The 269,819-nt window shown below is 36.4% G+C and overlaps 18 protein-coding genes across 31 annotated transcripts; 10 read left to right on the forward strand and 8 right to left on the reverse strand.

Annotated features, from left to right (window-relative positions):
• Positions 1-1,369: 1,369 nt before the first annotated feature.
• On the reverse strand, positions 1,370-19,344 carry LOC135694343 (major facilitator superfamily domain-containing protein 8-like). Its single transcript, XM_089109768.1, has 12 exons — positions 18,605-19,344; positions 15,608-15,684; positions 14,474-14,589; positions 13,704-13,747; positions 13,161-13,404; positions 12,778-12,891; positions 9,064-9,234; positions 8,438-8,525; positions 6,916-7,050; positions 5,939-6,042; positions 5,451-5,647; positions 1,370-2,980 (listed from the first exon to the last, which is right to left on the reverse strand). The coding sequence occupies exons 2-12, from the start codon at positions 15,643-15,645 to the stop codon at positions 2,768-2,770; spliced, it is 1,464 nt and encodes a 487-aa protein (XP_088965894.1). The 5' UTR covers positions 15,646-15,684; positions 18,605-19,344; the 3' UTR covers positions 1,370-2,767.
• Positions 19,345-19,493: 149 nt separating this feature from the next.
• Positions 19,494-34,545, reverse strand: LOC135694339 (major facilitator superfamily domain-containing protein 8-like). 3 transcript variants are annotated; one of them, XM_089109764.1, is made up of 12 exons: positions 33,085-34,545; positions 29,489-29,570; positions 28,981-29,096; positions 28,448-28,491; positions 27,578-27,821; positions 26,823-26,936; positions 26,046-26,216; positions 25,590-25,677; positions 24,336-24,470; positions 23,417-23,520; positions 23,025-23,221; positions 19,494-20,298 (listed from the first exon to the last, which is right to left on the reverse strand). In XM_089109764.1, the coding sequence occupies exons 2-12, from the start codon at positions 29,539-29,541 to the stop codon at positions 20,059-20,061; spliced, it is 1,506 nt and encodes a 501-aa protein (XP_088965890.1). In that variant the 5' UTR covers positions 29,542-29,570; positions 33,085-34,545; the 3' UTR covers positions 19,494-20,058. The 3 variants fall into 3 exon arrangements, with proteins under 3 accessions (XP_088965890.1, XP_088965891.1, XP_088965892.1); XM_089109765.1 differs by lacking the exon at positions 19,494-20,298 and adding an exon at positions 20,443-20,709 and having other exon boundaries at positions 33,085-34,536; XM_089109766.1 differs by lacking the exons at positions 19,494-20,298; positions 23,025-23,221 and adding an exon at positions 20,443-20,709 and having other exon boundaries at positions 33,085-34,541.
• An 877-nt stretch (positions 34,546-35,422) lies between these two features.
• On the reverse strand, positions 35,423-71,816 carry LOC135694340 (major facilitator superfamily domain-containing protein 8). Of its 4 annotated transcripts, XR_016143960.1 has the most exons (13): positions 71,744-71,816; positions 68,098-68,174; positions 67,270-67,385; positions 66,587-66,630; positions 65,184-65,427; positions 64,400-64,513; positions 62,082-62,252; positions 61,419-61,506; positions 58,967-59,101; positions 58,163-58,266; positions 57,167-57,363; positions 47,465-55,438; positions 47,206-47,365 (listed from the first exon to the last, which is right to left on the reverse strand). XR_016143960.1 is itself a non-coding variant. In XM_089109767.1 (12 exons), exons 2-12 carry the CDS (start codon positions 68,133-68,135, stop codon positions 35,458-35,460), a joined length of 1,464 nt encoding a protein of 487 aa, XP_088965893.1. In that variant the 5' UTR covers positions 68,136-68,174; positions 71,744-71,794; the 3' UTR covers positions 35,423-35,457. The 4 variants fall into 4 exon arrangements, 3 of the variants coding, with proteins under 3 accessions (XP_088965893.1, XP_065069099.2, XP_065069100.2); XM_089109767.1 differs by lacking the exons at positions 47,206-47,365; positions 47,465-55,438; positions 57,167-57,363; ... (3 more) ...; positions 62,082-62,252; positions 64,400-64,513 and adding exons at positions 35,423-35,670; positions 36,196-36,392; positions 37,157-37,260; ... (2 more) ...; positions 40,530-40,700; positions 42,972-43,085 and having other exon boundaries at positions 71,744-71,794; XM_065213027.2 differs by lacking the exons at positions 47,206-47,365; positions 57,167-57,363; positions 58,163-58,266; ... (7 more) ...; positions 68,098-68,174; positions 71,744-71,816 and adding exons at positions 35,423-35,670; positions 36,196-36,392; positions 37,157-37,260; ... (6 more) ...; positions 45,048-45,163; positions 45,813-45,889 and having other exon boundaries at positions 47,465-47,681.
• A 3,352-nt stretch (positions 71,817-75,168) lies between these two features.
• On the forward strand, positions 75,169-79,155 carry LOC135694348 (major facilitator superfamily domain-containing protein 8-like). Its single transcript, XM_089109737.1, has 4 exons — positions 75,169-75,914; positions 76,636-76,751; positions 78,033-78,191; positions 78,797-79,155. The coding sequence occupies exons 2-4, from the start codon at positions 76,748-76,750 to the stop codon at positions 78,916-78,918; spliced, it is 285 nt and encodes a 94-aa protein (XP_088965863.1). The 5' UTR covers positions 75,169-75,914; positions 76,636-76,747; the 3' UTR covers positions 78,919-79,155.
• A 3,774-nt stretch (positions 79,156-82,929) lies between these two features.
• LOC135694341 (major facilitator superfamily domain-containing protein 8) lies at positions 82,930-94,778 on the forward strand. 3 transcript variants are annotated; one of them, XM_065213029.2, is made up of 12 exons: positions 82,930-83,283; positions 85,379-85,452; positions 86,079-86,194; positions 86,686-86,729; positions 87,636-87,879; positions 88,140-88,253; positions 88,490-88,660; positions 89,261-89,348; positions 90,210-90,344; positions 90,980-91,083; positions 91,949-92,145; positions 92,905-94,777. In XM_065213029.2, exons 2-12 carry the CDS (start codon positions 85,421-85,423, stop codon positions 93,115-93,117), a joined length of 1,458 nt encoding a protein of 485 aa, XP_065069101.2. In that variant the 5' UTR covers positions 82,930-83,283; positions 85,379-85,420; the 3' UTR covers positions 93,118-94,777. The 3 variants fall into 3 exon arrangements, with proteins under 3 accessions (XP_065069101.2, XP_065069103.2, XP_065069102.2); XM_065213030.2 differs by lacking the exon at positions 82,930-83,283 and adding an exon at positions 83,304-84,977; XM_065213031.2 differs by lacking the exon at positions 88,490-88,660 and having other exon boundaries at positions 92,905-94,778.
• A 6,288-nt stretch (positions 94,779-101,066) lies between these two features.
• Positions 101,067-110,994, forward strand: LOC135694551 (cyclic GMP-AMP phosphodiesterase SMPDL3A). The gene is made up of 7 exons (XM_065213348.2): positions 101,067-101,202; positions 101,663-102,153; positions 102,682-102,993; positions 103,701-103,881; positions 104,571-104,668; positions 105,744-105,962; positions 110,571-110,994. Exons 2-7 carry the CDS (start codon positions 101,694-101,696, stop codon positions 110,855-110,857), a joined length of 1,557 nt encoding a protein of 518 aa, XP_065069420.2. The 5' UTR covers positions 101,067-101,202; positions 101,663-101,693; the 3' UTR covers positions 110,858-110,994.
• On the reverse strand, positions 102,670-109,671 carry LOC135694552 (uncharacterized). The gene has a single exon (XM_065213349.2). The coding sequence runs from the start codon at positions 108,978-108,980 to the stop codon at positions 107,535-107,537; it is 1,446 nt and encodes a 481-aa protein (XP_065069421.2). The 5' UTR covers positions 108,981-109,671; the 3' UTR covers positions 102,670-107,534.
• A 1,158-nt stretch (positions 110,995-112,152) lies between the features above and the next one.
• On the forward strand, positions 112,153-113,434 carry LOC148959850 (gamma-aminobutyric acid receptor subunit gamma-4-like). The gene is made up of 2 exons (XM_089109797.1): positions 112,153-113,206; positions 113,400-113,434. The coding sequence occupies exons 1-2, from the start codon at positions 112,153-112,155 to the stop codon at positions 113,432-113,434; spliced, it is 1,089 nt and encodes a 362-aa protein (XP_088965923.1).
• Positions 113,435-116,453: 3,019 nt separating this feature from the next.
• On the reverse strand, positions 116,454-123,304 carry LOC135694553 (uncharacterized). Its single transcript, XM_065213350.2, has 6 exons — positions 122,982-123,304; positions 122,085-122,180; positions 121,510-121,585; positions 120,135-120,260; positions 118,551-118,991; positions 116,454-117,388 (listed from the first exon to the last, which is right to left on the reverse strand). Exons 1-6 carry the CDS (start codon positions 123,198-123,200, stop codon positions 117,000-117,002), a joined length of 1,347 nt encoding a protein of 448 aa, XP_065069422.2. The 5' UTR covers positions 123,201-123,304; the 3' UTR covers positions 116,454-116,999.
• A 3,866-nt stretch (positions 123,305-127,170) lies between these two features.
• On the forward strand, positions 127,171-138,849 carry LOC135694616 (neuropilin-2). Of its 4 annotated transcripts, none has more exons than XM_089109609.1 (6): positions 127,171-127,327; positions 129,271-130,502; positions 132,392-132,568; positions 135,703-135,893; positions 136,606-136,740; positions 137,324-138,849. In XM_089109609.1, the coding sequence occupies exons 2-6, from the start codon at positions 130,210-130,212 to the stop codon at positions 137,476-137,478; spliced, it is 951 nt and encodes a 316-aa protein (XP_088965735.1). In that variant the 5' UTR covers positions 127,171-127,327; positions 129,271-130,209; the 3' UTR covers positions 137,479-138,849. The 4 variants fall into 4 exon arrangements, with proteins under 4 accessions (XP_088965735.1, XP_088965733.1, XP_088965734.1 ...); XM_089109607.1 differs by having other exon boundaries at positions 127,172-127,327; positions 136,606-136,785; XM_089109608.1 differs by having other exon boundaries at positions 127,237-127,341; positions 136,606-136,785.
• On the reverse strand, positions 138,798-149,145 carry LOC135694615 (uroporphyrinogen decarboxylase). The gene is made up of 10 exons (XM_065213434.2): positions 148,954-149,145; positions 147,216-147,295; positions 146,333-146,395; positions 145,982-146,017; positions 145,553-145,597; positions 144,802-144,918; positions 144,027-144,188; positions 141,676-141,804; positions 140,919-141,083; positions 138,798-140,128 (listed from the first exon to the last, which is right to left on the reverse strand). Exons 1-10 carry the CDS (start codon positions 149,105-149,107, stop codon positions 139,952-139,954), a joined length of 1,128 nt encoding a protein of 375 aa, XP_065069506.1. The 5' UTR covers positions 149,108-149,145; the 3' UTR covers positions 138,798-139,951.
• An 8,561-nt stretch (positions 149,146-157,706) lies between these two features.
• Positions 157,707-166,413, forward strand: LOC148959851 (uncharacterized). Of its 2 annotated transcripts, none has more exons than XR_016143915.1 (3): positions 157,707-159,022; positions 160,427-160,494; positions 161,087-166,404. XR_016143915.1 is itself a non-coding variant. In XM_089109610.1 (3 exons), exons 2-3 carry the CDS (start codon positions 161,183-161,185, stop codon positions 162,438-162,440), a joined length of 453 nt encoding a protein of 150 aa, XP_088965736.1. In that variant the 5' UTR covers positions 157,929-159,022; positions 161,087-161,182; the 3' UTR covers positions 162,441-166,413. The 2 variants fall into 2 exon arrangements, 1 of the variants encoding a protein (XP_088965736.1); XM_089109610.1 differs by lacking the exon at positions 160,427-160,494 and having other exon boundaries at positions 157,929-159,022; positions 161,087-161,195; positions 162,001-166,413.
• A 3,208-nt stretch (positions 166,414-169,621) lies between these two features.
• Positions 169,622-186,827, forward strand: LOC135695145 (sorting nexin-7). Its single transcript, XM_065214131.2, has 11 exons — positions 169,622-169,904; positions 174,657-174,878; positions 176,229-176,339; positions 179,305-179,469; positions 180,667-180,862; positions 182,051-182,181; positions 183,002-183,070; positions 183,298-183,384; positions 184,085-184,189; positions 184,829-184,981; positions 185,722-186,827. The coding sequence occupies exons 1-11, from the start codon at positions 169,761-169,763 to the stop codon at positions 185,794-185,796; spliced, it is 1,458 nt and encodes a 485-aa protein (XP_065070203.2). The 5' UTR covers positions 169,622-169,760; the 3' UTR covers positions 185,797-186,827.
• A 143-nt stretch (positions 186,828-186,970) lies between these two features.
• Positions 186,971-214,471, forward strand: LOC135695142 (DNA polymerase delta catalytic subunit). Its single transcript, XM_065214126.2, has 22 exons — positions 186,971-188,284; positions 189,195-189,427; positions 190,819-191,016; positions 192,370-192,547; positions 193,213-193,445; positions 195,415-195,771; positions 196,282-196,473; positions 197,059-197,147; positions 197,798-197,908; positions 198,820-198,933; positions 199,862-199,907; positions 200,400-200,501; positions 203,348-203,443; positions 204,166-204,303; positions 204,807-204,908; positions 206,154-206,224; positions 206,834-206,986; positions 207,440-207,542; positions 208,344-208,476; positions 209,509-209,622; positions 210,540-210,699; positions 212,114-214,471. The coding sequence occupies exons 1-22, from the start codon at positions 187,984-187,986 to the stop codon at positions 212,208-212,210; spliced, it is 3,321 nt and encodes a 1,106-aa protein (XP_065070198.2). The 5' UTR covers positions 186,971-187,983; the 3' UTR covers positions 212,211-214,471.
• Positions 214,472-216,498: 2,027 nt separating this feature from the next.
• Positions 216,499-235,316, forward strand: LOC135695144 (PP2C-like domain-containing protein CG9801). 3 transcript variants are annotated; one of them, XM_065214129.2, is made up of 6 exons: positions 216,499-216,976; positions 220,297-220,359; positions 221,219-222,254; positions 223,663-223,975; positions 224,830-224,918; positions 233,446-235,316. In XM_065214129.2, the coding sequence occupies exons 1-6, from the start codon at positions 216,729-216,731 to the stop codon at positions 233,479-233,481; spliced, it is 1,785 nt and encodes a 594-aa protein (XP_065070201.2). In that variant the 5' UTR covers positions 216,499-216,728; the 3' UTR covers positions 233,482-235,316. The 3 variants fall into 3 exon arrangements, with proteins under 3 accessions (XP_065070201.2, XP_065070200.2, XP_065070202.2); XM_065214128.2 differs by lacking the exon at positions 233,446-235,316 and having other exon boundaries at positions 224,830-226,526; XM_065214130.2 differs by lacking the exons at positions 216,499-216,976; positions 233,446-235,316 and adding an exon at positions 217,018-217,378 and having other exon boundaries at positions 224,830-227,699.
• An 8,790-nt stretch (positions 235,317-244,106) lies between these two features.
• Positions 244,107-256,497, reverse strand: LOC135695143 (mesoderm induction early response protein 1). The gene is made up of 11 exons (XM_065214127.2): positions 256,431-256,497; positions 256,129-256,159; positions 252,803-252,936; positions 251,944-252,226; positions 251,262-251,344; positions 250,840-250,912; positions 250,218-250,274; positions 249,970-250,043; positions 248,803-248,926; positions 248,106-248,277; positions 244,107-247,509 (listed from the first exon to the last, which is right to left on the reverse strand). Exons 1-11 carry the CDS (start codon positions 256,446-256,448, stop codon positions 246,771-246,773), a joined length of 1,788 nt encoding a protein of 595 aa, XP_065070199.2. The 5' UTR covers positions 256,449-256,497; the 3' UTR covers positions 244,107-246,770.
• On the forward strand, positions 256,461-261,903 carry LOC135695148 (uncharacterized). The gene is made up of 4 exons (XM_065214133.2): positions 256,461-256,546; positions 257,974-258,129; positions 258,466-258,525; positions 261,720-261,903. Exons 1-4 carry the CDS (start codon positions 256,544-256,546, stop codon positions 261,747-261,749), a joined length of 249 nt encoding a protein of 82 aa, XP_065070205.1. The 5' UTR covers positions 256,461-256,543; the 3' UTR covers positions 261,750-261,903.
• Positions 261,904-262,868: 965 nt separating this feature from the next.
• LOC135695146 (pancreatic lipase-related protein 2) lies at positions 262,869-268,533 on the reverse strand. Its single transcript, XM_065214132.2, has 8 exons — positions 268,353-268,533; positions 267,481-267,711; positions 266,818-267,108; positions 265,779-265,982; positions 265,041-265,280; positions 264,285-264,405; positions 263,341-263,493; positions 262,869-263,057 (listed from the first exon to the last, which is right to left on the reverse strand). Exons 1-8 carry the CDS (start codon positions 268,399-268,401, stop codon positions 262,973-262,975), a joined length of 1,374 nt encoding a protein of 457 aa, XP_065070204.2. The 5' UTR covers positions 268,402-268,533; the 3' UTR covers positions 262,869-262,972.
• Positions 268,534-269,819: the final 1,286 nt, after the last annotated feature.

Genomic DNA, 269,819 nt, shown 5'->3' on the forward strand with positions numbered 1-269,819 from the left:
TTTATACAAGAGCATTAATAACTAAAACGAATTAACATCATAGAGTTGATGGTAACTCTGCCCCCCGCCCCAGCCGAGAGCCCCCGCCCCGCAAAAGCCACCCTCAGAGACCAGCCAGCCCCTCGAAAACCACCCAGCGCGCCGAAAGCAGCAAAGACGCCGCTGTCCCGCAGAGTCCCAGCAATAGAAGAAACATAACGTATACCTCTACAGCCAAGACCACGCAAAACAATACCGTCACAGCCGCCTCCTGACAGGTCGAGCGGCACCTCAAGCAAGGCCACCCCTGCAAGAAGGAAGCCCGCAACCCATCATAGCGGACAGCAGAGCCACCCTAAATATAACCTAAATTTACAATAAAACTCTTACATAATCTACAGTTGCATGAAAAATTTAAAAATTTAATATCCTTTTTACAATGTCTTACAGATAGGGATTCCTTTATATGCAATGGTAAGTTTCTCCAAAGATTTTGTCTTAGGAGGCTTACATTTCCTAATCCATAGGCTGTAGTTCTAGCTTTACTTCCATATATGTTGTCCGTAACTTTTAAGTTATAATGCATTTTTCTCTCCACAAAAATTTCTTTCATAAAAGGGGGAATTAGATTTATAATTGTTCGGTAAATTTCGGTGACAAGCAACTGCAGATGTTGTCGATGAATGGAGACTGAATTATTTGTAATTAACAGTTCTTGAAAACTGGAGGTCCGATCTTGTTATGCTATTCGTAGTGCTCTTTCGTGAATGTAGTTGATTATTGCGTTAACACGTCTATCGAGAAACATCCAAATCAACGGACAGTAGCCAAACTGGGACATTATAAAAGCTCTCATGACCATTCTAGTTTTTTCTTTGGGCATATACAGTGAGGCCTTTCCAAGAGCATGTAGTTTCTGGCTTGCCCTCATAGTTGCTTAGAATTGAGTTTTTGTTCAAATTAAAACGCCTAGCAATTTCTCTTCTTTGCTCTCTTTAATCACGGAGGGGCCAACATATATTAAGATTTCTGTGTCTTTTTCACCAAATACTAGATGGCGACATTTTTCTTCATTCAAGTTCATGAAATTTTCTGCAAATCAATTGCTTAGTTTAAAGTCTTAAAGTAACCTCCTTTAACTCTTGACGAGAATAGCAAATTTTCGTATCATCTGCATAATTACAGATTTCAGTCTCTTTCAACAAAAGGAAAATATCATTGATAAATTTTTTAAACAAGAGAGGCCCTAGAACTAATCCTTGAGGGACGCCTAATTTCATTTCTTTCCAAGAGCTGAATGAGCCATTTACTTTGAATCCTTGCCTTCTACCTTCTACGTTAGATAGCTATGCACCATTTGTAGGCATTTGTACTTAATCGGTATGCATTCAATTTAGCAAGCAAAAGTTCGTGGTTGAGATAATCAAAAGCCGTGGATAAGTTCATCAAGACTGCTCCGACAAAGCCTTTGTTGTCTAAGGTCTTCTTACAAGTCTCCACCAATTTTTGCAAAGCATGCTGGGTATTATAACCCTGTCGATAGCCACCAATTTTAGGTGAGAGAAACTTGTTCGCAAAAGGTAACATTTGATTAGTCAAAAGTCTTTCAAAAACTTTTGAGACAGACGGTAATACTGATATTGGTCAATGATTTTTTTGTGAAACGAGTAACTATTTTAAAATGCGCGCTAACATCAACGTCTTTCATTTCATCAGGGAAAAAGTTTCCATCCACATTTTTATTGAAGAGGTCTAGCAGATGGGAGGCAACTATGTCAACATTATTTTTAAAAATCTTAGCGGGAAGGCGAGGCATCAAATTTCAAAGATAAGGGTGAGTTTTCTAGATGACCCACCGGGAAATGTCTGTGATGCAATTTTTTCAAAGGCACTGACAAATCATGCTAGCTAGGAAAAACCAATGATACACGAAGTACTAACTGTTTTGGCAGGCATTTTATTGGCCAAAACTTTGCTCAAATTCATGTTTATTTGCTATTAAATTCTATTCTTCTATTTTACATCAGCAGTCTAGAGAAGGCGAGAGGTTTCACTGATTTAAGTTGTGAACCATGTAAACAGGGGAGCTGTTGCTCCTATTTTATTAGCCTGTACATTGATGAAAAGACAAGTTAGAACAAGGAAAGAAGCTGCTGCACAAAGCCCTGGCAGAAAGGGCAAACTGCATAAGATTTCTTAGGTCAATTTTCCACTGGCACACCCGCAAACGTAGGTAGTGCCTCGTGCTTTTTGTCGGTGTCTTTGAAAAAATTGCATCACATTCCCTTTCGCATTTTGAGACATTCCCTTTCGCATTTTTCGTACATCAATTCAAAAAAAAACAGCACACCTATTGGAAGAAACCAATAAGCGCTGTACCCATAAGCTACTAAGTTCTTTGCTTTTTTTACAAAGACATAAACAGGACGTCAAAATCAATACAGTTTTAACTTGGTTTGCAGATTTTTCCATACGTTCAAACCAAAGAATATTTTAGACCTACAACAAAAAGACAAATATAATAACTATGTTCAAGATGAAACTACAGATCGTGTAAGACGGCCATCCGCATTTTATATAGAGTTCAGAAAACGTTCCAAAAAAGGTAAATGGAAGACAATATTTGCCTTTTAGATCTGGTTTTCCCAAGAAATAGCCCAAAAATAATCAGCCCTCAGAGTGATTTTTTCGAGACCCAAGTTAGTTAGATTTTTTATATAACCAATGCATAATTTAATTTATAAAGCAATAGAGACACAAGAGTATAATTATTTTTATTCTAGAATCATCATTCATCAGCGATAGGTACTTTAATATATTCTTCGAATGGAACTAATATTGTTTGAAAACCTGCAATCATCGTAGCAGTTATCAAGTTTACAATCGCTGCACAAAGAAACAATCCTCTGGGTCCAAAATGTGCATACAATGCAGTCGTTAACAGTGGTCCGGCAAAATCTCCAAGTGAGCCAGCACAGCTGAAGAAGGCCATGTACAAACCCTAATTAAAGATAAAACAATTGAGATGAGATGAGAAACTTTCTAATTTTGTAAGGAAAAGGGTCTCTAAAGTGATACCTGAAATTTTTCTTCTATCAATGCAAGGGCCCGTTTACACGATACTGCACGCTATCATACAATATTGGTCTGCATTTCTTCTGAACGGCTGAAGAATAGGGTATGAAATGAAGACTTGCGCAGTAACGTATTGAGGTGAATACTGTATGATATCATAACGTATTGGTTGGTCTTGGTTGTTTACACAATACATTTCATAGACACAGTGAGACGTGCATGACAATGTATTTGAACGAATACTGAACGATAAAATAATGTATTAGCTTTCTCTTTACACGTTATTGCTGATAAATATGGTGCGAAATCAAGACGTTCATGAAAACGTAATGTAGTGAGGAGGGAACGATATCATGACGTGTTGGTCTTTTGGTCTACTAATGGGTACGGTAGGAAAATGAGGTGTACACGATTTGGTATTGAGGTGAAAGCAGTGTGATATCATAACGTATTGGCCTTCAGTGTACATGATGCCGCTGAAAACTACGGTATAGAATAAAGACGTAGGCGATAACGTATTGAGAAAAGGAATCAGCCAGCTGGCGCTCACAGCGGATGCAAAATCGAGACCACAAGAAATGTCAAATGGAAATCGGCCTTAAACTGAGTAAATAACCGCTTTAATTTGGTTTTTCTGACATGCTGCCTGAGGGGTTGAGCCAAATACCGAGCGGGTGCTCCAGCCCTTGAGTCTCCACGAAATCGGTACCTATGGGATTGAGTGTTAAGCAACCTGTATGGTTTTTCCACTGAAGATTTTGGTAATATGTTGCTAACTTTATGTTAAAATTTTACGAGGAGATTTTGTCACGACGATATTCTGAAAAATGTGAACAATTTTTTTGCGGTACAGAATTTGAAAATGGCTTTGAAAAAAGCAAACATTTTACAACATACTTAAAGCTTTTTCGTCTGACACTCCTCAGAGCATAAAACGTCAGAATAGGTTCCGAAAAAACACGTATGAAAAATATATACCCAGTTGTGGATCGAAATAGGCCAATCAGAAAAACGCAAGCACAAGACCGGTATAGTTGACCAATCAGTGCCGCGAGCCTAAAGAAAAATTACCAATGGAGTCCAAGAGAGAAAACGAACTCCTTTTGTCTACACAATGGCGGCTTTTTCGTTTTTATGTAGATTGACTCCAAAACTGCTAGATGGAAGGACGACCGGGCTCTGCCAATTATCCGAAACATGTCGTCATTATAGAGTTTTGCACAATCTGGGTTGTCTAAAAGATGTTGACCAATGGCAGAATCACTTGTTTTAACAGTGTTTCTAGACCTACAAGATCGAGGAGGCTGTTCTCTTTGAGGGGCAGTTTTGTTTCGTATGTTGGAAGGAACATGCTGTTTTATCCTATCCCCCAATCTTTGGGTTGTGCGCCCTACGTAGCCAGAATCACACTGGCACGTAAATTCATAAATGACGGAACTTTTTTGTTTGGTAGGGACGCAATCCTTTTGAATGGATGGAAGGGCTCTCCTAGTGCTGTAAACAATCCGAGGATTGACAGCAAAGAAACAATTGGTTATGGCTTGCCTAATTTGACTCTCGAATCGCAAGGAAGTGTTACCAATCCATGGTAGTTTCAAATAAACTGGGCACTTTTGCGGACCAAACTTTTGAACAGCCGAAAAACTTGCGATCTTCTCCTTAGTATAAGATAAAATGACGTCTTCAGGATAGCCGTTGTCCAAGAAGATCGTTTTGAGTTTTTCCAGTTCAGCGTGCAGTTTAGATTTCGAGCAGATCATAAGTGCCCTATGTACTAATGTTTTGACAAGGTTGACTTTGCGTTGTTTTGGGCAAAATGAATTCCAGCGTATGTACTGACCGGTAAAAGTAGGCTTGCGATATACACTGGTAAGAAATCCAGTGTTAGACTTTTCGACCAAAACATCTAAAAATGGTAAGGAATCATTTTCTTCCTTTTCAAACGTAAACTGGAGGGCTGGGTGTAGGCTATTTAGGTGTTTTAGAAAAATATCACACTCAGCCTCTGTTTTGAAAATGGTATATGTGTCATCCACATACCGAAAATAGACACCTGGCTTTTGGTCGTAGTCAAACAAACGCTCTTCATGAAAGCCAACAAAGATATTGGCCAAGGCAGGTCCCAGAGGGCTACCCATAGCGACACCATCCTTTTGTTGGTACATTTCATTGTTAAAACTGAAATGTTTCATTGAACGTGTTTTTTCGGAACCTATTCTGACGTTTTATGCTCTGAGGAGTGTCAGACGAAAAAGCTTTAAGTATGTTGTAAAATGTTTGCTTTTTTCAAAGCCATTTTCATATTCTGAAAAGTTTTCCGAAATTTTTTTCGACGACGTTTATCCGCCAAAAAGTTTATTAGGAACATTTTTGTTGTTAATGTAGTTCCGTCTCACCTGTTTCCTTGGTCCAATTATTTTCGAATAAAGTAGATTACTGACAATCCGGGACATAGCATAGCCAACAAACGCAAAGAAAACCCCGATAGCAAATTGAATCGAGCGTATCTTGGGTGTGGTTTTGCACCAGTTGTACTTGATTGGGCATCCGGGATACAACACTATCTTCGAAATATTTCCAACAACAATTGAATCTAAAAGAAGAAGTGATTGGTTTAGATATCCAGGAGCAATCGCAAGTAAGTATTGCATAAATGTACACCATAAAATGAGATTTAAGTTTGCAATTAATAATGAAATAGTAACTAATTTGCAAAAAAGGAACAATTCAAAAATAACAAAAAAAACTTAATATCTTAAAATGTAGCTGATAATGGATAAAAAGTAAATTCTAAAGAAACATGTTTTTAACATGCGAACTATTTCACAGACAGATAAACGGCGATCTTTGTTTAAACAAGGTCTTCCGACCACCATAAACGCACCTTTCGACTGAAGTGTAGGGCGCTCACTTCCCCAAGGCAGAAGGACAACAAATGCCACAAGCGTTATGAAACTCCCGGTCAAAAGAATTGTCCTTTCGCGAAATCTGAAAAAGAAAATTGTTTCAATTCTGTATATAAAGGCCAGTTTCAGCACAAACTCAGTCGATTTTCTGTTGACAGCACCAAAAGTTTGCAAAATTTTTTATAATTTTGGGCAAGTTCGCTGAAAAAATATAACTTAAAATCTTGACAAAAAAGAATGCGAACTGTGGAATTAAGAAAAAAATTTTCTATAGCTTGAATAATTATGCAATTATTGATGATAAAAATAAATCAGGGAAACTGGTTTGTCTAAGCAATTTACTAGATAGGCATTTTCTGTGTCTTGTTGTCAACAAACAGCTTAAGAAATATAATATATGATATATAATAACTATGAATTTGCTTAAACTGCCGCTTTGTTTGAATTTTAGATTTGTTTAGGTTCTAGGTTTGAAGGCTCTTTACAATTTGGTTGTAGAAAATAAGAGGTGTGTCTTTAAAGTTAACAAAATAAATATCCATTCAATAAAGGGGAAAGTATATTTGGCATGTTTCGAATTCTAAGCCAAAATTGGACGTCAGAACTTCGGCAAAGTGTCCCCAGCTTCTTTTAAAAAATAAATTTTGAAGAAAACTTGGAAAAGGATCCTTTTTTCTGCCACATATTGAAACTCCCTCTCTTATAGGCCCTTCCTAGTTTGACATGCATTTGACATCCCTATGATAGCCCATATATAACTACCCTGGGTGCCAGAGCCTCAGAGAGTCAAAGGATGAAGAACGGGGGAAGGATGAAAAGCGGGGGAAGGATGAAGAACGGGGGAAGGATGAAGAACGGGGGAAGGAATTTCGAAGGCTCTCGCACCCAGGGTAATATATAAATGGCTTTTCCTAGAATGAGGTTAAGGAATAAATAATAACTAAAGAATATGAACCTGTTTTGTATACGTCTGATGATGATATAAGCTGCCAATATGATAATACTTAACGAAGACAGGGTTATCCCTGCGTACAGAACTGCTTCGTCTTTTCGCAGGGCAAACTCGTCTGCAAGTAATGGACTTGTCATACTGGGGATGAACGAAAAAGAAGCAACTAACACTAAATATTCAAATGATGGAATAAAATAATTAAACACACTATCTTTCATAAGAGGGCAAGAAACAATTATAAGAAAGGTGTAATGCAGTCGCCTTGAAATGTTATGAGAAAATAATGAAATATATATATGATTTTTTTGCTACTAAGTAAGGATTGTGTAATACAGTCGAATTCAGTTAAGTCGGACATATAGAAACAGTGTTATGTAGCAGAGGGTCTCATTGTTTCCCTAAAAACTACCTTAAGATGCTTGGTAAAAACAAATACAAATCAACACACACAAACAGTGGCGAACAGAAGCTTATTGTTCTGATAATATGACGTCACATTTTCCTATGGTTTTAGAACAAAAGACCATTGTATTTTGACCAAAATATTGTGGAAGAGGAGGGGGGCGACCACCTTAACTTTGTATAATTTATAAATGACGAAGAATATCTTCTTGAACTGAGGATAACTGCTTACTGATATCTCATGTTGTGTTAGATGCTAATAACTACTAAGGTCATGCCCGTATCTATAAGAAATATTGGATTCCTATCAATCCAATTTTTTTCAGGTAATCGTGAATTTTTTGTCTCTTTTGCAAGACGCGCTGCTGTAGTGCTATTGGAAAGGATAAAGCTACCTTTTCCTTTGCCATGTGAGCACTGATGTGAGTGACTGAAACAGGAAAATGGCGAGAGCAGGGAAGAAAGTTGATGAAGAAATTTTTTCTGGCCTGGTCAAGAAATTGAGCTCTTGCTAGAAACCGTCAGATCGCATGCAGCGAGTTCTCAATTCAAGGGAAAGACTGGGAGAGTTAGAGTGTAAAGTCTTCTTAAAGATAAGTAATATCTCGAATAAATATCCACGAGGTGCCTACTTATCTGAAAAATGTTTGCAAAACCAATCATTGTGGTAAAGGATAATTTAACTTTATCAGCATCCATCTTGTTTTTAAATAATGAAACAACAGTTTAATGAAAAAACGAGCCAAACGTGGGGCTGAGGCCACAGGGATTTTAACTGAGGCTGCGTAGCATAATGATACAGGATTCTAACGTTTACCCGAGCACTCAACCCAATCCGATACATATCGGATTGGTTTCATGCCACTTTTGTAGCGGAGCGTAAGCATTTCGGATTGGGTTCTCATTGTGTAAACAGAAGGCCTATCTGGTATGAAAGGAATCCGATATGAAATGAATCCGGTAGCGTGTAAACGGAACCGACATCAAAAGAATACTATCCGATCTGCGTAAAGTTTGTCTAGATAAAGTTTGTCTCTCTCTTGCAAATGTTCTTTTCTATCCTTATGCTACCAGAATGGTAAAATTATTATTGAAATTTAGTTGAATATAAACTTCAGCCTACGTTTCAATCATTGAAATATCACAATAAAGGACGAACAAGGCTATTATTGAAACCAAAGCAGCACACAGGTTTGGCTTTGGAAGATCACCTAGAATTGAAACAGTATATAAAAAATACATAAAGATAGTTTTCATGTATGATTCGAACCAAGAAGATAACAACCCCGTGGCAAGTGCATCTAGGCAGATTTAGCCGATGGTCTAGACTTCTGTCTTTTTCACCCTTATCATCAGGAGACCCACACAGACATAGGCAATGAATAAACACAAATAAAGAAGCTGTCTACTCTACCTGTTTAATTTTTAAGTTCAATATTTCTACGAGGAGCAGAAATACACACTCTTTGTAGCGTTTCCACTTGCTTAAATCAATTTTATTAAAAGAAAGTGCACGGAAATCAGATTTACCTTCACTCAACTCAGAAGTCTTCTTCAAACAAAAGATATACTGAAAACTTTGTAGTTTATTTCTCCATTTTTTTCACGATTTACAAAAATTTATTGTTTGATGAAAATCGGCCCTCTTTTCTATGCAAACATTCTTACCTGCTTATTTGTGAGTAGCTAAATAAAATATATTCCTATTTTACTGCATGATATTACAAGGAAAAGGATATGAGATATTGCCTGTGCTATCTTTTACATCAATGTTGTGTTCTTTGAACCAAATAAGGAGGATGAAAATTTTGAAAACTGCTGTCACTATTCCGATCCATCCAGCAATGTTGAAAATGTCTATATTCACAAATGAATAATGTAGTCCTTTGCCAAGCAGGGGTACGGCTACAGCTTGCAAAGCTGAAAAAGGAAAAAGTTCGAAATTAGCTTTCTCGCCTCGATGTGGCTGAGGCTGTTTAAATCGAAAGCTCCTAATTCAATATATATATTTATCCCGTATCTCGAATGAAAACTAAGACCCCTGTCAAATTGCAGTAATAACAACTTCGTTGCCTAAGTGAAGTTTCTGTTATATTAATAGCATGTACCATTCCCTAATAGACGCTGTTTAAAAGTATTTAGCAGTTTGGTCTGCATTGATTCATTTTAAGCGTAGATTCCCATACTTTCGTTTTGATCAATTAAAATTGTGTGGAGCACAAGATACAGAGCAGATGTGCGGAGGGCTTTCTTTAGAATAGCCGTCACTAGCTGTTATGTTTAAGGGGAGTGTCCATTTGTCGACAATTTTGAAAATTTTCCTTTCAAGCACCTAGATGGAAAAAACTACTTTTTCTTGAAACGCAAATTTTAAGGTAGTGTCACGAACAATGCATTTATACTTTCATGAATCATAATACCATGAGTGCTTGGCAAAAATAGCGTTTATGTCTTGGCATAATTGATCTGTCTTGAACTATCTTCATTATATCGGGCTTATATCGAAGGAATTTCCAACTAAGCAAAGAGTATTGTTTTGTGGTCAAGCTTTAAGCATTAACATAAACATACGAGATTAAATCGATTTTTCATCACACTCAATAGAAAAATTGGTTGATCAGTCAATTGATCCGTAAACGACTTATTTTGAATCCGACCAATATAGACCGGGCTACAGTGGCGGTAGGTACCACCTCAGGGCGGATAAATTCAAATGGATATTTTCAGGTAGCTATGAGTCTGGTTACTTGGAAAAGTGATGGTGAACGGGAAATTGTTGGGGTTTAAGGGGTAAATACGGGGGTTAAAGTTCGTCATATTAGCATATTACTTCTGCGGAGGAGCCACTGTTTTGTTTACGACTTCAGAGCATGGCAAGTGCTTGTTATCATATTAAAATGATCTAGAGGGAATCTTTTAGAGCCTCTTCTTTAAATTCCGACATATTGCTACAATAAGAGTAGTCACGTGACCAATTTTCACCCCTTACCATATTTGGAAGGTGAGCTTTTTTAACAGAATACATTTGTTCTTTTTTTTGTACCACGTATTCTTTTGGTTAATACTCTTAAATGTTAAAAGATGCAAGTTAAGGCAAAGATACCTGCATTTGTCATTGTTTATCCATTTTAGGTTTCATTTTCACTTTCTTTATCATCTCCGAAGGTCACGTTTTCTTCAAGATCCATAATCAAGTCAGTCAGTTCGTCTGGAAATGCTTGTCGTTGCCAGTCTATAGTCAGATTCCCTTTCCAGCCAATTTTTTCCTCACATCATTGACATTTTTTTGCCGCTATCCATTTAAATGGCAAACATATTCTTCAAGGTTAACAAATATTTGCTCATCAAGTTCCCATACCTGCCAAAGTAGCGAAAATGTGTTAACAAATCTGTTGTTCTTCTGGACCACCTCCCAACATTCTGATTTCCCTTTGCGGAAAAAAGATGACACATAGTCATTCCCCGTGAATGCATGAAAGCCTATCAGGCACTTCTTCAAACCATCTTTCATCCCAATATCAGACAAAAATAGTCCTTTTCTATTCAAACCAACTCCAAAATCGAGATATACTTGACTTTGCTCTTTAATAATACTTAATAAAATTACCAAGATGTCGATGTCTGAGGATGGAGAGCGTACAACAACTTTTTTCGATGGATGCCGAGTTAAAGCGTTTCTTTTTCCTTGTAAACTCTTTGTAGCAGAATTCATGGTATTAAAATTCTTTAGCTATGAGATCAACATCTTTAATTTTATAATAAATGTTCGGATCGATATTGGCCTCAGCAGCTTCTTTTACGTTAGTTCGGCCTGCTTCGTCGTGATCGTTATTGGTACATGATGTTTCTGTTGCCTCTTTACCCGGTACTTTTGGCAAAAGTTACACAGCTGGGGATAAACATCTGGTCTCTGAGTAGCTGCAGTCTTTAGTCTTTGTGGACGCTGAATAGCTTCAGTGCTAGTTTTTGCGAGGATTTTCTCATGGGACAGGATCTTTGTAAATTTTTTATAACAAGGTTCTAAGTGAACTCCGTGCTTATTTGGATCAACTTCGTCAGGAATGGAGCTGCATTGTTCTTCGTGGAGATTTTTGCCACCAAGTCGTAAACGAGTAGCCTTTGCAGCATAAATTCTATCTTTATTGATGTCAGACAAATCTTTAATAATACTGTACAGACAATATTTGCTCGGGTAATGAACAATACAGCTTAGGCCTTGCATGTTTAAAAATATAAATAAAACAGGACCTCCTCAATAATTTAAAAGTACACAGAGTATCCAATTTTCAGAGCGAAAATAACAACTTACATACTGAAAATGACGCTTAGAGCAAAACAATTCTTTCTTGGTAATGATGCACACAGGTCTTTTTGTTCTGCTACGTATTTCCGTGATTTCTCGAGTTCATTGCGTTACATATTTGTGTTACTATTTGTACAAATATTTTCAAAACGATGAATTGCGAAAAAAGTTGCTATGCAATTGAAGGAGATGTGGAGTCATCACGTAATAACCAAATGCGCATGAAATCAAACGGACCTAATAAATTATCATGTCTTCGCAACCATTATTCTATACATAGTTCAAAACAGTCATAAATTCAAAGTTATTCAGGGTATCTATCAACAACAGCTCGGTTGTAGAATAATCTTGCTGATTTATACATTATTTTAACATTTAAGAGTATTAAACAAAAAAAATTTCAGGTATTCTGTTAGAAAAGGCTCACCTTCCAAATATGGTAAGGGGTAAAAATTGGTCACGTGACGACTCTTATTGTAGCAATATGTCGGAATTTAAAGAAGAGGCTCTAAAAGACTCCCTCTAGATTACTTTTTTATGATAACAAGCACTTGCCATGCTCTGAAGTCGTAAACAAAACAGTGGCTCCTCCGCAGAGGTAATATGCTAATATGACGAACTTTAACCCCCGTATTTACCCCTTAAACCCCAACAATTTCCCGTTCACCATCACTTTTCCAAGTAACCAGACTCATAGCTACCTGAAAATATCCATTTGAATTTCTCCGCCCTGAGGTGGTACCTACCGCCACTGTAGCCTGGTCTAATATCTTAACTCGAGAAAGAGTTTTGTGTGATGAAAAGGCATGTAATTTCTAATAAGTAACTTTAAACACTCCCTTCCCCTGAAATCAACGCTTTATTCAAACATTTTTTAGGGGGGGGGGAGAGTAGGGTTGCAAAAGAGGGGATTCAGGAGTCTGAGCTCCCTTTCTACTTTTCGAAGGGGGGCTGCGTCCCTTCCTATTTTTCTGGGTAATTCTAAAATATCAATGCTAATCTCTACCATGATCAAATCTGATAAAAAATTAATTTTAAACCTGACAGGATTGAAATGATATGGATCACTTTTTATCCAACATAGAGGATCTCCTTCGAGACGAGTTTTCAAATTCGGTAGTCCAACAAATAACAGTCACAGGGAAATATGGTGTACCCACCTGGACCAATTGCAGCGCCAAATTCTTCCAATGCAACTATGAATTTCAATGCATTGTTCTTCTCGTCTTTTGCAGTTGACTGGGATGCCACAGTGTGACAAACAGCTACCTCTCCTGGCAAAATCAGTGTGATGTTTATTCAAACATTAGATGGGCAAGGTGGGGTTGGAGGGGAGGGGGCTGTTGAGAGCTGAATTTGTGGCTCTCCATTGAACGCTACGCAGTGCTGTAAAAGCAATAATTGTTGGCTCGCTTTGGGATGAAAATAATGATAGCACAAATACCTATTTACCATCACACTTTAGAGTGAAATCTCAGATCAGAGACTTTTAATACAAATCATTGAACTATCAAATACAAACATAAGCGAAGTAGCATTTTACCTGCTGAAAAACCGACAGTAAGCCTTGCCAACAGAATCAACATTTTCCCATCAAAACCAGGATAGTTTTCAGCACACAGGTACAAGAAATGCCCAATAAAGCGAAGAGAAGTGCTTGCCAACAGTGGCTCGATAGCTGGACGGTACTGGCACCAAGCACCAAACAAAATGGCACCAATAATCTGAAAAATGCTGTAACCACTAACTACCAAACCCAGAAACTGAGCATTGACTTCTTGGTCAACCTACAAAATTGAAGCAGAATTTTGTTTAAATGCATTCATATTTTATGATACGTTGTACAATCTAAGTCCAGTATGCCACGTCCTTCAATCCACTGTACGTTACATTTCTACGTACTAGGTCCTAGCTTGAACATACATTCGTTGGCGTATACAACGAACTAAATTTTTGATTTAATTAAGTCAAGCTAAGCTTGAAGACAAAGTATAAGTTAAAGCAGGCTGCACACATTGAATCAGGCCCCTTTGCAGTTGTCTCTTTGATAAAATACAATAGATTGTGGAAAAATGAGGAATATTACCTTTTGCAGATAAGGCCAGATTGACGGTAAAATAATTGCAAATTCTAAAAAAGAAGAAATGTAGTTGAAATATTTGTGCACAGATAATATGGTAGATTTGAAAAATAATGTTGCGTTGAGGATTATATTATTTGTGAAGATGTGTCTAATTACAAGCATGCAAGAAACCTAAAAAGCAGGGACGTTTGAACCGTGGCTTTCAGCGATCTTTTTCCTGAGACATAGTACGTCTTCCCAGTTGAGTCAATCCATCTTTAAAATGATTCCAATTTCCCTGAATACAAGCAAAATGCCACAAAAAATGATCGAAAAATTGGCAAGTACCACCCACCAACAGAGCAAAAAGACAAATTTGGAAACATATAGTTTTTTTAATTATTTCAGTTAGATGTTTTCTAGCAGTATTCTATAAGTATTAAATGTATGTATAGTGCAGGGATGGGGCAGGAGCCCCGCCGTCGGCTCTTCAATTTTTGAAAAAGTTTAAGCAATGTTGGCACGTTCATAACTTCTACTTCGTAATTTTTTATTCTTTTTTCATTGTTTGATTTTTTTTACAATTTTTTGAACTAGAATTACCACAGCAGAAATGGTGTTATATTACACCTTTGTGGGTGGTTCACTCACTGTCGGCACTCTGACAACACAGTCCCCCCCCCCCAGCATTTCTTTTCTGGCGCCATCCCTGATATAGTGGAAGCAATACTGACATGGTGTACAACAACAATACTTCCACTTGTACTAAGATAATTCAATTCAATTTTATTTACCCATTGCACTGAGTGCCATAGTTAAGTAAGTGATTCTAATTGTCCTCCATCTTGATTTGTACTCTTCAGGCGTCTCGTGTTGATCTTCATCTGTGGTTTCGTTTGCCACACTGTCCCTGCAATACAATAACGCGTATCATACCGGGTAGGGATGCACTTTATTCAATACGTAACTTTCACTTCAGACTATGCTGCGCTGGAGAGATTATCCTGTAATTCGTCAGAGGGCTCCGTTTCACGTAGCACGTGACAGTGGAAATCAAAATAAGCCAATAGCAAACAAGGTGAGCTTTGATATTTGAGCCAATGGCGATGCCATAGGGCAGGCAGGTCAGGCTGAGCTATCTAATTTATCATTGTTCTTCCTAATCAACAATTAACAGAAAGGGAGAAAACTCATTGTTTTGCATCCCTTCCCTCCATCTTCACCTTTTGACTTTCCAGGGGTGGAGCTATTTCCCTCTTGGAACTCTGATTATGATTATGATCAATGTCTAGCTCTTAGAAATGCACCTTTCCAGAAAAGACTTTCTTCTTAGGTGAGCTATATTGAGCACCGCAGGCCTTTTAACAAGCAGACGATTTTCTCTAACATGTTTCTGAGATGAGAACCAAGTCAAATACAGTAAAAACCCGCATATAAGAAACTGATTTTTCAGATCAGGCTGACGAGTTTCTTATAAAAGGAATCAATTTTGAAAAACAGGCTGATGAGTTTCTTATAAAAATGTGTTTTTTATAAGATGATGAAAATAGCTGGACCAACTGGAAAAAGTAAAAACTCCATGACAGACAATAAATACTGTATCCTACTGTATTCTAATTTTTTACTGAGGCTTTGCATTATGCATGTTATGAACCAAACACTCCATATTAATGAAAAAGGGCACACTGGCAACAATTTCTAGAAAACTGCTTCCTACATTTATTTTTCACACATATAAGAAACTGGAAAAAATTCAAGCTGACCAGTTTCTTATAGTTTGGTACGTTTCTTTGAAAAAGTCGACCTGCAGTTTCTTATTACTCTAGCATGTAGCTGAAAATGAAAATACTTTTACTGTTTGTAGATTAGAAGAGCTGAGAAACCACAATGCTTTATTTCGTAAACCATAATCCATAAATCTGCATTACCTTGCCCCGCTAAGGAGTTTTTCCTTCTCATCCGCCATGAAATCTCTTTCTTTTTCAAATTTTTCTTTTCAGTTAAACTACAAGTGGAAGAAACAGACGCTTTAGCCAAGAAAACACAATAATGATGACTATAAGGACTACAAACACCCTGAACAAAGCTTTTGGGGGTGAGTAGCTGTGTTCAGGGGGGCTATAGTCCCCATAATGTCTTAAAGTATCCAGAAAATCTCATAGTACCAATGACAATAATAATGGGGGCCTATTTTTATGCGACATATCTTTAAAGAAATACAATTCTACATCTCACTTTCATTAGGCAGAGTACAATTGGCAGATTATCTTTCCAATAGCAACTTGAAACAAATTATACAGTTGGAATAAGCATAAGAATGAAAACACAAGTCCATTAAATTGGGATCGGGCCAACGTTTATTTCTTTTGCAAAATATGTACAGTGTTTTGCTATGTTCATAACTTTTGATAGAGGCTATGTTCTTCTTTATCTTTAATTGAAGACGTTTTTTCACTTTCTGACATAACGTCATTCAGAAACATTTAGAACGGCTGCATCATTTTTCACAATTTTTTTAGGTGTCATCTGCATATGACAAGTTGTTAATATTGGCACCACCATCTTTCACACCTAAAACTTTCACAATTTACACATATTCTCTATCTCCATCAGAATTACTTCACTGTATAGATTAGAAACAAACTGGGATAGCACATATCCTCATAAGCGTACGGCGGAAATTTTACAGGGGGGAGGGGGGGGGGGGGGGGTGGTAGGATTTTCGCCGAGTACAGAGGCATGCATATATTTAAGAGCCTGTTGGTGATAAGGTACTTGACATAGGAATATTTACATTACGAGTTCTTTTTCACCGAAATATCTTAAGTAAAAATAGTCAATTGAGAGTAGAGCAAACCAATCAGAGACACGTTTGGGGGGACATGCTATCCTTAACGATTCTTCTATAATGTCTACTGTTAAGATCTAAAAGTTTGATCTAAGTTTCTCATAGATAAGGGCAGCAATGTATTATATTTTCCAATATTTCACTTAATATCACTTAAAATACTTTTATTAACTCTTGAATTCGACTACAGTCAAAAGAAATGTGAGTCCCGACCCTTTCTATGTCCAAATTTATCAATTATCGCATTCATGTTACTTTTCAAAACTTCGTTTGAAAACTTCTTCTCGATGCTAAGTAGTGCCAAATTGCTCAGCCGTTCTTGGCCCATGGTTGATCTGAGATATGTTTTCAGCTGTCGAAGGCCACTGAATGATCGTTCAGTTTAGCAATGTTGCTTCATACAGGAATGGCAGTACTTGATGCAAACCTTCTGGACAAGCATTGATGTATTATTACCATAAGATTCAGAAGCGCTTTACTTCTTGTTATTTTCAAAAACTTATCATTTTTAAGGCACTCTTGGTAAATTTTATAATGCAACTATATTGACACGTAGCCTTCAGTCTTTGGGTTATTTGAAGATACCACGAAAGTTCAACCAAATTGCGTAAAGTAAGTCCCATCACTTTCCAGTGTCATTTCTGCCCAACTATTTGCGGCCGCCCCCCAGCCCCCCCCCCCGGTCCGTACGCTTATGCATATCCTTGTCTTACACCTCTCATAAAAATGTCAACTTGCTGGTCTCTCCGTCAATTCTAATCGCTGCACTCTGTCCCTTATATAAGTTCCTTGTTAGTTGTAAATCCTTTCCATTTATATCTAATACTTCCAGAACTCTAAAAATTTCTTAATTTTTTACTTTATCAAATGACCAGTACCGTAGCCAGGGTGCTAAGATTCGGGGGGGGGGGGGGGGTGGCGAGTTGAGCAATGGAAAATTGGGAGTCCATACCCTTTTGAACGCCAGAGTGATAAGAACGAAGAATAATATCTTTTAGCTTGTATTTTTTCTTTCTTTAGGGGAAAACAGCACTTTGGAAAGTTGCGTTTGGAAAGTCTAGTAACTTCATTTAAAACACATTCTAGTCGCATCTTCCCTAAAAAATGTTTGATGAATGCAAATTTTGCAGGTTTCTCTCCCCACAAGATGAAATGTGGAAAGTTCATAGGCCCCAAAAAAAGAACAGGTTTTATAATGACAAAAATAATATGCTTTAACTGACATTTAAATCACCACAAGCAATCAGTGCTTGACAGACCAATGACCCCCTTTTTCCGGTCGGACCCCATGTTTATCGGAAACGCTCCCTCAAACACGTGATCAACATACAAATTCATAATCTACACCCACTACTACATTAGAAAAAGTTGGTGTCGTAAATTCTCGAGCGGGAGCCTCTGGATTACAGCGTAATCCCGATATAACGAACCCTGAATATATCGAGCTTCCCTGTATAAGAAACAAAATGTCTGGCCTCTTGGATTCTGCCTAACAAACTAGTTGAAAATTATCTCGGTATAACAAAAACTGGAATAGAAACATCACCCGACAGCACAAGTTTGAAATTAATTTTGTAAATCTGTGTTGCTTTCCTACAATTTTGAACATCGTTTCACTTCTTCCAAAAACAATTTAAGAAAGGTTCACCTCCACAACATTCGTAAAGGGATACTGTGGATATTTTTGACACAAATTTTTACGAGGATTTGGGCGTTGATTTGGATTTTTAAATCTTTATCTTTGTTCGACTACTACCTTCAATGAAGGTCTGATAGATTACCTTATTATAACATGAAACATTTCAAACGACAATTTGCTCTTAATATGCTTGTATAATTTTATCTAACGTAGAACGATAGCTTTCTGGCTGTACGTTGCTATTAGGAGGTGTGTATTTTTCTTTTCGTGGCAGGTATTTAGGAATATTTAATGACTGTGTTATATTGACAAAGTAGTCATTCACTAGTTCTGCAATTTGTTTGCTGTCTGAATTAATTCTTCTTCCTCACTAAAAATTATTTTGTTCTTGTAGAATCGTTTTAAAGAGTTAACAATTTTGTCAATAAATAGACTTACCAATCTGACAGGAGCCATTGTAGCCAGTAGCATTGCGATTGTAGAGAAAGTAAGTATAAACAGAAATGGAAAACTTTTCTAGCTAAATAATTTAATTAACCTTTATGAGTGCAAGCAACCAAAAAACCCCATTGTGTACAAAACCAAGACCTTTTATGATTTTATGATTCAGCAATGAGGCGTCAAGTATAAAGCCACAAAACCTATTTGGAACCCTGACATAGCAAATCTACAGCAAGTAAGTCAACAATTTGTTTGATGAAGTAATACGCTGCTCTACAAAGAAGTCGTGTTTGGGACTTGTTTGAAAGCAGGGACATATTCCCAAAAAAAAACAAAGGGAGCGATAAGATATCTCGTGGTCTGTCTCGTGGGTTTTGTAAGAAATGTTATTCACATTTTTGAGACCTATACTGCCTTTACCGCTAACCTGCTTTTGGGAGATTATAGCTCTCAATGATTATTATCAGTTTTGTACTCTGCAATTTTGGGCATAGCTTAGATTTGCAGGATAGTTGCAATTGAAATTCATATTTTTATACTTCCCCTGTCGAAGGGGAACAAAGACCCATATATACCATTCTTAGACACACATTCTTATGTCTTAATTTGTGGCTTTCAAAGTTGAAGAGTGTTGGCTCTGGGAAGATTTGTCAGCCAACGTTGCACTATCAGTCTTTATAAAAATGTCATTCCAGAAGGATATATTTCAGCTTTATCAAAGTGCTCAAACCCCTTTGTGGTTGTAGTTTTAGGACGTCTGTATAGAGGAAGGGTTTTACCGGGTACTTGCCGTGAAATATTCAAGCTGAGATTTTTATCAGAATGCTATTTTTTGTCCATCAAATCAAGGAATCATCACAAAGTTTCAACGAAAACAAAAACCAGGTGCCCATAAACAATAAGAAACCAAATTCTATCCTTTTTCACAAAAATTAAAAACAGGAAAATACAAAAAAGTCAAATTTAAGAAAATACTGATGCACACAAGGAAGAAGGGGTAAAGTCCATAAATAAATTTTCTTTCCTATTGTTATTCCTGGATTATTTTCATAGATATCGCTTTTTTTCCATCAAAACTTAGTTTACAATTTTTGCCATACGTTCTAACTTAAGAATGTTTTAAGACTTTCAACTTTAAGACTTACAAGATATATGTTATACATATGTTTAAGATGAAACTTCAGCTCGCGTGGGATGGCCATCTGCATTTTATGTACAGTTTAGAAATCGTTTCATAAAACGTTATATTGCATTTGAAACCCAGTAAGGTAAATGAAAGACAATTGTTTCATTTTCGGATCTGCTTTTTTCAAGAAATAGCCCAAAAATACTTGTTGTTATTTTTTATTCAAGAAATAAGCTCTCAAAGGCTGACATTTTTGAGACTCAGGTAAGTCAAATCTTTTATATAGACAGTGTATAATTTAGACTCTAAAAAATTATAAACACAATCAAATTGTAATTTTTATGCAAAAAATATCATTCATCGGCAATAGATTTTGAACATATTCTTCAAATGGAACTAATATTGTTTGAAAACCTGCAAGCATCGTAGCAGTTATCAAGTTTACAATCGCTGCAAAAAGAAACAATCCTCTGGGTCCAAAATGTGCATACAATGAAGTCGTTAACAGTGGTCCGGCAAAATCTCCAAGTGAGCCAGCACAGCTGAAGAAGGCCATGTACAAACCCTGATGTTCCAGAAAAGGGTAATGGAAGACAATATTTGCCTTTTAGTTCTGGTTTTCCCAAGAAATAGCCCAAAAATAATTAGCTCTCAAAGTTTGACATTTCTAAAACTCAGGTAAGTCAAATCTTTACATAGACAGTGCATGATTTAGACTCTAAAAAATTATAACCCAATGATATTGTTTTATATACTAAAATTATCATTCATTAGCGCTAGGTACTTTAACATATTCTTCGAATGGAACTAATATTGTTTGAAAACCTGCAAGCATCGTAGCAGTAATTAAGTTTACAATCGCTGCACAAAGAAACAATCCTCTGGGTCCAAAATGTGCATACAATGAAGTCGTTAGCAGTGGTCCGGCAAAATCTCCAAGTGAGCCAGCACAGCTGAAGAAGGCCATGTACAAACCCTAATCAAAGATCAGACAATTGAGATGAGTTAAAAAATTTAAATCATTCAGATACTTTGTAATTTTGTAAGGAAAAGGAGCTCTAAAGTGATTCTTGACATTTTCTTCTATCAATGCAAGGGCCATTTTGCACGATACTGCACGCTATCATTCAATATTGGTCTGAATTTTTAAGGAACGGCTGAAGGAGGTTGAGAAATGAAGACTTTTGCGGTAACGTATGGAAGTGAATACAGTATGATATCGTAAGTTATGGGTTGGTCTTTTGTTTACACAATACATTTGATAGATACAGTGAGACGTGCATGATAACATATTTGAACGAATACTGAGCGAAATAATAACATATTAGCTGTCTTCTCTTTACGCGTTACCGCTGGTAAATAGGTGTGAAATCAAGACGTTCATGAAAACGTATTCAAGTGAGTAGGTAACGGTATCATAACGTATTGGATTTTGGTCTGCTAATGGATACGGTTAAAAAATGAGGTGTTCACGATAATGTATTGAGGTGAAAGCAGTGTGATATCATATCGTATTGGCCTTCAGTGTACACAATGCCGCTGATAAATACGGTATAGAATAGAGATGTACACGATAGCGGATTGAGATGAGAACGGTACGATGTAAAAGCGTTTTGGCTTTCAGTGATGTTGCTGGTGAATATGGTATATAGAAACATGCTCACCAATATGGTATAAGAAAAAAGCAGCATCTTGTTTTCGATGGAATCTGATAGAATTTAGATACAGATGGTCAATTGGGCTATTTTTTGTCTTTTGACGTAAGGGTCAATTTACAAGATACTGCACGCTATCATACAATATTGGTCTGCCTTTCTTCTGAACGGCTGAAGAATAGGGTATGTAATGAAGACTTGCGCAGTAACGTATTGAGGTGAATACAGTATGATATCATAACGTATTGGCCTTCAGTGTTCACGACGCCGCTGATAAATACGAATGGAATAAAGACGTTCTCGTTAACTTATTGAGATGAAAGCTGTGTGATGCCATAACGTATTGGCCTTCAGTATACACAACGCCGCCTATAAATACGAATGGAATAAAGACGAACTCGTTAACTTATTGAGATGAAAGCGGTGTGATATCATAACGTATTGGCCTTCAGTGTTCTCGACGCCGCTGATAAATACGAATGGAATAAAGACGTACACATTAACTTATTGAGATGAAAGCGGTGTGATATCATAACGTATTGGCCTTCAGTGTTCTCGACGTGGCTGATAAATACGAATGGAATAAAGACGTACACATTAACTTATTGAGATGAAAGCGGTGTGATATCAAAACGTGATGGCCTTCAGTGTACACGACGCCGCTGATAAATATGAATGGAATAAAGACGAACTCGTTAACTTATTGAGATGAAAGCGGTGTGATGCCATAACGTGTTGGCCTTCAGTGTACACGACGCCGCTGATAAATACGAATGGAATAAAGACGTACTCGTTAACTTATTGAGATGAAAGCGGTGTGATGCCATAACGTGTTGGCCTTCAGTGTACACGACGCGGCTGATAAATACGAATGGAATAAAGACGTATTAACTTATTGAGATGAAAGCGGTGTGATATCAAAACGTGATGGCCTTCAGTGTACACGACGCCGCTGATAAATATGAATGGAATAAAGACGAACTCGTTAACTTATTGAGATGAAAGCGGTGTGATGCCATGACGTATTGGCCTTCAGTGTACACGACGCCGCTGATAAATACGAATGGAATAAAGACGTACTCGTTAACTTATTGAGATGAAAGCGGTGTGATGCCATAACGTGTTGGCCTTCAGTGTACACGACGCCGCCGATAAATACGAATGGAATAAAGACGAACTCGTTAACTTATTGAAATGAAAGCGGTGTGATGTCATAACGTAATGGCCTTCAGGATCCTTCAGGATTCATGGAGCCGTTGATAAATACGGTAAGGAATAAAGAAGTACAGGATTGTGACAAAAACGGTACGATTTCAAAGCGTATTGGCCATTCAGTGAGCATGATGCCGTTGATGAATATGATATAATATAAAATAAATACGCTCATCAATTTGGACGATAGAATCTGATAGAATTTAGATACAGATAGTAAATGGGCTTTTTTGAATTTCGATATTAGTACCATTATGCCTTTCTATTACTAGATCCCCCTGTGTCATTTTTTCTGGAAGTGGCCCGTCCCTGCTAATGCTGATTGCATGGTTCCTTGACCAATACATTTTGATGATACCAGACACATTTTAGAGTGTTATAAAAAATAACCTTCTTGAATAAGACAAATATAGTGCTGTCTCACCTGTTTCCTTGGCCCAATTATTTTTGAATAAAGTAGATTACTGACAATCCGGGACATAGCATAGCCAACAAACGCAAAGAAAACCCCAATAGCAATTTGAATTGGGCGTATCTTGGGCGTGGTTTTGCACCAATGGTACTTGATTGGGCAACCGGGTGACAATATTATCTTTGAGAAATTTCCAACCACAATTGAATCTAAGATATCCAGGAGCAATTGCAAGTAAGCATTGCACAAATGTACACCATAAAATGAGATTTGAGTTTTGTAAGTTTGCAATCAATAACGAAATAGTAACTAATTTGCAAACAAAGAATTAATTCAAAAATAACAAAACAAACTGAACATCTTAAAATGTTGGTGATATTGTCTTACCACTGTCGTAAACGTACCTTTCGATTGAAGTATAGGGCGCTCACTTCCCCAAGGCAGAAGGACAACAAATGCCACAAGCGTTATGAAACTCCCGGTCAAAAGAATTGTCCTTTCGCTGAATCTGAAAAAGGCAAATTATTTCAAATCTGTGTATAAATGTCAGTTTAAGGACATAAGCAGCCGATTTTCTGTTGCCAGCACCAAAAGTTTAGAAAATTTGTTGTAAGTTTGGGCAAACTTGCTCAAAAACATAACTTTAGTATTTTAACAAAAAAACAAAAAAAGAGCTTTTGTGAAGAAAATTTTTCAGAGAAACAAGTTTATGTAACCAATTTACCAAACGCACAATTTCTTGTCTTGTTGCCAACAAAAAACGAAAGACATCAGTAAAATTTGTTTCAACTGGTTTAGTATGTCACTTTGTTAGAATTAAAAAATTGTTTAGATTCTAGATTTAAGGAATCTTTACAATTTGTTTGTAGAAAATATGAAATGTGTGATCTAAGTTTAGGAAATAAATATCCATTAAATATAAGGGAACGTATAACTGGCATGTTTCAAATTCCTAGCCAAAATAGGACATCAGTACTTAGGGAAGGTTTCCCCATCCTTTCTTAAAAGGTCCTTTGAAGAACGTTTGGAACGGACCCTTTTTTTGCCAAATATTGTAACTCTCTCTCCCATAGGCCCATCCTAGTTTGACATGCTTTTGACATCCCTATGATAGTCCGTATATAACTACCCTGGGTGCCAGAGCCTCAGAGAGTCAAAGGATGAAGAACGGGAGAAGGATGAAAAGCGGGGGAAGGATGAAGAACGGGGGAAGGATGAAGAACGGGGGAAGGAATTTCGAAGGCTCTGGCACCCAGGGTAATATATAAATAGCTTTTCCTATGATGAGGTTAAGGAATAAGACAATAACTAAAGGATATGAACCTGTTTTGTGTACGTCTTATGATGATATAAACTGCCAAGATGATAATACTTAATGAAGACAGGGTTATCCCTGCGTACAGAACTGCTTCGTCTTTTCGCAGGGCAAACTCGTCTCCGAGCAATGGGCTTGTCATACTGGGGATGATCGAAAAAGAAGCAATGACCACTAAATATTCAAATGATTGAATAAAATAAATACACGCATTATCTTCCATAAGCGAGAATAAAACAATTATAAGCTAAGTGTAATGCAATGGCCGTGAAATTTTTGGAGATAAATGAAACTTAATAATGATTTCTTTACTTCTAAGTAAGAATTATACAATACAGTGAAATTCAGTAAAATAAGACCTATATAAACAGTGTTATGTAGCAAAGGGTCTCAGTATTCCCTGACAGCAGGGTCTCAGTATTCCTTGATAAAACTAAAAACAAATACAAATTAACACAATATCACACACACAATCAGGAGCGGATGGAAGATGGATGACTTCACATTGCCCCCATGGGTTTAGAACAAAAGGTCATTGTCTTTTGACCAAAATATTGTGGGGGGGGGGCAACCACCTTAACTCTGTATAATTATAAATGACACGAAATACCAAAAAATATCACAGGTATCTTATGTTGTGTTAGCTTATATCTACTAAGATTATGCCCCCAATTTTAAGAAATATCAAAATCTTATCAATCAAATTTTGTACCTCTTTTGTAAGACGCACTGCTGGGGTGCTATTGAACAGGATGAAACGGTTACATCAAAATCGACCATCGATCAAAACACGGTTACAGAAATAGAACTTGCAGTGTTTTAAACAAGAGAAAAAGGCAACAAATTGAGATTTGGCCAAAGATCAGCATATCTTGAATGCATCTTACAAAAGTGACGAAAATTTGAACAACATTGGGCGAATAAGGTAGTTTTGGAAGCCGTTTACATTGATGGAATACTTTCCAATCTATGTGAATAGATGGAGTTTGCTTCTCACATGCAAATGGTTTTCTCTACTCTTGTCCTTTTTTGCATCTTTTACTGACCTCTACATTAATTTTGGCACCCGAACCTCTTATTCATTTTCTAGCCCCCTTTTCCCTGCACCGTCAATTCGCATCTATTTTTCTTATATGACCCACCCTCTCTCACGATCTTTTTGTCTTTCTTTGACTTTGTCACAACGCTTGTACACCCATTTCTTATGATACCAGAATGGTAAAATTGAAATTTTAATTAGTTGGATATTAACTTCAGCTTACGTTTCAATAATCGAAACATCACAATAAAGGACAAAAAAGACGATTGTTGTAACCAAAGCAGCACGCAGGTTCGGCTTTGGAAGATCACCTAGAATTGAAACACAGAATTTTTTACCCTGTTAAATACAACTACGCGATACAGAGATACACACTCTTTTTAGCGATCCCACTTCCTTAAATCAGTTTTGTTTTAAGAAAGTGTACAGAAATAAGATTTACCTTCAATAAGATTTATCTTTACTAAACTCAGAAGTCCCTTTTTCAATAAATGATTGAAACAAAGCAAAACATTTATGGTCTATTTCTTCATTTGTTTTCACGATTTACAAAAATTCATTGCGTGATAAAAATGGGCCCTTTATGCCATGCGAGCATTCTTACCTACTTTATATATTTGTGAGTAGCTAGATATATTATACTGCGTGATATGAAAAGGAAAAGGATATGAGATATTGCCTGTGTTATCTTTTACATCAATGTTGTGTTCTTTGAACCAGATAACAGTGATGATTATTCTGAAAACTGCCATCACTATTCCGATCCATCCAGCAATGTTGAAAATGTCAATATTCACAAACGAATAATGTAGGCCTTTACCCAGCAGGGGTACGGCTACAGCTTGTAGAGCTGAAAAATGAGAAGCTCGGTAATTAGCTTTCTTGCCTTGATTAAATCGAAAGCGCAAAAAGGATTTTGTTCCTAGTTTTATCCAATCTAGATCCCTGTCAAATCGCAGAAACAACAACTTCGTCGCCTAATTGGAATGCTTTCGTATATTAATAGCATATACCATTCCCTAGTAGATGTTGTTTAAAAGCATTTAGCCGTTCGGTCTCCGTAGTATTTATAGGGCGGTGAAGTCATCACTAACGCTTGATATCTTACTTGGCTGAGCGAGCAAAACTACCATTGGTACCAGCGTCTCACATATTCAGAAATAGAATATCTCAGAAATAAAAACAAGTCACAGAAAAATTGTTTGAGCAAGGATTGGAATTCCTTTCCCTTCTCCGCATCCACTCCTTTGCCAGTGCAGCTGTCTACAATACTTTATCCTTATTATTAGGCTCTGGTACCCAGCGTATAGAAAGCCAATCATTAAAAAGTCCCCTTAAAAAGCTTAATATTCTGATGAGTGGAATAAAGCGATGTTTGATTCAGCTTAGAGGATTTCATTTGAAATTAGCTTCAAAATTCGGTAGATCTAAAAATAACATTCACAGAGAAACCCACCTGGACCCATTGCAGCTCCAAATTCTTTCACTGCAACCATGACTTTCAATGCATTGTTCTTCTCGTTTTTTGCAGTTGACTGGGATGTCACAGCGCGACAAACAGCTATATCTCCTGGGAAAATACATACTCGTAAATCCTCGAATTGCCTCCCCCCCTCGAAAAAGCCCCCCTCGATTAAACCCCCACCCTAGAATTACAAATTGTCAATAAGCCCCCCCCCCCCTCGAATAAGCCCCCACTGCTACCGTAAATTCTCGAATTGGACCCCTCAATTTGATGTTTTTTGCCAACTGAGGTTGGCGTTTTATTGAATTACCACAGCAAATTCACACTTTTGGTAGCATTCAATTGAATTCTCATAAAGAAATTCCTACTAAAATAAACGAGGTCTTTTGGTAATGTCTTCTAAATGTTAACAAGGATTTTATAAGCCCTCCCCCCTTGTATAAGCCCCCCTCGAATAAGCCCCCATCCAAAAATATAAAAAATATATAAGCCCCCAAGGCTAATTTGAGGATTTACGGTAGTGGTGTTTATCGAAGGAACATCAGATGGGCAAGATTGAAGCTGAATTTTTGTTGGGTGTGATCTTCAATGGCATTCTATTAAATGCTGCGCAGTAGTATACCTGCAATAAGTGTAGGTTAGCATTTGAATCAAAATATTGACAAAGTAACTACCAATTTGCTGTTCTACTACAGATAAATTCTCAGATCAGAAATAACAAAGATATGATCGAGGTTGAATTTTACCTGCTGAAAAACCAACAATGAGCCTTGCAAATAGTATCAGCATTTTCCCATCAAAACCAGGAAAGTTTTCTGCACATACGTATAAGACATTCCCAATAAAGCGAAGAGAAGCGCTTGCCAACAGTGGCTTGATAGCTGGACGGTACTGGCACCAAGCACCAAACATAATGGCACCAATAACCTGAAAAATGCTGTAACCACTAACTACCAAACCCAGAAACTGAGCATTGACTTCTTGGTCAACCTACAAAATTGAAGCAGATATTTGTTTAAATGCATTCATAATTTATGATACGTTGTACAATCTAAGTCCAGTATGCCACGTCCTACAATCCACTGTATGTTACATTCTACGTACTACGTCCTAGATTGAACATGCATTCGTTGGCGTATCCTTGGTGGCGGAGGCTATGGAATCATCGTTACTTTCCCATCCTCCTTCGCAAATTCCTTTCCCCTCTTCTTCATCATTTGACAGTTTGAGGCTCTGACGCCCAGGGTATCGTTGGCGTATCACAGGAAATTTACCTTTTGCGAATGGGGGGGGGGGAGGGGAGTTGTGGTGAGAGCGATGCGAAAGACGTTGGCCTCTATTGTTGAATAACTTTGTAAATTCGAAAATCTGGGACATTACTATCAATCGTTGATGGCCAGAGGAATTGTGAAAATATGACATATTATGAGTACCATCGAAGGGAGAGACTGGATGGCTTAGCCCCTAAATAATCATTTAATGCGCCTTACCAAAGCCCTAAGAAATACACTAACTTGATAAAAATTTCACATATTTTTAAAACTAAATTATTGGGACTCGGGCACCCACTATGTAGAAACTAATGCAATAGATTATGGAAAAATGAGGAAATTTACCTTTTGCAGATAAGGCCAAACTGATGGTAAAATGATTGAAAATTCTAAATAAGGAGAAATATAGTTGAAATATTTGTGCAAGGATAAGATGGAAGATTCAAAATTAATGTGCTGTTGAGGATTATATTATTGTGAACATGTGTCTAATTACATGCATGCAAGAAACCTAAATGCAGGGACGTTTCAACCGGGACATGTGCCTACGAATTTCAGCGATCTTTTTTCTGAGACATAGCACCCTTTCCCGCCCGTGTCAATCAATCTTTGTAGTGATTACAATATCTCTGAATAGAAACGTCATATATCATTTTTAAGCAAAATGCAACAGTTGATCGAAAATAGGCAAATATTACCAACTAACAGATCAAAAATACAGATTTGAAAACATATAGCTTTTTTCAAAAATTTCAAGCAGAGGTTTTCGAACAATATTTTACAAGGACTTAATGTATGTATAGTGGAATCAGTACTGTATTGGGGTACACCATAAATACTTCAACTTGAAAAATAAAATTCAATTCAATTTAATTTACCCATTGCAGAGAGTGCCATAGTTAAGTAAACGATTCTGATTGTCCTCCATCTTGATTCGTAATCAGCAGGCGTCTCGTGTTGATCATCATGTTTTGTTTCGTTTCCCACACTGTCCCTGCAATACATTTCACCCAGTTTCACGTAGCACGTGACAATGAAAATCAAAACAAGCCAATAGCAAAAAGGTGAAATGCGCCTGTGCAGCGTAAGACTTTCCACTCAGGTGGCCTATATAGATGCCGCGGGCTTTTTAACTAGCAGACAATTTTCTCTAACTTGTTTCTGAGGTGTAAGTCAGGTCAACATTTTTTTGTTTAAAAAGCAGTGGTATTTGCGTGATTTTCATGTTCAAAGTTATGTGAAAAATAAAATCATTTGTTTTTCTGAAAAGGGGATGGGCAAAAGAAAAACTATTTTACAGTTTGTAGAAAAGAAGAGGTTAGAAATCACAATGCCAATTTTTGTGAACCATAATCCATAAATTTCCATTTAAATTTGTCAAATTACCTTGTCTTGTTAAGGAGCATTTTCTTCTCCATATTTGAGCCATCAAATCCCATTCTTTTCCAAATTTTTCTTTTCAGTTTATCTACAAATTGAGGAAACAGACCCTTTAGCATAGACAATGTAGTTCAGGGAGGTTATAGTTCCCATAAAGCACCTAATTCAAAATCTATCGGACAATATTTTGAAAAGTAAATAGCTGCAACATCTACGGAAAGCTAACGTAGTCTTCGCATAAACATGATACAAAATTGACGCATGCAAATTCCATCAATTTGAAATTCACTGCCAATGTCAACGTTTCATTTTCGGAGGAAAACTTCTGATTGGTTAGTGCAAAGTTGCTCGTTGAAAAACCTTGTCCTTCTCGAAAAACACGTCCAAGTAAACATTTACCAAATTCACTCAAAACATGAACATACTAAATTGCACAAATATAACAAATTATCTCATCATTTCATGCCAATGACATTGATAATGGGGGGCTCTTTTTATTCAATATGTCATTAAAGAAATACAATTCTACACCTAACTTTTATGAAGGCTGATTCCCACTCAGTGATTTTTGTCTTTTTGCGATCGCTTACATGAATGTGCATGCGTGCAACGATGTTTTTATGCGCTCAGTTGAAGCGCGAGTTCGCACAAAAAAATAGAAGTCCATTTTACTTTTTGTGATCGATCACCTGACAGGATTATCTCTAGCCAATCAAAATCCTTGAAAACCGCGCCAAGATGAGTCTGTCCAACACAAAAACAATAAAAAGTTTTCAGATGACAGTCAACATGGCGTCGTAAATAAGAATGGCGCAGCTTCTTCTCGCAGCCAATCCTGCTGGTCTAAGCGCAGAGAATTTTGCGAATGAAACATTATTCACTCAAGAAGATACCAGTTTAAGTAATGATCCAACTGCTTACGTCGATATCGACTAGGCTGTAGGGGGAAGCATCGAGTTGGACACCGAGTGTTTCATAGATCTTGTCAGAAACGAACCCTGTTTGTGGAACACTGGCGCTGGCCTAAGGTCATATAAAGAGCAAGGCAAAAAATTATATGTTGCCACATATCCTATCAAGTTGATTTGATTGCATAGGCTCACAGCTATCTATACCTTCCCCTCGCATGTTGGTTTGTTTTTATGCATATAGGTATGCTCAATATTTAAGTGCAAAGGTTTTAACTTGTTTACAGCTATTTCACAATGAAAATATCTTTCACAATCATTTGATTCCATCTCGAACATAGACATAACGGAAGCAAGAGCTTGAGTCTCCGTGAAATCATGAGTCTGCTGTTGATCGCCGCCACCTTTTTGGTAATAAATCGAGCGCGCGAATTGAGTTAAAATAAATTGAGTTATGGAAAATGGAAATTTGGGAGGGGAGGAGTAATGTTAAAACTCTTTTGACAGACGTTGGGGAAGAAGAAAAGGGTCAAATTTGGTTCAGAGTGCACATCGATGTGAATAACAAGAAGCTGCTGCATTGGTTGAGAGAATTTTGATTCTTGAACAGAATAATTTTTTTGTTTCAAGTATTTTCAGTAGGCCATGTTTACACATCCAAAATGCGGACAATGCAGTGATAGAAAAAGTTATCTATTGAATTGATGCAAATAATAGAGAAATAGTAAAAATATACCTAAATAAGTTAGTAATTAGATTAAAATAATGAAGCAGTATATAAACTGTTTGTTCTCTTTTTTTTTATACTCTGTTTTTAAAATAATAAAAGAGATGGTCAAAATTTTCATCTCTTAAAAAGCAAGGGAGCTTCAGCCACACCAAATGCCCCCACGTGGCGCCGTCCCTGAACAAAAACAGTTCTTGGAGAGTTCTTCGGTCAACTTTTGCTAAGCTGGAGATCTTTGAAAGGGAATTTCTATAATATGACAGCAGCTCGCTGATTTTTTTTGAAGCTTCGAGGCTAAAAATGCAGCCAGATCACGCTATATCTCTAAGCTTTTTGGAAATCTTCTACAGAAGATTTTTTAGTCGATTTTTTGGCGTCGTTGTTAAATATTTAAGCTTATGCAATATAATTTTCTTCAGATTGGGACATAATCTCTCAGCCTTTTCTTCCTAACATTTCTTAAAATTTTAGTGAATCGAAACTCCTTGCAGGCTCCCAAAAATTTTATGAAGTGGTACCAAATCTGAACTTTTATTGCCAAACCCAAAATTATCGGCGGGCTCCTCAAAAGCACCCCGCAATTCCCCCCCCCCTCAGTAGGCTCCTGGTATCTAATTTGTACAAAAATAATTTAGATTTAGCATGGGATCTTGAGATGGTGTTTGACGATCGTTGTTAAGCGCATTAAAGTTAGTAAGAAAGAAGAGGTGGTGTGTTGCAAGGTGATTCTTGTAATCTTCGAAGGCCTTATCGTGGATTGTTATACAATGGCCGCCTTAAGTATTGTTGGGTTCTTTTATGTAAATTGTCGTTGCTTGCTAGCTATTTGGCTTGGACGGCCTTTCTACGTGAAATTTCATTTCGGCGCACTGATATTTGATCAGCCGGGGGGGGGGGGGAATTTCCCTCTTGCCCCCTGCCAACACGCCACTGTTAGCTGGTAATAATAAGAAAAACAAATTCAATTCAATTTTAATTAAAAATCTCACTGCACGTATTTTTTTATAAGAAAGTAAAGTCTGGTGCTGGTAGGCAGTTTCTTAAATTTTCTGGCCATTTTGTTATCAACAGTTTCTTACATATTTCTTAAATTTCTTAGGTAATGAATTTTCAAACGTGCTTCCAAGGTAAAGTAAATAGTTCACTCACATTCAGAGATAAACTAACAAAGTGATCGAGAAATTTTGTTTTTCTAGAATGCCAACTCTGTTGAGATCTATAAACAGTTAAGCTCAATGTTAAGTTGAAGTCAAAAACAGTTTTTAAATGGAACCTTCTTGAGTGTGCAATTTACTGAGAATGAATGCAAACTGCATGTCAAGTATAGTGTCGCAATATACAGTGACATTCAATGTCAAGACTGTTTAAAGTGTCAACTCGGAAAATTGAAACTGAAAATTATAAAAGTTTCTTAGCTTTTCAAAATTTGGGTAGGGTTGTTCCTTAACTTCGAAATTTGAGCCTACCGTTTCTTATAACCTGTTTCTTATAAAAATGCGTGTAGTACAAGGTAAATGGCTTTGAAAAAGCAAACATTTCACAACCTACTACTTAAAGCTTTTTCGTCTGACACACAAAAATAATTGGAACTGAAACGTTCCCTGACAATGCAAGTTTGAAATTAACTGGTTAATCTGCGTTGCTTTCCCAAAGTTTTGAACATTGTGTAACTTCTTCCAAAAACGGTTACAGAAGGGTTCACCTCCGCAACATTCTTGATGAGTAACTGCTTATATTCTTTGCAGTAATTCCATTTAACGAGGTTTTGGGCGTTGATTTGTATTTTGAAACCCTTATCTTTGTTCGACTACTGCCTTCGCGCAAAGAATTTGCTGTGAGTGGCCTTGATTAATGCTTCTATGAAGGTCTAATAGATTACCGTGCTGCAAAATGAACATTTAAGTCGAGAGTTTGCAAATACAAAATCGTTTGATAGAGTTAACAATATTTTCAATAAACAGACTTACCGATACCATCCTCAAGACAGGAACCGTCTCTTTTGACAGTAGCAATGCGATGGTAGAACAAAAAAGCACTAACAGGGAGAATTGTTTCTAGCCATATAATTTACGTAACAATGTATTCAGCGACCGTCAGTGAAAGCATGCAATAAATCCCATTATGAATTACCATGGCTTGGCAATGGTGTGCAAATATATAGCCACAAACCCTAAAACGTACATGGTTCTGTCAAAAGTTATCAATGTGGGTATTTGTTCATTTTTTTATCAGTACTTATGCAATTTCGGGCTTGGCGGTAAATGTCCAGATTAGGCATCACTTCATAAAATTATTGGGAGCCTGCAAGGAGTTTTGATTTACTGAAATTTTAAGAAATGTTAGGAAGAAAAAGCTGAGAGATTATGTCCCAATCTGAAGAAAATTTTTTTGCATACAGGTGCGAAACTACTGGGGGTATGGGGGGTGCTGCATCCCCCCCCAATCTTCAAAGAAGCAGATTTTGCCGGGAAAATTTATGGCTGCCAGTATGTCTATCGGGCAAATCGGGAAATTTTCTTTAGGTCGCACTTTTATTGCTACTTTTTACCCTAGCTTGGTTTTTGAATTTATGGTCTCCCCCCCCCAACCTTCTTTAAAATCTCCGCCCAGTTGGGAAAACAAAACAGAAACGAGGCAAGCAACAGCAACATGTATACATTTCTGTCTTTCGTCCACTGATCAGCGCTTTCGTCTCGAGCTCGACGTGCACATTTTTATCTTCGCCTCGAAATGCGGACGTAGAGTCTGAAGTATTGATCGACAGCGAAAGTATAGACGGAGAGAAAATTGGTTTGATGCAAGGAGAAAATGAACACAGGGCATGCCCTCCCCCCACTTTTTGCAAAACACGAGATCTTTTTCAAAATCTTTTGTTATGATTGCTAAATTTTCCCTTGTCCCTCCTCCCCCACTTTTCATCATGCGTTGGAGCCCATGGAACACTGACAATTTTAGAAGCATCATAAATCAAAGCATGAAGGATATGCCATCTCGAAATAAGTTGTTGAGAAAAATCAAGCAACATTTTCTTTTCCAAATGTATCAAACTTTCATCATATATTCATAAGGAGATATGCTCCAAAATTCACTTATATTATTGCACCCCTCACCAAATAATGGCCGTACAGCCGCCAAAGTTTTGTAACTAAAAAATTTCAAATAGCTGTAACAAGTAACAGAAAGTTTAAGCCGACAGTTCAAGCGGGAAATTATAGAAAATTTATCGAGGAATTGTAAGTAAGAAATGAATCGCAAAAAACTTTCGAATGCCTTCTATTTCTGAACAGTATCCATGATTATGAAAACACGAAAATTGAGCTTTGATGATAGGTCTACCTGTAAAATATTTCCAAAAAAAGCTTTTATTTGCTTGAGGGATTTTGTTATGGTGAATTTAGAGATACGTACTTTGTGCTTGGGTGTCTAAAAATGTTGAAATTGCTTCCGGAGCAACCGAAAATTGAAAATGAAACTCAGAAAATGCAGCTGAAGCTCTTTTTTGTTGAAACATTGTTGTCTGCGTACTCTAAGGTCCTTAAAAAAGGGAGGGTCTTGATAGATGGGAGGGGGGGGGGGGGGGTGTTGCACAGAAATTTTTCAAATAATAAATGAGCGGGGGGTCCTAGTAAGTGGGGGGAGGGTCGGAAAATGTAAAAAATCTGAAAAGTAACGTGATGATTCTTTCTTGGGGTCAAAGGAGATTTTCTTCTGAAAACAGTCGATAGCAAAATGACAATTATCACCATGTAATAATGTATTGTTGTATTACTAAAATGACAACTGCAAGAAAAAAGGCCAAATGAAATAAGGGGTATTATACTTAGTGACATACTTAGTGACCCTGTTTCGGGGTCACCGATGTTTTCAACCCTTGAGGCGATGTGCCCTAACAAGGATGTTCAATCATGACACGCCCTTTCATCTAGCATGACACGCCCTTTCGTCGGGCATCTAAGCTTCATAGTGGAGATTCGCCCCTGGTTGTATAAGCTTAAATATTTAGCAATGTTTGCAGATTTTTTCCATACGTTCTAACCTAAGAATATTTTAGACTTACAACAAAAAGACAAATGTAATACATATGTTCAAGATGAAACTTCAGACCGTGTAGGATGGTCATCCGCATTTTATACAGAGTTCAGAAAACGTTCCAAAAAAAGTAGATGGAAAACAATATTTGCCTTTTAGATCTGGTTTTCCTGAAAAATAGCCCAAAAATAATTAGCTTTCAAAGTTTGACATTTTTGAGACTCAGGTAAGTCAAATCTTTACATAGACAGTGCATGATTTGGACTCTAAAAAAAAATAACCCAATGATATTGTTTTATATACTAAAATTATCATTCATCAGCGATAGGTACTTTGATATATTCTTCGAATGGAACTAATATTGTTTGAAAACCTGCAATCATCGTAGCAGTAATTAAGTTTACAATCGCTGCACAAAGAAACAATCCTCTGGGTCCAAAATGTGCATACAATGAAGTCGTTACCAGTGGTCCGGCAAAATCTCCAAGTGAGCCAGCACAGCTGAAGAAGGCCATGTACAAACCCTAATTAAAAATAAAACAATTGATATGAGATGAGAAACTTTGTAATTTTGTAAGGAAAAGGGTCTCTGAAGTGATACCTGAAATTTTTCTTCTATCAATGCAAGGGCCCGTTTACACGATACTGCACGCTATCATTCAATATTGGTCTAAATTTTTAAGGAACGGCTGAATAATAGGGTATGAAATGAAGACTTGCGCAGTAATGTATTGAAGTAAATACGTTATGATACCATATGATATCATGATGTCATCGGTATTTAGTTTAAACAATGCAGCCGATAAATACAGTGCCCTCCTAATAATTGCCAAACTGTAGTATATATCCTTTATGAAAGTAAGCTAAATGAATATGAAGCACTGTAACGTCTTCAAAAATGAATATGAAACCATTTTTCAGGAAGTCGCCCTTTTCTGCTATTGCTAATTGCATGGTTCTTTGACCAATACATTTTGATGCTGCCAGACACGTTTGTTAGTGTTTTAAAGAATATTTTCTTGAATAAGCTAAATATAGTTCCGTCTCACCTGTTTCCTTGGTCCAATTATTTTCGAGTATAGTAGATTGATGATAATCTGGGGCATAACAAAGCCAACGAATCCAAGGAATATCCCAACAGCAAATTGAATTGGGTGTATCTTGGGCGTGGTTTTGCACCAATTGTACTTGATTGGGCAACCGAGAGACAGTATTATCTTTGGAACATTTCCAACAATAACTACCTCTGAAAAGAAAAACCAAAATTTGTCTAGATCTACAGAAAAAGAATAGAACAAACGCTCCAAAAATTCATATCGTAAAATGTAGCGCATATGTTTGTTTAAAGTGGTAAGTAATTTCATAAGTTAGAAATACTAATATTATAGTAACTTCTTTGTAAAAAAACGAACAATGCAATGAAAGGTGAACACCAAGCATAACATTTGATAAAAATTTAGCAAATAATTAATAAACAGAAATCTCTCTAGAAATATTTTTATAACCAGACACAACAGACGTACAAAAATGTGATTGTTTAACCTTTTTGCGCCAACCTAACCCTGTTTACAGGAGAGTGAATACGTGGCCTTCCTATTATAAAGAAACTGTTCGTTCCTAGTAGTAATTCGTGGGGGAGGGGGGCTGAGTGCAGTGGGCAGAACCCCCTTGTTAAGATTTTTCCTGATTTTGGGCTGAGACAGTCGTTTCAGGTCCAGATGTGCTTTATTAGCAAAGATCTTTACGCAGAGTGGAAATTCTTTTTTTCCAAACATTTTGGCGAATTGTGCTTTCCGTTGAGAGTATATTGCTTCTGATAAATCGTTTTTCACGTTCTCTCTAAATGCAGCGTTGCTAAAAAAGTTTAAAATGCGAATACATGTCACTAATGGATCTCAACTTTGTCCGATCCTGGTTTTGTAATAGGTTTTGGATTGGATCCTTTGATAGTATTCAAATGTATTCTGGTCCTGTTTTTGTGTAGACAAGGTTAATACTCTGTGAACGCACCTTTCGTTTGAAGTTTATGGCGTTCACTTCCCCAAGGCAAGAAGACAACAAATGCCAGGAGCAACACGACGAACCCGACAAAAAGAATGGTCCTTTCGCGAAATCTAAGAAAAATAACAGATTATTTTAATGTTTTGTATTAAGGTCTGATTAATGAATACAAATCAGTTGAGCTTTTGTTGCCTATACTAAAATTATATGAAATTTCTTTTAAGTAAAATATGTGCTGTGATCAAGCTGCGAAATGTCAGTAATAATGGTTGGGCAATCCCGCTCACACAACACAGACCTAAGCCTTCGAAACAAATACAAGAAAGCCAACTGTGACATAAAGAACTTTACTTCCATAGCTTGAAACAATTGAGATGTGAGTTTGAAGTTAAGGAAATACCCTGGGTACCAGAGCCATATGAATTCGAGGATAAAGTATTGTAGAATGAGTGATCAGGAGGAGGGAAAAGAAAGAGGCTCTGGGCTGATCTGAATTGGGGCACATACAACTAGCATGATTGGTATTCCGGTATTTGGCCCTTGATAATTTCAAAATCTCTATCCAAAATAGGACGCCATCACTTGAGGAACGTGCCCCCAGCTTTTCCTAAGAGGTTAGTTTGAAGAAGTCTTGGAAAAGGACCCTTTTTTTCTGCGACCTATTGCCACATCTCCCCTAGGCCCCTTCAAGTTTGAAATACTTTTGACATCCCTGACGATCACCCATATATAACTAGCTTTCTTTTTAGAATGAGGCTAAGGCATAAGCAAATAACTTAAAAGTGAGGAACCTGTTTTGTATACGTCTGATGATGATGTAAGCTGCCAAGATGATTATACTTAATGAAGACAGGGCTATCCCTGCGTACAGAACTGCTTCGTCTTTTCGCAGGGCAAACTCGTCTGCAAGCAATGGACTTGTCATACTAGGATGAACGAAAAAGAAGCAATAAACACTAAACATTCAAATGATTGAATAAAATGAATAAATACATTATCTTCCATAAAAGAGAATAAAACAATTATAAGAAAGTGTTATGCAATTGCCTTGAAATTTTATTAGAAAATAAAGAAATTCAAATATGATTTGTTTGCTGCTGAGTAAGAATTTTGCAATACAGTTGAATTCAGTTATGTCGGACCATGAACAGTGTTAGATAGGGAAGGGTCTCAGTGTTCCTTCTGATCAGTGATCTTCAAATGCTTGGTAAAAACAAATACAAATTAACACACATACAACAAACACAATCATCTTGCGTAGTTTGTTATTATTTAACTTTGTATAACTATAAATGACACGAAATAGCGAAAAATATCACTTTGAAGAGACGGTGACTGCTTACTGGTATCACAAGTGGTGCTCGATGCTAGTAACTACTAAGATCATGCACCTGTCTAAATGAAAAATCAAAAATTGTATTAATCATATTTTTTCAGGTGTTCGTGGAATTTTTTTTTGGTTATGTAGGATTCACTGTCAATAGACGGAATAAACCAATTGGCTAATTTTCGAGAGTTGGCCTATTTTCGAGGAATTACGGCAGATAAAACATAAAAAACTAATCAAAAGACATACTATTCAATTACACTGATGTTTCATACAGGCTGGCGGCCCCTTTAACTCGTTTATTATATCCAGAATACCAGCTTCAGTGTAAAATAACGTAAAGCAAATTTTTGTTTTGAGCTCCTTAGCTTTTGATTATTAATTAAAGGTAACCTTAGTCCATTACGCGCACTGCTTATGGGCGATTTTATCAGCCTAATGTCATCATATTTTTTAAGTATGATATACAAACATGGCTCAAGTTTGTTATTCTTTAGTAGTAATTAAATAGTAGTTCTTTCAACAAATTGAAAGTTTCAAGCATTTAATCCCACCATTGAATCGGACAGAGACGGCGCCACGAAATTGAATCTAAGGGGGGGGGGGGGGGAAGTGGCTAAAAATCAAGTTTGGTGACATAGGAGGACCGGGTATGGTTGGGCCCAACGCGCAAGAAAATTTTTGAATCAAGCCTTCTAGAATGGCTAAAAAAGGAACCTCCTAGACTAAAACTTAACAAATTACCATACCGCTCAGAATAGACAATTCATCGCGACGATGCCTAGAAAAAACATTGATTATTGATTTTTAGAAAAAAAATTGGGAGAGGAGGATGCGTTGGGGAAAGAAAGAAAGGGTGACTTTGGTTCAGAGTGCACATCGATTTAAAGAACAAGAAGCTGCTGCATTGATTGCCAGGGTGCATTTCATGTACTTGGCCCGAAGATCTTCGGCGTACACTCAGGTTTATTTGGCGTTCCGACTGCAAACTTATAGAAAACATTTTTGGCATACGCGAATCTTCGTTAGTTGGCTTGCTAAACATGAACCCACGTACATAGTTAACACGAAAACATTTGACACAAATGTTGATTGGGTCATGGCAACGCAACAACGTGCTTCGATTGTAGAATCGCACCTTTAATTAGATTGTTCACAGCAAGTTACAGCGAAGTGCTCTACCTACCGATCAGTTTTGATGTTCCTAGCCAAATATTACAAGCAAACAATTTCGGCGCCCCCTTGTCTCTATTTTCGCCCATATTCAGGGGAGCCATGGCCCCCTGCCCCCCTGCCACCATGCCACTGACCAACACGTTCCCCTTTGCAACTAGTCCTTTCATTAGAAAAACACCAATTGTACACGCATTGCTTATGCTACCAGAATGGTAAAATTATTATTGAAATTTAGTTGAATATAAACTTCAGCTTACGTTTCAATCATTGAAACATCACAATAAAGGATGAAAAAGGCTATTATCGTAACCAAAGCAGCACGCATGTTAGGCTTTGGAAGATCACCTAGAATTGAAACACAGTATATATGAAAATACAAACGAATAGTTTTGATGTATGATTCGAACCAAGAAGATAAGAAACCTGTGGCAAGTGCATCCAGGCTGATTAAGCCGTTGGTCTAGACTTCTGTCTTTTTCACCCTTATTATCAGGTGACCAACGTTGGAACTGAATAAACACAAGTAGAGACCTATTATTTTTCAAGTTAAATATAACTACGAGAAGCAGAAATACACTCTCTTTGTAGTGTTTCCACTTGCTTAAACCAGTTTTGTTTAAAAACAGCATACGGGATACAGATTCACCATCATTCAGAAGCCTCTTTCCAACAAAAGATTGAAACAAACCGAAAGATATAGAAATCATTTTTCTCTATTTGTCTTTCATCATTTGCAAAAATTAAAATTCACTGCGTACTTAAAATGCACGTTATACTCTTTAAAAAAATTCATTCGGAAAAGGAATGAGGAATATGAAATATCTTAAGATTTTGTAATATACTGCATGATATTACAAGGAAAAGGATATGAGATATTGCCTGTGCTGTCTTTCACATCAATGTTGTGTTCTTTGAACCAGATAAGAGTGATGAATATTCTGAAAACTGTCGTCACTATTCCGATCCATCCAGCAATGTTGAAAATGTCAATATTCACAAATGAATAATGTAGTCCTTTGCCAAGCAGGGGTACGGCTACAGCTTGCAAAGCTGAAAAAGGAAAAAGTTCGAAATTAGCTTTCTCGCCTCGATTGGGCTGAGGCTGTTTAAATCGAAAGCTCCTAATTCAATATATATATTTATCCCGTATCTTGAATGAAAACTAAAACACCTGTCAAATTGCAGCAATAACAACTTCGTTGCCTAAGTGAAATTTCTATTATATTAATAGCATATACCATTCCCTAATAGACGCTGTTTAAAAGTATTTAGAAGTTTGGTCTGCGTTGCTTAACGTAGTTTCTGAAAATATGAGCTGTTACTAAACCTGTAAATATTGTACGCCATCAAGGAAAACTGATCAAAAGAGAAAAAATTGTGATGTATGAGTCTGTATTTTATTCCTTTTCATGTTAACTATGTACATGGCTTCGTCTATTTTCTCCAATCTCAGCGGACTTCTTCTTTCTGTCTGCCATCCAGAGCCGCTGAAAGCTTTAGGAGGCCCAAAAGAGAATTTGGAAAAGAGGAGACCTCCTGCAAGCGAAGCGAGCAAAAATATTTCTGACCACACCCTTACATTCATCAATTTAAAATGTTTTACTTTTTAAGTGTAATTTTGTTACTTTTGATAAATTCCATTTTAAAACAGAATCCATGACTTTATGAGGCCCCCTAGACCTCGAGGCCCAGGGCAATTCACCCCTCTTGCCCCCTCTCGTCGGCCCTGCTGCCATCTTCTTTTCCCAGTGCCAGCTCACTTTTGAAAAGCAGCCCATCATTTTCCATATCCGAAGACATTTTGCTCTTTAACATGTTATTATTGAATTCTTTGCTTCGCACTACAGATGGGAGGAGGTGTAACAGTTCCACGAGCATTGACTTCAGCTGGTTCTGTCCCCAAGTCTTGATTTCAGTTGATTTGTAATACCGACAAGGAATGGAACAGCTGAACATCAACTCATTGTGCCATCTTTACTGCTTGCTAATACCAGTCCGCGAATATTTCTCTACATTCGCTCGTTTCATGCAAAGGTTCTCTATGACCCTGTCAACTATATGACAGGCTTGAAAAATGTCTTGGTTTCTTTCTTGTAACTTTTTTACCAGTGGTCGTAGAGGCCCTATTCCGTTCAATGTATTGTGCCTTTATTTTGGTTTTTGAGTCCCAGAACCATCCTTCTTCAAAGCCAGTGCGCAGCGTATCATAAAACACGCTGTAGAGTTGGGGCTTGAAGATAGACTATTACTGCAACATGATGACTTATGACCAAACAAGTGCATGAAAGTCAGACCAAATCATTTTTCTGTATTTCTGCGAGGTCAATTACATGTGTCATTTATGACCTTCCTTTTTAGCGTGATAACCAAATATTCAAGCAATTTTTCAAGAAAGAGGGTACTTATCCGCTTTAGAGAAAAATTGTAGGGGGCTAGACCCCCATGACTCCTCGCAGTTGCGCGCCGGCATAAAGAACAGATACGTAGACTGCTTTCTTTAAAGCAATACAAATTTTGAATACCCACCTAAAATAATTGAGGAGAGGGCTGTCACTAGCTGTTTTGCTCATAAGGTAGGTGTCTAAGGCCTATTTGCCGACAAGTTTGAAAAGAACCTCATGAAAAGTTCCTATGCTGTTCCTCAGAAAATACTTTTGATGGCGTTTCAACTTGGCGATGGCCAAAAACTTAGATGGCAAAAAACTAACTTTTCTGAAAACGCAAAAATTGTTTTTTGTAGGTAGTGTTACATATTTCACATATAATGCATTTATGCTTTCATGATTCACGATGTCATGAGTGCTTGGCAAAAAAAGCATTCAGCTTTCGGCATAAATGATCTTTCGTGAACTATCTTCATTATTTGGGCAAATATCGAAGAAATCTCCAACGAAGCAAAAAGTAATAATTGTGGTCAAGCTTAAAGCATTAACAACAACAAAAATATGACATTAAAAATACTTTTGCATCACACTCAATAGACAGCTCCTTGGTTGGTCCATTAGTTTCTTAACGATTAATGTTTTAACTTGCTGTGTGCTGAAAAGGTTTGTCATTGATAAAAACTAATTTTAAACTCCCCCTTCCCAAGAAATCCAGCCATTATTCAGAATAGAGGGGGGGGGGGCAATAGCCGCTGAGTCTCTAGGCAAATTTACGCAACACATGTGATCCTTAGATACTGCATCGTTACGTGCAGTGGACCTGACAGGATTAACAAATACGATCAGTCTGATCTAACTTAGAGAAACTTCTTTCAAATGACTTTTCAAATTCGGTAACGCAACCTAAAACAGTCAAAGAGAAGTATGATCTACCCACCTGGACCCATTGCAGCTCCAAATTGTTCCAATGCAACCAGGACTTTCAATGCATTGTTCTTCTCGTTTTTCGCAGTTGACTGGGAAGCCACAGTACGACAAACAGCTACATCTCCTGGCAAAATAAATTGTGATGTCTATCCAAACATCAGATGGGGAAGAAAGGGCGGGGTGGGAGGATGGTGGTTTAAAGCTGATTTTTTGTGACGCTTGGCCTTCCATTGAATGCTGCGCAATGATACACCAACACTAATAGAGTTCTGACTTCACTAAAACCTATTTTTAGAATTTTTGAATTTTGGCCACATTACATAAAAGATCACCACGAAATACTTTCAAATATTGGCCAACTATGTCTAAAATCGGTTGGGATATTACCGATGAAAGATTTGAAGTTTGCTAACGAATCACCAAAATACAGAGGTTTGATGGGGAAAGAGCCAATACACATGTGGCCATATCTCAGCCAATTCATAACTCATTTGACTGATTTTGCACATTTAGAGGTTTTTAATAATGCTCTTTCAGGCCATAGGATCAAATTAAAAATTCTAAAAAAAGATTACTATGACGTCATCAGTAAAGAACTCTAATGTTGGTTCGCGTAGGGATGAAATTAATGATAGTGCAAATACCAAATCGCTAACCTACTTTAAGATCAAATCTCAGATTAAAAACCTATAATAAAAATAATTTAACGATCAAATGCAAATATAAGTGAAGTAGCTTTTACCTGCTGAAAAACCAACAATGAGCCTTGCCAACAAAATCAACATTTTTCCATCAAAACCAGGATAGTTTTCAGCACACAGGTACAAGAAATGCCCAATAAAGCGAAGCGAAGCGCTTGCCAACAATGGCTCGATAGCTGGACGGTACCTGCACCAAGCACCAAACAAAATGGCACCAATAATCTGAAAAATGCTGTAACCACTAACTACCAAACCCAGAAACTGAGCATTGACGTCTTGGTCAACCTACAAAATTGAAGCAGAATTTTGTTTAAATGCATTCATATTTTAGGATACGTCGGACCATCTAAGTCCTCTATGCCACGTCCTTCAATCCACTGTACGTTACATTTCTACGTACTACGTCCTAGATTGAACATGCATTCGTTGGCGTATTCTGGGTGTTAAAGCCAGAGAGAATCAAAGAATGAAGAATGGGGATAGGAATTGCGAAGGAGAACGGGAGAGGAAAGGAGAGACGAAACTTCTATGGAATCTTCGTTCTCCTCCCATTCTCCTTCGCTCCGTTCTTCATCATTTGATTCTCTGTGGCTCTGACACCCAGGGTATCGTTGGCGTATCAAAGTACCTTTATGCTGTGAGAAAGAGGGGGGGGGGGGTGCGACGAGATTCTTGCAAAGGACATTCGCATTTATTGCAAAAGACTCTGGCACCCAATATAGAGAAAATATTACAACGACCAAATATTTTAATTTAATTAAGTCAAGCTAAGCTTGATAACAAATTATAAGTTAAAACAGGCTGCACACATTGAATCAGGCCCCTTTGCAGTTATCTCTTTGATAAAATACAATAGATTGGGGAAAAATGAGGAAGATTACCTTTTGCAGATAAGGCCAAATTGATGGTAAAATGATTTCAAATTCTAAAAAAGTAGAAATGTAGTTGAAATAATTGTGAAAAGATAAGACGGAAGATCTAAAAATAATGTGCCGTTAAGGATTATATAATTGAGAATATGTGTCTAATTACATGCATGCAAGAAACCTAAATGCAGGGACGTTATAACTGGGGCATGTGCCTCCGAAGTTTAACGATCTTTTTCCTGAGACATACCACCCCCTCCCGCCCGTGCCAATCCATCTTTGAAGTGATACCATTATCTCTGAATAAAAGCACCATCTATCATTTATAAAGCAAAATGCAAAGGTTGATTGAAAAATAGTTTCACTTCAAAATAGATTTTTTTTCAATTATTTCAAGGAAAGGTTTTCTTACAATATTATACAAGGATTAAATGTATGTATAATGGTAGCAATACTGACATGGTGTACAACAACAACACTTCAACTTGTAATAAAATAATTCGATTCAATTTAATTTACCCATTGCACTGAGTGCCTGAGTTAAGTAAGTGATTCTAATTGTCCTCCATCTTGATTTGTACTCTTCAGGCGTCTCATGTTGATCATCATCTGTGGTTTCCTCTACCACACTATCCCTGCAATACAATAACGCGTATCATACCGTGTATCGCTTTATTCACAACGTAACTTTCCTTTTAGACTACGCTGTGCTGGAAAGATTCGCCTGTACAGGGCCCGTGCCACGAATTTGAAAGTTGGGGGCAAGGCTATAAAAAGAAGGGGTTCAATGCTTCTTCTTCCTTTTAATGCAGCTCTAAAATTACTTTCTTTACAAAAAAGTGGGGGCCATGGCCACCCCGGCCCCCCTGTGGCGCGGGCCCTGCTGTAATTAGTCAGCGTGTGCAGTTTTACGTAGCACGTGACAATGGAAATCAAAATATGCCAACAGCAAAAAAAGGTGAAATACGCCTGTGCAGCGTAAGATTTTCCACTCAGGTGGCCTATGTAGATGCCTCAGGACTTTTAACTAGCTGGCATTTTGCTTTAACTTGTTTCTGAAGTGAGAATCAAGTCAAAATAGTTTGCATGATTTCCATGTTTAAAGTTATGTGAAAAATCAAATCATTCGTTTTTCTTTAAATTGCATGAATGAGAAAGAGGAAATCTACAGAAAAAAAAAGGAAAACTATTTTACAGTTCTTAGAATAGAAGAGATAAGAAACCACAATCCTGACTTTTGTAAACCATAATCCATCAATCTTTATTAAAAAAGCATGAAATTACCTTGCCCCGCTAAGGAGCTTTTCCTTCTCCATAGTTATGAAAACTTTTTAAAACTCCAATTTTTCTTCTCAGTTAATCTACAAGTGGAAAACAGACACTTAACCCTAAGAAGATGTGAATGTTGTTCCTTTAACATGATTAGAATTAATTATTTAATTATTCCAAAATCTTACTGATACATGCAGCCATTAGGGGTGAGTAGCTGTGTTTAGGGGCTCTCACCCCTATAAGGCAGCTAATTCAAAATCTATTGGAAATTATTTTGAAAAGTAACTAGCTGCAACACAGGGAAGCCTGTACACGAAGAGAGCAGCAGGGGCACAGTGCCAAGAAAAAGTTGAAAATAGGAAAACGAAGAAAATGCTCAATTTTACGAGGGGCAAGGGGTGTCATCGTCCTGGCTGCCCCCCCCTCCCTCTGGCGCAGGCGCCCTTGCTTCAACATCTACGGAAAGCAAACGTTTTTTGCAGAAACTGAAATTGATGCTTACATACAAATTTTTTAAATTTTTAAATTTACTTCCACTGCCGAAATTTCATTTGTGGGGAAAAACTCTTGATTGCTAATTGCAAAGTTGCTCCTTGAAAACCTTTGTCCTTTTTTAAAATAAAGACAATCAAAGGACACATTTAGCATACTTATTCAAAACATGAACATATATGCACTAAATTGCACAAGTACGTCAATAAATCTCATAGTACCATGCCAATGACAATAATAATCGGGACCTCTTAATCCAACATTTCAACAATTTTACATCTCACTTTTATTAGGCAGAGTACAATTGGCATCTAATCTTTGGAATTGCAAATTGAAAATTAAATTGACAGTTGGAATAGACATTATAATAAAACGATTATAATAAAGAAGTCCATCAAATCTGGATCAGGCCAAGGTTTATTTCTTTTACCAGATACGTAATAAGTACAGTGTTTTGCTATTTTCATAACTTTTGATAGAAGCTGGCGCTGAAGAGTTTCATTGAAATCTACTGGTTTTTGAGCTGATCTGAAGGCAAGACTAGCTGCACTTTGTATTATTATCGGGCCTACTTGTCATGATCCAAAATATGTCAATGAGAAAAATGCAAGAACGTGACCGGTATAGTTTAGTTGTCCAATCAGCACCGTGTGCCTAATGACCACTGGAGGAGAGAAAACCAACTCCTTCTGTGAAAACTTTTAAATTTATTACAAATCGCTACTTTCATTGATTATTTCATCGCAAACTATGTATATTCATGAAAAGAAAAACTGGTGAATATAAAAGGAAACAACAATTGGATTTGAGACGATCTCTGACGATGGAAGTTTGAAATTTATTTTGTAAATCTGCGTTGCTTTCCTACAATTTTGAACACTGTTTAACATCTTCCAAAAACAGAAAGGTTTACCTCAACAACATTCGCAAAGAGAAACTTTGAATATCCTTTGCAGTAATTTTGCAAGGTTTTGGGCGTCGATTCGGATTTTGAAACCCTTATCTTTGTTCCACTACTGCCTCCGCGCTAAGAATTTGCTTCATGTGGTCTTGATTCTTGTTTGTATGAAGGTCTAATAGATTACCATATTGAAACATAAAAAGTTTAAAACGACAGCTTGCTATTGAAATTCGTTTAAAGAGTTAAGAATATTGTCAATAATTAAACTTACCGGCCTTAGGACAGGAACCATTGTAGCCAGCAGCAATGCGATTATAGAACAAGTAAGTACAAACAGATAGGGAAAAATGTTCCTATTAAGATAATTTACGTAACAATGTATTTAACTGCCACCAGTTCAAGCAACCAAAAGATCCCATTGTATACAGAACATAAAATCTTTACGACTCAGCAATGAGGCGTCATGCATATAGCCACAAACCTTGTTTAGCCTCCAGCCTTTGTAGATATGGTTCTCTGAAAGATGATCGATTTAGGGTATTGTTGTAAAAAAGTGGCAGCGGATAAAAAAGCCAAATGAATTTCTAGCGATCTAAGAGAAACCAAGGTCTCTTTCTTTGAAATAAAAAGATATTAAAGAAATACTTTTATTGCCATCCCAAGCTGCCCCTGAGACATGTTGCTCTGAAAGATTATCAATGTAGAGTATTTAATTCACTTTTTATCAATACTTATGCAGAACAATCTCAGTAAGTAATAAGCTGCTCTAAGAAGAAGTCGAGTTTGGGACTTGTTTAAAGCAGAGAAATATTCCCAAAAAATAAACAAAGAGAGCTTTAAAATATTTTGGCCAAATCTGCATCATTCTGAATATATTAACTTTCAAATTCTAACAGGGGTAAGAGGTCAGCAGTGGCACTAGTTGCCTAGAAGATGGTAAGGGTACACTTTGGGACATCCGCTTTTTTGCAGAAAAATCTTTGTTTTAGTATACACCTTTCTATTCATTGTGAATCCATTTTGGGGTATGTTTTATACCTCTTTCGCAAATTAGTTGATTTTTTTATTTTCAACTAATTCTTTATATTGACAATTTAAATCTATCGCTAATGAGCTGTGTAAGCCAAAAAATTGAATTTCAGTTATTATATCAACACTTTATTAACACCAACAATAAATAGATTAAAATTAGCATGCAGTTTGCAATTTTTTCATCTTTAAATGTGCGAAAAATCATATAAAAACTCCCAAACCTTTAACAAGAGCATTGCACAATCTGCGGTTGCAATTATTTCCATTAAAAAACATCTGTTATTCTGTGAAAACGTTCTCCGGACCAAGAGTTGATAACAGAGCGAGAACATTTGGCTCTGCTATTATTGCTTAACAGGCCAATCGATTACTGCTTGTCAAGGTGGACTGCAATCCGAACAGGCTACAAGTTCCAACTTCAACTCTTTTTGAAGGTCTGAAAGTTTGGATGGAGGCAGTGGCGGATTTAAGGGGGGGCAACTAGGGGCAGTTGCCCCTCTTTCGACGAGTTGAAGCAAGTTTGGCGCCCCTTTTTGGAAATTATGCGCCCCTTTTGAAGATTGAGAATCAGCTAAAAAAGTTTCTGAGACTGATAGGTTAATTTGCTTCAAGGATTACCTGAAAGTTATGTTGTTTATTCCGAAAGTGGATCTGAAATTGTTGTATACAGCATACTCTCGTCATCAATTTTCGAAAAATTTTCAGCGCCCCTACTACCAACTGCTTCTCCTTCAAATTTGCTCTAGATCCGCCCCTGGATGGAGGGGTCTGTGTCGTGCATTTTGTAAAAGATGTTAATTCAAGTTTTCAGACAGTGCTAATCTGACATTGGGAGTTTGTAGATCTCAATGATTATTATCAGTTTTGTACTCTGCAATTTTGGGCATAGCTTAGATTTGCAGGATAGTTGCAATTAAAGTTCTTATTTTTATGCTTCCTCTGTCAAAGGAGAACAAAGACTTACTAGCGACTCATATACATATTCAGCCATTCTTATGCTTGGTAGCCTCTATCGGCTTTTTTATCTTCTTTGCGGCTTTCAAAAGGGATTGTACCCCTTCTACCTTGTATGCATCAAATCTTTTGTAATTTTTTGTAAAGAAAGGAAAGAATGACATTATATTTTGGGGGTGATAATATTCTAACCCCAAAGAAAGGGGTTTGGGCACTTTGATAAAGCTGTATATCCTTCTGGTTTGACAATTTCATCAAGTCTGGCTCTCTTTGAAGTCAATCTTCGATAGTGCAACGTAGGCTGACTTAATCTTCCCTGAAGCAAATACTCCAACTTTGAGAGTCGCGAAAAAGGTACGAAAGCTGATAGAAGCTACCAACAGGGGCGGCACCAGCCACTAGATTGTCGGAAAAGGCCCGTTTACCAACATGGAGCGCCAATTTTTCCAATAAGGAAGGGCCATGTCCAAATTTTTGTTACGTAAAGACAGTTTTACAATCATAGGTTTACATCACAAAAAATACATTGCCAAAATATTACCCCTCTTCTAACCTTGTCTCGTCGAATTTAGACGAAATACAACATCGAACCTGTTGGAACGGGAGGGGCGTGTCGGTTGTTGCACTCATTGCAGTTAAATACATTGTTACGTAAATAATCTAGCTAGAAACGTGTTTCCCTTTCTGTTTGTACTTACTTGTTCTAAAATCGCATTTCTACTGGCTACAATGGTTTCTGTCCTAAGGCCGGTAAGTTTGTTTATTGACAATATTCTTAACTCTTTAAACGAATTTCAATAGCAAGCTGTCGTTTTAAACTTTTCATGTTGCAATATGGTTATCTACTAGACCTCAACTTCATACAAAAAATAATCAAGACCACAAGAATTCTTAGCGCGGAGGCAGTAGCCGAACAAAGATAAGGGTTTCAAAATCCAAATTAACGACAAAAACCTCGTTAAATGAAATTACTACAAATAATACAAAAAGTTTCTCTTCAAAAATGTTGCAGAAAGGAGCCTTTCTGTAACCGTTTTTGGAAGAAGTTAAACAGTATTCAAAAATGTTTTTGGGGGCAGGAAACCGAATAACCAACTGAAATTTTCGCAAAACCGTCAACCTGTGCAATATTTTTCTTAAAATCGCATAACCGCGTGGAAAATAATCTAAAACTGAAAATAATGTTTTTTATAACTAAATTTTAATAATGTTAAGCGAAAGAAATAACTGGAATAGAGAAAAAACCGAAAACAATGGGGAAGACATGTTGCTAGCTTCTTCGCTAGTTCAATTCAATTCAATTTAATTCGTTAAATGTAACCAAAATAGAGTTACGGTTGCCTAAAAAAGCAACTTGTTGTGTTAATCTGAATATTCATCAATAACTACCCTGGGTACCAGACATAGGCGTACGAGGTGAGTTCAGGTAGGGGGGGGGGCTGAAATTTCTTTGCCCAAAAATAATAATGCCCAAATTTTTACGGAGTGTACTCTAACACATGCGAGCTTCTTACATTAGTAAAAAAATTAAAATGTAACGTAATTAAAGCAATTTTAACTAATAAGCATTTTGAAATCTCACACATTTTCATCAAGAAAGCGAATCTTTTCCACAACAGAGACAAAATATATCAATTATATTATCGATAAATTTTTTTGAAAAATGAACGATAATCAATTCGTGCCCTCCTACAAAATTCGTTGACAAATCCTCCTATAAAACTTTGCCATGAGAAGAACCATTGCTAGCACCTACAAACCTACCAAAAGCAGGAATAGGCAAATGATTTTGGAATAAATTTTTGCAACAATGCCGCTATCTTTTCAAGATAGGGTATGCATTTCTGCTGTACGCAACACCTTAAAACGCACTCTATGAAAGAAAGCTGACGGACTGTCCTAGGGTTAAGAACATGCAGGAAAAAGGCAAAATGAAGGGAGAAACCCGAGTTTGATAATTACCTCACCGTTTAACTTTAAAAGCTACTATGTAAATACTTTGTAGGTGAAAAATGACCTGTTTTTCAATAAATGACATGATGCCGTTTTGGAGTACAACCAACAATAACCAACGTGAGCAGATTCAATCAGGGCAAAAATGGGCTAAACGTTTCATCGCTTATCTCTGGCTAACCACCACATTTTTAAAATGGAGACGACAAATTTTTAGATATACTCCTTTGCTAGGCACAATTGTATCAAGAACCTCAATAATGACAATTTTCGCGTTCAGCGTTAACTTTTTGTGGCGCCGGTTTTTCCCCACAGCTTTGGATAGGAGATGCGAGCATCGCTGTTGCGTCTAATTCGATTCAATTTTCTCTTCAGATTTCTATTGTTTTTTATGCTATACCATTGGCTGGCTGAAAATGTAAACAAACAGTCTGATCGGCTCAAAACATTTTTCATCCTTGTTAGAGAAATATCATAAAAGAAGCGCTAAAGAAAGTGCTTCCTACAATCCTAACCCGTTTGATAGTAAACCAACATTGTTCTGTAGGGGATAGTAATCTGTAGATGATTGATTTTGACCTTGGAAATGGGCATCAGTGTTCCAAGACTTTTGGCAGGCATTGTCTGAAAAATGTTCTAAAAAAAAGCAATCTGCGACATCAAAACATTGTCCTACCCTAAGGTTTTCGATGGTGCTGATCTCACTGCTGCTGATGAAAATTCAAAATTTTTACTTTTTACCCAGTTAAAAGGGGGGGGAGGGGATTGGGACTCTGAACGATTTGTAAAACCTCTTAAAATGGGGGTTTTACAAACGTGAGTTCTTTGTAGGCAGAAATTCTCAAAAATACGGCAACGGCAGATAAGATCAAAATTCTTCTTTTTATGGCAATGATACGACTAACGGCTAACAACAAGTTCGACAAATAACGACACGGCTTCAACAGGCACGACAAAACTAGCGGCAGAGCTCCAAGCAGTACGGCAAAACTTTCGACAAGACTACTCCTAACTTATGAAACAACCCTTTATATAACCTAAGCAAACCTTAAAATAATAATTACGTAATACAAAAAACATATTTACAGACGCTGATGCAATCACAGCGCAATGGTGCAATTGTCACGTGATACTGTCCGTAAGGGAACCCTGTGTCGTTACAGATTGATATAGTAGATATCCGAGTATTGTTATTTGTTACAAAAAACATTCTACTGATTTTTTCCGTCAATATCATTTAAATAACTATTGAATGCAAGTATTTTGTGCAGAATTCGATCATCGGTTTAAGAAAACTATCATTTTCAAAGGAAAAACTGTTCAGTTTAGTGCTTTTTAAAAAGTGTTTTTTTTGCTGAAAAGTCCCCTTGTTTATAGTTTAATTTTTGATGAAAAAAACAAAAAATTTCATGAGAATGTCTACAAACCATGCATGATATAAATAATTGCGAAAAACATGCTGGTGAGAAAACTTTCAAATGGCTCAATTTTATCCACCATAACCCTCCCAAAACCATCTACGAATTTAATAAATTTGCTTAGGCTATGCTCCTTCGCATTTACATGTGGCAACATGGTAGCGCTCATAGACACCCCATTCCCTATTATTTTCTACCTTCCCTTGTCCCAGTAATTGGAAAATGGTTTGTGCCAATTATAATTGTTCGTTTTCCATTGTTAAAGTATGCTAGGAATTGAAAGAACGCTCTTTTCCTATTGGGCACGTGATGTAGTATGAAAATGCCTATTGCCAATGGTTATCAACGGTCTACAGCCACGGTCTACACATTTAAAATGTTCATAAAAATCGTATTTTCCAAAGAAAGTAGACAAAACCTCGTCAGTAGGTGTGCATGGCTGGTATTAAAGATATTGTAGGTTTTCAGATCGATACAAGTTGTAAAACTGAGGAAATTCAGGAAAGTGTCAACGGTCTACACTTTCTGATAATTGAATTTGAAGTACTCTAGATCTAATTCTCCTTTTGAGTGCAGACCGTGGGATTTTCGTCATATTTTGCCGTTTTCTTCATGGAACTCATACAAAGGTTAATTCTATCTTTGAGGGGTATTATTATACACCTTTTGGGTGATTTTGGGGGCAAACCTCCCCCTGACAAGTCAGAAAATTGCGAAGAAACAGCCACGGTCTACACAACGGTCTACAAGCATTCATTTCCGAGGGTGAGAGTTGCCTTGCGGGGCCTTGTCCTTCACATCGACGCGCGCTACATTCGATGAAATAAGATATTTTGTTGTGGCAAATGTCACGCAAACAAATACAGCAATCAATTAACGATGAAATAATCTGCCTTGCGCTTAATGAAGACAAAAGTAGCAGGTAGAGTCTAGCTTACAAGGCCATTTTGGCAAAGCAGAAACAGTAGGGAAGAGAAGAAGGCTTTCTTTGTATAGTAACCCGAGGTAAAGACGTTAGTTTTCATTTCGTTTGTGTGGTTAGTTTTAATTTCGCTGACGTAAAGACGCACAAACACACCGCAGATTTGTTTTTATTGTGTCGATGGCCTAAGGCAGTTTGAACCAAAATCAAGAAGATAAAGATTGGTGAGATCGTTGATTTACAACTCTTTTATTAATAGTTTATTTATTCATGCACAGCTACAAAAAGAGCTATTTAATTGGTAACCACGACGTTGTTTTTGCTGTTATTTCAATTCTATCGCCGTTTATTCTTGGGTTCTTGCTTGTTCATATTTGGTGTTATTTTGCCCACCCATTCCAAGCCATTTTCATTGCCATTTCAACACCACCATGAACAACGATTCGCCATCCACTGCCTCTGCATCACCATCAACATCGACCGCTTCTGCTACATCGCCTACTGTCCAAGATTTTGCCTTGAAACTTCCTCCATACGGGCCTAACGATCCAATTGTTTGGTTTGTTCAAGTTGAAGCACAGTTTCTGACTCGCAACATCACGTCACAGTCAACGAAATTTGCTGACGTGATATTTTTGCTCCAGCCAGACATTGCGCAAGAAATAAGGGGTATTCTCATCTCACCTCCTACTATCAACCCTTCGATGTTTTGAAATCTGGACTCATCAAGCGAGCCTCGGCCTCAGAACAAAAACGTTTTGACCAACTGCTGATTTGGGAAGAACTGGAAGACCGAAAACCTTCTCAACTGCAAAGTGCGTCAGTTGCTTGGTGATAACCTGAAAAACTTCATTTTAAAGCGACTTTTCCTGCAATGATTTCCACGAAATATCCAGATAATTTTGGCATCAACCCCAAACAAAGTTGAACTCGACAGCAACGTTGTATTATCGAAGTTTGACTTCAAAGAGAACTTATAGACTTGAAATACTTCTAGACTTGAAGTTGTCATTCCAGTAATTTTATGACGTCTAAATGGAGGGAAGGTTTTACCGAGTTATGTGGTAAAATATTCAGGCTGAGATTGTACTCTATTCTAAAAGTCAAACTTTAACAGGGGTAACATGTCAGCAGTTGTCTTGAAGGTGGTAAGGGTACTTTTTGAGACATCCCCTATCGCATTTTTGGTACATCAATTCAAAAAAAAAACAGCACACCTATTAGAGGAAACCAATAAACGCTGTCTCCCATAAGCTACCAAATTCTTTGCTTTTTTTACAAAGACAAAAAAGGACGTCAAAATCAATACAATTTTTATGCATACAAGGAAGAAGGGGTACAGTCCAATTAGGAATTTTCTTTCCTATTGTTTTCTCTAGATTATTTTCCGAGATATTGTTCTTTTGCCGTCAAAACTTGGCTTGCAGATTTTTCCATACGTTCTAACCTAAGAATATTTTAGACTTACATCAAATAGATAAATACAATACATATGCTCAAGATGAAACTTCAGATCGTGTAAGACGGCCATCCGCATTTTATATAGAGTTTAGAAAACGTTCCAGAAAAAGTATATGGAAGACAATATTTGCCTTTTAGAACTGGTTTTCACAAGAAATAGCCCAAAAATAATAAGCTCTCAAAGTTTGACATTTTTGAGACTCAGGTAAGTCAAATCTTTACATAGACAGAGCATGATTTAGTCTCTAAAAAATTATAACCCAATCATATATTGTTTTGTATACTTAAATTATCACTTATTGGCGCCAGGTACTTTAATATATTCTTCGAATGGAACTAATATTGTTTGAAAACCTGCAATCATGGTAGCAGTTATCAAGTTCACAATCGCTGCACAAAGAAACAATCCTCTGGGTCCAAAATGTGCATACAATGAAGTCATTACCAGTGGTCCGACCAAATCTCCAAATGAGCCAGCACAGCTGAAAGAGGCCATGTACAAACCCTAATTAAAAAATAAAGAATTGAAATCAGTCAAACCTTCAAAATCAATGAGATACTTTGTAACCATGTAAGGATAAAGGGGCTCTAAAGTGATTTTGACATTTTCTTATTTTAATGTAAGGACCCGTTTACAAGATACTGCACGCTATCATACAAAATTGGTCTGCATTTCTTTTGAACGGCTGAAGAATAGGGTATGAAATGAAGACTTGCGCAATAACGTATTGAGGTGAATACTCTATGATATCATAACGTATTGGCCTTCAGTGTTCTCGACGCCGCTGATAAATACGAATGGAATAAAAACATACTCGTTAACTTATTGAGATGAAAGCGGTGTGATATCATAACGTATTGGCCTTCAGTGTACACAACACCGCTGAAAAATACGAATGGAATAAAGACGTACTCGTTAACTTATTGAGATGAAAGCGGTGTGATGTCATAACGTATTGGCCTTTAGTGTACACCACGCCGCCTATAAATACGAATGGAATAAAGACGTACTCGTTAACCTATTGAGATGAAAGCGGTGTGACGTCATAACGTATTGGCCTTCAGTGTACACGACACCGCTGATAAATACGAATGGAATAAAGACGTACTCGTTAACTTATTGAGATGAAAGCGGTGTGATGTCATAACATATTGGCTTTAGTGTACACCACGCCGCCTATAAATACGAATGGAATAAAGACGTAGTCGTTAACTTATTGAGATGAAAGCGGTGTGATATCATAACGTATTGGCCTTCAGTGTACACGACGCAGCTGATAAATACGAATGGAATAAAGACGTACTAGTTAACTTATTGAGATGAAAGCGGTGTTATATCATAACGTATTGGCTTTAGTGTACACCACGCCGCCTATAAATACGAATGGAATAAAGACGTACTCGTTAACTTATTGAGATGAAAGCGGTGTTATATGATAACGTATTGGCCTTCAGTGTACACGACGCGGCTGATAAATACGAATGGAATAAAGACGTACACATTAACTTATGAGATAAAAGCGGTCTGATATCATAACGTATTGGCCTTCAGTGTACACGACGCGGCTGATAAATACGAATGGAATAAAGACGTACACATTAACTTATGAGATAAAAGCGGTCTGATATCATAACGTATTGGCCTTCAGTGTACACGACGCGGCTGATAAATACGAATGGAATAAAGACGTACTCGTTAACTTATTGAGATGAAAGCGGTGTTATATCATAACGTATTGGCCTGCAGTGTACACGACGCAGCTAATAAATACGAATGGAATAAAGACGTACACGCTAACTTATTGAGATGAAAGCGGTGAGATATCATAACGTGATGGCCTCAAGATCCTTCAGGATTCATGATGCCTCTGATAAATACGGCAATGAATAAAGACGTACACAATTGAGACGACAATGGTACGATTTCAAAGCTTATTGGCCATTCAGTGAGCATGATGCCGCTGATAAATATGGTATGAACTAAATACGCTCATCAATTTGAAGGATAAAATCTGATAGAATTTAGATACAGATAGTAAATGGGCTTTTTTTGACTTTCGATATTAGCACCATTATGCCTTTCTATTGCTAGATTTCTTTTTTCATTTTTTTAAGTGGCCCGTCCCTGCTATTGCTGATAGCATGGTTCCTTGACCAATACATTTTGATGATACATTTGTTAGTGTTATAAAGAATAATCTTCTTGAATAAGACAAATATAGTGCTGTCTCACCTGTTTCCTTGGCCCAATTACTTTCGAGTATAGTAGATTGATGATAAACTGGGGCATAACAAATCCAACGAATGCAAAAAAAATCCCAATAGCAAATTGTATTGGGCGTATCTTGGGCGTGGTTTTGCACCAATTGTACTTGATTGGGCAACCGGGAGACAATACTACCTTTGAAACATTTCCAACAATAACTACTTCTGAAAAGACAAACCAAAATTTGTTTAGATCTACAGAAAAAGAATAGAACAAACGCTCCAAAAATTTATATCGTAAAATGTAGCGCATATGTTTGTTTAAAGTGGTAAGTAATTTCATAAGTTAACAAATAATTATATTATAGTAACTTCTTTGTGAAGAAATGGACACTGCACTGAAAGGTAAACACCAGGGAAAACCTTTCATAAAAATGTAGCTGATAATTAATAAACAGAAATCTCTCTAGAAATATTTTTATAACCGTGACGTTTATAACGGTTATAACGTTTATAACCAACAGACGTACGAAAATGTGATTGTTTAACCTTTTGCGCCAACCTAACCCTGTTTACAGGAGAGTGAATACGTGGCATCCCTATATAGAAACTGTTCGATCCTAGCAGTAATTGCTAGGGAGAGGGGGGCTGAGTGCAGTGGGCAGAACCCCCTTGTTAAGATTTTCCTGATTTTGGGCTGAGACAGCCGTTCCAGGTCCAAATGTGCTTTATTAGCAAGATCCTTACGCAGGGTGGAAGTTCTTTTTTTCCAAACATTTTGGCGAATTGTGCTTTCCGTTGAGGGTATATTGCTTCTGATAAATCGTTTTTCACGTTCTCTCTAAATGCAGCGTTGCTAAAAAAGTTTAAAATGCGCATACATGTCGCTAATGGATCTCAACTTGGTCCAATCCTGGTTTTGTAATAGGTTTTGGATTTGATCCTATTTAAGCACCTTTGATCGTATTCAAAAGAATTCTGGTCCTGCTTTTGTGTAGACAAGGTTAAAGCTCTGTGAACGCACCTTTCGTTTGAAGTTTATGGTGCTCACTTCCCCAAGGCAAGAAGATAACAAATGCCAAGAGCAAGACGACGAACCCGACAAAAAGAATGGACCTTTCGCGAAATCTAAGAAAAATAACATATTATTTTATGTTTTGTATTAAAGTCTGATTAATGCATACAAATCAGTTGACCTTTTGTTGCCTATACTAGAATTAAAAGAATTTTTTTTAAGTAAAATATGTGCTGTGATTAAGATGGAAAATGTCAGTAATAATGGTTGGGCAATCCCGCTCACACAACACAGGCCTAAGCTATTGAAACAAATACATGAAAGCCAACTGTGACATATAGAACTTTGCTTCCATAGCTTGAAACAATTGAGATGTGTCTTTAAAGTTAAGGAAATACCTTGGGTACCAGAGCCTCATGAATTCGAGGATAAAGTATTGTAGACAAATAGAAAAGACTGCGGTGGCAAAGAATGAGTGATGAGGAGGATGGAAAAGAAAAAGGCTCTGGGCTGATCTGAATAAGGGCACATAAAACTAGCATGATTGGTATTCCGGTATTTTGCCCTTGAGGATTTCAAAATCTCTATCCAAAATAGGGCGTCATCACTTGAGGAACGTGCCCCTAGCTTTTCCTAAGAGGTTAGTTTGAAGAAGTCTTGGAAAAGGACCCTTTTTTCTGCGACCTATTGTCACATCTCCCCTAGGCCCCTTCAAGTTTGAAATACTTTTGACATCCCTGATGATCACCCATATATAATTAGTTTTTTCGGAATTGGGCTAAGGAATAAGAATATAATTTAAAAGTAAGGAACCTGTTTTGTGTACGTCTGATGATGATATAAGCTGCTAAGTTGATAACACTTAACGAAGACAGGGTTATCCCAGCGTACAGAACTGCTTCGTCTTTTCGCAGGGCAAACTCTTCTGCAAGCAATGGACTTGTCATACTAGAAATGATTGAGAAAGAAGCACTGAACACTAAATATTTACATGATTGAATAAAATGAATAAACACATTATCTTCCATAAGAGGGCATGAAACAATCATAAGAAAGGTGTAACGCAATTGCCTTGAAATTTTATGAAAAAATAAAGAAATTAAAAAATGAAATTTTTGCTTCTGAGTAAGAATTTTGCAATACAGTTGACCTATACAAACAGTTTTATGTAGCCAAGGCCCTCAGTGTTACCCTAAAAGCTACCTAAATATGCTTGGTAAAAACAAATACAAATTAACACACAAACAACACACATCATCATCTTTCGTAGTTTGCTATTATTTAACTTTGTATAACTATAAATGACACGAAATAGCGAAAAATATCACTTTGAAGAGACGGTGACTGCTTACTGGTATCACAAGTGGTGCTCGATGCTAATAACTACTAAGGTCACGCAACTATCTAGAAGGAAAATCAGAATTGTATTGTATTGTATTATATTGTAGATTAATTAATGTTAGTTTTTTACAATAGTGAATATACAGTAATTAAGACTTACATGAAATAATTTCAAGGATTGCATAAGACAGTTTATTTACTGCAAAATGAGCATGCGCACTTGTTTTCAAAGAACCAAGCTCTGATCAGCTTCTTAAATTGTCTATCATTTTGTGCTGTATTAATTGATTCCCGGAGTGAATTCCAGATTTTAGGCCCTTGAAAACTTAATGATCTGATACCATAATTGGTAGTTCTGGCTTTTGAAATGTCCAGGGGGTTTTTGAGTCAAAGGTTATGACCTGTTGTTTTCGATACAAAAAAGTCTTTCATGAGAACAGGATTAATAAGGTTTTTAAATGTTTTATAAACTTCGAGCGCTGAAATTCTAACTGATTGTACATATATGGTAGTTTCTTTTGAGTTAGCAATTAAATCTTTGTACGAAGATGAATAGTCCGAATAGGCTAGTCTTAATGCCCTCTCGTTAATTTTCTTTAGCTTATCCTGACTCCTTTACCACATAGCATCCATATCAATGAACAATAATTGAAATGACATAGTATAAATGATTCATAATTGTCTTTTTCTCTGTCGCCCACAAATCTTGCCACTCTTTTTGAAGAATTTAACTGTTTAGCTGCTTTTTTACAGATCTTATCGATATGAGCATCAAACTTTAAATTTTCATCGATCTGAACACCAAGCAAAGTAACGTTTTTCTCTATTTTTATTGCAAATTCTTGGTCAATTTAAAACTCATTTATGCATTTTTACTTTGCTGCTGATTGTGATAGCTTGAAATTTAGAGGGATTTGCAACCATTTCATTAGATTCAAACCAACCAAGACATTTTTTTATGTTAATTTTTACAAGTTGCAATAGTTCATCAGAATTTTTTGCAGTGACAGATATCGTGTTGTCATCAGCAAAATTACATAATTCCAGTTCTGTTTTCCAGTCTTCAATAAGTCTAAAAAGAGCGCGCTGGAAGGAAAACTATTTTCTATAAGCGCATAAGAATTTCGAAAATTTTTCTTCAAGAAATGGAGAAATTGAAGCTCTATTGCTTTTTCAAATACCTTTGAAAGTGTTATTGGTCTATAATTTTCCTTATTGAAAGAATCTTTTTTCTTTTAGACAGATGAGACTATAGCCCTTTTTAAGAAGTTTGAAAAAGTTCCTTGAATAATGCATCTATCAATCATATTTTTTCAGGTGTTCGTTAAATTTTGTGTCGGTTTTGTAGGATGCATTGTCGAGAGGCTAGAGAACAGAATAAACCAATCTTTCTCTTACGAGCATCAGAAGAAAAACGGTTACAGAAATAAAACTTGCTGTTATTTTAGATTGTGAAACCAAACCAATTGAAATTTAGCCATAGATTAACATATCTTGAACGACATTTTGAACATCATTGGGTGAAAATAGTAGTTTGTAAATTCCTCTATATTAAAGGAATATTTTCCGATCGGTGTAAATAGATAGAGTTTGTATCTCACTTTGAAATATTTTTCTCATCATTTTTCTTTTCTGCATCTTTTACCAGCTTCTACTTTAATTTTGACACAAGACTCTCCTATTCATTTTCTAGCCCCTTTTCTCCTACACCGTCAGTTTGCATTTATTTTTTTTATATGACCAAATCTCTTCTCCCTCAAACCTCCTTTACCAATACCCCTTCTCCCTCAAACCTCCTCTACCAACACGTTCCCCTTTGCAAATAGTCCTATCACAGAATAACACCGCTTGTACACCCATTACTTATGCTACAAGAATGATCAAATTATTTTTGAAAACTAGTACGATATAAACTTCAGCTTACGTTTCAATAATCGCAACATCACAACAAAGGACGAAAAATGCAAATATCGTAACGAAAGCAGCACGCAGGTTCGGCTTTGGAAGATCACCTAGAATTGAAACACAGTATATATGAAAATACATAAAGATCTTTTTGATATATGATTCGAACCTAGAAGATAACAGCTCTGTGGCAGGTGCATTTTAGGCATATGGTTTTGGGTTCCTATTCAGTTCTAGCCGATGGCCCAGACTCCTGTTTTTTGCCTCCTTATCATCAGGTGATCCACATGGGCAATGAATAAACACAATTAGAGAAGCTGGATATTCTACCTATTTAATTTTCTAGTTGAATATAACATTTAATTTTTCGAGAAGCAGAAATACACACTCTCTGTAGCGTTCCCACTTGCTTAAATCGGTCTTGTTTAAAAATAGTATACGGGGTACAGGTTCAACATCATTCAGAAGCCTCTTCCCAACAAAAGATTGAAACAAACCGAGAGATATAGAAAACATTTTTCTCCATTTGTCTTTCATCATTTGCAAAAATTAATTGCGTAATTAAAATGCACGTTATACTCTTTAGAAAAAATTCATTCGAAAATGGAATGGGGAATATAAAATATCTTAAGATTTTGTAATATACTGCATGATATTAAAGGAAAAGGATATGAGATATTGCCTGTGCTGTCTTTCACATCAATGTTGTGTTCTTTGAACCAAATAAGGATGATGAATATTCTGAAAAATGTCGTCACTATTCCGATCCATCCAGCAATGTTGAAAATGTCAATTTTCACAAACGAATAATGTAGTCCTTTGCCAAGCAGGGGTACGGCTACAGCTTGCAAAGCTGAAAAAGGAAAAAGTTCGAAATTAGCTTTCTCGCCTCGATTGGGCTGAGGCTGTTTAAATCGAAAGCTCCTAATTCAATCTTCAATATAAATATATAATAATAATTCAATATATATATCCCGTATCTCGAATGAAAACTAAGATCCCTGTCAAATTGCAGTAATAGCATCTTTGTTGTTGAAGTGAAATTTATATTATGTTAGTAGCATAAACCATGCCCTAATAGATGTTGTTCAAAAGTATTCAGGAGTTTGGTCTCCGTTGATTCGATAAAGGCATATATGAGTCTTTATTTGATTCCTTTACATATTAATTATGTATATGGCTTCGTTATTTTCTCAAAGCTCAGCGCACTTCTCCTTTCTGTCTGCCATCAAGGGCTGCCGAAAGCATTAGGAGGCCCGAGGGGGATATGGAAAAGAGGAGGCCTCTTGAGAGCGAGGCGAGCAAAAAATTTTCCGACAACACCCTTACGAATAGCTTAAATTCTTTCATTCATTTAAAAGGTTTTACTTCTTAATTGTTAGTTTGTTTCTTTTTATAAATTTCGTTTTAAAACGGAATCCGTGATTATGAGGTCCCCCTAGAACTCGAGGCCCAGGGCAATTTTCCCCTCTTGGCCCCCTTTTCGGCGGCCTTGCTGTCATCTCTTTTTCCCAGTGTCAGCTCACTTTTGAAAAGCAGCCCATCATCTTCCATATTCGAAGACAATTTGCTCTGCAAATGGTCAACATTGAATTCTTTGCTTCGCATTAAGAATGGGAGGAGGTGGTACAGTTCCACGAGCCTTGACTTCACCTGGTTTCTGTCCCCAAGCCTTGACTTCAGCTGATTTGTAATACTCTCAAGGAATGGAATAGCTGAACATCAACTTATTGTACCATCTTTACTGCTTTCTAATACCAGTCAGCGAATATTTCTCTACATTCGCTTGTTTCATACAAAGGTCCTCTACGAATCGTTCAATTATATGGGCCATTGAAACAGACTGAAAGATGTCTTGGTTTCTTTCTTCTGACTTTTTTACCAGAGGTCGTAGAGGCCCTTTTCCGTTCAAAGTCTTGTGCCTTTATTTTGGTTTTTGAGTCCCAGAACCATTCTTCTTCAAAGCCAGTGCGTAGTGCATCATAAAACACGCTGTAGAGTTGGGGCTTGAAGATAGACGCTATTACTGCAACATGATGACGTATGACCAAACAAGTGCGTGAAATGTCAGACTAAATCATTTATATTATTTCTGCGAGGTCCATTACATCTGCTAGGTCCATTACATGTGTCATTTGTGACCATTCTTTTTAGCGTCATAACCAAAATATTAAAGCCTTTTTCTAATGAAAATACCCCTTTTTCCTTTTTGAGAAAAATGATAGGGGTCTAGACCCCCAAGACCGTCTGTAGCTGTTTTGCTCGAGAGGAGTGTCAAGGGCCTATTTGCTGACACGTTTGAAAAATTTCCCATGAAGTTCCTCAGTAACTACTTTTGACGGCGTTTCAACTAGTTGATGGCGAAAAACTTAGATGGCGAAAAACTAATTTTTCTGAAAATGCAAAACTTTTTTTCATACAGTAATGTCACACATTTCACAAAAAATGCGTTTATGCTTGGCAAAAAAAGCATTCAGCTTTTGGCATAAATTATCTTTCGTGAACTATCTTCATTATTTGGGCTAATATCGAAGAAATCTCCAACAAAGCAAAAAGTAATAATTGTGGTCAAGCTTAAAGCATTGAAAAGAAAAAAATTCGACATAAAAAGGTCTTTTGCATCACACTCAATAGACAGCTTCTTGGTTGGTCCATTATTTTCTTAACGACTTATTATGAATTCCATAAATATTTTAACTTGAGAAAGAGATTTTTGTGTGCTAAAAAGGCATGTAATTTGTAATAAGTGATTTTAAGAACCCCTTACCATAGAAATCTATAAATTTTTCCACGTTGGGGGGGGGGGGCAATAGCCACCGAGTCTCTAAGAAAATTTACGCGACACGTGATCCTTAGACACTTCATCGTTGCGTGCAATGGACTTGACAGGATTAACAGATACGATTCAGTCTAATCTAACTTAGAGAATCTTCTTTGAAATAAATTTTCAAATTGGTAAGTTCAGCAAGAAACAGTCACAGAGAAATATGGTCTACCCACCTGGACCTAATGTAGACCCAAATTCTTCCAATACAACCAGGACTGTCAATGCATTGTTCTTCTCGTCTTTTGCAGTTGACTGAGATGCCACAGTGCGACAAACAGCTATATCTCCTGGCAAGATAAACTATGCTGTCTATCCAAACATCAGAAGGGGAAGAAGAGTGGGTAGGGGGGATGGTGGTTTAGAGCTGAATTTTTGTGACGCGTGGCTTTTCATTGAATACTGCTCAGTGATACACCAATACTAGTAGAGTTCTGACTTCACTAAAACCTATTTTTAGAATTTTTAGATTTTAACCACACAGCATGAAATATCACCATGAAATACTCATAAGTTCAACACCAGATATGAAAATTTAGTCAAATTTGTCTAACATCGGTTGAGATATTACCAATGAAAGATTTGAAACTTGCTAATGAATCACTGTTATTTTGGCTCTATTCATAAAATAATGAACAGAGACCAAAATACAGAGGTTTGATGAGGAAAGGGCCAATACACCTATGGCCATATCTCAGCCAATTCATAACTCATTTGACTGATTTTACACAGTTAGAAATATTTTATAATGCTCTTTTAGGCTATGGAATCAACGTTAAAAAATTCTCAAAGTAGATTGTTGTGACGTCATCAGTAAAGAACTGTATTTTTGGTTCGCATATGGATCAAAATAACGATAGTGCAAATTGCTACCCCACTTTAAGATGAAATCTCAGATTAGAGACTTGCAATACAAATCATTTAACTACCAAATACAAGTAAAGTGAAGTAGCATTTTACCTGCTGAAAAACCAACAATGAGCCTTGCCAACAGAATCAACATTTTCCCAGCAAAACCAGGATAGTTTTCAGCACAAAGGTACAAGAAATTCCCAATAAAGCGAAGAGAAGCGCTTGCCAACAATGGCTCGATAGCTGGACGGTACCTGCACCAAGCACCAAACAAAATGGAACCAATAACCTGAAAAATGCTGTAACCGCTAACTACCAAACCCAGAAACTGAGCATTGACTTCTTGGTCAACCTACAAAATTGAAGCAGAATTTTATTTACATGCATTCAAATTTTTATGATACGTCGTACAATTTAAGTCCAAGTGGCGTGGTAGCAAGGGGGGGCAGGGGGCCATGGCCCCTCAATATGGGTGCAAATGGAGATAAGGGGTGCTAAAATTGTTTGCTTGTAATATTTGGCTAGAAACATTAAAATTGATCGTATACGGGTAGAAAACTTTGCTCTAACTGGCTATGAACAATCGAAGCACGTTTCGTTGCCATGGCCCAATCAACATTTGTGTCATATGTTTTCTTGTTTTCAAGATTTTACGTATGCCAAAAATGTTTTTTCTATAAGTTTGCACTTAGAACGCCAAAAAAACCTGAGTGTACGCCGAAGATCTTCGCGCCAAGGGGAACGTTTTGTTCAGTGGGTGGAAATTAAGACAAGAGGACGCCAAAATTGTTTGCTTGTAACATTTGGCTAGGACCATCAAAACTGATCGGTAGGTAGAACACTTCGCTGTTACTTGCTGTAAACAATCTAATAAAAGGTGTGAATGGAGTGTACGCCGAAGATCGTACATGGAATGCACCCTGGCAATCAATGCAGCACCTTCTTTTTATTCAAATCGATCGACTTGGCCACCCCATCCAGGGAAAAGATAGCCATTCCCCCAGAGCTAAGTCCTGTATGCCACGTACTTCAATCCCCTGTACGTTACATCTTATGAAGTACGTCCTAGATTGAACATACATTCGTTGGCATATTCTGGGTGCCAGAGCTACAGAGAATGAAAGGATGATGAAGAACGGGGAAAGGAATTGCGAAGACGAGAGTATGGAAAGACGAGACTATGGAAACTACGTTCCCCTCCCATTCTCCTTTGCCCCGCTCTTCATCATTTGACTCTCTATGGCTGTGACACCCATGGTACCGTTGGCGTATCAAAGTACCTTCACCTTGTGAGAAGGGGGCGGCTGTGACGAGAGTGTTGCGAAAGAGATTAGCCCTTATTGCGAAAGACTCTGGCACCCAATATAGAGAAAACATTACAACGACCAAATATTTTGATTTAATAAAGTCAAGTATAAGTTAAAGCAGGCTGTTCACATTTAATTAGGCCATTTTACAGTTATCTCTTTGATCAAATACAATAGATTGTGGAAAAGATTTAGTAAGATTACCTTTTGCAGATAAGGCCAAATTGAAGGTAAAATGATTCCAAATTCTAAAAAAGCAGAAATGTAGTTAAAATATTCGTGCAAGGATAAGATGGACTATCTAATAGTATTGAGCCGTTTAGGATTATATTCTTTTGTGAAGATGTGTCTGATTACACGCCCGCAAGGAACCTAAAAGACAGGGACGTTTGAATCGGGGCACGAGCCCCCAAAATTTAGCGATCTTTTTAAAACATTTAGAAACTTTTCCCTTATTTGAGACGTAGTACCTCGTAGTACAACTTCAAATGATTCCAATGTCACTGAATAGAAAGCAAATTGAAACGATTGATCGAAAATTAGGCAAATATTTTTTTTACTTATAGTTTTCAGGAAAATTTAGGAGAATGGAAGGGAGTGAGGAAAGAAAACTTTGAAAACTGTTGAGACATTGCTTCAAATGAATTGGGTACATGATTTGGTTGTTTTAAAAAGCTTCAAGAAGAACATTGATGTTGCCGATGACAGTATTGCAAGTAAATAAGTATCACATTAAACACCACCAACTAATAAGAGCAAAAAGATGAAATAATTTCAAGCCGAAATTTTCAAACAATTTTTTACAAGGTCTTGGTGTACAACATGACCTTGTGTACAACAACAATACTTCAACTTGTCATAAATTTATTCAATTTAATTTTATTTACCCATTGCAATGAGTGCCTGAGTTAAGTAAATGATTCTTATTGTCCTCCATCTTGATTTGTACTCTTCAGGCGTCTCATGTTCGTCATCATCTGTGGTTTCCCCTGCTACACTGTCCCTGCAATACACTAACGCGTATCATACCGGGTATCTCTTTATCTGCTACGTATCATACCGGGTATCTACTTTGTTTGCTACGTATCATACCGGGTATCTACTTTATTTACTTTCCTTCTAGACTACATTGTTTTAGAAAGATTCGCCTGTACAAGGTCTGCGCCACAAATTTGAAAGTGGGGGGGGCAAGGCTATAAAAACTAGGGGGCCAGTGCTTCCTACCCCTGTTACTGCAGCTCTAAAACTACCTTCTCCGCAAAAAGGTGAGGGGCCATGGTCACCCCGGCCCTCCTGTGGCACAGGCCCTGCTGTAATTAGTCAGCGTGCGCAGTTTTGCGTAGCACAAAAAGGTAAAATGCGCCTGTGCAACGTTAGATTTTCCCATAGATTTAGATTTTATTATCTTTATGGTTTTCCTCTCAGGTGAGCTATATAGAGTGCCGCAAGCTTTTTAACTAGCAGAAAATTTTCTCTAACTTGTTTCTGAAGTGAGTTTCAAGTCAAAACAGTTTTATTTAAAAAGCTGTAGCATTTGCGTGTCTTTTATGTCCAAAATTGTATAAAAAGTCAAATCATTTGTTTTTCTTTACATGGAATGAATGAGAAAAAGGAAATCTATTTTACAATTCTTAGAATAGAAGAAATAAGAAACCAGAATCCTGATTTTTTGTGAACCATAATTTAAAATTATTCATTTCAAAATATAAAATTACCTTGTCTCGTTAAGGAGCTTTTCCTTCTCCATACCCATGAAGTCTTTTTCGAATTTACATTTTTCTTCTCAGTTAATCTACAGGTGGAAGAAACAAACACTTAACCCTGGAAAATATACGAATTTTGTTTTTTTAACATAATGAAAATGTCTTTTACTTATTCCAAAATCTTACTGATACATGCAGCCATTAGGGGTGAGTAACTGTAGGGGCTCTAGCCCCTCCAAGGCAGCTAGTTAAAAATCTATTGGAAAATATTTTGAAAAGTAAATAGCTGCAACACAGAGAAGCCTGCACACGAAGAGAGCAGCAGGGGCACAGTGCCAAGAAAAAGTTAAAAAACAGGAAAACAAATAAAAATGCTAAATTTTACGAGGGCAAGGGGAGCCACCTGCCCCCCCCCCTCCTGGCGCAGGCGCCCTTGCTTCAACATCTACGGAAAGCAAACGTAGTCTTCGCAGAAAGATGATATGAAATTGATCCTTACATACAATTTTTTTAATTTTTTAAATTCACTTCCACTGCCGAAATTTCATTTGTGGGGAAAAACTCTTGATTGCTAATTGCAAAGTTGCTCCTTGAAAGCCCTTGTCCTTTTTTAAAATAAAGACAATCAAAGGACACATTTAGCAATGACAAAATGAAACCCCCCACCAAGAAGTTTAAAAATTATCTTAAAACACCAAACCCAAGAAGCTTTTTTATTCAACCCGTTACACCTCAAGAAATTAATGACTTAGTTGCCAACTTAGACGAAACTAAAGCCAATGACTCATATGATCTACCCGTAAAACTCATTAGACTAGTAAGGTACACAATTTCATTGCCTTTCTCTTTAATAACTCAACATTTGAAAAAGGAATTTTTCCAGAGAAATTGAAATTTGCAAAAGTGACACCAATACACAAGGGCAAATAAAAACTTGAACTTACTAACTATAGACCTATCTCAACCCTACCAATCTTTAGTAAACTTCTAGAGAAGGCAATGCACTCTCGTTTGGTTAACTTTTTAGACAAGTACAGAATAATTTTCAGGCATCAATCTGGATTTCAAAAAAATAAATCAACAACATTGGCAATCTTAGATCTCTGCACAAAGCTAGTTGAAAACATTGAAGGAAAACGTTTTTCATGTTGTATCTTTCTAGACTTCTCTAAAGCCTTTGATACAGTCAATCATGGTATTCTGCTAGATAAGCTCGAACACTATGGAATAAGAGGAATTGCCCATTCTTGGTTCAAATCCTACCTTACAGAAAGAAAACAAACTGTCTCAGTTAATGGCGAATTGGCAATCGACCTATCTATTAACTGTGGAGTTCCACAAGGAAGTGTCTTAGGCCCACTTCTCTTTCTGCTATACATTAATGACATATATGTTTCTTCACAAAAGCTGGATTTTCATCTCTTTTCAGATGAAACAAGCCTTCTTTTTTCACACAAAAAACCTACAAACCTTAGAGAAAACAGTAAACTCAGAATTAGCAAATATCTCCGATCGGCTACTGGCCAATAAACTTTTCCTAAATGTATCAAAATAAAATTTTCTGATTATAAATCCACATCAAAAAAGCCTGATAAACCTATTGTCCTTCAAATTGATGACGAAAAGCTAGTACAAAAAGACTACACTAAATATCTTGGCATAATCATTGACAAACACTTAAATTGGAAACAACATATTAAGCAACTAAATATTAAAATCTCAAAGAGCATTGGCTTACTATGCAAAACAAGACACTTGGTACCTCAAAGCACACTTTGTACAATCTATAAATCGTTTATCCAATCTCACATAGTTTATGGCATACTAAACTGGGGAAGTGCTTATAAAGCTAATCTGGAGCCATTAAAATCTAGCCTTCGCAGAGCAGTTAGGGTGATCAATTTTGCCAAATACCAAGCTCATAGTGAACCACTATTCAAAAAACATAATCTTCTCAACTTTGATAACATGTATAAACTTGAAGTTGCTAAATTCATGTTTGATATTTATCATGAAAACGGTAATGACCTACTCAACAACCTGTTCATTAAAGCAAATATATGTCATCAGCATGAAACAAGACAGTCTTCAAATGACAACTTCTCTTTCCCTTTGGTCTTGACAAATTACAAACAAAAGTCAATTGTATATGAAGGAGTCAAAATTTGGAATTCCCTGCCATTGCAAATTAAAAAGTTACCGAATAAGTCATCTTTCATCAAAAACCTGAAAAGTTATTTCTTAAAGTCGAATTGATATACTTATTTGAACCAAATTTTGTACATTATCATTAAAAATTTATTACCACCATGCATCTCACTATTGTGTTTTTAGTATAACCAATTAACATATCTTATTATACTAACCCTATATTATCTTGATGTTCCTCCTTTTTATTTTTCATTCACATTCTTCTTTTGAAATCGAACACCTACACCTATAAACGTCCAATCGGGCATATGACCTAGATAGCTCCTTGTGAGTTCTTTTCATATGTACGACAGCAAACATACCAAACTTTGAACTATCTACTGTTTGCAGTTTTTCTTTTTGTAAAAAATAATTGTTATTTGTGGTTCAAGTGTTAAATAGAAATGTAGTAGTTAATTATTGCTGTGAATGAAATGTTTTGAGTTTGAGTTTTGAGTTTAGCATACTTATTAAAAACATTAAATGTCAAAGTATGTCAAATATTAAAAGTATGTCAAAAAATCTCATAGTACCATGCCAATGACAATAATTATCACGACCTCTTTTGATTCAACATATTTTGTAAGAAAAACGATACTACATCTCCTTTTCATTAGGCAGAGTACAATTGGCATCTCATCTTTGGAAGAGCAAATTTAAAATTAAATTGACAGCTGGAATAGAAGTCCATTAAATTTGGGCCAAGGTTTATTTCTTTTTCAAAATACGTAATGAATACAGAGTTTTGCTATTTTCATAACTTTCGATAGAAGCTGGCGCTAGAAAGTTTCATTGAAATCTACTGTCTTTTGAGGATATCTGAAGACAAAACTAGCTGCACTCTGTATTATTATCGGTCCTACTTGTCATGATTCAAAATAGGTCAATGAGAAAAACGCAAGAATCTGACCCAAGACTTAGTTCTCCAGTCAGTACCGCGTGCCAATAGAAAAATTTCCGCTGGAGCAGAAAAAACAAACTTCTTCTGTGAAAACTTTTCAATTTATTTCAAATCGCTACTTTCATTGATTATTTTATCGCAAACTATGCATATGCATAAAAAGAAAAACTGGTGAATAAAAAAGAAACAAAAATTGAAACTAAGACAATCGCTGCAGCGCAAGTTTGGAATTAACTTTGTAAATCTGCGTCCCTTTGCTACAATTTCCTACAATTACTTTCCTACTTCTTCCAAAAACAGTTACAGAAAGGCTCGACATTCGCAAAAAGAAGCTGTTGATATTCTTTGCAGTAATTTTGCAAGATTTTGGGCGTTGACTCGGATTTTAAAACACTTATCTTTGTTCCACTACTGCCTCCGCGCTAAGAATTTGCTGCATGTGGCCTTGATTCTTGTTTGTATGAAGGTCTAATAGATTACCATATTGCAACATTAAATATTTGAAACGACAGCTTGCTATTGAAATTCGTTTAAAGAGTTAAGAATATTGTCAATAAACAAACTTACCACACTGACAGGAAACATTGTAGCCAGTAGCAATGCGATTATAGAACAGGCTAGTACATACAGATAAGGAAAAAATGTTCCTATTAAGATAATTTACGTAACAATGTATTTAACTGCCATGAGTGCAAGCAACCAAAAAACCCCAATGGACACATAACAAAAAACCTCTATCACTCTGTAATGAGGCGTCAAGCATATAGCCACAAACCCTATTTAGAATCCAGCCTCTGTAGATATGGTTCTGTGAAAAATTATCGATTTAGGGTATTCTTGTAAAAAGTGGCTAATAATACAGCTATATCAAAGTGCCCAAGCCCCTTTCTTTGGGGTTATAATATTATCAACCCCAAAATATAATGTCATTCTTTGCTTTCTTTACGAAAATAAAACAGGAAAAAGCCATGAAATAAAACTTACAAAAGATTTGATTCATACAAGGTAGATGGGGTACAATCCCCTTTGAGACCTGCAAAGAAGATAAGAAAGCTGATAGAGGCTACCAAACATAAGAATGGCTGGATATGTATATGAGTCGCTAGTAAGTCTTTGTTCTCCTTCGACAGGGGAAGCATAAAAAAAGAACTTTAATTGCAACTATCATGCAAACCTAAGCTATGCCCCAAATCACAGAGTATAAAACTGATAATAATCATTGAGATCTACAATCTCCCTATGTCAGGTTAGCACTGTCTCAAAACTTGAATTAACCTCTTTTACAAAATGCACGACAAAGACCCCTCCGTCCAAGGGTGGATCCAGAGCAAACTTGGAGGAGGGGCAGTTGGTAGTGGAGGGCGCTGAAAAATTTTCTAAAATTGATGACGAGAATTTGCTGTATACAACAATTTCAGATCCATTTTCGGAATAAACAACATAACTTTGAGGTAATCCTTGAAGCAAATTAACCTATCGGTCTCAGAAACTTTTTCACCTGATTCTCATTCTTCAAAAGGGGCGCATAATTACAAAAAAAGGGGCGCCAGACTTGCTTCAACTCGTCGAGAGAGGGGCAACTGTTAGGTTAGCACGGTTTCAAAAACTTGCATCACATCTCTTACAAAACGTACGAGACAGTCCATTCCATCCAAACATTCAGATATTCAAAAAGAGGTGAAGTTGGAACTTGGCCTGTTAAGCAATAACAGCAGAGCCAAATTTTATCGCTCTGTTATCAACCCTTGGTCCGGATATCGTTTTCACAGGAAAGCAATTGTTTTTTTAATGGAAATACTTGTAACTGCAGATTGTGCAATGCTCTTGTTAAAGGTTTGGTGGTTTCTGTAGGATTTTTAGCACATTTGAAGAATAAAAAAAATGCAAACTGCATGCTAATTTTTAATCTATTAATTGCTGGTGTTAATAAATTGTTGATGCAATAACTGAAATTCAATTTTTTGGCTTACCCAGGTCATTAGCTATAGATTTAAATTGTCAATATAAAGAATTAATTGAAAATAGAAAAATAAAAAAAATTGCGAAAGATGTATAAAACATAACCCAAAAAGGATTCACAATGAATAAAAAGGGTGTATACTAAAATAAAGATTTTTCTGCAAAAAAGCAGATGTCCTAAAGTGTATCCTTACCATCTTCTAGGCAACTTGTGCCACTGCTGACCTTTTACCCCTGTTAGAATTTGACAGTTAATATATTCAGAATGATGCAGATTTGGCCAAAATATTTTAAAGCTCTCTTTGTTTATTTTTTGGGAATATTTCCCCTGCTTTAAACAAGTCCCAAACTCGACTTCTTCGTAGAGCAGCAATTACTGAGATTGTTCTGCATAAGTATTGATAAAAAGTGAATTAAATACTCTACATTGATAATCTTTCAGAGCATCATGTCTAAGGGGCAGCTTGGGATGGCAATAAAAGTATTTGTTTAATACCATTTTATTTCAAAGAAAGAGGACCTTGGTTTCTCTTTGATCGCAAGATATTTCTTTGGCTTATTTATCCGCTGCCACTTTTTTACAACAATACCCTGCATCGATAATTTTTCACAGAACCATACGTATTTTTTCTCGAATATTCCTGCTTCCCTTTTTCTTTCTGCCTCTCTAGTAATCCCACTTGTATTTTATAGATTGTAAGAAAAATCCCGCCTCCCCAGTAATCCTGCGTGCGGGGTTGAAACTTTTGCTTGGCATTTGCTATTCTTTACACACTTTGTATGGACTTCAAAATCAAAGATCGAAACTTATGCTCGGAGTGAATGGGTTAAATCTCGTGATGATGTCGTAGAATGGAGAGGACAGAGAGCTGTCTCATTTTGCAAGTTGATCAAAGATCCAAGTATTTTTGAAAAAATTATCATTACTGTTGTTGAAACTGCATATTTGCGAATCGCTCAGTGAGTTCAGTTTTATCAATTGATTTGGCTTCTGAAATTTCGATGGACAGTATTGCCAAGTTATCGAGTCTTTCTTGAGATATATTTGACCTTAAGTACGTTTTAATCAAAATAAGTTTCGAATATGATCTCTCAGCTGTGCAACCGTACCCTGGGTACCAGACTCACTATATATGAAATAAAATAGAGAGTCTAGTCTAGTGCGCCCCATACTCGTTCTGGTGTGCTGATATTAACCAATCAGGAGAGAGTGTACAGATTTCTGTACGTTCAAAGGTCACAGCGAAACAATAAACCTAGCTCTGGTATAAAACAAAGAACAGAACAGAGCATAAATAAATGCTAGCGACCGTAACGATTGAGTTTGAAGATGCTGTTAAAACTGTACTCAAAGAATATTTTACGTATGTTGTGGAACTGAACACAGAACAGCATTGAAAGCCTTGTTTGTAGAGAGAAGAGACACCTTCGCCATATTGCCAACTGGCTTTGGAAAGTCTCTGATATTCCAGGCTGTGCCTCTCGTTGCAAAGAAATTAGGCCTTGCAGTGAAATGCAGTAGATAAGAAACACCGCAAGGCGCCGAGAACAAACAACGACAAACACAGTAAATCAGTTATAGCTAATATTTCGCCTGGCATACGGGGCCTCGCTTGTCATATTGCCCATATTTGCTGTGGTGACCTTCCAACCCGGTCTGCATAGTATGGCACTTTTCGACGAGATCTCCGGTGTGCACGAGCAAAAAGCCTGGTGTGCCGGTGTGCACCACCAAACCTTTCTGGTGTGCTGGTGTGCACCAGCTATTTTCCCCTGTTGTGGTTAAAGTTTGTAAATTTGAATTTTACCGTAAAAATGCGAAGGAGCCTCACATGCCTTCTTCTTTTGCCCGCCCTTTCTTCTTTTTATCTGGGTAATTCCAATAGAAGCCACAGAATTTTCTATGGGACCACAACCAGCCACGCTCATCTTCATCTTAGTTGCCACACCCAAAAATACCCGGTGTGCAACAGGTTTTGCACAAAAATATCTCCGGTGTGCACATGCCATACTCTACAGACTGGCTTCCAACGTGATGATTCTAACCGCCGCGGTGTCCAAGCGCGCTGCCTTCACAGTTAGGAAGTAGACGTTGAAAGTACACACAATTTATGGGGAAAATTACAAAAGACTATGATTAACAATTTGATAATGATTAACATTTAATAACTGCATTGTGCTAACTTTAATTTCATGCTTCGCACATGTTTTTTGCTGCCAAATGGCGTTTTAAACCTGATTGTTATCTTGAGGCAGAAAAGTCTATTACCACTGTATTAAAAAGGTCGACTTTAAAGAACTAAATAAAACACATTTGCTTTAAGATTTCCCAAAACTCCTCTGACTACTGAGTTTCTTTATTATTTTTCTGACAGTCTTGTTTCACAGGCCTAGTCTGTTAAATAGACTTCAGTTCTTTCAAGTAAGTTCACCAGAACGAGAATGGGGCGCACTAGACCAGACTCTCTATTACTTTATATAGTGAGTCTGGTACCCAGGGTATGGCAACCGTAACTGGAATTGTTACAAACAGAGTTTGAAATTTGTACACGTCTGAAAAGGATGAACTCACTCTGCTTTCCAGCATCAAATTTACAATTTCAAGAACTGACTCTTTGTCTGCAGTATCTTTCTTGGACTCCTTTGCAAATAACCGCAATTCGGTTTCCAAATTTCCTGTAATATCACCTGGATATGCTGCAGTTACAGCTTTTGTGATGAAAATCTGATCAAACAACTCATACTTTGCCAGTGATTTGGGGTAAAGAAACCTGAGAAGGTTTGTTATCAAACTTTGATCATTAAGACCCCGTTTACACCGGCCCGTGCAAGTTTGAAACCGTGACAAAACTGTCGCGGTTCGCTCTTCCGTTTACACCAGCACTGTGGAACGATCGGGTGGTGGAACCGTGACGATTTTGCTCTGCTATCCGGAACAGTTTGGACCCTGCTTTGAAAGCGAACGAATTTTGTACCGTCACGGTTCCGTTTTTGAACGGGACAGTGTAAACACCTATCCGAGACGATTTTGTCACGGATTCACAAAGAGGTCTTTTGTATGGCTGTTTGAGGTAATCGAGGCTTTGATTGTGGCGTAACTACGTTGTCAATTCTGAAGAAAAGGAAATTCTGAAGAAAAGACGACCACAGAAAAGGCTTGTTTTGTTTCCCAGTCCAAGCCTTGATTGGACTTTGCAGTTTTGTAGTCTAAAATTTTGACTTGAAAAATAAAACTATTTTGACTTGATTCTCACTTCTGTAACAAGTTAGAGAAAATTTTCTGCTAGTTAAAAGAGCTGCGGCGCTCAATTTAGCTCATCTGAATGGAAAGTCTTACGCTAAACAGGCGCATTTCTAAGAGCTAAACATTAATCATAATCATAATCATAATCAGAGTTTCAAAAGGTCTGAAGTCTGAGGCACAATGTAGTCTGAAATGAAAGTTACGTATTGGATCAAGAGTATCCCTACCCGGTATGATACGCGTTATTGTATTGCAGGTACAATGTGGCAAACGAAACAAAATATTACGATCCACATGAGACGCCTGAAGAGTACAAATCAAGATGGAGGACAATAAGAGTCCTTTACTTAACACAGGCACTCAGTGCAATGGGTAAATGAAATTGAATTGAATAATTTTATCACAAGTTGAAGTATTATCATTGTTCTTCAGGTCAGTACTGATTTCACAATACATACATTAAGTCCTTGTCAAATCTTGTTTGAAAACCTCGACTCGAAATTATTGAAAAACCTAAATGTTTCTAAATCTGTATGGGGTCTTTTTTCTCTTATTAGTTGGTGGTGCTTAATGTGAAACACAATTACTTGCAATACTGTCATCAGCAACATCAATGTTCTTCTTGAAGCTTCTTAAAACAACCAAAGCATGTACCCAATTCATTTCAAGCAATGTTTCAACAGTTTTCAAAGTTTTCTTTCCTCACCCCCTTCCCTTCTCCCAAGTTTTCCTGAAAACTATAAGTAAAAAAAATATTTGCCTATTTTTGATCAATCGTATCAATTTGCTTTCTATTCAGTGACATTGGAAACATTAAAATTTGCGGGACTATGTCTCAAAAAATTTTCTACTGGGCAATTTTCTAAAAGTTTTTAAAAAGGTCGCTAAGGTTCAGGGGCTCGTGCCCCGTTTCAAACGTCCCTATAGGTTTCTTTCATGCTTGTAATTAGACACATTTCCAAAAAAATATAATCCTCAAAAACACATTTTTTTTTAGATCTTCCATCTTATCTTTTCACAATTATTTCAACTACATTCTACTTTTTTAGAATTTCAATCATTTTACCGTCAATTTGGCCTTATCTGCAAAAGGGAATTTTCCTCATTTTTCTACAATCTATTGTATTTGATCAAATCTATTGTATTTGATCAAAGAGATAACTGTAAAATGGCCTAATTGAATGTGAACAGCCTGCATTAACTTATACTTTATCTTCAAGCTTAGCTTGACTTAATTAAATCAAAATATTTGGTCGTTTGCAAGAATCTCGTCACAACCCCCCTCCCCCCCCCCCTCCTCCTCCTCCTCTTTCTCACAACATAAAGGTACTTTGATACGCCAACGATACCCTGGGTGTCAGAGCCACAGAGAATCAAATGATGAAGAACGGAGCGAAGGAAAATGGAAGGGGAACGAACATTCCATAGCCTCGTCTCTCCTTTCCTCTCCCATTCTCCTTCGCAATTCTTCTCCCCGTTCTTCATCCATTGATTCTTTGTCAGAATAGGCCAACGAATGCATGTTCAATCTAGGACGTAGTACGTAGAATGTAACGTACAGTGGATTGTAGGACGTGGCATACAGGACTTAGATTGTACAACGTATGCTAAAATATGAATGCATTTAAACAAAATTCTGCTTCAATTTTGTAGGTTGCCAAGACGTTAATGCTCAGTTTCTGGGTTTGATATTTAGTGGTTACAGCATTTTTCAGATTATTGGTGCCATTATATTTGGTGCTTGGTGCCAGTACCGTCCAGCTGGGAAAATGTTGATTCTGTTGGCAAGGCTCATTGTTGGTTTTTCAGCAGGTAAAATGCTACTTCACTTTACTTGTATTTGGTAGTTAAATGATTTGTATTAAAAATCTCTAGTCTGAGATTTCATCTTAAAATGGAATGGCGCTATCATTATTTCGATTCCTAAGCAAACCATCAAAAGAGTTCTTTAATGATGACGTCTTACCAAAATTTATTTTTGAATTTTTAATTTTGATCCCATAACCTGAAAGAGCATAATGAAATATTTCTAACTTTGCAAAATCAGTCAAATGAGTTATGAATTGGCTGAGATATGGCCACATGTGTATTGGCTTTTTCCCCATCAAACCTCTGTATTTTGGTCTCTGTTCATTCAATGCAAATCTTTCATTGGTAATATCCCAACCAATTTTAGACATAGTTGGCCAATATTTGAGAGTATTTTGTGGTGATCTTTTATGTAATGTGGCCAAAATTCAAAAATTCTAAAAATAGGTTTTCGTGAAGTCAGAACTCTATTAGTGTTGGTGTATCATTGCGCAGCATTCAATGGAAGGCCACGCGTCACAAAAATTCAGCTTTAAACCACGAACCCCCCACCCCGCCCTTTCTACCCCATCTGATGTTTGGATAGACATCACAATTTATTTTGCCAGGAGATGTAGCTGTTTTTCGTACTGTGGCTTCCCAGTCAACTTCGAAAAACGAGAAGAACAATACGTTGAAAGTCCTGGTTGCATTTGAAGAATTTTGGTCTACATTAGGTCCAGGTGGGTAGATCATATTTCTCTGTGACTGTTTTTTGCTGAAGTACCGAATTTGAAAATTCATTCGAAAGAATTCTCTTTCTTTCGACAGATAAGAAATTTGAAAATTCTCTAAGACAGATAAGTTAAATTAGACTCTTTATAGGGTTACGATATTAATCGAATTCATAATAAGTCTTTAAGGAACAAATGGACCAACCAAGAAGCTATCTATTGAGTGTGATGCAAAAGAACTTTTTATGTCATATTTTTTTGTTTTTAATGCTTGACCACAATTTTTACTTTTTGCTTCGTTAAGAGTTTCTTCGATATTAGCCCAAATAATGAAGACAGTTCACGAAAGATCATTTATACCAAAAACTGAACGGTTTTTTGCCAACTTTGCGCAACTGCGTCCTGGGAGTGCAGACCACTACCCTTTTTCTCAAAAGCGGATAAGTACCCTATTTCTTGGAAAATTGCTTGAATATTTGGTTATCACGCTAAAAAGGAAGGTCATAAATGACACACGTAATGGACCTCGCAGATGTAATTGACCCCGCAGAAATACAGAAAAATGATTTAGTCTGACTTTCACGCACTTGTTTGGTCAAACGTCATCATGTTGCAGTAATAGCGTCTATCTTCAAGCCTCAACTCTACAGCGTGTTTTATGATGCACTACGCACTGGCTTTGAAGAAGAATGGTTCTGGGACTCAAAAATCAAAATAAAGGCACAAGACTTTGAACGGAAAAGGGCCTCTACGACCTCTGGTAAAAAAGTCAGAAGAAAGAAACCAAGACATCTTTCAGTCTGTTTCAATGGCCCATATAATTGAAAGATTCGTAGAGGACCTTTGCATGAAACGAGCGAATGTAGAGAAATATTCGCGGACTGGTATTAGCAAGCAGTAAAGATGGTACAATAAGTTGATGTTCAGCTGTTCCATTCCTTGACAGTATTACAAATCAGCTGAAGACAAGACTTGGAGACAGAAACCAGCTGAAGTCAAGGCTCGTGGAACTGTTCAACCTCCTCCCATCTGTAGTGCGAAGCAAAGAATTCAATGTTAACCATTTGAAGAGCAAATTGTCTTAGGATATGGAAAATGATGGGCTGCTTTTCAAAAGTGAGCTGGCACTGGGAAAAGAAGATGGCAGCAGGGCCGACGAGAGGGGGCAAGAGGGGTGAATTGCCCTGGGCCTCGAGGTTTAGGGGGCCTCATAAAGTCATGGATTCCGTTTCAAAATGGAATTTATCAAACGTAACGTTACAGTTAAAAAGTAAAACTTTTTAATTTGATGAATGAGTTTAAGCTATTCGTAAGGGTGTGGTCGGAAATATTTTTGCTCACTTCGTTTGCATGAGGCCTCCTTTTTTCCATATTCTCTTTTGGGCCTCCTAAAGCTTTCAGCGGCTCTGGATGGCAGACAGAAAGAAGAAGTCCGCTGAGATAGGAGAAAATAGACGAAGCCATGTACATAGTTAACATGAAAAGGAATGAAATATGGACTCATAGATCACAGTTTTTCTCTTTTGATCTGTTTTCCTTGTCTGACGCACAATATTTACAGGTTTATTAACTGCTCATATTATTGGAAACTACGCTTAAATCGAATCAACGCAGACCAAACTTCTAAATACTTTTAAACAGCGTCTATTAGAGAATGGTATATGCTATTAATATAATAGAAATTTCACTTAGGCAACGAAGTTGTTATTCCTGCAATTTGACAGGGATCTAAGTTTTCATTCGAGAAACGGGATATATATATATATTGAATTAGGAGCTTTCGATTTAAACAGCCTCAGCCCCATCGACGCGAGAAAGCTAATTCCGGAGTTTTTTATTTTTCAGCTCTGCAAGCTGTAGCCGTGCCCCTGCTGGGTAAAGGCCTACATTATTCTTTTGTGAATATTGACATTTTCAACATTGCTGGATGGATCGGAATAGTGACGACAGTTTTCAGAACATTCATCACTCTTATCTGGTTCAAAGAACACAACATTGATGTGAAAGACAGCACAGGCAATACCTCATATCCTTTTCCTTGTAATATCATGCAGCATATTACAAAATCTTGAGATATTTCATATTTCCCATTCAGTTTCCGTATTAATTTTTTTCTAAAGACTATAACGTGCTAATTTTCATTACGCACGGAATTTTTGCAAATGGTGAAAGACAAATGGAAAATTTTTTTTCTATATTCTCGGTTTGTTTCAATCTTTTGAATCAAGAGGCTTCTGTATGATGGTGAGTCTGTATCCCGTATGCTGTTTTTAAACAAAACTGGTTTAAGCAAGTGGGAACACTATGTTGTGACTTGGGCGGGACATAGGTGTGTACCACAGAGAGACACATGCTTTAGTGTCTACACCAACGTTCTGAAGACATGTAAAAAATGCATCTAGCAATCCTTCGGCTCCTCCCTTGTCGCCGCTTGAAATTCAAAGAAAGAGAGTTTGGACTGTTTTTACATTGCTTGGTACAAATCTTGCTGTTGCAAGCTTTGAATCAATTCGTTGTCTATCAGCACTGCCATCAATTTGAGCTGAATAGCACAGGCATTTCTTTAAAACAGTCGCTGCATTCTCAATTTGCAATTTTGCAACAATGCTTCTCATTTCAGCATATGTCACTGGGTCTCTATAATGATAAAAGCTTGATTTCTCAAATGCTTCAAAATCTGCATCCCATACTTTCGATTCAAAAATGTTAACCAAGTTGTTGCTGTGCTCATGGGAAAGCAAGCGCGATTGCCAGCTTCTTGCACTCAGTGTCTCTGCTCTACAGTCGTTGTATGCATCCACTGCAACCTGAGAAGAAACTCGAGAGTGTTTTTCTGGCACTTTTCAAAGATCCTTATCCATGGATGCTCACAGGATACCATGGATGCTTATTTTTCCACAACTCATAGTGTGCTTTTAATCTTTTAGCTTCTTCGTGTGCCCTTGACATCAAGTGATCTACGACGCATTTCAATCGTTCTTTTCCATCAACTGGAATCCCAGAGGCCATAGGGAGACGTTCATTGGCAGAGAACTATGTCACTTGGTTCACATATTCTTTACATAAAGAGCATGTCATCAAGTGCCGACATTTTTTGTCTTTCATTTTAGTTTTTACTTCAAGACAACTTGCCGATAAAAGTAGCCAGCTAACGCTCAGCTTTTTACTTCTGTACCAAACAATGTCATCTTTAGTACTGAATTTCTTAAGTTGATCATCATCCATTTCGCTTTGCTTGTCGACCGGGAATTGCACTAATTCGTCAGTCGGTTGAGCTGAAACAGTTTCTTGGGTAAGATTCGTTTTTGCAGCTGAATTCCCAGTATTCTGATTGCCAAACTTACCAAGCAGTGATCTCTGCCCTGGTGCTGAGGCGGCTGCGCTCAACGCTTTTTTCCTTTTTTCAATTCTTTTGTCACTGCCGCATCTCTGCTTTCTCTTCATTGCTGCTCAAGTTTACTCAAAATCGGCAAATCGTTGAAACTTTATAACTTATTTCAAAACATTCGATTGCACATTTGAAGCTTTTTTATGTTTGCCTGTTGAAATGGTTGGAATGATGTGGACTTTGCAAAAATTGGGAACAGGTCACTGCTTTAAACAAGTTCCAAACACGACTTCTTTGAAGACCAAACATGACTCCTACTCTAAACATGACTTCAAAAAATTGTTGATTCACCGTAAATCCTTGAATTGCCAATTCCCCCCCCCTCTCGAAAAAGCCCCCTCCCCCGTTCGAATAAGCCCATACCTTAGAACTAAAAATTGCCAATAAGCCCCCACTGCTATGGCAAATTCTCGAATTGGACCCCTCCAATTGGACACCTATATGGCGTTTTATTGAATTACCACAATAAATTCATACTTTTGGTAGTAATAAATTTAATGCTCATAAAGAAATTCCTACTAAAATAAACAAGGTCTTTTGATAATGTCTTTTGATGTCTACGATAATTTTTTAAGTCCCACCCCCCTCGTATAAGTCCCCCTCCCTCGAATAGGCCTTCATTCAAAAATAACAAAAATAAATAAGCCTCCAGGGGGTTAATTCGGGGATATACGGTACTTGCTGGAAGGATTCTGCATTAGTATTTATAAAAAAGTGAATAAATATCATGCATTGATAGTCTTTCGCAGAATCATGTATGTCTACAAAGGCAGAATTCCAAAAAGGCTTTGATGATATACACTGGACGCCTCGTTGCTATGCAAAAGTTTTTTGGCCATTTAAACAATCGTTTTTTTGGTTGCTTTTTGGTTTTTTGGCTGGTTAAATACATTGTTACGTGAAATGTCTAGCTAGAAACAATTTTCCTTTTCTGTTTGTGCTTGATTGTTCTTCAATCGCATTGCTACTGGCTATATTGGTTCCTCTAAGGGTGGTAAGTTTATTTATTGACAATATTCTTAACTCTTTTAATCGATTTTACAAGAGCAAGCTGTCGTTTCAAATTGTTTATGTTGCAATATGGTAATCTATTAGACCTTCATAAAAGCATTTACCCAGGCCACATGCAGCAAATTCTTAGCAGGGAGCCAGTGGTCGAACAAAGATAAGGGTTTCAAAATCCGAATCGACGCCCAATCCTTGCAAAATTATTGCAAATAATATCCACAGTTTTTCTTTGCGAGTGTTGTGAAGGTGAACCTTTCTGTAACTGTTGAAAGAAGTTGAACAATGTTCATAATTGTAGGAAAGCGACGCAGATTTACAAAGTTAATTTCAAACTTGCGATTTCGGGGAAAGTTTCCGTTCCAGTTGTTGTTCGTTATATCCGGGGTTCGTTATACCTAGAGAATTTTTAACTAGTTTGTTAGGCAGAATCCAAGAGGCCAGACATTTTGTTCCTTATACCGGGAAGTTCGACACATCCGGGGTTCGTTTGGGGGGCCTATGAACTTTTACCATTATCTGGGAAGAATAAGCTACAAAATTGTCACTTTTTAAACATTTTCAGGAAAAATGTACCCTGGGTACCAGACTCACTATATAAAATATATAGTGAGTCTGGTACCCAGGGTAGGAAAAATGCAATTAGAATTTATTTTTGAATGAATTTGCCAGACTTTTAAGGTCTCCAAACGCTTTATGCTGTTTTCCTTAACGAAAGAAAAAATATGAGCTAAAAGATATTATTCTTCATCGTTTTCTTCATCAATGAAAATCAGCTCTTATGCCGGTGTCATATGCGTTTCGGTAACCTTATGCATTTTGGTCCGGGTACACAAACGCATAACAATTTTTGTTATGCAACAACGTACCCAAGCATTTATACAATAGGGTACCAAAACGAATAGTGGAATTTAGCATGCGAACCGATCGAATGTTCTGGTTCATATTGTTCAGAATGTAAAGAACAATTGAACTATTTTTATAAAAGGGATCCAAATAAGAAGCGGTGCTGTAATTTCCTTTGTTAAGTTTATGCAAAAAAAGTACAACATTTATGGCGACTCCAAACTTTGCGTGATTGACAAGCGTAAATATTAAACTCTTAAAAACGTGTCAAAACATCGCACAATGATGAAGTCACATGATCTGAAACACATTGCGTTTAACAATGTTACACTTTTGCATATGGTACCAAAACGCATATTACACCGGCATTTTTCTTTTCACTTTGTTGGGTCTACACTTTGTTATGCATTGGCATTTGATAAAGTAAAACATCAAGAATTTGTTCAGAATTGTGAAAGCATTAGATATTGACGGATAGGATTCACAACTGATAAGGGACTTATCATGGGAACAGGATGCAGCCATCAGAATTGACGGAGGGAGACCAGCAAGTCGACATCAGTTGTGAAAGGTGTAAGACAAGGATATGTGCTATTCCCACATCTTTTTAATCTATACTGTGAAGTTATTCTGAGGGAGAAAGAGAGTATATGAAAGTTGTGAAAGTTGGTGGTGCCAAAAAAAACAACTTGTGACATGCGGATGACACCTCATAAACTGTGAAAAATGATGCAACCCTTCAAAATCTTCTGAAGGGGGAAGTGAAAAGAAAGGTCTTCAAATAAAGATGAAAAAGAACGAGGCTTCTATCAAACGTTATGAACATAGCAAAACACTGTACGTATTTTGCAAAAAAAATAAACGTTGGCCTGATCCCAATTTAATGGACTTCTAAAGTGTTTTCATTCTTATGTTTATTCCAACTGTAAAATTTGTTTCAATATGCTATTCGAAAGATAAGCCGCCAATTGTACTCTGCCTAAAGAAAGTGAGATGTAAAATTGTATTTCTTTTGAAGTCATGTTGCATAAAAAGAGGCCCTTATTATAATTGGCATGGTACTATAAGATTTTTTGATACTATGAGGTCTTTTGGGGACTATAGCCCCCTTCGAACACAGCTAATCACCCTTAGAGGCTGTACTAAGATTTTGGAATAATTAAAAAGAATTTCATCATATTAAAGGAAGTAAATTCAAATTTTTTCTAGGCTAAAGCGTCTGTTTCTTCCTCTTGTAGAATAACTAAAAAGAAAATTTGAAAAAGAAAGAGATTTCAGATATGGAGAAGAAAAAGCTCCTTAACGCGGCAAGGTAATTTCATACTTTTTAATGCAGATTTATGGATCATGGTTTACAGATCAGCAAATCAGGATTGTTGTTTCTCAGCTCTTCTATTCTAAAAACTGTAAAAGTGTTTTCATTTTCAACTATTTGACTTGGTTCTCTTCTCAGAAACATGTTAGAGAAAACTTTTTGCTAGTTAAAAGGCCTGCAACGCTTAATATAGCTCATCTGAGTGGAAAGTCTTACGCTGCACAGGCGCAAGAGCTAGACATTGATCATAATCATTATCATAATCAGAGTTTCAAAAGAGAGATACATAGCTCTACCCCTGCAAAGTCAAGAGGCGAAGATGGAGGGGAGGGATGCAGAGCAATGAGTCTCCATTTCTCTTAATTTTTGATTGGGAAGAACAATGATAAATTAGGTAGCTCAGCCTGACCTGCCTGCCCTATGGCATCGCCATTGGCTCAAATATCAAAACTCACCTTGTTTGCTATTGGCTTATTTTGATTTCCACTGTCACGTGCTACGTGAAACTGAGCCCTCTGACGAATTACAGGATAATCTCTCCAGCGCAACATAGTCTGAATTGAAAGTTACCTATTCAGTAAAATGTATTTCTACCCGGTATGATACACGTTATTGTATTGCAGGTACAATGTGGCAAACGAAACAAAACAAGATGATCAACACGAGACGCCTGAAGAGTACAAATCCAGATGGAGGACAATAAGAATCACTTATTTAACTATGACACTCAGTGCAATGGGTAAATTAAATTAATGGGTAAAATTATTTTATCAAAAGTTGAAGTACTGTTGTACACCATGTCAGTATTGCTACCATTATACATACATTTAATCCTTGCAAAATATTGTTAGAAAACCTCTGCTTGAAATTTTTAAAAAAAGCTATATGTTTTCAAATCTGTCTTTTTGATCTGTTAGTTGGTGATATTTGCTTACTTTTGATCAAATGTTGCATTTTGCTTACAAATGATATATGACGTTTCTATTCAGAGATATTGGAATCTCTACAAAGATGGATTGACACGGGCGGGAAAGGGTGCTATGTCTAAGAAAAAAGATCGTTAAACTTCGGAGGCACATGTCCCGGTTGAAACGTCGCTGCTATTTAGGTTTCTTGCATGCATGTAATTAGACACATGTTCACAATAATATAATCTTCAACAGCACATTAATTTTGAATCTTCCATCTTATCCTTGCACAAATATTTCAACTATATTTCTCCTTTTTTAGAATTTTCAATCATTTTACCGTCAATTTGGCCTTATCTGCAAAAGGTAATTTTTCTCATTCTCCACAATCTATTGTATTTGATGGAAGAGATTGCTGCAAAGGGCCTGACTGAATGTGAACAGCCTCCTTAGCTCATAATTTGTTTTCCAGCCTACATTGACTTAATCAACAAATAATTTTGGAATTGTAATAGTTTTTACATAGTGGGTGTCAGAGTCTCAATAAGTTAATTTTATGATATGCAAAATGTAAATCTAGTGTAAGAATATTCTATTTTTATCAGTTTACATTGTCATGTCCTGCATTTTCTGGGGCTTTGGTACCCAAGGATAGTTCATACTGGTTTCAAAATGCAAAACATCACTGTAAGACTAAAAGCTGCCGAACATTCATGCAGGATTCTGCTCTGCTACTCAAACAGGGACCGTTGGGGTTTTAAACACATGGGACAAAAAGGTTTCTAGTTATTAGGTAGCAAGTAGGCGCATTAAATGGTTGTTTAGGGGCGAAGCCATCCAGTCTCTCCTTTTGATGGTACTCCTAGAATGTCATATTTTCACAATTTTTCTTGCCATCAACGACTGATAGTGATGCCCCCCCCCCTCCCCCTCCCCATTCTCACAATGTAAACGCCTTTTGATATCCCGGGTGCCAGAGCCTCAGAGAGTCAAAGGATGAAGAACTGGGGAAAGAAAATGTGAAGGAGATTGGGAGAGGAACAATGAATATAGGGCCTAGCCTCATCTCTCCTTTCCTCTCCCGTTCTTCTTCGCAATTCTTTTTTTCTGTTCTTCATCCTTTGACTCTCTGTGGCTCTTGCATACCGGGTACAGCAACGAATGCATGTTGAATCTAGGACGTACTACATAGAATATAACGTACTGTGGAATGAAGGACGTGGCATACAGGAGGGAGATAGCATGTAAGCACATTTCTGCTTCAATTTGTAGGTTGACCAAGAAGTCAATGCTCAGTTTCTGGGTTTGGTAGTTACTGGCTACGGCATTTTTCAGGTTATTGGTTCCATTTTGTTTGGTGCTTGGTGCCAGTACCGTCCAGCTATCGAGCCATTGTTGGCAAGCGCTTCGCTTCGCTTTATTGGGCATTTCTTGTACCTGTGTGCTGAAAACTATCCGGGTTTCGATGGGAAAATGCTGATACTATTTGCAAGGCTTACTATCGGTTTTTCAGCAGGTAAATGTTACTGGACTCATATTTATATTTGATAGTTAAATGATTTGTATTAAAAATCTCTAGTCTGAGATTTCATCTTAAAGTGGGATAGCGAATTGGTATTTGTGCTATCATTATCTTGATCCCAAAGCGAACCAACAATTAGTGTTTTTGATGGAAGGCCACACGTCACAAAAATTCATCTTTCAACCGCCCTCCTCCTCACCATTCCCTATCTTGCCCATCTGATGTTCGGATAAACATCACACTGATTTTTCCAGGAGATATAGCTGTTTGTCGCACTGTGGTATCTCAGTCAGCTGCAAAATACGAGAAAAACAATGCATTGAAAGTCATAGTTGCATTGGAAGAATTTGGATCTGCAATGGGTCCAGGTGGGTAAACCATACTTTCCTGCGAATGTTTTTTGTTTGGGTAAACTACCGAATTTGAATATAATAAAAATTTCACTTAGGCAACGATGTTGTTTCTACTGCAATTTGACAGGGATCTTTGTTTTCACTCGCGATACGGGATGAATATATATATAAATTGAATTAGGAGCTTTCGATTTAAACAGCCTCAGCCCATCGAGGCAAGAAAGCTTATTACGGAGCTTCTCATTTTTCAGCTCTACAAGCTGTAGCCGTACCCTTGTTGGGTAAAGGCCTACATTATTCTTTTGTGAATATTGACATTTTCAACATTGCTGGATGGATCGGAATAGTGATGGCAGTTTTCAGAATACTCATTACTCTTATCTGGTTCAAAGAAAACAACATTGATGTGAAAGACAGCACAGGCAATATCTAATATCATCTTCCTCTAAACTTAACGCAGTTTATCACAAATATATAAACCTACTCATATTTCTAACTTTCCATATTCTTATTTACTTGTGTTAACCTTGACAAAAACAGGTCAAAATGCTGGAACTGTATAGAAAGGTCCACTTTCATCACACAATAATTTTTTTCAAATAGTGAAAGATTAAAAGGGAAATAAATTATAAATTTTTCCGTATATCTCTTTTTTAAGGAGACTTCTGAGTTGAGTGAAGGTAAATCGAATTTCTGTACTCTTTCTTCAAATAAAACTGATTTATGCAAGAGGGAACTCTACAAAGAGAGTGTATTTCTGCTTCTCGAAGTTATGAATAGTTATTAACTGGAAAATTAAATAGATAGGGTAGCCAGCTTCTTTAGTTGTGTTTATTCAGAGCCCACGTGGGTCACTTAATGATAAAGGGGCAAAATACAGAAGTCTAGAAGATGGGCTAAAACTGAACGAGAACCCAAAACCATCTGCCTGGACTCACTTACCACAGGGTTGTTATCTTCTTGGTTTGAATTAGACATCAAAATATTTCTATTTATTTGTATATGCTTTGTTTCGATTTTAGGCGATCTTCCAAAGCCGAACCTGCGTGCTGCTTTGGTTACAATATTAGCCTTTTTCGTCCTTTATTATGATGTTTCGATTATTGAAACGTAAGCTGAAGTATATTTTCAAATAAATTTTAATGAAAATTTTACCATAAGCAATGACATAAGAACTGGGTGTGCGAGCGATGTTACTACTTCTAAAGGGGGATGTGTTGGTAGAGGAGGTTTGAGGGAGAATGGGTGTGACAAGAAAAAAGAAAGGCAAAAAGATCGTGAAAGAAAATGAAAGGATATGAAAGTATAGAGAAGAGGGTGGGTCATATAGAAAAAATATAGATATAAATTGGCGGTGAAGGAGAAAAGGGGATAGAAGATGAATAAGAGGGTCGGTTGTCAAAATTAATTAAAGCAGAGGCTGGTAAAAGATGAAGAAAAGAAAAAGGATGAGAAGAATATTTCCAAGTGAGAAACAAACTCTGTCTATTTACACAGATCGGAAAGTATTCCTTTGACGTAAATAACTTCCAAAACAACCTTATTCGTCAAATGTTGTTTAAAATGTCGTCTCTTTTTGTTAGATGCATTCAAGATATGTTGATCTATGGCTCAAAAGATTTGGGCTTTCTCATGTTTTAAAGCACGACCAGCTTTATTTCTGTATCCGGGCATCCTATCGACAGTGGATCCTACAAACAATTGATGATTACACATGGGGCTTGTGGGGTCACCGGCGCAGAATCTAACCGGCCTTTAATTCTGAGACGAAAACAGTCTAGGCTATTTCAGTCAAAGGACAAGTACTTGAAACATACGCTCCAACCTTAATATCGATCATTCATATCGATACTGCTCTATAATGCATGGGTCAATGTTTATCAAATTAGATCGTGGATGAAAAAGTTTTGGTTTTTCAATGTATTGGTTTGATATTCTTAAGTAATTTGTTTTCTTTTCAATCACCCCTAGTGTGACAAGTCCATTGCTTGGAGATGAATTTGCCCTGCGAAAAGACGAAGCAGTTCTGTACGCAGGGACAGCCCTGTCTTCATTAAGTATAATCATCTTGGCAGCTTACATCATCATCAGACGTATACAAAACAGGTTCCTTATTTTTAAGTTATTTTCTTACTCCTTAGCCCAATTCCAAAAAACTATTTATATATGGGTGATTGTCAGGGATGTCAAAAGTATTTCAAAATTGGAGGGACCTAAGGGGGATGTGGCAATATGTCGCAGAAAAAGGGGTCCTTTTCCTTCGAAGAAACCTTTTAAGTCAAACTAGGGACCCGTTCCCCAAGTTATGACGTCCTACTTTGGCTAGGAATTCAAAAAATGTCAATTACCAAACTTTAAAGAATCCTCAAAGATAGAGACATACTAAAACAGTTGAAAACAATTTTACTTAAGTCTTTTATTTTTAGTTGGCAAGAAGACAAGAAGCAGTCTACTTGGGAAATTACTTCCCCCCAACGAACAATTTAAATATGATTGGATTGAAGCTACGGAAGCAAAATTCTTTATGTTACAGTTGGCTTTCTGGTATTTGTTTAAATGGCTTAGACCTGTATTGCTTGAGGGGGATTGGATTACCCAACTAATGGTATTGTTATTTTACACAGTACAAATTTAAGAAGAAATTTCTTAAATTTGTGTATTGGCAACAAAAAGTCAACTGGTTATGTGCATTAATCTGAACTCAAAAAAAACAATATTAACATATTCTTCTCTTTTCCCAGATTTCGCGAAAGGACCATTCTTTTTTTCGGGTTCCTCGTCTTGCTCCTGGCATTTGTTATCCTTTTGCCTTGGGGAAATGAGCGCCATAAACTTCAAACGAAAGGTGCGTTCACAGAGGTTTATCCTTGTTTACACGAGGACTGGACCAGAATACTTTTGAATACGATCAAAGGTGCTTAGATAGGATCCAATCCAAAACCTAATACAAAACCATGATCGGACCAAGATAAGCTCAACAAGCTAAATGTATGGGTATTTTAAACGGAATATCCAGGTTGGGATAGCTGATCCAAAAATATCTATCTCCGAAAGGGGTATTTTCTAAAAAATAGCCAAGGGAGACCCAAGGTGGACTTTTAGTTGAAAAAGTATGGCTACTTTTGACCACGTTAATGTTTTCATCGATGCAACATTAGCAGAGAACGGAAAGAATGATATACCAGAAGCATTATACCCTCAACGGAAAGCACGATTTGCAAAAATGTTTGGAATAAAAGGATTGACAGTTGGTTCTATTCTGCGTGAGGATCTTTCCTAATAAAGTATATCTCGACATGAAGGGGGCTCTGTCCACTGCAACCCCCCCCCCCCCCCCCTATGAATTACTGCTAAGATCCAACAGTTTCTACATAATAAGAAAGCAACAGGGTTAGGCAATAAATTGGCGCAAAAAGATAAAACAATCACGTTGTCGTACGTCTGTTGTGTCCGGTTATAAAGATATTTCTAGAGAATTTTCTGTTTACTAATTATTAGCTACAGTCTTATCAAATGTTCTGCCTGGTGTTTACCTTTCATTACATTGTTCGTTTCTTTACAAAGAAGTTACTATAATATTATTATTTGTTAACTTATGAAATTACTTACCACTTTAAACAAACACATGCGCTACATTTTACGATATGAATTTTTGTAACGTTTGTTCTTTTTTTTTGTAGATCTTAATAAATTTTGGTTTGTCTTTTCAGAACTAGTTATTGTTGGAAATGTTTCAAAGATAGTATTGTCTCCTGGTTGCCCAATCAAGTACAATTGGTGCAAAACCACGCCCAAGATACGCCCAATTCAATTTGCTATTGGGATTTTCTTTGTATTCGTCGGTTTTGCTATGCCCCAGATTATCATCAATCTACTATACTCGAAAATAATTGGGCCAAGGAAACAGGTGAGACAGCACTATATTTGTCTTATTCAAGAAGATTATTCTTTATAACACTAACAAATGTATCATCAAAATGTATTGGTCAAGGAACCATGCTATCAGCATTAGCAGGGACGGGCCACTTCTAAAAAAAATGACACAGGGGGATCTAGTAATAGAAAGGCATGATGGTGCTAATATCGAAAGGCAAAAAATAGCCACATTGACTATCTGTATCTAAATTATATCAGATTCTATAGTCCAAATTGATGAGCGTATTTAATTCATACCATATTTATCAGCGGCATCATGCTTACTGAATGGCCAATACGCTTTGAAATCGTACTATTTTCGTCTCAATCGTGCACGTCTTTATTCATTACCGTATTTATCAGAGGCATCATGAATCCTGAAGGATCCTGAAGGCCAATACGTTATGACATCACACCGCTTTCATCTCAATGAGTTAATGTGTACGTCTTTATTCCATTCGTATTTATCAGCAGCGTCGTGAACACTAAAGGCCAATACGTTATGATATCATACAGTATTCACCTCAATACGTTACTGCACAAGTCTTCATTTCATACCCTATTCTTCAGCCGTTCCTTAAAAATGCAGACCAATATTGTATGATAGCGTGCAGTATCTTGTAAATGGGCACTTACATTAGGATAAGAAAATGTCAAAATCACTTTAGAGCCCCTTTATCCTTACATGGTTACAAAGTATCTCATTGATTTTGAAATTTTGACTGATTTCAACTGTTTATTTTTTAATTAGGGTTTGTACATGGCCTCTTTCAGCTGTGCTGGCTCATTTGGAGATTTGGTCGGACCACTGGTAACGACTTCATTGTATGCACATTTTGGACCGAGAGGATTGTTTCTTTGTGCAGCGATTGTAAACTTGATAACTGCTACGATGCTTGCAGGGTTTTATACAAAGTTAGTTCCATTCGAAGAATATGTTAAAGTACCTATCGCTGATGAATGATAGTATTAAAATAAAAATAAAAATACTTTTGGGTCTCTATTTTTTAGAAATTAAATTGTGCATTGGTTATATAAAAGATTTGACTTACTTGGGTCTCAAAAATATCAAACTTTAGAGAGCTATGTCAAACACCAGATATGAAAAAGAAAAAATTGTCTTCCATTTGCCTTACTGGGTTCCAAAATGCAATACTTATTTTCTGGAAGTTGTCATGATATCTTTAAAAACTGAAGACGGTTATACTACCTCCTAAACGATGTAAGGTTTCATCTCGGCACCAGCAAAACGTAACTTAAAGTGGCGGGTCCAAAATATTACCAATTTTAGAAATCTGGTCTTCCAGGGATAGCAAGAGACTGAATCTAAAATTGGTTTTTACCCGAATGAAAATCCAAGGCAATATTTTGAAGCATTCTCTAATCATTTTATCCCAAAATTTTATCTATTATAATGTTGATATGAAATAAGAAAGTTCTTGCCAAGTTTTAAAATAACCATATCATTGGAATAAAGTGCTTCTATTAAAAACTACTCTAAACTTGAAAATAGTATCAAACTAGTCTGGTCAAAACGATTTTGGTAGAATTTATAATTATGGCTAGAATTTCAAAGTATAGTGTGCTTTGCCTTTATTAGAATATACCTTTGACATGAAATATCGATCACAGCTTTATGCTTAGCGTTTCTTGACATGACAGGATCATCAATAAAATGTGACTTAGAAGTATTTCAGAAAAAAATCTGCCGATCGTTCCTCTCTCAAAAATTTCTTCCTGGCAGTGCCAATGTACTTAGGAGCAGATTTTTTGTGTTTCCTTAACGCGTTTCTTGTGAGCCAGGCTCAGGCCATAAGAAAACGAAGCCTGGTTGGCCTTGGCACCAAGTTGTTCCAGGGGCGGATCCAGAGGAAATTTGAAGGAGGGGCAGTTGGTAGTGGGGGGGCTGAAATATTTCTTGGATTATAGATTCACGAAATTGCAATATCATGATTTGAAATAACTGTGAAAACTTAAGCAGTTTGCTAATCTGGCATAAACTATCATTTCGCAAAAATTTCAGGGTCTAAGCATAGATAGAAGATAGTCAAGTCACCAGTCACTGAAGAGTGGGAAGGTAATGGGCCAGACCTATAACATCAAACCATTTTCTCCTCATTTAATTGCTTTATAAGCAAATCCTAAAGAAAAATGACCTTCACCTACCCAGTGTATTTTCATCAATTTCTATAAAAAAGATGTGGACCATGTTTTGACAAAAGTGAGGGGGGGAATCACTCCCTCGTACCATCTTTTTGTCCTGTAAAGGTAATATCACCCCCACCCCCAGGCTCATTCATGTCTAAATATTTCCTTGCTTAAACTCCATTTTACAGTATTTAAAGCAAGTATATGAAAATATTACAAAAAAATGGGAATGCACTTGAAAGGATATAAAAATGAAACAGACAAGGGCCTTATAATGAAGCATAACAATTTTAGCAGGATGGCATACTATAAACAAATACAAATCCTGCCTTAAGCCAATATGTATGTAAATGTAAGGCAAAGATTAATTTTCATTTCTTTTATTTTTTTCTGCTTTGCTTCTTTTATTCTAATTTGTTTAAATCTTCATCTTGGGCTTTGTGTCTTCTTCATGCTTTGTAAATTAGGTTGTCACTAACTTTGGAAATCCTGTTATTGTTGTGTACTTCAAATCATAAATATCATGGCAAATAACAAAGCAATTTGTTCAGAAATGAAAATTAAATCAGACATTTGTGATTACATTTCAAGTTGTAAATTTTAAAAACAGGAGCTATGTAACACAACTCTGCCAACATCCAAATTTTCACTAACAGGTGGGTTTTTGAACTTGATCCAAATTTTTTCAGTATCAATATGTCAGGTGGATTTCTGTCATCAGCTTATACAATAAAGATATTGGAAAACCTTCCAATCTAGAGAAATATTTCTAATCAACTCCTATTTTTTATCCCAACATCTAAATTTTGGCAAAAAACATCAATGTAATTGAAAATGAAATCTACATAGAATACATTTTTAATCATTAAGCTCCCACAAATATTAATTTTAGTGAAGGTCACTGAAAATGTCATCAATATCATCATAATTTGAGCTGTTATGATTTGATGTGTCTACCTTTAAACCTTTGTTATCATCTTGAATGCCAACCTTTGGAGAGTTCTCCTTTATGTAGCTCAAACATGAAGTTTCTACCAAACCTAGTTCATGAATAGCTGGCACTTTTCTGTCCTTGAAAGATTGCTTTTGCTTTGTGTCTCTTCTTACTTGGTTTCTTTTCAGCAGCTTCTTCTGTTTTTGCTGTTTAAAATAGCTTTCTCTAAGCTGTTTAAAATGTATCCTCTCATTTTTACATTTCCAGCAGTAGCATTGAAACCTGTGTTTCTTTTTACTTTTCTTTGATAGTTTCTTAATCTTTGCCACATTTCTGCTAGGTTTATTTTTTGATGCATGCATTTCATTATTGTCTAATAAACTATCTACCTTTGGATCTAATAAAAGTTCTTTTCTAGAAACAGCAACTCCTGTATCAAATGAAGTGATATCCTCAACTATGTTTCCTTTATTTCCACCAGAATTAATTGTTTCCAGTTGTAGAGCTCCTGAAGAACCATTAGAGAATGTCAACTCATTTTTAAAGTACAGATCATCCTCATATCTTGATAAAGCCTCCATATAATTGGTAACTTCATAGTCAATATAACTTGACAGCGGAATGAGTAGCTCATTAAGTGAGTGAAAGACTTTTATCATCACGGTCCTGGTACGTGATAGATGTGCAAAAATAAATGTGTTGAACGCGCTAAAAGTTTTCGAACTAAGATCTATAATAGACCATTCCAGGCCTTTCTTCAAAGCCCTTAGCAATTCAGTGAGTATTTTTGACTTAATGATCAATCCTTCAACTAGATCTATCTTCATTTTCTCGCAGAAGGTTGGATCACCTTTCTTCCAAATGCAATGACAAGACTTACCCACATGGCAAACCAAGTCGATTATAATTTTATTGAGATTTGGACAATGAAGCCGGCCAAACATGTTTTTGACCTTCTTAGCATATTGAAATGATTTCTGCCGCCGAAGTTGATTCTGATGCTTATACAAAATCAAGTTGAGAACTTTATTCAGAATGAGTTCATCCAAAGTTCTAGTTATCTCGGCAAATGCTTCTAGTTTTGATATAACTTCTTTTAAGTTCAATCGCTCATTGACACTCGAAGAATTCAGTGAAGATAGCAAGTTTCCATCAGTCTCCATTGATTTATTTCAAATTACACATCAAGAACAAGTTCTCGGCCTTCTAACACTTTCACGTTATCATCTCTTCATATACATCCCTGTTAGTACTCGTATGTGTAGTGACCACAATTTTTGAGTGGCCTCGTCTTCCTGTTCCTCAAAAATCCGCTCACGTGCATTGCACAAAATGGCTCCAGGGACAACAAAAGACGCTTGAAAACTTACATATATACATATTTATATGCATTCAAAAGCTCTAGACTAAAATTTTTTTTGAAAACTTTAAATAGACGATTAGTAAAAAAACAGCTTGATTAGCATTTCGCAATATGCTTCAGAATAACCTTCACTTACATTTGGAGCGTAAAATAAGGAAAACAAATATTAAACGCAAAATGCATAGAAAGAAAAGGATAGTAAAAAAATTAGGAAATATCATTTTGTGGAAATAATATACAGCTGTGAAAAGGAGAAAATAACCCAAGATATTGGAAATAAACAAACTATGTTTCAACTAACCTAATATTAAGGCCCGGGCGGCTTATAATACTACTATAAATTTGATTTTGATATGGTCATTGATGTAGCGACCGGAGGATACAGGGAGCACTTTTTCCCGCTTTTCAGTTTGAAGTGCCTATTCGCAGCTCACGGACACGGAGGTGTTGGTGCCACTTTTTGCCTCTATAATGGCAATAAATGTTGCCTCCCCCCCCCCCCTCCCAGATTTTCAATTGCCTCCTACATCTAATGATAGATTGACTTCTTGATCTCAAACCGTCAAAGGTTTTGGAATTGAAAAACCTAGAGGTCCTTGAATTTTTCTAAATACTTGGATTTTTAGAAAAAATAGTTCTCTTAAAGCACATTTAGATCTTGATGTTCCAGGGAAAACCAATGCTATAAACATTACTAACCTAAACATTAAAATCAATGCTAAAAGTTAGCAATGCTATAAACATTAAATCCATGTTGTCTGACATATTATTGCTTACATTGATTAACTAATTTTTTGAAATCGAAATTTGCAAGCATTGTTGATTGCAGGGTGCTAGAAATTGTTACCCTAAAATTTTACCCAAAGGGTATTGCACTCCTGACATAAATCAAAACAAACGCATTTGAAAACAAACCCCCGGCCCCCTTCATTGGAGGCCCTGGAACTGAAATATTAACAAAATAAGAAAGGCTGTTGCTGTTGGACAACATGGCGGTCATGAAATTCACAGCTCTAAAACTTATTGTAATTTTAGCATGATTTCTGAATCAATTAACAGAAAAATAGTTTTCAAACAATGCCAGGAGGCCCAAAGAATACAGTCAGTTGATTGATCAAGCAAAAGTACAAGCTTTATATTCATTTTACAAAAGCAGAAATGTAGAAGTCATAAATAGGCCTAAGTCAACACGCTCAAGCCTAAAGCTCATCACAACCATATTGATGCTTTTTGGAGACATCAACATTAACCCTGGCCCAAAAAAATCTGCCGTGGTTCCCAAACCTCTCATCTTGTCTTTTTACAGAAACTTTTGCTGAATCCTTCAACAGTTCTGGCATAATACCACCGAACACATCAGAATTCTATAAAGATGATGAAAATGATGTGGCACCCAAGTTTGCACCCACACTCAAGACCTATCAACTTAAGAAAGACAAAAAAAGGGACCTTGTATATCAGAAAGTCCTAAGTCCAGCAGATTCAAAGGTGATACCTTGTCACCAACTTTCAAGGCATTCTGAGTAAAAATGAAAATATTGTAAATCTTATTGACTCAACTGAACCTGATACAGTCATTGCTTCCAAAACAGGGTTAAAATCATCCATAAAGAATAGTGAGATCTTTCAGCCTGATTTTTATGAGGAAGGACATGGAGGTCATCCATAAAAAAGTAGCAGGAGATCAGGCATGGGTCACGATATCTAGAAAAGGAAAAATCCTTTCTTGATTTGATCTCTATTTAGGCCTCCAAAATCAGACTTGGAGCATATTCAACAAATGAGGGAAGAAGCTAAAAGTAAGACTAAAAGGAATAAAAATGCAATTTTATGGATTTGGGGTTATTTGAATTTACCTGATATAGACTGGAATAGCTGCTTAACAAAAAGCCACCAGTTTACGAAAGAGATTAATGAAGAGTTTCTCATTTTTTTTAGAACAAATCACTTCAACAAATGGTAGCCACACCGACTCGAAAAATGAACATCCTAGACAGCTTCCTTACAAAACGCCCTTCACTACTGAACAGATGTGAAGTAATCCCTTGAATAAGTGATCATGTAGTAGTATTCATCAACAGAAATATAAAGCCTTGCAGAAGTTTACCAAGAGGAAAATTCTATTGTGGAAAAGAGCTGATTTGAATGTTATCAATGGTTTATTGGAAGAATACAGTGAAAAAAATCATGGATGAGTTCAAGAGTCAACACCAGTTGAAGAAATGTGGCAGTCACTTATAAATTGTTGTAAACACATAGCTGAAAAACATCCTCCATCGAAAATGTCATCATCTCGTTTCACCAACCCTGGATAAACAAAAGATAAAACGTCTTTCTAAAAGAAAGCAAAGACTATATATTTAACAGGGCAAAAAAAATCTGCAAATAGAAAGCCTGGTCATGCTACCATAATCTTAGAAAGCTACAGAAATTAGAGTGCAGGACAGCCCATAATAGCTATGTTTCAAACATTATCTGTCCTGAAATAAATACAAAACCTAAAAAATTTTGGTCCTACATCAAAAGCAAAAAATGTGATGCAGTTGGTGTGTCATCCTTGAGAGCTAACGATGGCATAACAAATACTGACAGCAAATCCAAAGCAAAAATCCTGAATAAGCAGTTTGAGTCAGTTTTTGCGTTGTTCATCAACTAAATAGAGCATAATTCCGCATTTAGGAATTAGTATCATCAACGAGATGTCATGCATTAACAAAGACAAAGAGGGTGTACAAGTTATTGAAAGGCCTCGACCCAAACAAAGCACCATGTCCAGATGAAGTAGCTCATTTGCTGAAAGTGTGTGCTGATGCTATAGCTCCAGTCCTTACTAGAATATACCAAGCTTCTAGAAACCAAAGATAAGTTCCAAGTGACTGGACAAAAGCGAATTTCACACATTTGTATAAATATGATGATAGGTCAAACCCTGGAAATTACCGACAAATTTCGTTAACTTGTGTAGCTTGCAAGGTTTTGGAGCACATTGTTAGTTCGAAAGAAATGGAACATCTAGAAAACTTATTATCAGACGCACAAAATGATTTTAGAAGACACAGATCTTGTGAATCCTCACTTATTTTGTGCATAAATGACAAAGCAAAATCTTTAGACTCAGGCGATCAAACCGATTATATTTTGCTGCATTTTCAAAAAACATTTGTATCTCATAACAAGCTGTTATACAAGATGAACCAGTATGGCATCAGAGGCAAGCTAAACCAATTGGTCTCCAGCTTTTTGTTAAATAAATTACAGTTAGTGGTAGCGGAGGGTGCAAGATCCAAAGAGGTTGCTGTAGCATCTGGAGTACCACAATGTTCTGTATTGGGACCATTACTCTTTACTCTATTCATAAATGACCTACTCTTTACTATATTCATTAATGACCAATGAAAATGCCTTTACTCTCCAAGAATACCTTAATCGGTTGCAATCGTGGGCAAAAAAATGGTCAATGTCGCTCCGCGATCTGCTGAGAGTTGCTAAAAAGGACAGGCATAAAAACGTCATACGTAGTGAGCGAGCATACCCTCAAGAAAGCTGATGATAAAAAGGACCTTGGCATAAAATTTAATGGTAAATTGGAATGGAACAAACAAGTTTAAGCCGTATACACAAAGTCAAACACCACTTTGAGTCTTTTGCGCAGAAACATGGAGACTTCCTCACGTGCTGTAAAATAGAGTTGTTAAACGTCACTAGTAAGACCAATTTTAGGATATTCCCCCACCGTATGGGATCCTTATAGCAAGCAAAACGTCGATAAATAGAGATGCTACCAGGCCCGTAGCCAAGGGGTGGCATGGGGTGGCAATGCCACCCTGGATCAGGCGAATACTAGCTGTTCGCCATCCCGATAATTTCTCCAATTTTTTTAATGGAGTTTTTCGTCGTTATCATTGGATTGCCATGACAATTTGAGTCAAGCTAATACTGACGGAAGGAAAATTGTTTATGTGGGTCTTTTATTATCCATATAGGACTTGAGATGGTGCCTGGCCGTCAAAAAAATTTCGCTGCTAAGCAAAAACATGAAAAGAAATATTGCTGAAACGTCCTCCTTACGTCAGGCAAAGTCAGTCATTAAATAACTTCAAGACAGCTATAGATGACATCAATGTTTCCAGTTATTACTGAAAAGTACAAAAACTGTTTTTAGCTAATTATTTTACTCAGAACTAAAAGGAAACTTAAAATTTGATATACCCCTTTACCATTCTTTTTGGGAAACTAATACTGCTCAACACAAACCAGTCATCTCAACTCACAAATACTGCCTCCATTGCACTATAAGTCTCATTTCGTTCGAAAAACTCTAGCAGTAGAGTTTCCTAAAAAGTGCAAAACATCAAATTTTACTATTTAACAGTTAACAGCTGAACACTAAAAAATTGTCCGTAATACCCATTATTGGGTCTTTGTACGTTTTCCGATAGATAGATACAATCAAGATAAAGTTCAGTGGTCAAAGGCCAGCCTCTTTCTTCTTCGTGTCTCGTTTCAGAAAATTTCCAGAAATCGAAAGCGGAAGCTATTTAGGTAAACTCTTACCTTGACCCTACACTACACACACACGAGCCAAGCAAACATCTTGTCAGCAGGTAAATATTGTAATAAATTGATGTAAAATAAGAATTAACAGTTTTAATTTCAAGCACAGTGTCGCTGGACTCAGTTGCATTTTTTTACAAGGCCAGACCATACAAGGCCATGTTCGCACGAGATCAGTTCAGTTTAGCTTCGTAGGCTGAATTCTGAAAAAAGATTTTGATTTAACTATTTTTAGGGACTATTTTTAGTATTTTAACATTCCACAACATCGCTGTTATTACACTAGGTTAAACATAGATATTGACAAGCAAATTGAATCCCATTTTTCACCCAGATCAGCATTTTTATTGCAGAATCTTGTATTATTGTCTTTTAATTGCTGTTATCTCCTACATTCCAACTTGCATCAGATTCCCTGTAATGCCTTTCCCTTTGTCATATGGTGCTAGGTAAAATATACTTCATGCTGTAGAAAATTATTTTTACGGTATTTTGTCTTTTGTTATCCAGGTTAAACAAAGAGAAAGGTAAAAAGAATGAAATGGATGGTGATCATCCTTATCACAATATGGGTGTAGAATCCCCGCCAATTAACAACTCTTACAAAATCACAACAGAGAAAAAGCTTCAGCAAAACAAGCAATTAGCAAGAATCTTCTTTTCACTTTTTCTTGTCTGCCTGGTTCTACTGATTTGTGCTGTAGTTTTCAAATTTGGATGCCCCTCAAAAGTTGCTACAAGCAGAGAAAAAAGCCAAAGTCCTGTCATCAAATTCCTTCATGTATCAGACATTCATTTGGATCTTCAGTACAACAACAGCTTGAGCAAAAAATCTCTTTGTCGTAACTTGGTAAACATAACATCAGAAACAGCTCCATTTCAAGCACCATATGGCAGAGTTCGTTGTGATTCACCAGAAATATTGGTAGAATCTGCCCTTGGGTTCATGAGAAACCTTTCTCTCACAAAATTTGGAAAGATTGATTTCTTTATGTTCACAGGTAAATATGGCAATGATGTGTTGTTTTATACTAAAATTGATGTATTGTCTAAAGTGTAAAATCTTTATTTTATTGCATTGCATTGCAAAATATTCTCCCCAAACACAATAGGACTATCAGGCTTCTGATGCATTTTAAAGAATGAAATAACCCAAATTGTTGAGAATTTTGAGGAGCTTTATACTTCGATTGGACAATTTTAGTGTTTGGGGGGATGGGCTCATTTGTGAATTTTCCACATTGTATTGGCCAGAGAAGGCAGCAAAAAAGGCAGCTATGTGAATTCAGCTTGGCATTGATCATATAGCTTGTATATATTATTTTCTTCATTTAAAAAAATCATTAATATTTTGCTTGTGCAAATGTCAGTGGATGCTCTTAAGAAACTTTCTCATTTCTAAGAATCGTGTAATGTTTTGTGTGTTGAAATATAATACAGGGCTGTTGAAAGTTGAAATTGTAGAATTTTGTGATGAACCTTTTTAACAAAGATTTGTAGTGATATTGAAGCATGCCTTATTACCACAGGTGACCAAGTTGCACATGCAATTGGCCGTGACTATGGAAATAGTACCATAATGGAAAGGGTCCTGAATAACATGAGAGCAGCCAGCAATAAAATTGCCTTGGCATTTTCTGGAATACCAATTTTCCCATCATTTGGAAACAATGATCTCCCAGGAGATTATGTCCTTCCGCAAGACAGCAAGTTCTATGAAGATGTTCTGGCATTTTGGCAGCCATTGGTCTTGTGCAAAAATTGTTCATTCAAGGTTACAACTGAGGAGGAGTTGAAGAAGACATTCTTAGCTGGAGGCTACTACAAAGCAGCAATCCCACGTAAATATGTCCCCTGTCTTCTCTTTTTCAGTTTTATACAGCTCACCAATAGCCGAGCCAGCCATTAGGCTCTGAGGGGGGGGGGAACAAAAATTTTCAGGCCATGCTCTTTAAGCACCAGAAAAACACTCTTTCGCCAACAAAGAATGCCAATTTTAATTAAAGGGAACTCCTATGACTAACTTTTGGTTAGGTCAGGGCAGTTTGAAAATCATAGGATTACATCACAAAAAGTTTTGTACCAAAACATTACCCCTCCTCCAATCTTTTTCTCATCAAATTCAGAAAAAAATACAAAATTGGTCCTGCCAAAACTGGGGGATGTTTCCCCCTCCCCAAGTCCTCCCATGGTGCCACCACTGCAGCTCACTTTCTCTCAAAGCAAGCAAAGGAGGTGGTACCCATTGAATTTTATGTTCATTTTCCACAGAAGTTGGCTAAGACATGCCCCATAGTTGTAATGTGGTGGAGCAGTTGAACAATTAAAAGTTGGGTGCCATCTTATTGTTGGTTCTGATGCAAGCATGTTCCTCCATACAGTCTGACTATTTCAATTATTCCAGCAATGTAGCACCTATAGGGAACAATTTATTGTTGTACCACTGCTGTTGTTGTTCTTAAGCACAAATTACAATGTTTTAATCATGTGAGTTTCTTGTACGTCTGTCTGGATTATTCAAAAATTGAAAATTTTATTGTTGTTTCAGCATTAAAACTTGTGCTCCTGCAACTAAATTCAAATTATTGGAATGTTGAGTGTATTAAAAGAAATCCAAAGGGTCAGACTTTGGTGATTGCAGATGCCCAGATGAAATGGTTGGAAAACCAGCTACAAATTGCGAAATCTGCTGATAATAAAGTTATCATTTCAGGCCATATTCCACCAGGGTAAGATTTATGTTGTCAGTAAACCATTTTACATTGACAGTATCTCTCAAACCAAATATAAACCAGCTGGGAGTTTACAGAGTGGGGTCTATCACCTCTGTGAAGAAGGGGAAAGGTTTAGATTAATGTTTGGCTTTATCATCAGAGACAATATCCATTGTTTCAAGGAGGAGACCTGCACATCCAATGGCCCCCTTATCTTTGACATGTGTCAATAAGAACATGAGACAGGGGCCATGCCAAATGGGGGGCCAGAGAGTCAAAGCCATCACTCAAGGCATGTTCCCCTATGATCGTGAGCAGCGTGGGCATCAATACAAAGAAATAGTATGAGCAATGGGACCTAAATTGTCTATCTGATCCATAGCTGCACACAGGGTAGTTAGCACAAAGACACCCTTGAAGAACAAAATATCACCAATTTGCATGCCTTAGGTGCTTTAGAGAGCGAGTTAGAACAGTTGAGGATACGACAGTGTTTTCGTCGAAAGCGTTTGTTTGTTCGGGAGTCCTACCAGCTAAAAGAATTGCATATTCAAAATATCCATGTACGGATATACCTGGCTTGCAGTGGAATATTGAGGGTCAAAATTCTTTAATGCGAGTTGGATATGCCGAAAATGATGTAACACTTTTGGCGAATGAAATCAATTCTTTTTATTACCGCGCAAATCTGTTTTGAATTCTAGAATCAACGCCTATGGTGCATTTGATGGATTTTGGGCACAAAACTACACGCAAAAGTATGTTGACCTTGTGACAAAGACGTTCAGTGACACTGTTATTGGTATGTTTTCAAACTTAACTTCAGAATAGCTAAACCGATTTCGCGCAACAAGTGTGGCGAATTTTAAATAAAACAAAGAGTTTTGAAAAGGATATGCTACACACTTTATTGTTTATAAGAATACCTAATTTTTCCCGAGCCTCAATATTTTTAAAAAATTTTGATTTCGAGCCTAAAATTATTCTTAAATTAATCTTGTGTGGCCAAGGGCGTAAATTCTCCTTAAGATCTAAGAAAAACTTCAAATCTTTTTTTATGTGTTGCTTCATCATAGAATAACACAATAACCAAAACAGGCAATTTTATGTGTAATTGGAATACAGAATCTAGTCACTGAGTCACACTATAGAGTTAGTTAATCTCAAAGCAGATGAATTTATTTCAAACATAAGTATATGTATATATGTATATGCAGTGTAAAAGTGACAGTTATTTTACTTTGTGAGACAACTTAGATAAATGAAAAATGCAAGTCTTGATGAAGCTTGAGCCTCCTCTTGAAGCTTGATTATTAAATTGTTCTTAAATTTTAGCGGTTTTGAACCTCAATATTTTTATAGACTAAGTTATAATGAAAAACGTGTGTAGAAACGATTGGCGCCAACTGCATTCCAAGCGATGAAAGAGTCGATTCAATAAAAGATTTTTCAAATTACTCTTTCTTATCTAACAGAAAACATGTGAATGGAACAATGTTTGAGATAAAATTACGCAGTTATTGTAACAGAGACAAGCACCCTTGCCAGTGGAAGGCATTCTAGTAATTTTTGTTTAACGACCTGTGCATCTATATCGAGCCAATGATCCCATATTAAATTTGCCGTATCATTTCAAGAGGTGTTCCTTTCGCTGTAGCGATGGCCTGACTAAATGAACATTTCTGAGAAAAATACTTCAAGGGTCCATATGATAACAAAGAACCTTAGATTAAAATGAAGATTATGGCAAAACTTTTATTCTTTGTAATTTAATTTAAAGCCACAACATATGTTTTGATAAGAGCTTAGAGCTTATGCATGTGGTCTACGTAGGAGATTCATGGTTATGTAATCTTTTTTCTCTCTGCTTTTCTCAGGACAGCTTTTTGGCCATATTCACAAGGACGATTTGAGACTTCAAATGTTGAATGACAAGGCTGGCAGTGTCGATACACACTCATCTTTCGTATTTACGGCACCTGGTATCACGCCTATATACAACAACAACCCTGGATTTCGTGTTGTCACGTTCAACACTGTCAAACGGTTGCTTACTGACTACCATCAGTATTACATGGACCTCGTTTTGACAACACGTAAGTTTTTCACACCCATGTCTCCTTTTGACTACAGTACATGCCAGAAGTCTAACTGATATCAGTTTCCAAGGTCAAAATCAATCACCCCTTCCCCCTACCCTCTTCTCCCCCATGGACCAATGTTGGTTTACTATGAAACGGGTTAGGATAATAGGATGCACTTTCTTTTGCGCTTCTTTTATGATATTCCTCTAAATTATCAACATTGTTCTAGGGGGAAGGGGGCGGAAGAGGTAATTTTTATCGAAAAAGGAATGAAAGGATATAAAATGCAAAGCAAATTGCTAGGTGTTCCAAGTACTTTTGGCAGGCATTGTATCTTGCTTTCCTTGTTATAACACTGGTCTCGTTTCAGGTATCATAACTGTTTCACATCGATACAGCATATTGTGTCATAGCAAGACAAAATCAGTTTTTATCAAAGAGAGGGAAGATTATCATGAGAGCTATAAAATAGTCTGTCAGAAATGGTTTCAAATTGTAAGGATGCTATAAAAATGCTTAAAGCAGATTAGGCAGTCTATAATTAAGCGAGCTTTCAGTTAATTGTCAATTGCAGCTTCGGAAACTAACATGCTTAATTAGACAAGCAATGTTCTGACGAAACATTTGTTCTATCCATGACCGTTAAAGCTATAGGGCTCACGATAATTGTTTCAGTAGCTACAACATGTAGGGATATTGAAAAATTTAAGGATAGGATTCTTGTTTAAAGGCTCTTGCACAACTGTCAGTTGGTGTTTAGTGTCAGTTGTCTTGAGAAATTGATTGCGTTTTGCATTTTCATGCAGTGCGAAATTAGGCCAGTTTTGAAAATATAGTCACAAGGCATTCCGGTTGCGCAAGAGCCTTTAAATCACAATAACATCGATGACATATTCCAAAAGGTTCCTGACCTTCTGAGATTTAACCTGGTAAGGATTTTCTCAGCCGTACAAGGAAGGGTTTTCTCAATTGTGACAACAATAATTTTCACACTGCTGAACCTCCTCAGAACAGCAATGAGGTAGCGAAACAGTGGAAACCATTAACTGACAAGTCCACGTTAATGATAATAAAAGCATTTATCATAAATTGACGTCAACGCCAATGATATTAGTGACGAACCAAATTAAGTCACATTAATAAAGAGACTATTTCAGTTTTCTTGTGGACAATTCAAGGGAGCACCTGCCTACTCAGTCCAAAATACTGTTATTCTGCTGCCCCTCGTCAGTCTCTCTGATTGACTGGGTACGGTTATTTCAGTTCAGTTTCAGTTTATAATGTTAGTTTCGGTTGCTTCCCACATAAGTGGTAATCAGTCCTATATGGTGTTATCTGATGTATGAAACCCGTGCTTACTTCAAAGTAAATCAAATTATGGTATAAAAAGACTAATATGTTTTCATTAGACCTGATTTATGATTAAAAATTGCCTTCCTTCCTCGTTAGCATATTTATATGGATTTGGTGCCTCCACTAAAATCAGGGCTAGAGTTACATCCGTCCTATCTATCTTACTATCCTTTAATGAGATGTAGAAGCAAAACTTGCGCGTGAATGCGGGTAAACCGCGTAAATGCTGCGTCATTCTGGATTGCATAGTGAATTTATAATCGAGTTTGAAATAGCATTCTCTACCACTCCACCGAAATCGTTCCCTGGAAGTCTTTTAGCGTAGTGGGTTTGGTCATGTGTTGCAGAAATTCTTCCGTCAGAAATCTGAAATGCATCGACAATCTGGATACCATTAGCTTTCATATATCGATCGGCTAAGTCGTTGAATTGTCTTACTCTTGAAGGTGACGTGTTTTCTTTCCAGTCAATCACCGCCTGATCTGACCTCCAAGGCAGACTTACAGTGTTCACCCATATCACTTGCTTGCCGCTTCGCATCAGATACACCATGCTTTCTGTGTATGCAGCTAGTTTCTTCGTCATGAATTCGTAGTCCGTACTTTCGCGCAGTGCCCAATGACCGAAATTCATAATAAACAAATCACTTTCCATGGCATCTCCGGGAAATTGAGTGGAAAACTTGGAACGACGAACCTTTGGATGCATGTACTTTTCATATGGAAGGCTAATGTTGCCATACGTAAGCGGCAAGCGAGTACCTCTGGCGTCAAATATCCATTCTATTCGCGGGATTTTGTTGAAGACCATTTTAATGTGCGTCTTCGCGCAAGAATGGCAAGCGCCATACAGCCGGGTCACCCAATGATACGCCCTGTATCTCATGTGAGAATCTCCGGCAAATACCAGGCTCCGCCATCGACTTTTTGCTAGACACCGCTTCATGTCGTCATTTGAATAATGGTGCAGCTGGCATCTGTATGGAAGCCAACGGAACCCATGGATATGATCAAAGTTGAAATTTGGGTCACTCTGCCATGGGCCGCATCTTTCTAGCGGTGGAAAGACATCGCCCAACACATTACCACATTTCACCCATCTTCCGCGTGCTTGACCACTTTCACGCTTTGTACAGTACCGCGTAATTCCGCGCGGTATCGTATTAGGAAGGACTGTTACTTCATAAGGGCTGCCTTGGATTTGTTTGAGAATTGGTTTCACGTGGTGCTTATCCTCTAAGTTATCCCCATTTACGTATATCAGCATAACAATAACAACAAATTTGCCTGGTATAGACAAAAGTAGGTTTGCCGTATATGTATTATTTTCGCTATATACCGCAGCAGCAGTGACAAGTTCATTATTGCTGTACGCCTGAACTCTTAGTATACTCCCATCTTTTATTCTTATCAAGTCTTGTATTTCCGTTGTACAATTTTCACTTGGCTCCCAATTGATTGTAACTGTGTGGTACATCCAAGCTATTGAAAAGTTACTGTGACTCACCTTATAGACACAGCTTGTTGCGTGGTAATCAACTTCACTCTCCTTTTGAATATTCTTGGTAATTTTTACTTTTCTCCATACTCTATTATACCTCGAAAAAATCGCAGCGCCTATTAAAATTGCTATCAGGCTGTAAACATACGCAAGCTTTATTCCGCTAGAATGTACCATAGTTTCTGTGACAATACCTTGTACTCTAATGCAATTCAATTGGTTGGGTTTCAAGGGCAATTCCCATCGTCGTGGCTACATTTTCTGCCCCTGTACGAGTATAGTTAACCAGTGCTCTTTTTGTTCAGCAACCAAAACACTTGAACAGTCTAAGTCTTGAAATCGTTCTTCTACGCTGTTATTAGGCCGAGAATGCTTGTCCAATGCTCCTAAAGGCGAAAATATCAATAGAGATTTGTTGTCCTCTCCTCATCTGTTGATAGGCCAGTAATTTTCTTGCAGTAACATCGATGTACGTACAATTTCTCAAACTTTAAGCGTGCTTGTATCGCACAAATACTTGTCACTTTGAACAATTATTTCTCATCAACATCCAACAAGCGGCTTGCAACTTATTGTGATCCACTATGAAACGTTTAATCACTTAGTATCAGCAAAAAACGTTTGAATCACTTTACCAACCATAAACTTGAAAGGTATTTCATGTTTTGATCATTTCGCATTGATTCCATAGCATCAATAGCGGGAGATAATGAAGCAATAGATACAGATTGGCTGTTATTCGTTGATGATCTGTTTTTCTTCGAAGTACCAGCATAAAGACCATAGATCAATGCTGCTTTTCTCTCAGTCCTAAAAGGCCTCGCTCGCACGTTTTAATCTATACCTGCGACAATTTTGGCAGGTATTGCAAAATGAGTGATTTTCTTTTATAATCAAGGTTGGCAAGTCTCACGGTTTGGCCGTCTCACTTACGCATATTCACATCTTCTCTCAGTCTCACAACGCGAGTTATTTTTCTCACGGATTTCTTTCTGGGCCTCATTCTTCTTTCAATTCAGATCAAACGCCTCAGTGGTTGCTGAACACATTCCATTCCACTACATTGTTTATGACAATCACTTGCCCAGACCTGTTGCGCGAATGATTGTCAAACGCGTTAATGTATCAGTATTATACATTATTATTGTTCATTGCTTCGAATCTTTATTCTTATGTTTAAAAGCCTGTTCTCTGTGTTTTTCTGGCATGTTTTAAATGTGAAATGAACAAATGTAAATGGAGTTTTTTAGTTTTTGGCGCCACAATAATGAATATCAGTTTTCCTCAACAATAGCGAAAAACAATTCGATTCCTTTTCTGATCGTTAAATTATGCGGTTTGCTCGGATTCGTACTTCATTTCACGGAATTTTTATTTTGTATACGATCTATCAAAAGTATGCGATCAACAGGTTTGTACGGAATTCTTCGGAACGTTTAGTTTAGCGCCAACTTCTCCTACCCACGCGCGATAACATTCTAAAATTCTTCATTGTTCACGTATTCTCGTGGACAGTTATGTTTCACCAATTCCTTATACACTATTACCCCACACAGTTAACCATATTGAGGAATTAAACGAACCTACCTGCAGGCAAAATTTGGTTGCAATTCTATCAGTCGTGTATTCTGCTTGGCGGGCCGAATTTGGCCGTCGACCGTAAAAATATTTTGGCCCCTAACCATTCCAAACAACTGACAACCTTAGCCATTTGTATGCTGATATCTTTTGTATTGTTTTAATCTTTGCCATCATTTTATACTATAGAAACGAAAATTCCAACATGGCTGTTTGATTACTCGTTCAGCGATAAATACATGAGTCATCTACCGGAAGACGAGAGATTTATAAATGGCAAGCTGATTTCTGACATAGTGGAGAGCTTTGTAAATCGAACTAACGAAAACAGGCATTGGCAGAATTACATTCAACATCGCCAAGTCAATTACCAACCTGATCCATACTCGAGATACAGGCTGTACTGCGCTGCCAAACACGTGACCAAGACAGCATTCGATGAATGTGTGAAACGATACCCTGTTACTGGCGGATAAAGTCATCTACATAAATTTACACTTTGTATTAAATTGTGAATGAGTTCTAGTTTGGTAAAGAAATCCGAAACCTTTGCTTGTATAACTAATTACTTCGCTGTAAATTGATGGTTGGTATTTTTTTATTTTAAATGTCACCACGGGTCATTTCTCATTTTATCTCTCAGTGCTGTTTTCAAATGGTTCGGCAGGATGGAGACAAAAACTACAACTTCTTGACGTATTTGTGTCTTTTCAGATCAACAAACATACGTTATACACTACTGAGGCCTTTCTCAAGCACCTACAGTATGAACTCTAAACTAAGTCTAAATCTGAGTCCCTAAACCAAGTTTCTACTGGGGTATATATGTGTTTTGAGGAATAATGGGCGAGGTCTGTATAATCATTACACTGCAAAATATAACAATAGATGTGGGCTGTATAGACATTACTCTGCGGAAATATTGCCGAGATCGGGGCTATAACAGAAGGCCAAGGAATTCTCTAATCTATGCGTGATAATTCTTGCATAAACTCTAAACAATAGAACTGTATGCTGCGTAATGCTTATCGTTGTTGTGTCATGAGAACAGAGCATACGAGACAGTAGGGGGTTTCCTATAATGAATTAGACGAAATAGCTACGTTTGCATAACAGTGGGCCTAAGCGGTTTTTTATAAGGGAGAATATTTTAAGGGAAACCGTTACTGACTTACAAAATACAAGCTTAAAAGCAGAATGAAGCATGGCGTTGAATGCGACCCGATGTGCTATTGCTCAAATAGCAGGCAATATCATGCTCCTAAAGTTAGCTCTATTAGAGTACAATTTACCGATGGGATAATGGTTTTCTAGTATTTCTTGCACTTGATTCTTCCATTCAATTACAAAGTTAAAGTTATTTTACTTTCTCCAAAGCTTTGCAGAATCGAATTAGTTAATCGGCAATATAAATGTATATTAATTTCATATTTTCCACTTCTTTGTTTGTTTATAGTTTTTAATAATTTAATATTTATTTTTAGAACTGAATTGGCAAATGTTTGCTTTTTTTCTCAGCTTTTCTCTTTTAGAGTATTGATATCCTTTATGAGGTCATTTAGTTCTTTAAAAATCCCTGTTTTTTGTTCATGACCAAATATAATGGAAGTGTGATACAACGAGGCCAATGTTTACAACCATTGCTATGTTTACAACGTACCAAACACACGTGACCGCAGACGTGCCTGGAGATATTAATGGACGTGGTTGATGTTTCTAAAGGTCAGGAACAGCAGATTACCAAGTAAAGTCAAAGGTGACAGGTGTTAAAATGAACCACAGAAACGTTGTTAGAGTTGCATCACATGAACACAACGAAGCCTGGGGAAATATGGACATGGCAAAAGAAAACGATTCCAGAGACGTGCTCAATCAAATTTTAGGCCAACTTCAGAAGATGGGTAGTTCAAACGACGGCGTGAAGTACATGGTCTGGAAGAAAGGCAGGGATGAGCACGTTGATGTTTATGTTCGTGTCAGTGTAGTCAGTGTTGGGGACATAGATGCTGTGAAACAAGAATTTCAGTGTGAGTTCTACATGAACCTGCGTTGGAAAGAGTGTACTCTTGCAGAAAGGGAGATTGTTGAGGAAGAAGAATTAGATTTGGATTCTATTTGGGATCCAGGAGTTTACATCATAGATGCAGTCAACTTTGATGTTTATGAGCGTTACCAAAAGGTCCAGCCACCTAAAAATCCTGGTGACTGGCCTGAGGTTGTACAATACTATCACATTAAAGGCACTTTCAAAGAAGTCTTAGAAGTAAACAACTTTCCATTCGATTATCAGGATCTTGCTTTGACTCTGACATCCAACTGGCATGCTGATAAATTAACATTAGTGAAGGATGATGAAAAAGATGACAACATTCACACTTGGAACTTTTATGCCAAGCAAGAATGGGATTTGCAAAGGCATGTCATAACAGAAACTCTGACACTAAAACCAACAGAAGGCTCCTCTGGCAATAGCTATCCCCAGTACAGGATAAGAATGAATGTCATGCGACAATACAAGTTCTATATCTACAACGTGTCACTGATAATGTGTCTCATAACTGCTTTAACTTTTACATCATTTGCAGTCAAAACAGATGCAGTTGGTGACCGTATTCAAATAACATTGACCTTAATGCTAACATCAGTTGCATTCAAGTACTATGTGCAGCAATTTGTCCCAACCGTTTCTTACTTAACACTGTTGGACAAGTATGTATTAGCATGCATGGTGTTCCAGTTCTTCATGGCAGTTTATAATGCAGTCTCAGGAATGATCACCAATGCAAAAGTGTTGTCATATAGTGAATGGAGCTCTTTCTCTGCAGGTTTGGTCATTTTTGTTATAATGCATATCATTTTTGGAGTTATAAGCTGGAAAAAAGTCAAGTCTGCAGAGCATAAAATCTCTACTGATAGAATGAGTTATAAAAGCACAAACCCTGGGCAAATTAAAGCTGAAGATGTAAAGCACTGTGATTTTAAAAAAGTATCATTTCTTTAAGCTTTTTATCATTTTAGAAACTACCATTTTTGATACATTAATTGGCAGCTAATGTTTACTTTGCCATAGATAGTACAATGTAGGTTTTCTAGGCTGTTATAAACAAGCCACCCTGGCAAATTCTGGGAGCTCATTATAAACAGTAAACCAGGGGTTGGAAAAAAGCTTGAATACAAAAAGCAGTTCACAATAGACAGTTAGAAAGGGAAAATTTGGATGAATGTGGTTATTTTTCATCTTTGCCAATGTTTCTACTTTTCGGCAATAGGTACATAACTTTAAGTAGGAATATTTTAGTTTAGTAGAAAGATTGGATAGGTTTATGACACTATTATATTTTCTAGAACCACACACAAATATTGTTGAATACATAAAATTTGATTATTGAACAGTGAAAGATTATTTATTTTGGTGCCCAACAAAACTTATGTTTTGTCTTGGCAAAAAGTGATGTAAGCCTTGGCACCCGCCTTCCCAACTTATAATGTAAAAGTATTTTATTGTAATGTATTTAAGATTTATTATTTGGATTTACTTTACACTCAAATAAGTATTATTTGAATTATATACAAGTTATTTAATAGTTTTATAATCAATCTTTTGGTGGTACAAAACTTGAAAATGGCTTTGAAAAAAGCAAACATTTAGTAAACTAAAGCTTTTCATCTGACACTCTTCAGAGTTTAAAACATCAGAACATAGATTGAAAACTCTACACTAAGAAATATATATCTTGAACTCTATTGGTAACATTTTAAATCGGCAAGCGGCACTGATTGGTCAACCTCAATAGTCATGGCCTATTTCAACCCACAACTAGGTATATATATATTTCCAAGTGTACAGTTTTGATCATTGTTATGATGTTTTAAACTCTGAAGAGTATCTGACAAAAAGCTTTAGTATGACGAAAAATGCTTGCTTTTTTGAAAGCCATTTGCAAGTTTTATCACCTTTAATCATGTTTTTACATTACCTTATATGACACAATGTAATGAAAACTTCATCGTAAAAACAGAGTTTTCAAATGTAAAGGTGAATTTCCACTTCACTGTATGGACGGAAACAGTAAACGGTTCTAAAAGCTTCCACCTAAAAGTTATCAATTTCCACTTGGCTTCCTTTCCATTCCCATTTCGTGCAATGAAACCTTCCCCGAGGAAGGGGAAAGAAGGCATGTTTATGCTAAACAACTTTATGATGTTTTTTCTTTTGAAAGAAGATTGAAAAGTTAAACTAGAAAGAAATACGAGAAGAGCATAAAAGAGTGAAACACCTTTCAAGAAAAAAGCAGGGGGCCCTCTTGTAAAATTTCTCAGAAAGATAGCAAAAAGTAGAAAAAGAATTCATCATTGGCATTTACAAGGGGGCTCTACAATTCTGCCTGCTTCCCCTGATGATAGGTAGTACCATTTCAAGTATTTCAGTATTATTGTGGCTCAGTTCAAAGCACATTATGTTGCTGAAGTTATGATACAATGCCTCAAACATGATTGGTTGAGAGGTCAAACGGTACAAATTCCGTGGAAAAAAGTTGCCTTGAATTCAACTTCTAAAAACGAAAAGCGCTACGGTAAGCATACCGTTCTTGAACGAGTAACTATCTTCTGTGCATGCTTGTGCCGTATACCGTTTTCCGTCCATACAGTGAAGAGAAAATCCACCTTGATGATCTGATGAGTTTTATTCAAAACATTACAATTTATTTAACTCTAAAATGTGGATATTCGTTATTTAATTAAATATTAATTCTTGGTATTTTCAAAACACAATGTTGAATCTCTAATTCTATCTTTCTGTTTTGTCTCTGATTAGCACCAGAATATTCGATTCTTTCAAAAATTAGAAACTACAATTTTAAAGGTTAAGGTGTGATCTTTGGCTATTGTCTGGCCCTCCAATTTACTGTTAAATTTTTCCTGCCCTCCAATTTCCTGGTCTTCAGAGCACTGTGTATTTCTTTACAAGTTCCAAAAGGCCTCATAAAAATGACACAATTGTTGCAACTGCCCAAAATACCCATGCTGACTTTAAGAACCAGAGCCCATATAACTGACCTTGCATTATACATTGCTGAAACTGAAACATGCTTCAAGGTGTGCACAGATCTTTATTTGTTATTAAGCAGGGACTTTTCTCTAAACCCTTTGAATATGTTGTTTCTTTTCTCACCCCGCCAACTTAGCCCTATTTGTTGAGTGACTTAGTGACAGGGGTGTCACATGCATCCCACATCTCCTTTCATTAGTGACGGCGTCAGGACATGTCAGATGCTATTAACATACCCCTAGCTACATTTAAAAATGCACAAAGTAACCCACCCTTCTAAATAAAGCGTCTTTATAAAAACCCAATCAATTTTCTTCCACCTTCTGGAAGTGCCATAGCAACTGTCGACCTACAATTTCTAACAATTTCTAAAGATTTTAGACTCCATACAACCTGAACTATAATTGAGCCTCTTCCCTCACCAATCGGGTGCATTTTCCAGTATCTTGCTGAGCTCATGCTTGCCCACCATTAATAATACAAATAATATAGGAACATAAATAATGTAATAAAGCTCTGCGTCGTTAAATTAATACTGACTACCAAATTTTTTTACTGAATCAAAGCTAAATTAACCGAAAAACACAAAAACTAGGGGCAGGGGTGTCGCATCTTCCGCTCCCTGGTAGGTCTTTCCTTGATAATACGTCACAGTATGGTTTTAAGGGATTTATTTTGTGCTTACCATCATAGAGTCTTTTGTTGCCAAACGAGTTCAATTGACAATCTTTATATCGGGTTAAAGCGCAACTGTCTTGTCCTGTATCGATCTTCACAAAAGGGCTAGGCTTCAAGAGTGTTCTTAAAATTATCTGTTTAATTCTGCGTCTATTTTGAAAATTTCATCCGCACTGCGAAAAAACGTCAAAACATCGATTTAAGACTCAATGCTATGGAATACATATATACCCAGGATCGATATAGGCTAGTCATACAAGCGAGCACGACTGTTAAGGTTGCCCAATGAGTGCTGCTTACCTACGGGAAAGAAGAAAGTGAGAGTAGAAAAAAGAAAACAATGATCTATGACTACCATTTTCACTGCTTCCTTATTTTTCAAGACTGTCAAATCAGAGCAGATATTCACATGTCCAAGACATCTTCAATTTCTCTTTGGAGACATAACAGCAGTTTAGTATCAAGAAAAATGGAAAAACTAATATATACAAAAATTCAAGAACTACTGGGCAGGATACAACTTAAAAATGACGACAGGGGGTCAAGGTGTTCCATTTCAAAAGGAGGCAGCGGGACCAATTTTACAACGAACTTTCGCACAAGTATGACACAGAAGATTGTTGTTATTGGCGTAATATGCAGGACATTTCATCACACCAAGTTTTAACATATCCGGCTAAACGTAGAACCGAGGGGTTGCCAGGTAGTTGTTTCTTCTGGTCCCCTGGCGAAGATGCCATTGATATATGAATGTCCAATAACAACATTCTTACTTATTTGTTGGCATATTTTCAATGTCATTTTAACATAGTTCTGGGAAATATCATTATTAGCAAATACCTTGAAACGGTGAAACGGGTGTGGTTCTTAACAAACTCATAATTGATAAACTAAGCTTGAGCAAAATTGTAGGGAAAAGTTAACTGTCGTAGGGGATTCGCAGGGTTTTGGGGTGGGCATGTATGCTTGTTCTTATCTTTTAATTTGAGTTCCTGACCACATTTAATGCAGACTTGACTTCTGTCTCGTTCATGTATCTTTTTGTGGCGCTTCAAATGCGATGATTGGGTGAAACTCTTATTGCATTCATTACATTGATAAGGCTTTTCGCCACTATGGACGCGCATGTGCGACTGCAGATGTATCATTCTTGTGAACCGGCTATGGCAGACTTCGCAGTGGAAGGGCTTCTCGCCACTATGTACAAGGAGATGCCTCCGCAGGGTTGAGGACACCGTGAAAGACTTCCCACATTCTTGACATGAAAAGGGCTTCTCGCCTAGCAAATATAGAAGAGAAAAATATAAGTTACTTTAAGTAGAAACGCAGCAACTTAGAAAACCTAAGACAACTATATGTATTCAAGGCTCCTTGCTTGACCTGAAGTATCGCCACGTCATAGTCTTGTCATGGGTGTGCAGTACAACCACGGATCTCAAAAAAAGACTGGATCGAAGAGCCTATTTTTCTCCTTTATCAGCACGAGGAAGCGATCGAGTCTCTCCATGTTGGGACCTCTCGCGCTTAGGGCCGCCATGGGTAGAAACAGTACAGATACAGTGCTGCGCTTTTAATTATGCATTAATCGTTAAATTCTTAAATAAATTAAAAGACAACAGGCCTAGGAAAATAAGTAAACAGTGGATTCTCCCTTACATAAACTGAATACCACGGCAAAAATGTTTAACATCACTTATGAATGCTGCAAGTTCTTGTTTCAACGGTTATTTTGCATTTTGCTATGAAAAACAAATTGAACTAAAACCAACATGGTCGCTCTCTAGTCTCAAGCAACACAGCGAGGTCCTAACATGGACGCTGCAATGTGGAATAAACGCTGGGCTAGAGAAGCTAAATCCAGTCTTTTTTGAGATCAGTGAGTACAACATACCAAACATAGAAGTAATGGCATAATTCCTGTGTATCACTACAGGTAGTTGCATTCGCATCAAGATGGACATCAGCCTTGTAATCTTAGGTCCATTGCTAAGCCTTGCGTTAACAGAGACTTTGACAGACAGTTTCCGCTTGAAGTTAAAAAGAAAATCGAAAAGGGACTTTGCAATTTTCTTTTTGTGCCCTTGCTTAGTCTGTCTTTAACATACTTCAATTCCCTTCTCGGCTTTATCCTCAAAGGCAATTTTGTTGGGGAGATGAGCAAGAGCAAGGTTTTTAATGAGTGAGGCAGCCTTCCGCTCTGGAGTCAGAGAGCATGCACATGGAACGAAGTTATTGCGCATGCTCTCTGACGGAGGATTGTTTCACTCATTTAAACATTTTCACTCGCTCGTCTCTCCAACAAAATCATCATGAAAATTTCATCATGGGCTACCCGTTCTTCCACCAATTCTGTTACTCCTTCTCTGTTAAATTAATTGCTCATAGTTGCCTGATTACCTATAGCATGAAAGAAATAAGGTTTACATAAAATCAAAACACACCACTATGGATCCTCTCGTGATCTTTCAAATTACTCAAGAGAGCGAATTCTTTTCCACACACACTGCACTGGTAATCCTTCTCCCCAGTATGTTTTGTCAGATGGTACTTCAGACTTGACTTTCTTGGAAACCCTTTCCCGCAGGTCTGGCATTTAAACGGTTTTTCATCGTTGTGTCCCCTGAGATGCATTTTCAGCGAACTGCGGCTTGTGAAACGCGTTCCACATATAGTGCACTGATGCTTCCTCTGTCCAGTTCTGTTGCAAAGATGCGATTGTAAGAATGCAGCTGCTTGGAAAATCTTGCCACATTTCTCGCATCGATGTCCGCTGTTTTCTTTTGGTAAATGCATCAAGAGTTGGTGGTTGCGAAGTTGACTCTGCCTGCTAAACGATTTGTCGCATTTATCACACGACACGGGTACGTCAAGGTCCGAATCAGCTGAAAAAGTTCAATCTTTTCTCTTATTTATATAAATCTTTAATCATTATGTCCAACTACTTATAGGGTGCTCGCTTTTGTCAATTTTTTTGCATAAAAACCGAGTCAGATTACAAATCTCCGTTAAAATCACATTTTTATTTTTATTGCTCTTTTGTTGATTGACAAGTAAGTTCTAACAAATCAAAATCATTTCACAATTTATGCTTGCAAACACGTATTGGATACCAAAAATTTATGGTGACAAACCCTTCGTGCAAACATTAATGAAGGTTTTGACAGACTGAGCAATTACGATGGGGAATATGGATGCGTGTTCAAAAGCTTGACTGGAAGAACAATTCTTCTGAATAAAATGTGTGTTCTTCATTTCGTAACTAATGTTTTGCCATTCAAAGGCCTGTAACTGCTCGACAATCAGGACGTTTTAAACTTCATACAAGGTCAAAAAAGGGACTGGGCTTTAGAATGCTGAAGATTAAGTGCGAAGAAAAGTGACACTCGCCAACTTCTAGTTAGACTGTGTTACGTTATCTTGGTAAAACGAGAGCAGTTGGCAGCAAGAAAGCAGTAAATATCCCCCCCCCTCTCCTTATAACTTCACTGCAACGATTACAACCAGAAATGCGATTCTTTGGGCTTAATCAACAATACAATGTTCAGAAAGGGAAATTGCCGGATATTCAAGAAATAGGCAACTCCTAGGACAGAGACTTAAAAAAATTTTTAGACCACAGGTATTAGTAAAATCGAAGTTAGTTCATTCTTTCGAAGTATTTTCGACTAAGTGCGACTAAGTTGAGACTCGGATATGTATATGCCTTTTCATATCATTACGGGTATGGAGACGGCAGTCGAACAGTGGTCGAGCATCGCCATCAAGACAAAACCCTCGACAACAGGTACCTTTAACCTGTACCAATGCAAACAAACATTCTTACGCCAAGCTTTTAAGTAGATAAAAAACCGAACTGATTTTTTGAGTTTGTCTCGATGGTAGGGGATGAGAAAATTTCGGCTACATTACCATGTGAAATTTTTCGCTTGTGAAATCAATTTGAACATGTCTGGTGAAAAATTTTCGACTTGAAAAAAATGGTTGAAATCTAACTAGACAAAAAAACTGCGGACAGAGACACTTACCCTCGGGTTCCTTTGAAACAACGGCCATTTTATTATCGTTTTTTGATGAAGAAGTTTGTAGGAGTGCTTTGAGAAAGAATTCTTTAAATAATGGGTTTCGCTTCAGCTCATCCATGTGATCTGGGGCTGAAACCGGTAAAGAAAGTCTAAGCTGCAGGATCTACTGAGGATATACTTTATCAACTACAATCCCGTTTAAACTTAGTCCCAGCGACTGTTGTAAATGTGGCTTGTAAAAGCAACAGTTTCTGGCTGCAAAATCTGAAAATTTAAGACACCCTCTAAAACAATATCAGAGAGAACCACATTGGCTGAATTTAAGCTCTGAAACTTTTGCTAGTCACCAAGGACCGAAGGGGCATACCTAGAGAAATACAGAAACATTTTCGATGGCGTTTCAAGACTATTATTACATTCGAATTACACCCTTTATATATTTAGCAAGCATTTTATTATATTCGAATTACACCCTTGAACAACGGGCATGGCTATTGACGTCTAGTACTTAGCAAGAACACTGAATGTTTAGCCACTAATTTAAAGTTCAAACTTACACATGAAAGCATTGGTGCAGTGATCACCTGTGGTTAGTCATACTACACAGCAGGGACACTGGAGAGCGGGGATGTGGGAGGGCCAATGGGGGCAAAAGTGCCCTTTTAATTAAAATGATACCTTGTTCTCGGCCTTTTGTAATTATTAAAGAGATTCATATAAAATCCTGACTGTAGTGGCCTTTACATGACAAAATTTCTCAAAACTTCTACAAAATTTTCTTATGACAGCAGGAAGCCCATTTACAAGATGCCTACAAAACATTGAAATAAAATGACAGGAACTAGTAGAAGCTGGGAATTTTATTTTCAAATCCCCTTTTACTGAAGCCTGGCCCCCTTGTCCTTTGGTTGTTCTGGCATCCCTGCTACACAGGGAGGGAGGTGGTGTTTTCAGAAATTCTCATGTTCGGTATAAAATGAGCCAAAAATATGCTTGTTTGGGAAAATCAAAACTTTATTGGAAAAGAACAATTTACCAATCAAAACATTGGTCTCAGTTCATCCATTCAGGAACATTATAACAATAAATAAAACAGTAAAATGTTTGTAGTTTATTTGAAAGATTAACATGGTTGAATGGATTCTCAGGCAATATTTCAAGGCAGTGGTGTACTCCTTCTGTATGTATCATAATATAACCTTTGAAAAGTACTTTTCTAAAGCTGGTTTGTGATCAGACTATAAATCTTTTGACCCTTATGAAGCTACCTAATATTTGAAATGTCATGAACTGTTACACTGACATCAAAGCTATGAAAATTTCACATAAAGATTTGCCATTACAATGAATTAATTTTGGCTGAAATTAAAATACATACCTACAACACGGATGTAGCCTTCAAAAAAGGTGATAGTTACTGCTGTAACCCCAGTTCTTTCATACCATTCTTTTACCTTAAAATTGCAAGGTAACAATTTAACATCAACTGAACTAACAACTAAGGTAAAGCACAATTGGTATGTTATCAAAGAACAAATATCAGACTCGATAAGCAGCTTAAACTTTCAAATAAGCAGCCAAAGCAAATTGGCACTGAGGCTGTTGTCTGATAGTCATTTTTACTCAGCATCGGGTAGATCTGTTGGTTTACTTAATATGGCTATTGCTACTTGGCTGTTTATAGTGGATGATATGAGGTTAAAAGGTTGATATAAACATAATTAGCAGTTAATTTTCGTTCAGGCATGTGCACAAATGCAGTGTTGCTGGTGATAAATGGTCATAGGCAAACATGCTTGAAACTTGGATCAAATCTATTATTTGCACAAAAAGTAGAAATCTTCAACATCATTGAAACTCCGGTCACTACCCTCAAGGCTGCAAAAACTAACAGACTAAAAAGGCAATGAGGTTGATAAATGATCCTTGAAATAAAAAAGCATTGTTACTTACATTGTGTTCAAATAGTTCTAGTTTACTTTTATTGTATGCTGATTGCTCTAGTTTATTGGTTAACTTTGTCTCCTCAAAATCATCAGAATCCTCATCCTAAATAAGACAAAAAAGTTTCTTGATATTAAAATTCCTTTACATACTGCTTCAACTACATTTGCTTCATTAAACAAAACAGAAAATTATTGAGAAAAAACATCAAATTATAAATGAACCAGTAGTTACCTGTGCAACCATTGCCCAACCAACACGTACCACTGCTGACCATGGTACAACCATTGCTCTCCATGGTTGGGCAAGGTATAAAAATTATATAAATTATAAATATATTTGTGGCAAGCCATTCCAAGTGGGTAACTTGATTAAGGGGAGAGAATTCCCTATGATAGAGCATTCTATAAATAAAATGGACCCCTTCTGAGAAACATAACGATCATATAATTGTGTGTCATTTATAAATAAAATAATTCTACACCACCCTTCAAATCTTATAAACCTTGAATCTTCAAGCTTTGAATGCAGATTGTCCTTTAATTTTGCAAAATATTATGTCTCATACTAGAATCTTATGATAATTAGATGACATATGTCTGCAATCCATACTGAGAACAAGATTAACTTAATTTCACTATTTTGGTTCATTTACTTCTAATTTTTTGATATCATAATAATTTGCCATAAAATTTCTGCAGCACGAAATCTCTAGCTTGTTGTGCAAATTCTCCAGAGAATAGTTGTGAAATAATTTGGAGAATCTTTGTGTCGTAAAGAATTACCTTAAACAAGATAATTAAAGAATAGGGCAAAAATTGGCGTTAACTCTGGGAATAATGAGGTAAACATAGTCTATATGATGGTAGAAAGATCGGGGGAGGTAATATCAAATTCAATACTTACACTTTCAATGTAACTTGTTTTATCGGCTGCGTGAAGCTCTTTTGAAACACAGCTTCTTTCTTGTCGAGTAAAACTTTCTCCAGGTTCACCGCGGGCTAGGCCATTGGCAGAATTTTTAGAACGCAAATGAGGTAGAACATCAGAAGATTCAACTGAATCGATGCCCAATTCATTTACAACATAAGTACCAGTATTACTCTCTTCTACTGTTGCTTCCATTGGAAATTTTACTCGCTCAAGAGCTATTGAAATGACAAATAGCCTAGAAAAATAATATCAATGAAATCCCAGGGTCATAATCATCAACACACATGCAATAAACACTGTTGTTGTGTTGTGATTGTGACGTAGATTGTGATGTGGACATGGTTGTGTACGGTGGCCCTTGTCATCTACACTCTTTTTAATAAGAACAATTTTATAAGAACACGAGCCTCCAAATTGGTAAATAGTTAAGAAAAAGTTAAGAACAAGCTGAGGTTGAACTACTGTAAACTGCATCTCTGAACAACGTTTTTTCTCAAAATTGAGGATTGTTAGCAATGTGTGAGTGCTTTTTCGGTGAATATTCACATTTGTCAGCAAATTAAAGTTGTCTGACTCACTTTGTTGGCAAATGAGGCTTGAACACCATTTTAGAGCGAAGAAGAAGCTAGCACTCGCACTGCTTACAGCCTATTAGATTAAGAACAAATTAAGAACAATCCAGCCTAGCCTCAGATTTTCGAAAAAATTAAGAACAGTCAGCCTGAACTTAACTTTACTGGTTCTTGTAAAAAAGAGTGCATCTCTACACAATATCCCTTACACTAACGATAAAAAAAACTTACTAATAGCAATAAAATAACGTAAACTTTGCGTGCATGATCTGTAATATTCTGGGGAAAAACTTTTGTTGATGTCTATCTCACTATTGTTTGCTAAACTCTCAAAATCTGGGATAAGTGAATCAGTTGTTGACTGGTTCAGGTCTTATTTGTCACAAAGAATTCAAATAGCTTCCATCGAAAACTCGCATTCGTTGGAGTCCCACAAGGGGGTGTCCTTGGGCCCCTACTTTTCTTAATTTTCGTTAACGACATGCCTAGTTGTATCAAGTCCAGTAAAATATCACTGGAACTCAACGGCCAATCCCTAAACAGCAAAGAATCATTTAAATATTTAGGAATGAAGTTAAATGAAAACATGACCTGGCCTGATCACATATACATGTTAAGCAAAATGGTTTGCCAGAGACTTGGAGTACTGCGCCGAGTGAAGCATCTGCTGCCTCTGAATGCTCGTTTGACCCTATGGCCTATATAACTACCTAACATAACCTATTTCCGATTATTGTCATGAAACAATTACAGGCTCTTCAAAATAATGCGGCACGGACCATATTGGACCAGCCAAAATATTTTTCTTCTACTCTGGCTCTTCAACATTTATAAGAGGATCCCCTCTCTGTTCACCGACAAGGCCATCTATGTACTGCTGTCTACAAAAGTCTACATAACCTTATAGATTATGATTTACACTTCACCAAAAATCAATCAATACACGATCATAGCACACGCTCCCATCAGGACTTACATCTACTAAAACTGGGGCAAACAGCGTTTTTTTGTTTCATGCAGCCTCTGATTGGAACAATTTAAAGTTATCTTCCAGACAAGCACTTAACATTTATGCTTTTAAAAGACTTTTATGAGAAATTTTTTTTTACTTTTTTTATTCCTATTTCACAAATTATTGTTAATTTCTACAACTTCTTTTAACTTGAAAATGATATAATAGGGACAATCTCCATAAGAAGTTTTGGATAATTCATGTGTTGGATATTTCCGATGTGTTTTATCATTTTTAATGATATGATGTATTTTCTGACTTGGTTAGTTTGGTGCTTTATTACCCTTTTTATAGTTATTGATATCTTCTTTGAACCAGACTGTTTATAAAAATTCAGTGTAAATTAGCAAGTATTTTATAAAAGGGGCATTTTCCAGCGTTCTATTGGGCGTGGCCTAAAAAAGTTTCAGGCACACCCATTTCAGTCCCTCCACTCTTAGACTGGTGCGCGGTCCCTGGTTGTACACAGAAGTCCATCTGTCTAAAGTTGTATTATTAGGGGGTTAATCTGTGTTATGACATGTGGTTGGTTAAAACGGGTGTTCTTTTGCTATAAGTCAAATCGAGTTCTCGAATAAACTCGTAGTTGGCTTGGTTGCCGATAATTTTCGTGATAGTTTGGAGCACTAATTTTCGATTTGGTTGTTAAAACAAGAAGTCATTAGGGATTTATAAACTTTAAGAGCTTGAATTTCGTTTCTTCGTTAATCGTGTTCTGTAAACCACATGCGACAATTTTCAAATAAATGTGGCAAATAAATAATCATCAGGTACCATCTTCTATCAGTAGGTTGGCTACAATGACCTTCCAACTATCCCAAAATCTGAGTTTTAATTTGTTGTCATGGTCATAGATAAATTCAAGGCAAATAAATAGGAGCCCTTTTAATAGGAAGGGCAGGAGCCCAAAGTGCCATTTACCTAGAACTGCCTCTGAAATCGGACGTTTGTGAGTATCAAAAGATTCGTATGAATTCTGACTGTACTGCCTTGTTCATGACGACGTTTCTCAAAACGTGCAAAGAAAATTCCTATGCCAAAGTAAGCCGATATTCAATCGAAACAAAATTACAGTTACAATTGATAGAAAAAATTGTTGGTAGCTGGGAATTATTTTTGAAGTGCCTATTTGTTCAAGCCCCATGGTCAATCCAACATCCCTGAGTTTGTCCAAAGTTGCCGCATATCTTTCCCAATTTTTCGGTGACTCACCGAGTGCAAATCTGCCGAAAATTGCCAAAGGCACATTATTATCCATAATTTTCGAGCCAAAAATGGGAAAATTCTGAGGTATGGCTCAAATCTTCTGTCGAAACAAAATATCTTCCTGATTTTCATAAGGGACGGGGTAGATGTTGTCACTGACAACATAGAGCGTAAGACGAGGCCCTAATTGGCAGCAAGTCACAGAGGATCCGAGGAGGCACCGATGCACAATGGTGTCGAGAGGTTTGAATGTTTAAAAGTTTAAAATTGAAGTTTGAAATAAATAGGAGATCACCTTAGCTACCAGCGGGCAAGTAGCCAGCGAGGGTGTAGGGGTGTGACAGCCCCCATTTTAGTCAACAAAAGGTCTAATTTTGTTGATAATCGTCGGTCGTTAGGTGGAATAGCACCACCATTATTCTTCAACTATGTTTCCGTCGGTTGATTTTACTAATGATGACCGTAGTCTGGAAGGTCAAACTACGTCATTGGTTACCAGTCACTTGCACCATTATGTGCTAAAAGCGATACCCTGGGTACTAGACTCACAGGTATACCCTGGGCAGGACTGAAGTCTCAATTAAACGTAAACAGGAAACGGTATGAATTGCTGTAACACATATTATATTTGCTTGTGGCTTATATAAAATCTCATTAATTAACGAATATTTACAGAAACTGCGGGTTAAATAGTGTAATTACCAGGAAACAATCTATTCGAAGATAATCGTTGTCTGGTTGTTGTCCGTTTTCAAAACCAATGGGACACGAAAGAAATATCCAAAACATGGCATCGCAAGAAAGGATAGAGACAAATATTTATTCTATTCTTTCTCCTCTGCAATCACATTGCCCCTTCGCAGCTCGGTTGCTCCCTTCCATAAACATGCATTTTCTCATAAAATTGATTAAACGTAAAAGAAACTTTTGGATAATCTAGAAGTTGACCCATTGCACCCTGGAATTCAATTAAAAAACAAGGTATCTTCCTTTCCATGGTAGATATATAATTAAAAATGCTTCGAAAAATACAAATAAACGATAACTTAGCGCGTTATACCAAAGCACGCTCGATTTTATGTGGCTCTGGTACCAGAACTGGTCCCAACATTTTTTTAATTTTAAAGACTTTGATTACCTTGCCTGTTTCCAGCCAAGGCATCTACAAAGTTTGTTTTCTTACAATCTTGCTCCTTGAAAGAAAAAATCGTCGAAAACTAAAAAATTTAATCGATTGGTTTAATCCTGGTGCCTCTAGAAAAACGAATGCACTGTATTTTTCAAAACAAGCAATTCATTGATCTTAAGTCTTAGACGGGCGCTTACACAAATTCATCAGTATTACAATGTCCGCCAAAAACAAGCGGGCCTTTCTTGCGGCCAGAAATTCTTCACTGGAGTTAAGAAGATTAGCCAATTTATATCTGTGAAGTTTAAAAGTAGCTATGTATGAAAATGTTGCAGCGAAATGATCGACGCAGCATAACATTAGCAAACCAAATGTTTTGATGCTAGCAAGAAGTGTAAAGGTATTCTTTTTAAGGTATTTATAACATTGCACTAATTGGTGTCTCCAGAAATTGCTAGACAAGAAATTGGATGATAAACTGGCCGGTTTTTACTTAACTTGATAAGCTGGTATTGCGTACAGTAACACCTCAAAATAACATATTTTTGTTCAGAGTATCGGGAAAGGGAAGCACTAAAAGTGGTGCTAGAATTCAGAGCCTAACGTGGCAACAATCGTTTAGAAATGCTAGTACCGAAAATTTAAAGAATATTGTCAACAAATGATTCCAGTTTTAAGGCATGTTGAGCTATGCCTGGTTGAGCTTTGCAGGTTCTTAAGAAGTATATGCATCAAGTATATGCAGATGTTTTGAATCCCAATATTTTTATTCTAGTGTTAAGATTCAGGCTACCGACAGGGTGTCATCTGAAATTCTTGGAGTGGCATCTGCCCCCAGAACACTCCATAGCATTGACCCTGATAGGTATCAGTATTTTGTGCTCAAGCTTGCAAACCTCAGCCAAAGATGAAATTAAAAAACTCCTTTTTACATAGGGTTTTAGAGATGTTAAGGAATTTCATATGGTAATCAACGTACGTACACGTGCAAGCACCCGAGTACCGCAAACATTTCGTAGCTCGTACCGACTGCAGAGCGGTATCTGTTTCCAAGGAATTTAGAATAAATCCAGACCGTCGCTAATTGGGGCATAGAGGTAGGGGGAAAGTGTGCTTAATCTAGAGGTGGCAAATGAGTCTTTGCGAACGTTATGGGATGCATGCGTGCAACGGCTCATTGTTAGAGTGAGTCTTTAATCTAGAAATGGCTTGTTGCCAAAGCCCCTCTTCCCCCCTGTGAACAATACTAGCGACGGCCTTTTTTGAAGCAAATCGGTCATCTAGCCACTGCAAGTTTAGCCAGAACGCTTAATACGTTTGCAAAATAACACCAAAAGCTTAATCCGCAATAATTATAACCCCCTCTTTTCGACAATGCCAGCGCCATTACCCAAGAAATTGGATACTGCGAGTCAGGAAAATGCCACCTATTTAGTACTTCTCTTTTGGATACAATGAAACTTTACTTGAGGCAGAAAGATATTGCTTTTCTTTGGCATTACCCATACTTTTCCTCTCCTAATCGCAATAAAAAAAACTGTTTCTCTGCTTTCTCGCTTCCTTGTTGGTTGCCGTTTATCCTTGCTGCTATTCTACTTTTAAGTTACTTGCTTCTTTGATTCTTATAGCCCTAGCCGTGGAAAGAGAAAAACTCGCTTAGCCTCGACCTCATAAACCAGTTGCGCCTCCGCAGGAGTCATGTGAGGTATAAAATGCTATGCAAATAATTTCTCGCACTTCTGGAGTCACCTAAAAAGAAAAAAAATTTGAGCCCTAATCCCCCTTCCCCCGCCTTTCTAGCAGCTGTAAAAGGAGGAAGCATATAATTTTATTTTCTTAGGGGGAATATAACAATAGATGCGTTTGACGAAATGTTTAACAAAAATCAAAGTTCGTAAATTATTATCAAATATGTTGAAACATCGTAAAACATTGTGGCCAAATGAATGAAGTATGTTTTATCCAAAATGTTGGTTGATATTTTTTGCCGGTGTTTTGTTCGTTCGGCCGAATCGTGTGTACCAGCAACAATCGGAAACGGGGTAACTTTCACTTTAAGGCCTCTCTATCGTTCATGACGTCAAATCCAAAGATCATGCTGCCAGTCGAGTTATAATTCTCAATTTCCTTTATATTCTATTGTAAATCTAAATTCGAAATTTAATGAAATGTTTGCTGAAGTTTGAATTCAGATAACGGATTCCCGGTTTAATTTCATTAAATCATTGGTTTTATGCCTTTTGGCTTGTCTGAGCAAATAGTCTTAAACATTCCATATGAATTACAGTAACTTTGGTATACGTCTGCCTTGCTGCTCATAATGTACACGAAATTGTTTTGCAGTGTGCGTAGACAAGCAGCTCATCAAGTTCCTCTCTACGACCATTCTGTTCTAAGTTGATTAAGACAGTGCGGTTTGAAGAAACATCTTTGCGACAGCGCAAATGCGAAGATTGAGCTCGACCAAGCAAATTAGCAGTAATAAATCGCAAAAAAAATTAAATTTATCTCAAGGTTTGCTGATAAACGTTTGCTGGAATCACAAACGTTGAAAATTGAATTACAGTTGAGAAGAATCAGGTAAAAGCCCTAGGAGCTGTTGTGGCCGGCGTTTTGGGTTGTTTTCCGCAGATAATCGTGTAATGATTAGATATTTTCTGTGGTTTGCAAACATTGATGTTATGATCTGGAAGTCTAATAAAAAGATGCTTTAAGGAATTATTAAATTTCCGGGCGTTTTGTGCCAATAATTACCTGCAGTGTTCCTATAGAGACGTAGGAAGCGGAATACATTGGAATCGTCCAAGGTGGCTTGTTGGTTTACTGTTAGAAACAAGACGGTGGATTAAAATACAGTGTATTTTAAGTGAGATGGCATAAGAGACAAACCACGAGCAATGTCAATAAAGGTCTTCGTTTTATGCTATGTTGCTGTCTACAACTGGAATCTGATAGCGTAACAGAGCTGCAGAAACGTACGGATATGTCGAGCACCGTACCGGGTATTACTGCATAGAAAAATTATGATTCTTGCGAGGAAAATGCTGACTTAATTGTAATCTAGAGAGTTATCATCATAAAAGGTATTGGTAAAAAGATTGTCGGCCTAGCGAAATCGATTTCAGTTGATAATTCTCTTATGAGCTCATCAATATAAAATCTCTTTTGGAGATTATTGTGAAGGATTGTTTTTAATGCGGGAGATGAAGTGTGATCCATCTTGAAGTGAAGACCAAAGAACGTGTACTGTTTTGAGAACTGGAAACCATCCTCTTGAACAATATGCCATTGCAATTGCTATTTATCTCAACTCTTATGATCATGAACACTGCAAATGCGGACAAGACGAACAAGAGTATTGTCTTTATATCGAAGCTTGCTCAATTAGAAACACAATACATAACATCACCGAGATGGCCTTTGGAGTATCCTACAAACTGCGATGTTCGTTACAAAATTGTCCAAAATCCCAATAGAGAGTTTCAGAATGGATTTTACTTACAAATAAAATGGCTTGAATTCGATGTGAAAGGTGATATGCAGAACTGCAGCGACTTTGCGCAAATTCGCTATGGGTAAGTCTTGAAAACATTTCTAGTGCCTTTTTATGTGCAATTTTTGAAATCCTGTGTACCTGGAGTAGAACATTTCACACTCTTCTGTGTACAAACGGTGTGTGAGCTGTGATGGCCAAACAGTTGCATACCAAAACAAAAGAAACGATTGAATGAATAAGTCGATGTAAGCCGACAAGCAAACAGTCTTTTGAAAATACACTTTAAATCAAAATTGTAGCTTGATTTTTAGATGATAAAAAAGATTTAAAACTACAAAAGGTTTCGGATAAAGTATTTGACACTTAATAGCAAATTATGTTGCTAACCTTTGCCTTTCCGCTTAAAGTCTTTTTGGAAAATGAAGCACTTCTAAAATATATTAGTACCAGTGAAATTTTTTTGTTTTGAAAGCAATGAATTTTAACAGCTCAGTCTTCTAACAGCTCAGTCTTTCCTAAATAAATCATTCGGCAGCTTTTTACTAACAGTTTTCTAGAAGAAATAACCCACAATATTTGTTTGCTTCTTGTTCGATCATTTGTTTGTCTTTGGCTGTTTGTTTGTTTATACTCATATTATATCGGATAAAAACTGCAATATGGATATAATTTAGTCTTGCAGAGCTGCAAAACAAACTTCTGAAACGCATCTTATATTCTAGCACCTCCTGAAACGTGCAAACAGACCTGTCGCTGCGGTGGGGTGTGGGAATGGGGGATTTGACACCCCCTTGGAAAAAATTGTATTTCAAAACCACGGAATTTTACCACAAGATGGTGTTTTGCCGGCAAAATTCCAGACTGGCTCGCCCACTTTTTCGGCAAATGAAAGCTGGTCACTTCCCCTCCCACCCTTTCCTCCCAAACACAATAGCTAGCGATAGTTCTACGTGCAAAGAACCATTTACGTCATTAATGTGGCTTGAAACCTAGTGAACAAATAAAGAATTTCTAGAGGCTAAATTTATTGAAAAATGCGCACAAAATTTGCAGCTACAAAGGTTGGGATATATCTGGCAGAAACGTGATGCAGTCCCCTTCTGTTTCATAACCTGTATCCTAAAACCATCAGTCAATTCCACTAAATATTGTTTGTTTTCTTCTCATTCCCTTGTTTGCTAATCATTTTCCTGTGGTTTTAATTATTCATATGATGCAAAGTGAATTTTTTCCCGTGAAAACATTCAAGCAATTTAAAGTCCAAATTGATTTGATATCTTAGCGGTTTTGTGACTTTCAAGCAGTTATCACCAACCCTTCCATAAATTATCTTTAATTTTTAATACCAACATCATGAGATTCAAATGGCATTTAATATGATCAACGTAAAAGCTAGTATATTTCCCGGCAATATTAAATATTTAACAGAAACTTACTAACGCAGTCCAAAAAGAATTTCCGAAGGCCTCTCTGACCTGTAGATAAAGCATCGGCAAATAAGGAAAGAGGCGACGAATTTATAAGAACTAAATCATCCGACTGACGAGAAATAAGCAAAACTTAGGGCAGCTTGCAAGCATCGCGGTAAGGTCGTAGAAAACGCTATCAAAAGTACATTATAGAGCAAGTGTTTCAAATACGGTCTCTGACGACATTGCTTGTTCCGGGGGCCAAGTTCCCAAATATATTAGCAACAGGAATTAGGCACAAAATCTGTTGTTATGCAATCTAACACAAACTTCTTCCAACCACCCTTTTTGCCCATTTTGGATCCATCGTCACTAGCTGCAATTGACGCTTACTAGAGCCAAAGGACTCTGGAATTTTGTGTTACAGTTGATTTCAAACTTGAAGTTTCGATTAAGTACGTCATGATGGACACATCCAATGAAATTATAGTCACCATGGGTTATAAGAACCCAAAAAGTGTAGATTTTTTCACTGACAATGTGCCTCTTTTTTTTATAGAAAGAACGAACATCAGAAATTTACGTTTTGCTCAACGCAGTCTCCTCATACGATCTATGCAGTAGATCATGATATTTATCTCCATTTTCACTCTGACAAGGAAGATGTGGGATATGGTTTTAGACTCGCTTACCATTTAACATCGTTCAAAGAGACAATTGGCCCAAAGCATTGTCGGTGAGCAATTCTCCTTTCATACATTGCGGAATTTTGTTTTGTACAAGTTGCTCTATTGACAGGTGTCATTTATATTTTCGTGCCGTTTTACATGTGAACTCTGATACGTAGTCTTTCACTGCTGTGAATATAACTTCACTGTCATATTGTGTTAATATCGGTTTTAGGGAAGGTTTTAAAAATGATGAAAGCAAAGAATTGGCACAGATAGGAAAGTTTTCACGGGAATCGGTCAAAAACTATACCACTGTTTTGCAAAAGACAACAAGAAATCAGCTATGCAATAATCATCTTGACCTGTTTCTTGAAAATCTACACTTAAAGAGAAATTATTTTAAAAGAGGCTAAATCAATATGGCTAATTCTATATCAGCATCTTAAGTTTTCAAAAAAGCGTTCTAATGGAATTAGCTTTTGGTAATATTTAAAAACTGTGGATTTAAAAACGGCTGAACTGTGTCTGCATGGGAGCTATTCTTTATTAGCAGCTGTTAGATATATAACATGTTTACAAATTTAAAAACCATAGCAGATCTTTGAAAATTCAAAGACTAAAAAGTCTTTATTATTTATAAACAAACTATTATGATAGTCTTAGTGCCAGAGGTAGGCCATCACTGCAATCCAGTATTGATTAACCCACTGTTGACAAATATAAGAAGCGCGTAAATGAATTAATCGCCTTATTCATTTCATTTTGTAATAAACATAGAAAATAACCTTAAAACGAAATCTTCTTAAAAGCGCTTGTTCAGCGGTTACTGATTATTCTAAGCTTGATTATGTGACACAAGCAACCAGAACTATATACAAAGATAAAATAGCATCGACATCCACTTTCTGTGAAGATGTCTGTGAAACTCAACACAGCCGTTTTTTATTCACAAGAACCTGGCTTCTATCCTGTTATCCGACCCCAGTTTTCCATCAGAAAACACACTCTATCTGTTTCTTTCCTGTCAATGCAATTCCTTTCAAAAAAATCTCGTTAAAGTGGCAAGCAAGAATTGTCATAATCACTGAAAGTATACTCAGGGTGCAGTTTGCTTGATATCTTAGGATAATAGATAAATATTAAAAGATTTCGACAAAATTTTCCAATACCTGAAAAAGAGAAGAATGAGGCTAGGTTCAAATACTAAACGTCTTTAATTTTTGCAAAAAAAGTAAGCAGTTGCTTAACTGCATCCTTGGGTATATCTAAGAAATGAGGGAGGGATTGAAAGATACCAGCAAGATCGCTCAATGCCCCAAACCCTTGCTTGTTTCATTGAATTAAACTAAAACCTTTGACTCTGTTTTATCTTGACAGAAAGATAATAGGAAGGTGTAGGATACACAATAGAGCATTTGGCTAACGGTGAAGCATAAAACTACATGGCAAATTTCACTATCTTCAATCATCCGAGAGTCTCTTTCCATTGCTGTCGTGAGACCCTTTATGTGAAACTTACTGCCTTCTGTCAGTGTAAAATTTTATAAAGGAAAAGTGTAATTGTAGATTTGCTTTTTGAAATGACACATGATAAGTAACAGTTTCATTAGTCGTCCGTTATTTCAAGCTCTCATTTATTCACAGTTGGTGAAAAACATATTTAAATTCCAGCCTTTAAACTAAGAAATCCTACTTTTATTGCTTATCTGGCATTAAACCCGTCTGGACGAAAAAGATTGCAGTACAGTTTGTTCTCATAAAATCTGCTATACAGTCCTATAATGTGGATATCAGACTTGGTTTTATGATTTAGGCTTCGTCTATGCTCATCTTAGCCTGTATTTGAAAAGGTCCTGGGCTATTATCACATGCTATACCTATGTCTTGAAGCAGCCCACGCTTCTTTTGAAGGGCCTTTGGTTAACCGTTCGGGTTTAAAACATAGACAGAATAAAATTATTGAGGAGGGGGGGGGGGGATTTATTAAAAACTAAAAAGTCAGAAGAGACCAGGAACAATAGTAGCTACAGCCTTGCTTAATTCAATCTAGGTGTCAACGAATTTCTTCAGGGTGCCAAAGTCTCCATCATTTAGTCACAGAAATTATTTCAAAACTATGTCACAGAAATATTTATTCGAGCGACCACATCAGTCTATAAGACTTTACCCCCGGTTTCTTGAGGCTCTGGGTACTAATATCAGTGACGCGTGTAGCTTTGCAAAACCGATTTAATTAATTTCATGAGGAAGAAATTCAAGAAGTTCATTGCTCAAATGAGATTTTTCCGCCATCTTTTGTTTCGCTGCACCAGGATCCAATCATCAACGTAGGCAACTTTCGAAAAGTGAAAAATCGTTCTTCTCTACTCAAAAAACACAGGCAAACGTTAATGAAACTAAAAAATTAAAAAAAGTGAAAAATAGATTAGGAAAATGCCTGTCCTCCACCAAAATTTATATTATATATGAAAAGCGATATAATAACTCAATGTAAAAACACTCATAGATGAATTGTAGAATTATTTAAAAACTAAACAGTCCTTATGAAAGAAAATCATTTCTGAAAGCAGCAGTAGCGTAATACGTTTGGGGAGGGTGGATGTAGATGTCCTCCCTCCAAAAATATGTATTCCTTAAATTATTTGATGAGAGGAGCTTAGAGTATGATATACAACCCTCTCTTTCATTGTTCATATTCAAACTGATCGAAAGCATTAACAAGAATGCCTTGATTTATCAAAAAGCAGTGCAAGCCACATATATTGTAAAACTTTTCAATTGGTTGCCTATTGATAAAATCACAGAATAGAGAATTTCTGTTATAAAGTCCTTCGAATGCCATTTGGCATTGTCCTGAAGCCTGGAATAGTGCATTCGGGGAAGTTCACAAAAATGCTGTATTTTGAGTAATTGCACTGTTCTATCATAATTTGTGTCTCATAATCATGAAAAGAAGATAATCTATGCCATATGCTGGATTTTTGCAAATTAGTTTAGAAATAGTGTCGTTGAATATTCAGTGACCTGGACATTTACTGCCTAAACGTCCATAGAATAATAGCTTCTTCTTGTGTTTGTGAATGGAGAGGTTAGGTTCTGAAGAGTTGCTCGGTCGTTCTGTTGCTCTTAATCTCCTTTTACGGTTTGCCCCTATTTAAATTTTGACGTTTAAATTTTACGACTTTCACTTCATTTTCAGGCGCAACATCCAACTGACTTCACATAATGGTGTTTTAAGTTCCATTGGCTGGCCTAGGCCAGTTTCTGGTTCGTGTGTTTTTGAAATCACAATGGAGGCAGACGAAGTTCTCCTGCTGAACATCATGGATTTTTATGTGCCGAAGTCGAATGCAGATTGCAGTAGATACAATAATTACATAGAGATTCGAGGTAAGATGGAATAACATAGTCGCTCACAGAAATAAATAAAAAAGCCAATATGCAACGGATTCATAAAGTGAAGCAATCAAAAAATTATTTAATGTAAAAAGCAGTTTTTTGTATTTTTGTTTACTTTCAAGAAATAGAGGAACGTTACGGTTTCAAAGAAAATAAGTAACGGCTCAAACCACGAGCCTTGTGGGATTCTTTAGATCTCTCTTCTAGATTGATAACAATTGATTCCTATTTGGCCAATTTAACGCAAAAATCTGAATATTATATAGGCCATGATATAACATGAAAAGGCGCCTCTATTTCTAAGTATGAAACAATGTTCAAAGATTCATAGAATATACAATCTTGCAAGGATGTGACTATGCGTGAAAATGACATTTGATGTAGTGACTGGAGTGGAAGACTTTTTAAGAATTAATCATTTGTGAATAGAAATAACGATGTTTGAAGAAAAATTTGGTGAATGGGCAAAAATCTTTTCTTTTTGAGATTGTTATCAGTCGATCAGTTTGGACATTTAAGAAACTGTTTTCAGTTTTATCTTTTCTTTTGTAAACTAATTTATTTTGAATTAAAATTGACATGGTTTAGTAATAATTAACAGAAAAATTTTCAATAAGATTTAAGATTTTAGGTTTTTTGATAGAAGTTATTGGCGAGGACCCCTTAATATCAAATGAACTGTGACTTTGCTTGAACTTTCTAGGTAACATGTCGAACAAGTCTTTCCAGGAAAGTTGCCCATTAACATCATTATCAAGTTGTGAAAACATAAGAAGATGGAAACTGTCTTTTCAAAAGAGGCGATTGTATATTTACGTGAACACAGTAGAGATTAAAGGTGATTACCGAGGGTTTCTAGCAGGCTATACGGTCTACAAGAAAGGTAGGACAACTTGCAGGAAAACCTCTCTTGGTATTGCCATTTAGAAGTGCTCACAGATCTACTCGAAACATAGAGTTCATCATTAGACACGACCAAATATTTCACTTTTTCAACGAAGAAGATTTGAGAACCATGCCATGAACTTCTTGCCTGCTACCTATCTGAATATGTACCTCTAGGTTGACAACAAAACAAAGCTATAGTGTCAGCCAAACTTCATTTCTATTTGGCTTAGCAGACATAGGGCTGTCGCGTCTGTCTTCCCCTCGGTAAACAATATTGGTGTGTTGGTAATTAAGGATATCATACAAGTTACAAGAAAACATGCTTTCCTCTTTCCAGATCTTTCATGATAAATCGTTTTGTAGTCAGCTTAAACTGTCTGAATTATTTCAAGGGAAGCTATGAGTTTGATATGCAGACAGATACGCTCGGGTTCGAACACTTAGACACGTAGATACATTGCTTTGCAAATTAAAGTGTGACTTGTTTACGCCATCGTAGGATTTGATCGATTGATGCCGTCTTTTTCTTGCAGCAAAGAAACAAAGAAATACGATAAAACAAAAAGAGACAAAGTGGGTTTTCAACGCTGTGACAATTGGAGTTATTACTGGTGTTTTTATAGGCATTCTTATAGTGCTTTTGACTGTTGCAAGTGTCAGTATATGCTTGAAGAGAGGTGTTATTTAATCAAGGCAACGTGATCAATCAATTCAATGATTACCCAAGACAGTGATCGTTGGCTTGATCAACCGATTCACTGATTAAAATGCAAACTGTGTTAGCGTTTGTTAAAAGAGATGGATCGCTCAATCAATATAAAATAATTTACCGATCAGGATGATCATTTGATCAATGCAAAATGATGAACTGATTCTGTTCTATGATAGATAAATCACAAGAATTGATCCAGTGACGACATGCGTTTTGTGTCTGTCATAGTCAAAAGTAGCAAGAGAAGGCCAAATAAATAGTGATTTAGCATAATTTGATCCACTACATCATCAGATTCGAGAAGCTAGACGTCACACCAAACTCCTGCTATTATCCGGAAAACCCAAATGACAGAGTCAGTGTAGAAGCATTTTGACGTTGAAATTAGATATCTAGAACACAGTACCCATCCGTCCCTCCATTTTCCCGGAATACATCGTTGTTATTTCCTAGAAATTTCCAAATAGTATTTAATAGTATAATAATAATGCAATAAGGACTCGATGGCCGCCTGTTTTTCCTCGCTGACATTTCCATGATACATGATGGCGTCGCCACGGAAAGGCACGTCCCTACAGTTCTAGACAGCATCGATTTTATATTTTGTCTAAATTCCTCGAGAAATGTAGGAGAGACAAAGTATTATTTGTTATATGATTCTATAACTAGCTTCAAATAACTAAAAGTTAATTAGATGTGTTCCCTGTTGGTAAATTTGGCTTTCCATGTTGGTAAGCGGGTAACTTTTGCCAGTAAATCTACCGTTCTCTTATATTTGTCATCCCCATCAAAACGCAGTGATTTGCTATGCGTTCATAACTTTTTAAGCCAAGCCAGAACAACAGCAGCCCGTTGTCAAACTTTCCTCACTCAATTTGTTACAGATTGAAATAATTTCGCATATTTAGCAGTATTTCACTGTGGCCCTTCAGGTTTTGTGACCAGTAGTAAAGTATCATGAAATGGCTATTCATGATGTCACACTTAGGAACTTCATTATTGCTGTTTCAGTATGACTAAAATAAAAACCAACATTTTGTGTGAACTTAAACATAATAAAAAATCGAAATCATAAGCTCATTTTATGCTCAAATCACGAATTATTATCTTATAAAGATGATCAAACATAGATAATAAATAATTGCCTTATAGATTACAAAAAATTAAAAAAAATTCTTAATAAATACTCCGCAATTGCTTCAATTGGCGAGGAATATCTTGAAGTAAAGTGTCATGTTTCAAACAGCAATTGTTAAAGAACTTCAATGGGAGACTAACAAAATGGCAAAAAGAAATTTGTAAGTAGCTATGTTGTTTATAAGTAAATTTCTCAAAGGGTTTTTGCATTTAATAAAACGTCTTATCAACGCTTGCGCTACTTTAAGCGCCAATACAAGGCTTCCTTTTCTAATGAAGCGTCTTTAAAAGTAAAATCAGCACTACTCTCCTTAATAATAAAACCTAAGTGTTTATAGTTGTACGTCTAAGAACAAATGCTAGAGTATACAAAAAAGTTATGACGAAGCAAAATGCACGTGATCTAAACAATCACGTGACAGATATATTCAATTTTTCCGGTAGTTTCCTTACCGAGCTATTGGGTCGATTTTAATGCGGTCTATTCACGGTTGTCACGAAATCTGTTTACCTGAACGGAGCTTGATATCATCTTTTAAGGTCAAATAACAAAGCATTTCACAACAATGCGGTATCAAAAATAATGGCAATACAGGACTCAAATCACCCTGCAATCCAAACATGACTGCATTTTGACTCGGTTTTTAAGGTGGCAACGAATGCTCGACAAAATAAGGGCATTGGCAACAGAGAGAAAACGTTCGTGACAGTAGCAAAGTGGAATATGAAAGTACATAGTAAACCAAATAAACTCTGACGAAATCAAATATCAATCAAAATGTGGTGGTGCACCCCCTGGTTGCGAAGAGCCTGGGATGTACAGGTTGGTGAAGAAAACGACTTGCAACATTCTACTGCCGGGGGATATGGCGTGTAACAGGGGTAAATTGGACACCGTGGTTCCTAATTGCATGGTGGCTAGATTGGAAAACGTGGGCAAATATATGCATGAAAGTATAAAACTGAATTGGGAGTTTTGGGCAACAACCATCACAAACTAAAAGGAACACGGAGGTGGTTATGTAGACTTTATGCCTGTTTGGTCGAAAAATCTTTTAATGGGAGTGGCTCCCTTGATAAAAGACTCTTGTTTTTTCTTGCCACCAAACAACAATCCCCTTCCCGATCACCAACAACGCCTTTCTCCATCAGAAACGATCCACTGTTGCCAATGCCTAGGCCTGTGAATCAAATCCAACCACGGAAAACGGCCTTCTATATATCTGACGATATATATATACATGACGTCATCGTGGACGATGTGGTTTCAGAATGACTTTAAAAAATGAAATAAACTAAACTGCATATAAATCTAAACGGGTGAAAGATCGTTCTGAAGCATCTTCTTTGAGTAATCGTGCACAGCATTGACGAAAACCTCAACATTGGCTGGGTCCACATCGGGGTAAATTCCGTGTCCCAAGTTGGCAATGTAGCGACTAGTGCCAAATTGACGTAGCATTTGCTTCACCAGACTCTTTATTTCTTTCTAAAACGGACAAAAGGGAGATTGGTTATGACGCGATAGATAACCTCGCAGTCCACACGGTGAGTTGTTTATAAAGCGTTTAATATTACCTAGTGGTATCTAGTGGCAATTAAAGGCCAATGCAAACGATCTAACAATTGGTCTACCACCTGACCCGACTTTTGGTGCGACAACTCATGACTTGTGCCAGTTGTGCAAACGACCTGGCATTGCACATTACCTTTGCACCTGACATTTGTGCCTAGGCAGGTATCAATTCATTTTGCACATGTTTTAATTGTCGGCCCAAAGTTACTCAAAGTAAACAAAGAATTGATCATCCAACAATGTCAGGCTGTTGTGAAAGCGAAGAAACTGACATCGTGTGCAAACAACCTGATATTGTACCCGACACGATGTAAGGCCAAATTTAAGATCGCTTGCAGGGGCCTTAAACCACTTTCTACTGTCAAACCCCTAATCTATGAGATAGTGAAAGATGTCACAGACAGATTGTTGGAAAAACTGCTGTGAAGAGAACTCTAGTGAGGTGCATACATTGATTTGCACCTAAGTCACGCTGATTAGCATTGCATAACAGTAAATCTGATAATGCTGCGAATTTTCTAAAAACGAATAATTGAAGTATAGAACAGTCTTGAATCCTCTATCGCGGGCGTAAACAAAATGTCCGCTTGAGTTGTGACAGTTATGAAGACTAAGCCTGAAAAAGCACCTTGATATAGGCACTTAGACTCTAGCAAAAGAAGCTAAATATGGCCGCAAACAAGCGGAATAGATGGAAACAAACCTCGTCTGCATAAAGAGCACAAGGATCCAAGTTACCCATAAGTGTCTGACCAGGGGCTGTAATTCGAGCATCGTGTATGTTCATCGTCCAATCGAGGCCGATGATGTCATACTGGCTATGTGTCAAGTCGGACATCGCGAAATAAGCCCCTTTAGCAAATATAATCTATGATAAATATATTCATATTAGCATTTTGACATTTGAATCCTGCTCAAAACTCGGGGAAGCATTCAAAAGAGTTGAAGACAGCTTGAAAAGTTTGGAAAATAGTTTTGCTCTCAATGCTAGCCGAAACAAATATTTTCTAAGAGCCAAAGTACGATTATTAGAGCTTTGTCAAAGTCACCAAATCGTCAAAAATTATCATCAAATGTAAGTTTCTTTGCAAACTAACAGCTCTACACTAATGGATGTAGAAAAACAGATCTATCATTAAAAATAAAATTAAGCGCGTGCATAAAATTAGGCAGAGTCCACAAAAAGAGGAAAATTGCATTGGTACAATGTAGAATTGCATAGGTTGAAAACCGCGAAGAAAGTTATTGAAACGTTGTCGATCACCACCTCAAGTTAATGCTTTGCTTCAAAATTTTGAAGATGCTGTTGAATTTTTGGCACATTTGCGTGGTTGATAATCAAGACTTTCTGGTTTGTGAAAGTTTTCTTTTCTTGGGGGGAAATTTTTCATACGACAAAGTAGCTACGTTTTGCTTTAGCATAGTATGAAGGATTGAGGGGAAAATGTTTATGATCATACCATGGGGACAGCGTCATCTCCGAGGATCTGCTTGACTCTTGTGGCAATTTGGTTCAAGTATGGAAGTGAATACAGTGAAAATAGCTTTGGAGGAAGGATATCAGCTAGCGATTCAAACACCTGCAGAGCCTATGGAAAGAAGAGTAATAGAAATACAAAATGTCATACATCAGCCGGAGATGCGTTAACGTACAAAAAATGCAATGCAGTATATCCATGTAGACAATCGTTAATCCTATTGTGATGTATTATACAATTGCAAAAATTAGTGAAATGTGAAAAGCAACGGGAATAGGGCAATACTAAAACGATATTAAATATCGCACAGCACATGACAACCATTTGTACTTGTAAATATTTGTATTTGCTGTCTACAATGCTTGCCAAAAGTACTTGGAACACCCAGCAATTTACACTGCTTTGGAAAAATATTTAATTCCTTTCATGAAGAAAAAATTACGACTTTCGCCCCCTTCCCCCTAAAACAATGTTGATGATTTAGAGAAATATCATAAAAGAAGCGCAAAAGAAAGTGCTTCCTAAATTCCTAACCCGTTTGATAGTAAACCAACATTGTTCTGTAGGGGAGAGGGGGATGATTGATGTTGACCTTGGAAATTGACGTCAGTGTTCCAAGACTTTTGGCAAGCATTGTAGCACCCGAAGGTAGTTTTGGGACACTGAGAGGATGTTCTTATCGAGCAGTGCCCTGGTCCTTCCACTCGATGTGACTATGATACATACGCCTGAAATACCAGAGAGCTGGCGTCTTTACTCATTTTAAAGTATGTTAGACCCTTAGATCTGTAGTCAGCATCACTAGCCACTGAACTATCCTCGCACATGACAAAAAGTAGTGGATGATTCAAAAAATAAAATACAAAATATAAATGAAGATAAAAATGTCCTATTTCTAGAAAGCTCGCAGGTTTTTTAAAAGTTATTTGTTTGAGGGTGAAAATTACAAATGGTGTTTAGTTCTGAATAAAAATTACGCTTGGTCAAATGGGATCAAAGGCAATTGTTTAACCTTAGTCACTTGTGATTGACAGTTTTAATTTGACCAATCAGTAATGAGCATTTGACACTAAACATAATCTTTCGAGGGCCGACAGATGTTTTTTGACTCTTTGGTCATCGTTTGTTACCTGATTAATCAGACGGGATTTTGAGCAGGGAAGACAGGATATGCTTAATTGCATGCTTGCATTGCAAAGCATTGGTTTCCCGTTGCATGTGCATCGAGCTCGGGTTGTTTGGTTAAGTTAAATACAAGCTATCGAAAGAACTAGAAAAGCTGCAGAACAGTCACTCGAAAAACAAATAAATCAGACATATCTGAACACAGTATGAGGGAAAATGTGGCATTCATTACAGCATTACAGCAAAATTCCTCACACAATATATGCACAACACGTATTTCTGTAATTCCAAAGACCAAAGCCGTAGGATACAAAAAACAATTTGCAGAAGATTTAGCTAGAATTACAGGAGACAGGCTCTGGTGCTTTCCAAAGCAATTGAATCAGTTGTAGGTAACACACTTTGGCGGCTCTGGCGGGTCATGGGGGACAGGTTGCGACACCCCCCCCCCCCCCTCCAAATCTATTCAGCAGGAACGATTTTGTATTTCCTCTAAGTTCGATGTGAAAATGTCCCGGGGGGATTATACTTTGGGAAAGTATTTTTTGTGAGGTGGTTTTATGATTTTGAATTTTCTAAACGCAATCAAACGTTAGTAACAGGCATTCACAATTGGCAACCCAGCGTTCCCAGTTGATAACGGGTGTTTCCTGACAGTAAAATAGGGAGTGACTGGCACTGCCACTATGCAGGGAATTCTAGCTTCACGGATATAATTTTGCTGCAAGCTCCATACCTTTTATAGATAAGTAAATTAAGAATCGCGAGGAAACTAGGGCAGTTGTTAACGGATTGTTTCTTTTCGATTGAACTGCGGCTGATTTAGCAAAATCACTAAACTGAAGGCACCCCAAAGCGTTTCAACTAAAATCAAGCTTTTTTTATCAAAAACATTGCAAGAACAAGATCTTAAACAGATTAAAACTACGATGCCTCCCAGAAATCCTTCGAGCACGGAAAAATCCTGTCTCGTTGTTTCGTCCTTATCCCCGATTACTATCATTTCACAACTGCCTATTCCCCATAAAAACAACATTGATAGCTTAGGCAAAATTTATACAAGCCACAAATACCATGCAAGAGACATTTCACCTGGGGAAAAAATATAAGGGAATGAATAGCTGATTACGTCATTGGAAATTGACATTGGTCTACTAACACCTTTTGCAGCCAATTGTATACATAAAAAACAAAAACGGTTCCTTTACCTGAGCACCAGCTCGTACTTGTTCGACTAAATGGTCGACAACAACATCAGTTAGTTTCTGCAAAAGTCGGGAACTTTCTGTCTCGCTTTGATACAGCCATTTCTTAGCAGCAGACCACGTTTTGCTGCCAGACCCCTCGATCATATAGGCCATCAGCGTCCACTTAGATAAAAAATTATTTGCCGTAAGTATTAAGGGTAAGTATTTAGGTTAAGTAGTAAGTGCTACACAAGCAACTAAAATCCCTTTAATGTTTGGATAAGGGAAAAATTGAAGATATTTGCATGTAGGCATGTTTATAGAGGGAGTTGTACACCCATTGCTTCCTTCAATCCCTTCTTTTTCTATTTTTCACAAAAATGGTGTCCTTCCAATAATTATATTTGCCCTAGAGATTTCGAATGAAGGACTCGAATGAAACTCTCTCTTCAACTTCATTATTAAAAATCTAAAATCGGTGGAATGTTTTCAATGCTTAGACAATGTGGAGAAAAGATGAACATTCTGGCTTCTTTATGAAGAGTTTTGTGCCTACAACTATCCCAGTGAAATGAGAAACTAAAAAGCATTAATGTAACTAAAATACCAGGAGCAGAGGTGACCAAAAAGCAATATAAAATACTATACTAATATTTTCGTTGGGAAGCCACCATTCAGCGATTTGTAGCTCTTAGGAGGGGGGGGGGTATAAAGCACCATATATTCAAACAGGGATGTGCTTCTGCCTGAACAAGCAGAATCAAAATTACTATGATAATAGTATTGCATGACTTACTGGAGCACCAGCGAAACCTATGAGCGGCACTTTTCCTGCCAGTTTTATTCTTGTCAAGCTGATGGCATCATAAACATACTTTAACTCTTGCTTCACATCAACTTTGAAATCCAGATTCTGAAATGATGACAACACATGATTTAAAATTATTTAATATAATCTAAATACAAAGAATCGTGGTACAAATATGAACTATAATATTGATCATACAGAGATTTTCTGAAAGGTCAAATAACTTTGAACCAGCTATATGACTTCAAATCTTATAGGGACAAATGATCTCCCACTTCTTTAGGCTTTACTATATTTATTGTGTTTTTAATAGACATAGGTACATATCTATATATACAAATATATATTCATAGTAATAAATTAGATATCAAAATATCAATAAATATTTTGTAAAGAACAATTATAAAGAAACATTGAACAACAACAACATTTTAAAGTAGCATGCTTTAAGAAGACGAAATTCTAGAGAATGACCCATGGTTGTGAGTCCAGAAGAATCTGAAGTTTAGCTCACTTCAAAAGTGAATAAGGGTATAGTTAGATAATGGAAATAAAAGTTGACAATGTTGATTTTAGTTATCTTTGTCTGATGAAAACCAAGAGTGACATCAAAGATTCTACAAAAGTTACACATGGGAAATGCAAAGCCATCACTTTCTGCTAGAAGAAGTCTTTGTGATTCTAAGGTATTTCAAAACATTGATATGATAACATAGATGACATAAAAATCACTGGATACCTTTAAATCATCTGTACTTTTCAGTGGTTGATCAAAAACAGGTCCCTGAAAGTTAGAAAAATATTCTTTAAACCATTAAAGATCAGATCAATGAAGTAGCATGAACCAAGGAAAACACAAAAGTGAATCAATGGAATCATAAAAAAGGATCAAGGAATCACAGGTGGATCAAGGAAATCATAGCAATGGATTGAGGGAATCATAAAAGAGGATTAAGAGAATCATAGAAGTGGATCAAGGGAATCATAGAAGTGGACCAAGGAAATCATAAAAGAGGATTAAGAGAATCATAGAACTAGATAAAAGGAATCATAGAAGTGGATCAAGGGAATCAAAGAAATGGCCCAAGGAATCACAGAAGTTGACAATATAAGTCAATCACAAAAGTTGTATTGCGGAGCTTCATTCTGCAAAATATCTGGTACTAACCTTTCCAGGGACCATTTGGACTTTCATACCTAAGGCCTAAAAAGATGATGACCATTAAACCAAAAACTTGCATTTTTGAAAAAACATGTTGAGAGAACTTAAATTTAGATTAATCTTTGATGATTTGTTCAAAAAGCACCGTATCTCATTGCAGGTTGAACAAAAGCACAGAGTTGTAAATAAATTTGCCCTTACTTTCAACCCTGGTCTTCTATCCTATGATGTGGTAAAACTAATTAAGTCTAGCAGGTTTATTCACTTTTGTTTGACTTCTGACAAAACATAAAAGTTTTGAATAAAAAATAAATATGCAACTACAGTTCAAATCAAAAATAAAATCATTCAACATACCTGTGGAATGACCAGTATGTCTGAGAATATAATTGCAGCATCTAGGTCAAACCTATTGATAGGCTGAAAGAGGGTAAGAATACAGGGTTAACCAGGCTTTAGTAATTTCAAGGTGAGCTACTTGTAAATAAGAATAGAAATAAAGGAGAAATTGATTTTGTTCCAAGCAAGCAATTCCCTTTTTAAAGCAATTTAGGAGAGCAATCTGTAGCTCCCCTCCAGCATTTGAGGAAAGTCTGGAGGGGAGCAAGAGCTTTTTTTAATAACTATGCATTAACATCCATTAAACAAACTTTCATTATTCTGCAATATACCAAACTTGGAGTGTGCAGATATGTTCTTTTGGGGCTAAACCTTGGTGCAAATGATTTGATTCAACTTAAGGACTTCCTCTCTGATTACCAAAATACTCCTGCAGACTACTGGGATCTACTGTGATAATTGGTACATTTTGATTGACCTCTGTGATAAAACAAAATATGATCAAATTCAGGGCTGCCAAGAGCAAGAACCAGTCCCAGGATACACAATTCATGTAGGCCCCTGGTTTTGCAACAAAAATAGATTCCATAATTATAGGTCATAGAATTGATCAAATTCACTAACACGATTAACACTTATTTTATAAAAAGTAACTTGCCATAATCACAAAAGAGCAGGATATGTATTACTATCATGTAGTTAATGGGCATATTATTTTTGCATTTCCTCTCATTTTTCTATTAAAGTGAAAAATTTTCAGGAGGAAGTAAGAGCATTAAAAACATTGAAGATTTATAGACAAGATGCTGGACAAGATTCAGGGAAACATTGCTCATAAGTAAGAATGCTTAATTCTAGATTTTTGTACAATATATCTAGGTTATATCTTTATTAAAATTACCTGCAATGTGACTTCACAGGCAAGTTCGGGTGTTTGACAAATTGTGAAGAAGTCATGTTTTTCTTTCATAGCTCGAAACTCTGCAAAGGATAATAAAGGGTTTCAATCAACAAGCTGGAATATCAATCAACATTATATATATTAACTAAATATATGAAAAACATAACAGCGGTTGAAGTCAACCTAAGCTAGTAACAACCCAGTGATAAGCAGAGAAGGGAATTTATTGTCTTATTCATAATAATTCTCATAGCTCTAAAGTTTGTGTGCATCATGTATTTGCCCTGTTATGTTATGTAACTTACATATCAGTGTGTTTCCATATAAACCTTATCTCAGGAAAAACAATTTGGGCCTTTAGGGCACCAGCCCTTATCTTGCCTATGAAAGTGACAGGGGTTGTAGAAAACCTTTTTGATTACAGGAGGGATGGGTGGTAAGGTAATGACTTTGTGAAAGGAACAGTGACTTGGATTAACCACACCTCTCCATGAATTCACTTGAATTAGGTGTATGTTTATAAAGTTTATCTAAAAGCCTGTTTACATTGTGGCTTTGGCAGGCTAACCAATACTTTGTTCCTAATTTGTTCAGAGTATGGCTGAAAGTCAACAGCTGATGTCAAAGTTTGTAATTTAGATACTCTACTTTTGAATAAATATCAAGCAATAGCATACCACAACAAAAACTAAGTAAAACAGAATGGGGAAATCTGATCTTAAAGTAACAGAAGTAAAGCTTTATCTAATTGCTATCTCAGTCATGAAAATATAGGCCAACCAAAGTACATTAATAATATTTTGAGCAACTACTTCCAGTTCCACCATCAAGAAAAACAACTTTCAATTTCATACTCTATTAAAGGAATTATCAAGGCTCTTTCTACTTTAAGCACATACATATATTGATTCTGCAATTATATTACCCAGCAATTAATGACATATTCAACTGAAACTCATTGTGTCCCAGCAAACAAGGGAAACTAAGATATATATATTCTTAATTCATTTCAATGTCATATTTTAAGTTCTTATGGCCGGTTAACTGAAAATAAAATTGTTGCTGAAGTTAAGAACTTTGTTAGGTAAAGAATAAATGTTTTATCAATTTGGGCTTTTTTGCTGATTGAAATTTTTTAATTTAAAGTCACATATCCCTTCAAACAGTAAGAGTTTAATGTTAAACAAGCTAGAAGCATTTTACACTGCCAATATTATGGTAAGGTGGCATGAACTCTAAGCATCACATTGTGATTTGCTGGGGAAAATCTACTTAATTGAAACCTAAGTTAGCATTCATGCAATATCATCTATAAGATCTAGTAATCTTATTCAAATTTTAAAAAAGCCACATTTGAAAAACTTTTTAAAAACGATTAAAGTGCAACGGTGTCTTGATTTTAAACAATAAACTCAAAACCACATACCAAATGAGTGTGATTAAAGAACTTAATATTTCACTTCAATTTTCCATACTGATTTGGCACCTTTGTTAAACAATTTGAAATTCTTCACATAAATTTTTCGTCACGACAATAATCTTCCACTTTTAGATGCATATTAGCGATGCCTGTGTATTTTTTAAATCCAGAAAAACAAGTTCATAGCTGTCTTCGACACGGCTTCACAAAATCTAAAAACGAATATCTTTTCGGAAAATATCAAACAGATTTTTTAATATTTTCCATAGCAAGAAACTTGGTGGCCTAACTTTGCAGCAAAAAATCAAGAAAACATACCAGGTAAATATCGCCCTGCCTGTCTCATTATCCATACAGGAACCCGCTCTACGGTCTCCCCTTTAGCGGCTTTTATCAATAAGTCATTTTTGAGATCAGGAAAAAGTTTTCCAGTGGAATTTCCCTCGACAGAAGCATCTATGACTGGCGCCATTATTGAAGTCAGCTGTGAAAGAATCTTTACAGGGACTTTCTACTTTAGTGAAGGCTGCGCAGCACTTGACTCACGACGACCACATGTTGTGGTTCTAAGTCACGTGATTGGCCATGTGATAATTCATTCAAGTTCAAGTTGACTTCATAAAGTGAGAAAACTGTTTTGAAAGAGCCACGGTCTCAAATTTGCATTTTTTCTGATTAATGATTAATTGTTCGCGAACGAACGTTCAGAAAAGAATTGACAACCCTCGGAAGCAGTGGCGTGGTGGCAGGGGGGCCAGGGGACCATGGCCACCCCTGAATATGGGCGCAATTGGAGATAAAGGGGCGCCAAAATGGTTTGCTTGTAAAATCTGGCTAGGAACAACAAAATTGATCGTACTCGGGTACAACACTTCGCAGTAACTTGCTGTGAACAATCTAATAACAAGTGCGATTCTACAATCGAAGCACGTTGTTGCGTTGCCATGACCCAATCAACATTTGTGACATATATTGCTTCCTGTTGTAGATTTCCTAGCTGCAGCTTCGAAGCCTGCTCTGAACATCGAGGAGGCGAAGGAAACAAGAAAGCGGAAGTAGGTTGTTAAGTTGTTGGTTTTGAATGAAGTGAAGAAAAAGTACATTAAGTTGGAGGTACCGAAAATTAATCCCACCGAATTTTTGGAAACCGAAATTTTTTGTTATCGAAATTAGACTTGCTGACAACGCTAAAAAAACTCGTTTTGCACCGATTGACTTGCAAACTAACAAACTTAATATTTTTATGAATCCAATACATATCTTTTTTCAGTTTTTGGTTCTCCTTCGTCATCCACAAATAAGATATCCAGCTCATCTTAACTATCTTCTCTTTCGCCCTCTACATTCAAGAAATTTGAGTTCTCTATGGGCTGAGCTGGTGCTTCTTTGCTCTTTTCATAATTTCTCTTAATTATTTCTTTCTAACGTTCTAGCAGTTTCAATTTCAACGCCTCGATTTTCAACCCTAAGTTGATCAGAATTTCTAAACCTCTTCTTGAATTGAACCGTCGATTTGTCTATTCTGAGCGGTACAGAATTTTGTTAAATTTTAGTCTGGTAGATACATTTTTAGCCATTCTAGAAGGCTTGATATCAAAAAAAAATTTGCGCGTCGGACCCAACCATGTCCTCCTATGTCCTAAATTTGATTCTTAGCCCCCCAGATTCAATTTCGATCTAATCGCCCAGAAACAGTGCCCTAAATGGACTAAGGTTATCTTTGGTTAGAAAAACTAGGGAGCCCCAAAAGAGAAATGTTATTTATTCTGAAGCTGGTATTCTGGATATAGTAAACAAGTTCAAGAGGCCGCCAGCCTGTATGAAACATCAATGTAAATGAATATAATGTCTTTTGATTAGGATTTTATGTTTGCCTATCATTTTTCCACGAAAATAGACCAGTTTGGCTAGATATTTTAGCAAACCACGATCGAGAAGGTCATCTTAACTTTTGAACTGATTACATAATGTTTTCCATTCAAAACCTATTCATGAAATTTTGAATTCAAGTTGCAAAAATTGATTTCTCTTCTAGAAACAAATGCTTTTATATAACTACAACTTATAGATAGGGCGCAAAAATCATCTTGGCCACCCCAGGGAAAACATAGCCACCCCGCCACTGCTCGGAAGAACGACGGATCTGAACTCTTCACGGAACTCTCGACGCTCATCTCAGACGTTTGCGGCAGAGAAAGAAAGGAGATAGAAGGAAAGAAATTCAAGAACAATCAAGTAACATTTAATCGTTTAGTTGAGTCTTTGTTTATCTATATCCATATAATTCTTTTGCGTTATATTCGTTACATACAGTACTCTTTTAGAACAGTTTTCGTACCTTCATCAGGAAATTCTAACTCTGCTACCCTAAGCAAAAATGCGACCAGAATTTCCCTACCTAGTCTAGATACTTGAACCTAAGCAGGGATAAGATCTTAAGTAGAAAAGCAACAGGAACAGGCAAGAAGCCAAGAGGGGTCACGTGGGGCATTGCCAACCCAACTGGAATTTTTTCCCCTCTGTGCCCATCCTAAACTTTTTGGCTCAAAATATATTTTTGACTAAACTTTTCTGCTGACGAGTATTTCCCTGGCTGGTAACATTTGAACAAAAATTGAAGACAGCTATGATGACTTTTTCCTCCTGGAGACAAGTAAGTAATATGAACGAACAAATTTCTTCATTTGTCATTCAAAGTGTTTGCTCATTCATCTGTCATTCAAAGTGTTTGCTCTTTGTTGAGCCTTATGATATGTGGGTTCTTCAACATGCTGGGTCAAAAAACAAGTTCTAACACACTCCATAAAAACTGATGCAGGATGATTGATATCTGATGATGTTGTATGGTGCACTGGTCAATATAAATTAGTCAGGGCAAATGCACTGGTGCCCTAACTCGTTTTGGTTAGACTTCACAGACAGCAATGATATCAAGATTCTGACTATCAACAACAATGGCAAGTTCATCCCGCTTATTTCATATAAGAATCAGTGTATAAACAATGTTACCCAACTTCTTACACTCCTTAGTGTTCTTATCAAAAGCTTTGTTCTGTTTCCATCAAAACAGTTTCTTCTTGAGCCTCCAGAAGAAACTGTTTAGATGGAAACAGAACAAAGGTGTGCCTTACCCTGTGCTCTCTTTGTTGCTTATTGGCTTTTCCCTTTTGATGCATTCTTTCTTTTCTCCTTCTTATTCAGCATATCCTATAACTCCTTCCTTTATATGGGGGTCAAGTCCCTCGTGACAAAAACTTTTGTTAGTTCCTCTTTGCTGCTCTATGATAAGTTTTTTGAATTACCAACCAGTTTTTGTTATAATTCTTCATTGTTGAGTTCAACTTTCAGGGGCCTTGGTTTGGTTGCATCTGTTGTTCGAGGTCTAATCCTGACTGATTTCACAACTCTGATAGTTTTGGCAACCCCTAACTTTTTACAAATGTCTTACGAATTTTAAATTATGCTCCTTTCTCTTATTTACATCATCAGATAAGCTTTCCTTAACATTAAACATCATTACATTATTCTTTCTTTTTCCCCTTCAGTGATTTCGTTGGTAACATCCCTTATGAGCAGTTTCATGGCATCTTCTAATGCAGATTTGAATTTTGCTTTGATGTTTGATTCCATGTTACTTTTGACTTCATCAGCAATTTTTCCAGTGACATCTTGTTTAAGCACATCTTGCTCTTGATAAAATACGATAAACCTTGAATTCAAGTTGCTTCTGCTTTTTTTTGAAGTAGTACCAAGCACCGTTTATCTTCTTAGAGGCTCTACTGCAACCCTTACAATGCCAACTGGTATCATCATGTCCCTCTTCTTGAAGGAAACTATACTTGCTAACATTTGCTAACATTTACACAATGAATATTATACCACGTATCACATATGTCACAGTATAACGCTTCATCGTCATCTTTAACCAGTACTGAACATGATCCAGTCTAGATTTTCCTCCTCAGTGCTCCCACCATCTTTGATACTAGGCCTACTATGATACTTGAAAGAGAGTTTTCAAGGTTTAGACTCCCAAGATATCCTAGATATGCTTCAGCCTGCAAAACTGCTGATATACTTCAGCCTGCGTTGAATGCTTGTCTTCAGCACTGAGCAAGGCATATGCTCCCAGCAAAGACGTCAAGTTAAGCTGTATTTATGTCTAAAGCGGTATGGTTAAGTTTCACGAAACCTTTCCCTTTTCTTTATGTTTAATGGCCCCTGGGTAGACATAGTACTTTGTTCTCCTGGGTATCGTTCCTAGTACTATTTTGTGATAGTACGTTTTATTGGATTACATAAGGAAAGCTAAGCTACAAGACGAGACTAGAACTTCCTTGATTTTGAGCGATAATCGTTGGATGAGTATTAGATTTATTCTGTTAAACACATAAAGCAGCATATAAAACTACTTATCGTATAACAACACCCAAAAGTGTGAGACACGCTCTTTTGTCGGCAAAAAGCAATACTATACCCCTCCAAAATAATTTTTGGCTTCGCCCTTCTTGCCCGCTTACCTTTTTAGTGCAGCTTCGTGCCTGAACAGGGACAGATCAAATACCAGAGGAGTAAATTCACAATATGGGAGAAGGGTGATTAGATGTTATCACAACAAGTGAGATTAGCTACAATACAGGTACCTGACCAGAAGATTTCCTTCCTCCTACTTTTATCACCGTACCTCAGATCATAAATATAAAAAATTCTGCAATATGATCCTAAAATTAGTTTAATGTCACATGCATCTGAGATTCTATTTCGATTTGTCAAAAGGAGAACAACACCAATTGCAGAAAGACATCGCGATTGATGCTTGGTTTCAGAAGAGGCGAATGTATCAGGTATCGTATCTGCCAACTCCGTATTCTTAGCGAGAGAATGATCAAGTGTCTGCCTGTTTTAATGACTAAATTAAAGCATTCGACCGTCTCCAATAAGTATACAATGTCACCAGAAGAACTAAGGTTAATAAACAACTTGCGAACAATTTTTTGCGGTACAGAGCTTGAAAATGTTCTTTTTCGATCCACAACTGGGTACATATTTTCCATTGTGCTCATTCGGACCCCTATTCTGACGTTTTATACTCTGAGGAGTGTCAGCCAAAATAGCATTTAGTAGTGTGTTGTGAAATGTTTGCTGATGAAATGAAAATGAAGTGCCATTTTCAAACAGCTTGTACTTGAATCAGTCAGCCAATGTAAGAATAAAAATTGATGAATCTAGAAGACAGGATGTCAAAAGAAAAGGTGCTAGACAAGGATGTCTTTTACCACCAGTCTTATTCATTATGTATAGAGAGGATTAGAGGAATTAATCAAAAAATCATGACATAACATGAATGATATTAAGATAAATGGAATAAAGGTAACCAACATCAGGTTATTGCAGAATATATTGAAGAACTGCAATTAATGATTGAAAATTTAGATAAGGCATGAATATATGGAGTGGAGTTGACTGCAAAAAACAAGAGGTATAGCAACTGAAAAGGTTCCTAATACAAAACTTTAAATCTTTTCAGATAATGTCAAAGTGGAATAAGTTAAGAGTGATTGTTATCTAGACTGAGCGATTAATGAAGATGGGCGTTGCCATGAAGAAATTAAACCCGAAAAACACTAGCACAGATTGCTTCCAAGGGTCAAGGTGAGATGTATAAACGCAGCATTGGCATCAAATCAATGATGAATATTGTTAGAATGTATGTTTGATCCTTTTTAATTATTGGAAGTGAATCACGGACAATAGCCAAAGATTAGAAGAAGTCTTGAGATCAAATGGACATATAAAGCAGGGAATGAAGAGGTGCTAAATAGAATGAATATATCCAGACAATACCAATGCAAAAAGGAGATGTCATTCTTGGACATGTATTGTTAAGGAATTGAATCAAAACATGTTTGTGACATTATTTAAGCCCCCATCCCTGGACTTACATCACCAAGAAGAAAAAGAAGAATGGGGTCAGATGAAATCAAGGAATGGACTAATACTGGTAATTATGGTAATCTAAAAGAATAGAAAACAACAGATTTCGGGGAAAGGAAATGATTAGCAGCCTACGGCACACGTGGAATGTATGATTAAACTTATCCATTCGTGCATTCTTGAGATTTTAGATTGATAAGATGTTAAAAAAAGGGCACTAATATTGTTGTTCAATCCTGGTACGAAATATTTTCTATAATTTCTAAATATGCTATTTTTTGCTATTTCGTACTATCTTTGAATTTATTTCTGTTAAATTCCTTAAATAAAGTTCAGAAATAAAACAGTTAATATGTTTGACTGCAGCAATATGAGCAATGCTTTCTTGTAAAAGTGTACTTGTGCAGCCTTGTATCATTCACTAATATCATTGAAATATAATTTAAATTATATAATAGTATCCTTGCTCTGACTTTATTTTTAATATTTTTATACAAACGGCCACCTGCAAATGAAAAAACCCCAAACATAAGCAAGCCACTGAAACGTGAAAAATCCCGCCATCAAACACAGCTTTAAAGCGCCATCATGGGAGATCAACCATGAGTCGGTTTATTCAGATGGGAAATATCCCACCCTTGTAAAGAATATCATTATATTCTGTTTCAATCATCTTGTGCATATCATCATCTTGAAAATGACAAGAATTTCAAATATGTTTTATAAGTTTTTTCATAAGTTTTCAACTTTAAAGTTTCGAATCTACCCTGAGCAGAGTAATCAAGGGCGATAAACCTCGTCTTCAAAGTGAGTCTTTCCAAGTACATAAGTAAATGTCTTTCTTTAACAAACATGTGATCCTCTTATAATTTCAAGGTATCACTGTTCTTTTCTTGAATACAACTACAATTATACAGTTGCTTTTAATATTGTAATATAATTTCTACAGGCAGTTGCTTGCAAGTATTAGCCCATAATTTTTATTCTGTTTATACATCTCGTAATCGGAGGACGAATATCATCTAAGGAAGCTCTTTTTCGCGCACCTGTCGATTTATATATAATTCTAAAGTGTTTGAGGATGCCAAAAAACTAATTTGAATTTAGCTTTGGCAATATCACCTTTGGCAATGCATTTTCAGAAAGTTTTTAAGACTTGTTTCCTTCAAGTAAGGAAAATGGAGCCTGATGCTGCATTACAAAAGTGGCCTAATATTGGTCCTATTCAGCTTCATAAAATATCTTGTCTGTTATAACAAAGATAACGGAAGTGTGACTGGATAGGAAACTAAGCTGGAGAACAATAGGTTCTTATCAAAATCATGCGCGCGGTCTAAAATTTCAACTTGGGGGCTATGGTCATTTCCGGTTCTCTCGACGTTGAACTTCAAAAAGATGGAAATTGAAAATTTTTCAGACGACATCAACTTAGAAGACTAAGAGATAGCGGCAAAGGTAAATTATGTTATTTCCACAATTTAATTTTCAGTAAACCAATCTCAATGCATAGAATGGATCGGCAAGCCGTCTCATATGATGGCCTAACCGGCTTCCAAAACTTTATCCAACACTTTTCGTTGCCGCAGAACTACCCGTATATCGTCGATCGTATAAAGCTGAAAGATAGCAAGGTAACATACGATATTAAGCAATACCTGATTAAAAAAGTGAACTAATCATTAGTTTCTCCCTCTGAAGCAAAAATATGGAAAAGGATACAACAAATATATAACATGGAACGGGACCGGTAGTTGTGATGAAGAGGGTTTTTTCGCAAAAAAGTGATTCTGTCATTTCAAGTAGTAAGCATTTACATATTGATATACTAGTGCTTGAGCATAGCTTCATTTTGTCTCCAAAATAACAATGGCATCATCTCTTGAATTTTATTTTAACTTGCCTCCTATAATAAATTCCATCAAGGAAGTATTTGCTCTTTTTACCCAGCCCATTATAAATACCCTTGATATATATTTTATCATACCAACTAGTTGATGTTACATTAGTAGACACTATAATTATTTACAGGAAGTAACTGTGGCATTTTGCAGTGACAAAAACACGCAATTGATTCTTGGAAAATCTCAAATGAAAAGGAAGAGAAAAAGATTATCTTTGGTTATAATATGGGCCTATTTTAGGAACCAACCTAATACTGCAGCACCAATAACACACACCTTACCCCGGCCCAGACCCTTAATCCTAATGGGAACTCTACTAACCAGTGATGGAAAAGAATCGTTGAAACGGTGTATAAATTGTTCTGTTCCATTTTTCTCCGTTTTAATCAGTCTATGATTTTTTTAACAAATTATTCTATTGAAAATTTCATTTGCCTTTGATTGCTCTAAAACCTTAATAACTTTCTAATAGTTTTTCTAATAAATAATCATCTTAACTAGCATACAAATATAAATAACAGGGACTACAAACTTATGTAAAATACTATAAACTGTCCATTATTACAATCACTGCGAGTAAGCCTGTAAAATTTACTTTATCTCCCTAAGTCCTAAAGCATTGATGATCTTACTCCTGAAGACCGCCGTAAAGGTCACCGAAAATGAATTTTATTTCAGTTTGACTTTTTGCGTCGCTTAATTTAGCGACTTAAAGCCAATTGGAGTTTTTTGCGAAATTATAGTTGCGGAAAATTTAAACCCCCCTCTGTTTTAATTTTTTCCCTTGAAAATGAAGCTGTCACTCGCAAAGTTAAGACAGCTCTGAATCTGTGCCCATCGACTTTAGCTATTGACTAACACAAAAATTCGGCCCAAGGTTTTTACCATACCCGTGTTACACCCTGCTTTTCAAAGAATCCGGAAACTTATCTTTCACTGTACAGAAGTAGAATGGATACTTGTCCCTATGTATGCTGCCATTGTCTGAGTAACATTGTTGATGCTATGTTCATCATCTTGTTGATAATATATAATCTAGTAACATTGTTGATGCCGTGTTCATCAGGTTTATTAATATCAGATCTCTCTTAAACTCAGTGCAAACCACTGAGTACTCGGCTACTAACGTACTCGTCTCAATAACCGACACCTTCAAGCTTGCTCCTGGATTCCTTTCTATTGCGTTAGCCTTGTACAAGCATCCAGAAAAATATGCACAGTAACTTTCTATTAAAAGTAGTAACTTTTCTCGCATGTCTGTTACACTGCGTTTTCAATATAAATCGCTTTTAACATGTCCTTTTGCTAAATTTCTCTTGAAACGCTTCAAATCCAGATCTGTCGATGTAGTCGTTAACTTCACGTCTTCTTCATTCTAGATAATGTCGGCATTTTCTGTCTCAACCTATTGATTTTAGTTTTGTATGCACTGCTCAAACCCAGAATTGGTTCAATTTTTCTTTCTTATATTTCTTTGGTCAATAAAGATCGAACAATTTTGCCCTAGATTCTGATGAAGATTCAAAACAGGATGTTAAGTATCATGGATGAAGGAAAATATACCAGAAGCGCTTGGAAGAGCTGAGAGAACTGAAATATTTGATGTTACTATGATCGTAAGAAACGTATTTTCAAGAATTTAATCGAACATTTATGCAACGTTTGTTGAAATGAATGCAAGTGAAAACAGCTGTTTGCTCGAGAATCAAATAGAATAAAGTCATGTTTGTCTATTTGACAAACTGGTTAAATACTATACGGCCTTAATTGGCTCTTCTACTTTGCCGGCAACAGGTACATGGCTGAAAGCTTTAACTAGCAATGCATGCGCTTGGGAGCGCCTTGAGCTTCACAGGTGAAGAGAATACATTTTGAAGACGAGATCTAGATTGACTTACTAGACGAAACATTGATAAGGCAGAAACCTGGAGAGACAGAGGTTTAAAGATCTACATAAAAAGATTTATATTCACTTGTCAAGAAGCAAGAGCTTTAGCTATTGGGATTTCACAGGTTTATTTGAGTGAACACAAAAGATTAATAGATATATATCTGGCTTTGAGTAACAACAGGTGAAATCTTTTCAAATATCAATTTGAAATATCTACTTGCGATTACATCTGTTTTAGGGAAGAAGGACGTTGCAAGGATTTCTATTCATACCAGAATTAAGCTTTTTCCATCAGTTAGGTAAGGCTGGACCTTGGATATAGTAAATTTTTGACAAGATTTGTTTTAAAGTAATTGTGGATTTAGTTCAATATTGTGGTCAAAACAGATTCTTTTCAACTGTGTGATCAATCGGATTCTGTTGTTTCAAAAGAGTTTTGGAGAATCTCGTGTAATTAACACCAAAAAAACTTTGCATCCCCAAACGGGAGTACAGTAAGCTTGGTCCTCGGTTACATAATCGAAAGAGGGCATTAACATAGCGCCAGTACAGTATTGGATTTGGAGAATCTGGAGTAAAACCATCAATGGTAATGCTGCTATGTTCAGACGATCGTGAATCTTATATCTGCTGTCAGCATATTGGAGAAGTGGCTTGAAAGGTAATTCTTGTTTATCAAGATGCGTAAAATTTAATATTCTAGAAAACAATATTATTCTTACATGTACTGAAATAACATGTATTTTATACAAAAGAGTTATGGTGTAAGAAGCATTTTGATGAGCTATGGTGTAGAGGCATTAGAGGACTTTCACATTTGCGTTGATTTATGTAAAAGGTTATTATGGCACTGTTAAATTCGATTGTTCGCCTATAAACTTTGCCGCAAACACTCGGGGCGGCAGATGATTATAGATTCAAAAACTCCAGATAAATAACCATCGGCTGTCCTTTAGCTATTAATCTGCAAATAAACCAAACAAAAGCTTTGTTTTTTTGCAAGAAACAAGTCACAAGCAAAAACTTCGATCAGCTGCGAATTGTTTATGGTACTGCTTTCATACAAATTCACTTACCACCAAACAAATAATTCTTAGTCAACTTAATTTCCTGAATCACTCAGAATAGTTATAAACAGAAGTCTGATAACCAATTTTTCTACTTGATTTTATCTTGAAGACACCAAGATCGTAAGATAAGCGGTACGACCCACTGGATGTAAATTTACACCTAAAAAAAGGTGTCCAACGCTATGATCATAGAGGACCGAAACTATCTGTCAAGCTGTTCAAGTGTGTGTTCAGAAAGGACGCATCTTCAATCTCCATTCTCTTAGCAGTAAATTTCCCTTCCCTGTCAAACTTTTAAGGAAAACTAGATAATTTGTTTTACTCTCACGAACACGGAAAGATTCTTGGTACTTATGATTTACTTTCTGCAATTCCTTGTTTCATTCAATCATACTTTGAACCCCAGGATTTTTAGCATTTTCGTTTCAGACAATGCTAAGAAGCCTCATTCAATTAAACTGACAATAGTATGGTAAAACAGACATCGAACGCCATAAGCAACGACTTTTTGTTCATCGTTTTGACATAGCTCTTTTGTTTGACAATCCAGTTGTTTTGCTGAGATCTGAAATTGATAAGTATTCTCAAACTTGCAATAACATAATAAACAGTTCAAAGAAAAGCACATTGGAATAAAGCGAAGCATGGCTAATCAGGCTACTAACGCAAGGATTTGTGGGAAGCTTGTTGTGGCTATTTAAATTACTTGAAGTTGAAAATAGCTATTGAAATGGAAAAAATTGTGAAAATAAATAACAAAACGAACAATTTGATTGTTGTTGCTAGATACAACTCATTCAAAGGTTGCAGAATGTCTAATTGTCAAGATGATGGATGAGAACCTTCAGTCATCGTTAAATAAAAGTCAAAACTATGTAGATGATTCCGTCGGAATTTAAATTACAGTACTTAATCTACCTATAATTCTGCCAAAAGCCGTTTTGATGTTCCTCCAAAGATTAAAAAGATAACACACACACTTATTTATTTGACAGAAACGAGAATAATGATCGATGACCTATTGGCGACTTTATCAAAATATAATACTTCTGCATACAAAAAGGTCTGTTGTTATGTCTACCTGAGTTCGTTTTTACTTCTGTAAAATGCAGTACTTGCCATGCAAATCACTTATAACGTTCATATGTTTACTTTAAGCGGGTAACATTGTGCTATTGAAAGCCACTCCTGCAGGTGTCAAATCCGTATGATAAATGCATGCTTTAAAATCAAAGGCTTCCTTGCTCTAGATCATCAACTATCGTGTGATGCCTGTTTATTTAGAACATAAACATTTGGCTTTTGTTAACTAACCTCAAATAAAGCCACTAGATTTTGGAAGTCTGCACTGTTTTGCAGTTTGTTACAAGAGATGCACACGTGGTTTATAGCAATTAGAGATAGTCAAAACTTCACGCCTGCGGCAGTTGCACTGACTAAGTGAAATAGAAATTTATATTTGTTTTGATTCAACATATAAGGAATCTGGATAACATCATGGATGTCTAGGCGCCTCGTTTAAATGATGGAAAGATCGAATTAAGATAATGCTGTACTAAAGCTACAGTCTTCTACCATCGTGCTTCTTACAACACAGGTAGACTATGAGTTCAATTTCCAGCTGACATATTTGACAAACTTTGTTTATTTTGTAGCACCAAAGTTCAATCTGTGGATTAATTTAAATTGCAGAAAAGGTTGAGCTGGAAAGCAGTGACATTTGGAGCCTTGCAGTGACATTTGGAGCCTTTATGGAAGACATTGGTGAATAGATTTGAATCTGAGATAAATTTGAATCTATATGTAATCGGTTTATAGGCTGATAACGATAGCAGCAGAAATCAGATACAAGATTAAGTTGCGAGCTTCTCGCATATTCGCAAATCTAGAAGCTGTTATCAAAGATACGAATGAGATCAGTTGTCAGCCATCCTGAGCGTTTTCGACGAATCAAAGATTTCAGTTTTTATTTCCATAGCTTTTTGTACGCTCGGATTATTGCCCGGGGGATATTGAGCCATGGATACACGATGCAACAATGTGTTCTCAGCTAAGGCCTTACTTTCACAATATCAAGTGATAGTCGTTATTTCACTCAATGTTGTTATTATGCTATTGGTTTGTGTCGCAAATATGATGGTGATAGTAAGCCTAATTGCAACAAAGCAGCTAGAGTCTAGAATCAATCGCATGTTTCTTGCACTCAGCATCTGTGATATTTGCGTCGCAGTTATTGTTCAACCGTCCGTTGCTCTTCTCTTCGTTATCAAACGTGACCATATATTGTGCGATGCTGAACTAACGATTCAAGCCCTGTCGTTGTTCTTTCCACGCTGTTCTGCGTTTTTCATAGTGGCCATTGGTGTTGAGCGTCTGTTGAGCGTTAAGTCAACAAATGTGCCCAGAAACTCAAATCTAATATCCTACAAAAGGCCTTATTTGCTGATGACTTTAGGCTTTTTTGCTTCGTTAGCATTGGCTGCCTGTGTGACATTTTCTTCAATATACGGATTTTTCTATGTGGCTCAGTTTATCATACTAATAATAGACTTCTTCGCTCTTGTTACAGTTTATTCTGCTTATATCGAAATGTACCGCTCCGTAATGAACCATGTGAAAGACACAGCAATTCTGAGGAAAAACAACACGGGAAATTCTACTGCCTATGCTGCAGAAATGGTCAAGGCCATCATGATAATCATATTCTTCTTATTTCTAAGTTATATTCCGTACATCTCAGGCGGTGTTGTCGTCTGTCACAAGACATTGATGCGTGGCGAATTACTCGATGGAACGTATGGTTTCATTACCTACGTCACGCATAATCTTGTATACTTGAATTCGTTCTTCAACCCGGTTATAGTTTTATATAAAAACAAAAGACTGTATCGTTACATAAAGGAGAAACTTCTTTGGTCATCGGATAGCTTCGCTCCCAACACAAGTAAGCCGAAACTTGACAGTATTCTGAAACCAGTCAGCAATTATGAAGTCACACCGAGAATATGACGTCATGAACCAGAGAAGAACCAAGAATGAAAAACATCATCTCCTAGAGAAAACTGAACTGGATATTTGAGTTTGTATAGTTTATTTTTTCCTTAAGCCTGTATAATTGACTTCAGAATTACCTTAAAAGGTTCTGAGATGATTTCTCGCTAATAATTGTTCAAATTAATGAAAATCATGTAGCAAGTACTGTAGTATCAATTTCATTGAAATCGATAATGGAATAAATGGCTTTATTTCTTGGTCAGATCTGTTTTAACTCAACTAAATAACATTAACATATGTTATAGAATAGATCAATTTATCATATATATAACACAATTATTTCAATATCAATGAAGTTTTCAGGCAGTTATAGAACATTTACCCCAGAATTTTAGTCAACCTTGATATTCAATCAATAACAGATTATATTTTCTTAATCTTTTACAAAAGGCTTTTAAGGCAAAAAGCATCTATACAAAACTCGTTTCTTCGAAAGCGATAGGTTTTTTATAGCTATTAAAAATATGTCTTTGTTCAATTCCAATCAATAACAAACAGCACACTAGGATCGAGGCTTCACCAAGCAAGGTGAGACCTACGCTATGACAAAACCTTGAATACCCCTCGATTGGAATGAAAACGCTACAAACCACAGGCCTTTCCCTAGTAAATTCCAATCAATTCAAGAAAACTTAGTAAGAAAATCCATACTTTGGTATGTAGAACAGGACAGTTTATGGCAGAGTAACATTGCCTCACACCTTCTCACATTGCAGCTTTTACGTTTACGCAGCTTCCTAATATGTCGGCCTTTCCAGTCTAGGAAAATTAGGCCCAAATTTTTGCTGAGAATTGTTCTTCGACCAGGCAATAAAATCTGTGTGGTGAACGCTTATTATTCACGCTGCCTTGAAACTGTGGGGAGAAACATCGAGTGGTTTTCTCGAAAAATATGTTTTAAGAGAAGAACCTATGATAGCAAGAAACGAAACTTTCCGAAAGAAGATACCATCAGAAAAATTTGATGCTCCTTTGAAACCATAGTTATAACAAAACAAGTCAAGTAGTAATGCATGACTTTTATGGTACCAGTAATTTTATTAATGGTTATTTGATATCATTATGCAAAGACTTACAAGAAAGGTTGAAAATATTGGATTATTTATATAAAGATTACACTATCATGGTTCTGTATGCACTTCATGTTAGCTGCAGATCTTTTTTTCTAATGCAAATGCGTCTAGATTAGCTTCAGATTTAATTCTTTGTGTAAATTTTACGAAGTCGCTCAAAGTGCTTGTTTTTAGATGAAAGAAACAGCCTATTTGAAAATTAGCCCAAGTTAGGCCCAGGCATCCCAAGGAGTTTGTGTTCACGCTTCAACTGCTTTGGTCATATTTTCTTTAAAGCAAGCTGCTCTGATTGGGCAACTTTAACAGCCATGTGCTCGCGTTTTTGATTAGCCTACTACGATCCACAACTGGGTAGAAATATTTTCTAGTCTGAAATACTTCCATAAAATTTACACGATCCGTCTGAAGAGTGTCAACAGAAAAGCTTTATCACATGGAGCCATTATGGAACTTCGCTTTTGTATGAAAGTTTTATTTGCCCGCTTCTTCGAAAAACTGAAACAAGATGTCTAGATTGGAAAAGATTGTTTGAATAGAAAAATATTTGGTTGTGTGTTTAAGAGTAGGATATATGCCCTAACAAGCATGGCCCTTGTAAAATTTCTTGATTTGGAAGTAAGTTAATTTTTAAATGATTTAGGCCGTATGTAAGCTTTTATGGATATATGCTAAAACAAAAAATGATAGCCAATGAACATTTGCGTTCCACAGCTGGCTTTGAACCCTCTTACCAGAGGCGTAGAATTGCGAGGGTGTTGGGGGGGGCAACGTAGTCGGCCAAAATTATGTCATTTGTCGGCAAATTTGCTTGCTTTTGTGGACCTTGCCCCCTCACTTGGAAAATGAATTTCTGCCACTGCTACTTACTATGGAATGCAATGAATCGTACTGATTATGTACTGAAATTGCAGTCATGAATCAATTGCTATTACATTAATGGACATTATGCATGGTGTCTCTTCTCAGTTACTTAATACAATGCCTGCCAAAAGTACCTGGAACATCCAGCAAATTGTGTTGCATGTTATATCTTTCATTCCTTTTCCGATAAAAATTACTACTTCCACCCCCTTCCCCCTAAAGCAATCTTGATAATTTAGAGAAATATCACAAGAGAAGCGCAAAAAGTGCTTCCCAAATTCCTAACCCGTTTAATAGTAAGCCAACATTGTTCCGTGGGGGAGAGAGGGATGATTGATTTTGACTTCAGTGTTCCAAGAACTGACGTCAGTGTTCCAAGACTTTTGGCAGGCATTGTATTCTCTTCTTAGATGTGATAACGGCATTGACTGTCAACATTTCCAAAGATGCATATTGGTTCTTTTAAAACGTGATTTTTTTTCTTATTTCTGTTGCATCAAGCTGATCTATCTCGTCCAATAATTAAGTCAACCGCCAAAAATTATTGTTTTTGTGAACGTCACACACTCACCTGATCTAAATTTTGTCAGTGAAGGACGTCAATGAACTAAAAGTTCTATTGATTCGAACAAATTGAGCCCACAAAAACAAAAGACGTCAGAACCTTGAAGTGAAAATCACCGTCAAAATAGTGAGATATCATCATGAACAAAGGTCAGCATTTGGCAGTCTCTAGATTATGTCAATAGATTTTGAATGCGATTGCCTAAAGTCAGGACGTCAAAAGACTTCGAGATGTTTGACATGTCGTAATTATCTTTTCCCAGCTTCATTTCTTTGACTGTAATTTCAGTTTCAATGAACTGATCAAATACATTTACAAAGGGATTTAGAACACGTTGAAGTTTTGTAGAATACATGATTTTATTAGACAATTCTTCCTACGGGTGAAGGAGATGAGGTCAGTGATATCGTAAAGCCTAGGATCCAGTGAAGCCTGGCTTCCATATAACCGTAAGATGCCGTAAGGTGCCGCGGCAATTGCCTGAGTCATTTTTTCCGGCAGGCATCGCATGGTGGATGTGTAATTTGTATTCATGTAAAAATATATACAACTTTAAATTAATGGTTGGCTTTTATTTAAAAAGATGCAACCAATGAAGAAGCAGACCTTAGTAAAACTTTAAACTACATAGAGAAAGCGCAAATGTAATTGCATTCAGCTTTGCCTTTATAATCTCGGATATGATTTTATGCCTTTCTTGTTGACAGTATCCACTTTTTGAATAATTTTCAGTCAAATATGAAATAATTTTGCTAATTTCTTTTCAGAGGACAAGACCCTATAGCTTAACTAGAGGTAGAATCATTGATTCTATCAACAATTGATTCCAACGACTATGTTTATTCTCCTTTGAGCCATAACAGCAGTTGAAAAAACAGCAGCGACTACAGAAGGCTGTGGCAAGCTTCGTACTTACACGTTATGCCCATAAAAAAGATATCTTGAAACTTGGTTGGCTACCAATTGCAGAAAGACGGGAATTCAACCTATTAAAACTGACCTTCGAGGCAATTCACAACACTAACTGGCCTACAATTAATAAACTCGAGCTGCAAACTTGTAACAGCGTACTGCGAAATAGTAATGAAACTCGTATAAGGCCATCACTAATAGCAGATACTTTTGAAGATGCCGCTGCAAAGTGCTTTAATTCCTTACCTAAATCAATAAAATCTCAGTCTAGCTTTTACGACATTTTGTTCCAACTTAAAGAAGCATTTATTTGAAAAAGTGAGCAACAAATTGGACTAAAAACATTATTTCTTTTCTTATAATTATGTAAATGTTGTTAACTTTTGAACCTGTAATTTGACTTTGCTTTTAATTTTAGAGTTGAAGAGCCACACTTGTAGTGGATATGCTCGATTGCACCATTATTATTATTATATTATTACTTTTATATTAAAAACGTTTTTGAGGTCAGCGGAAGCTTTTCTATTACTCGGTATCACCTTTTTAAGACTTGAGCATTAGTATAATTTTCCCTTCAGAGAACCAAGGGTGCCATCCAAAAAGTTAGGAGAAGGGATGAGCTGAAGGTAGTTCCAGAAGCCACATCCATTACCAAAGCAACATACTTGTACTTGTGTTAAAGATTCTATGTTGTGCATATAAATCATTCAAACTATTCGTCGTCTCAAAATATTGATGGGAAACTTCTCATTCACTGAAAATCTACTCCATAAAGAATGATTGCCGAACAAAAATGTGCTCAATTTTTCAAGGGAGAGGGGAGGGGCAAAAATCCCAAGGAGGATAAATATATACAAGGAGGATTTGCAGGATATATCCAGCTACATTTTTCAAACAAGCTTGATTACGGAAACAGGCGCTCAGTAGATATGAAAGAGCATCTGGCAGCAGGTCGAAAAACTGCTGAGGTGGGAAAATCTGTTCAACAGCTGATGGTGCTAAAAAGCTCTCGATGCAAAGTGTTAATTCAGCACCGTGATCATCTTTCACAATTCTGTGATACTAAATGAGCTTGACATAAATGAGGTGTAAACAGTATGGCCACCAAATGCATCTGCTCTGCAGTAGCTGTAAAATTCGTATAATATTTGTTTCTATAGAGATGCTTGTTTTGTCTGATTTAGAGGAAGGAGTGCCGCCATAACTGCCCAAAATCGGCAGTGCTTGATTCTGCATTCGCTAAAATTGTTATTCTATTTGCTAAGCTGCAACAAAGTGGAATTTTTCGCATCAATGTTTGTATTTCCCTCTTCTCGTGACTTGTGCTTAGTAACTATTTACATTAGAAGTCATATTTTAACTTTTCTTGCGTAGCAAACCTCATAGACAAAATCCGGCGAGTCCACTCTCGTTGTCAAGTGTAAGCACACGTGTCTAAAATATTCCATAAATATACTAAAATGCTTGCGGTACAATATGACGAATTTAAATAACAATCAATGTAAGTAAATTGTATCAGGAAAATTTATTTAAAATAATTAACGACGTTTCGAGCATAGCCCGTTATCAAGTAAGATAGAAAAGCGATGATAGAACTAAAAAACATTAAAGGAATATGGAATTCGACGAATGGAATAGGAAGACGGATGTAAGAGCATGGGAAAGAAATATATAGAAAAAGCTAATAAAACTAAATATATATATATATACATATACGCAAATTTTGTCATATATCTATGACAAAGAAAATAGAAAAAAGTGTGTATGATATGAGAATCTTAACCAGGGGCGGATCCAGAGCAAATTTGAAGGATGGGTAGTGGGGGCGCTGAAAACTTTTCAAAAATTGGTGACGAGAGCACGCTGTATACAACAATTTCAGATCCATTTTCAGAACAAACAACATAACTTTGAGGAAATCCTTGAAGCAAATTAACCTATCGATCTCAGAAAGTTTTTTACCTGATTCTTATCCTTCAAAAGGGGCGCACAATTTCCAAAAAAGGGGCGCTAGACTTGCTTCAACTTGTCGAGGGAGGGGCAACTGGCCCTAGTTGCCCCCTCCCGTATATCCGCCACTGATCTTAACATAGTTTCTAATTTTTCTTTGTTTGCCTTGTTTCAACTATTTGATTTCAGGAAAAGGGTATAAATTTTGTTTCGTTTCAAAGTAAAGGGGAATCAAATTGGAATCAAATATCAGAGATAAGGGTCAGTTTTTTAGACCCTCAGACACGGTTGCTTACACTTGATAGTGTGAGATGATCCACAGGGAGACAAAATAATTATCTTTTTCCCTTTCAAACCGATCTTGTCACATGTGACATGTAGTGCACTCATTTTTTTAAGAAGAGTCACATGTCAAAATGACTGAGATGGGTGAAAATGAGTAATTTCCCACAGTGGTTCATGATAAAAGAAAATTGGAAGTAAAACGTAGATGCTATAAACTTTAAACCGTGGACCGGGCTATGCCGAATTCAGAGAGAAAACATCCTTTTTTATATCAACAAAACTCTAATTTATATTCATAACTGAAATCACTTTTACATCACCGCGTGTTCTTATCTCTCTACTCACTACTCCAATCTAATATGATTTATTGCTGACGCGCTGCGTTGTAATTCGCTGCGCACGCCGCTACGCAGTACCATATGACGCAAACCTTACTTTACAACAGTAGACTATTTAGCTACCACAGTGGTATTATTCTATCAATAACTTCTAAGAAAGAGAACCTAAGATTTTCCCAAATAGCAACAAATACAGAAAATAAAAATAGATTTTTTATTCAAACAACTGTATCAAATTGTGTTGAAAGTTTATAATTCAGTAATAAAAACTTTGTAATAAACACAAACTAGCAAATTACTCTTCGCAGTGCGTATCCTAATGGGAAAAAACTTGTTCAGATATCAGAAAAATTTTATTGGTGAATACAAAAAAATGTTGGTATCATCTTTTAGGTAATCTTCAAAACAATCTCAGGTACAATAGTTGGCTTAATTGTAGAAAATTAGCTGAACATTCATGAACTCTGACAGTGGCGTAGACAGGAAAATTCATAGCAGGGGCGAGAAGTTGAGATTTTCCGACAAAAACCTATAAGCGTTGTTTTTTAAATAAATTTTGACATAACACAACTACATTAGAACTGGAATAAAACAGAAGATTTACTTTTATCATTTATTCTAAGTCAAGTGTCATAATTATACTTCTTGAAGATTTTCTGGTCTTATCATTAAAAATGTGAACTTTAAATAATTGAAAAAAGTTGAATGGTTCAGAACAAAGGAAGAAATCACTTCATTAACCTTTAAAATCTTTATTCTCAAAATGGCACATTTGGGTAAAGATAGACAACTATTTTATATTTCCAACAAGATACGACAAGCAAAGCTTCAGTGCAAATAATTGTGACGGTTGCTACACGTTAGAGATAGGGGGGAGCGGATTAAGAGCATAGCCAACAAATGATTGAAACCACCCCTATGAATTTTCAATAAAGTCGCTTTTTCTAACAAATTGTAAATTAAGGAGATTGGAAGCATTACAGTGCACCGATATAAGAGCAGAACACAGCAACTTAACTTTTAAAAATTGAGAATACTTTTGAGAATATTACAGGATATTGTCCAGAAACTCTAGAAATATGACTGTTCAGCTTCGTCAATGACGACATTCTACCTCTTTTTCGTGATTCCTCGTTTTGAACATTATTTGTGATTTTGTTCATGTCGAACTGTTTTCGCCCACCCTATTTTGTAGTCAATTGTTGCCAAGCTTTCACTCAGAAATACTTAAAATTTTATACAGTAGAGGAATTAGTGGGTGTCACGCTTCTTGAAATTTTTGGGCATAAAGATGAGTGAGGATTACAATCCATTTCTAGATGATTCTGCGACCCCGAATGAAGAGAACTTCACACACTTAACTGCAGCGAAGAATGGACCAGGGAGTCACACATCCGAGAATGGGGTCGTGTCAAAAGACTCCCAAAGCGAGAATGTATATATTTTGCTTCTTTTATCATTGCATGAAATCAAATTTTTTATACAGCTTGATGCAAGATGTTGTAGGGAGGCTTGAAAAAAGCTCCAGTCATTGCAACTTGCAAAAGAGAGAGTCATTTTTGGCTAGGCCAAATCCTTTCTTGATTGCAAAAGGTATCTTGGAGCAATTAAAAGCCAGAAGTTTCCAGCTAATGTTAATTGAGCATTCAGCATTCATTTTTTTTTGTTTTTTAAGCTTATTTTTTCCAAGGGGAATTTGCCTAGCTATGCTGATCATCAAATAAGACGGGATTTGTTTACGTACCTGCAAGGAAAACGGGTAGATAGATCTTCTGAGTTTTTATAGACGTAGTGGCGAAGATAGGTATAGTTAGTTCACTGAACAAAATGTTATGCAATAACAATGACAAACTAGCTACGCAGTACCGTTATAAGAAGTGTCTATCTAGGCATATGAATACTCATAGCCAAGTCATAGTCAAGTGAGCTAGCTGTGAGTTCAGTTCAGTTCAGTTCATATAATTTTAAATTCCACTACATACAAATTTTGTCAAAACATTAAAATAAACTATAGGCTACAAGTTACAATACAAGTTTAAAGACTAAACAAAACTACAGAGAAATTAGAAAACTTGCATGAAGAGGAATTATTAAGGAGGAGGTCTATCAGTAGCAAAGCTAATCCAGGAGAGGCCACCCCCTTATAGGAAATTTTTTATTGACGAATATAACTAAGAAAGGTTTTGAGGAAAATAGTGTAATTTCTATCTATAATCTGCTACAATAATTATTTGCAAAAAGAAAGGCTTTGAGTCTCTGACAAAAGATAAGAACAGATGTGATAAAGTTGAAAGATCTAAGCCCTTCTAAGGAAATGGGCTCTAATATGATCTCACATCAGACTCAACTAACAGTAGATTTTTTCAATCACCATAAAGCTTTTATTTACTCTTTGGTAGTGCTTTTATTTTTATATCACTGTATGATACCATTAAGACAACAGCAGTCTATTATTCCAGTGGAAAAAAAATTTTTTTATCACACACTCACATAAACTAAGCTCACTAGATTTCACTGGGTTGCAAAAGTGTGGAAACGGTAGGTCAAAATGGCAGCTCACTGTGACTACAGGCCTAAACCACCAGGTTTCAAAATCAGAATTATGAGGTGAAGAGGCTTGGAATGATAGGTTATGGTGAGAAAATGCATTTGCCATTCTTTTGAATTTCAGTTAAAATAAAATTTAATGATTTGTTTGCTGTTTTTAGGGGAAAAATTCAGCAAAACTTTGAAGCATTGCTTGAAAACAATTCTTTTAAAGATTCTCTGAGTATTCATGAAATATGACCCGAAGTGTATCTTTTTTTAAAAAATGTGAACAAATAATGTTAAAATTTGAAGCAAACTGCTTGAAGCTTCTTTTTAGTCAAAAAATTTTAACTGAGAAAGTTATTTTAGTAGTGCACTATAATTTTTAAGTTTCAATAATGTAGAGCAAGGTGAGTTGCTCTACACAGTGGTAGCACTCTTTTCTGAAAATATGGTCTACATATTTCTTTTAAAAACAGATTAGAAAGTGCTGGATAGGGGTAGATCAAACTTCCTAAGGAAAGTTAATCTGGTACAAATCACTAAAACGAGGCAAAAGGGGCGTGGTCCCACTGGCCATGCCCATTACCCTCCCACTCTGTAGTAGCTGGCACGGCCACCGGCTCTTCATTGGATGTTACGAACTTCTTCACCCTAAATTCTGATTTGCTCATATTATCTAAGCACATGAAAATAAAAAAGTTAAGCCAAAACGTTCAACGCTCTATATGCTTTTGAAATTTATGAAATAAAACATATACACCCAAACAGTCTATATTAATTAGCAAGCTAACTGTTTTGATCACTAGATGACAGCTTTAGAATTTGTTCACCTGATATCACTTTTAATAACCTTAAGCCTGATATCTCAGCCAAAATTATCTTCTCGGTAATATCTTCGAATTCAGGACAAAGATGCACATATCAAGATTAAAGTTTAATTAAATCATCTAATGCTTCCTAAGTTTCGTCTGTAATTTGAGAAATTTTTTTATGAATTCCTTGAAAATATTTTCCAGAACTTTTCTAAAGCACTGGTCCAATTTTTCCCTGACATTTTAGCCTCAACACAGTTAGGTAATCTTTCAAATCTATTTGGATTCAAAAGCCATTGAGATTGCGCAAAAATTTTGTGGTGAAAATGATCATTACAAAAACCCCTTAGTGCTGAACTTCACTTACACACTTTTGTGACCCCAGTCTATTGTAGAAAGTATTGTGAAATTTCTAACATCATTTGATGCACAGAGCCTGCTAGCTTTGATATCTGCCAACTATTTGAAAAAGCAAAAAGCATGGAAATCTTTTTAATGCTAGAAAGACTAAGATCTTTCATAAACCAAATATATAAGAGAGGTGCAGTGCGGTGAATGGCTCAGCCTTGGGTGTTGGCTTGAAAGCACGACCTGATAGCTCAAGGGAAGAGCACTTGATGTACAAAGTCAAGGGTCATGAGTTCAAGCCTTGCTCGGGTCGGTTATTTTCCCGCACTCTCTACTAATTATCTTTAAAAATCCTGTTGCCTGTAAACCAAATGTTCTTTGATAACCAAGTTGCATCAAAGCAGGTTCGCCATGTTACACAAAAAGGGCTTCAGAAAACTTGCATAAGGCTTGTAGGGTAAAAGGTTGAAAAAATGATAGCAAATAAAACGCACAGCAAATCTGTGACATTTTCATGCTCTTGGTTCATTTTGGAAGCGTTTCTTTAAAGATTATTATCAATAAATAAGGGAGTCATTATCCTCAGCTTGACTTTGTTTTTGTCCAAAATGGCTATCAATCATTAAACTGTCCTTGAAAACATCTTTGAGAAAATATTTTCAAGATTCAAATTACTTAATCTCTTTTCTTAGCTCTTGTCTTCTCCATACCAAAATCTACTTAAAAAGTTGATTGATATCCCCTATAACCTTTGTATTAAAGAATTTCTGGTAAGAAATTATTACGCAAAGTCTTAGCACCAGGTGCAGTCTGGCCCTGGTGGCAAAGTGATGACTGGCCCTGGTGGCAAAGTGGCAATTTCCACCTGGGTCCTTTGCTTTAAAAAGAAAAATGTTGTTGGGGCCTTTTTCACAAAATGTTTTGAGAATATAAAGGTTGATAACTTTCAATAAATTTCATTCTTTCTTTCACTTAAAATATCTACCAAAGTGCCACAACAAATAGTAAAAGTCAGTAAAATAATAGCAAAAATTAATTATAAATTTAGTGAAATTTAGGGTCACTAGAAGAAAGTGCCCATTGAGCCACCAAACATTACAGTATCGTAACAAAATGACATAAATATTATTACAGTTGTGAAGTTGTGCACCATGTTTAGCCACGGAATAAGCAGTTCAATTCTATTTGTTGGATGATTCAACAAATGATTCATACATCCCTGTCTTTTCCCCTGTCTTGCATCTAATTGTCTTATTTACTTTCTTTTCTTTTGTTATATAGAATCAATACTGGTATTTGAATTGGTCGCCTCTCTGGTATTTGAATTGGTCGCCCCTCTGCTTTTTGTGCAACTTCAAATAACAACTGCCTTCTGAAAATCCACATGGTTTAATAGTTTTTGACGCTTACACTAAAGTTTAAATAAATCTAATAATACAGAAAGACAGTGTGTCTCTAAGTATTCTTAGTTTTTTCAGATCATTTTTAATAAAATTCAACTAAGTTGTCTCCACAAAATTTCATCTTAATTATACTAGTCAATTATTCATAATGCCTCCGAATACTTTGCATATATTTGTCAAAAACCATACTACTCAGTAAATCGCTCTAGCTATTCTCCATCTCCTTTCAAGTAATGAGACTTTTCCACAGCTAGGGCAATGAAAATGAATGAAAGAACTGTTAAAAATGCTGATAAATACAGCACATGATAATAAGAAATGCTTGCTTGACACAGCTTGGACACTTAACTGATTCACATAAAGAACAATATGTGCAAAAACTGCAAACTGCAAAACAAATAGTTAAAGAAAAAGCATACAAGTTCTCTAGACCCTCTTGCCATTGCACTATTTTTGTATGAGTGCCAATTCAAAACCAGAGTGGAGTCATTTAAAATTCATTCAAAATTCAAAGTGGAGTCATTTGAAAACGGAATTATTTGAAAGGGTTGTTTTATTGTGAACAGAGAAAACAGAAACATTAATTCTCAGTTTCACAAAGAGTGCTAACAGCTGAGAGCTGAGACAACTGATAAAAGTGGAGTAATGGAAACACCTTCATTTTTGTTTTGACCAAAATCAAGTTTCCAGGAGTAATGGGAAAGGTCCAAGAAAATACTTAATTGGGATTATCTGAAAAGGGAGACACATGAAAACAGAGTAATGGAAACATGGTCTTAAATAGTGATTAATCCCCTCAACCCAGAAATGCTATCAAGATAACTCACAGAAAAGAAGTTAAAAAACTACTTGTAAGAAAATTAACAAGAAATTGGAAGAAACAAAAGATAAAAAAGAATAGTCAGTCAAGGCATACCACTGCGTGTGTGATATAAAGCATGTCTTGGGAGCTGTAGGGCTGTATGTAGATGAACGTGTGAAATCGCATGGCTAATATTACCAGGACTGTTTATTGGTACATTATTTTACCTAAAATTATTCTTAAGCATATATGGCTCAAAAAGACAGATGATTTTTCTTATCCATTCGTAGGAGGATGCAGCAGTTCTGGAACCAGAACAGAAGTACACATCACTAGAGGAGCATGCCTCCTCAATGATGAGATCGGTTTCAATTGAAGAAGATGTGGATGGGTTTGCAGCTTTAATTGGAAGTGATGATTCGCAGAGTGGAAGCTCAAGAGACTTGTTTGTCAAAGTAGATAAGCCTGAAAAGCATGTTGAGGGATATGTCAGCTACAATGTTACTACAAAGGTAAGTGGTGAACTTATCTATTGGTTCAGTCTATGGGTTCAAAGAATTGTTTTCAGTAAAAGAATTTATTGCCTTTTGAAGATATTAACCCTCACAGAATCATTTTAATTGATGTGTTTTATATGACTGTCAAAAAAGCTGATATGAGGAGTCTTTATGTGTTCCTTCATGAATGATATGAAATGCAAAGAGAGGCAGTACACAATTTTTCTTATTTCTAATCGCAGAGCTATATCTGTTGGGCTTTAAAAGTTTTAGATCTTACTGTAGATATAATTCTAGAATACCAAAGGATGTGCCAATGGATAGAAAATGAAAAACAAACCAGTTTAAGGAAAGGTCAGGAAAAGGCTGTCTATCATATCCTAACAGTACTTAAAACATGGAAATTTACAAAAACAGACATATGCAAGAAAAATTGATTTTTTTCAGTAATACCTGGGTTATGAGAAGATTTATAAAAATTATTATGACAAAAATTGTGATTGTTAAACAGAAGATTTTTTTCCAATTTTATTAAGTACAACAATTTTTGGCTGGTAAAATTTCTTACTATAATTTTTGGCAAAGTTACATTTGGACATATTCTTGGCATTTCAGAAAAATATATTTTTGGGCAAATGTTGACCAGCCTTTTTTATGTTCAAAGCAAAACTCTTGAGTAACTTGCAAGTATTACTCTGAGAGAACTGACAATGTGATAATGTTAAGGAACTCTCAGCTCTGAACTGGCTCAAATTCTTAGTTTCTTATAAAGGAAACATCTATTTAAGTTAATCACCTTCTTGAGGCCACCGAGTGAAGTCCCCTTCCAAGAGACTCAAGTTGAACATGAGCATGAATTTTGTCCATTTCAAACCTGTTTCTTATCATAAGAAGACAGTGACAGTGATTTTTTGATAGATGATGAGAACGATGAATGCTATTTGTTTTGACTGATATTTCTATTACCTTGGAAGAATAACTGTTTTCAAAATTTTTGCAAACATACCCATGTTTAAACATTGTAACCTTTTCTTTGGCTTTATTTTGTATTGGGATACAGAACTCAGTCAATTTGCATTAGGCCTGTGCATTTTATGCAAAAGTTTTCTGTATGACATGCTTTGGCCAGCTTAACATTTTACGAATGAATTTTTTGGACTAATCTTTGGCTGAAAGTTTGTCACGCTGAATATTTTTGCACTTAATGTATCTTGAAGAAACTCTTTGTGTTTGTGATAATTATCATTCATATTCAATTTTTCCCTATTGCAATGTCATTAGAATGTAATTTTGCCCAGAGATCTCTAACTAATATTTCTGTTAGTTTTCCTGAAGATAATTCAGAAAAGGAACATTGCCTTCCAGACAACAAGAGGAGAATTTGATCAACCAGAATTCAATGTGCAAAGAAGGTATACAGATTTTCTTTGGTTACGAAACAAGCTGGAAGAAACATGTCCAACACACATCATCCCAGTGAGTTTTTATAAGATAATTGTCTTTAGGCTTTACATTAAATATATTATATACAGGATTGCAAAATTTTCCCTGTAACTTTTTTCTTGTGAACATGACAGGATTTTTGCTTTGTTTTTGAAAAAACTGAGAGCGAATCTTATTACTGATTGTTTGGTAACAATTGTGAAGCTATGAAAGCTAACATATTATAATTGATATAGCATTTGGTAGGAATATTTGATTCCTGTCTCTGGAAAAAAACCAACAGTTATTGTGCTGTTTGGTGATAATTGTAGATCCAGATGTAATGGTGCAAAGAAGGTTGCTATGGGCTGTTTTGAGGGACTGTCTCAGGTCAATGCCGCCACCGGCCCCCCCTTCTCTCCCAAAAAAAGTTCAAATGACACCTTTTTGGCAGCCATAATTTTAACTTTGGTAGAAATGGTCTGTACTTCAAAACTTTGAAAGTTGACAAAGCAGATAGATTCTTTGTCAGCAATATTTCTTAACCCATTGGCATTTCTGTACAATTTTTGCTATATAACATCCTGAACTAATCATGGAATTTTTTTCTTCAAGAGGCCCCTTACATTTTGACCCCCTGGGGCAATTTCCCCAACCTGCCCCCTCTGGGCAGCCCTTTTTCTCTCTGCCAGGTCATTGACTGTGCCAGCCTATGTGCCATGGTAAATCAGTTTTACAGCTACGTGTATTAGCATGCAAGTATTTGAAGCAAATCTGAGTAATGAAACATCATATCTTTGAGCATCTTGGAATATACAAGATAAAAGGTTTTCAATTGATTTTCTACTCTTCCTGCTCCAGCAGCAAGGCAGTCGAGAGGCAGCTTGGGCCCAAGGGTGATTCACAAAACTGGACCCCAAATCTCCTATGGCCATGCCCTTCAGTCTCTCGGATAACATGGGAAACGCCCTAAAAGTTTTTAAAGGATTTTTACAAGAATGTACAAAAACATTTTATAAAAATCAAGGGCATGTGGACCTTTCTGTGTGATAAACTTACAGGTGAAGTAGCTGAAATGGTAACTTTTTTGCATTGTAAATAGAACTTGTCACTTTATTATGGGCCCAATGGGAGCACAGGCCCCATGGGAGTATAGGCCCCAGACTTTTTGTCCCTCCCAACCCCCCTCTCAACGCCCCTGTCCAGCAGACCTAGTTTAATAATAACATGTTTCTGGTCAGAAGCAAGAAAAATTGTGAAAGTATTCTATTTTGCAACAATCACACTCGATATAATTTTTCTTGTTTTTTCTTTTTTATTGAAGGCAAACTCATTTTGTTGACTTGCAGCTATTCTTTTCCATGCATTTCTTTTTTCAGAATAGCCCAATGTGTTAATTATCAGTTCGAACTTGTTTGGCTAACAAAAAACACAATATTTCATTACAACTATGCGACAGCAAGATAACAAATCATTCACGTTTTGTCTTGGTTCTTTGCTTTGTCTGCTTTATAAAATTATACACATACAGCCTTGTGTTATGTCTCAATGCAATAATGGTTATCACTAAGTGAAATCTTTGTTAAAAGGAATGATATATTGTTTTGGTTTGAGTCAAACGTAAGTGATAGTGCTGGCAGGCAACTTATATCAACTAAAATTTGAATGAATCGTTTCTGTTCATGGAAGAGATTTTGTATTTCTGGTAGCTTGCTTTTGTAGCATGCTTATATAGCATGTCTGGTAGATATTCTCTGTGTCACAGGAGATTATGGGTCCCTGTCTATGTTAAAAATCTAGCCAATCAAATAAAAGCATCTTGCTTAAAACTAATAGGACTGTTTGTTATTGTTTATGGTAGCTTGGGTGGCAACTTGAATTGAATGATTCCCTAAATGCTCCTCATCTGCTCTTTGGAGTCTCATTGGAACTGGAATGAAAACTATTATTTTCATAAAGAAAGTTGTAAACAGTGCTTCAACTATTCAAATTTAAATTTTTTAAAATCCCTTAAAATTCTTTAAACCGGAATTCTATTTTCTGTGAATATTTCCTTGTCAGTTTTATCCCAAAAATTGGTCATGCCATGACTATTCTACAAATTTTGAACGATTAATGAATAAATCATTCATTTTATGCTTTAAATGGCCATTTGAATGCTAAGGTGTTGAAACAGCCAAATAATCATCATAAATTATCAAACTTGAAAAAGGGATTTTCTACCCACGTATTCCGAAATTTCTGCTAGTATCTTTTTCTCTTTTCTGTTGCTAAAGCTGCAGTTTTACCGTCAAAAAAATTTCGCTTCATCGTGACGATAGATCAATTCGAAATGAAGTTTGAGTCTAACTGTTTTAGCCCAAAGAAACGATCTGACTTATTCAAAAATGCGGAAAAAGTTATTCAAAAACACGTGTTTCCTTTAGAATCGGGGATGGGTCATCATCACCTAAAAGAGCTATAAGAAAATCAACAACCGACAACCTCTTGGGTCGTCATTAAGACAATTCTACCGCAACTTTTTCGTTGCTAACGCATAAGACGCTATATCTTCGCTGTTACATTACACATCTGAAAAAGCAAACATTGAAAATATTTTGAACTTTTGGAAAGAAAGTAATACTCTAAAAATTGCTTGAATCTTGCAATTCCTTAAAAAATTCCTTAAATCTTGTAATTCCTTAAAAAATCCTTGATCTAAGAAAAATTCCTTAAAAGTGGAAACACTGGTTGTAAATAGGAAATGAAATTGAATTTTTGGCGAATATTTCAAAATCATTTTCCAATTTTAATAAATTTATCCTTTAGCCATTTTGTTCGAATTATACTGTGGTTTGTCATCAGTGTCATTCATTCCAACAGTGTGTTAGTTATTTTCTGTTTTTTTCCTGCAATTATTGGCCATTGAATTCAGTCACAAATACTCTAAGCATCAGCCTTCTTGTTGTCAATATTCATAGTTAGCACTTTGCTTTTCTTATTACTCCTTATTGAGATATTTATTTGTTTTCTGTTATAGCCCCTGCCTGAGAAATTCACGTTCAGCAAGCACTTTGATCGCTTTGACCAAGACTTCTTGAAAACTCGACAAAAAGCCCTGGACAAGTTCCTTAACAGAGTTGCAGACCACCCTGTCATGTCCTTTAATGAAAATCTCAACAAATTCCTCACTGCCAAAGCTTGGGTACGTTTCATCATGAATTTCTTACTAGCTTGATAACTTCTGTTTGTAATTGAATTGAATTGAGTTGAGTTGAGTTTAATCTAATTGAATTGAATTGATCTTATATTGTTTAATTTGCTTTCAATCTTGGCGCAAGCTCAAGCAATGATGTTGTTTACCAGTGATACAAGACTACCCCCTCCCCCCTAAAATAGACGGACCTGAAATGATCGGCAACTTAGCTTTTTAGTGGGTGATGTTAGGGAATGGCCCGGGAGCCTATGGCAAAGCTCTGAAAATGGAATGAAGGGATAAAATTTGGAAGAGAGGGGGAAAAGATCGAGCTTGTTGATTGAAGACAAGACAAGTTTTGAATAGACTGAATGAAGTTGTATAAGTCTTGAATGCAGGATAGAGCGTTTCAAAGTTTACAAGATCTGAGGAGGGATGATGAGTTGTGGGCAGAAGTAAGTGAATGCCAAGGACTTTAAAGATACAAACGATATTCGTAACATTTTATGACATCCATAACCTTAAAACTTATCGTGAGAGATGTAAGCATTTTAAAACAGCCACAAATTAATCCTTATTTGTTTAATAAGATCAACCTTACTTTTGCAAAATTTAGCTATACCGTATCGAGTAACGAGCTTGTCTGCAGAATTCCCTAATTTGGCCCCAATTAAATATTTCTTTAATTTATTTCTATGCTCCATTTTTCACATTTAAGCCTAAAGAAGACATTATGGCTGTATCGTTTAATGTTAACCATAGTAATGAGCTTTCAAGCAAAAAGACGTGCCTTGGTGATATCTGTGTTTTATTTGCAATAGGTTTTCCTTGTTGAACTGCTTAAACTGATTTCGAAATACAAAAAATATATTTGAAGAAATTCAAATTATGAGGTAAAATTTCCTGTAGAGGAATCAAAGGCTAAACTTGGAGTCCGTCGAGCAGCCTGCTATCGTGGCCTTTTCTTTATTCACACACTAAAAATTTATGACCGTATAAACTTTGGTAATTGGGGTTAAAATAGCGACGTCTGTTGCTCTTTTTGCCTTCAATGGGGTCAGATTCTTCTACCAATGATCTTTTATCACAGCTTTGTATGCAATGCTTTTGTTATGGAACTTTGCGAGTGTTTTCATGGCCTTCCTGACGGCCCAGCGATCACCATCTTTGCTTGGCTGAAGCTAAAGTATTTTTTGATACCAACAGGAGATGACAACAGCCCGAAAGCAATCGAGCGGCGTGATGATGAAATTTGGTGGAACAATGAAAACAGCTGCCGCTTCGTTAATTTTCAAGAACAGAGACCCAGACTTCGAGCACATGTTGCAGTTTGTCAACAGTTACCAAAAGAAAGTGCAAGCATTTGGTTTGTTGTCCGATGAAATTGCAAAGACGAGATTTTGTAAGTATGGGAAACCTGCCTCTATCTCTAAACTTAGACAGTTTGTACGAAGGGAAGACTCGTTAAATATCAGGTGCTAGATAACTGTGCTCAATCTTTATATGGTCAAATGTTGTATCAAATACCCTGACAATGCTTTATGCGAAAGAGGCACAAGTCACATTTTCAGTTATTTTCAATGATCAATCCCATAGCATAGTGTCTCCTTTTACATAAAGTATTGATAATAGACAATACACCAATTCGACTTGCCGCCTCGTTTTGGAAATTTCTCCAAATTTCATTTTAAGAGTTTTTTAGGCTTAATTTTTTAGGCTCAGATTTGGTTTATCATCATAGTTTTATGCCGGGTACAAGTTTTATCATCATAGTTTTCTCACTGTTTGTGCTTGTATTTCAGATTTTACGGAAAAATGAAGTTTGAGAACGTGTAAAGGATTTGACCGCAAAAATCATTCTGGGAGAAACTTTACACCCTAGTCGTTAATCACGGTCAAATCCTTCATAAAATTTTTATCTTTATGTCGTCATAAAATCCATATCGTGAGCAATACCAAAATGAAAACTTCCTAGTAGACTAAAATCTTCCCTCTCAATCCGAATCTGAAGTCAAAAATTACTGACTTTGACTAACTTTGTTGATATAGGGAAACAGTTAAGCTCATTGAACTTCATCAATGTCAAGTTGAAGTCAAAACAAATTTTTATATGGAAAATTCTTGAATGTGCAATTTACTGAGAATGAATGCAAACTGCACGTTAATTGTATTGTTGCAATATACAGTGATGTTCAATGTCAAGACTGTTTAGAGTGTCAACTCGGAAAAGTCAAAAATGCAAATTATAAAAGTTTCTTAGTTTTTTTTTAAAATTTGGGTAGGATTGTTCCTTAAATTTCTAAACTTGAGCCAACCGTTTCTTATAACCTGTTTCTTATAAAAAATGAATGTATACCTGTAGCAAGATACCATTTTCTCAGAGTCCAGAAAAGTTGTTAACCTTCCTCTAGACAAAAACATTCCAGAAGGCAAACCTTCCTCACAAAAAACAATAGAAAGTGGGCGTGACTTGGGTGTGTCATAGGAGCTTCTATTGTTTTTCGTGGACCTTCCTCCTGTCAGTGGCCGTGCGACCGTAATGTTTTCCTGACTCTGCATTTATTTGGGAATTTTGTCCTCTTTTATCAAGATTTACTCGAAGACTTGGAGGAGTATGCATCCGCGTTTCATTTGTGGTCAAACTCAGAATCAAGACTGGGAACGCCCCTGACTGCGACAGCCTTCGCGTTAGACAAGAATGTCGAAGCTTTAAAATCGATCGTAAGTGAATCCTCAGAGCTTTTCAATCAGTGAATCGATACTTATAGATTTTGAATTGATATTCATAAAAGATATGATCTACAGGCGCTTATCTGAACTTCAACGAGGAATCTAAAATGAAGAATCAAGTACTGTTATCCTGTCTGTAGCAGAGTGTTTGTAGCCGTATAGACAGAGCCGTGCACAGGTTGATGTTTAGAAAAGGACCGTTATAAGTTGCTACTTAGAGTTTTATAATCAATGTGAAATTATCAATATATATTTGACGTTCCCTTGTATTTTTTGTTTTGTCATACGTTCATTCGTTTTTATCATACGATATTTCAAGCTATTGGTTTTTCTTCCCACCCAAGTGTGGTGAAATAGTTGTGCATCTTTCCTCTAAATTTAGCACACCCCCTCCCCCCCCCCCGCCCCCTACCCTTCATGGATCATAATCAAATTTCGAATATTTGCTAATCCTGGAACTAAAGATTAACAACATTTCAAGACATAATACAGCTGCGAATCAGTTGCTAAGTTTAATATCACTGAATATCTTTTTTTGATAAATGAAGCACTTTCTGATAGCAGTTTCTGATGACAAAAATCATTTTGATAAGATTTATGTGTCAGTTTTCCAGTTTTTTCTGTGCCATTTGCCCGAATTATATTGTTAATTTTGACTTTCTGTCAATTATTGATCTAAAATTTGAGTTGTTTCCTCCAACTTCTTTAGGAAGCTTTATAGCTGCAAAATTATTTACCAAGGAATAAATATGACATCATCTTTTAATTTACCATACTGATGTTTGACTCGATTCTGTGTTCCATGTTATAGCTTCGTGTGCAAGACAGCAGATTTGCAGAACCACTTCGAGAATACAATCTATACTGCGACGCTGTTCGAGTGAGTTTCTTACTAATTGCTTTTCAACACTAAGAGCATGCTATCCCTGTAAACAAAGCTTTGTCTAAATCTACTGAAATGGAAACCTATTGAATACTTTGAACGACGCATTACCTGTTTTAAAGTGCCAATGTTTGTCACAGCATGTTTTTGTTATTTAAAATGATTTGTTATTGTTTTTACCAACAGGCTCCTATGCATTTATTAACACATTTTTCTATTCATAGAATGCGTTACGGAAAAGAGACCAGTTTCAGGTCGAATACGAGGTAACTATGGAAGATCTGGACAAAAGACGAAAAGAGAAAGAAGATGTTAGTATTTTTACATACAATTATCTTTCAACTGATTTTTTCTTGTGACGTCATACAAAGGCCACTCATTCCCTTACCAGCCTATTGGTAGAGCTAGGTTTCTAGGTGAAATTGAACATAAAAGCATCCATTGGCAATCCTCTTTCTTGCTTTAGGCAACCTTCACATTCAACTAAGAGTAAATCAACAGCGGTAAAGCAAATCCCCACAACGAAGGTTTTTTAAAAGGGTATCGTCTCTTAACCCATTATTTTCACGAGACACCCTCATCTCCAAGCATTGCGAACCAATTTCATCATGAAAATGCATCTGTAAGATATGAACTTCATTTAAGAACCATTTGCCCTTCATCTTCACCTTAAAAGAAGGTTCTCGTTTACGGGAATTTGCTGGATTGTTATATAATAATTTTGCTTGTTTGTTTTAAATTTGCTAAACATTTATTTTCATATTTCTCTTTGTGATTGATAATACGAATCTGTAGTCCACGCGAACTAATTCCAATGGTCATTTTGTAATAGCCCCGGGCTGATGACTGTCATTTGGTCTCGAGGCTATATCCCGCTAATCTCATATGAATTCTAAAATTAGTATTTTATAAATAAAAAACCTGTTTTTTATAATTCCTTTCAGTTGAATTATAGTATCTAAACCCATTTAATTACTTTTAATTTTTTTTTATTCCTCTGCTATTTTTTAGATCGAGTCCACTGGTGAAGTTAAGTCCATAGCAACATTTTTCGGTAAAGATCCCGAGAAAGCGAAAGAAGAAAAAATGGCGAAATTGAATGAGCAAATTCGAGATGTAGGTATCAGCTTTTTGTCGTATAATTTTTAAACATTTTTCATGTTCACATTTTTCATATACTCAAACTCCGTACCTTAAATGAATTTGTAAAGGGAAAAGTTGCCTTGATCATGTTACATTTTTTCCGTCTTTTTTACATTTAATTTACTTGTTCATTCTGTTCGTTATTTAGTCATTTGCATCATTCATCTTTCACGGTAAATTTCTGTATCTCGCCTATTGACATAATTTGAATTATATCATCTAGAATCTCTTATTGTCTTCACAAAGCGTCCAAATATTCTTTTACAGTCTGCTTGTGATTCTATAACTCACAATAATTATAAAATCGATTTTGAAGGTCTTTTTGTTTAGTGCAATGATCTACCTGTTATCTTTCATAGTTGATTTCTCTTCTTCGCATTACTCACTGAAAATGCCCAAACTTTTAAACCAAAGAGGCGTTTCTGAAAGCCCTTTTAATAAAATTCATTTCGCTGCTAACTTTGCTATCTATAAACGTTATCTCATCAGTTATATTGGATAAACTTTGTTAGATATTATTTATTGTTAGATATTGTTAGATATTTATTTGTTAGATATTATTTGATACCCTAATACATTTCGTAAATACATTGAACTGATTTTTTCTATTAGCTGGTCGTTGAATCCGAAGCCCTTGCAGATCGAAAAGATCGCGCGGACCATGACATGAAAGCAGATATGGACCGGTGGCAAAGGTACAAGCGAAGGGACATGAAATACTTACTCCTCGAAATGTCAGAGAGACACGTTAAATTTTACGAATCAGTGAGTATTTGTAATTGTTACTACCTACCTTCCGCGGATACTTGTTTGGGACACTGAAAAGCCATGCTTATGGGGGAGTTTACTAGTCCTCCTATTTAAAATTTGACACCTTCATGATTCCTACACCTTTATAGTATTACCGTTCGCATGAAAGACTTTTTAATAAATTTTCTCTCGTTGACTACCAATTTTTTGTACATGTAATATTTTAATAATGATAATAATAGTAATAATATCATATTTGTACAGGGTAAACTTGTCTAGCAACAATGTGCTGTTATCAGTAAAGGACCTGTCTAAAATATATATAAGTTAAAATAAACAATAGTTATATACGTAAAAAGGATAAAATATTAAAAGTCAATGTTTGTATTTTTTCTTAAAATTGAAGTTCCACCCTTCATTTCATCTGTTAATTAATTAAAAATATTTGCTCCTTGAAAGGAACAAGCCCTCTTTCTTGTTTCAGATTTCACTTTAGGTAAAACAATTGTATTAGCAAGAGTTTTGCCTGCGTGTTTCAATAATTGGAATTGCTCTGCTTTGCAAGCTATGAAGAATTCAATCTGCAGTTAGGAATTTTACTGTAGAGAATTTCTCCATCATCAAATCATGTTCGACTTTTTTTAAGGCCGCTTATAGTCGCTGTGAAACATGAATTCGCGTTAATATGAGGTGCATTAACACAGTCTTGACATGACAATACCTTCAGCATTACAATTCTTATGTGACTTTTTTAGAGTCTGAATGCTTGGCAAGATGCTCTAGATGCGGTTGCTGGCCCAAGAGCAAGAGGCGACTCGGAAGAAGAGTAAAAAAGCCAGTTGTTTAAAAACCATACTAACAGTACTGTTTGTAGTCAATCACCGAATAACGGATTCTACATGTGGTCAGAAAATTTTTTGAAAACGACAATGACATGTACATCTTGAAATAAGTTAGTTTATATTTTCACACATTGAATTATTTTGTTCTAATGGAAGGAGTAAGGTTCAACCTGGATATAAGTCCAAAGTGGGTATGTTAGGTATGGTAGCCCCCCCACCCCCACCCCCATTTTAACTCAGAAATTGGAACGCCAGATGTTATTTTCATGGACACATATGCTGTAACTGACAAATCTAAGAAAGCTTCTGAAGTATTCTTTAAGCCTTTGGAAGACTTGAAATCATCACATCAATGACTGAGGATATGATTGGCTCCCTATTCAACCTGTTTTTTAGTAATTTCTGAGGCGACCTTCGTAAGCTAAAAATATTGGTTCATTAGTTTGAGTGGTTCCCCGAAATTAGTCGTTGAAATTATTTAGGAGTGCATAAGAGTTTGGTTTTTGTAAATAATCCTTGATGAGCCATTGGTTTTGTTTAGCAACTTCTATGTTAAGCCAAATCATAGCTTTCTAAGAAACTGCAGTAATCAAGGAGGCTGAATTTTTTGATTTGGAAAGTAAGTTTGATAAGTAGAGTTCTTTATTACCTAGTACCACGTCCCCAGTCTTCTTGCTTTCCAGCTCCATGCCTGCTCAGTCTTACACTTACCGTACTGCTTCGCCTACAGTCTTCCACTCGTGACTTTCCCTGCTTTCAGAGCCTAACTTTGCAGAGGTTAAAAACCCAGATTAAATTGGAATTGACCCTGGTTCTTGTAAGATTTTCTTTTTCAGACACTTCACCGTCGGTTCATTGCCAGTAAGAAATTTTAGGGGAAATAACTTTTCTTCGTATATTGTTGCGGTAGAGTTACCAATCGGAATTATATTTAAGTAATATGGAAACTATATTGATTTTTTGTGAACATTGAATTAGAATAATTAAAGTATTTTGTGTAGACTTTGTGCCAGTGGGAACTTGAAGTTGTTCATGTCAATGGCTCTTAGCAATCTTTAAGAAACGACACTAACAAAAATCGAATGCACCAAAATATTTGTACGTAGATTTCTCGACGTTATTGTGGATCGAATTTGTATTTGAATCACATAACATGGATTCTTTTCGCACTGTCCTTAGCTTAACGTTTTTTGTAGGGAATTTAAAAACTTGTTTTCAGTGAATTACTTTTGCGTCTATTGTTGATCGTTTGTAACGATTGAATAAGGGACGCCTGCCTAACATGAAGATGAAATTGTACTTAAAAATGACGTAAACAGTGTCAATTCTATCATATGGCAACTTGAGATCCTTGTTGTGTTAGTAGCCTCTGGAGGAGGGGTCTCGTCCACAGTTGCTTCTCACCGCAGTGGGCAGAAAAGTACTTGAAAACCAAAGATATATTTTTGGCAGAAATGTACTGACTCGAGCTCTTATAGTAGAAAATAAAAGAAATGAAAATCAGGTTAGGGGCAACGAATGTACTTGAAAACCAAAGACATATTTGACAGCGTACATTGTACCATCCTACATATTTTCAAAAAATTGTATTTGTAGAGTGTATTGTGAATCAAATTTGCAAAATATTACAGCGTGGAATGTATAAGAATTTCTTCTAAAAGGCAAAAGAATAAAAAGATTATTTTCTTTCTGACTGCAAACCATGGAAATTATCAGTGGCCGAAATTAATTTTTCAGGTGGGGGCAATACCCACAAAAGCAAGCAATTTTGCCGACAAACGACATAATTTTACCGACAAAACCGACACAATTTAGCAAAACCGCTTGCCCACAACCCTGCAATTACCGCCACTGGAAATTATTCGAGAAGTTAAGTAGGATTGAGTGTCATCATCAAAACACTAGACCCAGTCCCAATTTGCGTTTGCGCGGGAAAGGGAAGCGATACTCACTGTGCATGGTCGGGAAAAAGCATTGAGGCAAAATACATTGAGACAAATGCACATGTAAGATTAATTATAGGGGATATAAATTTGTTCCTTTACATTCCCGTGTTGTGTTCCAATCTAGAGTTTCAAAGAGCTTACTAACTATACAATAGTGAAACTGGCCTAAATTTTGTCGACGAGACCTGAAAGTCCAGGGCTAAGCTGATTGCAAAAGCCCACAGAAAAAATGTCTGCTGACAAGAGAGGCAAACGTTCGTTTGGTGGTCCAGCTAGCAAGAAGGGTAGAGTTGAAGACTTTGATGATATACCAGGGAGTTTTGAAGAAGAACTCGCTTTATTTGAAGTGATAGAATCAGAATCAGAACCTAGTCAACAAAGTCAGAAGTATGACAGCCAAGAAAGTGTTGCTGGAATTAGTGACATTGTTGCACAAAACAAAAACAGATGGTGTCGCCCTGCTCCCCCAACAATAGATCCATCGAAAGACAGTTTGGTTTTCCAGCAATTCGAGATAGACAACTATGTTGGTGAGATACTTTTTATGGTGTTTCAAAAAGTATTTTTTTGTAACCATCCAACAGAACTTTTTCCCATGTCCTGATACTGGGACGCTATGTGACCCTTTCTAACTTTTAAAAATACTGCTTGTGAATCAATCTGCTTTTCTTGGTTTAACGAGCTTTGAAGATTTAAAGAATGACATCCAGACCAAAAGTTTGACTTCAAGATGAAAGAGATGTACAAATTGTTAAGAATTGTTTTCAAAATTATGTTTTGATGGAATCATTGTTTATTTTATTTATACCATAACCATAATCCAATTTTAATAATAATAATAAAAAACTCAACCAGATACAATCCTACAAATCTTATTAACAACAATACTAACATGAATTACAACAAAACAACAAACTGAAAGCAACAAAATAGAGTTTATGACAACATTTCCTATGAAATAAGTGTGCAGAGCATGGCTATGGCACAGTCAAGATGCAGACATGGTAGCGCTCAGGGTACACCTAAGCCTAGAGCTATGAAATTATATAATGGAAATTTTGAATCCGCTGACGCACCTAGCGATTTTGAATGGTTTTTGCGCACATATGCACCCCGATGCAGGCTGTTTGAGCACCTAAAAGTTTACCAGTGGTTAGTGATAATTCTCCTTCCATAGGTTCCCTTACCCTCTTTTCATCTACATATAACAGTGTTTAAAATAATTTTACCCCTTGGAACCCTTTTTTAGTATGTTACTGATTCTTTTCACAATCATTGAAATACCAAGATAACTAAGTTTTAGATGTTAAATGTTTTTTAAAGTGTTGATAGTTTATGGGTAAAAATATTACAAAACCTTTTTACTGTTTGCGCCATTTTATATCTGCCTTCAGGACCAAGTATATACAGAGCAAAACTTTTTTATTTTATCTTATTCAGGTTCACATCTGAATGGGATGCCAGGTTTGAGAGATGGCCCAAAACCCATCATGCGAATGTATGGTGTTACCAACAATGGAAACAGTGTGCTATGCCATGTCCATGGATTTGTTCCATATTTCTTTATACCTGCTCCAAAAGGATTTGTCTCAGAACACTGTGGATTGTTCCAAAGTAATCTTAATAATATAGTTCTATCAGATATGAGGTCGAATAAGGATAATGTTTCCCAGGTATAATTCCCAATTCTTTCCTTTTCTGTAATACTTAATAAAATTACAACTGACAGAAATTGCTGCTTGGTAAAAATAGGAAAATTTCAATTATTCCATTTTATTGAATTTTTAGTCAACTCCTTTTCAATAAAGATACACAACTGTATTGGATTTTTTGTAATCTTTTCTTGCAGAAGACCATAATTCTGACATATGCTAGATACAACTGCTATATATTAATGCACATTTACTTCAACCTTGAATCTCAGTTCTCATTATTCACTTTTGTATAAACTTCAGCCTATACAGTATTTCCTCTAATGAATGCCTCCCTCTTTTAAACCACCCTCTATTGAACGCCCCACCTTCAGCCCCATGCCCCACTACCATTTGGAAAAAAATGCCCCCCTCTGATAAACGCCACCCTCCATTGAACGCTGCATCTTGAAAAGCGACGTTCATTAGAAAACACACCACTTTTGGAAAGCTATGAAAGTTATTATGTCATAGTGACGACAACTTTGACAAAGACAAGGATATTGACATTCCTTGACATTTCCATAACATGAACGCATCTTTTGTGAACTTTAGAAAAATTTTCTTACCATCTTTATTAGGTGTTTTTGGGAAATGAAAACATTGTTTAAAATCTGTTTTTATCTTTTTTCATTGCATTTTTCTTGTCATTTTTCGCCTCCCTCTGATAAATGCCACCCTCTATTGAACACCACATCCAAAATTTTGAGTTTATCATGAATGCTGCGGCGTTCTTTAGAGGAAATATGGTATGCATTTCTAATTTAATTGTCTTTTCATGTCAAGGGACCTTCCAAAGGCTTGGTGCTTTTCAACCTTGCCCTTGTTTTTAGCTAAGGTATATTGATTTTGCAAGGTTTTTTAGCTGAGTACTTTTGGACTGACCACTATTAGAAATCTATACCTAAATGCAGCTAACAATCTTAATGTTTTTTGCAGGAGATTACCCTGTTTTTCCCTAGTGACCTCATAAACTCATTTGGAATATTTACTGATCTCTCATAAAAATGTGTTTTGCCAACAAATTACACTACATTAAAGAGACAGCAAGTTTAGCATGACTGGGCACTTCCCATAGGCCTAAGTATTTCTATTATTTCTTCATGAAAGGCCAGGCAATCTTACATACTCAATGTTAAAGAAATACACAACCATAATCCGTCTAGCTCTTTTAAGTGCATCATTTGTTTTGTAAGCAACTAATGTCACAGTTAAATGCTTTTTTTGATTGCAGCTTTTCAACACTATTTTCATAGCAGCAGCTTTTGTTATCTCTCTAATAGGCTCTTTACTTTGGCTGATCCAACAGAAAGTGCTTATAGACTTTAATTGACTATTGTAAAAATGATCAATTTCTTCTTCTTTTTTGCTAGGCTATTGTTGCAGTTGAGCTAACAGAGAAAGAGAGCATTTATGGATTTCATAACAATACAAAAATCCCATACTTGAAAATCTATGTTTCTTTGCAAAAACTCATTTCACCAGCAAAGAGGATTCTTGAAGCTGGATTCAACTGTCCACCCTATGGACTTAGATCATATGCAACATTCGAAAGCAATATTGATTTTGAGGTATGTACAAAACTCTTGTGCAATTTATTTTGTATTTTTTCTTGATCCTTTTCACTTGTTAGGAGGATACTCTTGAAAGGGAAAGCTGTATCAAGGGTAAAGCATTAGGAGAGTACAATCCCCTCACAAAAGTATCCAGAAAGTTCTAAGATCGATTACTCTCTCAAACCAATGCAAATTTTAGGAAGGTGGTAATGTCTCTTTAACAGAGTGGTGATAATTTTTTAGAACCCTCACAATGTGAACCAAGACATCAAAATGTTGCAAAAGTTCTGCACTTTTTGTATGTCGTCATTTTTGTTAGAATAAGAAACCCCTGCGCTACAAGCATTACACAAATCAACTGATGTCAAACAAGCAAAGAACAGCAAAGTTGGGTGACTTTGGACTCAGTTTGAATGGGCCAATAGAACATGATATTTTTTTACAAACTGCTTCTTGAGACACAAATACTTTCAAATAAAGAGAAATACAGCATGTTTACTATCAGTTTTAAAAGTATCTGCATGGAGATGCCACTGATCCATTATAAAATATGCCTCAAGTTTGGTAACATTTTAGCTAATGTTGCAATGTTGGATAATGGCACAAACCAGTTTTGATACAAATCGGATAGGTTGGAAAGTTCAGCCATTGGTATTGCAAGGGCTCTTGCTTTTTTGACTGTGAAAAAAATTTTATGCTTCTTGTTTTCAAATTTTTTCCTATGCTGAAACGCGGTAGTCTTCATGCATCATCTTCGTGCATCTAAAATAGAAATTTGATTACAACTCTTTTTCATTATTGTGAGGAAAAATGATTTCTAGACACTATTCGAAACTCAGTTCATTTTTAGAGAAAAAACCCCCATTAAGTTTGCTTACATATGGATAAGATAGATTTTTGACAAATAGATCTATCAATGCCCAAAAAAGCTTCAAGAAAACATTTGAGGAAATTGTTAAGAAAGTTTTAATGAAAACTGCCTTTGAATTTTGTAAAAAAATTTCTCTAACAACGGATTCATGATTAAATTTGAAACTGTCATGATACTTTTGTTAAGGGAATGGAGAAATTAAAATCTAAATTTTCTTGGTAAATGAACTTTTTATCTTTAGCCAAATTTTGCTAAACCTTATTTTGATTCAAGTTTTTGGCAATTTTTTGGCAAAAGCAATTTTTTGGATTTGTTTCCTATTCTTGCCAGTCAGTCAAAACTTCCAAGAGAAGTAGATTTTGAATAAACTTTACCTAGTGTTTTTCCTTACTTTATTTCTGATACCCTACTTGTTATTTTCACTAAGCACCACTACCCCCAATCCAATCCCGCATTTTCTTAAGTTCACGCATATGCACTTTTGTTCATTCAAAAAGGTTCGGTTCATGGTTGATTCAAATATTGTTGGGTGCAATTGGATTGAATTGCCACCAAAGTCCTACAGGATAAGGGAGGCTTCAAAATCTACAAGCAGAGGTGGCCTGACCCCAACATCTCATTGTCAAATTGAAGTTGATGTTGCTGTAGATAAACTGATCAGTCATGAACCAGAAGGTAACATAACTTTTTATTGAATTGATTACCAATTTCTGTTTTATTCTTTTTCACTTGAAATGTTGTTCTTTCTTTCTTGAGCATGTATTAACCTTTCTTTCACCATATGTAGATTGTGAGTTTTGTTGAAGTTTTGAGTATCTATTGTTTTATGCCACATATAATTCTGCCACTTGCATCACGGGTCTCTCCACAATGCTTCTTGTAAATATTTGTGGTAGAGTTTTACTCAGTGGCAAGCTTGGTTCAACCAATTTAAAGACAACTGCCGAAATATCTGAGTGGTCATTGCACCCTGTTTCCATGCCTTGATTTCAGCAGAACAAATCTTTCATATTTCCAGTGCTGCCTTTACTGTCCTGCCAGGCATCAAAGTTATTGTGTCATCATAAACAATCTGCAGGTATAAAAGTGGCTTAAGCAATCTGGCAATCAATATTAACCAATCAATGAGCCTGTAAGTGGAAACACTCTTACTGATTGGTCAATTCTTGATTGAAAAATGGCTTAACTCTTGTTAATCTTTGTTGATTGCCTTTAAAGTAGAATAGAAGGTTTTGTGGTTGCTCTGGTTCCTTGATTCCCCACACCTTTTGATTGTGTTTGAATTGTCCCCTTCTCATTTGTCTAATGGTTCAATTTTTACTCACCAACTTTTATTTCAGGTGACTGGGACACAGTAGCACCACTAAGGATACTCAGCTTTGACATTGAATGTGCAGGTCGAAAAGGAATTTTCCCAGAGCCAGAGAAAGATCCTGTTATCCAAATTGCAAATATGGTTATCAGACAAGGAGACAAAGATCCCTTTATAAGAAATGTATTCACCCTCAATACTTGTGCCACTATAGTTGGATGTCAGATTTTGTCTTTTGATAACGAAAAAGATTTACTACAGGTAGGGAATTTTACTGGTTTTCTTATGAAATATATTGATCAATCAATGTTTTACCAGAGTCTTATTTGGTAGACTAAACAGTCAGGCAGTTCTTTTTCTCCACTGGGCATAAAGAATTGAAAGCTTTGTGAAAGACTGTGGGTTTAACTGTTTTATTAACCAGTTTTAACCCAAATAGAACCAGTTTTGATTAGTTTTTACCATAATACCATGGGAACTGAGGTAACAGAATTGACTTTAATCGTGTTGTTGATATGAACCACAGTGGCGAATCCAGCCAAAAATCTGACTACCGCCGAAATGAGATAGAGGGTTGACCACACCCTTTAGACCACACCCATTTCTTGGTCACGCCCGGTTTTCTAAAATGATTATTGCTTTCTATAATTTCTTATGTAGACCATTTTCAAGAGACAAGCGGTGCTTTACTGAAATTTCATGTATCCTTACAACAAGCTTGAGAAGAAATAGATAATCTTATTCAATATTCTGAGGATGGATATTTTAAAAAAAACTGACGGCATTTAGACGAGGAACACCATAGAATTAGAAAAAAAGATACATTTGGCAGAATTTCGAAGTGTCGCCTAAAACTCGCATTTAGTCGGACAATTACTTATGAAAATCAGACCTGTTGAAAATTACTAAGTTTAAAAAGCTAGATAAAATTTGCAATTATTGAGAGCAACTTTTGTTAAACAAAGAATCATACTTTTGGCGAATATTGTGGGCCTGACTTTTAATCCTGATGCCTTCTTAAATTTTAAAATATTTGAGTCTTAATATTCTTTTGAAATGTATTCCTACGAATAGTTGTGTATTGTACAGAATAATGGGTCACATCGGCTTTGAAGTTACAGTTTGTCCACTTGCAGAATATGTAGGCATCCCCCCATCTTTCTGTAACGTTTGAGCCGCGTTGAGCGGCAGTACTACTTCAACCCCCCATCTGAGCGGTAGTCAACTCGGTTGTTCATTGTATGCATCCCCCCAGGTTGGCAGTGATTTCTGACGATTTGATTGGTTTAGGCAAGCTGACTACCGCTCAGTGCAGCTCGAATCCGCTCTACACCGACTCAACCCCCCTAGCTAGCAAGCCATGATTTCATCATCCCCCCATGCTAGCCTTCTATTTGCAAACATGTGGCTCGGCAATTGGCACACAATTTCCATAGCGATAAGGATTAAACAATATTTTTGTCTCTGTGGAAATTTCAGGCATGTTCCTAGGAAGAAAGGCTTGGTTTGCAGCGCGATCAAATATTTTCAATAATTAATCATGGTTTAATTAAAGTAGTAGGATAAACATGAAAATGATCCTTGTTTCTATAATTTTTTTAATAATCTGACTACCGCTCGAGCGGGAATGGCGGTAGTCTGGATCCGCCACTGAACCATAAGAAAATTAAAGAAGTAGCAATTTACCAAAATTTCATTAACAGGTAGTGTTTCAATGATGAGTCAGTAATAGACTATCTGACGTTCAGATTAAGATGTTACCAACGGTTGATCCATGTGTTTGTTACTTACAGTGGCTGTTTATAAATCGGCATAGAATCATCTCGTTCCTTTCGTGATTCATTGCATAATTTAGGTAATAGAGGATAAAAGGGCCAAATTCCTGGCAAATTAAGAGACATGTTTTATGACATTTCATTATGACATTTCAGTGTGACACTTGCATTGATGTACTAGGATTATGTCAGAGGCTATGGTAAAGTGCTTGGTATAATCCTGATAATGTAAGGAATATAATCCAGTGGGTCGGTTTAATAGTTTCTATTCACCTTTTGCGTGTCACACGCATTTCACCCTCTTTAAACTATTTCAAGTATGAACTAACTCTGTTAACGAACCCTGCTGTGTTCATTATTTATATACCTTAATTAAGCATATATCAAATATTATTGTATGCAATAAGATACGAATTGCCTATTTGATAGTAATGATTAATTTCTTCCCTTACTAGGCGTGGTCAGATTTCGTGACACAAGTCGATCCTGACATTATCACTGGCTACAATGTTGTCAATTTTGATATCCCTTACTTGATAAACAGAGCCATAACTCTCAAAGTTGGCAAATTTCCACTTCTAGGACGGACGATTAACGAAAGGAGTGTTGTATCAACAACAACTTTCCAGTCACGGGCATATGGTAAAAGAGAGAATAAGTCAATCAATATATCTGGGAGAGTGCAATTTGATCTTTTGCATATCCTTCTAAGGGATTACAAACTTCGCTCGTACACTTTGAATTCAGTAAGTTATCATTTTTTGCAAGAACAGAAGGAAGATGTGCAGCATTCGATCATTACAGATTTACAGGTTCGTAAAAATTTTTTTTTTGTCTAAATTCATTTCTTTAGATTCTTTGACACGATAATAGCTTCAAAATTGCAAAAGATATTTGCAATCATATTTTTGGCAGTCAAAAATTGTAAATTATAAAACCTCCTTAAAATTATAAAAACTCTTAGAATTATAAAAAACCCTTTAAATTATAAAAAACCCCTTAGAATTATAAAAACCTCCTTTAAGTTATAAAAAAAGCCCTTAAAATTATAAGAATCCTTTGTTTCCAATGATCAATTCCTTTTGTTCTTTTTCACAAACAATTGTGCACCCCAATTAATTCTATTTTTAACTTACTTTGATGTATTTAACAATTAAGTCAATTAAACGAATAAATTCGTTTGGCTAGGCTTTAAAGTACAACGTAATAATCGTTTTTTCATAAATGTATGGTGATATGAATGCTTTTGCATTAAGACCGTTTTTGACACTCTGAATCATGGCCTTTTTTTACATATGTTCCGTAAAATTTTCTCTGCTTAGCATGGTAATTCGCAGACCAGAAGAAGACTGGCCATTTACTGCATGAAGGATGCTATTCTCCCGTTGAGACTGCTAGAGAAGCTCATGTGCATCATTAATTACATGGAGATGTCAAGGGTCACTGGTGTACCGCTCAGTTATCTGTTAACACGTGGGCAGCAGATCAAAGTTGTATCACAGCTTTTACGAAAGGTAATTTGCTTCTAATGAAGGAACTCAGTCTCTAATTGAAGGCTGAAATCTAGATAGAGGCTAATATCTAGATGAGGCTGATAGCAGAGTCAGTGAATCCCCTGGAATTTATATATGTCGCCATTTATCGAAATCTGGAAGCCTTGTGAAATAGCTTTTTTGTCTAAAAAATTGTGGACCCTACACTGCCCGATCGACCCACTGCCCTCTTACAGAAAACTTTAGTTGACTAAAGACTTTGCCCCCAAATCAATCACTGTTGCTGGAGTTTTGACAATTTGAACGGTCTCCACTTACACTTAAATGATTATGTAATCAAGATTTTTGTTTTTGAATAATTTAATCGCTTAAAGCTCTCAGTCGCGAAATTTTTGTTTTCATCTATTTTGATTGAATTTTATCCTGATAAAAGGGATGATCGTCTTCGTCCATTAACTTCTTCTAAGAATAGATGCATACTCTTGCCAATTAATTTGTAAACGAGTTTTTTTTATTTTCCAACGACCAAGATAAAACATCTGACTAGATTTGACTGCAAATGCAATTCATTGTATTTTTTTGTGATATGGACGTTTTGTTCTGCAGACTAATAAACAAGATTTGCTTATCCCTGCACAAAAGATTGAAGCTGGCGATGAGTACGAAGGAGCCACTGTAATCGAGCCAAGCAAAGGGTGAGTTTAGTGTAATCTTCTTCCTTTATAACCTCGCAATACGTGGCTGTCTTAAAAAGATTAACCTGAACGTGAAAAAAGTCTCCACTTCTCAATTTCCAGCATTCAATCTTTAAATTATAATTTTGCTTAAAATCTGGTATACCCTTGTTTGAAATACTGCTCCATGCTTCCATAATTCTTTTCTAAACCCCAATCCAGCTCTCTGCCAAATTGATTCCCTTTTTCCTTGTTTGTGCCAGTCCTTCCCGTTTCTCTTCAATCCCCCTTCATTCCCTAATTTCCCCTTTCTTTCCCTTCCTTTCTTCATTCTCTTCCTTCTCACACAAGTGTACCTCATTTTCGTCTTCACTTCATTTCTGCTTTCAACCCTCGTTCATTCTCTCCCTTCTGTGTTCTTTTTTCTAGTGTTTCCCCCATCCTCTCCCCAATCTCACCTTTGAATTCAATATTCAGTCATCCAAGCCTTTACTTACCGCTACTCGTTGATAATTTCATAATTTGCCTCACCTGCATTTAGCCCCTGCGTAGTAAATATTCCGTGCCAGCATTATTAACTACATATATCTCCTAAGTAAGCATACACCAATGTTGCCATTTTGTGTATGTTACATTTATTCAATCAGTAAAATACAGCTCTGTTTATTTAGGTATTATGATGTCCCAATCGCAACCTTGGATTTCGCATCACTGTATCCCTCTATTATGATGGCTCATAACCTCTGCTACACCACACTCCTATCACCACAAGCAGCCAAAGAGTAAGCACTCTACTTCTAGCTTAATGCTTACGTGATTTGCACAACATGCAGGAAGAGCACTTATGAGTTCATCAATGGCTGAAGGGCTGAAAGTTTAAAAAATTTTCCCGGAAACATTTGTTTATCAATCCACTGAAAACTTCTGTACTGTTTTCTTTAATGTAGATTCAGACATGTTGACAGTAGGGCTCCATTTCCACGAGAAAAAAGGTACGGAACTGTTTCCACTCGAGCTATGGTTCCAAACAGAGTTGCTTTCGGATCTTATCCAAAAGGCAAGGACTTTGAGGCCTGGATCCTGTCATACCCATGTAAACGCAGCCAGTATAGATAAGAACCATGTGGCTCCTTTTTCATGTCTCATATTGAAATCGGTGTTGATTCCCGTTGCAGATTTAGGACAGAAAATTCATCCGAGATACAAATTTTAACTTGTCAAGCTCTCATCATGATGATTATCTAAGGAAAAAAAGTTCTGAATTCTGTAAGAGTTTTGACAGTGAAAGTTGTATGAGGGTGTAATATCACACCCCAAGTGATTTTTGCGATCAAACCCCTTTGAATTTTTAAGTTTTTAAACCTTATATCGTCATAGAATTCGTTTCGCAAATGTTATTTATATGATATATAAAAACTTTTTTCGGGCTATTGTGGTCATAGATTGAAGACCATGGGTTGAAGGCCATGGATTGTTGAGAATGTTGTGGCCATGGATTGAATACCGCAATCCCCATCCACGGCAGTTGTCGTTTTTATGTATACATGAAATATTAAATGTTGAAGAATCAAATGAGAATGTTTTGGCCATGGATTTAAAGGATGTATTGCTTGATTGTCCCCAATCACCAACCACGGCGATCATCGTTATCGTGTATATATGAATGTTTAAATATAATTTTGTCTTTTTCTAGGATGAATGCAGATGAATACATCATAACACCATGTGGAAATTATTTTGTTAAATCAAAAATGAGAAAAGGGCTTTTGCCGGAAATTTTAGAGAGTCTTCTTGGAGCAAGAAAAAAGTGAGTCGTGATAGAAAGGGGTTTGAAATTTTAAACCAGTTCGATTTATAGAACTAGAATTTTTTAAGCCTGGAGGGAATATTGGACTCTGAGACCACAAGTCACGAAAAATTTTTTAATGTAAACAAATATATTTATTTCTGTTTGGTCTCTTAAAATATTTTTTTCACAAAAAAGTTTGAAGCGTCAAGACAGCAGTTACGTTATCATTAAATCAAAATTGAGGAAAAGTGACTAAATTTTTTGCAAAAGGCTAAATATATCCTGACATAATTTTACCACGATTTTTCATCACCCTGTTAGTACTTTCCCCTAGTTTTTTACCTGGGTTGTACGAGTGATAGTTATTTAGACAAAACGATTGTATTGTTATAGTTTTTGGCTTTATTGAAAACTTGAATAATGTTGTTTATTTGAAAAACTGAATTAAAATTTTTTTGTATGCCTAAAATTTCGGTTGGGGAAAGGCGAAAAATTTGAAATTTATTCGGGAAAGAGTGACGAAGTTTTTAAAAGTCACTATATTTTAGCGAGTGAACGAATTTTTTCTGACATTTCTTTACCTCCAATTTTTTTATTCCGAAAAGGTTTTCAATTTTTGCATTAAACTCTGCCGAGTAACTTTATAAGTACACCACATTTAAATTGCTGTGATATTTTTTCACACCAACCTCTAAGTGTTTCTAAAAGGTATTCAAAAGTTTTATTGGTTTAGTTACCGGCTGCACCAAGCTCAAATATAGCACCGGGTTAAGTTGATTAAAGGCAGACTTTCCCCTATTGTGCTCAACTTTATTTTCACGGGAGTGAAATTCACGCACCGTTGAGTTTGTTCATATTAGCCAATCGTTGAAGGGACAGACTGCCTTTAAAACGGTTCGAAGTGAGTCATGGTACCGTGTTTTATCACGTTCTTCATTTTCTACAGAGCCAAAGCTGACCTGAAGAAAGAAACCGACCCGTTCAAAAAGAAGGTTTGTCCGACTTTTTATTCAGGATCAGCTGGTCAAAGTTCTAGCAGCAGCATGTTTCTGTCAATTTAAAGACCGGATGCAACAACTCTGATTCTTGCATTTCACTTGATTTCAATGAGTTTTCTGTTTGGTGACACACCTTTGTCAATAACCCTCAACCTAGTGCATAGATTTATGATAGCCATAGATATAACCAAATATTTCTGAGTAAAGGTAGATGAGCTCTACTGTCCCTTGAAAAAGGAAAAGCAATGTTTTATTTGGAAATCTCGTGTCTTTGAAATTTGAATTCTAGATCCCAGGAAAGACTGATTTCATTCAATTAATTTCAGATTTTGAACCAACTTTAAAATCTTTTCACGTATCAATTTTCATGTCCCCTCTTTGCTAGAATGCCAACCGAATATGCATAATAGTTAAGGCCTTAAGATGTTTCTAATGCTTTGTCATAATTACTCACTTCTATTTTCGTATACATTTACCATTCATCAGGTTTTGGATGGCAGGCAATTAGCCTTAAAGATAAGTGCAAACTCAGTGTACGGTTTCACAGGGGCACAAGTGGGCAAACTTCCATGCCTTGAGATTTCGTCTGTGAGTATCTAGTTATTTCCAATTTCTCTTGTCATTATTACAACAGTTTCTGAAGTTATTACCAGGCGATCTATTCAAGCCAAAATGAATTGCTGTCGTTTTATCACTTGGGCTATTCAACTACGTGCGGTGTTATCGACTGCTGATTGGTTAGAGCAAGGAACCAATCAGACGTGCCGTCAATCCTTTTATTTTTTTCCTGATTCACACCTAGATATAGATTTTCCTTGAGTTCTGTTCATTTTCCGACTTGAAATCTTTAAAAGAAAAACTGGGAAGTGAATTGCTGAATTGCAAATGCCCGGAAAGATTGCAAGAAACCTAGGAAACGACTTGCATGCAAAAGGATATTAATTATTGCGTCAAAGGTATCAAGGGTGTTTACTTTTTTTGATACCCGCTCGGTTAATTTGCATAAAACGGCTGGGACGAGAAGTTGGTCTGAAAAAATTGCCAAGGCCCGCGTCTACTTATGGATTCGTTTACTGGCGACTAATCACTGCTCGAATCAACATCAAAAGAATTCAAGTGTTTGTGGATTTCAATTCTTAACCATCGTCCGTAATCTGTTCCCGCTAACAGCTATTTTAAAAGATTCTGTCAAGCATCGTGCTCTTGAAGGGTACATAGGGTCAGGTCAGAGCTGCAAAAAATATTTTCCTTTCTGGGAAGCTGAGAAGCAGAACAAAAGTTTTCTGTGAGCTGAAAGTATTGTATACCAATAGTACACATAAATTTTTACACAGGAACTTATAGTTTTTTGTCCCTCTATCTGAAGCTTTATCTGTTAAAAGGGTCCCGAACAAGGAAGCTGAAGGTTGCTTCCAAGTTATACAACTTTTTGTGATATTTGACAAATGAGTTATAGTTTTTAAAATAGTTTTAAAAATGTGAAACCTCTTTTCTTTATGCAATATACAACCTGCAGATATCTGTTGGGAAAAAGTCAAGAGCAAAAAGAGCTGTTTTTTATCAAGTTTTGCTGAGAATTTTCTGCCAAGCAAAATATTTTTCTGGCAATCTTGTTCCCATGTTCCGATACTTTTTGCAGCTCTGAATCAGGTTATGTCAAGACCTGACTTACACGCTTTTGATTTTTTAAGGAACTACCTCGAGGCCTAGTCTTCAAAGTTACTTTTTCAGACCTCTTTTGATTGAATTGTAGTGCTAAAAGTTTCTTAATAGTTCCTTAATTCAATTGCACATTTGATGCCATAGAAATTTGCACATAGTTCATTGAAATTATATATTAGTTAAATTCTTAGCGGACTAGAAAGCCGTTTGATATATGAAAAGGTGGAGATCCAATCACGAAGGATAATGAAGCACTCGAAATTACACAATGAAACACTCGATAGCAACCTTCGTAACACACAATTTACGTGATATATTACTCAAAATTGATGGAATGTGCATTAGATGTTACTGCTATCGAAAAGGAACCAATTATTTCTGGTGACGTTATGGCTGCTTTTCCTCGATAAATATATATGCAAATATGTTAAGCCTTTGAAAGGAATTTTGACAAGCACTTCCCAAAAGTCAATTAAAAACAGCCCTGAAATCTGCCCTGAGACTCTAACTCCAGAACCCCTTCTTGAGGAGTCATGGCATTTCAATAGCAGACACCAGCGGGAGAGTATACCCAACGTATACCAACGTGTCAAAAATTGTTAGTATAAACTTGATCTGCAAGCTTCGTGGTTTGTTTATGGCTGACTAAGTTATCATGTTGTTGTCATCAAAGAAGTTTCCCAAATCCCAAACAAGGTTCTGAGGTTTGCTACGCATTGCAAGTCTTAATTTTGCTTCTGTTTAATTACAATAAGTTTTAACCTCTCTGTTTTTAAGATTTTATTGTCATGTAACCAAAGCTGTGCTAACAGCCTATTTGTAAATATAAAGCTTGAAGTTACTGCTCGAGCTCGTTTAAGCAAGAAGGCCCCTTAACTGCGAACTCTCATCCTGTCCATCCCTGTAAAGTGCTGATATTTCAATTAAAAACATTTTTACTCCCAACCAATCTTTTACCAGCAGCCATGTAACATTTAAGTTATTTGGTGTATAAAACAGGACGGTTCTACGTTGCTACTCCGACCGTTGCTACTACGTTGTTTCACATGTACAGCTGTGCCTACACGGCTTCGAGCACTTTGTGACAGACCAGCAAACAGTTATTTTCAATAATATTTCAGTTGAGCTATCTTTTATGGGAGTATAACTAAATAAAATTGATAATTTTCATCAAAGTTCCAACGTCCATTGTTAATGTTTTATCTGGAAAATTTGTGTCGTCTTCCAGTTTTAAATCATGAAAAGTGCAAAATCATGATTCTAAAGGCTGATGACGAGACTTTTAGACGTGTCACTTAATGTCAGATTCCTAGTTGTCCAGCCTTGTAGTCACAGAACTTTCTATTTGTTCCCAAATTCACTTTCATCAACAGTCTCAATAGACCTACCAACTATTCTTGAAGCCACAAGATAAGATGACAATTAAGTTTAATTTGGAAACTAGAATTTAAAGTCAGCGTTATTTCAAAAAATTATTTTTGAAACTTTGTGTAGTCCATCTTTCATCTATCACAAAATTTTTTGATCAATTATCTGAAAGAGAATAGCACTGCTATATTTCTTTACACATCTGCCATTTTATGTAGTTATAACTTTGCTTATTTATCATTCCATTTGCCAGTTGTTTCTCAATTCCTTCACTGTTTCTTAGTTGTTCATTTATTGATTGTTATATTTCAATATTCTTTTATTGACCTTTTCATTTAACAACATAATTCTCTATATCTAATATATTATTATTTTCTATGGCAAAGCATCTATTTATTTTACAGAGTGTGACGGCTTTTGGTAGACAGATGATCGAGCGAACCAAACAGCTCGTTGAGGACCGGTATTGCATTGCCAATGGATATAAACACGATGCAAAGGTATATGATATTCAAATACATAACTATAGCCTCTATGCATACTTAATATCTAAGTACTTTCCATAGGTCACTTTGAACTTCACAAAGTTTCTTTAAATCTGGAATACCCAAAAAAAGTTCATATGACTCCAAGCGTGTGATTTTAGTTTGAAACAACCCTTTAAGTCTCTTTCATAGTTTAAAAAATCTTGTTCTTAATTTTTTCCCATCCTTTCTTTAATCGTTCAATATCCATCTATTATTTCCATTCTTTTTTCCTTTGTTTATTTGTTCTTCCAATTCTCTCTTCAACCTTTGCCCCCATCCATCATTCCTTCGTTTCTTGGTTTGTCACTGAAACCACTAAGTAGCCTTCCATGTTCTTCCGCAAGATTTCGTCATCAAAATTTCTTCCTAACCACCCTTGGATTTATCGAGTGCATCCTCAATCTCTGTTAGCAGTTTGTTCAGCCATGCCTATATAACTCAGAAATAACTCAGAATTAAGCACTATTGTTAACTCTCCTATCATTTTTATCCACCATAAGTTCTTCAGCTAACTAGACTGGAATACTTGTTAGTTAAAAGAATCAACAGAAATCACTTAATCAACAAAGTTTTTGTCTTTGTGTACATAATTAGGCCTAGGTATCATAAGTTGTAGGGATGAATAAAGACCATCCCAATTGTGTATGATACTTGACAGTGGCCATACTTCTTGACTGTGGTCATGTGTGTTTTAGGTTATTTATGGGGATACTGACTCAGTGATGGTTCGTTTCGGTCTTGACACCGTCGCAGAAAGCATGGAAATTGGAAGGGAGGCTGCCGAGTACATCTCTGGTCATTTTGTTCAGCCGATCAAACTTGAGTTCGAGAAGGTACAATTTTATGTTGGCCACATGAAATTCGTCAACGCTCTTGAAAAATAATTGTCTTAAAAAAATTTTATTCGTGAATTGATTGATGAAATGTTGATAAAATTCTAAACGTAGCGTGCTAATTGGACTTGTGAATTCAAAGATTAAGTATTTATAGTAAGTTTTATGAAAATTAATGTTCATGAGTCTGATATATACTGCTCGATGCCGTGTAGCCAGAGCTATATACACTTTACGTGTATAGAACAGGACGGTTCTAAGTTTTGCTCCGCCGAGTTTAACACCTAATGCTCTACAAACAAATGCGTAAACTAATTTTTGTATTTGTGTTGATTTATTGTCTCTAATTTGAAGAATGTTTATTCCATACGCCATTCACTTGTAATCCATCATTAGTTTGTCAGGCTCTCTTTCTTATCGAAAAAGACTTTCGCAAAATTTTAATATTTAAAATTTTAGTAAAAGTTCTTTTATGCTTAAAATTCCATCAATTTTCTGCTTAGGTCTATTTCCCCTATTTGCTTATCAGCAAGAAGAGGTATGCGGGTCTTTACTTTACGCGTCCGGACAAGCATGACAAAATGGACTGCAAAGGAATCGAAACCGTAAGTAGCATTGTGAATCCGCTTGTAGGAGATGAATTATCAATGCGGTTTCCGCAGATTGGCGTTTATTCGCGGGTTTTCTGCAATTCTCTTGTGCCAAACCGAATGCAGCCTTTCTTCACAGTAAAACGATTCTGAAACCATGTTTGCACGAGAAAACTGGCATCCATAGATTGGAGATTTGTTGACGCCATTTGACAAAGATTTCATAAACCAGTTTCATAAGCTTACATGCTGCTTATATGCCAAAAACTCGAGTTCGTATCCGCTATTGCTTTTTAGGGCAACCTAAATGTCAGTTGTGAATTCAAGTTATCTTATGTTTTAATACACTGTTAAAGAAGCTTTGTCATCGGACGCCAATGGAAGCGACGGAATAATCTCTTAGTTCCTGATAACAAATACCGAGCTGCTAGCTCCATTGCTTTCATCATTATACAAGAGCTACAATCATTGCCAAAATAACTTGGAAAACCCAACACTTTGCGCTTTATTTGTTTCCCCGAATGCTAATACTTTTGTCTCCTTTCCCCCCGAAAATTTTTTAGAAGTATAGAAAACATCATACGAAAAGCCACAAGAAAAAGCGTACGCCATAGCCTTTTCTTTTTTCTATAGCAAATCAACATTGTTCTTAGGGGGAGAGGGAGGTGGATGATTATGCCTCTGAAAATTCATTTTAGTGCTCCAGGACTTTTGGCAGTGAAAATACCGACATAGTTCTAGAAAAATGCTCTATTGAGTTGGAGAAGGGCGAATGGGCACCTGTTCTCAAAAAAACAGATATGGACATCAATGAAAATCACAGGCCAATTGCAAAGTTCTATGCAGAGATTCAAAGACCTTTGATCGTGTCTGGCACAAAGATTCCTTTTCTAACCTTTTTGAGAGCAAAGTGATACCTCTTGACATCTCCAAGACCTTAGATGGTGCCTGGCACAAAGATTCCTTTTCTAACCTTTTTGAGAGCAAAGTGATACCTCTTGACATCTCCAAGACCTTTGATCGTGTCTGGCACAAAGATCTCTTTTCTAACCTTTTTGAGAGCAAAGTGATATCTCTTGACATCTCCAAGACCTTTGATTGTATCTTGTACAAACGTCTCTTTTGTAAGCTCCCTCTGTTTGGCCTGCATCGAAATTCAGGATTTGCAGATTTCTTTCTGATAGGTCCATTACGACACCGAATATATGTTGAGGAATAACAAACTCCTCATATATTCTTATTTTAATGTATCTTTTTCAGGTTAGGAGAGATAACAGCCCTTTGGTATCTAGTTTAATCAGCACCTGTCTACAAAAGTTGCTTATCGATAGGTATGCTTATTCTTCAGACAATTCCATGTTTAGTAATATAATTACATCTTGAATTCCTGTTAATCATTACCTAAACAACTATCCATTTATAATTGTTGTGTTTGCATCTTCAACTTTCTTTCGTAAAGCTATGTAGTAGAAAATCAGTTATGACTTTTGGGGCCCAGGTAAAAGGGTTTATTTTTCACGGGAGGTCTTACAGGTTTGCAGCTGTTTGTATACAATCAAATTTACTGTGGTACAGTTAAATATACTTCGTACGCATTTAAACACACTTTGTATGGCACCAATTGGCTTCCGTGGGCCTTTCTTATTCGGCATAGTTTATCTATTGCATTAAGATCTTTTCAGTATTAGAGTTTGATGTAAGAGATCAGAAAGTTTACATGATATCAAATCATTTTGAAGAATTTTTCTAAAATCCAGCAATATGATAATTCTCAGTAAACCTAGAGCTTTGTAGGCAGTTTATTGTACTTTATACAAAACCGCCTGAGAGATTTCATAGTAAAAAGTCCAAAGAATTAGTGAGGGATCCTTTATGATCCTTGCTTAAAGAGAAGAATTCTGTTATATACAGAGGCATACACGTGACTGTTTTATTCACAGGGATCCAGATGGTGCAGTCAACTACACGAAGCAAGTTATATCGGACCTGCTTTGTAATAGAATTGACATTTCACAGCTTGTCATTACAAAGGAGCTGACAAAAACAGGCGAAGAGTATTCAGGAAAACAGGCACATTCGGAACTGGCAGAGCGGTAAAAGGCCTTTTGATTTAGTGCTCATCGCTATGCCAATACTACCTTAACATCTGTCAATCATTTTAGCCTTTAGCCAATTAATGATCGTGTGAGTGGAGTCGCGCTCATTGATTGGTCAATTTCTGATTGAAATATTGCATAAGCTCCTTAAGTATCTGTCGATTATCTTTAATGCTGCTAACCAAGTGGTAAGAAACTTGTCATTAAACGCTAAAGATCTATTTTTGCTTTAATGATATAGAGGTTTGAAGAAAAATTGTAAAACAAAGATTTAAGTTAAAATTAAGAGCAGATTCGCGTGAAAGCTCAAGAAAAGCTGCAATTTTTTCTTTATAGCAAAAAAAATTCTGCATACACGAATTACTTGAAATGATATCTAAATTCGAAACTTACTTAGATTAGATTTTAATGTTATATTATGGTTTACTCAGTCTAATAAATTTGTTTTAGGATGAGAAAGAGAGATGCTGGATCTGCACCCAAGCTAGGTGACCGTGTTCCTTATGTCATCATTGCTGGAGCTAAGGGTGCCAAAGCATATGAAAAGGCTGAGGTTTGTACAATAACTCTCTCATTTCCACCAAGATTCTTTAATAACATTTATTGCAATTCGACATACACCATCCCGCTGACTTATCAATTCCTTAGATTGGCCGCAAGGGGTAATAATTTGTTTTAACACATCTATAATCGCGAAAGGGCAAACACAGCTTCGAATTCTTTGTTTGCAATTGAATCACATGACTGTGCTTCACGTGCATGATTGACAGCTGTAATACATCATAACGAGACTAGTGGGCACTTACCCAAGAGCCATAGCCCGTTGTTAATAGTAGTTTCATGAGGTAGTGCTAGTAGCCCTTATCAGTGATCTGTCTCGGGGTTTCGAACTTGAGAATAGGCTGTTTATGAAATGTTAGCCTAACAACAAAGGAATGGATGAAGACAAGAGAGCTCCATAGTTTTACTGACCAGCTATTGTTAGTCCTCTGCGGTTCTTCCTTTACTTTCTTTCACCAAACTGCATTCTTTGTCAAGCGAGAGGAAGGCTTTTCGAAAAAAAACAACTCACAATCTAGTCTTTTATCTTTTTTTGGCGAACTTCCCAACACTTGCATTGCTCTCTAACAAAACGAGGTTAATTCCAAGCGAGGTTAATATAAAGCGAGGTTAATATGAAGCAAGGTTAATACAAAAACTAAGATTAATACATTATTTCAGTCTCTTACACTATCAGTCCAGCAAGCCAATATGAGATAAGCTGTAAGATAGTGTGTCATTTGGTCTTTTTTCAGCTTTGAGGAAAGCCTCAACTTTATTGATCCTCATAAAACAAGCCCTTTTCTTTTTACAGGATCCAATCTATGTGCTTGAGCACAATATTCCAATCGATACAAAATATTACCTGGAAAACCAACTGCAGAATCCACTGATGAGAATATTTGAGCCGATTCTTGGTGAAAACAAAGCATGTGACATCTTAATGAGTAAGAATTTGTTTCTTCTGTCATATAAACACATGTGGCTGTGTTTAAGGGGTTGTGGAAAGTGATTAGCAATTTTGCAAACTCTGAGACCACAAAGAAATTGGAAGAAGATTACGGTGACGGATCCAGGTTTTTTCTGAGGGTTCCAAAATATCACGTGGGCTGCGAATTCTGCAATCATGTACAGACCACGTGTGCAAGGCCAGAATCCATTATAGTTTAGGCCAAATATCTGTTCTGCATTTTTGTCAAAGATTTTTAATGAAATAAATCACCGACCACAGGTGCAATGCAGATAAAGAGGAAACAGGGTTCCTCTTGCATATTTTCTGGTTGTAGACAAGATAAGACAGAGAATAAGATATTCGAGTTGGCTGATTTGCTGCGGAGTAGACAAAACAAAATAAAAGAAAAATAAAAAATACACTTAAAGAGCACTAAAGCCTTTATAAATAAATTCTAAAACGCTAGACAAATTAATTTTTTAAACCTTAAATTACAGCAAGAAATGCTAAAAAATATAATTCATACCAATCTGGATCTGCCACTAGATGTCTCCACTTTAGAGAATTTCTCATTCAGAAGTTCTCCTTCATACAATTTGTTATAAGTTTTGTTTTGAAACTGTGTTTATACTTAATTTATATTGTATGTTGTTTTGGAGTGGATTTTAAAAATATCTTAATCCTGAAACTGGAGCCTCTCAGGACCAATAAAGTATTTACTGGTTTGCCTTTAAAAGCTTCGTTTTTTTATTTGCAATTGCATCAAATTGTAACTTTCTTAATGAACTTTTCATAAACTTAATGAACTTACTGAACCTATTTTCAACCGTTCAAGTGAACATTTTTTCAGAAAGTTACTAGATTGTAAGTATTTGATTGGATCTAAATGGAAAACGATACAGTACATTTGATCAGCTTTTACTCGCTTTGCTAAATTATGTCGCATTAAATTGAATGTTTTCATATTTCCATTAAACCATATTTTGAATATCGAAAATACAACAGATTATGTCCTTGTTTCATTTAGAGGGTGAACACACTCGGGTGAAGACGGTAATAACCTCCTCCATAGGGGGACTAACGAAATTCACTAAGAAAATGGCGACTTGCATTGGGTGTAAGTCAGTACTTCCTAAAGATGGTGAGTGCCCTTCTTTGGTTCTTCCTTTCGTTTTCACACTCTTTATACTTTGACGTAGGTAAACTTTTTAGTTTAGCTTAGTGTTCATCTTAGCTTTCATCTTAGGTTCGTATTTTGCTTAGTTTTAGCCTGGCTTTTAGCTTGGCTTTTAGCTTAGTGTTCATCTTAGCTTTCATCTTAGGTTCGTATTTTGCTTAGTTTTAGCTTGGCTTTTAGCTTAGCTTTTAGCTTGGCTTTTAGCTTAGCGTTTAGCTTAGCTTTTAGCTTGGCTTTTAGCTTGGCTTTTAGCTTAGTGTTCATCTTAGCTTTAATCTTAGCTTTCATCTTAGGTTCGTATTTTGCTTAGTTTTAGCTTGGCTTTTAGCTTAGCTTTTAGCTTAGCGTTTAGCTTAGCTTTTAGCTTGGCTTTTAGCTTGGCTTTTAGCTTAGTGTTCATCTTAGCTTTAATCTTAGCTTTCATCTTAGCTTCGTATTTAGCTTAGTTTTAGCTTAGTTTTTAGTTTAGCTTTTAGCTTAGCTTTATAAATACACATGGTTATAGTTACCTATGGTGATATTGGTCATAACATGTCACGTCTTTTTCCCATGTGGTTTTACCAGAGGCTTTTGAAGCCTTAAGGAATACTAGCAGCATCTTATTAACAGTCTTTTCCGCCTGAAAATATCGAAAGGCGCTTTGAGTTTTGATATCCAAGTAATAAATTATTATAAATTATATGCCGTATCATCAGATAATAATTTTCCTTTAAATTGAATCAACTTCTTGAATTAACGAATAAAGTTCTTTTCAATTTTTCACAACTCTAATCACTACCCTATGCCGTAAAGTTTAATCCCAACTTCCTTGCTTATATTCCGTCGACAAACAGAAGTGATATGAATCTTAAGCTTTTTTCGATAAAACAATATTTTCTTAGCCCAAGACTCTGCTGTTTGCAAACACTGTGCTTCGAGGGAATCGGAAATTTTTCAAAAGGAAATGTCACAGTTGAGTTCCCTGGAGGAGAAGTTCAATCGGCTCTGGACCCAGTGCCAGCGGTGCCAAGGAAGTTTACACGAGGACGTTCTCTGTACAAGGTACAACATAGTTCGTCTCAACTTTCAAATAATCTTGGCTCTGAACTCTTGAATAATAAATATAGTTTTTTTCACGTTTCTGATCTCCCAGTTTTTTCTAATACACCCATTTTTTATAAGAAACTGACTAGAAGAAACGAGTACTGGACAGTCAGAAAAAATTAAGAAACTTCAGTACTCGAAGCAAAACAATTAAGAAACTATTAAATCGTGATAAAACTGAGAACAACGAAATTTTGTAAAATCCAAGAACAAAATTGCCCTGTTGGCCTAGAACTTAAAACACAGGGGATAAAAATATACTTCCCACATCTAAATACAGCATCGGAACGGGAGCGAATCTCTTGACGTGATAAAAAAGGTTGCGAACATTTCATAACGTCATTCATGACATCATTATTAAGAAACTCTTAGGAAACAATGAGTATTGAAATTTCCAGAAGATTAAGAAACTGGAATACTCAACATCGACCTTTGTTTCTTATAAAAAAATAAGTGGGGTATTAGCTTGCTAATACCCCACTTATCCAATTTCCCTTGACTTTTTCTCTCACTTTCTGCATTAGACACTTTTTGGTAACGCATTTAGGGATCCCTCACTGAATTAACCAATCAGCCACACCCACATAGTCAGATCTTTGACCTTTTTTAATTCGTACAATCTTCCCACCGTGAAAGAAGTTTCCATTGACGGACACTCGAGAAAGAGTCAATATTTTTTGTCCATTTTCGAGACTATTTTTTAAATTTGTCATTAATTTCATGATTTGTTTTTTAAGTAGTCTATTTTATTTGTAAATCTTTGAAATTTTTGTTACTGGCATTCTTCTGGGTTGAATAATACGCATATATCGCAAAGGGTTGAGAATTAGGAAACAGAGTTGATAATAATTTTTTGCCTTTTACGGAGAATATCCTTGTCCAGAATATTCGTTTAAAGAATTATTCGTTAAAGAACTTCTGCTGATACATTCTATAATACTTTTCAAATAGTTATTCAAGTGCTGATCTTACAACAAAACTTAGGGTTTTCTATAAAAATTTATTTTCTTTCTATTTATACTGAATTAAGTTTCTTGTGTACCAGTTAAGATATTTTTATCCTCAGATCATTTGAACAGATTGATCCGTCAAAGTTAAAAGCTGAAAAATAGTGACAGTGATTGCAAAGAATTTCAAAGAATTGCAAAGCATAAAGTTCTAAAACGTTAATATTTTGATTTGAATAGCAACTGACAACAAATACATTTACGCACTTTATTAACGAAGGCATATAGATATTAGCATAACATTGCTTTATCTAAGTTAAAGATAACTCCTTTAGAATAAAGCTTCATGGTTAATATGGACCGATATCTCTAGTTGGTCCAAGGTTTTGCACTGTATTTTCAAATGCTATTTTTTGATTTTACAGTCGAGATTGTCCAATCTTCTATATGAGAAAGAAAGTCCAAAAAGATCTTGCTCACCAAGACAACGTCATCAAGCGATTTGGAAGTTTTGATTGGTAGAAATTGATCGAGCAATTTGTCAACAAAGAAAGGAGTAATATCATCCCAAACAGTTTACTTCTTTAGAATAGCATGCTCATGTCCTTGAATTATTATTGTGGGCAATGTCGTGTCTGAGAATGTTAATATTGCGGGTTTATTAGAATATTTTACGTGGTTACGTATTAGAATATTATACCGACAAGATCACATTTAGGGTGTTTTCATTTAATGGCTAGTCTCAGTGTCATTTGATTGTCTCGAACGATAATTCTGATATTAGGTACTAGGCGTCCCGAGAAGAGTTTGTATTAGGCCAATAGCTCTGAACTTATTTAGGATCTTTAAACTTAAATCTGATACATCTGCAAATGGTAGCTTTATTGTTTATTTTTCAGAGGACGTAAATTTGTTATGAAACGTGTGGCATTGGTACTTATACTCAGTCGTAGGCCAGACAGTTGTCTCATTGTAGGCCAGACAGTTCAACTCTTCAACATAGGTATTTTTAAACACACATCATAGAGATCTGCCTGCGTTTCAAATACAACCGTTGTTTTAAGTCTCTCTGGGCAAAGTTTGTAGAAGCAACTGAGCTCTATGTCTGCAAGATTTCTTTTACGTAAGGTTGGCATCAGTGCCTTTGTTTAGCAGAAAAAGCAATAAAAGTTATTGCAGAGCCCATTTAGAGGATCCTTTGAAGCAAGAACGACCAAATGATGGAAAAGACGCAGCCTGATATGTATTTGTATAAGGATAAACCATTATTCCCACTGTTCAAATTTCTACTGATTAGCAAAATTTCTATTTTAACATCTTGGCATAGATCATGCCATGATTGAAAATAGTTTTGTTGCCAGGGCTATTTTGCAACCCTGATGTTAGCTATTATTGCTTTCGACAAGGCCCAACAAAAGAAAAACTAGGTCTAGAAAACTTAAAGAGACACGAGAGAAAATGATATTTTCACAGGGAGGAAACTTGGAGCTGCCTGTCGTGCGCTTCGCAGTTAGAAAATTATCTTCACCTCGCTGTTGTTTTCTTTGACCTCTGTAACACACCCAACAGTGTGGCAACCATTCTTTTTAAATGTCATGTCTTATATTGTGAATGAAAACTTGATTTGTAAAAATTTCATAACTTGAAAATTGTCATTTATGCGGCTTAATTATAATTTTCTTTCTGGTGTTACAATTATGTTTCATACACATATCAGATGATTTAAAACCCAATACAACCTTCATTAGAGTTTTATGAAGAAAAAATGTTTAAACATTTTTACATTGCAGGTTTTCAGAATCATTAAACTTTGTGGAATCTTTGTGAAACCGAAACAGTCTTTTCATTTTCAACTTTTTTGCTAACACTATACTTATGTGACAAGACATTTCCATAATCTATTCTTGAGCATTTAAGCCAGTGTTTTGCAGCCACTGTTCCGTTGCACACATGTGTGCCGTTAGATAGTGTCTGTTGTGACGTGGAATATTCTGTTACTCCACCTAATTGGTCTAAAACAGGCCCATATCTCACACAGAATGGGAAAAAATATTCTATTTTATTATAAAGTGCTTCTCTGTGTTTATTCTAGTCATATTCAAGACTAATTGATGGAAACAACTATATATTGCGAATTCACGTCACAGAGTTTCATTTGTAAACATTGTTTGTTGATGGGGTGCCTCGTGATTTTTTTTAAGAAAAATTGTGCCGTGGATACAAAAAGGTTGAAAAGCACTGATTTATGCTACAATATTAAAAAATGTTCTTCCTTTTATTTTGGTCGGTAATGGTTGTTTAATTATTTGGCTGATAATGGCTGTTTTTGAGTGCTAACATAACTTCTAAAGACATAGTACATTAACTTTCTATTTCCAATTTTTTTTAAAATATATCTAATTTTGATACAGATCAAACACATTTCACACCGCAACATAAGTTCAAATTTCCCTTCCCATGTTGCGCTCTACTCCTTTCAAAACACGTTATTTTCTTTCTTACAAATTTGTAGTATCTTCACGATCCCTTATTTATCAGAATCTTGTCATTTTGATTCATGCAGTTCCCAGTGCGTCCTTATTTTCTCGCGGATAGACAAAAGAAGCACGTTGTAATAGACACAGTCATGTTAAGAGTATTTTCTGCAACTTTTATTGCTTGTTTGTTTTTTCATTCGCATAGCAGCGACAAAGAAAATAATACAAGGCGTGACAGATATGAAATTTCAATACTCTTCTTTCATTATATAATTTAAACATTTTGACGCGAAATTCTGATTAAGTCACTCCCCATAGAAAGTTCTTTCAAATTGATTAATAAAGACAATCATTGCTTGCCATTCGTACCCCAGCATCATTGAGAAGGTAGACAATGAAGGCCTACCAATAGCAAGTGGCGGTTTTAGGGACTGCGGGGCCCTTTCTTTTTACAATTTTTGTTTTTTTCTTAGGTGTGGGGCCCCTTTACGCTACCATTACGCTTATGATAAGTGCGGGGCCCTGGGCAGGGCCCATGCCACGAAGTCGAGAGTGGGGGGCAAGGCTTCTTCCCCCTTCTACCGCAGCTTTAAAGCTACTTGGTTCGCAAAAAAGTAGGGAGCATGGCCAACACCCCCCCCCCCCCCCCGGCGGCGTGGGGCCATTTCCTTTAATTCACTTTATTTAATGTTGGTTTACAAAATACTAGCTAATAAACAGCTAATTAACACCAACTTGTAACTATAACAAATATAACAAAGAAGAAATCGCGATGTTTACAAGTATTCAATATTAGAAATATATAGTGTGCATAGTCTACACGAGCATGTAAGATCCGTCTGTTTAATTTTAGCTTTGAATACCTAACAATTTTCTGTCGATCGAATATCTAATGATATAGAATTCCACAATTCATTACATCTATAGGATATTGCATCTAGCCCATAAGTAACAGTGTTCGGCTTTTTTTGTATAAAAGATTGATTTCGTAAGTTTATTCAACTGAAAAATCTCTTTCATAAATACTGGATTTAAGTTATTTACTGTTTTGCATATTTCTATGGCTAGTAGTTAAAGGTTCTTTTGATGTATCCTGGCATCATTTTTTTGTGAGAGAATGTTTTCAAAACTTGATTTAAAATCATTGTAAGCCACTCTCAGTGCCCTTTTATGGATATTTTCAATAAGTTTTCCAGATTTTCGGCTACAATACATCCATAAAAGAGGGCAATAGTTAAAGTGATTAAGGTTTTCATCAATAGTGATCTTTTATATTCATTCATATAAGGGGCGATTCTGACTAGGGCATTTATCTTGTTACCTGCTTCTTTACATGCCCCCTGGACCCCCTTAAAACCGCCGCTGCAAATAGCAACTATTCATTAAATCTCGGCTTGCGTTAGACAGATGGTTTTCCAAGGACACTGCAACGCGGTTATTGAATTCACATGATAAGAAACATTTTAGATAAGAAACAAAAACTTTATGCTAGAAGAAAATACACTAATTTTTGAAAAGTTTAACTTAAAAATCGTAATTTTTTAGTAGAGTACATTCTCGATTTTATTTTTGTATGCTATTTTTTCTACATGAACTATCCTGCTATCAGAATTCTGTTTTGTATATTGGGAGAGAGATTTATAGCAATAGGTCAGAAATGCAGTTTGATTAAAATGAATGATGTAATATTCATTGCTTATCGCAAAAATAGTAATGTAGCTTGATTTCATATAATATTATATATTAGATGTAAATAATGTAATATTAATATAAAATTAATTTAATGATAATTATATATTATATATTGTCATGTATATTTTAATTGTATTATAACAGATGTAATATTCTATCTTGCAATATGATGAAATGTTATATCATGTAATCATTACCTGCCATTTCTAAGTTTACTGGGCTATAGTACAGTGTAATATAGCATACTATAGGATAGTATAGTATAGTATAATATAATATAGTATACTATGGGATAGTATAGTATAGTATAGTATAGTATAGTATAGTATAATATAATATAGTATACTATGGGATAGTATAGTATAGTATAGTATAGTATAGTATAGTATAATATTCTGTGGTATGATATAGTTAAGTAAAATAATCCAGTTGATGATGAAATGTAACGTAATGTGCGGTATTCTGGATATGACGTAATATTACATAAAATGATGTTTTCAAACTTTTCTTATTTATTTGGTATTTTAGATAGAGACAGTCTAGTTGGGTTATCTAGTAAACATAATTATAGATCATGCACCAATTTTCCATTAATTTATCTTGAATGCCGTTTTCACACCTTTCTACTTGTCGCATTGACGCACTGCGCAGGAGCCAAAATCAAAAACAAATGTTGAAAGGTGGAAGAAGAGCCTGTTTGATCAATTGCTCCAGAAATACCTTGGTTGCTAATTGAGGGAGGTCATTCGATTCTTAAATTATATCATTTTTGTTGAACTTATCAAGAACAGGTTTGCAAGAAAAACCATCCATCAAATCACATGGTCTCCGTTCGCATTTCAAGTCAAAACCCCAAGCTCCAAAGTCGAGAATGGACAGAATCGATGAAAAGCAGTGCCCCGGAACTGAAGTGCCAGACCAAACGGAAGAAGACATCGTGTATAAAGATGAAACAATTTACCAGGATGTGCAAAATTTAGTGGATCAAAATGAGCTAGAAGGAACTGATGGGCTGGCACGGTCTCCTGGAAATGGAGGTGATGAACTTTTAGACTCACTGGCGCTGGCTGCTAAAAAAATACAAGTTCAAGACCCCAAAAATCCAGTTGATGATGAAAGGTAAGATTTGAACAAAATCATGATTTTCAATCGTTGATATGTTTTGTGATATGCCTTAGCAGTGCCATAGCGTCCATTGTATACCAAGCCCGCTCATCAAGTTGCACTTTACTTCCTGGAAGTGAATAATCGTGCGTAACGACTGTCGGATTGTTCGTTGACGTGTTTACATTATCGATTTTATTATCCGAATGAAACTTCAGTGAATAGATAGATGAAGTGATTGAGAGTCAAGTAAAGATGGCTACATGATTCCAATCTGTGCGATATATGCGTAAGATTACGACAGTACACAGCATTTCAAGGTTTGAAGAATTTTAAGTGTGAAAAAATATCGGTTTATGCAATTTGCCAAGATGTCTGTGCGAAATTATGTTACATGAAGTTCATGGCATTTGCGAGGTAAAGCCTGCTATCAATACTTTTAAAATTTTTGCACTGTTCTAGATATATTCAAGAGGCAATACTAAATTCTACCAACCACTGGAAAATGTATAGCTTATTCGTTCATATCCTTATCTGTTACTTTTTGTGATGCAGGAATTACATTTAGGGTTTATTAGTGAATTCTTTTCGCTCAAAATTGGTCAAAAATTAGGAACAACAGGTTGAGGCTAAGCAATTGTAAAATTTAATTTTGAACAATGTTGTTAAACCAATTTAAAAATTTCATCTCAAAAAGAGGAGCTTTTTGCCATCTAGGAGTGCTTTTCCGGTGAATTTTCAAACATGTTGGAAAAAAATATCTCATTTACTAAAGGGGGCAAATGAGGCCTGAACAACCCTCTAGAGCATACTAGCTAGCAATTACACTGCTTTCCCCCCATTAATTTAAGAACAAATTTAGAACAATCCAGCCTCAGGTTTTTTTAAAAATTAAGAATAGCCAGCCTGAAATAAAATTTACTGGTTCTTTTGAAAATAATGTATACATCTTTAGAACAAGATTTTAAATTTGCTTATCTACTCCTAAAAATTTTCTGGGAAATCAATTTGCTCTCGGTAAACAAAGTATGAACTAGTGATAACATCATATCTGACACAACATCAGTGGCTCTTTTGTTGTTATTTTTAAATTTTTTGGAAGCAGTTCAGGTTGAATAAAAGAGGGTTATACACATTTGCCAACATTTTTTGGCACAATCTTTGCCTTGCAGTGATCCATGCAAACCCAGAATAGCCAGATTAATAAATTGATTTAATTCTATTTCATGTTGAGTATATAATCCTTCTTAATCCTTAGTTTATCCACCGATAATAACTATATGTAATATACCATTTCCCAACTTTAATTCCCCAACTTTTACTCTTTGCAACTAGACTTGATGCACAGGGAGCTAATTTGGCTCTTTGTGCATTGCACCAAAAGATCCCAGTGGCAGGAGGGACCCTGGCACTCTTTGTGCCTAGAGGCGTACCTAATAGTTTTGGGATTTGAGTAGATGAAGGTAAAAAAGCTTATGCCCTTTTTGAAGGTAAAAAAAGCTTTCTGTTGATTCAATTACTGTGAATCCTCTAGTAAGCATCTATATTGTGTGGCCTTGAGATAGTTTTAAGAGGGACTCAAATTTTTGAGGGGGGCTGCTCATCGAAGCAGGGCAACAGGTGTGCTGTCTAGTTTTTTATTAGTTCTCCAGGTCCCAAGCAACAGCTCATAAACTAGATTGTGGAAAATCAGTTCAACCTAAGCTGTATTAAATTTCAAATCATTTTTAGTTCTTTCCTCAAGCAAGGTCAATATGAATATTCACATCAGGCTTGGACAGAATTAGGTGTATCTAAACATTTCTACAGCATTTTTGGATCGGTGACCTTGTTTGAACTGTGAGTCTGATGCTCTTTACTCATCAACTGTCATGCTAGACATAGGCGTAAACTCAGGAGGGGCTCTGGGGCTTCAGCCCCTCCTGACAAAAACCAAGGGGGGCTGAGCCCCCCCCCCCTGGAAAATAAGGAAGTGCTTTACCAATTTTTAGATTAGTTTGTTATATTATTGGTTCCATGCATAAACATTTTGGGTGCCTAAATAGAACTGATGATCTCAACTTAAAGAAACTGATTATGATAAAAATAAACTTTCAATCATTTCATTTGTGTGTTTCTTCTTCCTCGATAATGAAAAATGCACGGAAAAATCACCTTTAAGCTCTTAGCTAATCCACTTTCTATCCTGTGACATCAGCAGCTGCCATTAGGGATTGTCATTAATTTTTTGAGCCCCCCCCCCCCCCCCTGAAAAAGATGCAAGTCTACGCCTATGATGCTAGAGCCTTTAAGTCCTTACCTTATCCTGAAAACCAGGGCTTCTGAGAGTTGAAAAAAGAACAGGAAGGAAATGAGAAAATGAGAAAGAGAGAGAAAGAGAGAAAGAGAGAGAGAGAGAGAGAGAGAGAGAGAGAGAGAGAGAGAGAGAGAGAGAGAAAGAAAGAAAGAGAAAGAAAGAGAAAGAAGAAAAAGTTTTTAGAAAAAAGGGAGACTGGTTTTGTTTTTGAATTTCTAGTGTTTATAATTTAAGTTGGTTTACACTGGAATACAATTTTAGCAGGTAATATTTTTAAGCTTGTTTTTTAATGTGAAATCATTGTCAGTGTCATACCCTTCCCTCCCTTATATTTAAATGATAGGATGGTTTGGCAAAAATGTATACAAAGCAGATAGCACTATTTTACATTCAGTGTTACTTGCAAGGGAGAATTGAGGAAATTGGACTCCCAGTCTTCAAAATATGGTCCCCAATGTTTTCCAATTATTTTTGAAAAAGGAGAAGTGATTAATGGGTGTGGAACAGGCGGATCCATTACACTTTGATGTCATTGAAAGCTATTTGACTTTGTTTTAATCAAATCAATATATACGAATCAGTGTTGCCTGTTTTTTACGTTTTTGGGGCATGGTTTCGCATAATTTCCTGAATACTGTGCCCCAAGAGCCCCTCATTGTGGAGGACCTTCATACCCCCTGCATGGACAACGTATGCCTAATTTAAAAATGAACAAGAAATTGTAAGGTATCAACAAGGTGCCAGGAACTGCAAAGTGGAAGGATAGAAGGCATGACCAACAAGACCATGCTGTGTTCCCTTATTCACGGTGCTTCATACCGGGTGTATTTTTTTCTTAAGGCAAATCTTAAAAACGTGACCTACTTTATGTGAAGAATTATGCGATGTAGACCATGCTTTGGTAAAAGTGGGAGGGTAATTCCTGATACAATACAGTAATGTTTACATTTAGTTTCTTTACTCATTAAAAAGTTTCAGCTATTTTGCTTTGACATTGGTGAGGGCCTCCAAGCTCTAATCTTTCTCTCTCATTTTTTAGAACAAGTGTAGAAGTAGAAGAAGATGAGAAGCAAGGCAACAGCCTTTTTGACAGGTTGAAAAGGTAAGACTAGATTTTGTATGAAGTATATCTACTCTCTCCCTTAAGGAGTACATTAAGTACAAAGATTTTTGGCATGACAAACTTTGTCCAAAGATTTATTTGTACGAAATTTAGAGTCATCCAAAAGTTTGTCACGATGAATATTTTTGTATGAAACAGGCATGCGCAATGTTTATTGGCTGAAGTAAAGGCTACAATCTTTAAACATGAGTGTCTGCAAGTGTTTGAAAACATTCGTTCTTTCAAGCTAATAGGGCCACCAGTTCAAATTGATGACATTAATATTCTCATCATTTATCAAAAAGTCACACTCTCTTTCTTATTCTTCTTTGAGAAAAGACTGACCATATCTTCAGCCAGCAGGGGGCTTGGGAGGGGAGGCTTAGCCCCCCAGATGGAGAAAAATACTGTTGTTGGGTTTTTGTATTATGTAACAGTTTATGGTTTTGCCTTAAGCATCCAAAAGACTGGTCAATATTTGTCCAAAAATTTATTTGTCCGAAATTTCAAAATTTGTTCGGTCTTTCAATAAAATACGACAAAGCAGGCCTGGCCATAAAACTTTTACCAGGGGAGAAGTAAACAGCTCTCCTGGTAGTATTCAGGTGAACTATAAGAATAGAAACAAAGGAAAAATTTATTTCAAAGTTTCGCTTTTTAGAACAATTTAGGAGAGCAATCTGTAGCTCCTCTCCAGCGTTTGAGGAGAGCTTGAAGGGAGCAAGAGCTATGGCTCTCTTCAAATGGCCAGGCCTGGACAAAGAACTGACAGGCAGCAATCTTTGACTATATGGGTTAAACTACACGATTATGAAGACTTAACAGTGACTTAGTGTTAATTCTGAGATTTCCCTTGCAGGGGCCTGTTCAATACCCGAAACACGTCGATAAAATTTGGAAAGCATATAAGTGATGTTCCAAACAAAAAGATAAGCAAAATAGATACAAATGTTACATATGCATACGATGCTCCAGAGGACGCTCTATGGTACATTCACAAGCGAAGATTAAAGCGCGGTGGCAATGAGAAATCTGATAAAACTCCAGTTGCTAATATCGTTAACTGGAAAAGACGCGACGAAGATTGTTACGGTCTCGTAACTTCGCTTTACGATAAACTTATCGATGGTTCGGGAAATGTCGGCGATCCAGTTGCGGACAGTTTGGCAATAGTTGCCAGATCAAATAATTGCATACTTATTCTTGCGGATGGCGTGAACTGGGGCGAGCGCTCGATGCTTGCTTCCCGCTCTTCTGTTTACGGAGCAGTCACATATCTATTGAAAGAAGGGACGTTAGATAGTGCCCAAAGTACGAAAGATGTATTTCGATCTATACTGAGAGCATTTGAGACTGCCCAAAATGTGATAATGGAGGAAGAAGCCACACTGACAACTCTCTGCATTGGAGTTGTCGTTGAACTTGCAGATAAAGATAAATGGGGGTTTTGTGTTGTTAATGTCGGCGATAGTCTTGCTTTTGTTTACAACGAACAAGAAGGCGTGCGTGAAGTGACTATGGGTTCGCATTCAGTGGATGAGAAGCGAGACATGCGCTACTCTGGAGGAGCATTAGGCCCTGCAGATGGCTACAACCCTGATTTAACCAATCTGACTTGCGCATACACGTCGCTTGAGAGTGGTGATTTTGTTTACCTTACAAGTGATGGAATCAGTGATAATTTCGATCCGACGGTAGGCCGGTTCCCCTGTCGACGGAGGTCAAGTAAAGCAAGTCCGTTACTGCAGCGAAAAAACCCGGAAGAAATTCGTTATGATTCCGAGGAGTCAATTACGCGGCAGTTAAAGTCGTTGGGTACAATCGATGATATCGTCGAATGGAACATGTTATCTCCAAGAGAGAGGCATCAAGGCATGCTTAACAAAATGCGTGATGTATGTCTTATTTTTCTCTTAAGAATCATACAAATATCTTTGAAGATGGTACGAAAAATCGGTAATACAACTCATGATACTCAACTCTTCTCTTTTTGCCTTTCACTTTGGTCCGACTTGTTGTACTCCTATTAGTGTCGGACTATAGGTCTTTCGGCAAAACGTACTCAAGTTCTTTTAGGTCAACACTCCAACACTAACAGTCCTCCATTCACTTTGGCCATCATTTAACTGGTTATACTTTTATGGGTCTCGGACTGTTTCAGGAAAATGCATTACACTCACGTTCTTTCTGTCCGACACTAAATATTTCCACTCGCTGTCGATATCGCTCGACTTGTTATAACCTGAGCAGTGTCACACTGACTGTATTCCAATAAGATGCGATATACTTTCGCTTTTTGTGCCATTTCGAAAATTTACCATAATGAACACATATGAATTATATTTCGCTATCTGAAATGAAAGCCTGTTTCTTGCATGGGAACATTAATTCAAATACTAATTCTAGCTTTCCTTTAGGCTCAAAATTTATTCCCATGTCTAATTAATCAATGACTTATCTTGCCTCATCAAACATGGACGCCATCTTGCTTACTAGCCTGAAATATACAGTTGAATCCCGGTAGGTGGTACCCTGGAAGACTCGGACTTTCCAACCAAATTGGACTGATTTCCGATTCCCATTGAATTTCCTTCTTTTTAACCAATGCGTTGTAGATCTACCGCCTCATTTGACTCTCTCCTACCTAGTAACATTCAATCTTTGTCTCTTCTCACCTCTGACGTTGAACCATCAACGCCACAAGGGTTGATGGAGTCTCTACGGCTGAGGGGTGCTTTCGTTTGCTAAGACTGATGTGTCCTTAATCAATTCAAGACTACGCTCTTCGTTTCGAAATTCACATGACATGTGAACAGCATCCCTTTGTCTAAATGGTGAATTTTGATGGCAAACTTGATGGGTGATGTTGGGAATAAAGTTGCCTTAGGATAAACTTTTATAAAAAAGAGACAGAAGGTGATATACGATCTTCTTTGGTTCGAAGAGAAAAGATTGTTGTTGGAATTGAACCTTCACAACCTTTGGTTTTTCAAATATTGTTTCAACAAATCCTCGCAAGTAGCCAGTGAACCATAAAGACTGCTTTGCCAAAATATTACGTTTCCCCAAACATTTTCCTATCGAATTTAGACGAAAAACAAAATCGATCGTTCCAACAAATAAGGGGGTGTGTCCCCCCAGTCAGTCCAACCCGTAGTGCTGCCATTGTCCTAAATGCAAAATGCTTGTTCAACGAAAGGTAGCCGGTAAATTCCCAAAATCCTGGATTCTTTCCTATGTGGATTTGCTGTAGCACATGAGAAAGCCTTTGATATTTTACCCATTGCATTTTTATCATGTTAGGTGATCGAAAAGGAAGAGGGGCCACCCAGTGCGCTGGGTGTCTGTGCAAAATTTATGAACTTCGTTGTTAGCAATACCCAAGGTAAGCGGTTGTTTCTGGAAAAAAACGGTATGGCGGAAGATGACTTGCACAAAATGACATCAAAAGAAAGAAAAGAACGATCTTTGTACATGAAAGGACAACTCGAGACGAAATCTGGAAAGCTAGATCATGCATCGATCGCCGCATTTCGTGTTGGGAGATTAAATCCACAGCCATTGAAAAGGGTTCTTAGTGCCGCAAGTAACGAGAGTTTTGAGATTCTAAATCATGGTAAGCTTTGCTTTTTCGAATCTTTCCCTAAAGAATTGACGGTGATCCACTGTTTGTATTACCATGTGTGTATTTTGAGAGTCGATGGTAATTCACTGTGTGTCACGGCAAACTGGAGTACAATAGCTATGTACATTCATTTGTGAGTTTATGCAATGAAAGTAGCTTTTTGTGAAACTTTGGAACTGTAGTTATCTGTGAATCCAAAAGTATTTCTTGGAAAACAGATCTATTTGTTGCTAAGCAAAACATCAAAGTCTTTACTAAAGTTGTCTTTAGGCCATTTCTTCGAAATCTAACGTGGTGAAATTTCTTGCTTGTTTTGATATAAAAACCCCACGAATTGCTTTCAGTCATTTAATGTACCACAATATCAAGCAAAAAACCCTTCATCAACTCAAAAACACAAAATCTCAGTAAGGTTCCATACTGGAGACCCTTTCTTTCTATGAAAATTACATTTGTGTTCCTTTTAGGGACGATTTCCTTTGAGAATACGGATAAAGAAAAATAGACCGAGAGACTTTTGAAGAGGCTTTGGGTCCTATCCCAATTTTCCACGAATGTGATGATCATTTTCGTTTTAATTGTTACGTTATCAATGTCCTTGACCGCCACTTCTTCAATGGATCTTTGCAATTAAATGGGAATATGCAATCGGACAAAGGAACTTGCGTGCAGAGATCAGTAAATTCGACTCTCATGCAAGGAAATAATATTCTTTTAAATACAACCTCTTTGTTGATATGGATACTCATTTAATCGGTGTAAGCCTTTTACTTACTCGCTAATATTTTTTATTCAATTTTCATGTCTGATATTGTTTATTCAATTCTTATTGTTTACTATTGCAGAACTGGATGGATATAGTAGCATTTACAGTGCAGTTAATCAGGAACCTTCCAGCAGCAATTATCAACCAGAACCTGACACATTGGAGCAAGTAAATAAACCTCGTGTTCGCCCAATTCTTTATAATTTGCACTACGAATCGTCAATTTAGCTAGCATTTTCATATTCTGATAAATTTTACATGCGTACTTTTACCGTTAGGTAGTACGTACCTACGTCTTGTTGAAAAGCCTAGCAATAGTCCACTTCGCCCTACCCCAAACCGCAGAACTTTGAGTGGGGGGGTCATTTTATCGGACTTGGAATCTGCTATCTCAGATTTAGCTGAATTTGACACAAATTGTTCCTTTTTTGAAAAACAAAATTGCCATAACTTTTAGTCAATATCTCAAGCGGAAGCGGTTGCAGAATTATGGTAGGTAGAATTCAGCATCATTCGTAGGCATGGACTGTCTAAAAATTCCAATTTTCAAAGAAACTCCTCTTTTCAAAGACAGTCAAACAGTTTCTATGTAACCTGTGGCTTTAAAAATTGCTGCCCTATGAATATTGATAGCCTGGAATTGAAACCATAAATATTTTACTAAATTGTTCTCCTGTAAAGTGACCAAAATAATTTTCCGAAACTTGAGTGATAAAAACGTTCGAGTAAGTATTTTTGAATTGAATTTATTTTTTAATTATGTAAGTATCTTCAAATAGATAGACAGTTTTCCTGCGTATAATTTTAAACAGATTTTTGGAACTACCAAAAATATCAAAGAAACATTTTGCCTCAAAGAGAGAAATCAGTGAAGAATTTTTCTTCCTAAAACAGTGTCTTCAAAGACTCATTGCTAACAATGGGCCTTTGCGAGCGTGGCGACGATCCAAACAATGGCAGTAAACTTCTACAGATTAACCAAAATTAATTTCAGACTGTCTAGAAATGCATTATGGGATGCTTGCGTGGCGCAATGGCTCATTGTTAGCAATGGGTCTTTTAAAGGCTCTTGTGCAACCGGCATGCTTTGCGACTATATTTTCAAAAGCCGCCTAAAATCATACTGCATGAACATACAACAACAGTCAAGACAGTAGAAAAGTCCCGTTGAACTTTTCCATGTCATTGAACTCCATGAAACAACAACGAATATTATCACGCCAGATTTTTATCACCGAGCAAGATGATCAAACGAATCGAAGTTTTTTTGGTACAACAATGTTGAATATTGTTCGATGAAATGTTTTGCAGAATTGCCTTGGCGCCAAAGAAAATTAACAAGTGTCTCCAAGAAGGGTCCGTTGATATAACGAAAAAATATATTAATTTTTATAATTTTTTAAAGGATATGTTTTTAGATTTTAAGATTAGAAGGCAGTATTTTGGTTTATAGTTCTAGTTTGATTTATTGTAGCTAGATAGCTACTGTTAATGTTATTTTGGTAATGTTAGAAGCCCTGAAGCGTCTTCAAGGTACCCCGAGGTGTTTTCTAGCGGCATTGATAAGAGCTCTCGCTTTCCAAATTGGCCTGTGAAACATTCAGCAACTATCGGCATAAAAATCTCGAGTTATTGTTAAAAAATTCTCTGCAGGGGGTAGAGCCAGCAACAATTCTGACAAAAGGGCCTATCAAGGTGGTAATAGTGGCCTTGTATACTTATCTGAATTAGGCCTTATAATTTTTTCATAATAAGTTTTTTGACTGATAATACCAGAATTGAAAGCCGTCCTCCAACTTCTTTGTAAATCTTGAAAAGATGAATCAATACAATTTTGTCAATCTGACAAAGCGCGGAAATCAGGGACGAAAAAACACATTTTGGGGCGGGGGGGGGCTCTAAACAAATTTGCAAACCTTTGTCCACCATTATCCTTGATGCCACAACATTAATATCATACTTCAGCAAAAATGTCAGAGGGCTACAGCAACACCCCCTAGCCCGCCTTGCTCCGGCGTGCCTGGAAATTTCTGGCAGGACGATAATAAGTAGCACTTGCCCCCAACCCCTTTTCATAACGATCATGATGCACTCTCCAGTAGTTGTTGTGAATTTGAATCTGGGTTGTTTTTAATATTTAAACCTGTGTTTCGTCACCCTGGTTCGTGGAATCCAAGCAGATAACACATAACGAATTACAACCCAATTCCAAACTTGACTCCAATAATTTTCTCAACTCAAAAAGGCTATTTACAAAAGAAAAATATATACAACGCAAACGTAACTCTATAATAACTTTCGTAGATTAAACTTAGTTCATAGTTTGAACTCCATAACTCTTCAACGTAACATAACTCCTTTTCGCAACATAACTCCACAACTCTGTTCAACAACTACCAAACAAAACTCTATAGAAATAAAATAATGTCACGTGACGTACGCTAATTACAACACCCTCCCCCCCACAAAATAAGAAGAAAGGGTACTAACTAAACTGAAAAGATAAGCAAGTTAAGCAATGTTCAACAAGTTTTATTTACAATGATCTCTGGTACGTCTTGATCACGAACGATAGTAATTTGAGGTTCTTCGGAATCTTGTTCAGTCACTTCTGATGAACTACGAATCTCGATCGGATATAACTTTTGTATAGGACGTTTTATTGTTATATGCTTCTTTGCACTGTTACTTGTAAGTAACTCTACTGCACGAACGACACCGTCCTTTCCCGGTAGTAATTTTGTTACTTTCGCCATTTGCCAACGTTGGCGTGGTAATTTACTTTCGTGTACGTATACTATATCACCAATGTTGATACCCGACGTTGTCTGTTTTCCGCAATTATGAAATTCACGTAATGACGTGAGATATTCTCTTTTCCAAGATTTTCTAAATTTATCTATGACTGACGCTAAGTACCTGGAACGTTTACTCAGCTTCAAAACTTCTGAGCCCGTTTCTTCTTCCCCGCACGATGTTCGATCGAGAAGTCTTCGTCCCATGAAAAGATGAGCTGGTGTTAATGGGACTTCACCCAATTCATTATACACATAGGTTAACGGACGAGAATTGAGAACTCCTTCAATTTCAATAAGTTCTGTTTCCAGTTCCTCATAAGTTAATTTCGCGTTACCCAAAGATTTCTTGAGACATCTTTTGACCAGACGCACACAAATTTCAAAAAAACCACCCCACCAACTGGCCAGGGGAACGTTAAACTTCCATTCAAACTGAACACGTCTGCTATGAATAAAGCTGTGAACTTTCGCATCCTTGAATGTTTTCCCGTTATCAGATACGATAAGAGAAGGTATCCCTCGGCGACCAATAAGACGCTTTAAACAACGTATAAACGATTCTCCTTCGAGATCAGGTACAAGCTCGAGATGTACCGCGCGACTATTTGCACAAGTAAATAGAGCAATATAGCATTTATTCATATTTGTATCTTTAGCATAGATGTCTTTGACGTAAAGCGGTCCGGCAAAATCGACTCCAATTTTTGAAAACGCATAAGTGTCTGAAACTCGAAACTCTGGCAGTGCCGGTGCTCGACCTTCTATCTTTTTACAATGTACACACTTCGAAATTATTTTCTTCACCTTCTGTCGGCCCTTAATGATCCAAAACGACGCTCGTAATTCATTTAGGGTCTCACGTAGCCCGTTATGTTTGACAATTATATGGGATTCCCAAATAATCAAATCCGTGAAATGATGCTTACGAGGCAACAATATTGGAAATCTCGTTTCATACGGGAGATCCGCGTTTTCGATTCGTCCCTTACACCGAATTATGCCCTTATCGTCATAAAATAATCCAAGCAAGTTGCTCGATTTCTCAAAATCCGTTTCTTGAGGAATGTAACTTTGAATCTCGTTAATCCAAAGCTCACGAGCTTTCTCGATTTCATCCAGAGACAGCATTTGCTTCGTTTCAATTGAGTCTTGATTCAATTTGGATTTTAAATTCTTTATGAACCTGAGAATATGTGCAGTAACACGAAGGAGACGTTGTAAACTACTGTACCGCTCGCACTGAATCAAATCCTGTAATTTCAATGAAGGTTTACTTTTAGTATAAACCAATAAAGCCATCACGCTTTCTTTATTTGTCCCCTTTAATTCATTTAACTCGTTACTCATGCCCTTTTTTGCAATATCGTAACTCAACACGTTTGGCCACGTGGCCTCTGAACTCCTTAAAAATTTAGGCCCTAACCACCAAAGTTCATTTTCAACAATTTTTGTACACTTGATACCACGAGATGCAATATCACTCGGATTTTGATCGCTGGGACAGTATCTCCAACAGTTTTTTGGCGCAAGCTGGCGAATTTCATTAATGCGATTTTGTACGTACTGCTTAAATGTTTTGTTTTCTCCGAATATCCACCAGATGACAATTTGCGAGTCTGACCAACAAAATGTTTGGTCAATGTTCAATGTAGCGCTCAACGCGTCCGATACCGTTTTCATAAGTCTGGCAAGAATTAATGCCCCCATAAGTTCCAAACGTGGAACTGATTCCGATTTCAAGGGACTTACGCGCGTTTTCGACGCAATTAAATGAGATACAACTCTTGATGACGTTTCAACTGTTAAGTAAACGCTTGCTGCGTATGCTACTGTACTTGCGTCCGAAAAACCATGCAATTGAACTGATTTTATGTCTAAAACCTCGACCTCATGCATCACGGAACGAGGTAATTCGATTTTCGAAACCGATCTTATGTCGAGAATGATGTCACGAAATTTCTGTGCAATTTTATCATGCACTGGAGAGTCCCAGTTTTCTTTTATCTTACACAACTCTTGAAAGAGGCATTTTAAAGGCAGGATTACTGGCGATATCAATCCTAATGGATCATAGAATTTGGCTGTAGTGCACAGAATTGACCTTTTTGTAACCATAGTAATCGATGTATCTCTTACAATTTTTTCAAAGTCAAGTTTCAACGAATCTGTAATTAGATTCCAACCAATTCCCAATACCTTTGTATCTGGTTGTTCGTGATTGGGATCTTCCAGCACATTAGCGTTTTCTGAAACGGGGGTGTACAAGGCCTCATGTTTTTTAATTCTTTCTTTTAATTCCTTGTTATTTGTAACCCATTTACGAATGTTAAACCCGACTTTGTGAAGAGAGTCCTTCAGCTTTCTATACGTTTCGAATGCTTCATTGTTGGTAGAGAATGAGGATTGATAATCGTCAACGTATAACGATCTCAGTGTATTGTACACAAACAATGGGTCATTTTTCCCTTCGGTCATTATATGCTTACGCAATGTGGCGTTTAAAACAAATGGAGAACTAGTCAATCCAAATACGAGGCGCGTAAAGCGTAATTTTATCAACTCAGGATTCTCACTGCTCACGTCATTTACCCATAGAAACCGTAGAAAGTCGCGTTGCTCAGGGGGAATTTCGATATTAAGAAAGGCTTTTTCAATATCGCCGGCAATTGCCACCTTATGTATTCGGAAACGTAGTAATATATCCAAAATCATTGGCGTTAATGATGGGCCTTGTATTAAACAGTCATTAAGGCTAACTTCCCCCGATCTTTTACAGCTAGCGTCATAAACTATGCGCAATTTTGTCGTGGTTCTATCTTCTTTTAATACTTCATGATGTGGAAGATATGTTACATGACCCGGTTCATAGTTTTGTTCGATATCCAAAGTCTTGTCAACTATTTCAACAACACCTTCCTTTAGCTGATCGTGAATAACCTTATCGTACTCGTTTAAGATTGTTGGTTTGTTACTTAACCGTTTCAAAACTGAATGCAACCTGTTTTTGCATAACAGAAAATTGTCTGAAATAGGCTCGTGTTCGGGTTTAAACGGCAATTTTGCTTCATAACGCCGCCCATTAAACTCAATTTCATTTTCCATGTAATTATCACAGAATGCTGGTGATTCTGATTTTACGCCTATACTTTCATAGTCCCAGAATTTATGAATTTGTTCATTTACTTCACTGTCACTATTGACTACTAAACACTCCGCCTTGAGAATGTGTGACTCGGTTAAATGGGTCGAGAACCGATGATCATTTGCATAACTAGGAGGCGTATCAACAGGGCCAGAAAGTACGTAACCTAGTTTGCTTTTCATTGCAATGGGTCCATCTCCCATTTCCCCCCGTGTGACTTGACCATCGATTAAGGACCAATAATGATCTAATCCAATCAGCAATTGAATTTCCAAAGAATCATTGTTATCAGATTGGTCTGCTAATGGCAACCGACTCAAATGCTCATATTTTCCATAAGCAAACGCAATGTTTTGATTTATAATAGGTTCACACACATGATCAACACAATAAGCAGTTATAACAACCCTTTCACCATTAAAACAATGAACCACTAATTGTACTAGTTCAGCTTCTAGAATTTGGCCTTCATTTCCAAAAGTGTTAATTAAAATTGTTTCCTTGCCAATCGGTGATAAATTCAAGGCCTTTTTTACCGACTTACTCAAGTACGATCTTTGAGAGCAAGAATCAAATAACATTCTCACCTGACAAGTACCATCCTCTTTATCAGAAGGATTCGACACAGATCCTTGTGCTGTTGGCATGAGAAACTGTTTTTTGTTCATATCATGATTTACCAATAAATTTGTAGTGGCTGGTTGTTTAGGTATCATACCCTTTGATGAGGCCTTATCCTGTCTAGCAATCCCAGATTGATTTCGATTAAATCTCGAATTCCTATTGTTGCCACAAATCGAGGTATGATGTCGCCCACCGCATACTTTGCACTTGCCTGTTGTCATGCAATCTCTCGCAATGTGACTCCCCTTCATACATACGAAGCATCTGCCTTTCTGCCGTAAAACCCTTCTTCTTGCAAATGGGTCTGTCACCGACGTGCACCGATCCCAGAAATGTAGGCCTCCGCAAAATACACACGATGGTTCCCGCTCACCTTGGTAACTTGCTCCTCCTTGGTTATAAAAAACAGAGGTCGTTGATGGTTGAATCTGATCAACTTTTCTTGTATTCCTCCTGCCCTCAGTAAACGAATTTGCAGCCCCAGCCATCGTACTGTACTCGCATCTTTCTCTTAACTGCAACTCCTTTCCAAATTCCTGCATAACCCCATCCAGATCCCATTCTTCCGATAAATTTCTTGTTAATGTTATTCTCAATTCTGGCGAAATCTTTGACATAAGAATAGGTGTTACAAATGTTCCATAACTATCGGAATTGATTCCAATACCTCTTAAACTCCGTATAACGCCTTCCGTTTTATCGTAAAGGGTCCTCAGCTGCTGAACGCTACTCGACTGTACATTCGGTAAATTTATCAAGGATTCCATATGACGTGAAATAATTATTTGTTTATTTCCAAATCGTGATCTGAGCAACTCCAAAGCTTCAGTGTAATTCGCATTAGTTACATTAATGCCGGTTAACGTATCCTTCGCAATTCCACTCAAACAATTTAGTAGATACCGAAACTTGTCCACAGGCTCCAAACTTGGATGGCTATCAACAGTTGACAAAAAGCTGTCGTAAAACGGAGTCCATTTCTCCGGATCTCCATCGAATTTCGGTAGCTCGAGACTTGGGAGTTTACGTCTACATCCTTCTCCCGTTGATGATAAACGTGACGAAGACATAGATTCTGAGTTTTTCGATCTCTCTTTCTCATCACGACTGATTATCGATTCAATTATGCAGATAACATCTTGTACATTGCTTTGGAATTCGCCCTTTTCGACAATTTCTTTCTCTATTTCTTCTTCATCTATGATGTCTTCAATTTTTTCGTCTAATGTTTCTATTATCCTCAATTGCTTTTCAAACGTAATTTTTGCCGAATTTAGTTTTGCGATCCATTCCTCGGTAGGATTCGTATTGTTATCCATTAGGCCATTGACAGTTTGAATAGTGTTCCGCACGTGAAGGCGATGTCCGCTTCGCGATTTCACCAACTTTCTCAGCTCCGCCATAACGTCAAAGTTCTAAATAAATGTTACTGTACAACTCTCTGAGTTCCCGGGTCACGGCACCATGTTGTGAATTTGAATCTGGGTTGTTTTTAATATTTAAACCTGTGTTTCGTCACCCTGGTTCGTGGAATCCAAGCAGATAACACATAACGAATTACAACCCAATTCCAAACTTGACTCCAATAATTTTCTCAACTCAAAAAGGCTATTTACAAAAGAATAATATATACAACGCAAACGTAACTCTATAATAACTTTCGTAGATTAAACTTAGTTCATAGTTTGAACTCCATAACTCTTCAACGTAACATAACTCCTTTTCGCAACATAACTCCACAACTCTGTTCAACAACTACCAAACAAAACTCTATAGAAATAAAATAATGTCACGTGACGTACGCTAATTACAACAGTAGTTGTTAAGTCTCCTTTTTTTCATACTATAACTCTTAAAGATAAAATTTGCTGTTTCATATACGAGCTCTTGTAAAAGGTTGATGATTTCCCTCGAGTTGTTTAATGTTGCCCAGGCCAGCAGGTATTCACCAAAAGTCTTAGTTTCGACGCCTCTTCGATGTCAGCATTTGTTAATGGAAGCCAAAATCCAGATTTTCACAAAATGTAGACATTTCAAACACCTAAAATCTTGAGCTGCAAATTTGCAGTTTCTGTTATGCGGCAATATGACAATTATACAGGTGGCTTATGTTTTAATGTTCATTTTATAGAATACTTTCTCGTTGGCATATTCCATGTACAGATGAGAGTGGTCGTCAAAGTGAAAAACTCTACTAGTCACGAGGTCAGCTATCGTATCAACTATTGGGTAGTGATAACGCCTTTGATATTAGATCAATCACTCTAGAGGCGGAAACCGTGAGCGTGTGGTGGGTGTGTGGTGGGGCAAGAGTCCCCAGATTAAGAATTTTCGGAAAATTTAAGTTAAATTTGGGCTTCTGCTGTTACCAAAAAGAAAGGAAAGGGGGGTGAAGACGAAAAAGATTTTAGTCGTAGGTAAAACTTGTCTTGTTCGTTCTTTGACTTCTGGCAAAGTTATGAATGTTTTTACGAGATTTTGATTATGTTTATTAACGTCGTATTACTACTTATTTTGAACGAACAATTTTAGTCAGTTGAGTCGACGTTATTGCCCCCCCCCCACCCCCCCACGAAAAATGATCAATTTCCGCCTCTAGTTCGCTGTCTATATTGTTTGTGTCTCGATACCTTAGTTACCTTTTTTATGCCTAAGTAGGATTTGTATGTTTCATAGGTGGGGTAAACTGCACTGTCTTTTGCCTTACATTAGAGATTCTGTAGTTAATATATAGTTACTGTTATCAAAGTTGTAAGTATGCTGTATATGTATTTGGCTGTGACGTTTTATATCTGATCAACATAACGAAATTCATAATTTTGTATATATATTGAATAATATGAGAGTAGAATTTATATTGAAATCATTACACGAGTTTTTTTCGGAAGTTGTAAAGCTGTTGTGTTGCGCGATAAAATGGGACACCTATTCAGATTTAAAATACTGAGAAGGGAATAATGAACTTTCATAAAGATACTCAACTATCAACGAAGTATGCTAAACATGTCCTGAGAATCAATGGACATAAAACTGGCAAACGCCACTTTGTAAATAGGGAACAAATCATAGTTCGCTTTTGTCACTAAATAATTTTCATATATTTCGGGTAGTTGCCTCTATTATTTAAATTTTTGCAAATCAGATGCTCCCGAACAGTACTTTTTCCAATAAACTACCTGACGTGTCACCTATCTCTCAGCCAGGTACTTCTTTCTTTGGATGCACCTCAGACCAATATCGTAAATCCACGAATGAGCACCCCAACCAGCTGAGCGCCCTTCTAAAGCAATCAATCTTTTAAATTTCAAGAGCACCCCTACCCTCAAGTGTGAATCTGTGCCTTATTTATAAGGTGAATAGTGAGGAGGATAGGTAACAAAGAAATGGAAATTTTTAATGACCTTGACAAGGCAAATATGTCAATTTGCCAATTGTATCCTTTCAAATTTTCTGTGCGGCTGTCGTAATGAACATAGTGCCGAATACGTCCTATTCAGGCGCACAGAAATATATCGCAAGGCCCTGGCTAATGAGAAGGCAATGGAGGTTAACCTCTTGGACCTTTCAAATGCCAATTACTGCCTAACACACGACCTCTAAATAGCTAGCTTTGCAGCTTGTCAAGGATGTTCTAAATTCAAACCTATTTCTCAAACAGAAAACAATGCATGAAAGTCGGATCTGAGTGTTTAGTGGATGGCTAGGTATCAAGTCTGGTGCTACACAAGGCTCAATTCCTGTTCCGCTATTTTCAATATCACTAATGATGTACTTTTTTAATTGAAAGACTCTGATTTTGATAAATTTGCAGATTAACTGACAACGTACGTGTTTGAATAAGATATTGAAAGAGTGGCTCTGAACGTGAAGGAGGAATTAACTGGTTCAGAAATAATCATACTGCAATGAAAATTTCAGGTTATGTTTAGGGCTCAATGAGGAGGCAAAATTCGTCTTGGAAAGCATCAACAAACCTTCCCGTTTACCGATTAAGATAGGTTACTAGAACTCACGATGAACTCCAAGCTAAAATTTGATGATAATTTCAAAGACTTCTATAAAAATTATATTCTTGCACGTTTCCCCATATCCGAACCAAAATAAGGGTAAGACCCTATCACACGTTTTTGTGTCAAATTCAAATTATTTCCTCGTAATCTTGGTATGTTACGTAAAGACATCCAGCAAGCAGGTAGATCGTGTTCAGAAAAGAGCATTAGAAATTTGGCATAATGACTCAAAATGCCATTTGATGTACTTCTTGAACAACAGATGAACAAAAAATCTTAAAAAATTGAAACTTCACATCTTTTATCGCATTCAAAAGAAAATCCATCAATCATGTTGACATTTTTGGAAATAAGGGACGTGCAATATGAAATGAAAACAATGAAAAAATATCGAATTTGAGGAACTCAAAATTGTTTTCTTTTGTGTATTTTTTGTACGAAAGACAAGTAACAGAAAAGAGAACAGAAAATAGTTGGCTATTCCATCTTTAAATAAAGGATTCTCGAAATATTTTTAAAGGTTTAGGGTGATTAGTACTATGGTTTTTTATTTGTTTGTATTCTAGGGGTCGGTTTTTATAGATTGTTTCTCAATAAGTGTTAGTAGATGACACAAAATAGCAGAACTGTAGCATACTCTTGCTTATAACAAAAGCGTGTGTTCACTCTGTGTTCCCTTCAACATTGCCTTTCCGTCCCATTGAGGCATCTTGTGGGTGCCAAGGGAGAATCTAATCCCTAATGGAATTGCCTTTTACTCGTTTTTCAATGGAAAGTTTCTGATAGAGAAATAGTTACCAAGCAATCGTCCCCTGAGGAACAAGATGCTATGTTAGGAAAAAACAACCACGTTTCCACTTATTTTACGATTAGCTCAGAGGTATTGGCCTAAACTTTGAACGGGAGACTCGGCATATTCTAGGTATGTCTTATCTTGTTTCTTAAGCGTCGCTTCTCAATGTTTGTGTACGGTTGTTCTGAATTTATCAAGGTAATTGAGGGAGGAAAATTTGTGTTATGGTTTGAAAATATCATCTTGCTCGATTTTGTGGTGGCAGTGAGTTCTCTGTTTCTAGGTAAAATGATTGTGGCTAGATTGGTAATCCCAAATTTAGGCCGTAAGCTGTGTCAGATTTTTATTTGGTCTCGTTGCCCCCATTCCGGCACTACGTTTAATAAGCATTTTCCTGTGTGTTTTTTCGCGCTGATTACGAATCTTCTTGTTGTCAACTGTTAAAACCTGCAATTCTCTTGAAATTCAGCTTCAAACTTCACCATTCCCGCGCTTAAGGTGTATAACATGGAATGCCGAAAGCTGATGCTGCTTTATTATTCTCGGCCCTATATCACAGTCCGGGTAATAACTAAGTACCAATTGCTTTAAAATAAACATGGCAGTCGGCTAAACAAATTTCTCCTATTATGGTTCGTTGTTTGATACATTCTTGACATTATTGCTTTCCAGTAGCGGCACCAATTGTTTGAGACATTCTTACTTTCCAGTAGCGGCACCAAGGGGTAGTATGGACGGTTATCCCCCCCTCCTCTCTTGCAAAACATTGTCCAGATATTCTCCTAAAATTGATAAAAAATGCACTGGGTAGGGGCAGGTCATATTTTTCAAGATTTGTCTATGAAAATGCACCTGGCATAAAAAACAATTAAAATGAGACAGTAAAGGCGTAGTCTCCTGGGTCACGCCCATAACCCTCCCACTCTGCTACAGCTGGCGCCACCACTGTTTTATTTTTAACGCTTTCACAAAGCTTAAATAGCTGAAATGTTTTTCATAATATTATTGATTTCAACCTGATGTAAGAAAGTAAAGTACAAAAATCATAAAGGGATGACGTCATCAACTATTCGAAATCTGTATAAGAGAACAGGGCCGCGGAGAGAATTTATGGGCCCCGGGTCAGGACACAAATTAAATTATAAAGCATGCCTAAGGCAGACGCTTCTAGGAGGTATGGGGTATGCTTCCCAGAAATTTTTGAAAATTATGGTTGCTTAAACTGCTAGGGTAGCTATTTTGGTTGCTAAAATTGTCATGGTGGCTAAACTGCGCCGGTGGCAATGGTGTAGATAGAGGGGGCCAGAGGGAGCAAAAACACTACTATAGAGCTGAACTGCTATTTTGTCGGAAAACCTCTGCTCTTTTCAAAAATTTAACATGGTTCTATGTTTATCTAAATGCTATGTTTTGATGGAAAAAATTTGAATCTAAATAAACATAAGAATATTCAATATATCAAATGATCTTTTTTTCAGTTTTGATGTCGTTATGTTATGTTGAAATTTATGAGAAAGATATAGAAGCTTGTTAGATTTTTGTCGGAAAATCCATGGTTCTCACCCCTTCTGTGAATTAGAAAGAAATAGAAAATAACAGGTACAAGATGATACGTTTAAATAACTGAGAATAAAAAACAATGGGTTAGGCGCAAGACTTAGGGATATTTAATGGAAGAGATATGATTTATCACAAGTACATTTTTTACCTCAGGCAACTGTTTATTCTGTTTCCTTCCATATCGCACTGCTTCATTTAACCTTGCACTTCTTAAATACAATCGATATACAATGCACGCATCAAGTAGCATACTTACCATACCTGATAACTGATATCTGATACCTGACAATTTGAGCTTAGCTGATGTCTTAGCACCATAATGCATGAAAAGGAAATTTTCTTAGAAATTCTTAAAGGCTAGAAAATGAAAAACGTTCCATTCATTAACTAAATTGGACCACAACCGACACACTGTTGCAAATAGATGCGAACACCATAGTGTAAATCTGTATGACATACATATTGCCCTGTATGTTACCCTGCAATCACATTTCGTAACATTCAGAAGCTTTTGAACTTCTTTAGCCCTAGCCAACAAAGATGAGAAATTCTTAACAAAAATTTCTTCACGACTTCATGAACCTTTATCATTATTGTCTCTAATATTATGTTTTGTTAATTTTGATGGGAAGGCTGGATTATTACTTAGAAACTTTGTTCGATTGAGTTATTATTTATGGGTCCCGGGGTCAGTGACCCCCCTGACCCCCCCCCCCCCTCTCTCTCTTCAGCACTGTACGAGAATTACCTGTACAGTATGAACAAGCATACTCGCATTTACCAACTGTAAGCTCGTTCATGCTGCTAACTACGGTGTTAACTACAAAAACAGATGGTTTTGACCATAATACATGATGATGTTGTGATGACGTCATCAACCCTTAAAAGGCATCTTCTCAGACACGAAGCGTTTGACAACGCTCTAAGTTGCACGTTTATATACTAACTTAAAGTGATCTAGCTAGTGAGGGCAGTTTCTGTGTCAAAAAATGTTTTTTAAATAATTTGACTGTATCGATGACGTCATAAAACCTAGAAATTATTGACCCCCGTATCTCACGAGATGCATGTTTGTCAGAGTGACAACAACTGATTTTATATTAAGTAACACATTATAAACAAAAAAAACAGTCGTGAAGTTGTGCCCGGATGCGGGCAACGAAAATTGATTTTGGAGCACCTTTTTTGGTCACAGCTTACGGCCTAATTGTCTCAAATTCTATGAAGTGTAATTCTTTAGAACCAGCAAAGGTGAATTTCGAGCGTTCATTCGATCTTGAGGCATTGCGAGCGGCCCGAGCTGTTGGATTTTCAAAAGAAAAGCAACCAGCCATCTTTACGACGAGTAAGTTTGTCATCAACCTATACACTAGGGTATCAAAAGTATTGCACCACCTCGAAGGAGGAGAACTGGCGCATGAATGATCGAAAGCTATTGTTATGCAAATTAATTCTGTTTTTTGGGGGCCAATGGCAATTGATCGAAAGCAAAACAACCACCAATCAAAGCTTCAATCTATTTAGAGCATTTATTTGAAAAATAACAGTAGCAAACGTCCTTTAACAGTTTCAAATTTCAATATTTTAATGGGTAGCCGCAAACTTTTGAAACCGCAAAAAGCCTCCTTGAAATGGATCCACATATTCTTGGTCAAGGTATTCTTGTGGAATTTCGCAATAGGCCTGGAAAATTCTTACAATTAATGATTCTCTGGCTTTTGGACGACCTTTTGGATCACAGTTTGTAACATTTTTCATTTGAAGTCAAAATTTTTTAGCGATGTTAAAGATTTGACTTGATTCTGGTTATGCCAAAACTTTAATTTCTTTTGTATGGAAATAAATAATTGTAAAAATGGTTTTCGTTAACTCAGGTAACCTTTTCTTTTGTATTTGTGCAAAACACTCATTATATTTTCTCTGGACGGATTTTGAGCTGCAAAACCTTGCGCAGTGTTGAGTTTCATGCCTTTTACTGCCCCTTGGTGCTGTACGCAGTAAAATAAAACCGACAAATTCGTTCGCCTCTAACATCAATTTATTTTAGGTCGCCCACTTCTCGGTTTCTTTACTACTGTAACACTCTCGAAAAATCTTTTTCAGTTTCCCACAGCTGTAGTGTGACGGCATCTATCTTGGTCAACATTTTTTTTAAAATTCAAGACCACTTCTTCGTAAAGGTTTTATAGCGACTCGCCTTTCATTTGACAATTTTGTTTCCTCAGGCATGGGCTACATTTTTACAGATAAAAATGTTTTTGCGTAATTTATACATTTCTAACTAAGTTTTTTATGGTGTCAGCAAGATTTGCAAACTTTTCCCGCCAAAGTTTGCTCTAAAATGCGCTTATTTCACCCAATTAATGCATTCAAATGTTTTGCATTGTCAAAAAGTCGACAAAAAGTGCCGCCATTTTGAGCAGGGTGGTGCAATACTTTTGATACCCTAGTGTACTTTTGTCGGAAATTCAAATGACTTGGAACACGTCTTTGAGAATTTCGGAAGAATCACTGGTTTTACCCGAAAACTGGTTCGCCTCATTCATAGACTCGCTCGTTCGCCAAACACCCCCCCCCCCCCAACAACCCTTGCTTTGCTTTTATTCTGATGAAGCCCTATATTTTGAAATTTAATTTATTTCAACTTTCGATTTAACAAAGTACTAGATTCATATCGTCATTTTGCTTCGTTCCTGTCCATATCCTTGTATCCAAACTCGTTGCGAGATTCACAGGTTCGTGTAAACAGCCTGTCCAGCGTATCTTCCTTCTTATATATCTCGCATTATTCTCTTGTTGTAATCATGTGCTATCAACATTGATTTAGGGGACTAGGAGCGAGCACGCCTTATTCTTTAATAGTGCATTAGATTGGCCCGCTGAAACTTGTACCATCATCTCCTGGGTGAATGAATAAAATTAACAATTAGCTAGTTGTAGTCAATTCATCACAGAGTTGTGCATTGTTTGTTCTTTTTAAATCTGTAAATTATAGAGTACTTTTGGTGAAATTCATCCCAACAGTTAGTGTTGAGTATGTACATTCCTGAGTCTGTTTGCTTGATCATTCACGATATAGTGTGGTGGAATTACAATTTTACCAGGACAAAAATAAAAAAAACCGTAATTTGGCACATAGGTTCCATACGATACTGGGAATAACCAGAAAAATAGGCCCCATCAATTGGACATTGCGAATTCCTTATTTGGGCAAATCCCATATGGCGCACTGATCAGCAGGGTTTCAAATTTTGATGTCGCTAAAACCACATTATATGTACATATTCTGAAAGACAGTTTCATGCTGAACAACTTTTATTCAACATACACGCCCTGACAATGTGGAAGTAAGTACTTTCTGGTCAAAAATAGCAGATAGGGGGCAACTGGGCAATACAGTGTATACAGTGGTGGCGCCAGGGGAGGGCTAGGGCGCTACAGTCCCTCCATCGGAAACATCTAGCCGGAGCAAACTTGACAAAATAACGTACGAAAACTGCATATTATAGTCAATTCAGCCCCCCTGTTGGAAGCTCCAACCCCTCTGTCGGAAGATTTCTGGCGCCACCTCTTAATGTATATAAATTTATTAATGAACAACTTATTTATTAATGCGATGATGAAAAAATGCGATGATGAAATCCTATCCAACAAGGAGCAGGTTAAGAATCCGGCTAAACATTTTGAAATTTCTGCAATCCGTGTATTATTTTGAGAAAATCTGCGTCCGGCAAGTGTGTAGAATTCCTTCGTTCCGTTGAGAAATTGCCAGATTTCCGCAACCTGCGACAAATTTCCCTAAAATTCTGTTCTTTCGCAAACACTGATGACATCTTCATTAGGAGAAAAAAGGCAAGGATCTACCCTGTTCTTTTAATGCAGAACACGGGAAAAGGTGAACCACGTTGAAGTATATGTATTTGTCTCAGGATTTTCCAATTTCCAAGTCCGGGTTTTCTGTTTTTCATAACTATTTTCCGGGTTTTGGGTCCTAGGTACACTAAAAATACCCTCTTTTTCATGTGCGCACTTGACTCATGACTCATGTGCGTCAAATGAAAAGTTTGCAATTTTTGGGATTATACGTAATTTGGAAGTTATCTCTTTTTCTGGTAAAGAAGGGCATAAAGGGAATATTACTGGCCCAGCATCAAGCTGTAGTTTTGTGCAGCCTATTTGAATTTGCACTGAATTTGGCAGTGTTTTTTATGTCTTAGTAACAAAAATTACGTCAATGAAAAAAGTTGAAAAACTGTCAAAATTGAAATCTTCATCTTTAAATTGGTTATAATGAAAAAATCATGTTGTTTGGACCGTTCGGTGGCGAGTTACTCTTTTTGAATATTTAGATATTTCTTTAGATTTGACCGGAATTTGCTGCTGCAGTAAAAAAATTTCACTTGAGTCAGCCCGGGCTGAGTGGGCCCGGGTTGAGTCAGCCCGGGCTGAGTGTGCCCAGGTTGAGTCAGCCCGGGCTGAGTGGGCCTGGGTTGAGTCAGCCCGGGCTGAGTGGGTATTATAATACTTTATCTTATTCACACAATTAATGATTTTGCATCGATAGAATTTGCGAAATAAAATGAAAATATTCAGCAAGAGGATCAGTCATTTTTTCCGCGCGCTTTTCAATATAAACTCGTCCCACTTTGTTTCTGCCCAATCACCACTAAATTTGCATATTCCAAGTGTACGTATGTTCAATAAAAGTTATTCAGCATGAAATTATCTTTCAAAAGATGTACATACTATGTGGTTTTAGCAACATTAAAATTTTGAACCACTACCGATCAGTGCGCCATTATGATATTTGCCCAAATAAGGAATTCCCAATGTCCAATTGATGGGGCTTTTTTCTGGTCATTTCCAACTTTGTATAGAACATCTGTGCCAAATTACAGCTTTATATTATTTTTATCCGGGTTAGACCGTTTTTATATCTAATTCCACTACACTAATACAGTTGGCCAGAAAATGGAACAAGCTATTTATATTCCAAGAATAGAACTGTAAAACAATTTTCAACGTTGGAGTGTTTTGCTACCAGCATAATTCGTGTTTTGACCAGCCCAGAATTTTATTAATTGTAATTGTTGTAATATACAATTTATTGTTGTAAGATAATTTAATGTTAGTTGTTACAGCAGTGAACGAACACTAATAACGACTCGCTTAAAACAGTTTCAAGGATTGCATAAGACAGATTACTTACTGCAAAAAGAGCATGGGCACTTGTTTTTAAGGAACCAAGTTTTGATCAAATTCTTAAATTGTCTAGTATTTTATGCTGTCTTTATTGATTCTGAGAGTGAACTCCAGTTTTTATTAGGCATTTAAAAACTTAATGATCTGATACCATTGTCGGCACTCGGTAGTTCATTGGTTTTGGAATGTCAGGAGGGTTTTTGAGTCGAAGGTTGTGACCTGTTGTTTAGGTAAACAGGATTTAGTTTGTTAATTGTTTTATAAACCTGAAGTGCTAAAATTTCCACCTCCAGCTGAAACTCTAAGTTATCAAAGCTGTCTAAATTCTTCCCCCTCCCCCCGTACAATATTGATTTCTTCATTAGAAGTGTTTATGTGTTCCAGCCTTGCTAGATTATTACTGGGAAACAACTTTAAAAACTGTGAATATTTAATATAGATGTTCCAACAAATTTGGCATATAGCTCCATCCCTTTATGCTGAACTATGTATGATATTTAGATATCAAATTATAATGAGGGAAAAACCAACCATAAAAGTTTGCCCATTTGTCTAGAGCCAGTTGTTCAAATACTTGAGGTACTGTTGCACGCTCATCTAATCCGATTCACTCGTCTTCTCGCGTGTGCAGGGGCAGATAAAAACGGCAAGGACGGGGGGGGGGGGGGGTGTTATATATCAGGTGACTGGAAAACGATGGAAAAGCCTCTTTTTAAAATTAGTTTTATCTTTGGAGTTAAGCAGAACAATGTGTTGCGGAGTTCTTACCGCTAGCAGTGCCGTAAACAAACCAAATTTATTCTACACGTGTTTTATCCTGAGACGGTAGCTTAGCAATCCAACCCCAGCTTAGAAACCTGATCAACATCTGACAAAGCAGATCTGCTCGATTCTTAAATTTTTCATCCTATTCCGAGGCAAATAAAAGAATTGATTCTGGTGAAGCCTTCTTTTTAAAACAGATATGTACCAAAATACATTTGGGGTTCCTCTAGGCTCCTGCTTTGAGCCGATGTTGCCGAAACTTAGACCAGCTCAATTAGGAAAAAAGAAAAGTCGCCATTTTAATTGCAAAATCTATTTGACCGTCATCCAACGTTTCACATTTAAATGGATACTGGCCACAAATGTGCACATGGTTATGATTTATTTAATTTGAACCATACACAACGATTTCTAAAAATTCACTATGAGAGAGCAGAGAATATAATGCAATTAAGGAATCTGTTAAAATGACAGGTAATATTGAAAACCATTTAGTACTCCATAATGTTCTATAAATTTGACCAATAAATTAAGATGCACCACTGTGCTTCCTTTACAATATGCATTCACTAAGAGGGAGTCAGGCTTAAAATCGCCCGCTTTCGGTGAATACTCGTACAATATAGCCGCCGTACAATATTTTAAAGTACTATTGAAACAAATTACAAAAAATACACAGAATACATTTCTTACACCCCGCAACGGAGCAAAAGCATTTCCTAGCGATACATTTTCGAAAAGAAACACAATATAAGTTTATAATTATAAAGTACACATGCCTTTTACACGGGCCCGGCTCACAAAGAAGTAATTCTCTTTACTTTAGATGAGAGCATGACATTACCTTTTCCTTTAAAGTGGGGGAAGTGGGGGGGGGGGGGGTAGGGGGTTATATAACTATAATGGCATAGCTAGTTATTCAAAGCCTCCTAATAGGCTGGCAGAGTAGATAAAGACGCCTGTCTCTAAAAAAGCATAGGGAGGAATGGACGTGGCGTAAAGGTTTAACGAACTTTTTGCATTGCATGTGTGGCTGGACGAATACGAGGTATAAAGCCTATCCATGGAAGACGCGGGCCTCTCTTCCAACAATAACCATAACTTTGTATTGAAAGATCCTGTCTGTCATGTCAAGTAGAATATTTGGGGATTTTCTGAAAGTTTGCGTGACCCGTCACCATCTTTTTTGAACCAATAAAAAGACATTAAATGTCTTGACAACTAAACTAGCCTTGAATGAAGTAAAACTAGTTTCTACACGATAGGTTCTTGATTAATGAAATAACAAAACAAAACTACACCGTGCTGTTTAATCTTGCACTCCATGTTACAAGATATTCATTTTATGGTCACGATAAAGCGTATCTAAGAAAAACTACTAGATTTACCTATAATGAGATTTAGTGGAGGTTCCAAGTATAACAGATGCTTACGAAAATATCTACAAAAGTCGATTATAGCCCAAAACTACAGTTATATCAAGTATATCGCCTTGCTAGAATGTGACTGGCTTACAACGTCTGCTTTTTGTAAATATTTGGAAGATAACAATTGAATTAAGGGAGAAAATTATATCGTTTTCTAAATTGTCATAGTCGCTTTATTTGTGCATAGATTATGCACTCACTATTTCGGGGTTTAAAAGAGTTTTTTCAGATAAGGAGGTCTTCATAGTTTAGAGAGAAATAATAGATGAATAGAGTTTTTGCAGAACAGAATGCTGGCTTTAGCCATCAGTTGCATATCGAAAATGATATCGTAGAATTAATATGATATCCTAGGTAAAGGAGAGAAAAGAGAAGTGATATTGTAAGAGGAGATAAATATTTTGAAGACGTCTTCATACTTTCTTTGGCTGTTAAGCGAATAATAACTCAGATTTGATCTCCATGTGGGTTATTGGCTAGATTCAAAATCTTTGTCAGTTTTCCATGACAAAGATAATTTTTTTTGGGGGAGGGGGGTTGGTAAGGGGGAATTGAGAAGGACAGTGTCAGGTTACTGCAACCTACGTTATTGCAAGTGACTCTACGAAAGCATAAACAGCGAGGTTATATAATACTATTTTCATCTTAAATTTACAATGGATTAACTGCTCTCTGAGTTAAAGCAGCAACGATATTTTTCGAAAGTAAATAAATAGAGTCGGCCATATTGACCAAGTTTATCTCGAGAATTGCCAATTGGATGACATTTTAAAAACAGACTACCTACTGATGTACTGGCAAAGTTTATTAAATTATGCACTCGAAGTTACATGTGAATACGAAGCTCCACCTCCAAACAGGTGGTTTCAAGCACTTGGCTCAGAGTGCGTCGGTCTTATTTCAACTACCCCTGCAATACTGGGAAATTCTTTTGAGTATTTTACAAATTATGAGCAGAATGGGTGGACTCGCTCAATCTTAGAAAAGCTAAGTACATAATCTTCATAAATTTGTTGGCAAAAAATATGTTAATACTGATAATATTTCCTCTTAAACATGCAACATCAACACACGAGCAAGACAACTATAAATCGTGCCTTAACATCGTCTCAACTCATTGCATCGTTCAAAAAAGGTGTGATAAAAAAGCCCCCTAATAAAAACCACTGGTATCCAGTAGTATATTTTACCAAACGAAACAAGACAAATGTACCTTGAGAAAGTATTAATCACCGTTTTCACCGAATTTTATTTGATGAGCCTAAGTTACAGAACTGATTGAGCGAAGATGTCAAACTTTCTTCCATCCTTCAAATAAAGTTAAATATGTACGGGTTTTTCTGTGACTTGCATTTTCCTTTCGGTTGAATTTGCTTACGAAATTTCTTATATTCATTGTCGATTTTTTAGATTTAAATGTGGCTATGCTAATGACCCCCTGGAATACAGTCTCGGCAGACTGACGACGTGGTTAAATAATATAAAGGGCCCACGCAACGAATTTTAAGGTTCTATAAATCGAACTTGAATTTAGTGCTTCAAAACAGGGCCTCTTTGCAAATATTTTTGCTAACCAAAAAAATGTTTGATACTATTAAGGGGCAAGGGCACTTTAAAATTATAGCTAGCAAGCGTGTTTTGTTACATGTGTTGAAGTTGCATCGATTCCATCTGCTGAAAATTCACTTACCTACACAAATTACTCGACTGGTTGCCCTATTGAACTTGCAGGGTAGCCTCCCCCGGCAAATGTCACAGTCCGCTGACCTACAGTATTGGCGCTACCTTTGTACACGCCATGGCGACTTGAACCGCCGAATAAATTCGAGTCTAGAATAGGCATACTGGTGTTATGACTCCAAGGGTTAGTCATGTGACTGAAGGATTCTGCACCGCGCAAATTGGCCCCTTCGTTCGAGTGGATGCCATCAGCCGATATGCTTGTAGCTAAGTGACTTGGAATGTGAAAGACAGCAATGTTTGAGCTGGAGAAATTGGGTGCGGAAAAACCAGTGGTTACTGGGGAAAACGGGCTTGAATTGATATTATGTGCTGAGGATGGGGCGTTTGCAAAGGTTGATGGCACAAACGTGTGGGTGCCACTTATAACAGATCGTGAGTTCTGAGATTCAAGGGCTAATGCTGTGGAGGAGCTAGCAATTGCGCTCTGCCCATTAGCGTTTCGGTTGCTGAGATAATGATTTGTGCCGCGCGATGCATTAGCCAGTGGCTGGTCAACAACGTCATTTGTAGCGGGTTGATCTGTTGTTGGTTTAGACAGGGTTGCCTGGTTATTTGTGAGTGACACTGATGGTTGTTTGTCAACAGAAGCAATTTCTGCTGGTGAAGCATTTCCAGCCTGTAACTGTGAATATGGACTTGCCGATCCACTGGAGACAACACTGTCTGCCTCGTCCATAAATCGATCCATATAATCACTGAAAGGGAGATGGGGTTTTAGAATGATGTTACATGAAATAAAATAGGCTTCGTTTGCTACATTGGTGATAGTGGTGGTAGCGTTAGTGAACATAAGGGAACAGGTGTCACAAGTACCCAGTGCAACTCATGGAAAAAACAACGTGTCATTCAGAAAATTGGAAAACCCCTTTACAGATGCAAAGAATAAGGTTTGTTTCAAAACCAAGCTCAGATATGCCTGAAGTCTTTTGACACCTCTATGAAAGATAACATAGGTATTAAGATACATGAAAAGCTTCCAATATTGCAAGGAAATTCTTAAAGACCTTTAAGATGCAGGGTAGGCAAACTTTACATTCTGTGGCCATCGAAAATTCGCAAAGCTCGCTGTCAAAATTTTAGGATCCTAGACAGTAATGGGATTTCAAAAAGAGAGGGGCCTTGGGAAACCTAATTAATTGCCCAACGGCGCCATTTCTGCGCTATGAAAACAAACCCTTCTATCACTCTCAAGCAGGGATATATCTAGCTTGCGCGTAGACATTTTTTTGTAGTATAGCAGAAGGGAAATTCAAGGGAATTGAGAGGAAAGATACATGCAGAAAATACTCACGCGATACCGGGAGCTCCGTATTTCTTCTTGCCAAACCTTGTTTGCGTACAAAACGCGTCATAACGCTCCGTCTTTTTCCATAAATAATAAAACTGGACAATTTCACCCACTGTTCTATGTGGAATCTTGTTTTTCTGAATTTGGCGAAAGTCTTTTCCATATATACGAAGACCTATGAATGGAGACCAGCTTGTAACATTATACGACTTTAAATTGAAAAACCTGTCTTTTTATTATCATTTATTAATGTAGAAGATCCCAAAGACTTAGAAGGTGTGAGGCTAAAAGACACTAAAAATAAACAAGCATAATTCATAACAAGACACATCATTGTAACTCTATTGGTAACATTGTCGAGAGGCAAGCGGCACTCATTTGGCAACCTCAAAAGTCATGTGCTCGCAATCAACAACCGGGTATATATGTTTCCTAGCGTAGAGATTTTGATCTATGTTCTGACTTTTTATACTCTTAAATAGTGTCAGAGGAAAAGATGTTTCAAAACGTTTGCATTTCTCAAAGCTAATTTCAAGACGTATTAATACAAAAAAGATTTCAATGAGGTCAAAAACGCATTTCAATACTAAAAACAAGAAAATATTTTTAAATGAAATCTTAAAATATATATACAAAAAAATTTTCACAAAAAAACCAATTTTCGCAGAATGAATCTAACAAAAAGATGTAAGTTATTTACCAAGTTCAAAATTGCGACATTCCTCTTCCATCCATAAACTGACGGCTGGGGGCAATTTTGACTGCTCTCCCCTCCTTTTTAGCGCGTCTTCAGCATTTCCACATTGCATCAACAGATAAAGAGCCTACAAATAAGATGAATTCTTTATATCTCTGGCTTTTTGACATGCGCTTTGCTGTAATGTTTTGTATTCTGCATGCAAATAATCCGTATGTTGCGGTAGATATCGGCTTGGCTTGTGCGGTTCAAAAGCTTGGCTATTGGCAACACAATCCACTTATAGCTGGATGAGCAAGTGATATTTCATTTGGTTTTGAAATATTGACTGGCACCATAAGGCTATTTAATCGTACGCTGTTTTATATACCAACACAGAAAATGTTACCAGCAAAAAAAGAATGACACTTCTTGGCAAGGAATGACATAAAAAACTTTAACTTAAAACCTAACAAGAAGTTGGCTATGTATATTGTGGTTCTAAATATCAATTTGGATTTAAAACTGCCAGGTACGATTTTGAATATATGTTAATATCAAGAAACGTTTGAATCAAAAAAGGTTTCAATTTTGATGAATGTTTGATATTATTGTTTTTCACGTTTTGGTGCAATTTTTACATTTAGCTGTACAAACGGGTTATAGCCTCATTTAATAAACTTTATACAAATTGATATTTTTACAGTTTATTGTCGAGTTTTTCAGGTTTAATTCAACAAAACATTCTACTGAAAATTTCGACACTCTTGGAATATCCGTTTGACACATTAGGAAAAATTAAAGGAAAATGCTTTATTCTGAAACTTATTAACGATTTAAAACCAGTTTCTTTTCAAAACTGGACCTTAAGCGTAGTTTCGGTTCAATAGTAGGTTATAACTAGCCTAAGCTTTGTGCTACTTACAAACTACCTTATGCAGAATCCTGTGGCGTTTTTCCATAATTTTTGAGGTATTGTCATACGAAATTTGAAAATAGAGTAAACTCCTGATAACTGAAACATTTGATAAACTGACATTGCATTTCCCTTCCCCGATATATTCATATAAAAATTCCCCCGATAGCTTGATCATTCACTATCTCGAATAATTTCATTGGTTCCTTAGAGGCTTGAGTTTTTGGGAGTTCCCTGTTATCAGCCCTAGAGTGAAAAGACTCTGGTCAACTTACCTGCTCGTCATCTCTCAGCGAATTGCCAATTTCGCCTTCTGGTGAGCTGAATACACTGCTGAGAAACCTTTTCACTAAAATCGAAATATCAGCTGTTCAAATTTAAAGCAGAACGAAAATGATAAATAAACACAGAAAATTTCAAATCGCAAGTCGTTCACAACTCATGAACAGACCCCTTCACAAAATGGAATGAAAACAAGCATTTACAATGCATATAATTGATAAATTTAGCAAATAATACTCACATTGTTTGTTATCAACTACTTCAGGCTTCCAGAGAAGTTTATCTTCATTTTCATAAACTACAAAAAAAGAAAAGTTGAGCGCCCTTGCATATAAGTATTCTTCAACAAAATATTTTAAAACAAAAAATTGAAATGGCACCAAACCAAAATGGTGGAAGCCATCATCATCCACAGGGACATTCGCTTCTAAATCAGTTAAAAATAAATGTGGATATACCGAGGTCTTTTATGTACAGTTAGAATAGTAAGACTAACCATGAAATGAAAAATTAACTGATGGTAATTTACTAATGAATAAAGATAAGCAGCATTTTTATTTCATACCACCAGGTAGAAGAACATACAGATCCAGTATTGGTTAAACTGGGCATGTCTATAAGGCCCATCACTGCCAGTTAGCCAATAATTCACTATCACTGTTGTAGAATTGCAGTGCAACTTTTAGAGGAAATCAAAAATCCAAATTTTGGTATTTGAATCATTTGCTCATTCTATTGTTGTTATTTGAAGAAAGGACAAACACTATATTTGAAAAACACACAAATGAAAATATCTTATATATAGGTTACTCAACGGAAGAATAAGCATATAATAAAGGATCTATCATTTAGGGCATCCATACTTTGTTCACCATCTTTGTAATGACCGTAACCATCAGGGATGCTTGCTTGGTATTCAGGACCTACATCCACTTCCTATAAGTAAACAAACACATGGCCTAATTTTGTTTTATCTACGCCCAGTTACAGAATCACTTAGATTCCACATTTGATCTTCAAACATTGTCTAAGTCTCAAATCAAAGCTCAAAATTGGAAAAATTCTAAATGTAAAGGTTCTTCAAAACCCACAAAGGCTTCTTACATTAATTACATTAATTACATTGTACAACTATACTCATGTATTTCAAAAGGTATCTGTACTGAAAGTTCCTCAAATCATTTTCTCAGAATTAGTATTTCATTGCATAACTATTGTAACAGAAGAAATGACTTTGTACAATGTCATGCTCTGAAAACAATACAATACAAAATGATTGGCTTACCTTCCTCCAATCATCAGCCAAAGGTTGGTATTCATCATCAGTGGATTCATCTTGCTCAAAATATTGAGCATGTAATGAAGCAACTGAAAGGAAGATCACAGTGGAGTTACAATGGGTGGAATAAGGTTTCTTCTGGTACACCAATTACCAAATGACTGAGTTTCAAATATCAGAAGCAAATTGGAGAGCTAAACTGACAGGGGTCTACAAATCTATAACTACATTGCTGGAAGATGTTCCAAGCATCTGGCAAAAACATATATGCAATCTCAAAACAAACATCAAGAAAGGTCTTCTCATCGAATTTAGCAAAACAAACCAACTTTAAAATCAAATATTGAATTCATTGTTGTATTCATTAAGTCAAATTTGAAATAACAATCCTTATAATAGAAATTTATTACTTGTTAGTATGAAAACTTAATCTAAATACAAAGTTTGAATGCTTGAGAAAATTTGAGAAAGTCTTGGACAAATACAACAGAACAGGAAGAATTTAGAAAAGCCAATATATCAAATATGTTTTCTTAAAAATAATATGCTTCTCAATTACATATTTAACTAGGTGTCATGTAACATTTATTGTTTGGGATGGAATGATAGGATCACATGGAATATACAATGTTCAATTTAGCATCTTTTATGAAAAACAGACAAAAGCTTGCAAATATGTGACACGTACTTCCTCTGGTAATTCTTTGATTTTGAAATGGATCAAAGCCATTTTCATCCTGAGAATTTGTTGACTGGGTGGTACTGATTCTGGACCCTTCACTTGAGACACTTCTGGTGTCATCCTCTTTCTCATTTCCATCTGAACTCTTGATAGGCACACTGGCTCCCTTTTCAGATGGGAATGGATGAAGTGGTTCAGGTCGTATCTCTTCAAGTGGCACCTCGCTATGATCACCATCACCACCATAGCCGTAAAGAGCAAGCAGGTCCTCTATTGGCATTTCCCCCTCCTAAAGAGTGATGTAAGAATATCAACAGGTTTGACAATGAATCAAGTCTCATATTCCCTCTTGCATATAAATACAAATATAATTCTGGTTTCACCACTTGCTAGCACTTTGAAAAATTGCTAACCTAGCTGTCCCTGTTATGTAGCCTTGGCTGAGTTGAAAGTTCATGTACAGTTAGATGCAAAAACAGTCAGATGACAAAACTACCATTAAAATTGTACTTAGAAATTGTACACTCAAAGAAACAAAATGCTTCAGCCTCAATACATACAAAATACATATATTTTGCAAACATGCACATAGATGATTTTAAATATTAAAATACAATTAAATCTGTGAAAATGATGTCTACATTTTTATAAAACCTCTCAGCAGTAGCAGCAGCCTTGCCTTATCTACTAATCTCCCATTGTTTTTAAGGAAGAAACAAAAAAAATTACAAATAATTGTTAAGAAACAAAAGCTTCAGCAAGTAGCTTCAAAAGCTTCCACAAATATATTGCATGGCAATCTTTGTCTTTGCACCCTGTGTTATTCTTCTTTGATCAGTAAAACTAGAAAGTCAAATAAAGCTACCTTTTGAAGGCTGTTGACTTCTGCAGAAAAATCTTCTGTAGACTCAATCATTTCCTCCTCTTCAATGGTTCTTTCATCATCCATTTCATGCACCATCATGTCAGCTGTCATCTGATAATCTGTATCATTGCTGTCTGATTAAGGGGGTGATGAAAACAGCATAAGTATGCTTGCAGAAAACTCAATTTGCCTTTTATAGTGTATGATTTGAAATACACAAACAGTGATATGTGATACTTGAGTATACATTTCATTCACTATATTGATGTTGCACTATGCACAATATTGGAACTATTCTTTTCACTTCCTTTACTTATTGAAATTTGGAGGTGAATCAAATAAAGAAAGAGCATTACATTGTTTTGGCACGCACCATCATAACCTCTATCATGCATGAATGCAAACATATGCCTAATATATCTGCTGGTTTTTACCTCTGCAGTAAAAGATCATGGGAGATGAAAAGTTTTAATTTCAACACAGGTCTGTGTATACGCAACAAAATCATAGACACAGACAAAGTCTCTCATCTTGTGATACGGATTTTGGTGTTTTGTTTGATTATCATATACTACTTTGAATATGTGACTATTATTATATCATTGAAAGTCAATTATTCACATGATTATCAATTATTCATTTTTTCATGAACTTCTCAATATATTCGATTCCCTGTTGTTGTTAGGCCTAAGTAAAAGTGTTTCAAGCATATTTAAATACCAGTTTTTTTGTAATAAGTAATTTTTTAGGCTGGGTTGGATTGTGTTGACAAAGGGAGTATCCAGAGTGTTCTTAGACCCTGCTTTAATGTCAAACTTCCCATGCACCCAAATAAATAAACTTACCAAGAACATGAAAAGTATCATGTTTGAATCAAATATGGAGGTTTTAGTATGGTAAAAGCAGTATGGTATGGCACTTCTTGCCGAACTTTATGATTGGGATTTGACTCCATTTCAAATGCAAAGTCCATAATGTGCCGAACTCAATGCCTGATATACTTTCCTTTCTAGAAACCCATGGTACCATTGTTTTTAGGATAGCACACAAAGGAAGAGCGCAAATACATTAACAAAACAGACACTGCTGCCATGCAGCTTTGTTGTGTCTGCTGTTTGGGCATCAAATAGCATTGCAGCATTTGGTTGTTGTTGCAATAAATATAGGACTAGAACTATTCCAAATCTTCCTGCAAGGGTAATAGCCATTCTTAATATTTATTTGGCTATTCTATATTTTATTCTACTGTCTGCCAACATCCTGGCCAATATATTTCTATCAATCAAGTTGTATGCAGCCATCTTAGATAATACAGCCAAGTGTGCATGTTTGCTAAGTGACTCAAAGTTATGAAGCTCAATACCTTTTGGCTCAACATCTGAAATGACACTAACTCCAAGCTTGTTCCTGAGTCATACTTAATTGAACTTATCGCAAACTTAGCCCCCCAGGGAGCTTATTGTTTTTCAGCACTTTAAAAGGGGATTTATAAGAGAGGGGGGCTAAATTGAGAGAGAGGGCTTAATAAATATTTTGTAATAAAAAACCATTTATAGTTGTGAACTAAATTTTTTTGTTACTTGCAAAATAAAAAACATCAACTCAGCTTTCTATATCAATAATATTGTCATTGTCATAGTCATCAATTATTAATTCAAAAATATCTTCTTGGGCCATGTCGCCTTTTGAAATTAAGCATTTGAAAAGGTTGACTTCATCCCTCAGAGTACCAATGGCCTGTAATTTTGGTAAAAGTCTAGCATGGCAGTGTTTAATGCACATTAAATCTTTGTCTTAGGATCTGTCTTGACTGGGATAGACATGGTGTGAATTTTGATTTGATGCAAATTATTGAACGGCAAATCAATAAAATGAATAAAATAAGAATCTGTTTTTTGTCAAGTTTACTTATTTTGGCATCAGTGAAAATTTTATGAAGGGGGGCTAAATTGAGAGGGGGGCTCAAAAGAGAATTTACAGTAGTTTGACACATGATAAGTTCAGCCTTAGCTTTTGAAGATAAATCTAATATTCTAAAAATTTAGTTGTCAAGTTATTTAGAAAGGAGAAAGTGTAGTTTTCAAGTGTAAATTGATGTGTTAAATAGCATAAAAATATTTTTTCTGTAGACATAAAGTATTACGTGATGAATATTCAAAATGTGTGTAATAGTGTGTAAAGGCAACCCTGAAATTCTAAATAAAAAAGAATGTAAGTGACTGCATGTTGAGTAAGCACTATCTTCATTAAATGCAGATACTATAACATGATTGTGTCTAATCTATTAAGAATAGATAAAACAATTTGCTTTAAAAATGCATATAAAAAAGCACTTTTTCACATATCATATTTTTCATACACTTGTTCTGAATGTAATATTGTAGAAAAATATCAGTCACTTCTCTCTATTGAAAAAGTCCTATATAGTCTCAAGTTCAGTTGTTTTCTATAAATGTGTGTTTCATATTGTATTTTTTGAAAAAGTATCCATTTAAAAATTTGACACTATCTATTTTCAAGACTGTTACAATAAAATCTAATAGACCATATTTTCAAAACAAAGTTCTTCAAATCATTAAAAAGCTACTAGTTCTGATAAAATATCAATCTATCTTTGAATAGATTTGAATCCCTCTCTGACGATACAGGAAACATTGTGTTAGATTTTCAAACAAAACGTCTTAAAGGACAATTTTGGTGCAGAATTGCATTAATCATGCTTAATTTTGCAGGTTTATTCTATATCTGTTTCAAAGTAGCAAAACAGCTACCAACAAATTTGGAACTGGAAGTAGCATGAAACAAATACAATTTTTCTTTAAACAAAACAAGGATAGAAAAAAAGTAAAAACACTTAACACAAAACTGAATAGGTTTAGAATATTCTTAGGCCTTGAGGGGAACAGATAAACTATTTCATAAAAATATGTACAAAAGCAAATTATTTCAAGAAATAAAAATCTTAGTAAACAGTAACTCTCTTGCTTAAATATTCACTATAAAACCGTTCGTAGTTTTTGGGGCAGTCACACCAATTGACTTATAAACTTTCTATGCACGCAAGATTCCGGTATCCCGTTCTTTAAGAGAACAAAGCCACTTTTCGGAGAATTCAGCTTCAAAACAATCAGTTTCTTGACAAATACTTTGACTTGATTGGTGTATAAGAAGAAAATAGCCAATCAGAACAAGTAAATGCTAACTCGAACCTGTACCTAATAAGCGGTTATGGACGACAAAATGGCTCCCTATCTAGAACGCTCTATTAGTCAAAATATCGTTAAAATTATCTTGAAAACAAATTAAAGGCAAGAAAAATGCAGTACCTGAGTTCTGAGGACTCTGAGCACCTTCAGTCTAAAAATAATTAAAATTATGATTCGTATTAATGTGTGACAACAACTGATGGAATGTTTTGATTAAACAAAGAAAACGAAAATTGAATCCGGATTTCAAAGCTATCAGACTCTACAAAATTTTAAACTTCTCGATCTTCATTGGGTGATACATTAATAAAAGAAGAAATTGCATAACTTTAATATATTTTACACAATTCAAAACATTTTTTATATTTTTCTGAACTCCAATTGAGGTGTATGATTGAAAATAATATTGACAAACCACTCACCTTCGGATTTTCCGCCATCTTTGAGGGAAGCTGCCGTTGAACGCTGAGAAGGCAATTTATAAGTGTGAGTTGCGCATGCGTATGGTTCATGTTGGCCTAAACATCAATCAAACATGGTAAGTCTCCTTGCAAAAGTATCTTAACATTTTATTTTCCTGTGTTGTTTCTCAACGATACTTTCAAAATGCGAATTTGCATTCAAATAGAGCTATCTTATCTTGTAAGCTAGCTGTGGGGTTGAATGATTCAGAATAGGCCCGATATATAATTTTCATTGTAGGGTTTATGATGATTGAGTAACATACGGTTAGATAAAATAAATTGAATATAAAATGGCAAGAATGGTTTGTCAAAACTGCTTTTTGTTAAAAATTTGAAATTTGGATGGTCTCAAAAATTGATGAGTGAAGACTGAAGGAGCATCGAAATAATTTGCTATGCTAATAAAGAAACAGGTAATTACTATGGAATTTTAGACACTTGAAAAGCATTTAGGATACCAAATCTCTGCCTTAATCAAATATATGTGAACAGAGATAATATATATGAAAACAATTACAGATTCTAAGCTAAAAACAGAATAAACTATAATTATCAGCCTTTTATATTATTATTATCAGTGACGGAAATTCAGATTTTCATTTGAGGGTGCTCAGGTCCATGATTTTCCCAACAAGATTGCAGACTCAAAAGGATATCATGGGCTTACAGGGTGGAATTTTCCATTAAAAACCCTCATAGGAAGGCTTAACCACCACCACCCACCCCCCAAGCCCCCATAATTTCTCTTTTGTTGCCAGAATTATAGAATAACCATTGACTGGGTGTGTCTCTCTTTGGAGAAACTTTTGTCAAATTCCTGGTAGACCATATTAATCTCTCTGTATAAAAAATTATTTATCTTGGTCCTTGTTCCAAAAAATTTCAATTGCAGCTCCTCAAACATTTTAACTTTTTTTGTTTTGATGGATTCCAATTCATATCCTTTGCCTTCTTTGGCTTATTGCTTTGAAGAATAATTCTGTTTCATTTTTCATCAAATTATCTTCTACATTTTTATTCTTCTGTGAGAATTTTGGAATTTCAACAGCCCATGTCATATTTTTTCCTGTATCATAGCACATCTCCAAATGTTTAGACCTTAGTTGACAGGCTTTGCAAGTTCTTGCTTTGTGCATTATCTGTGATACATTAAAACATACTGTATAAACGAATACTGCAAGATTTCATACTGGCCTAGCCTAAATGGAGTCTTAGTTTAATTTAATCATATTAATAAGTTTCTATTAACTCAAAAATTATTTTTCATGCATTTAAGTATTATATTTGATAAGAAAACATTATCTAAGTATACTGCTAGGAAAATGTCAGATAATTTATTATATTATTTCTTGTAGAAGTGATCTCTTCATATTTTGTACACAGAACTTGTATTGCAATGCAATTTATTTATCTAGTTCACCTAAACAGTCACTTTCACTTTATAATCCTCTTTTTGTTGTTCCAAAATTCAACAAAACTCATGAGTCTAATTTTTGCTCAGGGTGGTGGCAAAAGATTTGATTACCCAAAATATGTTTGGTCACCTACTGGTGGCTGGTGGTGTGAGCCAAGAAACTGGAAAAGAAACACAGCGTTTGCATTCATTGGACTTTTTGCTGCAATGATCCCCATTATTTATTACGATTACAATAATTTGGTATGTCTTAAAAATCTCAAATTGCAATTTTTTATACTCTCTTCTTATTATGTACCTATTTGTTGCAAAGTGTTTGTTTTTGTAAACTTAATGTAGTAAAGTCTACAGAGTTTATTTTGCTTCAGCATTTAGAATTTTTCGTTTATTTTTGCTTGTTTTCAAAAATACAATTTTGTCTTCATTTCCTGCTTGTTTTTTCTATACTTTTATCACATTTCAGCTGCATTTGTATTATGTTAAATTTATGGTATCTTTTGATATCTTTAGGCCTTAATTTTTCAAAAGGTGGCCCCATTTATCATAAAATTGACAATCATTTTGTTTTTTCTATAACAGAGGCGTCTGAAGCCACCACATACACCACTTCCTTGGCAAAAATTTGCAAAACATGCAGTGGTGAGTATGTTTTTCTTTGCTTTCTTTTTCAAATATTATATTTTCACAGCAACAAGGTGGATGTAGCAGGAAAAATTGTAAATGTATCCTTCTAAGTATTTAAAGGTTGTCACCTATAGGTGTGTACGATTTCCAGGTTTCCTGGAATGTACACAAGCTTACAAGGTAAAAGTAAGGCTTTACCTTAAGGTAAATCCTGTATTTGATATCCTGGTAGGGCAGCCACAATCTTGGCAAAAAATAGCTGAGACATATGAACGAAAAGGGAATTCCCATACCATATCTTCATATTATGTGCGCTGGTGACCTAAACCCCCTTCCCCCCGTGGTCAATGTTGTTTAGGATGGTTACAGAATAAGTGGGGATTACAACATTAGTTACAATCCAATCACAACATTGATTCGGGGGGAAAGGGGGTTTGTAAGTAGCTTCTTTTTTTGCAAGTGTTTCAGCATTTTTGCCAAGATTGTCTATGATCAGACCTGTTCGAAATTTTGACATAGAGAGTCTCTGTTAATATGCTATCTTGTGAAAGCTTCTGAGGTGTTACATTTTATCAATTCTATCCTGCATTGTACCGAAATTAGCATTTTGGATGGTGTAATGTCACCAGGTGTTTTCCAGGTGTTTTTCAGGGCCAGAGGCTACTTCTCTTCTGAAATTTATTGTTACGTTTATAAGAAATCGGTTATATTTTCTTTTGAAGTTCACATTACGGGTGTTTCATATTTATCTGTGGATTTTTTTCCAAAATATAAGTTTTTATCTGTGTTCCTTTGAATAATTCAGTGTTAAAGATAAAAACCTATTTCTGAAACTCTCCAACCATCAATTTTGGAATCGGTCTCTATAGCTTTCCAATCATATCTGACTGTGATTGTTTGTCAGTGTGGCCAGGAAACGCCTATATTTGCCACTGTCAAGGAACGGATAAAATTTCCTGGCCTTTACAACAGACGAGGCAATCTGAAAAATGAATGATGGTTGGCTTGGAAGAATAAAAACTTGCATTAAGTTTGACATTTCTTGATTTTTGGCTTAATTTTCATTATGATGTCATACATGACATTTTGTATGATAATACCATAACAGACCTGAAACAATTTTTTTCTTAGGTTGCTGATAAAGTCTAAATCTGCAAATTTCCATTCAAATGTGCTCATCCTCACTAAACAGAAACGAGCGTGCCTTTACTCTTCGTTTCCATTTCCGTTTCCATTTAAGAATCCGTTTGTTTTAACTTAAAATCCCTGGGAATCCTTTTAATTTTGTGAAAATCTCGGTTTACATAACAACCACACTCGGAAATTTATTAAAACCATCAAAAATATCAATTCTAATGGTAAAAGTTAGGTTGTACTTTAAGGTGGTAAGAAATGCTTCAGCAAGTGCATTTTCCAGTCATCTGGAAACATAAAGAATCAAAGATTTCCCCCCCCCCTGATTGTTTGTTGTTTATTGCTCCTATAAAAAAAAACCTGTAACCGGGCAAAGGCTAATGCCATCTAGGTAAAAACCAATCCTATTTTCTTTTAAAACTTAAATGATTAAATGGCCGTACACAGATTTTTAAAGATTTTGTAAATGGGGCAGATGGTCCCTTCAATTTTCTAGTATGCCTTTTCAAGGCTGCTTTTGCTTCCCTATCATGTTTCAACAAGGTACTCATTTTTAGCTGAGTGAACTGTTGGCCATCCACGAGCCAGGATCAAACCTGGTGCGCTGACATGACATTCCAGTACCTTAACCACTCAGCTACTACAGCACCTAATACTAGCTTAGGTATCATAAAATATATATATAATGTGACTATATAACTTCAAATAAAGATCAATTTTAGCAGGAACATAATAGCAAATTTATTAGCGATACTTTGAGGACACATTAAATTTGCTATTTTTCATCAAGTAAACTTTTACCCTAATTTCAAATTACAATCCTGGAATATAGCTGTATGATTGTGTCTTTTTCAAATTCTTTTTCTTGAATATGATTCAATGCTAGACTTTGGATTTTCTTGTTATGCAGTTTATATGCACTGTGTGGCATTTAAATTTTGCCACAATCAGCTGGTTCTCTCTTACATTTTCCTATTCATTAACCTACATTTTGCCGTTGCCATTTCAATTTTCTGTAAGCTGAATAGAAACAAGAAACATGTTTTCCTAGAGCAGAAATAGGTATACAACAATTTTGCTAAATAATAACTGGAAACATATATACTAATCGTATGTTATGGAATCTTCTTTAAGTTCACTTTCAGCTAAAGCTATAAATTTCAAATTTGCAGATAAAAATACATGTTGTTTTGTGCACAGAAATCTGTTGTAGTAACAAGCACAGTTTGAATTTTGTTATGTCAATATACACCCAATTGATGATTCTTGTACCAAGCTTTCATAAATTTTTGCAAATCAAGGGGGCCTAAAATTGGTTTGCGATTTCATCGCCCAACCCTATTTCTACCTGCAACCTTAGAATTTGGCAATGGGGTTTTCCTTGAGTTGCCCCTTCACATAAGACATGTAAATTTGCTTAATTGCATCTTTTGGTATAAATTGTCTTTATTCACTCTAATTATGGCATTTGGCAGGATTTTGGACAGTTTTGCAGCTTTTGGATCCCCAATCACTACTACGCCCCCAATTAAAGCTATACATTTTTTGTTATAAATAATCACGATAGACTTTACAGTCATGTATTTTTGTATAAGGTATCTTGAGTCTATTTTTGTTTGTTTCAGTCTATGGTTGATATCTTAAACTTAATATCTTAGTTGAAAGAATACTAGTAACAGTTTCCTCATTTGACTGTGTATCAGATTTCATTTGTAATTTTGGGGTAAATTGAAATTAGTATGCTCTTCATTCTGAATTAAAAGGTCTTATCATTTCTTGTGTTCTGCTTTGTCACCTTGCTGGACTGGATTTTGGTCTGCCTACTTTGCATTTCAGATATTGTCTTCTATTTACTCTTACAAAATGAATATGCTGCCCAATAGATCATAAATGTTTAGTTTGTTGCTCCTTGCTAATAAAATTAAACTTTATCAGAATTTTTTGACAAAATATTTCATTTCCACTATAGAAACCTTGTAGTTGTAGGCCTTGTCTAAATATTTTCATACAAGTAGTCATCCATTTAAGTTCCGTAAAGGAAGATATATGATATTTTCCTTGTCTTCTTTTTACAGGAAGATGATCCTCGACTAGCTGATTTGTAGCTGGTGCTTGTAAATTTAGTGAGTGAAAACAACAAAAAACTTTTTATTATCATAGAAATATGCCTGTAAACAAATGAATTTGAATTGTTCTAAGAAGATCAGTTGCTTGTTACAATAAATGTTTTATGTGGTTCATGTGGCTGAAAGAAACTTATCTGTTTACATTAATCATGATTATCTTGCTTTTCAACTGACCAGCTAATCAGATTAAAACAAAAAAAGCCTCCCTTGACATTTTTCCTTGATGAATGTTAATGAAGAATTATAGGACATGACAGCAGACTGAATATACATAGCTTAATAATCTTTTGATGCAGGATGAATCATATTTAGTGATGCTCCTACCAAAAATGAAGTATTTCCATGAAAAAAATAACAAGCTTTGCATAAACCCCTTTTTCCCAAATTTGGAAGCGAAATATGCTAACTCTTTCTAAAAATGCTCCCCTGTAGATTCTAACAGGTAACATTTTCAGATAAACTAACTGGCAGATAGCAATGACAATTGTCTCTTACTATTTTATCAATGTTTCGTTACAGAGACTTTCCTTTTAACATGAATTCTCGAAATTTGAGATATGTATTGCATAATTTTAAACCAACGTGACTTCCTTATGCAAGCTTGAAACACCCTGTAACAGCTTCTGTTTGAGCAGGACTGCGTCATAAACTATCCAAAAAGTCCGGATTTTGTGATCAGCAACATTCAAATACACATATCCTTTAGAAACTCCTCAAAGTATAAAATCCTCAGAAATGTTGAGCAGACTTTGATAATCAGGTGCTTTTAAACTAATTTGGATGAGAAATGTCGCATTTGATTGGCCCTTTGTTTTGACCAATAAGCGCCTGCTTTCTCTTTGAATAGTTGCAGAATCCAATTGAGAAATCAAACTCTTCTTGTTGCACAAACCTAAAAAAAACTTTTTGAATCAAGCAGATTCTTAGAGCTCGAAATGTACAGGTGATATTATGATTGTCGTCACCGTACTTTTTGGCGCACCTGTAAATGTTGTTTTATGAGAGAAAAGTATTGGAGATTCGTTTTCCTGTAGCCCAACCAACGTTTCCCATAAGACAACTAGCCCTGCAGATACGGTCAAAGTAAGGACGACTGTGTTAGTATTAGCTTCATTGTTATGAATTTCTTGCAATGGCCTAGTGACATTCTATGAAGACGTGTCAAAACTTCTGTAAAGATACTACTGCCAGATGTTCTTGAGCTAGCATTTCCCAGTACCTTTTACTTCATGAAGACTTACTTCATTTGCTTGGGTGTTTAGCCAACGGTTGAAGCAAGCTTCGAAGCTGCAAGAGAAAAATTATCGTCTTTGTTGTGATGAGCAGTAATATTTCTTGTAAATCGTTATGAGTAGTAATATTTCTATATCTTCTCACACACGTCTGGATTTTATAAGCAGACCAAAGTTACTTCAGTTCTACGTCTGTTTGGATCGATCCTGGTACTATTGATAAGTGACCAAACTATTGCATGTTTACAAAAAAATGGGACCTAGACAGAGACAGAGTCAGTAAGGACGACTGTGAACCAGATACTGTTGTTAGTTGGAATTATGTATAGAGAACTCACTCTTTCTCTGTGCCGAATTTTCTAATGACGACCTTCTCAAGTTTCCATTGCTCCACTAATCCTGTATGCACGACTTTGATTCTTAGCGGGTTTCCAATGTCGTGCCTTGTAATGCCGACAAATGACTCAATGCTGCCCGGATCGAGGTCTCGTCTGCAAACAAGAGATATTTTAATGAGATTGTGCATTAAGGTTCTTAATATTCTTATTCTGTATTTCCAAGGTCGTCAGTGACAACTATGGCTTCAAGCGCTTGGTAGTGACTGCATTAAGTTTCACTCCTACGCATGTTGCAAAATCTTTCGATCCTATTACCGTAAATCCTCGAATAAGCCCCCTGAATTTTTTGGGTGGGGGTTTATTCGAGGTGGGGGGAGGGGGGTTTCAAAGTTTAGTATTTTCCTCAAAGGTCGACATAAAAACGACAATTCTCTGAATAAAATAAATTGAAAAATTACAATAAGGCTTTTTTGCAAAGAGAGCTTAGCAGTCAATAATGATTTCTTCACCGTCACCATTATGCTTGGATTTTTTTAAGTGGGGATTTATTCGAAGGGGGGAGGGCTTATTCAAGCATGGGGGTTTATTCGAGGATTGACGGTATCTTCAGAGGAATAAGCGTTTTGACTTCTGAGGATTGAAAACTTTCGTGGATTTTTTCACTGTTCTATTTCCGTGGTAAACTGCAAAGCTGGTGCAAGGGGAGGCCAATGGAAGGTCATCAGAAGGTCAACAATTTTAATGTGTTAGAAGGACAAAGAAAAAAATGTTAATCATTGTTATAAGGATGAGGAAATATTTAAGCTTTCCTGTAAAAAGGCCAACCCCCGCTGGAAAATTTGTTGCACCATCGTTGCTAAAGAGTGCAGTGTGAGTAGACTGCCATATAGAGCCCATGATCAAGATAACTGGTATTGATGAAACAATTTAACATGAACTCTTACTGTGGCAATTTAATTTCTTCTGTTGTGGCATTGTCACCTGTGATTATTACTTTGACTGAGTCACCGCTGAGATCCGAGAAAAGGCCTGTGCCAGTATGAAACGTTATTTTGAAGTGATATGCTGTGAAAAGTGAGTGATATGCAAGTTAGAAATTATATCAATGGGACAAAGTTGTACTTAAAACCTATCAGCGTGAGTGTTACTTCAAAATACTGTTCATTTGGTGTCATATAGCTGAATGGGCAAAACTCTATTGACAAGTAGTTATATTGCATTTTCTGTTGTTTTAAGGGAGTTTGGCTGTCAGCTCTGTGGTTTGACTGCATCCTCAACTACTTCCACTCTATGCTAATCGCAAGCTGTAACTATTGTCAGTGATATAAGGGGGAATTTCTATTTGAATTCTGAGTGTATCGTCTCACGTTAAAAATACAGCAAGAATAAGGTAGAAGAACGTGCGCTTTTGCTAGACGAGCGGCTGGACAAAGACTTTTGTAACAAATGCAGACCCATGCATGTGGTTGATAATATGCATTGAAATACCTCCTGGACTTAAGCTATGCCATGTTATTCTGACACTGCAAAAAATAACAGTTCAACACTACTTTCAAAAAAGGAAAGGGGTTCTCCAGGGCTCAGTACTGGATCCATTGTTGTTTACATTGAACAGATCATGCTCTTCTTCTATTTTCTTAAGGCTTTTTTAATATATGATAAATATTTTTGAACCGGCAGTGAGGAACAAGATTACGTACAACAGAACGGCTTCTGTCCTCTAGTTAGCAAGAAGTATTTCCCGTCGAATCTGTTCCCCTTATTCTCTGCTTGGTAGCCCATCTTTGGACAGCCTCCTGATGGACACGAGGTGCATTTCCCTTTCTTGAAATCATCGTAGCTCTTGCAAGGATATGCTTCGAAGGGGCAGTTGCTGTTAATGGACTCAGTGAAATAATGCACAGCTCTATAATGGCTGCATGTGAAAAAGTCAACCGCACCTAAAAGCAGGTAGAGAGTCTGCAATCAAGTGTTTGGTTACTGTTATTCAACCTTTTTAAGCCTGCAAACAATACATATACAATTTGGTTATCATTCATAAAGCCCATACAACACGTTGAACCAGGTTTAACATCCTTAGTCAATGGAACGCATCTTAAACAGTCAAGTCCATCACTTTGTGCCATCAGGACAGATAAAGGTCCAAAAGATAAAGGACAGATAAAGGTCCAAAAGAAGGCGCATGCAGTGCAGCCAATCGTATCACTATAACTGTTAACGTCGAAAAATGTTTTTTACGGTGGGATTCATGTCCTTTAAATAGAAGCTACCCAAATATGTGAAATTCATTTCCACTTTCTTTTTTTCCTGTATCCCGAGATAAAGTCATTATAATGGATTCAAATTCTGAAAATTATTAAAAGCTGTCGTGAAAAACATGGGAATTTTATCTTTACTTTCTGCAAGTTAATTACTGCTTTAAGTTAGTTACTGCTCACCATTGTCAAGCGTTCGGCAGTTGGGTTGCTCGTAGCCTCCATTTGGGTATGTGTCCACTTGGCCAGACCTCTGTTCGATACCAAACCCTTTGACGTAAATTGTCTTTGTGTCTGTGTGCATTGCATCAACGAACTCAGCATCAGTCGCGTCCAAGCGTACAACTGGAGGTCTGAATTCGTAGTATGGAGATGCAGCATCGAGGCCTAGGGATATTAAAGTGAGGCAGTTATTCACCCTTCATTGATGTAAGGAATTGTTTCCATACTGCTCGACCTGATAGTCATAAATAAGCATGTTTAATAGCCATAAATTAGCATGATTAATTATTTCAAGTAAATAGTTAGAGTTAGGGTTAGGGTTAGGTTTAGGTTTAGGGTAAACAAATTACGTCATCGGGTCGAGCAGTATGGAAACTAGACAGCTCCTTGATGTAATGGCTTTTATGAGATGGCTGTTGCAAACACGTTTGCAGTGTGGTGGGAAAGTAAAAATGATAGATATGATAAGCACAGCAAAGTTGTCATTAATCATTTGCTGGATGCTAGAATATTTGTTATTCGCTGCAAAACATCCGGGACACTAAAATAAACCAAAACATAAGCGAAAACATTTCATTTACATCCCTACAATCAACTAAATGTTGTAAAACGGCCTAAGAGTGACTATTTTTCTAACTGTAAATGAACTTTGATGAACCAATAAAAATGGAGGCGGGCCCGATAGGTTTTTTTGGAGTATACTTTGCCATCTACCACGAGTTTTTCGTTTGTTCGCAATGGAATAGACATTCTTTAAACAATATATTGTATACGTAAAATTGTGTGTTTTTAAGGATCCGCAGATTTAAATAACAAGAGTAGATCAACTCGATCTGATCCGATCCAAAGATCACTGTTCGGCGTTGAATTTTTGGCTTGACTCGTTGACATCGAACAAAGTTATGTAAACCATACTTCCTCAGAAGAACACTAAAGCTGTTACTTATCCCCTCTTGCCCAACCCCAGCTCTTGCCCTCCTTCCCTGGCAAAGTACAATACCTGAGATTCTCCCAACTGTATGATTGTTTTGTCTAAGATATTTCCCAGCATGCCCCACAAGCTGAGCGCCAATGCTGAATCCAATGAGGTGAACGTTGGCGAAGCTCAGTCCAAACTGACTGTTCATCAACTCGACCAGTTTCGTTATCTGCATACCAATCAATCGAACATTTCCGAAGGCAAAGTGATATGGCAGCGCTCCTTGACCCCAGTCTACTATGATCACATTCATGTCTTCCTTGCGTAAGAGCTCGTCGATCAATGCTCTGTGATAAAACATCTGGCCATATTCTAAACGAGGGTGAAAGTATACATGACAAGTTGGTACCGTTTCCCCGCAACAGCAAGGTTGGATTTTATTTTACACATGGTATAATCTTTATATAGCAAAAAATAGGTTAAACGAATGCTCATCTTGATAAAGTCAACTGACGTCGCCTATGTTATCTACGGCTAAGTCCCCTCAGTTTTGATGCCTAAATATACCCTGAACATACTATGAAACCCGCGGTTCTTATGAAATTTTGCTCTTTATGGTATTATCCTGCCAACGTTGCAACATCAAATGTAGTTCAGCCTATAACGTTAGACCCTTTTGAAGGGGGTCTGGAATCTAATGACGTTGTGACATTTGTCGATCGGCCAAAGTATTTTAAGTCTCACCTAAGTATCCATGACACATGATGATGGTCTTCTTGCGGCCATCGAAATTGGAGACACTGATTGTGTTTGCATCAAGGTCGCTCAGAATGTCGGGGTTGTACTTCTCTTTTCTTGTGTAAAGCATGAATTTTGTGTTAATATACTGTGGCGACTGTGGCAACTGGACCCAGTTGTTATCAAAAGGGTAGTTATCATTAAAACATCCATATGGAGGCCAGCACACTTCGGTTCCTACAATAAAGAATTTAATTATCACAAAAGCTACCTAACGACTTTTAAATAACTTAATACTGCATTAGTTCAGTCAACCCTGATTTTTGTTAAGCTGCGCCGGTTTTAAATGTTACAGAAGTTTAGTAATGCGATTACCTCATACAAAACATCTGATAGGCATCGATCTGTGATTTCTCTGAAATCTACTATTATATACCTTAGGCTATTTATGTTCAGGAAAGCAAGGAGAGGATTCTTGTGATATTGTTTCTTAGCTAAAAAAGCGTATCTCTTTCTTTTTCTGTTGAAAGGCCACTGCTTTTTAGTGAAAACATGCAATGTGAAAATATCAGTAATACAGAAACAAATAGTAATACAGATGTTAACTCTGCGTTGATTCTGTTGTCATATAGTTTAAGAATTATAAACAAACATTCTCCAAAGAGCATAATTCTGTCTTTTTCGTAAAATGGTGATTATTGCTCTAAAACACATCCTCATTCTACATGGTGTACTGCAGTCTTTGTTAAGAGTATATCAAGAAATATTTAAGAAAACGTCAACACAATAGTTTTTACTAATTTTGAAAAATCAAAAAAGGAATTAAGATCAAAATTTTTTAAAAAAAAGCGAATAGGTTTTCTCAAAAGTCTTCTTACCAAACACGATGCTAGCAAGTGCCAATAACCCGAAACAGCTTCTCAACATTGTTCTTTTGTGGTTTGTTTCAACTCTAAAATTTGCAGACGCTGTCTTACAACATGAAAAACTAGCAACGAATGACTAGCAACAGATCGCTACAAGATTTCAAACTCCCTTTAACAGTCAAAGCAAACCGTCTTGATATACTAAGGGGTATTTAAATCGATTTTGACGTTTCTTCAGCTGAACACACAATTGATTCTACAGTTAGTACGACCATTAATCCATTGATTTTTGTAGAAGATGCAGACAATTTTGCACTTTCAAAGACAATCACCCTCTTTTTAGTTGTTGAGTTCATTAAACAAGGCAGTAAATTTTTTCAATTAAATTTCAAGTGTTATCTTTGCTGCAAATTAAGATCTTGCCAATTTTTTGCGGGCTTTTAGTTTTGTTTGCCTTGCAAGTTGGTGATTAGCGTGTGCTTTCTACAAGGAAAATTTCTGTATTCAAGATTGAAGTTTTAAGTATTGCTGATATTACAGTTATTGTTAAATGCTTTTATGTCATTGCTGAGAAGGCTTAATGTAATTCAGTTGTTTGGTCCTGATTCAAATGCTTTTAATGTGGCGCGTTTGTTATTTTGAGAATAATTTTGGTCCAAACAGAGACGAAATTTCAAATTGCTTTTAACGAACCAAAAGTCAGTTATCGACTCCACTGATTTTCTCAAATAAGAAACATCGCTTTTGAACTTGTAGTCGGGTGTTATAAATTCAGATTCCATCAAGTGAAATTTTGCTAAGGCTCTTAGTTTGTCAATAAATACCAAGAAAAGAAAAACAATATGAACATCAGCGGACCAAGGATAGAACCTTGTGGAACCCCACAGTATAAAAGTCGCATTGTAGAGCTGTGTCCATGATGTACAACAAGTTGCCTTTTTTGTCAAACATATAACTGATAAACAAGAACAATTCTCTGCCTTTGATGCCATAAATCGATAGTTTGGACAGTCGTGCGTGATCCAAATTATCGAATGCCATTCGTGGGCAAAAATCATACAGGCAAAGAAAACGCAAGCGCGGAAAATCCTTACTTGACTTACCGATACCGAACAGAAATAAGTCGGTTATTTTCTCAATGCCTATTCGCAGAGCAGATACAAAATGAGCTAAAAATGCTTCGCAGACTGTAATAGAAGAACGTTTGCGCTCGCCATTGTAATTGGCGTACCACAAGGATCATGCTTAGGTCCATTATTTCTCATCTATGTCAATGACCTGTCACAATCGGAATCTACGGTCGCATTGCATGATGGTGATAGAAGCTTCTCTTTTCGACCCAAAACAATTGATTCGCTGAATGTGGCATCAACTTATCACCATTATAGTATTTTTGATTCCTAAAAAAATGTTCTTTATGTTGTGAAAGCTACAGCATGCTAATATCAGCAAAATAAATAAGAATAAAGATCAATCTGA

This window comes from Rhopilema esculentum, chromosome 8, assembly GCF_057945365.1.
Source record: "Rhopilema esculentum isolate cy_ngs chromosome 8, ASM5794536v1, whole genome shotgun sequence".
NCBI classification, from domain to species: domain Eukaryota; kingdom Metazoa; phylum Cnidaria; class Scyphozoa; order Rhizostomeae; family Rhizostomatidae; genus Rhopilema; species Rhopilema esculentum.

Excerpts from the sequence above, each read along its gene's own strand:
- LOC135694343 (XM_089109768.1), bottom strand. The coding sequence starts at position 15,645 with ATGGCGGATGAGAAGGAAAAACTCCTTAGCGGGGCAAG. Across the intron at positions 8,526-9,063 it reads TGATGTAAAAGATAGCACAG|GTGATCTTCCAAAGCCAAAC; the intron begins GCAATATCTCAT and ends TTTCAATTCTAG. Across the intron at positions 6,043-6,915 it reads ATCAGACGTATACAAAACAG|ATTTCGCGAAAGGACAATTC; the intron begins GTTCATATTCTT and ends TTTCTTTTTCAG.
- LOC135694339 (XM_089109764.1), bottom strand. The coding sequence starts at position 29,541 with ATGGGATTTGATGGCTCAAATATGGAGAAGAAAATGCTCCTTAACAAG. Across the intron at positions 27,822-28,447 it reads TTTGGCCTTATCTGCAAAAG|GTTGACCAAGAAGTCAATGC; the intron begins GTAAATTTCCTC and ends TCAATTTTGTAG. Across the intron at positions 26,217-26,822 it reads TGGAGCTGCAATGGGTCCAG|CTCTACAAGCTGTAGCCGTA; the intron begins GTGGGTTTCTCT and ends CTCATTTTTCAG.
- LOC135694340 (XM_089109767.1), bottom strand. The coding sequence starts at position 68,135 with ATGGGTATGGAGAAGGAAAAGCTCCTTAACGAGACAAG. Across the intron at positions 65,428-66,586 it reads TTTGGCCTTATCTGCAAAAG|GTTGACCAAGAAGTCAATGC; the intron begins GTAATCTTACTA and ends TCAATTTTGTAG. Across the intron at positions 35,671-36,195 it reads TAATTGGACCAAGGAAACAG|GGTTTGTACATGGCCTTCTT; the intron begins GTGAGACGGAAC and ends ATTTTTAATTAG.
- LOC135694348 (XM_089109737.1), top strand. Across the intron at positions 78,192-78,796 it reads CATTGTTGGTTTTTCAGCAG|GAGATGTAGCTGTTTTTCGT; the intron begins GTAAAATGCTAC and ends TTATTTTGCCAG.
- LOC135694341 (XM_065213029.2), top strand. The coding sequence starts at position 85,421 with ATGGAGAAGAAAAAGCTCCTTAACGCGGCAAG. Across the intron at positions 86,730-87,635 it reads TTTGGCCTTATCTGCAAAAG|GTTGACCAAGAAGTCAATGC; the intron begins GTAATTTTTCTC and ends TTCAATTTGTAG. Across the intron at positions 91,084-91,948 it reads CCATAAACTTCAAACGAAAG|AACTAGTTATTGTTGGAAAT; the intron begins GTGCGTTCACAG and ends TTGTCTTTTCAG.
- LOC135694551 (XM_065213348.2), top strand. The coding sequence starts at position 101,694 with ATGGATGGTGATCATCCTTATCACAATATGGGTGTAGAATCCCCGCCA. Across the intron at positions 104,669-105,743 it reads GTTCAGTGACACTGTTATTG|GACAGCTTTTTGGCCATATT; the intron begins GTATGTTTTCAA and ends TGCTTTTCTCAG. Across the intron at positions 105,963-110,570 it reads GGACCTCGTTTTGACAACAC|AAACGAAAATTCCAACATGG; the intron begins GTAAGTTTTTCA and ends TTTATACTATAG.
- LOC135694552 (XM_065213349.2), bottom strand. The coding sequence starts at position 108,980 with ATGGTACATTCTAGCGGAATAAAGCTTGCGTATGTTTACAGCCTGATA.
- LOC148959850 (XM_089109797.1), top strand. The coding sequence starts at position 112,153 with ATGAACCACAGAAACGTTGTTAGAGTTGCATCACATGAACACAACGAA. Across the intron at positions 113,207-113,399 it reads ATGGAGCTCTTTCTCTGCAG|AAACTACCATTTTTGATACA; the intron begins GTTTGGTCATTT and ends TTATCATTTTAG.
- LOC135694553 (XM_065213350.2), bottom strand. The coding sequence starts at position 123,200 with ATGGAAGCAACAGTAGAAGAGAGTAATACTGGTACTTATGTTGTAAAT. Across the intron at positions 121,586-122,084 it reads TAGAACTATTTGAACACAAT|GTAAAAGAATGGTATGAAAG; the intron begins GTAAGTAACAAT and ends TGCAATTTTAAG. Across the intron at positions 117,389-118,550 it reads TCACGAGAGGATCCATAGTG|GCGAGAAGCCCTTTTCATGT; the intron begins GTGTGTTTTGAT and ends TATATTTGCTAG.
- LOC135694616 (XM_089109607.1), top strand. The coding sequence starts at position 130,210 with ATGCCATTGCAATTGCTATTTATCTCAACTCTTATGATCATGAACACT. Across the intron at positions 132,569-135,702 it reads ATTGGCCCAAAGCATTGTCG|GCGCAACATCCAACTGACTT; the intron begins GTGAGCAATTCT and ends CTTCATTTTCAG. Across the intron at positions 135,894-136,605 it reads TAATTACATAGAGATTCGAG|GTAACATGTCGAACAAGTCT; the intron begins GTAAGATGGAAT and ends TGAACTTTCTAG.
- LOC135694615 (XM_065213434.2), bottom strand. The coding sequence starts at position 149,107 with ATGGCGCCAGTCATAGATGCTTCTGTCGAGGGAAATTCCACTGGAAAA. Across the intron at positions 146,018-146,332 it reads ACATACTGGTCATTCCACAG|GCCTTAGGTATGAAAGTCCA; the intron begins GTATGTTGAATG and ends TCATCTTTTTAG. Across the intron at positions 140,129-140,918 it reads GTGCTCTTTATGCAGACGAG|AAAGAAATAAAGAGTCTGGT; the intron begins GTTTGTTTCCAT and ends TGTCCGTTTTAG.
- LOC135695145 (XM_065214131.2), top strand. The coding sequence starts at position 169,761 with ATGAGTGAGGATTACAATCCATTTCTAGATGATTCTGCGACCCCGAAT. Across the intron at positions 179,470-180,666 it reads TCCTCACTGCCAAAGCTTGG|GAGATGACAACAGCCCGAAA; the intron begins GTACGTTTCATC and ends TGATACCAACAG. Across the intron at positions 183,385-184,084 it reads GACGAAAAGAGAAAGAAGAT|ATCGAGTCCACTGGTGAAGT; the intron begins GTTAGTATTTTT and ends GCTATTTTTTAG.
- LOC135695142 (XM_065214126.2), top strand. The coding sequence starts at position 187,984 with ATGTCTGCTGACAAGAGAGGCAAACGTTCGTTTGGTGGTCCAGCTAGC. Across the intron at positions 203,444-204,165 it reads GATATAAACACGATGCAAAG|GTTATTTATGGGGATACTGA; the intron begins GTATATGATATT and ends TGTGTGTTTTAG. Across the intron at positions 209,623-210,539 it reads GTCAGTACTTCCTAAAGATG|CCCAAGACTCTGCTGTTTGC; the intron begins GTGAGTGCCCTT and ends ATATTTTCTTAG.
- LOC135695144 (XM_065214128.2), top strand. The coding sequence starts at position 216,729 with ATGGACAGAATCGATGAAAAGCAGTGCCCCGGAACTGAAGTGCCAGAC. Across the intron at positions 220,360-221,218 it reads CTTTTTGACAGGTTGAAAAG|GGGCCTGTTCAATACCCGAA; the intron begins GTAAGACTAGAT and ends TTTCCCTTGCAG. Across the intron at positions 222,255-223,662 it reads TGCTTAACAAAATGCGTGAT|GTGATCGAAAAGGAAGAGGG; the intron begins GTATGTCTTATT and ends TTATCATGTTAG.
- LOC135695143 (XM_065214127.2), bottom strand. Across the intron at positions 252,937-256,128 it reads TCAGAGTCCTCAGAACTCAG|ACAGCAATGATACAGATTAT; the intron begins GTACTGCATTTT and ends CCCCTTAATCAG. Across the intron at positions 250,913-251,261 it reads TGGCTGATGATTGGAGGAAG|GAAGTGGATGTAGGTCCTGA; the intron begins GTAAGCCAATCA and ends GTTTACTTATAG.
- LOC135695148 (XM_065214133.2), top strand. Across the intron at positions 258,130-258,465 it reads ATTACGATTACAATAATTTG|AGGCGTCTGAAGCCACCACA; the intron begins GTATGTCTTAAA and ends TTTCTATAACAG. Across the intron at positions 258,526-261,719 it reads AATTTGCAAAACATGCAGTG|GAAGATGATCCTCGACTAGC; the intron begins GTGAGTATGTTT and ends TTCTTTTTACAG.
- LOC135695146 (XM_065214132.2), bottom strand. The coding sequence starts at position 268,401 with ATGTTGAGAAGCTGTTTCGGGTTATTGGCACTTGCTAGCATCGTGTTT. Across the intron at positions 265,983-266,817 it reads TACAGTTGGGAGAATCTCAG|GCCTCGATGCTGCATCTCCA; the intron begins GTATTGTACTTT and ends TAATATCCCTAG. Across the intron at positions 263,494-264,284 it reads GAAGAAATTAAATTGCCACA|ACGAGACCTCGATCCGGGCA; the intron begins GTAAGAGTTCAT and ends TCTTGTTTGCAG.